Source organism: Malaclemys terrapin, chromosome 2 (genome assembly GCF_027887155.1).
Source record: "Malaclemys terrapin pileata isolate rMalTer1 chromosome 2, rMalTer1.hap1, whole genome shotgun sequence".
In the NCBI taxonomy this organism is placed as follows: domain Eukaryota; kingdom Metazoa; phylum Chordata; order Testudines; family Emydidae; genus Malaclemys; species Malaclemys terrapin.
Window position 1 is genome coordinate 199,232,315 of NC_071506.1, and position 255,339 is coordinate 199,487,653.

Consider the following 255,339-nt stretch of genomic DNA (forward strand, 5'->3'; position numbering starts at 1 on the left):
AAAAACTTTAAAGTTTACACTTCCCATAAACATGCAGGAAATGAAATCTGATTTGGGGGGGAAAGTTTTTAGGACTCTGAATAAAAAGTAATACCCGTTTAGCTAAAACGCTTGGGGAAAAATGGTTTCAGAGTAGCAGCCGTGTTAGTCTGTATCCGCAAAAAGAAGAACAGGAGTACTTGTGGCACCTTAGAGACTAACAAATTGGGGGAAAATGTTTTGGTAGAGATTCAATACTTTGCAAGGGCCTTTAAGGCATGAGAAAGAAGTTTAAGCTTGATGCAGAAGATTAACTTTAGAAAGTTGGGGCAAAAAGGTTGAGCATTGATGAAGATGATCTTAGGGCTAGTCTACTAAACTGGCAGCGCTTTAACGTGGCTTGTGTGGTCACAGCAGAGCCCTGGGAGAGAGCTCTCCCAGTGCTCTAAACACACACACACACACCCACCCCTCCATGAGGGGTGTAGTGACCAGCGCTCGGAGCATGGCGACCAGCACTGATGCACTGTCTACATTGGCGCTTTACAGCACTGAAACTTGCTGCACTCAGGGGTGAGAAAGTGGCAGCGCTGTACATTACCAGTGTAGACAAGCCCTTAGTAGCTATATTTTGTATGGACTGGAGGAAGGCAATATGGGTATCAGGGAGACTAGAGAAGAAGAAGTTACAATAATCAAGCCAGGACATGGTGAATTTTAGCTGTAGGAATAGAAAGAGAATGGATATGTGAGATATTCTGGAGGAAGAATCTGCAGTATTTAGAGAACATTTGGATGTGACAAACCAAAGATGATCCCTAGTTGACAGAAAACATCTGTCTTACTTACACAAGCTTGTCAGAAGATAAGTGAGAAAAGGACTTGGGAGGGAGAGTAAGGCCAGTTTTGGCCATATTAAATTAGCAGCAAGATATCCATGATGATATGTTGGAGAGACTGAGATGCAGAAATAGATAGTCAGGAACTGTCAAGTAAATTCTTAGGTCACTAGTGTGAAAACGGTAGTTGAAACTGGGCAAGTGGCTGAGACCTCAAGGATGCTGCCAATGACATAGAAAATTGCAATAATTACACATAAGTGCAGAATTTGTATGTATGATTTTTCACACAACCCCTGGTCTCTGTGGTCAAGAAATGGGTACCATGTAACTGGGCAAGATTCTGCCCCTGCCACGTTCGGACCAAGGTGTGATGCAGAGGCCCCAAAGAGGATGCTGGCTGCCTTTGACCACATGCACCATCTTTGCAGAGTGCAGCAGGCTCCAGGACCTGTACCTGACTAGGCAGAGGCAGGCAGGCAGTTTAAACTGCTCTTCTGGCTTAAAAAAAACCCCATCACATTTAAAAACAACAAACAAACAAAACAAAAACTTCTTAGCCAGAACAAGTAGGAGCTCAACCCTCCAAGATCTCAGCTGATGAGCTGTAAGCACCGGGTACTACAGTGAGGATGCTTCCTATAAAGGAAGCACCTAGAGCAGGCAGGTGTTTGAAAGCGGGCAGAAATCAAACGGGAGTCCTCAGGGTGGCAGCTAGAGGCAGGGGAGACCTGGGGGGGGGGTCTGAGTATGAGGGGACAGGGAAGCTGGGCAGGGATGGAGGGGCGGGCGGGTGGGACCGCGGGTTCCACTCCGAACGCGGCGTCACAATGGGTTGCCAGGAGCCCGGCGGAGGAAAGATGCAGCTGGGCGGGCGGCGCTAGCCGCTGCGGGGTGGCTGGCGGGGGCCATGGCCGGCGGGTACCAGCTGTGGGCGCCCTGGTCGCCGCTGGACGAGTCCCTGCAGTGGCTGCGGGGCGCCACCCCCCGGCCGTGCACCAAGCACCCGTTCCGGGCGGCGCCGCGCGGCTGCTGCCCGCAGAGCGCGGCCGCGGACCTGGAGGTGCAGCTGTGCTTCCAGGGGCTCAGCCTGGTGCTGGAGCCGGGCGCCAAAGGGCCCGGCCTGCCGGCGGGGGAGCCGCGGCGGAGCGCGGCGCTGCGCAAGCCCCAGGCGGTGCGGCTCAGCGGGCTGGACTCGGTCTTCGGGCGGCTGGTGACGGCGCAGCCCCCGCGCTGGACCGGCTCGTTCCGGGTGTCGGAGCGCTCGGCTTTCTGCCAAGTAATCAGCCCCCGGCAGCGCTGGCCCCGCGGGCTCCGCGAGCCGCAGGTCCGCATGGCCGTGGCCATGTGCCGGCAGATGCTGCGGGCCATCCTGCTGCTCTACGCCGCCTACAAGAAGTGCGCCTTCGCCCTGCAGCACTCCCGCTGAGCGGCCGGGCCGGAGAGACCAGCCGCCTCCACCGCTTCCCTCTGCCCAGCCGGCCCCGCCTTCTTCTCAGCCGAGCCGCTCCCACACAGGCGGCAGGAGTCTGCCCCAATCACACGTGGCTGGTTTAACGTCGCGGCTGCTTCCCGGCGCTGCCGCAGCCCCATCAGGGCCAGGCTCTGGTTGGATTGTAGCTGCTGACTGACACCTCAACGCATCTCTGCCTTGCCCTAGTAGCGCCTCTGCTGGCCTACTGGAGACTCTTTGCAAGACCTGTAGCTTCAGCGGACGCTATTGGAACTGCAACCCTCTAGTTTTGTGTACAGCTAATTTGAAAGGCTCTTCCAGTCAAGTTGAAACTGATATAAAGGGGGGGATTGCGCTACATTTCTAACTTTACCAATGCCCAACCGTGATTTGTTGACAGCTAACGCGTGCAACCTACAAGAAATGAAGGTTTGCATTACAAGATGGAATTTTAAAATAGGTTGGCAACTAATATGCACAAGTTTTTCCTGCATAAAGCGCACTCTACAATATTTAAAGTCAAAATCCTTATGGTTTGTTTATAGCTAAAGGATGAAGCCTACAAGTGTAACTTTGCTTTCTAATATTCAAACTGAATACTATTAATTTGGTTTAGAAGTGGGATAGGAAGGATCTTACAGACAGATTGAACCACTCCAACTTGATAAACATGCAGATATACACTATGAAATATTTTAGTTAATGGATATGTATGTGCAAATTTGTCTTACAAAATGTAAGAGTAACATTCCAATTGGTTGCAAACAATTTGACCTCTGCCTTGCAACATTCATAGTAAAATAAATCTTATCATTTGCTACTAATCTTAGACATGCAGTTTTCACATATAACATTTAAAGGATCCTTATTCATTCACGTCAAGTTACAAAACACCAAGACCAACAAGAGTTACGTTAGTGGCTTCTTCCTGCATTCAAAGTAAAAATTGTTATGACTGGTTTACAGCTTATGAACTTACAAGAAATTCAGTTTTGCTTTACAATGTTCAAAGTAAAATCTGTATGAATTGGTTAAAGCTAATGGATGAGACTTAAGAAGAAATGCACCCTTTACCTTGCAACATTCAAGTAAGCCACTCACATTGAAATAAATATTTGTTCCTAATGCATAGAGGCACTTACAACCAAACAAAAAATTTACTATAAATGCATTTTTGCCTTACATGTATTCACTCTTATTTGTTTACATCTAAATGGATGCAACTGATAAAAGCATCATTATACTTTTAAAATCTGTAAGTAAAACTCCTTATGACTTGTTTACAGCTAATGGATGTAATTTACAAAGAAATGCACTTTTGCCTTAAAACATTCCAAGAAGAGTCCTGATAATTTGTTTACAGTGACTGGATACAACAGTCAAGAAAAGCACCTTTGCCTTGTAACAGTCAAAGTAAAAATAGTTGTGATTTGTTTCCAGCCAATGCAGGCAGTTTATTAAAAATGCAACTTTTGTTTTATATCAAATCAAAAAGGCCTTAAGATGTTTACAGCTGACCTATGACATATTTATAAATACACCTTTCCCTTTCATTCATAGGGAAAAGCTTTTTTAATGTGTTCCGTTACTATTGCATGTCACAGTTTGACAAGAGAATTACTCTTCAGTGTTTGGGTGCTAGCCATGTTGGGGTTATCAACTAAAGTGTCGATTAGCAGCAGCTCAGCTTTTATTTTCCACTCAATACGTTATAGGGACCCCCTCCCCCCCTTGGGGGACATTAGGGCCTAAACCTATTCCTGTGAAATTTGGTGGACAATGTCCTTGTTCACAAAGCCAAGTCTGCCACCCAGCCAGTTCTGTGCCCCAAGGAGCTGTTTCTGCTCCCTCTGAGGGCCATGCCCAGACTGGTTTTATTGCCACCTACTCACTCTCTGGTTCCTTTCACACTCACACTTGTAACCAAATCAATGCCCCAGCTCCTGTTCTTGTAACCAGTCTCCAGAGAAACACATTGGGTGATGGCTCAGCTTCTAATCAGGCCTGGCCATGCTGGTCTGTCTGAGGTGGGGGCCTTTATTGTTTCCATTAATATTAAACAGGGGTATTTAATTGCACCCTCATTTAGCCTGAATGAAAGGTAGCACACCCAGCAGTTTCAAGGAAGCCTGTAATTGCCCATCAATTAAAAGGGGATTTGCTAGCAGTAGCAGTCATTAACACCCTCTAGCCCAACAATATTGATCTATCCCCTAAGCCAGATATACCTTAGAGCAGTCACTAAAGTGTATCTAGTACAGGAGACCCATTCAGCATTTAAACAAAATACATATTAAATTCCTACTAGGGCCACATGTCCCTGTCCTGCAAGCACACACACACACCACTTTACCACTGGGAGTAGTCCCACTGAAACAAACAGAGGTAAAGCTAAGCATGCACATAAATGTTTGCAGGATCAAGCTGCAAAGGAAGAGGCCCTTTTGGCTCAGAATCAGACTCCTCTACTCTATCCTACTTCTGTTACCATTTCTGCTTTAGAGAAAAATGGTATCAGTATGCCATGAAAACACATATTGTATCTATTCCACTTACAAATATTTGCACAGGTGGAATAGAAACAGTGTTATTTCAGTACCTCCCTTCCAAGTTTCACCTACAGGCTTCAGCCATACAATTTGTAATGTTAGTTGGTGTGCTAGCTATTGTATGTGTAACTTTAGCGCCCTCGTGGCCAAGATGGAGTCTGCTTGGCAGGCAGCTCTGGCTAAGAGAAGGCACGTGCATAGGGTTACCATATTTTGTGCCTCCAAAAGGAGGACACTCCACGGGGCCCAGGCCCCGCCTCCAGGCCCGCCCCAACTCCGCCCCTTCCCCAAAGTCTCCGCCCCCTCCCCTGCTTCCCGCGAACATTTGATTCGTGGGAAGCCTGAAGCAGGTAAGGGGGCTGTGACCGGTCCCTGGCCCCGCACCGCCAGCCCGTCCCGAGTCCGCGGCCCCGCACCGCCGGCCCGGCCCCCGAGCCGCACCGCCGGCCCGGCCCGATTTTCCCGGACATGTCGGGGGGAAATCCCAAAAAGCCAGACATGTCCGGGAAAATCAGGACGTATGGTAACCCTACACGTGCAGAAATGCAGCAGGAGAAATCCCTTCCACCCAAGGGACACCTGTTCCAACCCCCCCAGAGTGAACACACACACACACACACACACACCAATGGATATAAGAAAGGGAAATATTTATTTACACAGGGATGAGGAGAAAAACAACAAGGGGAAATATAGGGGGAGCAGTAAAACCGGGTTGCATTCAACACACAAGGCCCCACAGGCCCAGTGGTACCACAGCCTGGAAGGGCAGACCCTGAGCAATGTGTCTGCACACAGAGTTCAGGAGTCCTGAGCAAAGTTCCAGTCCAGTGGTGAGTCTTGGGTGCTCCTGGTTGTCTTCGGCGCCAGTGAACTTTCCCCAACAAACCCCTCCGGTGCCCTCTTCTGCTGCTCTCTGCAAAGCCACACAGAGCGACCACCTCCCCACTTAACTAGCTAACAGCCTCCCTCCTTATTCCCAATGCAAAGTCACAAGCCCCAGTACTCACAGCCCCATGCAGCTCTGGGCAGCAATGATACTGGGTCCAGCTCCGGCCTGTCCTTCTCAGGCGATCCCTCCCTGGCACAGTGCTCCTCCTGGCTCCTCTCCTGGGGTGTCCCTGATCGGCCACCCTGTCCTTCCCAGGCTTCAGGCCCTCTCTGCTGCTTCACTTTGGGAGGGCCTCCTTGCTGCCATCTCTCTCCCTCCAGCTCCAGAGCCCCCCGGAGTTTTCCTCCTTTTTTCTCACCCCCCCCCCGGAAAAAAATTAAAGGGGCCATGCTCTCTAAACCCCAAAGGGGTTACACATGCTACCAGACAAGACAAGTTTAGCAAAGACCCTAATGATGCTGCTAGAGGTAGGCTCCTTTTTGGGCTCATCTGGTCTGCTGTCAGGTCAAGACTGTTTTCTGTGAAAATATGCAGGCTATACAAAGAGATTTTTAAAGCTACGACTAAAGATAGAGATAGGTGATGGGGGAGGGGGGAAGAGGAGTCACATTAGGCACCAGTCTGCACCTAAATACCTTTGAAAATCTAAACCAGAAAAAAAAAAAATCTAACCCTGCCCCCACATTACTACAGAATGGATTTAATTAGTATTTCAGCAATGACTGAGGCAGGTTTTAGGATAACTTACTTAACTAACAAAAGATGGTTTACTTTACAGCAGCAGGACTAGTGAATGTATAATCTAGCCTGGCTGTATTCTCAGCTTGTCTCTGCAACTGGTTCCCAACTTCTGCTGCTACCCACACATAGATAACAGGAACTGTGGCACAGCAGAACACCAGCATGGTGGGGGGCAACTTTAATGTTGAAGTTTACCCCCTATAAATTATTGACAGATAACTGAAAAGAGTGGCTTTTTTTTTTTTAAACTGATTCATGACAAGTCATGATCTGATAATCTTTTAATGCTGCTTTGGCCTTAACCACAGCAGCATTCGCCTTGGCCATCAGATTCTGTAAAGAACCAGAGTTACACCTGTGCTGAGATCACAACAGGTATTTATTTATTTTAGCTGGGATAGAAATAGACTGATTGATATTTGGCTCTTAGCACTAGTTCCCAGTTAAGTGCCTGAGCTAAAGTTACTTCTTCTCCTTCTCCATGCACCACATACACACCAAAGAGAGCACACACAGAAATCTTATTACACCAATAATGTTTTTTGATTGTAGCTGGTAAAAAGGTCCTGTCACAGTCAGGTCTGTAATTCATCCAGAGTTTTATAAATTGGGGTTTATATATATTTAAAAAAAAAAAAAAAGGAATGTGTGTGACGTTGGAATGGCAAATTGCAGATAAGCACATCAGTAAATTTTTTTGCACAGCTTTATAGCTGCAGGAAATCTGCAACTTAAATGACACAGGAGTACTTGTGGCACCTTAGAGACTAACAAATTTATTAGAGCATAAGCTTTCGTGGACTACAGCCCACTTCTTCGGATGCATATAGAATGGAACATATAATGAGGAGATATATATACACACATACAGAGAGCATAAACAGGTGGGAGTTGTCTTACCAACTCTGAGAGGCCAATTAATTAAGAGAAAAAAAAAAACTTTTGAAGTGATAATCAAGCTAGCCGAGTACAGACAGTGTGATAAGAAGTGTGAGAGTACTTACAAGGGGAGATAGAGTCAACGTTTGTAATGGCTCAGCCATTCCCAGTCCTTATTCAAACCGGAGTTGATTGTGTCTAGTTTGCATATCAATTCTAGCTCTGCAGTCTCTCTTTGGAGTCTGTTTTTGAAGTTTTTCTGTTGTAATATAGCCACCCGCAGGTCTGTCACTGAATGACCAGACAGGTTAAAGTGTTCTCCCACTGTTTTTTGAGTATTTTGATTCCTGATGTCAGATTTGTGTCCATTAATTCTTTTGCGTAGAGACTGTCCGGTTTGGCCAATGTACATGGCAGAGGGGCATTGCTGGCACATGATGGCATATATCACATTGGTAGATGTGCAGGTGAACGAGCCCCTGATGGTATGGCTGATGTGATTAGGTCCTATGATGATGTCACTTGAATAGATATGTGGACAGAGTTGGCATCGGGGTTTGTTACAAGGATAGGTTCCTGGGTTAGTGGTTTTGTTCAGTGATGTGTGGTTGCTGGTGAGTATTTGCTTTAGGTTGGGGGGTTGTCTGTAAGCGAGGACAGGTCTGTCTCCCAAGATCTGTGAGAGTAAAGGATCATCTTTCAGGATAGGTTGTAGATCTCTGATGATGCGCTGGAGAGGTTTTAGTTGCCGTAGCTCTTACGCTTCTCCCAGAGGCACTACCTTATTCAACCACTTAGTCAGAACCCATCTCAGTACCCACAACTAGTGGGGTTTCAGCAGACCTCACTGGGCTCAGTCTTCAACCAGATCAGTGCGGCCCATCTCGGTCCCCTCACTAGCCTGCACAGGTTCTGTGCTCAGTCCCCCTGGGCTTCAGCCTGCCCACACTGACCTTCCACTGGTCCTGTTGCTCTTCCCACCAGCCAGGCACCAAATCTTCAGCAGCCATCCCTAGGCTTCAGTCTTGTCTGCAGTGAGCTGGCTACAGTACTGCTGTTCTTTCAGCCAGTCACCCAAGCCTCACTCCTCACACACCACACAACTGAACTTCTTTGCTCTGCTGCTCATCTTATATAGGGCCCTTCTGGTCCCAGATTGGCTGCTCCACTAGCCGCTCTGATTGGCCTCTCCTCTGCAGCCATTTAGGCTGCCTGAAGGACTTCTCTCTGCTCTGGGACAGGGTGATGCAGGGCCGTGAGGCCTCGAGCAGAAGGCCTCCGGACATAGTCCACCCTGCCACAGTACCAGACCCTAGATTTGTTCATGCAAGTAGTACTTGTGCATGTAAATCAGGTAAGATTATGTTACCTGCATGCAGGTGCCATTTCTTTCTAGAAGTGATCTCACGTGCAAGAATTACAGGTTCAAATTCAGAGGCTCTCATATATCATTGTAACAAAAACCGGCAGAAGGCTACTAAAGCTTCTGTCATCACTGATCTATTCACTGTTGTCAAGTTGTATCTTTAGGGATTTCCCAAACCCACTACTGCATAAGGGTAGGAAAGAGATAGCATCTGCTGCTACCGCCCAGGAGCTGTGTTTGTGCTCCATCTATTATCACCCCTAGGGAGATCCTCTGTGCAAAGCACATTTGCTCAGCCCTTGCATAAGGAACCAGAATCTGGCCCTAAATAACAGATAAACTGCTATAACTCAGAAGGAACACTTAGATTTTATTATTGTAGTTAAAGAAGGCTTAATACTGGAGTATTACTGACTAGTTAACGTGTATGTAGAGAGTGTTTAAACATATGGAATTCCACTGGCATTTAACAATCTAGAGGAGAATCAGGCTGCTGGGTGGCTTATGTGAAATGAACATGATGGTCCGTGAGCAGATCTACGTTTCACAAATACCACCATCAGAACTAGCAACCATGGTGGCAGATGCTGCAGAGAGACCAACTGCTAAGCAGTTCACCACTAATGAAATAGGTGATCCTTGCAGGTCAGGGTTGAGGCCCAATGGCAGAAGAATACGCGAGGATGCTCGCACTGCTGCCAGTGGTGATTCAGATTCTGTGATGGATAATCTCTCTTGCTCTCTCTCTCTCCAAGATGGTCAATTTGGTTCCTTTCATCAGCAGTAAGTTCTCATAAAAATAAATTCAGTTAAAAATGCCAAGGAACTTTCATTTTTAAAACAGAATCAATAAAACTTGTATGAAAACTAAAAGTGTCACTAAAGTCTCATTAACAGTCCAACTCTCTGCCTTTCCTAACAACATTCTTTTGGCTCTGGCTCAAGGCAACATATGTTAATATGTAATGGCAGCTGCTACATCTTAAGATGTATCTCAAGTTTTCGACCTTGCTGAATGTAAATAATCTCTCAAAATTGCAGCTCCATCCTTAACTTGCTAATGGGAATCAGAGAAAGGAAAGTGATTGTGTAGGAATGTGATCCACTCGTTGTGTACCAAAGACACCCCCACCCACAATCCAGAAGGGGCTCTATGTACACCCAGTCATCAGCCATATTGCTTCCAGTTAATTTAGTGAAGTAAAATGGAACTGATATTTGAAACTACTTAGCTATATTGCTTGAATGAGTTGGTGCGCATCATTTATTTGCATTTTCAATGCATGACCCATCATCTACTTATCTGGGGCTCCAGGGATAATACTAGTTAACCTTGATTAATAGATTTTGGAGGAACAAGCAAAATTAGGGGAGATACATTCTCCCTATGGATTAATTTCTTCCTAAAGGTTGATAATAGCAACAAACAGCAAATTGACCTATCACACAAGATGGTATTTTGGACGGTCCATGGTTAGGCCCTGAGCTTGCACACACTTACATGTGTTGTGTTCCTTTATGCAGAGTAGTCCCATTGAGTTCAGAGACCTTCGTTTGCTATTTCAGAAGTGTACGCTAGCTGGCACTTGTATATACTAAACAGTGATGGAAAGTAACAAATAATGATTAAAAATCCAAGTTGCCATAATGTTCACGTTCTATACCCTGTGTTTTATTAATTTAAAATAAAATAATTTAAAGTCTCCTTCATACTATCCAATACATTAGTTGGACATCTTGAAAGTGTAATATATTTATACAATCCTCTTTTGGTATTACATTATTCATTTAAATAAAAGAAAAAGAAAGACATCTAAATGAATGGGAATGAGTAGCCTTGGTGCACTGACAGAAGGAAGCAATGCTACACAATTCCATGTGCTGTAGCAGAAGACAAGAGATAAACATCAGTACCTCTGACAACCAAGCCCAGCATTTCTGAGTGCAATGTGATTAAAAGAACTGGGGAACGTGGGCCAGCTTTCAGGAGGGACCTAATTTGTTGTGACACCATGGCTCAGGAATACAAGCGGAGGCCAAGCTGCTAGCATGCAGATTCTAAAGTCTAAGCACATAAGACTCGCCTCTCAGCATGCTTAGTAAAGATCTTTCCTACAACCCTGCCGGCCTGGCTTATTGTCAAAAAATAATGAGAAGTCACAGATCCTATTGACTAGGAATTGTAGGTGCTTCAGAAAAATAAAACCAATTATACATATTTATTAGTCTGAGTGACCTAATAATTTCAAGAATAAATACACATAAAGAACAGTTAAAAGGCAAATCTTTTTACTCAATATAGACACCACACACTGATTGTTTTTATGGTACTTTTCTTGCCAAACAGGCAAATTATCTGCCCTATGTAAGCAGGGCAGGCTCTAACTTTTTTGCTGCCCCAAGCAGCAAAAAAAAGCACCGCCCCGCCGAGCCCCCTCCGCCAAGCGGCCAGAACCCCCCCCCCCGCGCTGCCCTCCCCCCGAGTGCCGTGCCGCCGGAACCCCCCCCCGAGCGCCGTGCCCCGCGCCGCCCCCCCACCGAGCACCACGCTGCCAGAGCGCCTCCTGCCGAGCGCCGCACCACTGGCGTGCCCGCCCCCCCCCGCGGAATGCCGCGCCGCACTGCCCCCTGCCACCCCAAGATTGGCCGCCCCTTACCAGGTGCCGCCCCAAGCATGTGCTTGGTTGCCTGGTGCCTGGAGCCGTTCCTGTATGTAAGAGGTTCAACTCACCACCATAGCAAACCTTGGTGTCAGAGTGTGGCATTGAAGGGTCTTTAGATCTAGCACTCCCTGTTGACTTCTTCTTTGGCCCAGCGATGGCCTGTTTTGGCTATACCCTCCAGCCAAGTCACCTCCTTCCAGTTCTGTCCCCTTCCAGGCTAACAGAGTCCAACTAAGAAATCCAGATAATCATCCAAACAAACATTCTGTCTACCCTTCTTGGGCTGCATTGAAGGTCCCTGTTCTTCACCCCCCACTTCTGGGCACTGCAGAGTTCCTTCTTTGCTCCACTGACTGAATGCTGCCTCACAGGGCTTTTCCTTCAAGGTCATTTTTCCTAGCAGGTTACCACACTGCCTCCCCTTTCCAAGGACCCTGACAGCTTCTCCCAAGAACCTCCCTGTTTCTTTCAGGCCTTATTTCTAGACATCCCCAGGAGGCTAACCTGCTCCCTGCTCTCCAGCCTGCCTCCATGAGGCTCTTCCCAGATAGAGGAAATGGGGCTGGGCTGGATGGGACTAGCACTGGGACCATTAAGCCAAATTCAGCATGGGGTCCCGTAAACTGAACCAGGCAGCAGAGCTGGAGCCTGGTGTATGTCAGGGACTAGAAATCAGCAGGGAGCCCAGTTGCCACTTCTGGATCACCTGTCACCTCCCCTGCCCACATTGGCTTCAGCAGTGAATTGCTCCTTCTTGTCCCCCAGTTTCCAAAACTGATCAGGAATTGAGTGCACTGAATGCATTTGCTCTGGGGATGTATGAGGGGTGTGTAATAGAGGAAACTGCTGTCTGTAGAACCCTACCTCATTTGTGCAGAAGTTGGAAGGTGTGTCATGAATGAGGCAGTGGCTTGCTGGAAGAGAAAGGATGGTCTCATGGCTAAGGCAGTTGAATGTGGCCCTGGAGACCTGGATTCTATCTCTGCCTCTGCCCACAGAATCCCTGTGTGATGCTGGGCAAGTCATTTAAACCAAAATGTTCACAGGTGGCCATCAAGTGGGTCTTCCTAATTTTCTGGAAGCCTGCCATGAGCAGGGGTGGCTCCAGGCACCAGTGCACCAAGCGCGTGCCTGTGACAGCAAGCCGCGGGGGGGGGCGGCATGCCGGCCGCTGTGAGGGCAGTAGTCAGGCAGCCTTCGGCGGCATGCCTGCAGGAGGTCCGCCGGTAATTCAGCGGTGGGTACACTGAAGGCGCAAGACCGGCGGACCTCCCGTGGGCATGCCACTGAATCCACGTTACCAGCGGACCTCCCACAGGCGCATCGCTGAAGGCTGCCTCACTGCTGTGCTTAGGGCAGCAAAATACATAGAGCCGGCCCTGACCATGAGACCTGAGGTCTGATTTCAGAAGCGCTGAGCACTCACAGCTGCTATTGAAAGTGATTGCAATGGTACTTTGAATAGATGATGAGCTATAAAACTGTAAGTACTCTGAAAAGTTAGGCCCTAGGTGTGTCAAACTGGGCCCCCAAAATCAGACCCTCCTGACAATTTTGGCCTTAATCTCACCATGCCTTCGCTTCCCAGCTGTAAAATGGAAATAATATCACAACAAAGGAGTGTTGTGAAGATGATTTCACTACCGTTTGTGAAGCCATCAGGTACTACATTGAGAGCCACAGAAACACCCAGGGCAAATTAATCTGTATTCAGGGCAGGGACCACACACAATGAATAAGGATAAAAAGGAATATTGAATAACTCATTTGCTGAATGAGGCAGGGATTCTGGGGTGGGGGAGGGGACAAGGGGGAAGAAAGTGATCATGCAATCAAAGAGTGTACCAGCATAATGACTACTCACTGGGGGGACAAATTATGGCTGCATTTCCCAAATGTGAGTGCCTGATTTTGCCGCCTTATTTTTTTAACATGGGTTTTTTAGATACAATAACAGATAAAGGGAAAATAAGATAAGGTAACATAAGCCAAGCTTCCCCATAACACACACAATATTTCATAGGATATTGAAGCAGCCCCAACAGGGTATGGGGCTCATCCAACACTGGGGTTAACATTCCCAGGCTTGACAATGATTCCAAGCTCTCTGGAAGTTTTATCAATAAAAATGTCCCTAATTCTATAGGATATGCTATACCAACAGTCACATGAGTTCGAAGCGGTTAGTCTCTTACCTTCTATGCCATCCAGCCTTAAACCCTGTTGGTAAAGTCCCTTCCTGTGCAGGTGAAGTTTGTTCCTTTCATAATGTTTCCTTTCAAAGGCCTGCTTCCCTAATGATGCTCAGCTGCCAGCTCTGGCCTTCAAGACGTATGACTACTACACTCCCTTTGGGACAGGGCAGGTATTTTCCCTTCTTTTTAAAGAAAACATAGCAATAACGAGCCCTAATCCAAAGCCCACTAAAGTCAATAGCAATCTTTTAATTGACTTCAATGAGATTTAGATCATGTCCATATAAGACTTTTCATTCTTAGATCTCAAAGCACTTTACAAAAGTATTTTGCAGGTAGGGAAACAGAGGCACAGAAGGGTAGAGTGACTTAACCCAAGAAGTCCAATAACAGAGCTGGGAATAGGACACTGAGGTCCCAACTCCCAATCCAGTGTTTGAACCAGTGGATCATGCTGTTTTCTCTCACAGGTGATGGATACATAAACCTCAACCCAGATATATTAGAATTTCTCATAAAACCTTGATGGAAAATAGTATCATTTGTTGCTTGGGGGTTGCTTTTGCTGAATCAGGGCATTTATGGAGACAAATAGGAAAAGCTGTTGTAGGTAGGAAATAATCAAGCAACAATTTTTAGCAGTGTAAAGATACTAAATATGACATTTACAAGGGGATAAATAATGTTTTTGCAAACATGCTCTCAATCCTGTTCTTACAAAATTACATTAGTACAATATTCTGCCAAAACTGCATAGACACTTATAAACAAGCCTTAGAACTAATATCAAGTTACATTTGAAAACTGTACAGTAACATAGCAGGTACATTAATTTACACAATCACAGAATTCAACAGAGATAAATTCTGACAACCTGTAGTAGGAGATTTAGTAGAATTTTAAATATATTTTATATGAACCTCAGGAGATACCACTAAGATTCAAGAAAAAGAAAAATAAGCAACTTTAAACATGCAATTGTCAAAGAACATTTTTCTGGGATGTTTACATTATTGGGCATTAACTTTAAACTTCATATAAAATATTTCAAGTAACCAATATATCCATTAATGGCTTCAGACATCTAAGATGTGTGATGTGATGGGTTGAATCACAGAAACCCCCTGGGAGCTGCCAAGACTACTTCTGCCCCTGCTCTCCCTGCCAGCTCAGGACCCCAGCACCCTGTCTTGTGGAGCCAGACACACCCAGCTGCTCCAACACAGATCTAGGGTCTCAATTACTCGCCCCAAAGCTGCAGACTTAACTGAAAGCAGCTTATAGAAGTGTACTTGTCTTTAACACTCAGATGCCCAACTCCCAGTGGGGTCCAAACCCAAATAAATCCGTTTACCCTGTATAAGCTTTATACAGGGTAAACTCATAAATTGTTTGCCCTATATAATACTGACAGAGAGATATGCACAGCTGTTTGTCATTCCCCCCCCCCACCCCATTAATATATACTCTGGATTAATTCATAAGTAAAAAGTGATTTTATTAAATACAGAAAGTAGGATTTAAGTGGTTCCAAGTAGTAACAGACAGAACAAAGTGAATTACCAAGCAAAATAAAATAAAACATGCAAGTCTATGTCCAATATAGTAAGAAACTGGATACAGATAAAAACCTCACCAGTTCCAGTAAGCTTCCTTTTACAGACTAATCTCCTTCTAGTCTGGATCCAGCAATCACTCACACCCCCTGTAGTTGTTGCCCTTTGTTCCAGTTTTTCAGGTATCCTGTGGGGTGGAGAGGCTCTCTCTTTAGCCAGCTGAAGACCAAATGGAGGGATCTCCCATGGGCTTAAAAAGACTCTCTTGTGGGTGGAGACCCCCTCGGGACCTCTATGCAAAGACCAGCTCCAAGATGGAGTTCTGGAGTCACCTGGGCAAGTCACATGTCCATGCATGACCCACAGTTTTTACAGGCAGAAGCCACTGCCCACATGGTATCTTGAATGTCTCCAGGAAGACTTCTTATGTGGATTGGAGCAGTCCAAGATGCATTGTTACTTAAGTGCTTCTTGATTGAGCACTTAACTTTGCAAATTCCTTTCTAAAGAAGTTGACCAAATGCCTTACAAAGCTTACTTAGAAATCAAGCAAGTATACAGCCAATATTCATAACTTCAAGTACAAAATGATATATGTGTACAAACAGGATCAATAGATTCAGTAGACCATAACCTTTACAGAGATAAGTTACATGGCACATGTAGCATAAAACATACTCCAGTTATGTCATATTCCCATAAAGCATTATGGGATACATCACCACATATGATACACACTGTAATTATCCCTCCATTTTTTCTGTTAGCCATTCTTAGGCTAGGTCTACACTACCCGCCTGAATCGGCGGGTAGAAATTGACCTCTCGGGAATCGATTTATCGCATCCCGTCGGGACACGACAATCGATCCCCGAATCGGCGCTCTTACTCCACCAGCGGAGGTGGGAGTAAGCGCCGCCGACAGAAAGCCGCAGAAGTCGATTTTGCCGCCGTCCTCACAGCGGGGTAAGTCGGCTGCGATACGTCGAATTCAGCTACGCTATTCACGTAGCTGAATTTGCGTATCTTAAATCGACTCCCCCCTGTAGTGTAGATGTACCCTTAGGGTAACAAACAGTTACTCTAAACCAACAGAGACAGAAAGAGCTTCAGTCCCCAGATTTGACACCAGTGTAATTCCATGGCCTCCTGTGCTTAATATATGCTTAATAAGCCAAGTGATTTCTTAAAAGACAATGGGTTTATAGCAGTCAGGTCAGTAGTGTGGATTACTTGCACTACTACAAAGCCCTGGATAGTCCTCCACTAGAGCCATGGTAGTGTTATTCTCAACTCAAATCAGTTTTACGATGGTGTAATTACAGTGACTTCAGTGAAGTTATTCCTGATTTACACCCATGCAAGAGCAGAATCAGGCCGACTATATTTTTACTTTTCATCGGCAAAAAGTACAAAAATAAAGCTGGAAATTGGGCAGTCTGAAACCTTCAAGCACAAAATCATCAGGAGCAATCTCTCCAACCCTTTAAAACTTTAATGCCAACTAATGCTAGAAAACACATGCAGAGCTGTAATACTCTAGCAGATCTCAGTGACATGCTCCTATAAAAGCTCTCATTATAGAAATAATAATGAGATACCAAGCTAGGGTAACCAGATATCCCGTTCTTAAAGGGACAATCCCATTTTGGGGGGACTTTTTCCTTATATAGGCACCTATTACCCCCCCATCCCCTGTTCCATTTTTTCCCACAGTTGCTATCTGGTAACCCTATACCAAGATATCATGGTATTATTGAGCCCAAGAGTTTAGGACTCGATCCTGCCAGGTGCTGAACACTCTGGCCTTGATCCAGATTGGCATCAATGGGATTACTTATATGCTCAAAACTGAGCATCCTTAAATGTGCTTTGTAGGACTGGGTCCTTAAAATACCAGCTACTTACCTGGAGGTTTCACACGCCTGAGGTTTCACACACCTTTTTCTGAAATATGGGACTATCATTGGCTTGTCAGGTCTGGCAATTCTTATATTCCAATAATTTCACCTGGACCCGCAAAAAAGGAATTATACTGATGCTGCTGGAATGATATCCTATGGTATTAGGAATCAAATGGGTGGGGGGGCATAGTAAATCATATCAATCCATAAAATATTCTTTAGATATTGACCCCTGCTCTCCCTGAAAGCCACCGATCCCTTTCACATGGATCTGCATAAAACAATATTTTTTTAAAAAAACAAATGAATGACTATACAGATTGATAATTCCACGCTTAAAATCTCTTACAATTTTTAAAATGCAGCTTTATGTACAATGTAACAGCTGCAAAGTAAGATCTGCATTGCTGAAAACTTGTGAGCTCTTAATACAGAGGGGGAAAAATGTCTAGTATTAATTATAATTGAACAGTTGCAACCCTTTCGTCACTGTTGTACACTTGGGGATTGTTTTATGTTCATTAAAATACATATTCACAGAGAACCAAGACATGTTTGTTATATAGTGGGAGCACCAGGCAGCCCTCTTTGAATTCTGCAGGCATATGCCTAATCCTGATCCAGGAAATAAAACCCTTTTCCTAGCTTCAGATCTCATTCCTATGTTTGGTCACAACCCCAGCTCACAGCAGAACGTAAGTATGTCACTTATCATTTATGGAGGAGGAAATCACATCTGAATTGAACACATTCTTTGAGAATGACAGTGTAACCTTGATGAGGAAAATTCTTTGATTACAATTACTAGGTTCTTTTCCCCGCCACTCTTCTCTGCCCCTCGCTTCAGTTTGCTCTGCTGCTTCTCTCGTTGCCTTATGTTATTGCACCATCTTCTGAACACAGAGTCAAGGCCATTTCAGGCACCCAGGTAAGGTCTGGATTTTACAGTCTACTATGCATAATTCTAGGCAATTCTTAAATATGGTATTTGGAGCTCAAATACCAGAGTGACAAAGGCACTAGAAATTCCTAATATGTACAACTATCTTCACTGGCTAGGGACAGGAAGATGAGAACAAAAGCATTGTGTAGTGTCCATACAGGTGTATGCCTTTTTCCAGGGGGAAAAAAAAATTGCACAGGAGAATGTCTCTCTGGGTATGTCTACACTACAATGTAAGCCCAGTGTTAGTGGGACTCAAGTCATCTGATCCATGTTAGGGAACCCTGGATTTGAGCATCTACATTGTCTTTTTAACCCTAGGTTAAGACTTTTCTGACCCATGCTCTGGGCTAGGCATCCACACTGCAGTGTGCAGACCCACATCAAAGTAACCATATCCCAGAGTCCCTAGCACCTCCCTTCCCCCCGAAACGTGACCGCTCTAGTCCTAGGAATGAGGTGCGCTATGGGACATCTTTACTGCTTGTTCCGCACAGTACCAGGAAGCAGCTCGCTTTGCAACAGGCTAGATGGGTTTGCAAACCCAGGAGGCTCTCTGACAGCGTGCTTGTAGATCGGTGATCAGAACTTAATGGGTTAACGCTGACCTGATTTGCTGCCATTCATCAAAGGGTGGGGCGAGGTGTGTGTGCTTCCATTTTCAATAGAGTGGATTGCAGATTGTTGGGATAGACAGGACTAAGGAAAGTTGTCACATGGAATTGTGGGATACTTCTGGATGACTCCCAGGTCCTCAGTCAAGCAGGCTGCAGCTACACTGCAAAGCAATAGGGCTTGAACCCTGGCTCCCAGCTTGACTCAAGTTTGGACCCTCCAGCCCTGCAGGGTCCTGGGGCTGAGCCCTGGGTTAGCACAATTGCAGTCTGGCCGTATGATGGGTCAGCCTTGAGCCAGGGCTCCAGCATGGGCTTACCTTGCATACCCTCTGAAGCATTCTTCTCTCAACAAAAGGCTTCCTGAAACAGTGGAATCAGGGAACACAGGAGAAATGTGTCCTAACTCTGTGTCCCTGTAAAGACCTCATCTCCCAAATGCAGAGACTGTGTCAAAAATGCATCCTTAGGTAAGGGTGTCTGTAAGCGTGCGCACTCACCCCTGTGGCACCTCCTGCTGGTTGTCTCGGGAATTAGCTCTCCAGCCATGGGAGCGCCCTCTGCAGGCCGGTGTCCCGCTACCTCTTGGCCCCCATGTCCCTCGCAGACCCAGTGTCCCGTTGTCTGGGGTGCTGCCCCCTGGCAGTAACCCCTCACAGCTCTGGGTCTCCCCCTCCCAGGGGAACCCCCACCCACTATCCCCACTTCGCCTCAGTCTTGGCTCTACTGCCCAGTATCCATTTAGCCCCAGTTCCCTGGGACAGACTGCAGTATAAGCCACTCATAACAGACAAAGGGTCTTGGACTGGCTGCCTCTGGCTACCCATGGGCTGCCCCTGAAACCCAGTACCTAATAGGCCTTACCAGGCCTGGGGCTTTCCTAGGCCAGCGCTCCCCAGGCCTTTCCCCAGCACTGCTCCACTCCAGATACCTAGTTAACCTCCCTGCAGGCAGGCCCTTCTCTCTCTGAAGACAGAAAGAGACTGCTAAGCTCCTGGCTGCCAGCCTTTTTATACAGGCCAGCTGTGGCCCGATTGGGGTGTGGCCCAGCTGCAGCCACTTCCCCAATCAGCCCAGCTTTTAGAACTGCAGCCCTCTCCAGGGCTGCTTTCCAGCCCTCCCAGGCAGGAGTGGGTGTCCACCCCACTACAGTGCCTGAGACTAATAAGGCTGTAAGGAGCTCCCAAGGCTTGACTACCTTACCACTGCATTGCCAAATTCGGTTGCTTAAATATGACCCTTCTACTCTTCTGGCTCTGCATATTTCTGGCACATTGTTCTGTCATTGTTCTGTGATGCAATGCAATGGACCCCTAGCGTACTTTGAAGAAGGGCAAATAGAAGGTTTCTATCCAGGCACCCAAAGTCCATTTTAGTAACACTAAAATGTTGTCAGTGAGAGGCCAGCTGGTGCTCTCCAGTGTTTGTACTTCTCCTGCACCAGAAAAGCAAGTTATATCTTCTAGGGATGCTGCTGAAAATGTCTCATCTTCTGCAAGGAAATAGCTACATGTGGGTAGGATATTAAGAACCCTCTCATTTCCATCTTTTCACTTTTAGCGGATTCATAACCTTTTTTCCATGAGAAAGACCTTCCAGGAAATACTGAAGCATCTACAGAGGTGTATGATACACCCAAATTATTCATTTTCAATAGTATTACATGGTTCACAACTCTCACCAATGACACCGATTAGATAAAAGAAGAGCAGAAAGAAAATACAATGATACTAATGTATTTTGTCTTCAAATTTGTCAATACATTGAGACCCTTTGAAATAAAGGCAATGGCAAAAATTTGGGATCGCTTGAACCCAAGGCAGATCTTCATACACTGGTAAAATAACACTCTGCAGTCTACCAATTTATATTATATTTATGTTTTTAATCAATTTACCTCAAAGCACTTTACAAAGATGAGTAAATATCAATTCCATTTTCTTGAGCTGGAAATGGAGGCACAGAGATTAAATGACTTGCTAATGGTCACACGACAGGTTAGTAGCAGAGCTAAAAATACAACTCTGGTCTCTTGACTCCCAGTCCTCTATTTCACCCATTGGACTACAGTGCCTCTCTATGGGCTTTCCTTTTAGACCATTGTTTGGTTAGAACCTGTGCTCTTTTGAAACATGCATCACCCTTTGAATTTGCACAGAGTCACACTAACAGATAGGCATAAGCAATGTCAACGTTTTAATGCACAAACTTGATGCAGGTATCAGAGTATGATTTCCATCCAAGAATATCAAAACAGCAACCAGTACATTGCTCCTGAGCCAATGGTTAAAAATACACTATCATCTGCTAGGCAGAGATGGCATTCACCTTTCGAGGAGGGGAAAGACCCTATTTGGACACAGACTGGCTAACCTAGTGAGAAGGGCTTTAAACTAGGTTCAACGGGGACAGGTGAACAAAGCCCACAGGTAAGTGGGGAACGTGGAGACCTGGGAGATGAGTCAGAAATAGGAAGGAGCATGGGTAGGCAGCTAGTTCAGTGGTTTGAGCATTGCCCTCCTAAACCCAGGGTTGTGAGCCCAATCCTTGAGGGGGCCACTTAGGGATCTAGGGCAAAAATCTGTCTAGGGATTGGTCCTGCTTTGAGCAGGGGGTTGGACTAGATGACCTCCTGAGGTCCCTTCCAACCCTGATATTCTATGAAAAGATATGAAGGAAGGCTGAAAGAATTGGGTTTGTTTTCTTTAGAAAAGAGAAGACTGAGAGGGGACAAGAGGGGACATGATAGCAGTTTCCAGGTATCTAAAAGGGTGCCATAAGGAGGAGGGAGAAAACGTATTCACCTTAGCCTCTAAGGATAGAACAAGAAGCAATGGGCTTAAACTGCAGCAAGGGAGGTTTAGGTTGGACATTAGGAAAAAGTTCCTAACTGTCAGGGCAGTTAAACACCGGAATAAACTGCCTAGGGAGGTTGTGGAATCTCCATCTCTGGAGCTATTTAAGAATAGGTTAGATTAAATGTCTATCCGGGATGGTCTAGACAGTATTTGGTCCTGCCATGAGGGCAGGGGACTGGACTCGATGACCTCTCGAGGTCCCTTTCAGTCCTATAATCTATGAATCATGGTATATTAAAGCTAGATCTGTTTGGCAAATTACAAAAATAATATCTATAGCCATATACCAGAAGTTTCCAGCTCTAGTGTATCAGGATTAATATTTCACAGAGGAAGGATGGCAGGAGTAAAATTAATTCAGCACCTCTGAGTAGCTCTATTAAGAAGGCATCTGTGATGAAATCCTTGCTCCAGTGAAATTAATGGGAGTTCTGCTATTGACTTCAAGCGAGTCAAGACTGCAATCTTATAATATTTTGGGAGGAAGGGGACAGGCAAATAGCTTCTGCATTCCCAGCTGATATTTATGCTGAATTCCTCAGCTGGGCGCAGGGCATTACAAATGTTCATGTGGAATTTCTGCTGAATAAAACCTTAACAGTGATACTGTGTCCAATCATGCATGGGTCTCAGGGGTGGAGAAGGCAGCCTCTTTACCCCCATGAGCAGGGCACAGTACAGCCCTACCATTCCCTTGAGTGCTAGGCAAAGGAACCGTTGGTACCCTACAGCCCCAGAGTGTAATTAACTAGGAAGCTATAACAAAGCAAAGCTAAGCTATGATGTATCTGAGTTGATATCCAGCTCAGGGTCCAAACTGAAACAGTCTAGCCTAAGAGTTTGTTTTTTCACAGAAACTTTGGGCCACACCTAGGCTTCATCTGGTGTAAACAGCCCTAGCTTTATTTACCGGTGGAGCTATACTGACATATAGCAACTGAGGACATGTTTCTTTACCTTTCATTCATCATGATCACTCAGAACAAAAACCTGGTGAAAAATCTCAGGAGATGCACAATATTCACCATGAGCAGTTTGTGTGTGTTCTGCTTAACCTTTGTTCATTTTTAAGTAAGTTTTATTGATGGATTTGTAAAAATTAAAAAAAAAAACACTTAATACTAGAGCGGGGCAAATAACATGTTCAATGGATTTAGCCCCACTCCCACCCCCCCTGTGGAATATCCCAAACAGACTGCTATTTCCTCAGATTTAATTGATATTTGAAATTTATTAGCAACTATCATTTCATCTTTTTACTCTATAGACTGATTGCAAACATTCTGAATTTCAGCAGCATTGTTGCAATGTGTGATTGATTAGATAAGTCACACAGTATTGTTTCTGTGTCCTGATTGGATGAGCACTTGCACATTTACAGTTTGGTTTTTCACAAATACTTGTATGTGAGACTTTGAAATTTGCTTTCCATAAACCCTTTTTGCCCATAAAACTGAATCACTTGAATGTTCACAGAAAAAACAAACATGGAGTGCTCATGAAGTGACCGTCAAATTTAAAAAGTTTTAGACAAACATTCATGGAAAACTTTTGGAATTATTGACCCAGCTGTGTTTAACACTAGTGTATGTAGAATTTTGCATATGATTATGCTGTGTTAGATCTGCTTACCAAATAGCTTCACCCATGACACCATCATAACCATATATAACTAGAAACTGTTATGCCCTTTTACTCGGAGTGAATTCAGACACAGTGAAGCTTCTGTTGAAGAGAAGTAGAGTAAAGTCCTGATTTTTTTCCCAGACATTATGAAGTGCAATTTCAATTCAAGTTAGAGAAGTTTCAATTATAGTGAAGTAGCGCCGTGGGGAAAAAAGGTGACTTCATTATAAGTTCACATCGAATGCCTACTGAAGATTCCCATTGATCAGACCCTACTGGAGGTTTCCATGGCAAGGGAAGTGTAACTCACCACCCCCATGCCCCCCAGCTTGAGAGAGCTGCACAGCATAAATTATGATGTTTGGTGGAATCACATCTCACTGCATCTCCATTGGAAGATTTCAGCAGTCAAGCAAACTTCACAAATCTATAAGGCCTGGTCTACACTGGAGGGTGGGGGTGGAAATCGATCTAAGTTACGCAACTTCAGCTACGTGACTAACGTAGCTGAAGTCGACATACTTAGATCTACTTACCGCGGTGTCTTCACTACGGTGAGTTGACTGCTGCTGCTCCCCCATCGACTCTGCCTGTGCCTCTTGCCGAGCTGGAGTACAGGAGTCAATGGGAGAGGGCTCAGGGATCGATTTATCACGTCTAGTCTAGACGCAATAAATCGATCCCCACTTGTCTAGACTAGATGCGATAAATCGATCCCCGCTGTATCGATCGCTGCCCGCCGATCCTTCCGGTAGTGAATACATACCCTTAGTTCATGAAGATAGATGAAATTGGTGAGCTGCCGGCATTTATCGTTTAACATTTTCTACACTGTTCTTTGGGAGAATTTTCCTTTGGGTTCTAAACCTGCTGACCAATGAAATGCGTTACTAAGAAAGGGAGCCAATGTTATTTTAAGTATCAAGCTGCAGAAAAATCAAATTGCATCTTACTTCACAATATTTAAGTTTTGTTTATCCAATAATATTTCTAAGAATATATGAAACAAAACCAGTGGTTTAAAACATGGTAAGGGGGCTAAAGTTTTTTTTCCTGGTTCTTTACTGTTCATTCCCAGTTAATGCCAAATATAACAACACATATAGGATATTTAATTTATTAAATGATAAGAGGTCAGTTTTTCAATGGGAGCTGCTGCATGTTGAACACTTTTGAGAATCTGGCCATTGATTCTTTGGTTCTGTTCCAAAACCAAATCTCTCTTTATTGGCAGTTGGCCAATCCAGTTTTGGAAGTCATTTTATACAGTGATTCAATTAAGCATAAAATCCAATCCCTAGCTTTCTCTGCACCATTAAACACTGTCACCAATCACTAGACAGCTCTGAGGTACACATGAAATATTTCTAGATAAATCCTCCATCTCGAAAGAAACATGTTTCCTGTAAAACTGTAAATCCAGATTCTCAGTTGAAGATAATCCAGTCTGGCAATGCTATGGCCCTAGAAAAATTTCCTGGGAAACTACAAGTTTATGCAATGTCAAAGTCATCCAATGTTTTCATGCCACTATATTGTATTAAAAACACCTGTTTTATTTGTACAATGACTTAAATGGATTACAGATTAGGATCCTACAAATAATACATAAACTTTATAGCAAAAAATATACATAAAATAATTCATCCTTTTATTGTTTACATAAATGATGTATATTTCTCTGTGTGTATATATATATATATGTTGTATTTATATTTGATGTACAGATGTGTATTTACACACACAGTATACATTTATATATAAATGTATATACATTTGTGTGTGTATATATAAATAAATGTATATATGTGCCTGTGTGTGTATATATAGACACATAAATATACATACACACACATATATACACAAACATTAAGTATGTGTGTACTATGCAGAATCTGCATACAAACAGCGCAGTCCTTCATTGGCTGTGAGCTTCAAAGGTATCAAAGATACCAACATTATAGTCCTTGGAGATAGAACTAATGTCACCGTTGTGGACAGAGGACTGGCTTGATGCATCTTCCTTTGTGATGAACTAAGTTTGCTGGACAGTGGCAACCTGCAACACATGGCTTATTGCATGGACCAATCTCATTCCAGTTGTCACATGTTTTGACACATCCAGGGCCACAGGTATCATACACTGCACCATGTTTACACTGGGTTGCTGAAAGGCAGTTAAAAAAAAAAAAAAAACACGTGATTGATAAAAATCACAGGATTAGGATTAAAGATATGCCATTTTAATTACATTTTTTAAAACCATAATGCAATCCTTTATCTCTAGGACAGGTTAGTCATACTTGCAGATATTTAATAGAACATCATAGCATCAGAGACGTATGAAAAAGTGCTTTATATAGAGATTCCACTAGATTGTGCTAAAGATGAGTGTGAACCAAAACCAGGTATCTAAAATAATCCTGATCTTTGTGAGAATTCTAATCCGGATCCTAACTTGAGAGCTGTCTTTATCAGTGCAGAAACAAAATTCTGGATCCAGAATACCTCCAAACTTGGGGAAAGTTCATATCTAGAACCAGATCTGAATTTTGTAGTTTAGGCTTATCTCTGCTTTGACTGTATAGATGATATAATGCCTTTCATCTGAGATTCTTGGAACATCTTACAAAGGTAGATAAATAACCTCATTATGTCCATTTTTCAGATGGGGAAACTAAGGAACCAGAAAGGTGAAGTGACTTGTTCAAGTTTCCATTAAGAACCACTGACAAAGTTGACAGTGACAAGTCTTCCAACTCACAGGCGTTGCTTTTAATTTCACCAATAGAACTGTACATTGCAGTAAGTCAAGACAATGCTGTTAGTTCAACAGCAACACCACATATTGGAAAAAAACAAAACAAAACTCCACAATGATTTCTCTGCTATACACTTATATCAAGGGGTCGCTGAGGTCAATGATTCTTATGCTTGGTGATGCCAGTATGTGCTCCATGCAGTTGACATTTCAATGCATTTTCAATATAAAAAAGCACTATACCACTACTAGATTAGAATGTTGAACTCTTCACATTGTATACTCTATTTCAGCGTGGAGAATAATACATGGCTCAATAACAAATAAAAGGCTGTTATTCTTTCAAAGGGCTGTGCTGATGTAAAAAAGAAAACACAATAAGTGGCCATAGACTCGCAAGTATCCAGAATCCTATCTTGCTATTTACAATTAAGTGGCTGCACGAAAAAGGTTGCTTCTCTCTTGAGAGTATTACAGGTCCACACATGTTAAAGAATGCAAGTCACACAGATTCTGTTAGAGACAGAACAGGGCTAATTTTTTTCCATGTATGGGGCTTAGAATGCCATTACAGCGTTGCCATTATTCACAAAGAAAAAGTAAGCAGAGATCGTCTTATTAAAATACAAAATCTTGTAGTAATGTCATGCTAAGTTTAAGAGTTTAAACACTAAGGCCAGGTCTACACTAAAAAGCCAGGTTGTCACAGCTACATCACTCGGGGGTGAAGAATTATGGACTATACCCCATAGGTGTCGTTTGACTGCTATATTTTTAGGGGGGAGGGTGCAAAGTACAGGTGTGCCCATGCACACATGTGCACCATGTAGCCATGGCTCACAGGCTCGCTCCGCCACCTGGGCTGGATACCTGGGCTGCCGGTGCTGGGGAGGGGGATGGGACGGCTTAACAGGGGAGCCCCAGCTGCTGCTGGCTGGCTGGTGGTTACTCTGGCACCAGCTGCTGCAGCAATGTCACTGCTCTGCTGCTGCTGTGGCCGCTGCTGCCGAGAGGATGCCACATGCCAGGCCTGTTTCCTCCCTGCCCATTCCTGCATCCCCATCCCCTCCCCTTTCTTCTGCCCATTGTCCTCTGCCCCATTCCCTTCTCTTCACCCTGCCCCTTCCCCCTGCCCACTATCTCTTCCCCCCATCCCAACAGCTGCCCTGCCCCCCTGCTGGCACTCCCTGTTGTATAGGAAATGGGCAGGCACTAGGACCCAGGAGGAAACATGCCGGGGTGCAGGAGGCACAGCACGGGAAGGACAGAGTCCCCCCCCCCCCCCCCCACACACACACACACACACACACATCAGCAGGCCAAGCAATGCAAGCCCTGCAGGGCAGCTCAGTGCTCCCAGAAATCAGGGCGGGAGAGGGAGAGGAAGTGGCACATGACCCTGTGTAACCCCTCCCCACACACCTTGCCTCTGTTTGGGGGGACAATGCCCCCGCGCACGCTCCCAAACCATGACCATGCCTAACCCCAATGTTGACAACAGATGCACCACTGTAGCGTTTTAAGAAAGTGTAGACACAGCCTAAGGAATCAGAAAATTAAGGGTCAGATCCTCAGTGGGAGTAAAAAGTTACAATATCCACAGTAATGTCAACTCAGCCAAGTTGGACATCCTGCATATTTTAAGACAGTGTTTTCAACCTTTGTTCCATCGCCCGTAGCAAACTATTTCTAAGATTTCCAAAGGGGTCCGCACCTCCATGCACATTTTTTTAGGGGTCCACAAATGAAAAAAGGTTGAAAACCACTGTTTTAAGATATCCATCTAACCTCTTAACACAGCAGTGTAATAAGCAAGATACATCGTTTTTAAAAAAAGAAGAAAAAATTACATAGGCCAGCTCCTTAGCCAGTGCAAATCAATGTAGCTCCATTGATTTCAGTACAGATTTGCTGATGGATGCTAGTGAGGAGCTGTCTCTTTGTGTGGACAGGAGACAGATTCATGTAACCCTAAGAACCTTTTAAAATTGCAATATTAATGGATATTTTGTACTGTAATTATCCTAGTTTTTAAAAGAAAAGGCAACATTTTCAAAAAGGAAAACAGGAAATTAAGAGAGGGGAAAAGAAAGCGACGTAAAGTACATCAAGCACATAACACCTTTAGCTACAAAGCAAGCTCTGCACATGCAGAATCTAATCCCCACAAGAATATGTGCAGTGCTTAAAAGTCCTTCAGCAACTGTGTATTAAATGTTTGATACAATGTAGGCCAAGATTTTCAAAAGTGACTTGTGATTCTGGATGGTCAGCTTGAGCTACCTTACAGGGTATCTGTATCTGCTGAGTAGTTGCCCTCTGAAAATCAGATGCCCCCTTAAGGTGCATGGTGGGCACTCACAAACTGAGAGACTGAAAATTGTCCCTTTGAAAATCTAGGCCTTAGAGCACACTCTATGATCTTAAGGTTTTCAATCTTAAAGACTTCAGCCTATAAAGTTTTACTGTACAACGGCCAGGTATTTGGTCCAGCTGAGCTCTGCTTGGCACAGTACCCAAGGGTATGGAAGAAGAGATGGCTCCAAGCCACCTTTCCACTACCCCAGCCTGGAGCCATCTGGGGGCCATTTCTGCCTCAGAGTAATTCAGAACAGATTAAAGGCTGCTCCTCTGAGCACTGTTGGCACCAGTAGTTTCCTAGCACTATGGTGACTTTTCACTGACAAGTTAAAACATGGCATTTTCAACTGCTCAAAACATGAAATTGGTGAGCAGTGAAACTGTTGAAATTGTTCCTCTCAGTGATACCATTTAAAAGATATGACTGCTGCCATTTACAGTGGAATTCAATAATAATTACTGTGGAAGTGGAATACTGAAAAATACAATAGCTGACATTTAAGCCTGTTGGGCATTTTGCATTTTAAATTGTGATTGATCCAAAACATTCCACTTTGACTTTAAGTCAACCAACAACTAAAAAACAACAAACAAACAAAAAAAGGACAATATACAGTTAAACCTCCCCTGGATTGTTGACATGGGTCATTACTATATAGACACAGAAAACAGAAGGGATGCTTTCATATCCACCTTCTGATGCAAATGCATTTTAAAGATTTGAATACTAGTGATGTTAACTTTCCTAATATGTTAGTACAAAACAAAAACTTACTACCAATGTTGCAAATAATACAGCATTTTGCACCATTACCAGTCCACTAGCATTTTTCAATTCATCTTCATGTAAGCAGTCAGGATGAGCTCTACCCTGACATCTGGTGGTGAATTATGGCGAGTGTGGAAAAGAACTCCAGGGGCTGATCTGGTCTGTATAGGCACACCCACTCCGCCTAGCATGAGCCCAGCTCCAGGTTTTTTGCCACCCCAAGCAAAAAAAAAAAAAAAAAAAAAAAAAAAGCCAGAGTGCCGCCCCTTGAAAAGTGCCGCCCCAAGCACATGCTTGGGATGCTGGTGCCTAGAGCCGGACCTGCATGAGCCCACAGCCAGGGCCGGCTTTAGGAAAGTGTGGGGTCCAATTCGAACAGTTTTGACGGGGCCCCGGCTGGGATGACTAAAAAAAAAAAAAAAACACTTAAAAAAAAACCCCTCTCATTTCTTCAGTGTATTATTTACTTTCCATGATTATATAATAACAACAACATTATATATTACATACATTGCGTCATATATTATAAATATCAAGTTCATTAAGAGGAACTTTATTGTACACCTTGATTATATGTTTTTAAAACTTTATCTTCCTTGCTTTTTGTTTGACAAAATCTTTCAGTATATTGCCTAACTCGAAGCTCTTCATTACTTCACATTCAATTGACATGATTGCCAATTTGTTTAATCGGTCTTCCTGAATTGTTGATCGCAGATATGTTTTAATTCGATTTAGCTTCGAGAAGCTCCTCTCTCCAGTTACTGGAATAGTCAGGAAGATTCGAATTGCTATAAATAAATTTGGGAATGCTGTTGATCGGTTATTATATGCAAGAAATTGAACCATTTTTACGGGGTTTCTACAATCAGATGAAAGAATTGGCTTTAACGCTTCCAGTTCTTCACAAAGCATGTAGCCATTTATGTCAACTGATTTTACAAGTTGAAACTTGTTCATTTTCCTGCACTAGTTTCACATCTGTCAATGCGAATTCCAGATCTGCAGCAGATTTTCGTATGGGAAGATTTTTGAGTTCACATAAAAATCCAAATAAACTCTCATGCTTTTGTAACTGTTCAAACCTTGGTTCAAGTGACTGTAAAGCTTTGTCTAACACTTGATTGAAGCATTGCACTCTGTAAGCTTCTTTTGGATCAGAAAAAGGCTCGTCTGCAGACTCGTACTCAAATTGTATTTTTCGTTTGCGCAAGCGTTTAGTCTGGTATACTGGAGTCACATCTAGATCTTTGGCAAGTTCATTGGCACCAGTTAAAGCTTCTTGAAAACCCTTCTCTCTATACGTTTTTAACCAGTTACAAAGCTTTTCGAATGAAGAAATTCCTGCAGAAATCTCCATTGTATCACTCTGTAGCTCTTTGCTCACAAAATTCACTTGAAAAAGTAAATCATGCCAGAAAACTAGAGAAACCAAAAACTTATAATCCTTCATTTGAATAGCCAGCGATTCAGCTTCACTTTTTGCTTGAGCATCATCAATTGTTTCTGCTACCTCTACGAGTGCATCATAAAACTCCCCTGCTTGGTACCGCAGAACTTTGACGCTTTGCATTCTACATTCCCATCGTGTTTCGCAAAGAGGCTTTACAGCAAGGCCAGTAAGATGTTTTCTAAAATAGTCTATATTTTAGTAGATGCAGAAAAAAGGACGTAAATACGCTGCAAGGCTCCAAAGAAACTCATCGCATCTGGACATGTTTTGGCCATGTCTCCCAAAATGAGATTATAGTTGACATGCACATGGTGTAAAAAAAGCTCTTGAGTTTGTTTTCAAAAGTCATGCTTGTACACCTGATATGTTTCCCTTCATATTTGCGCTGTTGTCATAGTCCTGCCCATGGATATTTGCAACGTCCAATCCCAGGTCTTCGAGTTCACTTAAAAGGATATTGTACAAATATTCACCTGTGCTGCTTTCTACTACTACGAACTTAATGAAATGTTCATATACTCCTGCCAGAATATTTGGTGATACACCATCAGCCACATACCTAATTGTCAATGACATTTGTTCTTGGTGACTAATGTGAGAAGTGCAATCGAGTATAATAGCAAAATACTTAACAGCCTTAATTCGAGCTATTATTTCACGTTTAACAGCATTCCCTACAATACTAATAAGTTCATTGTGAATGTTTTTTCCTAAATAATGGTCATGTATTTCTTTGTATTTGATTTTTCGTAAATGTTCCTGCATCACTGGGTCAAGCTTTCCCAGTAATTCAATAACTCCAAGAAAATTTCCATTGTATGATGTTCCCAGCCGTTCATCAGACCCACGAAATGATAAGTTTCATTCTGCTAGCAACTGAACGACAGCAACTAGTCTCTCAAAAACTTGATATCAGTGTTTTGCTTCTTGGTCAATAAGTTTTTGTTGTATTGAGTCAATGGTTTTTTCAGCAGATAACCTTTGCTGAAGGTCGCAGCAACTAAGCATAGCTTGTAAATATCCTTTTGAGTTTTTGTGCTCGGCCAATCTTGTATGAATATTAGGCCAGTCATTAAAACCCTTGGATGCTAATGAACTTGTCACATTATTGCACAAAATCTTACAGTAATAACAAAAGATCTTGTCGGCTGACACTGAGTATATCACCCATGGACAAGCTACAGTTTGCAGTGAAACTTTGAAAAGTGTTTCCCAATCTTATTTTTAGGGAAATCTTCTACAATAATTTTAGGCGGCCCTTGTTTTATTAAATACTCCCTGATACACTGGCTAATGTATTCTGGCCAAGTTGCAGGATCATCAGATATTTCTATCTGGTCAGCAGAGTTGAAGTTGCCTTTCTGCTCTGGATCTAAACCACTCACAACTTTATTATCAGAGAGGCATTCTTGACCCTCAGTACCTTCAGCATCAGTTACAACCCTTTTTTTAGTCTTTTCTTCACCTTGACTGTCTTGAGTGTCTTCTTCAGACTGATTTGGCTCTTCAAATTCTTTGTCACTGCTGTCGTTCTCTGTCTGTGTCGTATGTTCTACTGGAGAATTTTCAACCAAATCTGCATCTTCACTGAGCTCTTCTGGCTCAACAGTAGAATCGGGTCTGCTAAAATACTTGTTTAAAGCACCCTTTTGTTTCTGTCTTTCAACTGCCTTTGCCTTGTATATGGCTCTTTTCTTACTCCCACTTGGGTACCTTCTACCAATGTCTCTTGATCTCTTACCCATATTGATAGAAGTCACCACATTCTAAAAGAATATTAATTATAGATTTTCACTTTCATATTAGGAAAATAATTTATGTTTTGATAGTTGTACAACTAATTTTCTTCAATAATGTTTATTTTATTAATATTTATAAAATATTTCCTTATTAATATAAAATTGCGCCCTCTTCTCCCACCCCCAGCACCGCCCGGCCCCGCGGAAACAACCGCCCCCCCCCCGCGCCGCCCGCCCTGCGGAAACAAACCCTCCTTCCCCAGTGCCGCCCTGCCAAAACAGCTGTGAGCCAAAAAGGAAGGTTTGGGGGCGGGAGGGTGGAAAGTAACGGCACACATAGGGTGCAGATCACAGAAATAAAATAGGACCCGCCCCCTCCCCGCTCGGCCCCAACATCACACCCTCTTCACCTCCTAGCCCCCCGCTGGCTTGCTGCGTCCCTCCTAGTCAGTCCCCCACCCCCCACTCACCTCCTTTCACCTTCTCCCTCCCCTGCCAGAAACCCCCATGCCCATCCCTAGAACCCCTTCTGGCTCACTGCTCGCCTCTTTGCCCACCCACCTCTTGCCCACCCACTCACCCCTGACTCGCCACTCACCCCCTCGTCCCCCCCCAAGTATAAAGCCTCATTCAAAGACCCAGGGGGTCACTATAATGCACACAGCAGTCAATCAATGCAGTACCAAACATTAAAATACTGAAAATGGATGCCCCCCTCCATCCACTGACTCGCCACTTGCCTCCTCACCCTGCCTCCAAGTATTAGGGGCAGCAGATTTGTAGAAATTTTGGTGGTGTCCAGAATGCTCAGAGCCCGCCCCCCCCCCCAAACTCTGCCCCCCACCTGCCTAAGGCTCTGCGAGGGAGTTTGGGTGGGGGGAGGAGATCTGGGGTGCAGGCCCTGGGTTGGGGCAGGGGATTGGGGTGTAGGATGGTTGAGAGGTTGGGCTCTGGGATGAAGTCTGGGGTGCAGGCTCTGGGACAGAGTTTGGGGGCCGGAGAGAGGGTGGTGGGTGCTGGGGGGGAGGGGACTGCCATCACATGTGGCTTCCTTCCTCCCCTGCTGCCCCTCACCATAGCCTCACTGAGGGTGGGGGATGGGGCTGCCCCTTGCCCAGTGTTTGCAGGAGTGGTGGCTGGGGGGGAAATCACAGGGTCAAACACTCACTGACCGAAGCCCCAGCAGCTGCTCAGGTGAGTGAGGTCCACTGCAGATGACCCTGTCTCCCACCGGACCGGAAGCTCTCTTGGCGTCTCCTCCAGGTGGGTGCCGGGGGAGGGGAGGGGAGGGCTGCGAAGCACATGTGTGCCTCCTCCCCTCTCCTGACGTGCAACAGCCGCTGCCTCTGCCTCAGCGCTCTGCCGGCTGGGCCAGCGTCAGCATCTCTTGTTGCCATAGCAGCAGTAGCTGCTTCCAGCAGAAACGCACAGCTTTCCTTCCGGCAGCGTCCCGATCGGCGGGGCCCTCTTAGACGTAGGGTCCAATTTGGGGCAATCGGTGGAATCGGCCTAAAGCCGGTCCTGCCCACAGCGGCCCAAATGGTCACTTTGGCTGCTGTGGGATCCCCAGTTTCTCTGTTATTGGGGCAGGAAGAATAAAGTGTTTTACCCTGATATGTGAATCAAGTACAGTGGAACTGTTTTATGACAGAGGGACTCGCCATCAACTAAGTAGCCCTTGCTAGACAAGGGACATGGGTTCCAAAACCCAGTGAAGGGAGAGAGGCTGGGGACAGGTATTTGTACCTGATGGTATGGGCCCCTTTTGAGGGTCTGAAACACCAATTGCATCTCCTCCTCTCCCCACTGTGGAATATCAGAGCTAATTTTGATTTCATTAGGAGTCTAGTTACAGGCTGCTGAGCTGAATTCACTTTGGGCCAGTGGTGAACCAGCACTGAGGCTCCCCTACTACAAGCTGAAATCACTAACGAGCTAAAATTACTAAGAGCTGAAATCATTGAGTGCTGTGTTCAGTAGTTGGGGGAGGGGGACTGAAGATATATTGCTGAGCAGCTGGTGGAGCGGAGCAGTTCACGGGATGGCTTGTGGAGTGGAGTGGCTGGCGGAGTGGCTTGCAGTGAAGACTGCAGCAGAACTCCATGGAGAGGCGGGGCAGTCGGCCTTGGACCACGTAAGGTGCCCCTTAACACCCCCGCGCTCCCCCGTCCCCCATTGCCACCCAGGCTGGGAGGTAAAACTCTGCAGATAAACTTTTGAACTCTGGCTCTGCACTGACCAGGGACAGAGACTTTTGGGTTGTTGGACTTTTGGGTGATTTTTAGGTTGCTGGACTTAAGACCCTGAGGGGAAAAGGACACTGCCAAACTTACTTGTGAGTGGGTCTTTTGATCATGGTTTGCATTATGAATCCTGTGGGTGGTGTTTCCCCAACATCATGCCGCATTGTTTCCCTCCTTTATTAAAAGGATTTTGCTACACTCAGACTCCGTGCTTGCGAGAAGGGAAGTATTGCCTCTTAGAGGCACCCGGAGGGTGGTATGTAATTGTCCCAGGTCACTGGGTGGGGGGCTCGATCCGGTTTTGCATTGTGTTATTGAAACGGAACCCCAAGATACTGAACCCGGCCCTTGTTGCTGCTAACTCAGATGGGCAGAAGGGTTACATTCAAAAACATATGTTTGGCATTGCTGCTTACAATCTCGTCCTGACTTTAGGCTTTTAAAAACTAGCTCCTAATTGTCCATATCTATTATTGTATTAATGGCGATTTACAGCTTTTAGTTACCCACTGTGCAGTGAAAGTCTCTTGTTGTTCCACTGCACAAAAACACAGATATCAGATATGAACTTTTGAACTGCTTTGTTTTTCACTGATAACTGACAAATCCAATTAAGATAATGTCTGAGGTCTAATAAGAGTCCCAAAAAGCTGCCTTTCTCAAGTCAGCCTCTAGCTGCTTTTCTGCATTCTCAAGTCTATAGAACTTTCCGAGTTAGGATTTCCAAATGATTACAGCAGTGGGTCTCAAACTTGGTCCGCTGCTTGCACAGGGAAAGCCCCTGGCAAGCTGGGCCAGTTTGTTTACCTGCTGCGTCCGCAGGTTCGGCCGATCACGGCTCTCAGTGGCCGCGGTTTGCTGCTCCAGGCCAATGGGAGCTGCTGGAAGCAGCGCGGGCTGAGGGACGTACTGGCTGCCACTTCCAGCAGCTCCCGTTGGCCTGGAGCAGCGAACCACGGCCACTTGGAGCCACGATCGGCTGAACCTGCGGACGTGGCAGGTAAACAAACCGGCCTGGCCCTCCAGCGGCTTTCCCTGCACAAGCGGCGGAACAAAATTTGGGAACCACTGAATTACAGGGTGCTGCTTTTTCTGTTACTGTTGCCCAGCCTTCCCTTTCCTGGTGTTTCTTAGGACATCCAGTCTGGGCGTCATTCATGGTACTTACTGCTTACAATTTGGGTACATCATTTCAGAAGCATTCTTGCCAGTGGAAGGGAGGAGACCTGAACAAGCCTTTTAATTATACAGTTTTGCCTGTATTTCTAACTACTCCAACTTCTATCAAATGTTCATTAAAAAGTTAGAAGTTCTCTCCTCTCTCACAGAGACACATAGAGGAAACTGATTAGAGTAAGATCTAGGAGAAATTCCACCAGGGACAAAATTATTTGAAAAAAAAAAATTGTGCACTTTAGACTTAAATTCTGCAGATGAGAGGGAACCAGAAGGGCAAAACAGCTGGTTGAAACCAGCATGTAAGTGGAAATGATGACATCTGGAATCACCCTCTAACAACTCAGGAATCAAAGGAGACAATCACTTAGCAAAGAAGAGCTCCTGAGAGCCAGTCCCTGGATTAAATGGCTTTCTCAGTTCTACTACCTGCACCTCCCTCCTTGTCATTGCCCAAACCATGCCTTCCCTTGTCTTTAGTATTGCCACAGCCATCCCTTAACAGGGAATTACTTCCCCCTTACCATACTGAATCTTCTACATATGTCTTCCGAGCTCCGGAGGCTAAAGGTTAATACTCCATTGCCCAAACACCTTTGCATTCCCCTCAAGTCATCCTGGCCAGGATGTTTCTTTTCCTTCCTCAGCCCTATAAACATCTCTCCTCTGTCTTCATCAGCCTCTCTCTCTCTCACCTCCTTTTTCCCACTCTGTCACTCCCTCACCAGCCCCCTCACGTCTTTTTCTATCCTCTTAAACCTCCTTCCCTAATTTCTCCTCGTCTCAACATCCCAAGCTCCTTTCTCTTCCCCATATCCATCCTCATAGCTTCTCACTTTCCCCTCAACTTATCTGCTTCCCACACATCCCTTCCTGCCCTTCCAAACCTTCTCAGTTTACACATTGGTCTCACCAACCCCTTCATACCATAACCCAGCTTTTTCCTTTTTATCCTTTTGTAACAAATCTCCCGTTCACTAATGTCTTCTCCACACCCTTCTCTTTAGTGTCATCTTATATCACCTGTGCACTGTATGCCTTGAACAGCAGTGAACATGTGCTATTCATTTAGGAAATGAGTAGCTAGATGATCCACTTTCTGGTTAGAAGGGGGGGGAAGTATGTAGAGAACAGGACATATATTTAGTCTCCTGTGCATCCCATTTGGCTGACAGTCCAGACAGCATAAGTATTCTAAAGAATATATTTATCCCTGAGCTAGGCATACAGCACTCTGGGTATAAGAATTGGCAAGCACACGAGACCTGTGTTTTATAACACACAAAAGAATAATTAAAACCTGACTTTATTAATAAGTACACTCCATTCCCATTAGAACACGAGCCTTCCAAATATCCTGCTGTCTATGAAATGTCAAACAGGAAATGAAAGTCACATTTTAATGACATATATATTGTTTCATAACTAGAAATGTTTATCCCTAAATAGGACAAAATAATTGTAATGGTAGGGTTGAACAAAAGGCAGTTAAAGTTTAAAACTTAGATACTGATTATTGTTAAGTGTAAGGAGGCACTTTATTTTTTATGAGTTCCCTGCACAGTCCATACGGTTTTGCTGTATAAAATGTGCCACCCTGACACCACCCAGATATTGATAGTGTGAGCAGAACTAGAGTCCTGCACTTAGGACGGAAGAATCTCATTCACTGTTACAGATTAGGGACCAAATGGCTAGGCAGCAGTTCTGCAGAAAAGGACCTAGGGGTTACAGCGGACGAGAAGCTGGATATGAGTCAACAGTGTGCCCTTATTGCCAAGAAGGCTAATGGCATTTTTGGCTGTATAAGTAGGGGCATTGCCAGCAGATCGAGGGACGTGATCATTCCTCTCTATTCGACATTGGTGAATCATCCCCTCATCTGGAGTACTGTGTCCAGTTTTGGGCCCCACACTACAAGAAGGATGTGGAAAATTGGAAAGAGTCCAGCAGAGAGCAACAAAAATGATTAGGGGGCTGGAGCACATGACTTATGAGGAGAAGCTGAGGGAACTGGGATTGTTTAGTCTGCAGAAGAGATGAATTAGGGGGGATTTAATAGCTGCTTTCAACTACCTGAAAGGGGGTTCCAAAGAGGATGGATCTAGACTGTTCTCAGTGGTACCAGATGACAGAACAAGGAGTAATGGTCTCAAGTTGCAGTGGGGGAGGTTTAGGTTGGATATTAGGAAAAACTTTTTCACTAGGAGGGTGGTGAAGCACTAGAATGGGTTATCTAGGGAGGTGGTGGAATCTCCTCCCTTAGAGGTTTTTAAGGTCAGGCTTGACAAAGCCCTGGCTGGGATGAGTTAGTTGGGAATTGGTCCTGCTTTGAGCAGGGGGTTGGACTGAGATGACCTCCTGAGGTCCCTTCCAACCCTGATATTCTATGATTCTATGAACTAAAGATCAGACGATCGCTGGTCCCTGGATATTTGTACATGGGAACAAGATGTACCCTTTGGAGGAACTGTAGAGACCCTTTGTGATTTGGCCCTCCCTTAGGTCCTTTTGCAAAGCTGAGGTAGCACTGAGATTTTCAAAGCCCAGGGAATTTAGAGACACAACTTCCATTACAATCAATGAAAGATGCACGTACAAATCACCTAGTTGGCTGTGAAAAGTTCAACCCTGGCTAGGATTTGCTAATGGGCCCAACGGAGGCCCAGATCCCAATGGGATTTGAGTGCCTTAGGCTATGTCTACACTACAGCCTATGTTGGCATAATTTATGTGGCTCAAGGGGGTGGTTTATTCACACCCCGAGCAACATAAGTTACACCAACATAAGTGTTCATGTGTTCATGTCTCCCATTGGCATAGACTGTCTTCCCCAGACGTGCTGCAGCGGCACCGCTGCATTGGTACAGCTACGCCACTGCAGTGCTGTATGCGTAGACATGGCCTTACTCCCCCTTTGAAAAGTCCAGCACCTATACATTATTCTCACATTCTGAATGGAGTATCAAGTGGAAACTTATTCAAACACATGCTACTTTCCTGAGGAGATCCCCAAGGATTTCAACCAAAAAAGCACAAAAAGGGTGCTAGTGTTTGAGGGGATGTTACAGAGATGAAAAGTTTCTACAAATGTCCATTTTAATGGGCGGTTTTGTCTTGACTAGTAGCCTTTCAAGGCTTTGGTAGAGGATTTATGGACACTCCTTGCTCAAAATATTGTCTCGAGGGGTGTTTTGTCCTTAGAAAAGTTCTTATCTTTGATGACACTGTAGAAAAAAAGGCAAAATGTTCTATCAGTATAGACATCCCCTTATTAAAGGAGCCTCTTTCACTGATACAGTGCCATTCCAACAGGCTCATGCTTACAGGGAAGACTGCATTAGTTTCCCATTTGTGTCAAAGGAAGCAAGAGAGCATTAGCCGCTACGATTGCAAAAGTTAGGTTAGGCCACTGGTGTGCTGAAACCATTGCCTCTCATGATGACTAATGTTGTCTCGTTGTTTCCTAATACTCCCCACTCTAAGTATAAAACAGGAGACGGATCAATTGTAAACTCTTTGAGGCAGAGGCCATCTTTCTGTTCTGTTTGGACAGAGCCTACTGCAGTGGGGTCCTGGTCTATTACTAGAGATCCTAGGCAGTTCTGCAATAATAAAAAGCAAAGAGAATCCAGGCAGTTCATGAAAACAAGCCAAGGGCTGTTTTCTTCAGGCTCCAGTCTGACCTGCTACTGGATGTGTCAATGAATTAAAACTACATATGCCATTAATGCTTTCTGGGGCCACATTTAGGGAGCAGTACATTCACATAGGGACATTCTGTCCGGATTGCTCTGTTCCTTTGTAAAGAATAATCAGAGATTTCAGGAGCAATCATATATTTATCTGTATCATTCACCCCTTCCTGCTATTGTATCCTCCATGTGACAGAAAATTATGAAAGGGTAGACACTGAGTCACACAATCACCAGAATAGATAGCAGAGTAACAGCTCTTTGACCAGCAGAGAGTATCCCATTCATCTTTCTAAACTATAATTAAGGCTGCGAGTCTGTTACAGATGTTGCAGAAGTCACAGATTCCGTGACTTTCTGGGACTTCCGGAACTTCTGCAACAGCTGGTGTGGCTCTCCCGGGGGCCACCCGAGCACCCACACCCACCACTGCTGGGGCATTCTCACCTCTGCCCCCCACATCATCCCCCCTCCAGCAGCAGCGGCAGTCTCGGGTCGCTCCCACCAGCACCAGTGGGGGTGCCAGGCCACGTGCCGCAACACCCCCAGGCCCAGCAGTGGTCCCAGGCCATGCGTCGCTGCCACCACCCCCACCCCAGCACCTGCAGTGCCTCCGGGCCACCCTCTGCCCCAGAACACCCAAGATTTAGTCAGGGGTATATAGTATAAGTCATGGACCATGAATTTTTGTTAACGGCCCGTGACCTGTCCATGACTTTTACTAATAATACCCATTACTAAATATTAGTCTTAACTATAAGACTAAGATTATATAAATTTTTATATAAATTTCCAGATAATCTAATGCCATTACACAGTGACCTGAATTAAAAGGGCCATAATCAGGGGAAATATTCATTTGCAATATTGTGTCTCACTTTAAAATGGCCATGACCACACACCACCATTCTGCTTCGAGTGATGGTCCCTATGTGTCTTCCACACATGGGTGAGCAGTTGCACCAAGCGCCTGAGTCTAGAAGTGCTTCTTAGCAGTGTCCATTGACCCACATGAGCATAGTGCATCTTCTCATGCTCCCAGACGAGGATATAAGAGGTAATGTGGGTTGACACCTCTCCAGTTCCCTCTTACCACCACGTGGCCTGAGTCGGAACCCCCAATTCCTTTATACTCTTAGTTTCTAAGGGAGTGAATCACTTCTGCTTTGTTGTAAATCATTGTGAATAGTTTTTATAGTGTTAGTTAGATAATTTAGTATAGTTAGTGTGTAGTTCTTTCCCCTGACTGGGGCCTGTACTTCCCCTGCCAGGGACTGTGCCCCCGATTTTGGGCTTCAAAAACTGTTTCCTGCCCGCGCTCCTTCTCTGTGAGCAACGAGCACCAGTGGCGCTTCTACTGCCTGAGCGAGGTACACATGACTGCTCACTGTACCATTTGCAAATCCTTCCCACCTGGAACCCGGGAAGCCCACAAGCTCCACCTTCATAAATATCTGATGGAGGAAGTGATGAGAACTAGGGTGCACTCAGATCTTGGCCCCGGAGACACCCCTGTACAGTGGCTATCACCAGCAGTGAGTGCCCCTCCAAGCACCGCACATGTCCCAGCAGGAGAGAAAAAAAACACTCACAGGCACAAGAGCAGATCCCCGCCGCAGACTGCTCCCAAGCACAGCATTTCCTCCCCAAGACGTACCAAGTCTGTTGAGATGTCTCGCACAGATCCGGCCGGACCAGCACCCAAGATTCCCTGCATGGAGGGTCAGGCCAGGTACAAATGGGATCGGACAGTACTGACATGACCGAGGCACCCAAGCATTGCCAGGACCCTCTGGCATCTCTGCAGGTACACCACGGATCCCTGGATGCTCGAAAGCATTTCTGTTGGCAGAAGAGTTGATCCTCCCCTACCTGCAGTCTCCCCTTTTATTCAGCCCCCTGCTCAACTGCGGCATCCCAACCCCAAAGTATGTACCCTTCTGCTGTTTCTGGAGAAGCCCATATGTCTGCCAAATGGCAGCCCTCTGGTACCGACAGTCCCCCCTTCTTGCCGGCACCATCTTCAGAGTCCGAGGCGTTCTCGGAGCCGAAACCCTCCTTCTCCCTGATGTCACATCAGAGTCCAGATGTACGCTCTACTCTCCAGTATATGACCAAACAACAGAGACCTGGTACTGCTTCCCAGGGGGCCCACCACATCCAAGGGACCCTTCCTTTTGGCCATACAGGGGACCCTGGGATCCTTAACAGAGACACCATCTCAGGCGTCTTATCGGCCATCCCCTGCGTACCCACCAGTGCTATCAGTGTATGAAGAAGAGGGAGACATAGAACTGGTACCACCAACTTGGTTAGTCCCAACTGGAATAGCCTCCTCGCTGGACGAGGCAATCATCTTCCTCCCACTCTCTCTGCTGGACCACTGCCGCCAATACCAGGACTTGCTGCAGAGGGTAGTGACAGGCCTAGGAATCCCATTTGAAGAGGTTCAGGATCCACAACATCAACTCCTGGACCTCTTCCAACCCCAAGAGCCACCTAGGATAGCCCTACCCATTAGTGAGGCCATCACGAGCAATGTGGTACACCCCTGCCTCATGTGCCCCCACATGTAAGCAGGCGGAGAGGAGATATTTTGTGCCTGCTAAAGCTGCTTTTTTTTACTTTTCACTCATCCACCCCTTAGCTCCCCGGTAGTCCAAGAGGCTGTGGAACTGGCACGGCAGCAACCACAATAATTTACTCCTCTGAACAATGCAGCTAAGAGACTGGACCTACTGGGGCAGGAAGGTCTGTTCTTCTGCGGGACTACAATTCTGCATTACCAACTACCAGGCTCTGCTAGCCATGTATGACTTTAACAACTACAACAGGCTACCAGAGTTCAAGGACAAGCTGCTACCAGAGTATCAGCAGCGATTCCAGGCACTGCTGGACACAAGAAACTGGTCACCCCGGTGGGCCTTCAGGCAGTTGTGGATGTGATCAATGCATCCTCTCACTCTCTAGTGACCGGAATCGTTATGTGAAGAGACTCGTGGCTACAATCATCCAGCTTCCCCAGGGAGGTCCAAAATACAATTGAGGACCTCCTTTTTGACAAGCACAGACTGTTTAACAATAAGACAGACAAGTCCCTCTTGCTGAAGGACTCCAGAGCCACACTACAATCCCTTGGTATATATACCCTGGGCCTGAGGCACAGGCAGCAGAAACAACCCTTCTTCCCCTGCTCATACGCTCCCTACCTAGCCTACCACTACTGACAGCCGGAGCCCCCATGTCAAAGACACTGATCACAGTGGCCTCGCATCCCCGCCTCTGTCACAACCACCTCCTCGATCCTCTTCCAGTGGCAGAACACACCTCAGTTTTGACATGCAAGTCCAGACCCGCAAACCCCCACTGATGCCACCCACAGCCCAGAGGCGTGCAGCCCGGGGAGGGAGGAAGCAGCAGGGCAGCTGGCTGTATTATCATAGCACCTGGGAGTCTCAGTCCTAGACCAGGACCCCGTTGTGCTAGGCGCTGGCTGCCGGCTGAGCTCCTCCCCCACCACACGGGGCTGTTTCACCTTCCCTGCTGCTGGAGTCCCACACATTGCCTTTGCCTCCAAACCCTGACTCACCTTGGCAGATGGTCTGCAAAGCAGGCAGCAGCACTGGGACTGCAGCAGCAGGGAAGGCAAAGCAGCCCCATGTGGCGGGGGAGGAGCTGAGCCGGCAGTCAGCTACCCTGCTGCTTCCTCCCTCCCCCAGGCTGCAGGGACACAGGGAGAGGGCATCAAGAACCACGTGACGCTTCAAGCAGCAGAGAATCCACCAGAGCCTACTACTGAGCTAAATGGAGATGCTTCACGGCATGGGCCCACTGCCGCCACCACCACCACCACTCACTGAGCATGGCGTCTATTCCACTTGTCCTCGACTACCTCCTCACCCTCAAGACGTCGGACCTGGACCTCAACTCTATCAGAGTGCAGCTGGGAGCACTCAGTGCCTTTCTGCCTCTTATGGACAGCTCCTTGGTGTTTACCCATCCCACCACTATCAGCTTCATGAAAGGTTTACTCAACCCCTTTCCACCAGTACTGAAGCCCACGCCGCCATGGGATCATAATCTTGTTCTCTCTGCCCTCACAAAGCCAACCTTTGAGCCGCTAGCAGCATGCACATTCTCCCAGCTCTCGATGAAAGTGACTTTCTTGGTAGCCATTACCTCACCAGACGAGTCAGTGAAATCACGGCTATGATGGCAGACTCCCCCTACACAATATTCCACAAGGACAAGGTGGCCTTACGGCTTCCCCTTAAATTCCTCCCAAAAGTGGTGTCTGAATTCCACCTAAATCAGTGCATACACCTGCTAGTTTTCCACCCCAAACCACACACCTCCCCTACTGACAGAGCCTTGCACTCCCTCCACGTCTGTCATGCACTGGTGTTCTACTTCCACAGGATCCAACCCTTTTGCACATCGCTGAAACTATTTATGGTCATCTTGAATGGTCCAGGGGTCAAGCCCTTTCATCCCATTGCATCTCCAAATGGGCCTCAGGCGCATCTGTGAATGCTACAACTAGGGTTGTAGAGTAATCGCAGTTAACTCACGCGGTTAACTCAAAAAAATTAATTGCAATTAAAAAAATTAATCGCGATTAATCGTGGTTTTAATTGCACTGTTAAACAACAGAATACCAATTGAAATTTATTAAATATTTTGGATGTTTTTCTACATTTTCAGATATATTGTATTCTATGTTATATTTGAAACCAAAGTGTATATTATTTTTTATTACAAATATTTGGACTGTAAAAATGATAAAGAAAAGAAATAGTATTTTTCAATTCACCTCATACAAGTACTGTAGTGCAATCTCTTTGTCATGACAGTGCAACTTACAAATGTAAATTTTTTTGTTCCATAACTGCACTCAAAACCAAAACAATGTAAAACTTCAGAGCCTATAAGTCCACTCAGTCCTACTTCTTATTCAGCCAATCGCTCAGACACACAAATTTGTTTACATTTACAGGAGATAATGCTGCCCTCTTCTTATTTACAATGTCACCAGAAAGAGAGAACAGGCATTTGCACAGCACTTTTGTAGCTGGCATTGCAAGATATTTACGTGCCAGATATGCTAAACATTTGTATGCCCCTTCATGCTTCAACCACCATTCCAGAGGACATGCTTCCATGTTGATGATGCTTGTTAAAAAAATAATGCATTAATTAAATTTGTGACTGAACTCCCTGGGGGAGAATTGTATGACCCCTGCTCTGTTTTACCCGCATTCTGCCATATATTTCATGTTATAGCAGTCTTGGATGATGACTCAGCACATGTTGTTCATTTTAAGAACACTTTCAGTGCAGATTTGACAAAATGCAAAGAAGGTACCAATGTGAGATTTCTAAAGATAACTACAGTGCTCAACCCAAGGTTTAAGAATCTGAAGTGCCTTCCAAAATCTGAGAGGGACGAGGTGTGGAGCATGCTTTTAGATGTCTTAAAAGAGCAACACTTTGATGCGGAAACTACAGAACCTGAACCATCAAAAAGAAAATCAACCTTCTGCTGATGGCATCTGACTCAGATAATGAAAATGAACATGCGTCGATCTGCACTGCTTTGGATCGTTATCGAGCAGGACCCGTCATCAGCATGAACACATGTCCCCTGGAATGGTAGATGAAGCATGAAGGGACATCTAAATCTTTAGCGCATCTGGCACGCAAATATCTTACAATGCCAGTTACAACAGTGCCATGAGAATGCCTGTTCTCACTTTCAGGTGACATTAGAATCATAGAAATGGAAGAAACATCGAGAAGTCATCTAATCCAGTCCCTGCACTCGTGGCAGGACTAAGTATTATCTAGCCCATTCCTGACATGTGTTTGTCCAACCTGCTCTTAAAAATCTCCAACGATGGAGATTGCACAACTTCCCTAGGCAATTTATTCCAGTGCTTAACCACCCAGACAGTTAGGAAGTTTTTCCTAATGTCCAACCTAAACTTCCCTTGCTGCAGTTTAAGCAACATTGTAAACAAGAAGCGGGCAGCATTATGTCCTGCAAATGTAAACAATCTTGTTTTTCTGAGCAATTGGCTGAACAAGAAGTAGGACTGAGTGGACTAACAGGCGCTAAAATTTTACATTGTTTTATTTTTGAATGCAGCTTTTTTGTACATAATTCTACATTTGTAAATTCAACTTTCATGATAAAGAGATTGCAGTACAGTACTTGTAGTAGGTGAATTGAAATATACTATTTATTTTGGTTTATTTACAGTGCAAATACTTGTAATAAAAAAAATATAAAGTGAGCACTGCACACTTTGTATTCTGTGTTGTAATCGAAATCAAAATATTTGAAAATGTAGAAAACATCCAAAAATATTTAAAGAAATGGTATTCTATTATTTAACAGCACGATTAATCGTTCGATAATCATGATTATTTTTTTAATCGCTTGACAGCCCTAGCTACAACCAATCCAACATACCCCCATTTGATAGAGTCATGGCGCACTCTACGCAAGCACAGGCCACCACATCAGCCTCATGGGTTGACATATCCTGGCAAGACATCTCTTATGCAGAAATGTGGCGCTCCGCCCACATGTTCATGACACACTATACCATCGCACAAGCAGCAGCAACACACATCCAGTGGGCCAGGCTGTACTGCAGACCACACATCCATTGGAATCCTCGCACCCACCTTGCACTGATCACTGCTCGTGGAATACACATAGAGACCATCAGTCGAAAAAGAAGAAGAGGTTATCTACCTGTAACCAGAGGTTCTTCAAGATGTGTGGTCCCTATCTGTATTCCACTACCTGCCCTCCATCCCCTCCGGTGAGGACTGCATTCCATTACAGTATGAGGGGGACTGGAGAGGTGTCGATCTGCACGACCTCTTATATCCTCAGCTGGGAGCACGAGGAGAGACACAACACATGTGCGGGTCGACGGACACTGCAAAGAAACACTTCCGGATTCAGGCACATGGCACGCATGTGCACCCACATGTGGAATACAGATAGGGATCACACATCTCGAAGAATCTCCAGTTACAGGAAGTAACTGTCTCTTCTCTGTGGAAATAATTACTTGCCATTAAAGCAGTGCAAATCACATGGGAACTTTGCCTCAGTGACCAAAATTAATGCACATGAACACTATATATTTCCACCACAGGCTGGCATTCTCTCTCTATACATACCTATAACAGTGGTCCCTAACCTTTTTCCGAGCCACGGAGGACTGTGGCGGCAGAGGAGCATCTGCCGAAATGCCACCGACAAGCAGCAACGTCAATAGGTGTCGCCGCTGAAATGCCGCCGATGAGCAGTGTCATCCAGAGGCGTCGATCGGCGGCATTTCAGCGGCGACGCCTCTGGATGACACTGCTTCTCAGCAGCATTTCGGCGGATGCTTGTCCCCGGCCAGTATGCGGGTGCACTTACACGCCCCGGCAGGCGCCACGGCGCCCGCGGGCACCTCGTTGGGGACCCTGAGCTATAACATACCGTGTGTGTGTGTGTGTGTGTGTGTGTGTGTGTGTGTGTGTGTGTGTGTGAGAGAGAGAGTGTGTGTGATTATGTATATTTTATAGACTCACACCTATAGCTCAGAACGTAGGCTGGCTGCTTATCAAATTCCAGCCTAGCCATTTATTGATTTCTATTTTTTCCCTCCAGCATTATAATGATATAAAAAATTACAAGGGTCTTTCCTTCAGACTGTGCATTACATTTCAACAAAGCACTCAGAGTATCCTTACCTGCACAGTGCTGCTCAGGTTTCCATTGGACTTTCACCCCTTCTCTCTGACAGGTTCGGGCATAAGCAAGGAATGACTCGCAGTAGCAATTTTTATGAACTGGACACTCACACATATCTGTTACACAGGACCTGCAAAAAACAGCAGAAACAAACAAGGAATAAAAGTTTTGCCAAAGAGCCCTCAAAGTTTGGAATTATTTTTTTATATAGTCATAGGCAGTTTAAAGTTGCAATAACCTGTGCTGGAGAAATGGCAAACACATTGAACACTTTTTACTCCCAAATCCACATAGAGGGTCTAGTCTAACCTCTGTAGTTTTGCTATATTCTATTCTATATGCTCAGCGCTCTCAATTACATCAATGTCCTACCATGAAGTCATATCAAAGTAGAGAGCCCAGATTATGAGAGTCAAGAACTGCCATGCAATGAGGATCAAAGGTTGTACGCTGCAATTATGGAGCAAGGCAAAGACAATTTGTAGCAAATACAATTTTGTCTTAATAAAGGCTCCATCTCAGCTTTCCCAAAGAATGCCTATTGCAACAACATTTAAGATTAATTCCCAGATTTAAGAGCATTATAAGGAGCAATGAAGACACGCACAGTTACTATGCTATGAAGTCCTCGGGGTTCATGATGCAACTAGAGCGTAGCAAAAATTTTCAGTTGAATAGGAAAGTCACTGAAAAATGCAATTACGGGATGACAAAAGCTATTCATTAATTTGGCTCAAATTTGGCAAATATTTTTGGCCAAATAAATTAAAATTAAAATTTTGAAAATGTTTTCATTTTGACATTTTGACATTTTTCATTTTGAAATGTTTGGTTTTGAAATTTAGCTAGGAATTGGTTTAAAGAGATTTACATGTACAAATATCTCAAAAATGTAACAGCTAGAAACCTGAAAAAATAATTTTTTATTTCAGTGAGAAAAATTGAAAAATGTTAGTTTTGGCTTGAAACAAATCAATTTTTTTTTCTGGATTTTTCAGGTCGGCCACCAAACCCTAACAAAACATGAAAAAAACCAAACAAACAACCCAAAACAAAAAGCCACAAACTCCCCAAGGACCAATTATTCATTCAGCTCTCAATTCAACCATCTTATTTCACTGAATAATCATAAAACATGGCAGTAAGTAAATCTGCTACTGCACATGTTTGGATACAAAATTAGCTCATCTAGAACGTGTGTCAATTTGGCACAAGCTGAAAATACAATCCATAACTCTCAGTGAAGTCAGTGGGTGCCTGTGGCAGTGCTCAGCTTTCTGAAAATAATTTCCTATTTTAGTATTCAGGTTCATCTCCTATTTTGTTCACGTATGATTAAAGTTACGTTTTAGTCATGGGTATTTTTAGTAAAACTCATAGACAGGTCACAGGCCGTAAACAAAAATTCACAGGCCTGTGACCTGTCCATGACTTTTACTAAAAATACCCACCGTGTCTGAAACTTGGGCGGGATTGCTCTAGGGGGGGCGGTCTTGGGGTGCTGGCGGAGGTGACCCAGGACCCCTGCTGGTACTGAGGGAGGGGTTGGCGGGGCTTCCTACCAGCTCCGTCCCTGCAGCTCCTAGACAGCGGAAGCAGGGGCCAGGGCAGGGGCTCCTCCGTTGGTCCTGCCACAAGCGCCGGCTGCTGCAGCTCCCATTGGCAGGGAACCGCAGCCAATGGGAACTGCGGGGGCAGGGCCTGCGCGCATGGGCAGTGTGCAGCATGGAGACACCCCTCCCCCCCGCCACGTAGGAGTTGCAGGGTGGCCCCCCACCCCAGGTAAGCACCCCCCCATGCTCCCACACCCCTGCCCCTAGCCCTGAGCCCCCTCCCACACACCCAAACTGCTGCTTCTGGCAGCCCCCTAGCACTAGCCGCTGCAGAAGTCATGGAAGTCACAGAAAGTCACAGAATCCGTGACTTCCATGATCTCCATGACAGACTCGCAGCCTTACATATGAGTCACTGAACAAGTTCCCCTTGATGAGTATTGTCCTACCATAGCATGCCTGCAAATCTTCATTGACATCTGAAAGCAGTGCTCTGAATGCTGTTACTGAATATAAGTGGTTCCATATTCCCCATATCATTTAGGAGGTATATATCTAGACTTGCCAACTTTCTAATATCTGAAAACTGGACACTACAGCAGGAGTGCAGGAACCTCCCCCTGCCTCTCCCCAAGGCCACGCCCCCTGTCCACTTCTCTCTCCCCCCATCTCTGTCACATGCTGCTTCCCCCTCCCCTTTCCTTGTCGCTCAATCCTCTCCACCTCCCTCTTTTCCCTCACCAGCTGGGCTCCCTCTGCTCCAGGGCTAGGTCAGGAGATGCAGCCCCTGATGTGGCGCCTGCCTGCTCACAAGATGCAGGTTGGAGGTGGCCCTGACTGAGCAGGGGCTGTTGTGAGTTGATGACCCTGCGCCTCCCTCCCCACCTGCGGTAACCAGACTTTTGGTATCCGGTCAGTACATCTTCCTGGAACTGCACAGGTCCCTTTCAACCAGACTTTCCAGTTGAAAACCGGACAAATGGCAACTAATATACCTCATTTCACAAAGCAGATTCCTAACATGCTATCACAGGAAATTACTGTTGCAAAGAGAGTCTGTTGTATTCCCTGCAGACCAATTAAGATGTCAAGATAGTTTTATTCTCTCCTAGGCATCCTGTTATCCTCAACTAACCTTGCCTTTTCAACTTTTACTATTATGTATAATTATTCATACAATAATTATTATATTATTGATATCCAAGGTGTTGGGGAGTGGGGGAGTTAGGATCATGCTTGCTTATGGCAGGCTGGTTGTTTGCATGCTGAGTTCCCACGTTGGGACTTATAAAATGTTACATTTGAGTCACTTCATCTGGTTTTGAGAACCCAAAAATCATAGAGTTTCCTGCTGTGAGTTTTTCTGGCCCCAGAAAAGAATGCCAGTTCCAACACCAAGCCAGATCAGTTGCCTTAAGTTAAAGATAAGTCTCCCGGCACAAAACTTAATGTGTCTCGATGAGCCAAACCCCAAACTCCAGTTTCAAACACCCATAGACCTTGGACTAATTTGGATCCAGATCCAAACAGCTCTAGTTCTTAGCCACTCCTTTCTGCCTGGATAAGGATCAAGCCTGGTATGGGTAGCATTAAATATTCCCTAAGAAAGATAACACACCAGCATCAGAATGAACAGTTCTCTAATTTACTTCATTCTTATTGGCTTCAAGTTATTTCTACTTTCATGAGTTGTATAATCCTGAGATGAGCTGATGGGCCCAATCCTCTGGTTTGGCTGAGGTACAATCACGCAGGGCCCAGCACCAAGGGGTATGTGTCTTGTTGTTGTTTTGTTAATTAATTATTACTGTTGATAATTTTTCTACTTATTTAACAAAACTAAAAGTAAACAAAACTGTATAAAAGTAAATATTGGTCTATCATCAAAATAGAGACACTTTTTTCTAAGGAGATTCTTTATTAACAAAACTAATAAATTAATATTAAAAATTGTTTGTTTACAAAAATCACTCCTGAAGCTACAAGGGAGAAAGTATTTGATGCATTAGATAGCAAAATACAGTCACTACTTCCCTCTCGTGGTCCAAGATGTGAACTCCAGGCAATCCCTTTGTATGATTGAAAGGGAAGCTTTTTGGAAGAACTTCTTCAGGCAAAAGATGCTTATTCGCTGAGGGCTGAATGATTGAGAGAGAATAGGCTAAGTACTCTGGGTCAGTTTTAAAAACATCGTTTTTCTTATTTGCCAGTAAAATCCTTAATTTCAACCTTATTAGATTCCCATTGGGAGTTGGTGTTTTTGTTTGTTTTGTTTTAGTTATTGAAACTTCCCCTGCCACACAACACAAGCAGCATGCCTCCACTCCCTGCCCAGAAAAAAAACAGTAGATTCTTGACTGCAATTTACAAGTTCTAATGGTGATCAGTGTTTAAAAAAAAAAATCTTTGTGATGTAGGTACTGTTTTTTGTTTTCTTTTTAAAAATTTTCTGCTGAGCCATTTCCTGCACTCCAGTGAATGGCTAACTTCAAAGTTCTGCTCACCTCCCCCATTCCCTCTTTGCATCTCCTCTGATTCTGTCAAATAAATTAGAAGACACTAATGAACAGGTATCTATAGATATGTATCTGGAGGCTTAGAGAGTGTCCATGCCCTACAACTGAAGCCCAGTTTCACTCAAAGAAACACCATTTTCTTACGATAGTATGTTCTCTAATAATGGAACATTTTGACTTTGCTGTCCTCTGAAGTGTTCCAATTCTATTCCAAGATAAAAACTTCTGTTTAATTAGAGTTAAGACTGAGGGTATACAGAAACAGTCTCAAGACATTTTGCTGACCAGGTCAGAAAACCTTTTTGGTGTCCCTCCCCTATTCAACTAGAGCAGCCACGTCTAAATAAATAAATTAAAGGCGGCCAGTCAATCAGTGGAGCACCACACATGCAAGTGGCACAGCAGTATGTCTAGAAGTTGGCACCTAGGCTGATGGCCATGATTGCCTGCCCCTGGACCAGCCCTGAGAATATATATAAATAACCTAAGATAAAAACATTACAGACATATTGTAACATTCCCCTAACCAAGCCCAGGAAATTCAGAGTTAAGGTTACACTTAAAAAAAATCCAAATGTGTTAGGTAAGGAAGTGCAGTAAGGCAACCAAAACAGCCTTAACTCTGCGCTGTAGTGACACCATGCGATAAATAAATGATTATGATAAAGGTATTTTAGCATTTGTGGTCCTAAATTAGATTAAACTGATTTAAAAGTCACATTGGGTTTTAAACATATATTTCCCCCCACCCCCAGCTCCATAGTTTCACCACCTTTAGCAGTAGGACAAAATCCTACACAGGGATCAAAAACTGCACAACATGAAAACATCTCCCTGATGACACTACGGGCGCTTCAGAGACACACACTGATTGAAAGAGCAGGCACACTGCCCTTATGTGAATTGATGTAATTAGTTTATTTTTGAATACATACAAATAACCACCTATTGTCAAGCCACCGGGCACTTGTGTGATTTGCAAGAAATGTTGTGGCCAAAATCATGAGGATGATCTCTGTAAGTGTCAGAACAATCTTGAATTCAAATAGGGAGGTGAAACTCCTCATTCTGTTCCTATAACCTTCGGTATAACCTGCAGTGTTCTCCGACTTCAGTTTGGGTGTGCTGTTCTTCAGAAAGGAACCTTCTTGATAACAAGGAGTGATTAACTAGTTTGTGGGCTTATGTAAATAATGGACTGGTGCCACCACAGCTGAAGCGGGACAATTTAGAAAGATACACCCCTTCTCTTGCCTTCTACAGCTGAGATTGCAGTGGAATGCATCTTTAGGTCTACCAAGTACAGAAGTGGTATTATACAGGGCGAGAGAAAGACTAAATAGAGCCCAAAATGAACAGACAACAGGACTTCAAATCTGCTTGCATTTTGTTCAGGCTGAGGAAGAAGTGGATTCATTCAGGACCTAAACTCTTTTCTTTTCTGCCTTCACTTCCTATATTGAGGATACTTCAGAGTAAACTGGGGCCCTTTTCAAATCACTGGCCTAGAGCAGTTGTTTACTCTTTTGCTGGGGACAAATATCTCAAACTGGATTCCTTTTGATGCCGTATATACTCTCTCTCTCTCTCTCTCTGTGTAAGTAAGAGAGAGAGGGATGGTGATAATAGGGTGTGTATAATCACAAACTGTTGCAAGGGGAAATCCATGAAAGTGAAAAAGTGAAGGCATCCGGCAGCTGTTGGCCACACCCTTGCATTAGACAGCCCACATTGCTCCCACATCTTCAAAGCAAACCAGAGGAGTGCACTTCTTCAGCTAAAGACCTTTTTCACATTAAACCATGGAAAGTGTCCAAGTCCCAAAGAGGGCAGAGAAATGAGTCCTATGCTAAATGTACTATTAAAAAAGAAAAGAACAGAACAGAAGAGCAGCGCAGCGACTGCTGCTGCCTCTTACAATGCTGGACAGTATTGAAATTGCAGATGTTTGGTGTTTTTCACTGAACATCTGCAGTTCCCTTTACTTCACAGGGAACAAGCAGTCAAAAAAACCAATCACTAGGAGAGAATGTCTTTTGCATTTAATATTTTGCTCCTTTCCTTTCACAACACTGATATGGTGTAGCACCTATGAAAACATATCAGAACCGCCAAGCAATGACACTGCATAGATGAAAGGCAACATAAAAGTCAAGTTAAAAGACATGAACATTTTGGATTTAAAAACAGATACCAGCCATCTTGAAGGCCTAAATTTTAAACACTACATTTCCTTTACAGTGTGTAGCCTTCCATAATCTAACCCACACCTCAGTTAGACAGGTGGAAAATGGGATTACCCGCATATTTATAAATTGAGAAGAGCCACCATTTCAAAGACAAGGATCATTCTGCAAGCCTAGCATCCTGTGAAATAGTTGTCTTGGGAGAACTCCATTTACTGGACTGCAAAATCCAAGATTTAGTGGCTGTCTCACCTAATTTAACACCAGCAGTGAAGACATCCAATGTCTATATGGCAGCCAAGCAAGTAACTCTGCCTTAATCACATTTCAATGCTCACAGTTCAGCAGCAAGATGCAAGAGTTTTTTCCCTGATCCACGAGACCTCATTTTTCTTCCCTCGTAAGGAAAAAAAGAAAACAAAATGGTTTCTATCAACATCAACACTGTTTTAAAACTGTTATAAGGGTTTGGTGGGTTTTGTTTTTTGTTTTAAACAGAGGCCTCTAAAAGGTTTTCATTATTTGTGTTCCCAAGTACTGTATAGAAGGAACCTCAGAAGGGAAGAGGATGCCACACCCCAAAATATAATAGAAATGTTCACTCTTTCACTTTTATTTGTGTAAGCCATGTGTGTATGTGTGGTTTTTCCTTTTTGGGTGTGTATGTGGGGGGGATGACAATTACTCAAGTCTGAAGCTTGGTATTTGGAGCTGGAGACACTTATTTCTTGAGTCTCTTTCAGGAAGATACTGACACTAACACCAGAGCAGCAAATAACTCATGGGAAAGGTAAAGTTGGAGCCTGAGCAAAATACATTAGATCATTCCGAATACATTCAAAACACCTGCCTAGGGAACAGAACTGCCTAGTACGCTAAAGATTAGTCATTTTTCATCGGTCATTTCTTTCAAGGCTAGAGTGCTAGATCTTTATCCCATCTGGGCAGCTTCAACACTGCAGAACAGTATAAACCAGACTTAAATCAAGCAACAGGGGTGTGGCAAAGTGACTCGCTAGCCAGCACATCACCTTGTGGGTAGGTATGGTGTTCCAAGGTTTCTTCTCTGTAGTCCTGTCAACCAGATCTACTGGTGGTCCCCTTTTGCCCTGGGACTTTGCCCTCCAGCCTGGTCTCACCCCCTTCGGGGTAATCCCAGGGCTTCACACCAGGTCGACAGCCCTCTCCAGGCCCAATATTCTTTCTGTCCCCTTGTGTTTGGGATCTTCCCAGTGAGACTGCAGGGAAACTGAGTCCCACCCTCTACCCTGGGTTCTAGACCAGGGATCCCTGAAGTAAGTGGTTAAGGGCACCCTGGTCATGCTTCTTTCCTGAGCTACTTACTACGTCAGCCTGCTTTCTCCTCAGGGAGCTCAATTTCTCAGGTGGGTGGGTGGGGTTGTCTGTCCCAGGGCTCAGCAGTTTCTCTTTGAAGTCTGGTCCTGACGTTTTTTTGCTGTAGGATGGCTACCTTTATGTGGTGTTTAGATTAGGGTTACCATATTTCCACAAGCAAAAAAGAGGACACTGGGGGGGGTGGGGGGGGTAGGAGCCCCGCTCTAGCCCCGCCCCTGCCCCACCCCATCCACTCCGTCCCACTTCCCACCCCCTGATTGCCCCCCTCAGAACACCCAACCCCCCTGCTCCTTGACCCCTGACTGACCCCTGCCACTAACTGCCCCCTAGGACCCCACCGCTTATCTAAGCCACCCTGCTTCTTGTCCCTGACTGCCCCCTCCTGAGAACGCCCTACGACCCTACCTGTCCCGACTGCCCCAACCCTTATCCACACCCCCACCCCATATTCACACCCCAGCCCCCAGACAGAGCCCCGGGTACTCCCATGCCCTATCCAACTGCTCCCTGCCCCTGACAGGACCCCCAGAACTCCTGACCCATCCAACCCCCTCTGCTACCTGCCTGCCTCGACCCCTCTCCACACCCCTGCCCCCTGACAGCCCCCACAAAACCCCAGACCCATCTAACCTCCCCTGCTCCCTGTCCCTGACTGTCCCAAACCCTCTCCACACCCCTGCCCCCCTGACAGCCCCCCCAGACCCATCCAATGCCCCCCCCCCGTCCCCTGACCAGGGCCGGCTTTAAAGAGTCCAGGTATCGGGCTTCACTCCAGCCGGGGTTGCGGGGCTTGGGGCCGGGCCGGAGGTGCTCGGCTGGCGCTGCTGGGGCCCGAGCCGGGCCGGGGGTGCTGGGGCCCGAGCCGGGCCGGGTCTGGGCTAGGGGTGCTGGGGCCCGAGCCAGGCCGGGTCCGGGCCGGGGATGCTGGGGCCCGAGCCGGGCCGGGTCCGGGCTGCGGGTGCTAGGGCCCAAGCCGGGCCGGAGCCGCTGGGGCAACCGGGCGCTGCTCGGCCAGGGCCGCGCCTCCCCGGAGCTCTCCTCCTTGCACCCCCCCACCACAGCTTACCTGCTGCTGCCTCCCGCTTGTCCCTGCTTCTTTTCAGACTTCCCGCGAAGATCTGATTCGCGGGAAGCAGGGGAGGGGGAGGAGCAGGGGGGCGGAGCGTTCAGGGGAGGGGAGGAGGGGGAAGACAGCTGCGGGCCGGACAGCATAGTAAGGCTGCAGGGGATGGGGGGAAGGGGCTTTGGGTGCCCAGCGGCGCTTGGCCGCCACTTTTCTATCTATAAATAGCCGTCCAGGGGGGATTTTTAAAAATCTAAAAATGTCCAGGATTTCCCCCCGGTCGGCTATTTATAGACCAAAAAGCCAGACATGTCCGGGGAAATCCGGACATATGGTAGCCCTAGTTTAGATGCTGCTTGTAATTATTAGAACTGGGAGCACTGGCTGTTGGGAGTCTGAAAGGACAGGAAACAGGAAGGAGGGGGGAGGAGTTGAGGAGGCTGGGAGAGTTACAGAGTGTGCAGCTACAGCTTGGAGAAGAGACTTGCACTGTAAATAAAGTTCTGTTGACGTTGTTAATACTTTGCCTGGTGGATACAACACTTTAAATCTGTTATTGTGTGTCCAGGGAGATTGAAGTGTTCTCCTACAGGTTTTTGTATATTGCTATTCCTAAATATCTGACTTGTCTCCATTTATCCTTTTACGTAGGGACTGTCCAGTTTGGCCAATGTACATAGCAGAGGGGCATTGCTGGCACATGATGCCGTATATTACATTGGTGAACATGCAGGTGAATGAACCGATGATGTTGTGGCTGATCTGGTTAGGTCCTGTGATGGTGTTGCTGGTGTAGATATGTGCGCAGAGTTGGCATCGAGGTTTGTTGCATGGATTGGTTCCTGAGTTAGAGTTACTATGGTGCGGTGTGTGGTTGCTGGTGAGGTTGGCGGGTTGTCTGTGGGTGAGGACTGGCCTGCCTCCCAAGGCCTGTGAAAGCGAGGGATCGTTGTCCAGGATGGGTTGTAGATCACTGATGGCTTTATAAAAAGTCCTTTATAAAAGGATAAATGGACACAAGTCAGATATTAGGAATGGCATTATACAAAAACCTGTAGGAGAACACTTCAATCTCCCTGGACATACAATAACAGATTTAAAGGTAGCCATCCTACAGCAAAAAAACTTCTGAACCAGACTTCAAAGAGCTTTAGTTCATTTGCAAATATGACACCATCAGCTCAGGATTAAACAAAGACTGTGAATGGCTAGCCAACTACAAAGTCACAGAGTTCAGCAACAAGTTGTGCTGTGTCATCATCAGGGATACTGTTCCTGACAGCTTGTATTCCATCTGTGTGTGGGATGTTTGTGTAGAGAGCCTCCACATCCATGGTGGTTAAGATGGTGTTTTCTGGAAGATCACCAATGCATTGTAGTTTTCTCAGGAAATCAGTGGCGTCACGGAGATAGCTGGGAGTGCTGATGGCGTAGGGTCTGAGTAGAGAGTCCACATATCCGGACAATACTTCAGTGAGAGTGCCAATTCCAGAGATGATGGGGTGTCCAGGACTTCCAGGTTTGTGGATCTTGGGTAGTAAATAGAATAACCCCGGTCGGGGCTCTAAGGGTACGTTGATTTGTTCCTGTGTTAGTGTAGGGAGTGTCCTGCGTAGATAGTGCAGTTTCTTAGTATATTCCTCAGTGGGATCTGAGGAAAGTGGCCTGTAGAATTTGGTATTGGAGAGTTATCTGGCAGCCTCCTTTTGGTAGTCAAACCTGTTCATGATGACAACAGCATCTCCTTTATCAGCCTCTTTGATTATAATGTCAGAGTTGTTTCTGAGGCTGTGGATTGCATTGCGTTTTGCACAACTTAGGTTATGAGGCAAGCAATGTTGTTTTTCCACAATTTCTGCCTGTGCACGTTGGCGGAAGCATTATATGTATAGGTCCAGACTATCATTTCGACTCTCAGGAGGAGTCCATGTGGAGTTCTTCTTGTGCTGTTGGTGGGAGGGCATCTGTGTATCAGTGTGCTGTTCAGTGTTATCTTGAAAGTATTCTTTGCCTCTGGAAATTTCCACTACATGCATCTGACGAAGTGCATCACCCACGAAAGCTTATGCTCCAATACATCTGTTAGTCTAAAAGGTGCCACAGGACTCTTTGTCGCTTTTTAAAGATAGCTGTGACTCTCTCCCATACTCTTTTCTAGGAGCAGAGGCTAAGAGATCTATACCTCCCTAGGCTGGGGCCTTCTGAACTCCACTTCTCCTTTTCAAGGCTCCTCCTCCAAGACTAGGGTGACCACATGTCCCGATTTTATAGGGCAGTCCCGGTTTTTGGGTCTTTTTCTTATATAGGCTCCTATTACCCCTCACCCCCGTCCCTATTTTTCACACTTGCTGTCTGGTCACCCTCTCCAAGACTAGCATGCATGTAGGTGCGTTGGGGCAAGGCTGCTTGCTTCTTAACCCCTTCTTGCCTGGTGTGGGGTTTGTACATGCATCACATAGGGATTCCTCTAAAGTGGGGGAATCCCCAGGTGGAATAAGCCAGCATAACTGAATCTTCACCTCCCCTTCCTGGACTCCCAGCCACCAGGTTGCTAAACTTACTCCCAGAAACCACTGGGAGTGTGGGAGCATAAAGGCTTCATGCAACCCCTCTCTCCTTGAGTCCTGTGTTGAGCACAGCTTGGCCAGATCTGAAAACTGCAGCCCAGAGATGTTTACTGTAGGGAGCGCTCATTCTTTTTAAAAGGGGCATTGGCTATAATGATTGAGACTGTTTTGAGAATGTTTGAGAATGTTTGCGACTGTTCCTGGGAATTCCACGTTGCAAAGGAAGCCTGTGGTTTATGGGTTACAGTAATGGGCTAGGAACCAGAAGGATGGGCTAGGAACCAGAAGGATCTGGGATTCAAACGTATCTAAACTGTGGACTTGCTATGTGACCTTGGCTAAGTTACTTGAACTCTTTGTACCTCAGACAGCCCAGCTGAAAAATTTGGTAAGACGCAGAATCTCACTGAAAACTGGATGCTGCATCTGAGCTGAAGTTTCCTGGGCATGTGTGTTACACGCATACACGTTCTACAGTTCTAAAGTAACTTTCTGCAAATGCCAAGCTTCCTGTTCCATATATATATATTATATACATATTATACATATGGAACATACACACACTTGGCACTCTGAGTTAGAAGATGCCCCTGTTCACTCTTCCACTGCCAAAGGATCCTTTCAAATAGGTTTGTTAAAGGAGTTTTGTAATTTGGGGTATAAGATGCTTCAAATTCAATGATTTTTTTTTTAACCTTCAAAGTACTGGAAAAAACCTACAATGCATTTTGGATTTCTCAGCACATACCATTCCTTTCAAAATATTTCTGGGTGTGCAATTTCAGAACCCACCCTTCCCATCTAAAATGTAAGAAAATATGCTATTTTTCAACTCAACACAATAAATGCAGGTCAGTGTAAAACCTTTTAAAGTTATACTATGCTGCACAACATCCCTAAAAACCTACAATATGTGCTGCTAAAAATATTAACCAAAGGCTTTTTTGAAAGTGCCAAGAACTATCATACATGTATTATTAACCTTTATACAATGAGAACTCTGAGCCAGATTTACTTTTTATTGCTTTAAACAACAATACTCCACATTAATCTTATAAAATGAATAATGAAATGCCCTGGAACATTTTCTAAAACCACACAAAATAAAGTTCTCAGGATTGCACAACCCTAACACGCACCTCAATCTTCCTTGAATCCGGAGCCAGTGTTAAAGGCAGTTAAAACAAAAAAGAAAAAACAGCCTCTCATTTCCTCACAATATTCTCCCTATGATGCACTGGGCGGGCTTTGTCTGTCTTGTGCTAGAAAGCCACTTGGGCTGCTGTGTCCTAAAAATCCAGGTTCTTGAAAAGGAAAACCTGTATAAAAGCTCTTCAGTAAAAAACACTTCAAGTTGGGCTGAAGAAGACAATCAGGTCTTACACTCAGTCTCAGGCAGAATGCCTGCCTGACTCGGTCAGAATGTTTTCTGGAACTGCAGGAAAACACACAGTACAGCAGCAGATCCACCACCTTTTGAAACGGTCCATCAGGCACTTACTTTCATGCCAGCCAGCTTCATCAGCTGGAGTGCAGAAGGTCTGGGGCCAAGTCCCACCCTCACTCCACCCCTGTTCAGGACGCAGGAGGCATTTTGTGCCCTCTTCCTCCTTGTGTGTATTGGTGTAGGGCTGGTCACAATCTAGCTCTTAAAGTGATAAACATCGTAAGGGGCTCCTCATTAAGAACATTTTTGGACTAAAGTAAGCCAATAGAGTTCATATCTTAACGTCTTTCAGACAAGGGGCCAATAGCTGGGCACTCTGCAGCATACCAGTCAAATCCTGCTTACCTTAATCTTGGTAGCAGTATTAATACAAGTAGTCCCATTAATTTCAATGTAACTAATGCAAACAGGATTTGGCCCTCTGAAGTCATCTACAACCTAGATGTGTGGTTGAGATGAAGAATAAAGGACCTTAATAAATCTGCTTTGGAGCAGACCTCTCCCTGATCTTGTTACAGAGAGGCAACATGCATAGGATATGTAGACCAGTATAAAGAAAGAGAAGGGAATTTTATGATTCCCATCTGCAATACAGGAACTCAGAGTCTGCAAACCACATACCATTTTTGCTAATTCACATCTGTGTTCATCTGTTTGCAAATATATAGCCTAAAATGTGGTAAAAATTGCTCCAACGTTATGTCTGGTAATGCAGATAATGACGAGCATGTCCATCTGTAAAACCACACGGAGCAAAAATGGTAGGAGCATTGCATATAAAAGCATATTTGAGTTCAATGATAGAAATGATAGAGGTCAGCTCTTAAGGATCTTTCATAGGACCAGGCATACCCCCTTCTCACACCTGACAGCCTACTGGTACTTTCTCGTCATCACTTTCTCATTGGGGGTATAACAAGGATTGTAATAATTGCTGGAATCTTCTGGCCAAATCTGCCCACCCCCAACAACCCCCCAAAAGCAATTATTTTGCAATGTTATACCAGTCAAAGTTAACTATTACTTATTCTGCTGTCTCAGGGTCTTAGATTACATATATATGTATATGCTCAACACTAAGTCTGTTATTACAAATTGCATTGCAGATACAGAGCCACTGCATTATAATGAAATTTTCAGTCTCCTCTGCCATGGAAAAAAATCAATGATATTAAGCAGCCTTGGAAGTACATAATATGTATCACTTCATATGTTTCTCTTCGTCTTGGCTCGATTTTTAAAGAGGGCTTAGGTTTTTTGCAGGTACAACTAGAAGCTCTTTTTTTAAAATCATGCTATCTACAGAGAGAGAGAGAGAAGTAAATATTCATAGGCATAAAAAAGATTTTTTTCACACTCTGCAAACATAGTGGAAATCAATCAAGTATTATCACTGCACCAGTTATTCTACTAGTTAGAAAGCTCATCAGTATATTGGGCCGCCTCATTTGAAAAAAGATGACAAAAGCCGGAGATTTTTCAGGATTTTTCTAAACAATTTTTAGAGCCTCAGAAATTGCTGGGAGATTTTTAAAGCCACAGCTCCAATGAAATATAAACAAAATAAAGAGATTATTGCTATAGTGAGAACACTGCAAAGTTTAGATCCTCTATTTAAAAAAAAAAAAAAGTCACAATAGATCATTTCCTTATTCACATTAAAAAAACCCAAAGCGCTGGTACAGTATAACTAGGCACTATAACTAGGTCCGGGCACTCAGCTTGGGGAGAGGGATAGCTCAGTGGTTTGAGCATTGGCCTACTAAACCCAGAGTTATGAATTCAATCCTTGAGGGGGCCATTTAGGAATCTGGGGCAAAAATCTGTCCAGCCCAGCTTTGAGCAGGGGGTTGGACTAGATGACCTCCTGAGGTCCCTTCCAACCCTGATATTCTATGTATCTGGAAGTGCCCAACAAAAAATACATCGCATCCAATGAAAAGCAAAATGAGAGCAAGGTGCAGGAACTGTTTCCAAAATATAAACACAACAGAAGTTATCTTCAGCTTCACTGTGTTTATATTCTAGAAGGTCTTGTGATATTAATAATAATAAACAGGCTGTCTAGTTTAAAGTCTCACAGTCTTAAACTCATTAAGCACCCTCCCTGCCTTAACCCACACAAAATTAATGGCAATCAAACTTATTCTTCCTCTAGGTGGCCGCAGAGCATTTAAAAAGCCATGGTCTCCAGCTGGAAATTCTATTTAGAAAGCTATTTTCTTTCTGTAGGTAGGCCCTGCTCCAACTGAAAACAACAGCCAAATTCCCAGTGCCTTCGCAGGAGCAGGCCCATAATGCATTTTAAAAGATGTTTCATTGTTTATTCTTTATTACAAATATTTGACTGAAAACAGGATCTTTTATTATAAGAGTCCATCTGACCCTGCTTACCTGAATTCTAATCCTCAATATTTGTGTGCTCTATTTCTGACTGGTTTCCTGTAGGGTCTTGGGCAAGTCACTTAATCTCTCTGTGCCTGAAATTCTCCAATTTTAAAATGAGGATTATAATCAGGGCCACCCAGAGGATTCAGGGGGCCTGGGGTCTTCAGCGGCAGGGGGCCCCTGCCACCGAATTGCCGCCGAAGACCCGGCACTTTGGCGGCGGGTCCCGGGGCGGAAGGACCCCCTGCCGCGGGTCTTCAGGGCACTTCGGCAGCAGGTCCTGGGGCAGAAGGACCCTCTGCCGCCGAAGACCCAGAGCGGAGGAAGTTCCGGGAGCCCAGGCCCCGTGAGAGTTTTCTAGGGCTCCTGGAGCAAGTGAAGGACCCCACTCCAGGGGCCCCGAAAAACTCTCATGGGGGCCCCTGCGGGGCCCAGGGCCTGGGGCAAATTGCCCTACTTGCCCCCCCCCCCCCCCGGCAGCCCTGATTATAATACTTATTTACTAATCTACTTCCCTGTGGGGGTGTTAAACTTAATTCATGGCTCCACATGAAGCACACTGAGCACCTTACATTAAAGGTGTGCATGTGGTACCAACTTGGCAGTAGTTTTTCTGCTCCCATGGATTTTTCCACAGGTGGGGAGCCTTAGGGCCCATATGATCAAAAAATCATGAGCAAATTAACTCTCTGAAAACAAAGATCCTGATTTCATGCCCATATCCCTAGCAAAAAGAGAGGAGAGAACAGGAAAAACATAAAATACAGTATGATAAATAGAAGGACATTTTTTTAAATAGGATCTTTTCAACATTTTCCATTAAACTTTGGTTCCTTGCAGTGCAAGTTTTGGAATGCAATTCCTTCATGCCCTCAGGGTGGTCTGCATTTTATTATGTTAGCATGGCAGCCCAGTTTATTCCTAGCAGAGCTACTGTGTGTGAAACATTTCAATCTAAAGCCAGATTGGCAGGAGTAACAGCCACATCTAATTTCTGCCACTGATTTTCAGAGCAAGAATTTAACTGTTTTTTACCACATGCAAAAGAAGTTTGCTTTTTGTGGTTGTTAAGTGATCACCTCACAATGGGTACAGTGCTGAAGAACAAAGCTAAAGTAACATTTGGATGTATCTAACCTTATCCACATGGTGGCTACATCTCAAATGGGATACCAAAGAAAACTTTTAACCAACAAGCCCACACACAGAGAAGAAGAGGAAATAAAGTCTATGGGTCAAGGGCAGGTGAGCTAGAATCAGGAGAAGTTGCTGGAAGCTCATTTCCCCCCTACCCCGACACACACCCCGCTTATTGATGCAGTTTATAGCCAGGGTTTGGATAGGTGCATTGGAGAGGGAAGAAATACCAACAAGAGCAGCCCTGGAAAGGCAAGTCTGGGTGGGATGAGGTCAGGGCCATGTTCCTGGCTCCTGGACACCAGGCAGTGTTGGGAGGGAGTGTTGGGTAAGTGCTGGCTACGTTCACCAAGTTTCACCCAGAACAAGGTTGAGGTACATTAATGGAGTTCTAGGAGGTCAGAAATTTGTAGTGCCATACTAGTTCTGTGGATAAAAAGAGGGCTTGGTCTCCAGGGCTGCATTTCTTGAAAACTTCATAAGCACCAATAAAAAATTCATGAGCACGTCAGGAAAACGTTAAAATAAGGGGGAAATTTGCCAGTTCTTTACCATTCAATTCATGTGTGTCTAGGAGTTTAGAGTTTTAGGGGCAGAGTGCCAGCCAGTGTGAACTGTCACAATTCCACGGAAAGCGGTGGTAACATACACCTGCTGATGGCTCTCCCATTTCATTTTTTAAGACTCATTAAAAATAAAAAGCAGCTACAATTTAATGTTCTTGTGGGGCTGGAAAGAGGAATGAGCAGATAGGTAAGTTTGGTGGGGCAGGAAGAGGGAAATGGGACATATTTCATAACAGGAGACAGAGTAAAGCAAAAAAGAGGAGAATGAAAGGCAAAAGGATTTCCTTGTTAAGGGCATGAACCTAAGAGATGTTAAGCATCTCTCTCTCTCCAAGTAAACCAGTCAAGTCAAAAAGAGTTTGAATTTGGTTTGATTAGGGTTAGTTGCTGGCAGAAGATATTGATATAGCCAAATGTGAGGCAGCTTTTCTGACTGGAAAGCTAGCAGACTACCATCTCTTTAAGGCTTTGATAATTGTAATGCCTAGGCTCCAAGGTACAATTCCAAAATGTGAAGAATGTGACATTAATGTGATACTAGCAGAAGAGGCAGAGTCCTAAGAGTCTAACACCATGGGAACAAAAGACACAGAAAGAAATGGAGGCTAAAATAGAAAGGCCCATAGTAAACATCTGCAGATGTAGTTGTTTGTGGTGAGGGTAGGGTTACCATTCGTCCGGATTTACCCGGACATGTCCTCCTTTTTGTGCTAAAAATAGCGTCCGGGGGGAATTTGTAAAGCACTCACAATGTCCGGGATTTCCCCCTCCCCCGGCACAGCAGAGCGAGCGGCTGGGAGGGCTGCAGGAGAGGAGCTCCGCCCTGCATTCTGAGCAAGTGTCTCAGCACAAAGTGCAGCCCTCCCCTTTTGCAACTGGGAGCAGTTTCTGCCATGCAGGGTAGCAAAACGGGAGCGAGAGCACTTTGTGCTGATACAAGGGCAGCTCTCCCCTGCAACCCGGTCCGGACCAGGGACCGGGTTTTGTTGTGCAGGGCCAGGGACCGGGTTTTGTTGTGCTGGGGAGCTCAGCCACGTGTCCGGCTCGCACAGAGCCCAACACCCTGTTCTGAGCAGCAGGGTAAGGGGGGGCAGGAGAAGGGGCAGGGAGGTTCTGGAGGGGGCAGTCAAGAAACGGGGGGGGGGCTTTTTGGGGGGAGTGGAGAAAGTTTTGGGCAGTCAGGGTACAGGTAGGGGGTAGGGTCCTGGTGGGCAGTTGGGGGGGGTCTTAGGAGGGGGCAGTTAGGGGACAAGGAACAGGGAGTCTTAGGTAGGGGGTGGGGTTCTGGAGGGCAGTTAGGAGCAGGGGTCCCAGGAGGGGGCAGTCAGGGGACAAGGAGCGGGGGGGGGTAGGGGGCTGGGAGTTCTGGGGGGGAGCTGTCAGGGGGCAGGGGTGGGGAGAGGGATCGGAGCAGTCAGGGGACAGGGAGCAGAGGGGTTTAGATGGGTTGGGAGTTCTGGGGGGGGGGCTGTCAGGGGGCAGGAGTGCGGAGAGGGATCGGAGCAGTCAGGGGACAGGGAGCAGAGGGGTTTAGATGGGTTGGGAGTTCTGGGGGGGGCTGTCAGGGGGTGGGGAGTGGTTAGATGGGGCGTGGGAGTCCCAGGGGTCTGTCTGGGGGTGGGGGTGTGGATAAAGGTTGGGGCAGTCAGGGGACAAGAGGCAGGGAGGCTTAGATAGTCCCGGGGGGCAGTTAGGGGCAGGAGGGGGTAGTCAGGGGACAAGGAACAGGGGGAGGGTTGGGAGGTCAGGGGGGGCGGGAAGTGGGAGGGGCAGGGGCGGGGCTAGGGCGGGGCTCCTCCCGTCCTCTTTTTTGCTCGCTGAAATATGGTAACCCTAGGTGAGGGCTGAACCAGTCAGGAGGAAAGCACACACCCATTTAGCATCTAGCAGCTCAAAAAAGAAAACCAACACGACTGGTGTAGAAATATTCTTTGAGATCAAAAGTCCGGCAGCAATAAAATCTGCTTCTTGTGTTGAAAAATGTAGATGGAAGGAGATTGCACACTCTCACTCATGGGAACATCTGCTGTAAGAAGCAACTTAAGTAACCATGCAACAACATGGGAGAAACATCTGCAGTGTGTAGACCACCAGCTGTGCAGGAATAGCAATACTTTGAATATCTACAGTGCCTTTCCTCTGAGTATTGCAAAGCATTTTCCAAACAAGTTGAGCTTCACAACACCACTGTAAGGTAGATATTTAATGGAAGGATTTTTTTCATCTAGCACTGAAATGCAGCTGGCTCTGAGTGAAATGCAACACTTGTTTATCAACACACAGCACAACCAAACTATTTTCAGAAGAGGAAGTAAGGAAAGTTCCATAGTTAATTCAAACAGCAGGAGAAATTCAGGTAGGGCAGAATGTAATTCCTAGAACTGAAATTTAGCCATGTTATCATGGATATTAACCCCTTCTTGCAGTTACAGGAAATACAAACACAAGTTCTCAGTTATTGGCTTTATGCCATATGACATTTCAAGAAGAGCCCTAGGTATCTGTAACTAGTAAATAGTTGATAGATAAGGTGCCAATAGATGGTGCTCATGAACATAAGGCATAGTTTCTAGGCTTTGTAAACCAAGAAAACATTTTTTGCATTGCAAATGGCTCCCTTATTATAGTTCTTTACATCAACCTTTAAAAGGCACTTCCAACATCACTAAGCCTCTTAACCTCATGCTGGGGGCATTGATTCAACTCAGATTTACAGGGAAGAATGCTGTCACTCACCCCACTTCCTACAGTGTTTTGTGTGTTTCTTGGGGTTTTCCTACCTGAGTAATAGCCTGGTCTGACCTTGCTCAGTTTGTGAGAGCGGAACATATGTTACTACAAGGTTGCAGAAAGAAAAGAAGTTGGAGGAGACAACAAAAAGGAGATTATTTATTTAATTACCAAAGACAAGCACCCCCTTGAGCAATCAGACGTCCACTATCTGCTTTTTAGCACAACCACTTTTCAGGCTAACGGCAATGTTAGCAGAGGAAGCAGTCTGATTGGGAGGAGGAAGCTGTAATAGGCAATGTAAAATGCACACCAACTCTCCATTAGATGGTGCAAAGTACTAGTGGAAAAATGTTCAAAATATTGTGCAGGAGAAACCATCCTAAATGTTGGCCTCATATCCAAAAATCTATTATATTTAGATCTGACTAGAAGTCCCCTCTGTGTTTTCTGGGTATAGGTTGCACTAAAGTGTGGTAGAGGAGGAAGCAGGAAGTTGCTAATACTTTATAAATGCTAAAAGACATACTGATTCTTTGGATATCAAATGCATCTCACATATTCTGTAGTTGGAAACAAGTTAAACTATTAACTGTCGCACACATATACCCTGTGCAGGGGCAATACCTGGTCTCAGATGAAGGGGTTAGCCTCAGCTCAGCTTCCCCTCTTTTTCCAGAGGTGTTCAGGGAAATTATATTAGTTGGCTGCTTGGAAGACTAAGGCTGTTTGTTTCATGATTAGTATTTTCAAGAATGCTTAGTCTTGGCCTAACTCTACTCCACCTGAAGTCATCGGTAAAACTCCCACTGACTTCAGCAGCAGAATAGTTAGGCCAATGTTGATAGCTTTTTAAAAATCCCACCGGCGTGGAGAAGAATGGTTATACCATAGCTGTATACATATTTTCCTCATCCCATTGAAACAAACAGTTTGTAATGCCTTCCCCCAACCAAATCATTGCCTCCTTTTCTCAAGTGATGCATACTATGTATCTGTACCAGTTACTAACCCCCTCTGAGCCCTGAACAAACACAGGAGCAACTATCTAGCTTGAAATACTCCATAAAATGAACGTATTCTTTGGATGAATAAAGGGCCTTTTTAGTGTATTTTCATTTGGTTTTTATTTCTTTCTCTCTTGCACATTGGATTTCTATGTTTATTTTGTGTATGATTTAACTATATTTTGCAGTTGTCAATAAAGAGATTTTTCTTCATTAAAAATACACTTTACAATAAAATATTAGGAAAGCAGCTCCTCCTCCAGATTTTGCTATATTTGCCAAGATCTAAGTTCCCCTGCAATGGTTCATGACATCACAAATAAAACTGTGTGAACTTTTATTTGTCCACAGGGGAGTTCATACAAATCTTATTTTTTCCAGTTTTGTTCTCCATATTTGTGTCTTTTGAGTTTCAGTTTCAAACAAAACCCAGAACTCAAAGAGTAACACAGCTGAAACCACCAGTGTTGAAACCATAGCATTCAGGTTGAAACTATAGTGTTGCACCATTTCCACTAGGCAGGATGTGATGGCATGGAGTTAATCTGAGCATGCCCCCTTCTTGTCAGGCCTGGCACTGCAGGTGAGCACCATCCTCAATTCCCCCTTACTCAGGGCATATGCAAGTCCAACAGGCTTTCCAGTATTAAAGAGGGCCCTCTTCAGAGGGTCTCATTATTTAACTGAAAAGGACAGAACAAAAACAAACGAAAGCTTCACTCAGCTATGCCGTAGGAAAGCCTCCACCTCTGGGCTAATCAGTCTTATGTCTTGCCCCTCTAGCTACAGAGCACTCTCAGGCTGAATTCCCTACCCAGCAGAGACCCAAGCTCCAAGCATTGTCCAGATGCCACTCATCGCCGGACAGTGCATCATTCTTTGCTGAGCAAGTCCCTAGTAGCCCCACAGGAGGTCCCACACCCAGTTAGTTTTCCTGGGCTCCTCCGGTCTCTTGCCTTAGAGCACTTTCTCTCTGGACCAGTTCCTTTTTGTGAGCCTCTGCTGTCCAGGGAGACCCCACTGGGAGTAGCTTCCTAACCAGCCCGGCAGTCCCATGAGGGGTGTCTCCCTCTCCTCCAGAGCTTTCTCAGTTCTGGGGCTTCCTAACTGAATCCTCAGAAGCCTTTATGTAACTAGGCAAGCTGTGCCTTGCCATGTAATTAACTCCTACCCAGCTACTTAGACAATTAACTATCCACAAGTAGATCTGGATTAGCTCATTCTCCTTACTGGAGTCTGTCACAGATAGGCTCGGTGCCTGACCTGAGAGGCCAGGTGCCCTGTGACACAGAGATATGAACCAAAACCCTAGATCTAAGAGCACTCCCACATCTACATCTAGATCCAAACACTTTGTCTGGTCTTTATCTCAATAACAGACAAAACCAATCCCATCCCTTCCACATATGCAAGGCTGATCCTCAGAAGTTTGAATCTGAATCCAGATTCATACCTTGTATCTTGGGTCCATTCTAGTTTCCACCCTAAACCATAAATCAGCCCAGTTTCACTAAAAATGGCTGAGGTTCTCTGAAGCCTCCAGGTTGGGATCTCTGCCACATTTTCCTTGCCCAAGTGCTGGGTTAACAATGAAGCATTAAATTTGTTTTCCCTAATTGAGTAACTTTGCAGCAGGGCTGGGAGCTAGGGGGGAATCACATCGTACGCAGACCATCCTAAATGTCACCAACCCATGAGACTGCTAGCCCCAGGTCTTCTGCACAAGGTCTGCACTGAGCTTGCATCCTCCCTCAGAATCCCCGTGAAACAATGCCCTTTCCCACTTTCCTCTCCATATCTAAACCTCCTTTACAGGGGGAAGGAGGACGGGAAGGGAAGGGGGGTGGGGGGGGGGTGTCTCCTGCAAAAATGAACCTCTTCCAGGGTATTAAGCAGTCTGATAAACTAGCAGCCCTTCATAAGGTCTTTAGTTCTAGCTCTGGGCCCCTTTAAATACATCCATTCGCTCAGGTTTCCAAACAAGCCTGCCCCCCTTATGGCATTTACGCCACTTTTACCATGGTCAGCAGGGGAACCCAGGCCTGCCCAATACACCAGGTTCCAGCCCAGGGATCCTATAAACAATAGCCATGCCCTGCTCACTTCAATTGGTTGCTGCTTCTTCCCTTTGCTCTTCCCATCTGGAACCTTTATCTTCACACCACAGGGTTAAAGGCCTCGAGTCCTGTCTCCCCCACTGTATAAGCAAGTGCAGCAAAAGCCAAACTCTGGTTATCCCCCAAGTACCAAGGGGCAGGACCCTCAACCCTCTGGTCCCAACCAGGATCCACCATGCAAGGCCCCTGAAGCTTCTTTTATCTGAGCCTGCTGGGCTCTGATTGGCTGCTTCTGTGAGGCCTCTCCAGGCATGCCTGGAGGACCCACCTTCAGTGCTGCTTTCTGGGGCGGAGCATAGTAGAGCCTCGGGGCCTCCTTGAGGGAGCCAGAATGGCCAGGTACACCTCATCACACTGGCTGAATCCTGCATGTCACTTTAGGCACATCTTGTTTGGATTGTCCAAGTAAGAAGGTGGGTATTAGGGCTACTGCTGAACTCATAGTGAAAGGTTTGTCTTGACAATGGAAGAGGCTAGTGCTGCCTGAATAAAAAAGGCTGCATTTTTCCAATAACCTTGTAAAAATCTGTTAAACTGGTGAGTGTCATCAATCATGATGGCAATCCCAACACCGATTTTCCTTTTCCTGTCCTCTGTGCAGGTCAATAAACCACATCTAATCATACAGATATTTTTCCACCAAAAAGGGAACCAAACAGGGGAATGTAAGGCGAAAGGCTAAAAAGAAAGCATTTAGCTAGGTGTCGTTCTTTGTCCATGTACAAATAATAGTGCATTATATCATATTATACAGCTGACTTTGCAGAGTCTCCTGATTCAGGAGAGCACTTCAACACATGCTTAACTTTAGGCATATACTTAAATCCATCCCTATTCAGAATAGCACCTAAGTACATGCATAAGGGAATAGGGGCCAGGCATAACAATCTCACCTACACTGGGCTAGATTATGTCACTAAGTCATTGGTCTGCATTGGGACAGCAAGAAGTAGCTTTAAGAGTAATTATACCAAGGCTCTGATCTAGAAGTACTGGGGAAAGCAGTCCCTGTGCTCCCCCGTTAATAATTATTGGAATTATTTGGTCCCTGTATGGTATGTTTGGGGAAATTGAGGATCCTTGCTTCCTTCCCATGCACCCACACTAGTGGGGGGCAATGTGGCCCATGTTGTATAGATTAGGGTTACCACATTTAAACCTTAAAAAAGGAGGACACTTCATAGATTCATAGATTCATAGATTATAGGACTGGAAGGGACCTCGAGAGGTCATCGAGTCCAGTCCCCTGCCCGCATGGCAGGACCAAATACTGTCTAGACCATCCCTGATAGACATTTATCTAACCTACTCTTAAATATCTCCAGAGACGGAGATTCCACAACCTCCCTAGGCAATTTGTTCCAGTGTTTAACCACCCTGACAGTTAGGAACTTTTTCCTAATGTCCAACCTAGACCTCCCTGGCCCTTCCCCACCCACTCCCCAAAGTCCCCGCCCCAACTCCACCCCCTCCCCTGAGCGCCCCGCATTCCCCCTCCTCCCTCCCAGCCACGCGAAGCTGCCTGAGCACTACCGTCTTCACGGTTTGCTGGGCAGCCCCCAGACCTCCAGACCCTGCCCCCGGGCGGGCGCTTCCCCAGCACAGCTGGAGCCCGGGAGAGGAAGCGCCTGGCTGGGGGCGCAGGTCCGGAGATCTGGGGGCTGCCTGGCAAACCGTGAAGCCAGTAGCGCTCGGGCAGCTCCGCTCTTCAGCTGCACAGAGCTGAGGTGTCTGGGGGGAGCAGCAGCAGCCGCCGCCACGGAGGAATCTGCCTGCAGCTCACAGCCTGCCGGAGCGAAGGTAAGCAGGGGACTGGGGGGGGAAGGGGGACTATGGGGGGGGGGGGGGAGTATTTTCCCGGACATGTTCGGCTTTTTGGCAATTCCCTCCAGATGGGAATTTGAGGACCAAAAAGCCGGACATGTCCAGGAAAAACCGGACGTATGGTAACCTTAGTATAGATTGATGTTTCCTTCAGCCAGCAATGATTAATAGAAATCACTCTCCTTAGTCATTCTGTTTTCTTTATTTGTTAATCATTTTCTAGGGCTCATTTCCCGGGGGCTTCCTAGTATTTAGACTGAACTGTAAAGTCTTAGACCCCTACGCCAACACCTTTTGCTCTCATATCAACCTTCCTCCCAAAACCTGTGCAGCAAATTCATCACATTCTGAACAGTCACACAGCAGAACTGGACCATTCAATTCTAAATCCCTTTTTATTGCTTCTTCCATATCACAGGAACACACAGCACATAAGTCAGAAAATAGACACACAAAGGATCAGAAAAGCAACAAACATGTTACATTTGTGATTTCCAGATCAGGCACCCAGCTGTTGTTCTCAACACTACATCCCCTCCCCAGCCCTTAGAGGCTTTGCAGTCTGGCATTAACCTCAAAGCTGCAGCAATCAAACTGAACAGGATGCAAACTCTAACCTGTATAAATAACCTTTCCAACTTTCCCTCCTCAACCCCACCCCTATTGGTGTAAAACTAACAAAATATGTAAAGCAGTTGGGAGCGGTTACTGGTGATCTAAACTCTGGAGAAAAAGCCCCTCCATATGTGCAAAGTCACTTCTGCCCTTTGCCTACTAGATGGGCACTGAAGATGGTGTGAAAACCCCAGCACTGAGCCAATGGATAAGCCACCAGGAAATTTCAAACTGTTCCAGGCATGACAGCCAATGGAAACCATGCTGTAGAGTTCACAATGAGGTCACCGCTTTAAGATCTCATGATAAAGAGGGTTTTTTGTCCGCATGTATAAACTGAGGGTAGAGCATCAGAGAGATACAGAGGAGAAGGGGGAGTATAAATTGAGATCCAAAATAAATTTTAAAGTGCTTTTTGCTTTGGAGATTCAGGCCCAGTATTTCAGTTGCTGGTACAATGTATGCATCTGCAAAACCCTGTATCAGTGAGTATAAATGAGCATTTGCACTAAATGAGATAATTGCATGGCTAAGTATCTGTTTGTATGTGCAACTGCCTAACTTGTCTATACCTGAAGTCAGTGTGGGCTGCAGATGCTCCACAACTCTGAAAATAACAGCCAACCAATGATGTCTAAATATGGATTTAGGTGCCTAACTTCGCATACTTAACTCTGAAGATCTTGACTTAAGTGTCTTGACCTAGTTCACATGATGAGTGACAGAGTTGGGAATAGGATCCAGACCACCTGTGCTTCAATCACTAGACCACACACCCTGTTGTGAAGCGGTGCTTACTAAAGACCTTTTATGTAAGGAAGTGTGTTTATTTGTTTAAAGAAAAGCTTCCTTTTCTAGATTCAAAATTAAAGTTTGGGGAACTTGGAGAAAATGGATTATCAGCTTGGGATGGGACTCTCTCCTTTTCCATCTCTAATTAGCACTACAGTCACATCTCTGCTTATGTTATTCTCTATTTAGTATCATAGGGTAAATATTATTACATTTAAAGTGTGTAATTTTCATCTCCTTTTCTAAATAACTCAGCTCTGGATCTCAGTTGTATCAAAAAAAACAAACAACCTTCTCCCCTGTGATTTCTGCCAAAAGCTGTGTCCTCTGCATCAACGGCGGTCCTCTAGGAGCTCAGCCCAAGCTAAGACAACAGACTTAAACTATTTTGTATTATGTAATTTGGATACGAGTTAGGTTTTTCGGAAGTCAAATAGAAACATGACTCCAGCGCAGCTCCAGGTGTTCTGTTCTTCAGGCTGTGGTTTTTTGATGGCAGTCCTCCATGTTTGAAGGCTGATATCCCATATGGAAACCCATCTCTTATACATATGTGATCAACCAGGCCAGACTCGTGAAGGAACACTGTGTGGGATATCTGTGATATAATACAAACTCAAATCCGAACCACCAACCAGCCTGGCTAAATTACTGAGAGTGTTCGTTTTTGAAACTCCAGTGCCTGTTATTGCTAACAGATAATAACGTGTTCTTGCTGACTTTCCAATGGGCTTGGTTTGGGTACGAGCTGTTCTGGGTACTACTGGTAGCTACTCTCTCAAAACTGTGTGATAGGGCAACAAAATGGCAGGTGAAATTTTATGTTGATAAATGCAAAGTAATGCACATTGGAAAGCATAATCCCAACTATACATGTACAATGTTGCGGTCTAAATTAGCTGTTACCACTCAAGAAAGAGATCTTGGAGTCATTGTGGATAGTTCTCTGAAAACATCCACTCAATATGCAGCAGCAGTCAAAAAAGCAAACAGAATACTGGGAATAATTAAGAAAGGGATAGAAAATAGGACAGAAAATATCATGTTGCCTCTATATAAATCCATGGTACGCCCACATCTTGAATACTGTGTGTAGATGTGGTTGCCCCATCTCAAAAAAGATATATTGGAATTGGAAAAGGTTCAGAAAAGGGCAACAAAAATTATTAGGGCAATGGAATGTCTTCTGTAGGAGGAAAGATTAATAAGACTGAGACTTTTCACTTGGAAAAGAGATGGATAAGGAGAGAGATGATTGAGGTCTATAAAATCATGACTGGTGTAAAGAAAGTAGATAAGGAAGTGTTGTTTACTACTTCTCATAACACAAGAACTAGGGGGTCACCAAATGAAATTGATAGGCAGCAGCTTTAAAACAAATAAAAGGAAGTATCAGAGGAGTAGCCGTGTTAGTCTGAATCTGTAAAAAGCAACAGAGGGACTTGTGGCACCTTTAAGACTAATAGGCCACAGGACCCTCTGTTGTTTTAAATAAAAGGAAGTATTTAGTCACTCAACTCACAGTCAACCTGTGGAACTCCTTGCCGGAGGATGTTGTGAAGGCCAAGATCATAACGGGGTTCAAAACAGAACTAGATAAATTCATGGAGGATAGGTCCATCAATGGCTATTACCCAGGATGGGCAGAAATGGTGTCCCTAGCCTCTGTTTGCCAGAAGCTGGGAATGAGCGACAGGGGATGGATCACTTGATGATTCCCTGTTCTGTTCATTCCCTCTGGGGCACCTGCCACTGTCGGAAGACAGGATACTGGGCTAGATGGACCTTTGGTCTGACCCGGTAGGGCCATTCTTATGTTCTTATGTACCTTTATATGTATATAACCAATTAAAACTCCTCTGAAACATGAGGCTAAAACATAAGTGCCCGGAGACCAGAGTACATTGGGAAACAAAAATGTAAAGAACAAAAGAACCTGGAGAATGCAGCCAATTTCCTCCCTCTCAGACTCTCTCACGTATTTCTCGTGGGGGTGGGAGGAACTCTGATAAGAGAAAAAAAAGAAAGACTAAAGAGCAGGAAATGACAAAGGGCAATTAAGGTTAGAATGAATTTCCTTAAGAGTCAAGCTCTAATGTTTCTACGATGCAGATGTAAAAATTCATCTGTTTAATTTTACTGTCCACAAAGGTAGTGCTAACCACAGGTCTCATTCATGAACTTCCTAAAAGACATACTATACAGCTACATCTTAGACTCCTCTCTCTCCCCCATGCTCGTGAACACAGTGTCCCTGGGCAGGCTGTCAGCAGCAGAGACCGAAGACAAGACCTCTGGATCTGGAAGCATGAGCCCCTATGCCAGATCTGTTACCTCATCACCAGTAGCAGACTCATGAAACTGTATATATTCCAGCCACTAGATGGAGACAGAGATCCACACGGTGTATGTGTGGGTTATAATATGAACCATTAGTGTGACTGGTAGAGCACCATCCACATCAGTTTTAAACTGGTGAAACTCCATTAATAGCAATGGAGTTACTCCTGACTTAAGTCATTTTAAGTAAGAGGCGAATCAAATTAATAGATTAATCATCGAGACATTTCCATTCAAACAATGAGCTAGATCACTGGTCCCCAAACTTTTTACCTCGTGCACCCCCTTAACCCTGTCCACCTCCCCTCCTTCCCCAGAGCTGGGGTTGGGAGCAAGGCTGCAGCTCCAGAAGGGGGGATGCGGACAGGTGTAAGGGGGCTGGGGCCACAACTGGGGGCAGGGGTGCGGCTGGGAGCGGAGCCTGTCCAGCCCCCCAAACATTCCTCAGCACATCTGCTAGGGAGGCGCACCCCACTCTCTGGGGATCTCTGAGTAGATCATGGAGCCCTTCCAGGCATGGATGAACCACCACAGTAAAGCCAGCTGGTCTTCTCCCATGAGTAAATGCTCACCAGGATGAGTAAGGATTCGCTGCTTACAGTCGGGCTCACTGCTTATTAGGCACATCCAGGACAGAAGGACAGCGATTCATTTAGGCTAGTTCCATGTTTGGGATGCAATTATTGTTTGAATCCAATCATAATTTGTCCAAGCAGTTCACATTATAGTCCCCTTTCCGGATGATGGCTGCTTAAATTTTCTCAGTGGGAGGAAGATCACATCATTGGTACTGGAGGCTCTCATGTGTCAGATCAATGCATCAAAAGGCAGATTATTCCTGAATGCTAAAACCACAGTGGAAATTTGCATGGCAGCCCCCAGGCAGTCTCACCCCAGGACCAGAATCTCTCAGCTGGGGCTCTTAGGCAAACACTTCATATTTTACACAGAGTGAACAAATCACACACACTGTGGTTCTCTAACACTCTTTAATCTTAACACAGCTGCAAGCCTCTTTCAGCAGAGAAGCCTTCTGGGTGAGTCTGACCTTTGGATAGAGCTTTGCATGTTCTCTGTGGTAGTATTTATTGTTACCGTCAGGCAAATGATTCACTTTGTGAATAACCCTGGGAGGGATCTCTCCTTCCAGCAGCCCCACAGACTCATAAATATGTTCCACCACCACCATCACATCCATACTGAAACAGGGCAAAACAAGGCAGTAAAAGAAAAATGTTGTGACTCTGATACTTGCACGCTGATTTCTGTACAGTCTGCATCCTTTGGAGCAGAAAGGCCAGCATTAAAGTTTACAGGATATCAAGGGGATAAGTTTTAAAGTTGAGGCAACTGGTCTCATGTTAGACTTATCAGGAAGAATAGTTATTACGGCTTTTGGAGGTACCATCTGAAGGAAAGGGGTAAATGCATATTCCTGTGACAAAGAGGCACTCTGAAGCACTCCTAACCCTACAAGACACTCCACTTCAAAATGGACACTGGGAATTTAAAAAAAAAAAAAAAAAAAAAAAAAAAAATCAGCTTGTGAAAAACCACACATCCCTTTGCCAATTTCGTTATACCACTAGAAAAGGGTCTAAATATGTTTGTGTTACAGACCCCACACCAATATTATCATGATGGTTTCAGCTTATTCCTGTACATATATGCAATAAACCTCCCCTGGATCATTCCACACTCAAAGAACAACTTGGTCCCTGCATTCAGTCATCAAGGAACCTAAATTCTTTCTAACATAGGGCTGACTTTATAATTTGGCAGGCCCCAAGCTGCCTGGGAAAGGAGGTGTCATGGAACTACTGAATGAATTGCCTCCCCAGTCCAGCTACTGAATGGGAGGTTGGGTTAGCCCACAAAATACAATACAAAATACAAAGCCCCCAAACAATCCACTTGCTTAGGGTTAGCCCTGCTCTCAGCACCCAACAAAGGATGAATCAAAGAGTTGGTTCACATCAGATTGGAGAGTTGGTTCACATCCGAATGGATAGCAGACTCAAGAATTTCATTAGCAGCTAAGCCTGAAAATAGAGACTGCTGCCAGCATCAAGCCAACATCTGTGAGCGATTATGTTAATGGAGAATGCGAGAAACAGTTGTGCTCAGATCTTTAGCAATGTACATAATTCAGGCAGCAGTCAGAAGTAGATAAAAATACATGTGCCACATATGTAGGAGTGACAGTTGTGTAATACATTGGTTATATAAGATCATGATCTGAATTCCTGGCTCAAGCTCATCTTGCGTTCAGGTTTTCAAAAAATAAAACTTCCAACACAGAAGCAAAATCAATGGTTATCTGGTATTGGCTGTGCATTGTTCTGTGGGAAGTGAGTTCAGTTGTTTCTTCTTGCTTCCTATAAAACATGTATTGACATCACCATAATTGATGCTAATCAGCCCATTTGCTGGACCTCTCAGAAGAGGTCAAGGACTGACTGGGCATGGGGAGTGAATTACCGTCTGACCCCAGCCTTGAGCAGCATTAGCTAGGTTGACAGAAGAATTCTTCCATCGACCTAGCTGCATCTGCAAGTGGGCGTTAGGTCAACCTAACTACATTGCATATGGTGTGACATTTTTCACAGCCCTGAGCAATGTAGCTGGGTCAACATAAGTTTTAGGTGTTGACCAGGCCTGAATATTCCTCTCCCAGAGTAAGGATGAAACATAATGACAGGTCAGAGTGGCAAAGCTTACATTACTGTTACTAATATTGTACCTGTTCTGAGGATAAATAGATGCTTTTACTCCAGAGCTGCCAATACAGCACCATCCATGAGCTCTAAAATTAACGTATTAACAATACATCTTAAAGCAGCACATCCCAGTTTGAAAGGCTCCTTAAAGTAGATTTATAATAGTAACACATATAAACTGTGTTAAAACAATTGTTTTCCTAATTAAGAAATGTGAAAATATTTGTGACGGGTTGGATCACCACAGAAACCCCTTTGGGAGCTGCCACCAGATGTGCAAAGACTACCCCGCTTCTGTTTTCCCTGCCAGCTCAGGACTCCAGCACCCTGTCTTGCTGAGCCAGACACTCCCGTCTGGCTCCAGACACAGATCCAGGGTCTGAATCTCCTGTCCCAAAGCTGCAAGTTACCTGAAAACAGCTTACAGAAGTGCGCTTGTCTTTAGCACTCAGATGCTCAACTCCCAATGGGGTCTAAACCCAGATAAATCTGTTTTACCCTGCATAAAGCTTATGCAGGGCAAACTCATAAATTGTTCGCCCTCTATAACACTGATAGAGAGAGATGCACAGTTGTTTGCTCCCCCAGGTATTAATACATACTCTGAGTGAATTACTAAATAGAAAGTGATTTTATTAAATACAGACAGTAGGATTTAAGTGGTTCAAAGTAGTAACAGACAGAACAAAGTAAGTCACCAAGCAAAATAAAATAAAATGCGCAAATCTATGCCTAATCAAACTGAATACAGATAATCTCACCCTCAGAGATGCTTCAGTAAGTTTTTTCTCAGACTGGACACCTTCCAGGCCTGGGCACAATTCTTTCCCCTGGTACAGCTCTTGTTCCAGCTCAGGTGGTAGCTAGGGGATTCTTCATGATGGCTCCTCTCCCTCTCTGTTGTCTTCCCCCCTTTATATATCTTTTGCATAAAGCGGGAACTCTTTGTCCCTCTGGGTTTCCACCCCCCCTCACTGGAAAAGCACCAGGTTAAAGATGGGTTCCAGTTCAGGTGACATGATCACATGTCACTGCAAGACTTCATTACTCACTTGCCAGCACACACATATACAGGAAGACTCACAGGTAAATACAGCCATCTGCAGACAATGGGAGTCATCAAGATTCCAAACCATCATTAATGGTCCACACTTTACACAATTACAATAGGCCCTCAGAGTTACATTTTATATTTCTAGTTTTAGATACAAGAGTGGTACATTTATACAAATCAGATGATCATACTCGGTAGATTATAAGCTTTGTAATGATACCTTACAAGAAACCTTTTGCATGAAGCATATCCCAGTTACGTTACATTCACTTATTACCGTATTTTCTCTAAAACTATCGGTTACATTATATTGACTTATTATCAAGTTTTTATAAAACCATATAGACTGCACAACATCACAATATTGTCCTCAGTAAAGATTATTTTTTTCTTTTAAATGAGGAAACTTGCATATTCAGAGCAAAAAGTTCCCATTCACTATTGTTCTCAACACCAGTAAATGGACAGGACTTTTGCTCTTAAACCAGCTTCTTTCGGTGTGAAAATAAATATTGTAGGCCCTGCAGTAGTTGCTGTCATTTCAAAGACTCCCCGTTGCAATGCCATGGGTTTTATGTTGTATATGTTGTACAGATGAGCACAGCAAACTTCAGAGTAATTTTGAAACTTGAAGGAACTACTAATTATACTGTAAGCAGATTGCAATAGCATGCAAACTTCTGTTTTCAGTCAGGATCCATACGTATTGTGCCTTAGGGTAAATAATGAATTAGGTTCCCCCACAGTCAATGTTGGTTCTCAAGTCAATAAATCTTGACCACAGAATAGAAACCAGTAACTGCTTAATAACTTCTTCTTGGCTTTGATTATAAAGGCTAAAGGAAGATTTCAATCTCCTGGTTTCCTTTTCATATGGAAAAGCTTTTAACCATTTTGAATAGTCTGCTTGCCTTTGGGCCCATCCTGGTTGTAGAACATAGGTATATTCCACCTACAATTATTTAGTACATACACAGGTTCTTTACCTTGGCATAAAACTTTGAAACCAGTGACAGTATGTACTCTAAAGACAGTGAAGACAGTACAGATAATAAATAGCCTCTCTTTTATGCTAAAAGAATTAACTCCAGTTTCTTATCCAAATTCCCCCTTCCCATATAAAACTGTTACTCCGATACATGGAAAATGTTGACAAGAGTCCCTGTGGTATTTGGTAACCAGAAAGAGATCCTGTATAAGCACTTTTTCATTTACAATGAAAAAAATACAGACTGTATTGAGAGCCAAAGAGAGAGATGACGGATGGATAAATGACATTCTCACACTGCTAGTCAATGCAAGATTTATTTGTGACTGGTAGGAGACCCACATAGTGCAAACTTCCAAAATCACATAGTAACCTGCTATCCTGGCCAAGATACCCTTTAACAAAGATTATGATTATGGATCTCTCTTATTGGCCAAGACTGCAAGTCTGGAGATCAGTGTAGGCTGTAAGTAAGAGAAGAATCAGAAGACAAACCAAGTATGAAGTACCATGGGCTTGATTTGCCGCTGCATCACTCCAAGTTTACAATAGTGGGCTGATGTATTTTTAATAAGTTTCTGTTTGTGGGATTTAACAAGTAGCTTTTGAAGCAGCTTGGCTTTGAGCTTTGATAGAGCAAAATAACCTTTCACGTAGTTCCCCAGGCAGGGTGACAGTTCTGTAATTTCTTACTGTGATCATGAGGTCTCTCAGGCCTTAAGAAAGGGTAAGCCTCATAGTACCAGTGGACATCAGTAAACCTAGGTTCAAAGCAAATCTTACCACAGATCACTAGAGGTCACCCTAGGTATGTAAAGAGTCTAACCGTAACCCATTCTTTCCACCAGGAAAGCTGCTAAGTAAACCGCATAGAGATAGAAAGACTAAGTAAGCCATTTAATCATTAGTATTATATTGGTTTTGGTTAAATGATTATTGACTGGGCTCATGCAATGATATTATCAATTATTGGTTTCAATTTGGTTTCATACTAGTTAAGCAATTTTAAAATGTACTATTGTTAATTTTTTTATTTGATTAATTCCATTTACGTTATAACCTCAATCTGATTTTCATATTCCTTTAGTGTTTTAGAAAAGTGTAATAAATTATTTAGCCTTATCATTGTTTATGCTCTTAAATAAAAGCCATAAAACACATGAAATTGGTTTTCTCTGTTCAAATGACCATGAGATAAAAACAACTTTAATTAAACATTAAATAGAGCATTTGACTCAGGTCCTGAGAATCCTATTACTACTACATCAGTAAAACCAATGTTCTGTGCCAAAGGATTTAGAAAGAATTCAGGTTCCTCCAGATGGAAGAGAATCCATCTTGCTGTGGGTGTGATAAGCACTTACCTACTCCATAAAGGGCATTTCTGTGGGTGAAGGTGGTTAGCAGTGTGGCTGTTTGGGACTCTGATTTTCTCAATGGAAATAGCACTACCCTGTGCTGTGCAATGACAGGTGTGACCATCTAGTGGACTAAAGCCTCAGGCTGGGAGCTAGGAGCACGTATGTTCCAGTCTCAGCTCTGCTCTTGACTTCCACGGAGGGAGTGGGGGGGAGAGGGAGAGGGTGGAAGCGGTATTAGGCTCTCATTCTCAATTTCCCCAACTTTAAAATGGGTGTATGCCGAGACTTGATAAATTAGTATTTGCACAACAGTCTAAAAATCTAAGGTGATAAGTATGATCACTTAGGAAATGAACTTTGTAAACTTTTTCTTCACTGCCAACGTACCCACTCTGTTCCACCATCTTCTACTCTTGATATACACATACAGCACCTCACCTAAACACTCACTATCTCTGTAAACTGCATACCTCACTTGAGAGATGATGTACAAATATCAGCTGTCTGAATACCTTACCACTTACAACAGCTGTCTCTGGGCTGGCCATATGAGAAATGACTTGATATTAATTTTCACATGCTGGATTTGTTTTAGCTTTTATGCTTCAGAAATATTATATAAACGGAACATTAGCTGTAGGAGTACACAGGAATGCAAGAGCATGTACAGCTTCAACTCCCTTCTCAACATTTTCACATTCCCCAACATATTTAATTTAAACTGAGCTAAATGGGAGGCAGGAGGATGCTTAAATAGTCTCAATTGCTCCATATCAAGACCTCAAATATCAGCCCTGTTCTCAGATATGCACAGCCACCATGCTAGAAACTTGTTAAATTAACGAGCGGCAAGTGCAGAAGGTGATGTATCCTTCTTCACTGCAAAACCCTCCCATTCCATTTGGGTGCGAGCAGGACTCAGCATTTAATGTATGAGTATGCTACACATTATATTATCAAGGATTAGAGATCACGGTGATAAGTACTTTAGATAGACAAGCATAAGAACCTTACCTCTATATATCCTTATTTCCTGTATGCCTTTTCCCTACTCCTTTTGGGAGTTTATTTTGTAGCTGCTCAATGCATTGGTTTTAAATAGGGGCTAAAATATAGTGGTTTTGCAGTTATGCATGTTAAGGGAAAGGTAATAAAATTTCATGCTTTGAGATGTAAACTGATCATTTCAGAGGCGTGAAATGGATTTTCTCTCCGATGTATGCCACCACACAGTTGGTCAGCTACATTTTGGATGGGCTTCACCTTTCTAGCACCAGATATTGGCCTCTGCCAGAGAAAGGATAGTGGACTTGATGTGCTAACATTTGGTACGGTGAACCCTATGGTTTTTTATTTACTGATTTATGCATGGTGCTCATCACCTCAGCATCCCTAGATTTATAATCAACAGGGTTTTCAACTTAAAATATAGTGTGACAAACAGGGTACAGGCACCTCATGGAAGAACAGTGGGTCTGAACCTCAGAGAATAATTGAATCAACTGATTGTATACAATATGATTGTACTATACAAGTGTATCGAGTAAGGCAGTGGTTTTCAATCTTTTTTCATTTTCAGACCCCTAAAAAATTTCGAATGGAGGTGTGAACCCCTTTTGAAAACTTAGACATAGACTGTGGACCCCGAGTGGACTGTGGACCGCAGGCTGAAAACCACTGGAGTAAGGTCTTATGAAATGGGATGACACACGGGTGATTAATATCATTGTGAAATGCATTTATAAGCACTATATATGAAATTATGGATACCCAGTGAAATTATGCTTTAAAGTCTGTGACCAAACAAAGGCAGAAACAGGTTTTCTCCCAGGCAGGAGGAAGGTAGTTATCTCCCTGTGTCGAATGTAAATTAAGCATTATGGAAGCCCCATTTACACGTGTGTGAACAGGAAGAGATGAATAGCCAGGGGTCATCCTTACCCTGGGGACAAAACTTTGAGTTTTGGGAAATTTAAAGAAAAGCAAAAAGCCATTTTGGCATCCATCACTTAAGGGACAAAGCACTTTTGGAATCTGTGAAAGGTGGATCCCCCAACCTATGTGGGCTGAGGATGCCGAAAACTGACTAAGTGAGAAATTGCCTGAGACCAGGGTTGTAATCTGTTAAATTTTAGACACTAAAAAGTATGTATTATTTTTGGTTTATTTGTAACCATTTTCTGTTTCTATTATCCTCACTTACATCTCTGTTCTTTATTAATAAACTTATTTTTGGTTTGACCCCAAATCATCTCAGTATTAAAGTGGGTCCTCAGCTAGACTAACAGGCTGGTGTGTGCACTCTCTCTTCGGAGGCAGTGGACTTGGTAATTTCTATGAGCGCCCAGTGATAGGGGGTGGATACTGCAGAGGAATGCTCTTCCAGGGGTTCGGGAACTGGGGTTCATTGAATGTTACCCCAAAAGCAAGGTTATGACTGGCAGAGTCTTGAGGAGTTTGCCTGTGAGGCAGACAGAATGGTGTGGCAGGGAGCTGACACACAGTTTAGGTTCCAGCAAAGCTCTCTCTTGCTGAGGCAGAAGGGTAAAACACAGTGGCTTGCCTGTTCCAGATGCCCCAAGAAAGCACCACAGAAAGGTCTCAAATTAAATTTTAAACACACAAAAATAAAATTAAAAAAATTCCCTGCTGCAGAAATGTCACAGAGGTTAATTAAAAATGAGCCCGAGACCTGGGGTTTCTAGCAGCTGTAGCTAAAAGACTGCTAAAACATTTAAGGGAGACTTGGGGTGATTTTCACTGCCTCTGATGATGCTCACCCCCTTTCCAGACAGTACTAAATTATCCCAATCAGCCATGATATTTATCCCTGCAGCTAGCAACAATACTTCTGAACAGCAAATACTTTTGCCTTGGGAAAGGATCCACCTTTCACAGATCAAATTGAACTAATTAGCAGGGTTTTTTTAAAAATACATTTTTCAGAGATTATCCCAAAGATCTCCTACAAGGTTCTCCCCACACCTGCATGCTATCTAGTTATACAAGTTGGATATTGCGCTATTCTACCAGGACACCAAGGAAATTTATCAGAAATAAATATTTCTAGTAAATGTACTTTACATAAAGTTTGTATGCCAATTGGTGTTTCATCCATCCTTGGGGTCACTCATCTGCTTGAAGCGACATAAGGGTTTTGCTGGATCAGAGCCTTAGTGAGAAAAATCAAGAGGGGGGAGCTCCCTGTTAATATATTGGTAGCAGTAATGCTTCTAGGGCATTTAAAAGCCCATCAATTAGGCTTTGGAAGACCACCTTAGGGAGCAAGGTAGAGAAGTGCAAATTTTCCACTGTGAGCACCTTGCTCTCAGGAACCAGATGTTCAGACTGAAGAACCAAGTTGGATACACAATAGTTGAAGAGGCAATTGCTCAGATAACTGGGTACCAGGTCACATAAGGGTTACGATGTACAAAGCCACACCTCAAACTGCACACAGAAAGAAAGAAGTATCTGGGCGCAGCACGGGGCCCTAGAGGTATGTTCACAGAGGCTCACTCCACTCAAGAGATAATAAATAAATACATAAATCAAATAAATAAATAATACCCAGCTCTTATATAGCCCCTTTCATCAGTAGATCGCAAAGCACTTTACAAAAAAAGGTCAGTATCATTATCCCCATTTTTAGGGTTACCATATTTTGTGCCTCCAAATGGAGGACACTCCATGGGGCCCCGGCCCCGGCCCCAGCCCCGCCCCAACTCCGCCCCCTCCCCAAAGTCTCCGCCCCCTGCCCTGCTTCCCGCGAACATTTGATTCGCGGGAAGCCTGAAGCAGGTAAGGGGGAGTGTGGGGGGAGGAGGCGCGGCCCAGGCTGGCCCCCCGGCGGCTCCAGCCTGGGTTGGCTGGGGCCCTGGGGTGCCGGACCGGACCGGCTCCCGGACCGGCCCCCCGGCTCCCCGGCCCCGTGACCCCGGACCGGCCGGCCCCCCGGCCCCGCGGGCCCAGACCGGCTCCCGGACCGGCCCCCCGGCTCCCCGTGACCCCGGACCGGCCGGCCCCCCGGCCCCGCGGGCCCGGACCGGATCCCGGCCCCGGACCGGATCCCGGCCCGGCCCCCCGGCCCCGCGACCCCAGACCGGCTCCCGGCCCCGCACCGCCAACCCCAGCCAAAGAGGCCCCGGCCGAGCACCACCGAGCCCTCCCTCCCTCCCGATTTTCCCGGACATGTCCGGCTTTTGGGGATTTCCCCCTGGACGGGGATTTGAGCCCCCAAAAGCCGGACATGTCCGGGAAAATCCGGACGTATGGTAACCCTACCATTTTACAATTGGAGAAAACTGAGGCCCAGCGCAAGGAAGTGAATTCCCCAAGTCACCCAGCAGGCCAGTTTTAAAGCCAGAAATTGAACCAAGGTCTCTTGAGTCCCAGTGCAGCATTCTATCCACTTCTGTACCAGTTGGATCTTTTTAAAGATTGCCCACGGTACAGCAAATTGTCGAAAGCTAGACTTGGGGCTAACACGCCATGGATGAGTGTAACAAAGTCTGTATAGGAGAGGAACAGGCACAAGGTGAAGTCTTGGCCTCACTGAAATCAATAGCAAAATTCCCATTGACTAAAATGTGCCAGCTTTTTCCCCGCAGGTTCCAAGCCAAGTGTAGAAGAAAAAAAATCACTGTTTTTGACCACTGTCACCAGGCCACCCAAAAATAGTAGTACCACCAGTATAACTCCAAGACTACAAATCATAGTGGGAAACACTCTGGCAACAGAAAGTGCAGTCATGGCCCCAGGTTATTCCTGTAGATGTCGTCCCTCACCCACCATCAGGATCAATTTTATCTTATTCAAATTGACCTTACACATCCACATATAAATCCTCACATCTGTCAGACACTGGAGGCCAGTGAGACATCACTTTATTATGAAACACCTGACTTGAATTTCATTGAATAGGTAACAAACCAAAAGCCAGTGAAGTTTTACTGGATATAAGTGGTCTTTTGCAATAATCACATACAATCCGCGCACATAATTACTGGAAATAACCAGTGGAAAGAGAACGCCTCAGATTACACTCACAACCTATTAGAAAACAACATCTCATTTAATGTCTGAGCATCGTATCAGGTATGATCCCCATTATGTAATTAGAGTAAGCAAAGCAAAATCATTCCGGACATGCAAGGGAAGATTCTCTGGATTTTAATCGCAGAATAGTATGTGGTTTCATCTGGTTTTCCTATAAAATCTTTTACTTAAAAAAAAATCTTTCCAAATAGGGAAGCTCAGAGTGGGTCATCAGAGAAGCATGCATTTTTCAGACTGGAAGAGAGCCATGAACAGTCCCAGGTGAATGGTGTTTGTCCAACACCATAGTCTGACAGATTCTGAAGTTCTCACCCCCTTACCTCCAGCCCCCTGCCTCTAACCACCCCACTCCCAATACCTCAGCAGGAAGGGAGACATCTGCGAACCCTCTGGCACTACTTCAATGTTTTACAGCTGTAATAACCAAAGAGAAGAGTGTTTTCTAGCCCAAGATTACTGAGGTATTTTTCTAAACAGATACAAGTGTGTGGGACTCAGTACAAGGAATAATACCCCACCAGGGGAGGAGTATGGGGAAAAGATGAAGGGGAGTCCTGATCTGTGGATAATTGATCTCAACTCAGGTTGATTTATCTTCCCTGCCCACTCAGCCTATTTGTCCAAGTCCAAACTTCTAATCCTTTAATCTAAACAGTATTGCTGGCAGGTTGTACTCATTCTTGGCTATGTCAAATTAAATGAAAAATGCTGCAAGGAGGATGCTTACAACAGTGGTGATTTCTGGGTTTGATATACATGTAATAAAGTATATCTGTAATATGCTTCATTAGCAGCATCTCGGTGTGTGAATGTGATGCTTGCTGTTGGAATTTATTAAATGCATCTGATCCCATAAAGTTTGCATTTCCCCCCTCCCCATGCATTATTAGCCCACCGCAAGCACTGTATGCCATGGTACCTCAGGCCTATATACTGTATAAATAAGACAATATGATATTTGCCAATATGCAGCCAGACCATAACAGATGGCATTTGAGTGGTTTTGAAAGTGATCTGAATTCATATTCAATCACAAATTAGAGAAGATGGTCAAGCTGAATAGTCACCAGAAAAAAATTACTCTGAAGCACAGAATTCCTAGAAGGGTTGTGCACACCAGCTCTTCAAATGCCTACACAGTCAGATTTATTCCTTTACACATTTCACCAATATCAGTCTGCAAAGAATCACTGCAAATCAGTAGAATTCTTTACAGAAATATAGACTCTGTTTTAAATCAAACTGACTATCAAGCGCTTAATGAGCAACATAGGGAAGGCCCAAGGGTATGTCTACACTGCAAATAATTAAATAAATACATTTGAAAAAATCCCCATACTAGTGACTCTCATAGCCCAGGTCAACTGACTTCGGCTCTTGTGGCTTATGCTATGGGGCTCAAAATAGTAGTGTGGGCTCAGGCTGGAGCCCAGGCACTGAGACCCTCCAGACCAGATTTCAGAGCCCAGGCTCCAGCCTGAACCCAAACGTCTACACTGCTATTTTTAGACCCATAGCAAGAGCCCCCTTGGAGACTCACGACTGCAGTGTAGCTGTAATACAGTGGCTAGCTTCAAGTGTATGGGAGATCAAAGAGCCTGAGACAACTATGAGCATTTGCTTTGATAAACAGGTAGACTCCATGATCTTGGAAACGCTCTCCTCCCAAGAACTGCAGCATCATGTCAGAATGTCCTAGATGGCAAACTTTGCAACATCCATTTTAGATGTACCACTTTTCAGAGGCAGTACTTTGGGTATTATGTAAAATTTTGGTCAGATTTACCAAGTACCAGTAGTACTCACTGAGCTATCAGGACACCAGTTCTTCCCAATCCTTTAATTCCTGATACTGCCTTGTTTATAGTCACTCTTCCAACAGGATTTTCCTGTGCACAGTCCCACTGTATGAGCATACAGCATCAATTCCTTGGCCTCACAGATTTCAGTCGTTAGATATAGAACTTCATAGTCAACTGTGAGTCTAGAATTTAGGACCTTTTGCTCCGAAACCACAATCCGCTACCACGTAATGTCAAAAAAACTCATCATTGGTTGTAATAATGCAAGGGCTTATGCACTTTTTGTAGGCTAATCACTGGAGTGCCCATATAGCATAAGAAGATGAAAATTATGCCTATAATTTATGTTCTAATTCTGAACAATCTTCTCTCTTGTTACATGGGAATTCTTAGAATAACAGCAAAGTCTGCAAAATTAACTGCATTGAAGGAAATCATCTAATTAGAGTTAAGATTGAGTAATATCAGCACAGTCAGTTTGAATGTTTATGAGAAGGGTTATAATTAAATAAATTGGCAGTTACTGAATGTATTTGATTAACTGATTGAATCAAATGAGGCCAATTACCATGTTGTTAATCAACTACTGCTTTTCTAGACCAGACTGGATATGATTAAAAATAGAGATTCAAGGTAAAAAAAAAAAATTCAGGTTTTAGTCTTATGGCAATTTCTTTTACACAAGAGATAATAATAAGTACTGTAATCAATTTGTATGCTCTAGCCTATGATTAAATTACAATATTACGTCTTTTTAAAAAAAAACCCTAAAAAGCTTGTTAGTACAATTTGTATAACCTGAAGTGAAAGGTTTGATTGCACATTAAAGCCCAGATATTTAGTAATGCACGCTTTCATAATTCTTGCATGCTACCATAGCCACTAACTCAGAGGTGGGCAAACTATGGCCCGCGGGCCACATCCAGACTGCGGGACCCTCCAGCCCAGCCCCTGAGCTCCTGCCCCGGGAGGCTACCCCTGAACCCTGCCCTGCTGTTCCCCCTGCCCTGCAGCCTCAGCTTGCTCCGCCGCCGAAGCAATGCTCTGGGCAGCAGAGCTGTGAGCTCCTGGGGCAACGCAGCTGCAGAGCCGGGGCCTGACCCAGTGCTCTGTGCTGCGCGGTGGCATGGCTGGCTCCAGCCAGGCTGCGCAGCTGCCTGTCCTGGTGCTCTGGGCGGCGCAGCTGTAGTGGCAGGGGGCGGAGGTGTGGACAGGGGTCGGGGCAGTCAGAGGGCGGGGATGGGGGTTCCAGGGGGCAGTCAGGGGCAGGGGTTCCGGGGGCGGTCAGGGAGAAGGGGTGGTTGGATGGGGCAGAGGTCCGGGGGGGGGGCAGTTAGGAATGAGAGGAGGGGTTGGATGGGGCAGCGGGGGGCAGTCAGGGTCAGGGGTTCCGGGGGCTGTCAGGGGATAGGGAATGGGGGGGTTGGATGGAGCAGGAGTCCCAGGGGGGCTGTCAGGGGGCGAGAAGCAGGAAGGGTCAGCTGGGGGCGGGGCCGGGGCACGCCTGGCTGTATGGGGAGGCACAGCCTCTGCTAAGCAGCCCTCCATACAATTTTGGAAACCCGATGTGGCCCTCAGGCCAAAAAGTTTGCCTGCCCCTGCCCTAACTGTTATATACTATCTAACAGGTCACTTGAGTACACAATCATAGAATCGCAGGACTGGCAGGGACCTCGAGAGGCATCAAGTCCAGTCCCCTGCACTCATGGCATGCATGCATGCTTACAATGACAGTAGCTGTAGATGCAAACAGCGTGCATTGCTTGTTTGCATGCACAGATCGTATATATATCTAAAAATCTGTGCCTAAGTCAGTGTAGTTCCATTTTGACTTTGCATGTAAAGAGTTAACCCAGGACACTTACAAATATCCAGTTAAATAGATTAGGATGACAAAGGTGTTTTCTATCATTTAAAAATTCTTTTCTCCACTCAATCTTTACCATAATCTCTTGGAAATTTGAAATTGTTTCCCTACTTAAATGAATTTTACTCTGTGGTGCTCAAACCTTGACAAATAGCCTTGATATTTACAGTGTTGCTCACAAGCAGTGAACTGCTAGCACTGCTTCAAAACCACCACAACAAAGAGCCCATAAAACATTTTTGTTTCAAAACAAAGAATTACAGGATTATTGCAAATCAATGTATTAAAGGAAAAGTTAGATTACATTTTGGACCTTTCAAAAATTCTAACACTTTATGCTTATATTGATCTTTTAATCTTCAGCAAACTTTACAAATAAACCTAAATCCCCACAATACCCTAATAAAGTGGGAATGAGGCAGAAATGCTCAGTGACTTCCCATGGGACACCAAGGGTGTATAAAGATGAGGATCAGAACTCAGGAGTTAGTGGTTCCTCATCCCATATTCAAACAAATAGCTTGAGTATGTTTTTTGGATAGCTAACAATAGCATAAGCTACAGCTATAAAAAAAGGAATCTTAAATTGAACTTGAGATGTCATCAGAGAAATCTTTTCAGTAACACAGTGTCAGATAAACATTTGCAATATGCTTTTCAGTGCCTTTTTTGGTATTTGAAGAAATCACACCCTAATTTGAAATGTTCCTGCTGAGTTTATTTTTGAGAATTCTTATTAACAGCGGGTCAGCTAAAGAGCAACTTTCTGAAAATGAAGCAGTGTTAATAATGTAGATGAGAATGACCAAGAAAGGTTAACATTTGTGAACATGATATTACAACCAGAGAAGTTATGTAATGTATGATGATAGAGAAGAAAGAAGGCAATGATATGCAAATCCATCCGTTCAAGCTACTCAGTTGAAAAGACAGCTGGATGGAAAGAAACAAGCAGACACATGGGCACCTATCCATTTTACTTCAGGTACATTTATATTCCACCAGCAAACTTTGTTTCTCTTTAAAAATGCACAAGTGGAAAAATCTGAATAAAACTGTACAATGAAATTCTGTTGACAGGTGTTGAGGATAGAATCATGTGAATATTTTTGTTAATTCTGAATCAAACTGTTTTGGTGGTATTTACACACCTTTATAATTTGATTTATGTGAATGTTCATTTACCAATAATCTTTTGTTTAGCAGAATGTTCATGGAAAATTGAAATACCATAAATTTTCAAGAAGGGTAAAGATTTATGTGGAAAAGGCTCACATGGCCATCTTGTAGTGTGGGTCAGGTAAAAAAACAAAATTATTTGACTTATGGAACTAATCGCATAACAAAATACCAATTTTTTATTTTATTTTACAAATTTGAACACTCAAGGGAATCCTCTTAGTTCATGAGAAATCCATGGGCTAAAATTTGTTTGCAAAACATTTGTCAAACATTTTTCAAATAATGAACAAATTTGCAAAAGTCACTGTCAGGTTGTGGACATTTTGCCAATATGTAAAAGGGCCAAATTCACTTAATAAAATTGTTCACAGCAAACTTTTCACTTGGTACTAATAACAGGTAATGTCTGTACTGAATGTCATTAGGCATTTTGCTTTTGATTCTCATAGCTGTATCTAAGTCACTCCAAAGTCTGAAAATATGAATGCAAAGTTTCAGGGAACAAACTCCAGAAGAATTTGATGCTCATTCCAAATTAGAGTCTTTTAAACTGTGTAACTTGAGCTGGTAGAAAATTTGCTGACAAAACACTTTTCTATCAGAAAAACGCAAACTAGACTGAATTGAAACTTTCTGCAGGAGCTTGCCAATGGAAACTAACCTGGGCTCACTGGGCTGCCTGACCCCAAACCAGAATTTTTTAAACTGTCCATACTGTGGAAAAATTCATATATCCAACTTTTCATTTCAAATAGGAATGAATTTTTTTTTTCAGAAATGTGAAATTTTCCATAAGATAGAAATTCCAGTTCCCACACAGCTCTATGTAAGATAGCCCTTTCTACAGAAGACATATAATTAAATCAAGCAAACTTTCATTGTGTTTCCAGATCTGACACAATATTATTTTCTAAAGCAAGAAAAGGAAATCCACCATGGTATTTTGTGTGAGGATTCAAAGATCTTTCCTGGCTGCCTTTGCCAAGATATAAATCATTTTCTTTCATGGTGTCAGAGAGTGCATTGCAATAAATTAATCACAAGCCACTTTAAAGGAAAGAGAAAAAAACTAAATGTGAAATGAAAGAGAAAATCTAGTTTAAACTTTCTGTGCCTGTTCTCTATTTTCATTTTCAACACTTACCTTTAAATAATGGCAAAAGTGAGGTAGGAATATTTTCAAAATACATTCAACACTTCTATTGTGTGTGTTAACATCTCTAATACTCTCTGTTGTTCCCACCACCACCACCTCCACCAAAATTAAACATTATAAAAGTTATAGATAGGACCTCCCTCATTCTTACATTATCTCCCTATCTTACGAGCCAGGCAGTAGACTGAGGACCCAGACAGACATAGCCTGGAAACCAGGATATGCTGAATTTTCTAGCATTCCCCAGCACCCAGCCATACTCCGTTAGAGTAGATAAAAGGCTTTCAGTCTCCTCGCAGAAGAGGAAGAAAGGCAGTTCATAAGGGAAATACAGTAATTTTAAAAAGCCATTATAAATGAGCCCAGTAGTTCAGCAGATGTTCTCAAGTACAAAAAGCTGCAACTATGAAGTTAGTCAGTTCCATCCACAATCATGCAATTCTGACCCAGTTTGCTTTTATCTTTTATGTCAGGCAATCTAAAGAAAATAGGATTTTATTTACTGGGAGAGGGGCAGATGAACTCACGACAATTAAAGACCAGAAATAATCTCTCGGTGGTTTAGGCCAGGGGCGTTTTAATGATAAAAAGGTTTAGATAAATTGCTCGAGCCAAGTATCTTGGTTGTCTTCCCTTTTTCTTTGCTCCCAGGGTGAAACAGACAGACCAGGCTCATTCTATTTACTGTATCCTTTTAAGCTCTAAAACACACACATTTTGTCAGTCAGGAAATTATGGTACAACTGTCTTAAACAAAATCAGTTTTAAAAAGCCCATGGGAAACATGGGAGCACTGTGAACTAAATCTTGGTCCCATCAAAGTCAACAGAGTTTTACAACTGACTCCAGCAATACAGTCTGTGGCCTTGCATTTACCCCTACTCTCTTCTGTGGGCGTTTCAAACAGTATTCTTCTAATCTGGCAATTATAAAGCTTTCTTTTTCAATTGTAGCTGCTCTGTTGCCTTTTCCGTTCCTATTTCCAGTTCTAGGACCTGATTCAAGAAAGCTGTTCAGCATGTGCTTGAGTCCTGTTGAAGTCAATTGGAGTTAAGAACCTGCTTAGAGTTAGCACTTTCTTAAGTACTTTCCTGAATCAAGGCCAATTAAGTGCAGATTTGCATCACCCCATTCCCACACAACAGCTCTCCATCATTTCCCCCCTCACTCCTCGGCTGGCTGCACTTACCGATAGAATGTAGTATAATCCACCGTTGAGTGACAATTCTGAAACTCCCAAGCCTTGAGTTTCTGGCATTCCCGGTGGGCCCGAAGTTTTACCCTCACTGTTCCTTGGCACAGTTCAGGCACAGGTTTCTTCTGTGGGCGACTGCAGAACTCATTCGACTCCACACGCCAGGACTCAGCAAAGTCATCCACATCAAACTTAAAATTCCCGTCACCTCCTACCAGGTCATCTCTCTTGTGCCCATTATAGTTGCCACACAAGCCACAGAGTTTGCCTTTCAGATGTGGTGCAGCCATGACTTCGACAAAGCTGTCTCCGTCCCAGGAGATTTCCAAGCCTATTTCAGAGAGGAAGAAGAGGGGAAAAGGTTAATAATTAACAGCTATTTGTGTTTATAAATGAGTTTTTATGGGAACTTAAGTAAAAACATTTGGTTTCCTTCATAAAATCTATACATGCCTCAGTAAGGGCCTTCTCTACAGTAAGTGCAACATTACTTAGCTCAGAGACGATTACAAGGAATTATAACTGTTAGGTGGATCTGGATATGCTTGTTTTTCTGGTGGAAGGTGCTTGATTGACAGATCTGGAGATGAAACAGAAGTACTCTAAGTGAAATCCTGACCCTATTGAAGTCAATGGCAAAACTCCCGTGATTTCAATGGAGCCAGGATTTCACCCATTATGTAGAAAAAGGTACAGTGCAGGCAGCAGCTGGACAAACTTTGCCTACAGCATAGCACATCACCAATGAGTTTTGGAGAAGCCACTTGCTCTAAAAGAGCATTCAATCCCTGCCCTCTATTTTCATGTTGCAAACTGATAACTCTTTTGGATATGGACATCTAGTCTGAGACCAACAATTCATCTCACGCAGGTCAATAAAGATATGTCCGACGGGTAACAATGTTCAGACAGTACCAACCTGAAATGGATTCAAAATGCTTAACTGAAAGGGGTTAAGGGCTCTGTAAGCCCATTACCAATCCTTGACCCAACTCATCTTCATAAATTACCAACCCAGTTGAAAGCAGGAGAGGGACCGAACACTCACCCAATACCTGGGATTCAGATGGGTTGCTACAGTCTGTATCTGACAACACTTTCTTTAAATTAAGATTTTGCACTTTCGGGACATTGAATTTTAAATTGTTTTCTATGAGAAAGTATAATAAATCCCCACCATTTTGTTATTATTTTGGATTTAAAAAAAAAGAACATTGGGAGCTACTAAGGTTCAACTCCCTCCAGAAACTGTTAACCTTTATTTTAAAACTTATAGCCACTATCACCTGATAATCATACTTTACACTTATGTAGCATATTTCCATGAAAGCAGAACATAGCACTCAACCAACATTAATTTCTCCTCCCAACATCCCTTTGAGGAAAGTAAGTATCATTACCCCAATTTTATTGGAAATGAAACATGAGAGAGAATAAATGACTTTGTCAAATTCACACAAGACGTTAGTGGCAGAGACCAGAAGACAACCTGGATTTCATTACGCCCAATCCTGTCATCCATAATCCCATCTGTATACCCCCTATGTTTATGTATACAACTAATTAAAAGAACTAATCACTCCATTCAAAATTGGCACAGTTTCTTCTGTAAAAAGTTCTCATTGTCTCACACTACAATTCCAATGTGCACAGTCCTCAAATAAAACTGGATGTGGTTAAATGGTGATTATGGTCAGAACAATGGCTGCAGAAGAGGTGCTTTGTCATTGGCATATGTTGCCTTGGCCACATCCTGGTTTGAGACATGTAAGCAACAACTGTTTTGGGAGACAGTTAGCAAGCAAGGTTTTGCAAGTACCTGCACAATATTCCTTCCCACACAGATTGTTTCTACAGTATGGTTTCTTAAGTTCTAGTTCATCTTGGTTTAGAACATAACTCTACTTTAAGAGTTTATGCTCAACTCATTCCCTTAATGAGCTTCATGAGGCTGCTGACCTGAAGTGGAGTCACAAAGGGACAGGAAGGGAGAATGGCCCGCACCCAACTAGTTCAGGATTAATGTTGATTCAGTAAGGATTAGATTACACAGCCCTTACTCATGTTGGTGAGCACTTGAATTCTGGAAAATGGGGGTCTAAACTTGGTGTTTTCAGGCATTCCATATTTATTTTCTATCAGCAATTTGATTTCTAAAAAGTGATTCATTGACTTCAGTGGAACTATTCATGATTACCAGCATTAATAAGGCTTGTGCAGTCCAGCCCTAAATAAACTATTCAAAATGTGCCTGTATCCTTTACAACAGTTGTCACCAACCGGTCGATCGTGATTGATGGGTCGATCCTAGAGGATATCCCAGTCAATCTCGATCTCCGGTGGTACAGCAAAACTGCCGCTAAGACAGTCTCCCTGCCTGCCCCAGCCCCATGCCGCTCCCAGAAGCGGCCAGCGTGGCCCCGGGAGTGGAGGGGCAGGGGTCTCCCTCCGCGCGCTGCTCCTGCCTGCAAGCACCACCCCTGCAGCTCCCATTGACCGCTAACGGGTAGCTTTGGCCAATGGGAGCCGTGGGAGCAGTGCTTTCAGAGAGGGGAAGTGCATGGAGCCATGTGCCAGCCACGCCCCCAGGGGCCACAGGGGCACATTGGCCCATTCTGGGAACGGCGTGGGGCCAGGGTAGGCAGGGAGCCTGTCTTAGCAGCAGCCACGCTACGCCACCTAACAGGAGCTGCCAGAGGTAAGTGCTGATCGGCGGGAGGCCACACTCCAACTCCCAGCCCTGAGCCCCCTCCCGGACCCTCTCCTGCACCCCAAGCCCCAGCACTGAGCCCCCTCCCAGATCCAGCATCCCATACCGCCTCCTCCCCCAACCCCCTGCCCAGCCCTGACCCCTCTCCCAGAGCCAGCACCCTGTATCCCGTCCTGCCCCCCAACACTCTGCCCCAGCCCGGAGCCCCCTCCTGCACCCAAACTCCCTCTCAGAGCTTGCACCCCTCACCCCCCCTCCTGCACCCCAACCCCCTGCCCCAGGCTCAGCCCAGAGTCCCCTCCCACACTGCGAATCCCTTGGCCCCAGCCCAGAGCCTGCACCCCCTCCCGAACCTCAACCCTCTGCCCCAGCCCGGTGAAAGTGAGTGAGGGTGGGGAACAGTGAGCGACGGAGAGAGGGGGAGATGGAGTAAGTGGGGCGGGGCTTTGGGGAAGGGGCAGAGCCTCAGGGAAGGGGCAGGGTAGATCCTGGATTGCCCTTAACTTCAAAAAGTTACCTTGGGCATAAAAAGGTTGAAGACCACTGCTTTACAATACTTTAAAGAGCTAGTTAGTGTGTGTTCATGTCCCCCTCTCTCTGAGCCCCATCCAGAGAAGATGTTGGTTACAGTCTCCCACTATAAATTCTGGCTCTTTAACTCAAGCTGTAGACATTTGTACTCTAAATGCATCAGTTCCTGGTTCAATTCCCAGTGTTGACCAAGATAGCAACTGTCACACTAGTAAAACAGGATTTTTCTAAAACTGCATATAGTTTAATTACACTATATCCTGATTTAATTTTCAGATCTTAGTGAACATTTTGTTACTGTATAATGCTACATTTTTAGATTCATTATTTTTCAGAGTCATTCAGTGATGCTTCTTTGGTTTTGATGAACAAAATAAAGATTTCTCTCTCTAATGGAGCCTTTTCTGCTTTTGGAGAAGGAGGAATCGTGTTTATATTAGGACATTAGCTAATACTGTAATATACATGATATTTTCATTCTTGTCTGATCACACTGTATAATGTGTATCTTTTTATTTGTGCATATGTGGAAAAATTAGTTTGTTTAAATAAACCAACTAATAAAGGGGATTATTCTATGGAACAATGTTTGAAATGGTCTCTTTGGCAGAAAGAAACTGTTTGAAAGTGTTACTTGGTGCCTATTTTTTCCCCCCACTGAATAGATGAGTTTCCCATTCTCTTGGATGGGAGTCAGGATGTAAATAATTGGCAGGGTTTGAAGCCAAAGGATGCAGCATCTGTCCCATCTGGGGATGTGCAGAATAGGAACATTTTTTGAGTTACTTTTTAGGGTTTTCCAGTTTTCCCTTTTTAGGGGGATGCTAAACCAACTTGTTACTCAGCTTAACTTGGCACAATATACTGAATTTTAAAAAATTCATTGTTCATTTATGCATGTCCCACACTGAGTCTCACATGCTGGAGGCCCACATCAATTGTTCTGCAGGATTTTTCACAGTTAAGGCATCCTCAAGATCTGGCAGCCAAGATCCTGCTCTCAGGGTTTAGGTCCAAATACTTGTACACAAAACCTCAGCAAATGGGATTTGTGCAGAGGATCTGTGCAGGTTTTGTGCAGACAGAATACTCCCCCATCCTGATGGTAGAATGAAGAATTCCCGCATAATATCAGCCGTGCTCCCTTCTGTTTCCAACATGGGGATTTTAGACAAAGTCTCTACAAAACCACAAATCCACAACAATACACTTGACCAACTATTTGCACCATCAGGGAGCATGGCACCAGAATCGCTGCTTCCTGTGTGCAACACATTTCTTCTCCCTGCACAGCCTCTCTGTAGCAAGTTCTGCCACTGTGCAGAGGAGCCAGGTAGTTCTGTTGCTTTTCAGACATTGTTTGCCCAGGCAAAGAGGCATTGGCCCTTAGTGGTGTGTTCAGTGAAATCTGATCCTCCTCCATTAAAGGGAAGAATTATTTGGCCTATAATTTGCAGCAATTACATACTATTCGGGACGTTGTCATATGCCATATTTGCACTACATCTTCCACCACAGGGACAAAGATGTGTGCACTTGTTTATTGGCCTTATGTCAACAGCAAATGGAACAGCAGCAGGATTAGCTGCCAGTCGTCTTTGATTCAGAACCTCTCTCTGGGCTGTGGTTGGCTAATGAATTCCACATCACTAGAATTCAGTGTTCAGCTGACTGCAAAAGAAACCCTCAAGATGCTTTAAATGAGGACTTTTGAGTAATGGTCATCTTGTGAGCATTTTACAGACAGGCAAAAAAAATCTGCCTTGCCATTTTGAGGAACAAGCCCATAGCTGGGATCCACATTATGCAGGGTTACATTTCCAGTAGATATGTGAATAGTTATCTCAATTTTTATCTCAGTAGTGGATGCTATGGTACATGTAAAATAATCATGCTAGCTAATGGGTATCACTATGCCTCATGTCTGTGACTGTATCACTTTATAGGCGGGATTGGTTTCACTGCTTTCACATGGCATTTAATTGAATTAACCGTAATTATTATTCTCACTGAAACAGTACTCCACTGTATAAGTGAAATTTTCCAGGACCGCTACCTACCTGACACGTGCTAATGAGAAATTTCTTAACTTCCACCCTGTGTTTATCTATGCTGGAGTTCTACAGTCTCAGATCAGTTTATCAAAACAGCTGTATGCCCAATGGTCTAACATTTCGACAATTAACATATTTGCTAGGATTCAGCAGACCTGGGTGTCTGTTCTCTCACTTCCTTATTCCTTCACAAAAGTTACCAGATATTCTGACTGTTCCCATTTGTTCCCACTTCTGGGTCTAACAACACAAAGGAGATCAAAAGCCTGAATCATAGTTCCACACAGATACGCTCTCATTCAGATAAAGAAAGAACCCTGCAAGTAGCTGAGGTAATACAGCAAGCCAGGGCCTGGTTTTCAAACTGGAGCCTCCATTTTGGTGGGCATAATTTGGTATGCCCAGTGAATTTTGTCCACAATTTTGCATATGAAACTCATTCAGTCTTTGTCTGGCAATTCACTGCAGGTGTGGAATTGTGATTATATAAACACTAACATGGGGCACAATTTTTTGCTGTCACTGAAAACATGAAGTCCTGTTTGAGAATCAGCTTCCTATTGTTCAGTGTTACAGCACGTCACATGGTGACCATAGGCAGACCATTTAAAAGTCACTGGAAGTGAAAATCGTATATGCATTTACATACATGGACTGTCCATGGACAGGTTTTCTGTTTGCAGAAAGTAACACATTCTGAAAAGAGATTCTGCAAACAAATTGTAATTTGCAGATGAATCTCTGTTCTTGCATGCCTCAAAGGGATGTTGTAAGGTTGAATTAATTAATATTGATAGAGTTCTTTAAGATCCTCAAGCATAAAGCTCTCTGTAAGCACAAAATGCACATGATTATTGCCACTGAATTATTGTTTCTTCATGTTTGCAATTCTGAAATTGTTGCATTTGGAGATTTCACTAGATACAGGGCAGACACCACCATATTAACATCTTTTATGCTTCTTCCAATGTTTCTGATTTAGAGCAAGCCCCACCTGCTTTGGTTGTCACTTTCAGCAAGTAACCATCCAAGTCAATCTGAAACTGAGGAGTCTCGCAAGGCAGTGATATCCGGGTCCCATTCCATTTCACTGTGAGGTGCTGCTGGAGGCTGATAGTGTTTCTGCCCAACACAAGATCCACAGATTTTGTCCAGGAGAAAGAACGGGTCCGACGGGCATCGTTTTTCACCAGCACCTGGAAGGGCGAGGCAGAGGAGGAGCAGTCTTTCGTCAAAACGTACTGACATGTTCCCTGAAAGTTAAATGTCCTTCCATCGAAAGTGTTGTAGTGGGGGTCTCCAAATACAGTGCAAACTCCAGGCTCTGCAGGTGAGTGAGAAACAAAAGCATCATCAAGACCAATTGAAGTTTGAAAAGCAGAAGTTGATAAGAACTTAAGAGACACAGCCCACCCTTATACGCCTAAAAGTTTATAGTTAGGTGGAAGTGGAAGGCAATTAATAATAATAATACATTTTTAAAAAATTGAATGACAAGCTTGTTGCTTTCTATTTTTTCAATTTAAACATTCTTTTCAGGGTTGGGAAAATAAACATCAACATTTGTGAAACTAGCTAGAAACAAAAGACAAACAAACCAGTCTAATTCCACCACTCAAGCTGAATGAAACATAGAAAAGAAATGAATGGGGGGGGGGGAAGAACTATGTTAGATTATTTTAAAAAATTCAGTTCCAGCAACCAAAGGCCCTGATTCTGCAATCAAATCTGTGCCTGTGCCCAAATCAACGATCCAACTGGTTACTTCAGCCTCTTGGGTCTAAAATGGACTAATACAAACCTACAAAGATGGAAGGAAGCATGGTCTTGTGGATAAGACATAGAATTGGGATCTGGGAGCTATGCCATACATCCGTCCTTCCTCTACCATCGTAGGTGAGCCACTTAGGTCACACTTTTTTATGTTTGGATGCCCAGCTGAGGACCCCTTGGGTCTGACTTTTTCCAAAGACAAGAGCACCTCCAACACCAGCTGAAGTCAATGAGAACTGTAGAGACTCGGCACCTCTGAAAATCATGCCTTACGAATTACCAAATGAACACTAAAAATAAATAAATTAAGGGGTATTTTTGAAAATGTGTGCACCAACCTCTGTGTGCCTCAGTTTCCTCATCTGAAAAGGATAAGGATAATACTATTCACCTCACAGGAGTCTTATTTTACTGATGACTAGTTCTATTGATTTCAAGTGATGGTTACCCATTTAAAGAATTATAGCATCAGGTTCTGATGCTACTGGTAAGTATTCTATTCACATTTTGTCTTCATTTTCCTGTGTACCAATACAATTATTTGCATAAAATTTATTTCCTTATTTGTTTTAAGAAATTAGATATTATTTCTATTCATGTGGGCAGGGAACTTCTAAGAAAATGAAGAAATAGCCCAAACCATGGTGAAAATTTCAATGAAAAGAACTGTTTTTTGTCTGTGTTTCTGGAGGCCAAGAATATGGGGTTATTTTACATATTATTACCTGGTGTCTTTTTTTTCTTCAGCTAAGACAGACATGGTTAAGAATCAAGACACAGAGAACAAACATCATTTAGATATTTGCCAGCTAAATTGTTAGTACTGACAGGATCCAAAAGAAATATTTATTTTTAATTTCTAACGTGTTATGCAGAGTAATGTTGTTTTATGTTATGTTACATTGTGTCATATCATATATCAACTCGGTGCAGCGCACTTACAATAAAAAAAAGAATATATTCTGAGCTGGACAATTCAGTGTCTGATGCAAATGTTGTTTACTTTAAGAACTGAAATTTAAAAAGAGAGTTACCTAGGAATAGTCTAAATTATCTGATACTACAGTGCCTTTGTATAAAGTATTTCTGAAAGTTTTGTTAGAAATGTGTTTTAAAAAAATCAACAGTTTGCATGAGTGTGTGAGAGATACCTCAAACACTAGCCAACAAGGAGGACTGTTGGCCTGAAAAGGAAGCTTAAATACAGAGTGTAACAGGATTGTAAAGGACAAAGGACACAAAAAGGGTTTCAGCCACCATTTGTAGCTTGCTTCTCCCTCCTCCTCACCCAGAAGGGTTTCAATCACAGATTGTTTATGTTCTTTCCCCCACAAAGATACCCCCCATGAGACCTAGTGGAAGCAGTGGTTCTCTAGTTAACAGTGTATGAGCAGCCCTCTTCAGCAATATTGAAGTCACTCAGTGGATGTACCAACAACTGGACCTCTAAAGGAGCTAGCACACTCCCCTGTGTTTACATGCACACACATTCTGTCCTCACCTCTTAAAGACTTTGACCAAGATTTTCAGAAAGTCAGGGATTTTCAAAAGGGCAGAACAGAGTTAGGTGATTATCTCCCAGTTGCATCCCTAATTCTCTTGGGGTCCTTTGAAAATCCCATACTAAGCCCACATTTTGACTCCTAAATAAGTGACCTTATTTTCCAAACTGCTGAGTTCAGTGAGATCTGCTGGGTGGTTGGCACTTTTAAAAATAAGATCACTTATTTAGCAGCCTAAACATGGACTTAGGAGCCTACCATTAGGCTTCTTCTGTTGAAAATCTTGGCCTTTGTGTGCATCTCATAAAATATACTCAGTCTCCACCAACCTAAAAGATCTAAAAATTTGCCTGTGACCTAGATAGTTCCAGTTCCCAGCAGACTGGCTTAAATTTGGCAATTCATAAAGCAAGAGCTCATGCAGTGCAGAGCAGATACCCTAAATAAATTATTATTTAGTCACTGGAGTGAGCTCTGAGGAAACTGGTTTGGACATTTTCTAAGTAAAGAGAGAGAGGGGAAAAATAGAAGTTTACCGGTTAAGGTGATTTATTTGTACATCTATAACTCTAAAAGGACTGAGCTTTTTAAAACCAAAATGAAACTTTGAATGTAATTAGGCCAAATGGTAAACTAAGCCCTAAATTAAAAGGGGCAAATTATTAACGGCACATGCACAACAGAATTTCATATTTTTTTAATTTAAAAATGCTACTCCATATAATACTTTCATCATAATTGCCCCATTGTACAGCTTGATATAATGCACATTGTAAGGTGTTTTGTCAAAAAAAAAAAAAATCCATGGGAGAAGATATGGTCTAATTCATAAATAAAATGGCTATTCAGATTTGTCTAATTATGTACTCATGCAGTAGACCATGACAGCTGAAAAGTCTGTATGGGTAAATCACATGCAGTTTTTCTAGGTATTTAACCTTGCAGTCTATTTTGTTGATATATACTTCCATGAGAGGAGTTTTTTAAAAAGTGATTACTATAAAAGGGAGCAATGAGCTATAGTAAATTAAGGTACCAGTTGTTACTATCAGAGACTTGGATTCCAATATATGTCATGTCACAAGTATCAAGAATTTGTTGACCTCACTCTTGCCTATAGTGATCACTTGTCAATTACAAAATCACAGAGTGATTTGGCATGACTGGCACATTCTGCCAGAAAAGGCCTATAACTGGAATACTAATCAGTGATACTAGTAGACGTATATAGCACTTTTCATTTGAAGATCTCAGAGTGCCTTTAAAAATCTTAATTAATGAAACCACACAACACTAAATTATGGCAGGTACAACGCGTAAATTGAAGTACAGAGAGGTTGTGGCTCAGTCATGATAGCAGGTATGATAACTGATCAGGATTAAAGCGCATCCACAGAGCTGTGGTGGGAAGCTTTCACAGTGCCTATGCCCTCTACAGCTCTAGCAAGTGTTGTCAGTCCTTCTAAGCAAGGATGAGAGATTTAACCTGAATTCCAAATTTCTTTGCTTTTAGTCTTGAGTTGAGGCTAGATTATTAATATCATTTGAATGTAGTTTAGTGGTGGTTGCGGGGTATATGAAAATGACCTTGGTATAACATAGGCTTACTAATTTATGGAATTGACGTCAGTGGCACTTTTTGTAAAGCAGGCCAAAAAGACCATATTTCATTACACTTTTACAACAGGATAAACTAAACTGTTGAACTAAATGACATTTTCCACCGGTCTGACCACTGTGTTTAATTAGTAATAACTGTACCCCAGCCATGGAGCTTAGGAAATGATGTGCCAAAACTAACCACAGTTAATCCCAGCAGCAATAGACAAAAGGGACTCACTATCCCTTTAGGAGATGAGGTCCTTTTTCCTTCTGCCACAAACTGTTTTGCAAAATACATTTTAAACTTAAAAAAAAATTGTCTTTTAACAATGACTGTTTTGGACCCAGTTTGTAGAAATTGGCTATGCACATCAGTACTCAGCTCTCCTGAGCACAGTGTGTTCTTGTACCTCCTATGTTGTTTTTGCTTTGGGAAGCCATGTCTGCTAGACGGCCAGAAATGTCTAGTGTATTAATAGGTGTAATGTGTGTAATGCAACAGCTTATCTTATCAGAAGCAGGCTGCTGTTGCAAGACCTCTGACATTTTGCATTCTAAGTATACCAGTTCGGAACTCGCAAGTTAATTAAAAAAAAATTATTCTATAAAAGCTACATTGTACTTAATATTTCCCCCTCAGCATTGGGGCCAGTGCTGAGACACATCACCCCAAAGGGAGATCCAAGAAGAACGGTCCCTTTAGTCGGTCCAGAGGAGCGTGCCTACTGCATCAACTTTTAGGATAGTGTAAAATGCTCCCATTTCTGAATCCAGGCAGCTCTGCCAGCCAGTGTGGGCAGGAGGGATGGGGCCATAACTCCCTTCTGTCTGTTTTGGCTAGAAATCTACAGTTGCTAGGAGGGACTGCCGTTATCCCGAGCCCCTGCACAGAAAAGGCCTGATCTACAGCCCATTGAAGTTACTGACTTCTGGAGGAGTTGAATCAGGCCCAGAATGCAAGAGGGGCATGGTTTCTTTAGCACTCCCCTGTCTGTATACTTGCCCAGGGTCTGGCTCACTCTGTTCTTAAGTAAGGTGTCACTTGATGAGCTACAGCTGGTACTTCAATAACAGCAGGTATATAAGCATCACACCCTTCTTCAGTGGTGAAGGCACTTGGCCTTTAGTTTCACTTGTCTTGAGGGTTATTGCTTACATAAATCACTACGGAGTCTTTTGTAACCTTCAAAAGTCATTTTAATCTTAATTTAATTATTTTTATTTTAAACAAAAATAACAACTCCCCTGGCACCTGGAGAGCAGAACACTTTGTAATTCAATGAAAATAGCTCTGAAAAAATGACATCATCCTCTTCCCTTTATCCATCTCGAGAAGAAGGGCACACTGTCCATTTGCAAATACTTTGAGTTCAGCTCAGGAAGGCTTTCAATGGCAGTGAATTACATAGTGCATCATCCATTTAAGATTTTAATTTACCTCCCTCTCAAATGATCCTGATGTTGCCCTACTATAAATTATTGCCTAAGAATTTCTACAAGAAGCTGCCTATCACGTCAATGCTGCCCATGCTGTGATTTTGTAATTGACAAGGTGACCACTAGAGGCAAGACTCAAGTCACCAAATTCATGGCACTTGTAAAAGATCATATTTGAACCTAGGTCTCTGAAAGTTTCAGTGCCTCTGAAACTGAGTACACAGAAAATGTATATCTGTTAAAACAAATTCTGCTTCATTTCAAGATCCTTCCATCTGCTCCTCTTTTCTGTCTCTCATTCTGAGTCTATGTCACATATTTCTGTGATCAATGTCACTCATTCTAGGCTTGGAGTACTGAGAACTGGACTTACGGTAAGAGATGTGTTGGATTAATTTATTAATACAGGATATTTTCACGACACCAATTCAACCATAACTTCCTTTACTAGGGCTGAATGGTGTTTATACAATTGCTCTAAACATGTCTAATAGCAATATGTTAAGAGTGCTTCAGTTTATTTGAGATGCATAATGGAAGAAGTAATGACTTAATGTACATCTTCTGTATAATTTGATAGCAGCCAACATAAATGATTATAAATTACAGCTGATTGGCAAATTTCAAAAAGTAAAAAAAATTAGACAAAAAACAGACATTTTCCATAGGAATTATTTTTAGTTTTCGGACTGCTCTGTTATAAAGTATTAAGATCCTGATTCAGCAGTGTATCCCTATTCAGTAAAGCACTTAAGCATGTGCCAACCTTTAAATTAAGCATGGGCTTAAGTGCTTTGCTGAATAGGGATGAACTTAAGCAAATGTTTAAATACTTTGATAATAGGGCTATGGGAGGGAAAGGATGATGCTATGGCTAAGGCACAGAATTATATCAAGAGGCCTGTGTTCCATTGTATTCCCTATCTCTGCCACAGACTTCCTGTTTGACCTTTGCAAACCTTTTCTGACTCCCACAAATCAGCACTAAGGACCTGGAGCATGAAATCTGATTATGCTTCGTCTTTCTTCAGATCACTACCTTAACTTGGATGACTGTAGCCAGAATGAATCAAATAACATTTGCAAATTTCACAGGCAAACTATAATTTATACTGCATAGTGAGAAATGTTTCCTCTAATTTGACACACACAAAAAGTGGTATTTGGAAGATTAAAAATTCTCTTTGACAGATATTTTATTTTTAATTTATGGGAGATATTATACTAACTCTGTCCCCTGCTAAAAGCGCCTGTTTATGCCTCCATCAAAAAAGAGGGAGATGAAATGCGAACACGTTTTGACTATAACTTTTTCCTGATAGAATAAAAGAAAATTTTTAAAATGTGAAGAAGGAACTTACTCACTTTCAGTGCAAATAGGACAGCATCCTTTTCTGTTCAGGATCTTGCCCTAATTGGGAAAAAGATAGACTGGTTTACTGAAAGAGTTTTTGGAGCAATGACTGTTATGTTGTAAGGCTGGATAAACCTTTGAAAATAGTTCAAGTTGTGTTTGAACTCAATGCCCTGGTTACAGCTTCAAATATCAGGTGTTAAAAACAGACAGAACATTCAAAAAGCTTCCTGGCAGTCCCCTAAGAAATAAAATACTAAAAGGGCTCTCTGTTGCTACTTTTCTCTTAGAGAGAGCGGGGGGAATTTGTACTCATGTATTCATGGCTATCTAAAGTACACTAGTTGTTTTATATAACTAAGACTCCAACCTTTTTCCCATAAAATACATACAATTAATTTCTGATGCAGATTGCTTGCATCCCTTTAGTTGCTTATGGGAAATCCCTACTAAAGAGAGTCATTCATCCAACTACAAATACTAGTAAGAGATCTCATTGGTACAAATCAAGTTTATTCAAATTCTCTTCCATGGATAAATACAGTGATATCCCTTACAAAATCATATTACTAAACTAGAAATAGTGGACCAAATTCTCTGCTGGAGCCAATGGGTGAAACCCCATAAGTGTACTATTTACATCAGCAAAGACTTTGGTCCAATATTAGTAATATTGAGCAAAGGCTCAATCCACTTTACCCAGGCCAAGGGTGTGTGTGTGTGTTTTAAATAGTTCTGTCTCAAATAGAGGTTGCTAGAATTAGGAAATATGTGCTTTTGTTTGTGTGTGTGCATGTGTTCTTTCAAAATCTTCACTGAATTAAAAAGTGGCCTAATTGATTTAGTTCAAATTTGCTGAAACTGACCTTCAAGTTGAGAATAAACATGGAACATCTCAACCTGAAAGGTGGATGTTTTTGAGGATTTGTCCAACACAAAAAGTTAGTCTGCAGCAGGTTACTGCAGGACAGATTCACAGCCCAGCTTGCCACGAACTATTCGTTTGCATAAAGAAACCCTTATTGAAACCTGGGGTGATTATAACTGAAAGTGCTTTGTAAGTCACCCAGCATACCCATGCAAGGAAGCAAGAGCATATGGAACTTCCTTACTTCCCTGCATTGGCTCTCCACATCACTTGTGGCAGCTTATGGAGGGGAGAGCAGCCTCTGTAGGGCTACTACTCTGGTTCTCTTACAACTGGGCAGAGCTTTGGCTCTACCCCTCCCAGTGCACCAGCCAGAGCAGAACTGGCGAGAATGGAGAAGTAATCAGCAGCAGGTACAGAGCTCATGTCGGTTACCTCTCTCCCAGAGCAATGGGAGAACCAGGGACCAGACTGTGATTCCCAGTCTCTCAAGCATCTGTTACAATAAAACACTTTTAAACACCTTTAACTAAGCGCCATACAAACCCCCAAAATAATATACAGAGAGATTTAGTTGGGCAACCCTTATTAGCATTAATGGGAGACATGCAGCTTAATGCCCATACATTATACTGAATATTCTTACCTCTCTGTTTCAATAAAAGAGTTGAAATCATAAGCCAAGCTGGAAATGGCAGGAATTCAAGTGAAATTGGAATATGCAAGGCAGCCTGCTGAGGCTGGTTACTTGAGCCACTATGTTGGCATGGGATCCTGTTTTTGTCTTGTAGAATAAGGAAGCCCATTATTGCTAACATGTGCTGCAAGAGTTCGTTAGCACTGAGGGTTCCCTTAGGAGTGGGATAAGTGATGTGATCCCATTTTTACCCATGAATATTTATAAGCAGACTGCATTCAAGTCTCTTTATTTTCTAGGATTTTTCTTCTTTTTCATGAGTTTTCAAGTCTATGTTTGAGAAGGGATTTTTTTAAAGGCAAGAATAATTAGGGTTTGGGGGGGGGAGCGTTGGTTGGTTGTGCAATAGCAACAGCTGTTGTTTTTTTGTGCCTCATTTGGCACAGCAGTAAAAACAGCAACTTTTTGTTTGTAATAATAACAGATGTGTATAAAATTAAACACTGTCTGTGCTTGGGATGAGAGAACGTGTTCTGAATAAATTTTAAACTCACATGAAGTTCACGGGTTCAAAATTTATCCACAGAATCAAATCCTCTGAAAGGCTTCATGTGCAATGAACGTAGCTCAATTAAGCATTTCATAGAAATGGTGCTCAAAGATAATTTTATGCTTCAAAATCACCATGCACTTTCATAGTAGCATTGGAAGAAACATCTCTACAGCAACTCAGCTTTAGCCCAGGCTGGTATTACTAATTAGAAGTGTGGTATGTACTGGTGGTGTGCAGAGGACAGCAGCAAGGTAGAAAATGAAAGTGAGAGAGAGAGAGAGAATGGAGATGGTATAAAGAAAGCAAAGGACTTGGAAGAGTAAAGAATGTGGAGAGGAGAAAGGGGTAAGTGAGGAGAATATGGGCTTAGCTTCATGTACAGCAGTGCAGCTGCACCCCATAATGCTTTAGTGAAGACGCTACTACACCGACAGGAGAGTTTCTCCCATCAGTGTAGTTAATCCACTTCCCCAAGAGGCGATACCAATGTTGATGGAAGAAGCTCCCGTTAACATACACCGTCTACATACACCGTTGACATACACTGTCCACACCAGGGATTAGGTTGGTATAACTGCATCGCTCAGGTGTGTGGATTTTTCACACTCTGAACAACATAATTATACTGATATAAGTTTGTAGTGGAGACCTCGCCTTAGAAAAGAAGAGGGCTAGAGAATCTCTACAGGGACTCAATCCTGAAGATGAGTTTACTCCATTTCAGTAAAGCACTTAAGTACACGTTCAACTTTAAATATATGTGCATGCCTGTTGGCTTCAGCCAGACTACCCACATGCTTAAATGCTTTGCTGGATCGAGGCCAGCGTGCTCAGCACATTGCAGAATGAAGCCCAAGGTAACAGAGGAAGTGCACCTGTAGAATCAGTGATCAGAAAGTGGAAGCAGAAACCATGAACCAAGGCTCAGTGGAAACCCAAAGCAGGGCTGACTTTCCTATCAGTGTGGCCGGAGGGCATTAAAATAAAGACACATATATTGCCTCAGTGTGCAAATGAAAGAAACTCAGAAAGGCACTTCCTGAAATTATCAGAAATAGTAAAAGATTCTATACTAAAAAAAAAAAAAGTAAGAAAAAAAATGTGTGTAACCTTGGGGAAAATGAAAGAAATGTCAGAAACAGTCTCACAAAATGTGGCAACCTGCCACCAGTCCAGACAGTAATACAAGTGGTTACTGGGTATAAAAAACATCTACAGCTTTACCAGTGTGAAGCCTGTTCCTAGTCAGATATAAAAATCCTAATTAATTTAGAATTAGGTTGATGAATGAATCAATATTCCATCAGGAAAACTTCATGAACAGAATGCTAAAGCTGAAGAGTTAAGTTTTTATAAGTCAAGGTATGAATATTTAAGCTTGCCTGCATATCCTTAACTCTTTCACCCTTGTATGTGTGCATTATGACACAGAATTTAATGGCACAATCACATGAGGCCACTCTTACTCGCACCAAGCAGTCCTTACTCCACAAATAGTCCCACAAGAGTGGGTCTAATGGTCTGGAATGCTATTTAAAACTAGTAAGGAAATCAAGATCCTACCTATATTTTTTCTAAACAATACAGTATTATCTTGTACAACTTTTCTTCAGCCTATTTCATAATATGCTTACAAATTTGCAGCATATACATCACTACCAAATCTATATCTTGTATTATGCAAAGTATAGGTATGTTTGTGAAAAGGATCAAATGAGTAACATATGTTATTTGCTTTAAAATTCCTTAAGGAGAGAGAGAAAATTAGAACCCAACATATAGAGTTGCTTTCTCCTTTCTTCCTTCTAATAGCCTTTATCTTGAAAAAAACAAAAATAATGTGTTTTTATATTAGGATGATGTTTTGGCAAAGGGCTGGGGGGGTTTTGGTTGATTTGTTGGTTGGGGGGGTTTGGAGCTGGAAAAGGAAAGGCAACAGTGTTTGCTGCACACTGTGAGACTCCATTTTGAATCCTGGGACAGGATGGCTGGGTTAGAATCTATTAGGGAGTGGAGAGATGGCACAGCTGTTTCTTTTAGCCCTGAGGAGGAGCTGGCTCTTGTTTGGGAGCTCAGTTTGGGGGTTTAGTTTAGCTCAGGAACTTGTTTTAGTCTAGGAGTGTGTCATAGTTCAGAAGCTCACTACCACTTGGAAGTTTAGTATTGTTTGGAAGCCTGCAGCAGCCTGGGAATTTAGCTTAGTTCAGAAGTTTATTCTAGATTTGGGAGCTTACTCCATTCCTGAGAACCCATCCCAGCTTCAGAAGCTTAATTTGGATTTGGATTCCAGCCCCACCTAGAACCCAGGGCTGGTATAATTTAGTTAATGATTTCAGGTAAAAGCCTTTCTATTCTAACAGGGGATTTATAAAGGGATGTTTATTTCTTATGAAGCTGCTAATGGCATTTTGTAAGTTAAATGTACATGCTTCCTATGCTTCTCAACATTTAAAATCCTATACTTTCTATATTTTTAATGGAGGACTTCTAACTCTTTTTGCTCTTTTTCCCTTGACTTCACTTATGAGTCTAGGACTCACACCTCACATGCTAGGACTGTAATATGACAATGTTGAAAGAGCATGTAAGTGTGCCTTATGGGTCGGAGAGTTAAAGCTACTATTGGAATGTATAAGGTGAATTTTCATGTGGCATTGTTTTCCTCAGTTGATTGTATGAGCAACAAGGGCAACAGTACATTTATTTATTACCTTAACGGATCATTTCCTGTCTTTTCCATTCATAAGTTTATTTAAATGAAATATAATGTAATGTATTTTGCACCCGGGTCATATTAAATAACTTTAGCAATCTGAGCTCTGAGGAGCCCTAAAAGCTTAAATTGGGTAAATGTAGGACACTATAGAGGGGCATCCAATTTTTTCTATGGTGCCACGCTCCTAAGAATTCTCATAGAAAACTTGATGTGCTAGATAAAAAGTTTTCTATGGTCCCAGGTTCTCATTTCCTATGCACTCCTTAAGAATTGCATGAGGGAATCCCATGACCTGCTAATACTCCCAGAAGAGTTGCATTAATGCACACTTTCTAAGGTATAGAGTAGCACAGTTCCTCTCTTGTGAAGTTTAGGGAGGCCCATGGCTGAAGGACTGAACTCCTTTGAATCACCAAAAAGGTACAGGAGGAGATTGCCTCTACTGCACAGAGTTCCGAAGATTCACTGGTGCAGTGACCCTGCCTCTATAGCATTTGGAGAACCAAAGACAAACACTTTATTTTATAACACCTCTACCACTGCCCTGGGCTGTCAAAAAGTCACCAAAACATTTCTATTCACGGGAGTTTGTCACGGGTATTTGTGACTAATATTTTCTCCATTTGGCTTCCATGACAGTGAAGGAAACATTGAGAAGGAGTAATGCTAATAACTTGGAGGTCTCTTCAGCAGGTTGTTTTAAAATGACTCTCTGCATAAGATGTCATTTTAGATCTGCTTCTCCTGAAAGCTTGCACTATTTAAACTAAATAATTTGCAAATTACAGGTATCCAAAACACAAAATGTTAGACCAATAAAGCTACTGAATATGTGAGAGAGAGAAATAAGCCTGGGAGCAGAGAGAGCAGCTTTGGTTCAGATATAAAAGGGGGAGCAAAAGCACGGGAGCCTTCAGAGCAAAGAAAGAGGCCTGAGGACAGAGCTAGGCAAACCTGAAAGGAGATGTTGCAGTGCTTTGAGAATTCTAGAGGCAAGGTGGGTGAAGTAATATCTTTTATTGGACCAATTCCTGTTGGTGAAAGAGACAAGCTTTCAAGCTTACATAGAACATTTCAGAAGTTGGTCTAATAAAAGATATTACATCATCCACCTTGACTCTAATATCCTGGGACCAACACAGTTTACAACACTGCACACAACAATTGAGAATTCTAGTCAACTATAGACCCTAGAATTTTTGACGGTTCCATCTTCCCCAGGCTTCGTGTACACCAGTTCAACTGAGAAACACTGACAAAGATAAATGAGGGTCGGGGGAGAGAACTTATTCCATTAAAAACTCACATGAGGGCAGCTGTTGACTGGAATGCACTGCTTCTTGCGACACTCTGTCTTGCCTTTCACACAAGCACAGATGGTGCAGTTAACAGAGGACCACATCTCTCCATCCTGGAGGAGGGAGAACATGATATAGCTATCAGCTGGGGTGGCGGAAGGAAGCTATTCCAACAATGTATCCTTTTCATTGCACAGAAAAGCACTGCTTTCCCTTTTGGAGTTACATCATTGTTTAGTCTAAATTATTCTGAGGTGCTCTTCCACACCCAGTCCGGTTAAAAATGAAGATGAGCAGGGATTTCTTCCCTCTGATCCTTCAGGTTAGAAAATCATTCTTCCAAGTCCATGTTTTCTTTTACCTTGAATGACCTGATTAGTTGCATTGTTTCTCGCACCAGCAGGATGTGATCACACCTATTGTGAATTTTCATTTAAGCTGACATAATTAGAAAAATCTGATTCATTACCTTTGGATAACTGACATGTTTAAATTATTGGATGTGAAAGCATTTCATTAAGATGTCAGAATACAGTGGATTTATTACCAGATGTGGCATCATTCTGGGTCCACAGGAATGGACAAATAATGAATTCTAATTTAGATTACTTACAGTGCTTTAGCAGACTCTTGCTCTGCTAAACATCTGAAAATGTTTAGAACAGATATAATACTAAACTACCCAAATGTATAGCAGGAATGGTATTCTTCCAGAAGACAGTCTGTCTTTCTAAAAAAGTATTAAGTGGGCAGCAGAATGCTCTTCATATGGTTTTAACATACTCTGAAAAGTATGGGGAACTGTCCTGGCTCATTTCTACATGCCTTTGCATTTGCCAAGTGCAGTTTCTAAAGCATTCCACCTCACCCACATACAGGCCTGTGTAGAGCCCGAATGTGCAAGCTTTCTGTTTACAGGATGCTTGAGGAGGAAGGGTGAGGGGCAGGCAGACAGACAGAAAGTAAAGGCAGTCCAAGAGGACAGAAAATGATTATGGATCCACCTACACTAGAGTTCCTCAGTGTTGGGATCAGAGTGAAAGCACCCTCAAACTTTAAGTAGCAAAACAGCCTGATTTTTTTAGGCGCAGCATGATTTTTAAGGGCTGTCCTGCCTTGTCTTTTATTCTGGGATTATGCAGAATTGTCTACCATTTTGGTGCAGCATAAGTTGACAGACATCATGGCAAAAGAAATGATCTCCAAGCATGAGAGCAACTAAAAGAAGATACAACAGTTGCCTGATTGTGATCTCACGCCTATTTTATATTTATGTAACTCCATTGACTTATACAGAGTTATTTCCAACAGTTATTTGTATAAAAAAAGGTAAAAATCAGATCCAGTTCCCACCCACCCCTTTTTTGTGTTTTCGTAAACACTTGTTAGCAAAATAAAATAAATCACAAGAAGCAGAGTATTTCATTGGGTTGCTCAAGAAGTAGATATTTATACCTGAAATACAATAGTGCCATTGTTTAAGTTCTAGTCAGATCAAATGTAGTTTCTTTGCACCTATTAAGCATGGTGTTTGTTCACATATAATTTACAGAATAAACATTTCAGCTACATACAAGTAAAATGGAATTAATGGAAAACAATTTGGAATGAGTAAACTCAGTGTACTCAAAGGATTTAACATTTGATCTGATTCTCTTAATTCACAGATAGCCAACAAGGTGACAGAGTCTGTTCCAACACAATGTGAAAGAAGCTGCACACACTTGAAAAAACAAACATGGACATGACAATATAAGAAGTGTTTTGCAATAAATCATTACAGATCTACAAATTTTGGGTGGGAGAGAAGGAGGAGATCATTGCTACATGGCGTTCCAATGTGGGGTGTAGGAAGCATGGTTTGTAACATAGCTGTGAACTGTAATATATTCAGAACTTCCAGCTGAGACAAGCTTAGCACAATTCCTACTGGCTCAACCTGGAGGAGGCTCCCTTTCAGCTGATAAAGACCACTGAAAAATACCTTTTCTATGACTATCAGAATTTGTTTGGGAAAGGGAAGCACAACCCTCTGATTAAAAATGCATTATTCGGCATGAAGCAGCAACCTGATTCTCTGTGTGGGGAGAGGGAAACAGCATGCCAAGTACAGTAACTCCTCACTTAACGTTGTAGTTATGTTCCTGAAAAATGCAACTTTAAGTGAAATGATGTTAAACGAATCCAATTTTCCCACAAGATTTAATGTAAATGCGGGAGGTTAGGTTCCAAGGAAATTTTTTGGGGGCAGACAAAAGGCATTATATACTGTACAGTACTGTACTGTACTGTGATGTGGTTGGGAAGTGCCCCTGGCTTACCCCACACAGGCACAGCCCGCTGCAGGCAAGGATGCTAGGAAGCACCTTCACAGCAGCAGTGGCAGGTTCCTCGGAGAAAAACAGGTGCCGGCTTTGCCGGGAGATGCTCCAGGCCCACCTCTTCCTGTCCCTGCTCCACTCCAGGCCCAGCTCTTCCCACCCCCACTCCACCTCCTCTCCGGAGCAGCCACATCCCCACTCCTGCCCCTCCCTCCCAGAAAGTCCTAAGCACCGCCAAACAGCTGTTTGGTGGTGGGGGTAGCGCTGGGAGGGCGGGGGAGGAGGCGGAGAAGAGGAACTTGTGCAATGCTCCCTTGTAAAGTTGCTGCTCCTTCCACAGAATCTTACAAGCAATGGACAGAATAGGCAGCCAAACAACATTATACGGGACCGTTGCACAACTTTAAACAAGCATTTTCCTTAATTGAGCAGTGACGTAACTTTGAAACAACATTAAGCGGGAGGACGTTAAGTGAGGAGTTACTGCATAGGAGAAATTAATTTTAATTTTTTTCTGTCAGCAGAACTTATACAAACATAAAAAATCAACAGCAAATGGCAATTTTTGCAAATATTTGCCTCCAAGCTATTCTGTTGATAGATTCATAGAATCGAAGGCTAGAAGGGACCATTTTGATCATCTAGTCTGATCTCCTATACAACATGGCCATAAATCTTCCCAAAATAATTTCTAGAGCATATCTTTTAGAAAAAAACATCCAGTCTTGATTTAAAAATTATGAGTGATGGAGACTCCATTACAACCCTCAGCAAATTGTTCCAATGGTTAATTATTCTCACTATTAAAAATGTGCGCCTGTTGGCAATCAGCGTAATGAAAATTCTGCTAAAAAGCAAACCCCAACACTAAGCTATAGTAATCCAGTGCTATTTCAACCATTACAATGGTACCAATTATTGAGCCACCCCCAAAACATTACCCGAAAGATCTTATTCCCGAATTTGCACACTTTCAATTCCTCAGGAGAGATGTATGAGACACACTCCTTGCAGCAGTGTTCCTTGCTTTTATTGCATTCTCCAGGAGGTGAGCACTTCTTCTTACATACCACTGTAGAATTCTGAGCAAAAGGACAGAAGAAAAGAAAAGGGGACACTAATTTATTAGGACAATGTTCACCCTGAATCGTAACATCTGTGTGTGTTGAGATAATCATTTCCACCCAATGTAGCTAATAATTACTTTGATCAGATCTGCTTAGAATAAAATATTTTATTGAAAGATTTATTGAAATCTTTCAGAGTGTGTTCATTTAATAATGCAATCAGGGCTTAATTCTCAACTTGCGCTTTTGCAGTCATGTAAAATCTGACCATGTTGATTTGGTAGCCCTTTACATTCCCTTTGCCTGAATGTAAATAACCATACAAGGTACTTTGCAGTACAGAGTCAGGCCCTGTAGTACTCAAATCTTACAAACATCTCTCCTAGGCAATAAAAAACACAGCACACTGCATAGGAATGTTCTTACTGACTTACCCTACAGGTACACATAGTGCAGTTGTCATAAATGAAAGAGGATCCATTGTCATAAACATCACTGTGAAAGAGGCAGCTTCCAAATGGGAGGTCAAACACTTTCCTCTGGCCTGAATACAAACAACAACAGACACAGAATGTGGTTGAAAGGATGCCATGTTGTCAACAAAAATAACAGTTTACTGTTCCCAGACCAAATTCACGTGCAATGCCTCATTTGCTATATATTTCCACTTGGGTGTCTAGAAAGTTTTTTTAAACTGTTCCCTATTCATTAGGCAGATATTAATCTGAGTAAGATGAAGAGGTTACTTACCTATAACTGGAGGTTCTTTGAGATGTGTGGTCCTTATCTGCATTCCACTGAGGGTTTACGCATACGTACCATGCATCCGGAGCCAGAGATTTTGAAAATAGTAGTGTCCGTTGGTCCATGCATGTGCCCTTGGTTCACCTCATCCCTCCCTTTATCATCTGAGGTGATAAAGGAGGAATGGACCGACCGCATCTCCAGTTCCTTCTCCACCGCAAATCCAAAGGAACCACAGCAGAGGGGAATAAGGGTGGGAAGTGGAATACAGATAGGGATCACACATCTCACAGAACCTCCAGTTACAGGTAAGTAATCCCCTCTTCTTTTTCAAGTGGTAGTCTGTATTGTATTCCACTGAGGGTAATTAACAAGCAGTACCTAAGTCAGAAGAGGGTGCAAGAAACTCAGACCCTTAGCTGGTACATACTGTGACGTTGCACTACATACTGTTTTATGGACATATGCTTATGAGTGTGAATATGATGTAACTGGAATATGCTTTATGCAAAAGGTCTCTTGTAAGGTATGATTACAAAGCTTATGATCTACTGAGTGTGCTTATCCCATTTGTTTGTATGTATTCTTTCTATGTCTGGAGTTAGGAGAATAAGATATAAACTTTTATTAATGATGTAAACATATTAAGTGGAAGCCATTAAAGGTGCTTCAGAATCAATGACCTGTAAATGGCTCTGTTTACTTGCAAACCTTCCTCGGTACGTGCAGGTCAGCCTGGAAGAATGGAGGCTGGGGTCTCACAAGACATATGATCATGTCACCTGATACTGGAATCCATCTTAAACCTGGTACTTTTCCATTTAGAAGGAGGGGGTGTGGACCCAGAGAGACAAAAGATTCCCACCTTGTGCCAAAGCTATAAAAGGGGGTGGAACAGAACAAAGGGGGCTGCCAGTCATGAGAACACCCCTGCTTTCCACCTAAGATGTCTGCTGGAACTAACAAGGACTGTACCAGGGGAAAGGATTGGGTCCAGACTAGGAAGGAGTCTAGTCTGTGAAAGAAGCTTTCTAGTCTAGTCTGTGAGAAGACTAGAAGAAGCTGTGAGATTTTACTTGTAAACAGTTTCTTAATGTACTAGGCTTAGACTTGCATGTTTTTGCTTTATTTTGCTTGGTAACTTACTTTGCTCTGTCTTGTTATTACTTGGAACCACTCAAATCCTACTTTTTATACTTAATAAAATCACTTTTGCTTATTAGTAAACCCAGAGTAAGTGATTAATACCTGGGGGGGGGGGGGCAAATAGCTGTGCATATCTCTCTATCAGTGTTATAGAGGGCAGAAAATTTATGAGTTTACCCTGTATAAGCTTTATACACAGTAAAACGGATTTATTTGGGGTTTGGATCCCATTGCGAACTGGGTGCCTGGGTGCTGGAGGCAGGTAACCTGCTAAACTGTTTTTTGTTAAGTCTGCAGCTTTGGGGGTGTGGACCAGACCTGGTCTGTGTTGCAGCAGGCTAGCGTGTCTGGCTCAACAGGGCAGGGTTCTGGAGTCCCAAACTGGCAGGGAAAATGGGCTCAGAGGTAACTTCAGCACGTCAGATGACAGTCCCAAGGGGGTCTCTGTGACCAAACCGATCACACGTAGTAGCAATTTTCTGCCCCTTTGCGAGTAAGCCTACATTTGGCCAGAATATGCCAAACAATTCTACCTGACTCAAGGATGGCGTTGATTGGTAGATCAACTCTGCCCAACATGAGTGAGTGAAGTAGGTCCAGAAGCTTATGCTGAGTGTCCTGGATCTCCTCCAGGGGAATGTGTAACTCTCCAGCCACTCTATACAGGAACTCCTGGGACTGGCAGTAGTTATCAGGGGAAGGAGGGGAAGCTGAAGCCACTGCAGGATCTGATGAGGATGACAAGAATCTCTCCTGTTCCAGTGGTACTGTCAGAGCCCGACTGAGTGACTCATCTTCCGTTATCAGTTCCGATTATCTACTCAAAAGCAACCGACACAGTGAAATAGGTGCAGCCTCCCTGATGTAATGGGCAGGTTCTGAGAATGAATATTGGGGCCAGGATCCCCAGTAGGGTCAGCATGATACATCCAGAGGGTGTTGCTGAGAGCCCCATGGCGTAGGAAGCCAGTGGCTCTGTGGTGGCTGGAGTGGGGGATACTGCCACAATGTAGAAGGCTTCCATTGGTACTTGTAGTGGTGGAAAGGGATAGATGTTGCCTGTCCCTCATCTGATTCCTTCAAAGACAACCCGGAGACCAGTTCCATTGGCAGTACTGACAGAAGCAAGTACACACCAGGAGCAAGGGGTGAGGAGTGCCTCAGATGTGGCATGTTCTGTCCGAGAGATAAACTCTACTTGGAAGTAGAGAGCCCCAGAAGGTGTGAAGACTTTGGCTCTCCCAAGACAAACACTTCCTGGCACCCTGGTGCTTTTCCAGACCTCCCAGGAGTCAAGGATACTTTCAGTCCCCAGAATCAGTACAGGAGCACTGGTCTTCTGAGGAGAAGACGGCTCTCTAGCTCTGATGGATGCTGATGTTGACTGCATTTGCGGATCCACACCTGGTACCAGTGGATCCATCAATTTGTGTGGCTCCTTTACGTGTTTGTGCACTTTAGGGCACACTCCATCCCCATTACTGGAACTTGTGGATGGAGCCTCTCTCTTCTTAAGCTTAGAGGAAGACTAACTGGCATGCTTATGTGCATGCTTCCTTATCTCCCAAGTAGGCCCCAGCATAAGGTCCATAGTGGTGGCACTGCTGGTGTTGGCCTCAAATTCAGTAGCTGGAGGCGCACTCCTGGCGGCCTCAGACAGATATACGATGGGGAGGAAGGGGGCTGCCTGACCAGGGTCCAAATCAGGTCTCATGGCAATTTCCATGAGGTGCCTCCAGAGGTGGAGAGCCCAACCTTCTCAGGTACGGCTGGGGAAAGTCTGGCAGATACTGCACGTGGATGAAATGTGGGCTTCTCCTAAGCAGTAGAGGCAGCGTTGATGTGCGTCGCTGATGGAGAAGGAACATGGGAAGGAGGCACAGATTTTAAAGCCTGAGATTTTTAGCAGGGTTCAATACCTGCACATGGATATAAGAGTGGGAAAGCAGGGGGTATTCACACAGAACTAAACTATTCCAGAAGAACCTCAATTCTACTCCTAAAACTATCAAACTACTAAAAACTACTATAAAAACAATAAAACAGTAAACCACTCTAAAACTATGTACAATTGTGTATTTTTAAAGTGCATCACATACAAGAAAGCACAATAGTTCTGACCCGGACCATGTGGCGATGAGAAGGAACTGGAGACGAGGTTGGTCTGTCCCGACCTTTATCACCTTGGATGAAACCATGAGGAGAGCCCAGGCAGATTCATGAAGCAACTGATACTACTATTTTCAAAATCTCTGGCTCTGGATGCATGGTGCATATGTGTAAACCCTCAGTGTAATACAATAGGGATCATTACTCAAAGAACTAATTTTCCCATAAGGAAGGGGATTTTAATATGATTTAGGACAAGTTTCTATTGGAAAACCTTCCTCCGCCCCACTATCAGACAAGTGCACCCATGTAACTAAATCAATTTAAAATCAACCAGTCCAAACCCCAACATAGATGCACTTAAACTAGTCTAAACTACATTTATGTTTCTTCATTCAGTATATTATGGAATTAAACTAAATTGGTTAAAGCATGAATCAAACTGGTTTAACATTAGGAGTTTTCAATTTAGTTACACTGGCGCAAAAGTGCTATGTGCCGGACAGCCGTTAAATGATTAGACTCTGTAAAGATGTTTGATACACTCCTTTAGTGTAGCTTTATGTATTATGCTCAAACACGTCTACAGAAATTATAGGAATTTACATAATGTTAAAGTTACCTATATTAATCAGAATGGAACCATCAAAAAATAAATAAAGGAAAGGAAATCAGTGTGGAGAATATACATTCCATGAAGCAAATTACATGGCTTTGGAAGGAGTGGAGGAAAGCTAATATTATGGAAATGTTTTGTTCACACGATAGTAAGGGACCTGACAGCATAGGTCAGAGTAAAGTTTAGAGAAGCATCAATTCCCTCCCAAAGCACTGCAACAACTGAGGGTATGTCTTCACTACCTGCCAGATTGGCAGGTAGTAATCGATCTATTGGGGATCGATTTATCGCGTCTTGTCTAGACACGATAAATCAATCCCTGAACGTGCTCCCTGTCGACTCCGGAACTCCACCAGAGCGAGAGGCGGTAGCGGAGTCAACGGGGGAGCTGCGGCCATCAATCCTGCGCCGTGAGGACCTGAGGTAAATCGATCTAAGAACGTCGACTTCAGCTACGCTATTCACGTAGCTGAAGTAGCGTATCTTAGATCGACTCCCCCCCCCCCAGTGTAGACCAGCCCTCAGTCTTCCAACATCTTGCAATTCTGCAAGCAATGCAAAACCCCAGTCTTGCTACTCCACCTATCTCTCTTCTGTTCTTCATATTCTGTTTTATTGAATTCTTTTGAACAGATGGACAATATATTGGGTCTCTGACATGAACAAAAATCCACTTAAAAAGAACAGGAGTACTTGTGGCACCTTAGAGACTAACAAATTTATTAGAGCATAAGCTTTCGTAGGCTACAGCCCACTTCTTCGGATGCATATAGAGTGAAACATATATTGAGGAGATATATATACACACACATACAAAGAGCATGAATTAAGTAAGAGAAAAAAAACTTTTGAAGTGAGAATCAAGATAGCTCAGTACAGACAGTTTGTACTGAGCTATCTTGATTATCACTTCAAAAGTTTTTTTCCCCTCTTACTTAATTGGCCTCTCAGAGTTGGTAATACAACTCCCACCTGTTCATGCTCTCTGTATGTGTGTATATATATCTCCTCAATATAGGTTTCACTCTATATGCATCCGAAGAAGTGGGCTGTAGCCCACGAAAGCTTATGCTCTAATAAATTTGTTAGTTTCTATGGTGCCACAAGTACTCCTGTTCTTTATGCAGATACAGACTAACACGGCTGCTACTCTGAAAAAAATCCACTTAAGACTCAAATAAAATCACTAACCTCATCTTCCCATTTGAGCAAAGCAAACTTAAAGCAACAACATGCTTTCACCTACTTTTTCTTTGGTGAGAGCCACGCTCTGATCTTGCAACCTTCTGAGAGTTTATTTATCTGTCAGATAGATATCTGTCTGTCATTTCCAAGGAATAAAATGATTACTGCAAATAAGTGCAGCATGGCACTAACTTATTATTATGCCATTAATTTAGTTCTCAGACTGGTGAGAAACCCATATTTTGGCATTTGGGACTCTAATAACTCATCACTATATTCCAAATTGCAATTAATTTCTTTTTAGTTAATATCTGGTAAAGGAGTAAAACCACTTAAACGAAGAGGCTTACAGTTTGTCCAAAGATAACATTAAATAGAAAGATAAACAGATAACAGAATATCTGTTTAATTAACATGAGATTTTCACAAATGTTAAAAGAATGCTCTTGTCAAAGAATGCAGTGTTTTAGCCCTGTTAGTCCCAAGGTATTAGAGGGAGAAGTTTGGTGAGGAAATATCTTTTATGGGACTAGCTTCTGTTGGTGAGAGAGACAAGCTTTTGAGTTTACATAGAGCTGTTCTTCAGGTCTGGGAAATGTACTCTGGGTGACACAGCTAAATTCAAGGTGGAACAGATTGTTTAGCATAAGTAGTTAACACATATTTCAAGGGACTATTCAAAGTGAAGTGGCCCATTAACATAAGAACGGCCATATTGGGTCAGACCAATAGTGCATCTAGCCCAGTTTCCCGTCTTCTGACAGTGGCCAATGCCAGATTCTTCAGGGGGAATTAACAGAATAGGGCAATTGATCGAGTGATCCATCCCCAGTCATCCAGTTCCAGTTTCTGGCAATGAAAGATTTAGAGATTCCCAGAGCATTGCATTGCATCCCTGACCACCTTAGCTAATAGCCATTGATGGACCTATCCTCCATGAATTTATCTAATTCTTTTTTAAATCCAGTTATAGTTTTGGCCTTCACAACATCCCTTGGCAACAAGTTCCACAGGTTGACTGTGCACTGTGTAAAGAAGTACTCCTTTTGGTTTATTTTAAACGTTCTGCCTATTAATTTTATTGGGTGACCCCTCGTTCTCGTGTTATGTGTAGGGGTAATTAATACTTCCTTACTCACTTTCTCCATACCTTTCATGATTTCATAGACCTCTATCATACCCCCCCCCATCGGTGACTTCTTTTCCAAGCTGAACAATCCTAGTCTTTTTAATCTCTCCTCATAATGAAGCTGTTCCATACCCTTAATAATTTTTGTCACCCTTCTCTGTACTTTTTCCAATTCTAATACATCTTTTTTGAGATGGGGTGACCAGAACTGAACACAGTATTCAAGGTGTGGGTATACCATGGATTTATATAGTGGCATAATGATAATTTCTGTCTTATTATCTATCCCTTTCCTACTGATTCCTAACATTCTGTTAGCTGTTTTGACTGCTGCTGCACATTGAGCGAATGCTTTCAGTTGTGTTCCCTCTAAGCTGTGCACCTGTGTGGCCACAAAAGAGTCCATCAAGGCCCACACACCTTATTAGTACAGGCCAGGGCCAGCTCCAGGCACCCAAGCACATGCTTGGGGTGGCACCTGGTAAGGGGCGGCGGGGGGAGCGCGGCGTGGCATTCCGTGGGGCGGGTGCTCCGGCGGCGCTGGGGGGGTGGGCTCCGGTTGCGCGGGGCTCAGTGATGGAGTGGCACGGGCGCGGCGCGGGAAGGGGGTTCCGGCGGGGTGGGCTCCGGCGGCGCAGCGCGGGGCTTGGCGCTCGGGTGGTGGGGGGGTCCAGCGTGCAGCACTCGGTGGGGGTGTGGTGCGGGCGCGGCGCTGGAGGGGGGTTCCGGTGGCACTTGGCAGGGGGCGGGGGCGAGCTCCGGCAGCGTGGCGCTCGGCGGCGGGGGGGGGGCGTCGCGGGGCTCGGCACTTGGGGGGGGTCACTTGGCCGGGGGGGGGGTGTCTGGCACGCGGCGCTCAGCAGGGGAGCGGCGCGGGAGAGCGGCGCTTTGGGGGGGGTTCCGGCGGCGCTCGGCTGGGGGGGGGCGGCGCGGCGCTCGGCAGGGGGCCTCGGGGCAGCAAAAAAGCTAGAGCCGGCCCTGGTACAGGCGCACACACAGCTGTATAGCCACAGATAGGCCTGGAGGATATGTAGGGTGAGATGGGGAATAGGGTTGGGTGGGGGCTGTTGTGTGAGGTGTGGGGCAGTGATGGAGGAGTTTGAGGCATGCAGGACTATGGCAGGGAGAGACGCCTCTCCGCCAGCCCCGGAGCTGTGGCAGGGAGAGACACTTCTCCCCCAGCTCCGGGGCTGCAGTGGGGGAGATGTCTCTCCCCCAACCCCGGGACTGGGGTGGGGAGAGAGGACTACTGAAAATTTTGCAGTGTTAATTTTCTTTTTATTTGATTTCATATTAAACAAACACCTTAAGTAGTGCACTTTGTTAATTATCCCTTGTTTTAATATTATTTCTTCTTCCATACCTATGGTAACTTTTTAAAAATTTATATCTAGGTTTTTTGTTTCTACTGGTGGCACACGATATTGGTGCTGCACATAACAAAATTCATTCTGCACATGGATGGAAAAAATTAGAGGGAACATTGGTTTCAGAGAACTATCCATGATGACTCCAAGATCTCTTTCTTGAGTGGCAAACATACATCATTTTGTATGTAGAGTTGGGATAATGTTTTCCAATGTGCATCACTTTGCATTTATCAACATTGAATTTAATCTGCTATTTTGTTGCCCAGTCACCGAGTTTTCTGAGATCCCTTTGTAAATATTTGCAAACTTTGTCACCTCACTGTTTACCCCTTTTTCTAGAACATTTATGAATATGTTGAACAGCACTGGTCTCAGTACAGATCCTTGGGAAACCCTGCTATTTCCTCTCTCCATTCTGAAAACTGACCATTTATTCCTACCCTTTATTTCCTGTCTTTTAACCAGTTATTGATCCATGAGAAGACCTTCCCTCTTATCCCATGATTGCTTAGTTTGCTTTAGAGCCTTTGGTGAGGGACCTTGTCAAAGGCTTTCTGAAAGTCCAAGTACACTATATCTCCTGAATCACCCTTGTCCACATGTTTATTGACCCGCTCAAAGAATTCTACTAGATCAGTGGTTCCCAAACTTGTTCCGCCGCTTGTGCAGGGAAAGCCCTGGCGGGCCGGGCCGGTTTGTTTACCTGCCGCGTCCACAGGTTTGGCCGATCGCACCTCCCAGTGGCCGCGGTTCGCTGCTCCACGCCAATGGGAGCTGCTGGAAGTAGAGCAGGCCGAGGGACGTACTGGCCGCCGCTTCCAGCAGCTCCCATTGCCCTGGAGCAGCGAACCGTGGCCACTGGGAGCCGCGATCGGCCGAACCTGTGGACGTGGCAGATAAATAAACCAGCCCAGCCCGCCAAGGGCTTTCCCTGCACAAGCGGCGGAACAAGTTTGGGAACCACTGTACTAGATTGATGAGGCATGATATCCCTTTACAAAAGTTACGTTGACTCTGCCCCAATAATTTGTGTTCATCTATGTGTCTGATATTTCAGTTCTTTACTATAGTTTCAACCAATTTGTCTGGTACTGAAGTTAGGCTTACCAGCCTGTAATTGCCAGGATCAACTCTGGAGCCTTTTTTAAAAATTGGCATCACATTAGTTATCTTCTAGTCATCTGGTACAGAAGCTAATTTAAGTGATAGGTTACATGCCACAGTTAATAGTTCTGCAATTTCATTATTTGAGTTCCTTCAGAACACTTGGGTCAATACCATCTGGTCCTGGTGACTTATTATTGTTTAATTTATCAATTTGTTCCAAAACTTCCTCTACTGACACCTCAATCTGGGACAGTTCTTCAGATTTGTCACCTAAAAAGAATGGCTCATTAACACCCCTTCAGTCAGAAGGGGGGAAGCAAAGGGGGGAAGGCACCTGGGGGAGGGTTGTTAGTGGGAAATAGATTGTTATAATAAGCCACACATCCAGTGTCTCTCTTCAGTCCATGATTTTTAGTGACTAGGCAAAGTTATGAATTTAAGCTCCTAGGCTCATCTTTTGAAGGTGTTGTGCAGGTTTTCTTTGAGGATGAAGACTGATAGGTCACATATAGAATGATTGCTTTGTGAAAAGTGTTCACCCACAGGTGATGTGGTGCCTTTGTCTTTTCCTGTGTGAGTTCATTCGAGAGCGTAGAGATTGTCTGGTATTACCCACATAGTACTGGGGCATTTAGTAACCTGTATGAGGACACCACACATTGTGATGGGCATGTGTGGGACCCATGGATCTTAAATGGTGTGTTGTGGGAGGGTGTGTGTGACACTGTATGGAATCTGGGGGACACTTTAGGATATTATGAATACCAATATTGTAAAATTGCAATGACATATGCCAGGTATGCCATGTAAGAGAGCTGTAAAAATGTTATGATTTGCCAGATATAATAATCTTGTTTATGTTTGAATCACCTTTTGTATTATGAGTTTTTGATATGTATGTATGTCTGTATTCAAACTTGGGCTATGCTTCTGGGTTACACCCCCAGACAGTTTGGCATCAGCTCCGCCTAGCCTGCTTGATGGCCCATTAGGGACCATCAGCTATACAATTGACACATTGAGAGAAGGTAGAGGATACACCTTATGACGCAGCAAGGCAAAGGTATGCCTATGGACAGAAAAGGCTTCCAAGCCATGTGCTGGGCAGTTTGTGTTGGAAACAAAGGAAGCACAGGCCGCATGGCAAAAGATTGTAAAAGGCAGCTGCATGTTCTCCTTTTTGTCTTCATTTCTGCTTCTTACCTCTGGAGTAACTTTTCTACAAATGAAGCTCTAAACAAATGATGGAATGACCCATCCAAGCTGTGAATGTGATCCAGAAGGACTTTCAAGCCACCAAACTCACCAGTACTGCTAGGAACCTCATGGACTTTGAATCTTTGTATGTATGTGACTGCTTTACTATTTAACATCTCTCTTCTTGTTCTTTCTTTATAATAAACCTTTAGTTTTAGACACTAAAGGATTGGCTGGCAGCATGGTATTTTGGGTAAGATCCACCCTATACTGACCTGGTAATGTGGCTGGCCCTTTGGGGTCAGAAGAACATTTTGTATATGTGAGTAGAGTTTTAAAATAACTTTTCAATGTACTGGACCTAGGTGCTGATTGGGAGCCAGAGAACTGGAATGCAATAAAGGAGGCAGTAGGATTTCTTTTTTGCTTCTTGATAACCAGTGTGAGGGATCAGAAGCACAGTTTGTGACTGGTTGAAAGGCTTAACTTCAGTGTTTACCCACCAGGCTTGGGAGTATCTGCTCTCCCTTTTGCAGCCTGCCCTGACCTTGGCATTTCCAGTGAGGGCTGCTCGAGGCAGCCCGGGTCACAGGGGGTGTTAATCATTGTAGTAGTGGAGATATGTCTGTAGGTTTTGCATCTGTTCTGGCAGAGTATGGTGCCACTTTGAGTTGGTGTGTCCTGGTCTGTGGTGAGCTTGATTCTGATGATGAGAAGTTGGGAGTTGTTTGAAGACCAGAAGAGGGAGTTAAAGAAATATTTCTTTCACAATGGGGTCCCCAACGAGTATGGGTTGTTGTTGTTTGATGATACCCCTTATGGGTTCCAGTATGGGGTGGTAGGTGACAACTAAGGGAGTGTACTCTCTGGTGCTGCAGTTTTATGTCTGAGCCAGGTATTTATAAAGCTTCTAATAAAATAAAATAAAAAGCTGTGTTTCAAGCAGGCAAAATATGTTAAATATTATGAGATGCTGAAACAATCTACAGGCCTGGAGGCCCATGGGCCATGGCCCTTTGTGTCCTTTCGTTAAGCCAGCCCTGGAAATAGGCTCAAGATTCTAGTATGGGATATGTCCCCATAAAATCCCCTCTAACTGGGTGAGAGAAGTCGTATCAAGTCTGTAATGGCCCCAACTCTTTCAGACATGGCAGACAAAATTAAAACCCAGATTCCCTTCATGATAGCTTTTTGCTATTCTTTGCACCTGAATTAGAGTGATTCACTGAGTATTATTGAATCAAGGGGTGAGTGGAGATAGTAAGAGCAAAATAAGAGCAAGCCAAAGTCTTAACCTTTTAAAGATTCGGAGTGGTTTGGAACAGTCTGCCTTCCCAAAAGGAGTCTGGCTCAGTCCCTGAGTCTCTACATCACAGATGCCTTTTAGGCCCAGAAGTCTCTTTTCGGGAACCTGCTGCTGTTCCTCTTAAATTTGACATCTCCCTAGGGCTTCCCCTGGAGTTATGATCCAGAGCATGAGAGGTTACTAGAAAGCCCAGAGTACATGTGCTCTGAGACTTCTCAGACATCCAGTAACAGAGCCCAGCTGAGAGAGTAACATCAACTATCCTCAGCCTCAAGGGAAAGGGCTTCTGGACTTCTCCTCTTTTCAAGGTGCTGGCCATGCAGAATGATGGCAAAGCAATCCTAAAAAGCTTTCTTGGCAGTAGAAGGAAGCAGCACCCTCTCCCCAGCCTGTACCTGGAGATCATGAAGCCATTCTGGAACCAAAAGCAGAGATGAGCTTAAGTGGGGAGTATCTGAGATTAGAGGTAAATAAGTCATACAATACTTTACTAAAGGTAACTCATTTCTATTCCAATCCCTGTAATCTTTAATTTAACGTTAATACCTTGCATGTAGACAAGTGGCCAGACTGATTCTTTCTGGTCCAAATTGGGCCCCCACCAGTGTCAACAACTGGAGGGCAGATGTTCCTCCCTCAAGATTTCACATTGTTTATATTGCTTGATGTTCTGGGGGAGAAGAAACCATCTGATGCAAAAGCATGTACTGAGTTATCTTAATCCAACTGAAAATCTTCCCAGTTCAGACTATGATGCCCCTTCAGGGAGTGAACAATTACATAAATTAATAGGTCCCTATCCATTCTGACAATAGCTTTTAATGATGACACTTCAGCTGACGGACTTCCTTCGATTGCTATTTCCTCAAAACCAAAAATGGGGAAACCGGCTTGAATAAAATAACAAAAGGTGAAGCATCTTTCTATGATTTATGGACATTTCAAAGAGCTGCCTCCCCCAATCTCACCCTGCTTTGCAAAACATGTGTGGTAAAGGTGGGAATCAACTATATTCTTTTCTCACACACAACAAATTTCCCAACTCCTCTCCCAAAATTTGTCCTTTGTATCTTTCTTCAAGACCCTACCATGTCTATTGAGACTACCTGTATAAAAAGCAAATTGTAGCCTTTACTACTAAGCATCACTAATTTTTGCTTTGTATTGGCTGTGAAATATTTGTATGAAAGCCACTATGCAGAAATATACTGAATTACATACATTATGCCTGTGAAAAGAACCACTCACCTAAACATTTGGGGCAACAGTGTCCAGAAGGAATGTGACTGAGATGCTGGGGACATGACAGAATGGGGCAGACTTCTTGTACGCAGTGTGTTCTGCCTCCCTAAGGGAAAATAGGCTCAATTAGGAAAAAAAAAAAAAAAAAAAACCACCACGTGCACACACACACACACTGGTGACAAGTCTTATAAAAGTCTTAGCAGAAGCAATATTTGTCCACATATATTTCTATTCATACCTGTCACAGAGATTATATGTAACTGCCATAAAGCACTTCCTACATTCCTTGCAGAATCTCTATATGTATTACTGTTTTTCACTCTGGTAAACAATAAGCAAGTGATAGCTGCACAAAGAGAAGTGCCTGGCTAACTGATTTCTCAATACGGATGTGGGAAAATCAAGTAGAATAAAAGCATAACACATGAACCTTTCTTGAGGTTCCAAAAAGTTGGTAGGAGGGATAGTTCAGGGGTTTGAGCATTGGCCTGCTTAAACCCAAGGTTGTGAGCTCAATCCTTGAGGGGGCCACTTAGGGATCTGGGGCAAAATTAGTACTTGGTCCTGCTAGTGAAGGCAGTGGGCTGGACTTGATGACCTTTCGGGATCCCTTCCAGCTCTATAAGAGAGTTATATCTCCATATATTTATTTACTTTTTCCATTATTTTTCACCACATATGCTGCTGCATAAGACTTCTTGGCTTGTCTGGGATAGGAAACAGAGTTAAAGAACAAAAGTAAGAGGAGAATGGGTATTCTCCCAGTATTTCCACCACTTCAGGAATCCCAAGTAGCCACAATCATTCATGAAAGCCCATTCTTAGTCCAGCTGTGCACACCCAAAAGTCTGCACTGTTCAGAGAACAAAGAACAGATAGTCAGTGAGATAGAATGTGTGGCAGATAGAGAGGAAAGAAGCGTATACTGAAGGAACAGGGGAAAGTAGAGGAGAAAATGAGAAAAAGGCAAAAGAGAAACAGCATAGAAAAGTGTAAGAATAGAGAAAACAGTTGAAGGAGATCAATCAATAATATAGTGACAAGGGGAAAGAGTAGAAATAAGGCAGGACTTGGTTCAGGGGCGATTTCAAAGGAAAAAAGATGTTGGCCTTGCAGATACAGGGTAGAGAGAGAGGCAAAAGCATTGGGACTGGAGGAAAAAAGTGAAGGTGACACAGAGATAAATATTCTTTACTGAAACATTATTTATTACCTGTAATGCAGTAGTGCTTCAGGGCCCTAGTCAGGAATCAGGGCCCTATTGATGCTATTGATGCTGTACACACATATAGTAAGAAAAGACCATTTGTGTCTCAAAGAGTTTTCAGACTAAATAATATCCTGATTTTTATTCTAAAAAGGAGGTTTGTAGGGGGTGGTGGGGAGTAGGGTGACCAGATCACAAGTGTGACAAATTGGGACAAGGGGTGAGGGGTAATAGGTGCATGTAGAAGACAAAGCCACTCTCCCTGTGAAATTGAGATGTCTGGTCAACCTAATAGGGAGGGGATATTTTAGCTAAAGATGGAGAGAGAGAGAGAAAGAGACCTTTCCTCTCTCCGCTCTGTTGCCAAAACCTTTCTGTGCACATCTCAAGACCTCAACCAAAATATCCTCCACACCCAGGACTGGTATCCAGGTTTTTCACTTTTAAAATCTGGTCACCTTTGTCCCATGAAGGGAATTCAGTTAGTTTAATCTAAATGTCCTGCCCAATCCATAATCTAGGGCAAAAGATTCAGTCCACAATATACTTTGTATTCCTGGATGCTGCAATGAAAGAATTATGAGAAATCCACAGCCATATGCATTCAGGATGCTTCTCTGACCTCCCTTGAAACAGATGGAAAAAGCCATTCTTTTAAGAGTTCACTGTTTGAAATTATAGTACAAGACTCCACCTCCAAACAGTACAATAGCACAGTGAACCATGAGTGAGCTTTTATGTAGCAAGAGCAGACTAATGTAGACAAATGGCCAGACTGATACTATTATGAAAAAAAATAATGTACTGTCTGTACCACATACTGTAACAAGTTTTCAGACCCAGAACTCTGAAAATAACATTTTTTCCATCTGCCCCAAGGGGACCAGTGAAGTATCCTGAATGCACATGGCTATGACCTGCTCATAATTCTTTCATCGCAGCATCCAGGAATACAGAGTTTATTGCGAGCTGAAACTGCTGATCTAAATTATGGATCAGACAGGAAACTCTGACAAAACTAAATGAATTCCTTCACTGAGGATTCTTCTGATGCTCAGGGAATAGCTCTTTAGGAAGAGGCACAGGTGCAGAATGAGAGAATGAATAAATCTCTCTCCCTGGCTCACAGAAATGGTGCTGTCACTCCTCCGAGGGGAAAGCTCATAGAAGACAGAACCCCTCCTGAAAAGATAATGTGAATGAGTAATTAGGGCATGGAGCCGTTGATGAGATGGGGGGAGGGCCGAGAAGAACACTGATGGTGAGTTAAGGAATGATCTAGTAGCTTGGTTGACCAGAGCCCTGCAATCTGAAAGAGCCCCTCCCCATAACCTCACCTATGGATTTTGTTTTCGGCATATACACATCCCCTGTCAAGCCTGTGTTCAGGGCTGAGTAAGGGAGTTAATGCAGTTTTGTTCATCCTACCGCAAATAAATTTCATCATCGCTGCATTTGATTTATAATCCCCTCGGTGAATCAGGAATGAAGATTCTAAAAAAAGGGGGAGCCTCTAATCAAAAATGTTCTCTTTTCCTCCACATCACCTCAGCCCTGGCTCACATTTATTTACAAAACAGCTTCAGTCCATCTCCTCAACAAGATTGGCTGCTGCAAAGCCACAATTGGCAAACATCCTCAGTTTAAATTAGATCACATGGTACAGAAGGTCTGGTTATTTCCAGCTGAACCTTAATTAAATGGGGTGAGGGTATTATCCCCCCAAACACCTAAAAGCACCTCCTTCTGAAAATCAGCCCCCCAAAAATGTGTCACAAGTTGGTTATCCAGAAATTAAAGCACCCAAAGCCACGAGCCACTTTTGTAAATCTTGATTGTCACTAAACATAACCAATATATAAGATATTACAAAGAAGTCTAGGGGATATTTTATTATCAGGAATCTCACAAAATGTTGTTCAGAAAAGGCCCTAGGACATGTGTTTTCCACCAAACAGAAATCTCTCTTAATTTGATAAGTAGGGCCCTACCAAGTTCACAGTCCATTTTGGTCAATTTCACAGTCATAGGAATTTAAAAATCAAATTTCATGATTGCAGATATTTAAATTCGAAATTTCATGATGTTGTAACTGTAGAGGTCCTGGCTCAAAGGGGGTGCGTGGGGGAGTCACAAGGTTATTGTAGGAAGGTCGAGGTATTGCCACCCTTACTTCTGCACTGCTGTACGCAGCAGGGCTGCCTTCAGAGCTGGGCAGCCAGAAAGCAGGACTGCTAGCCAGGAGCCCAGCTCTGAATGCAGTGCCACTGTCAGCGCAGAAGTACGGATGGCACGGTATGGTATTGCCACTCTTCCTTCTGCACTGCTGCCTTCAGAGCTGGGCCCTCAGCTAGCAACTACCACTCTCCGGCCGCCCAGCTCTGCAGGCAGCAGCGCAGAAGTAAGAGTGGCAATACCATATCATGCCATCCGTACTTCTGTACTGCTGCTGCCAGCAGCACTACCTTCAGAGCTGGGCTCTTAGCCAGCCACTTCCACTCTTTGGCTGTCCAGCTCTGAAGGCAGTGCAGAAGTAAGGGTGGTAGTACTGTGGACCCTCCCTACAATAACCTTGCGCCTCCCCACCTCCTCTTTTTGGGTCAGGACCCCCAGTTTGGGAAACGCTGGTCTCCTCCATGAAATATGTATAGTATAGGGTAAAAGTACACAAAAGATCAGATTTCACAGGGGGAGACCAGATTTCACGGTCCACAATGCGTTTTTCACAGTGGTGAATTTGGTAGGGTCCTATGGATAAGTAATGCTAAATGCTTGTTTGTTTTTGCCTTTTATTTTTAGTTCCTTTGTGCTCAGCACCTTTTTCCCATTCTGTTCACCTCTCCTTTCCCCCATCCAGGAATTTTCTCTCAAACTGAATCATGTCTGGTTTTTTATCACTGATTTCTGATTCCAGCTGTTATGCTGTTTATGTCCTAAGAGTGAAGCAACATTCCTGGTCTCTGCTACCCGAGATAGATATTCCAGGCTTACATGTCATCGTATAGTGCATGTTCAAAAAAGACATAAAACAAATCAACCTATTTCATTTAAAATAATAGTAACTCCACCTAGTCTTCAGTTATTATAGAGAGTTGGTGAGTTTCAGGCTTTAAGAAAACATCAAACCCTCTACAATGCTATGATCTGGACCTTTATTCTCCTAAAAACACGTAGCATTACTTGTCCTGAGTTCAAAGTCCCAGTAGGAGTCTCCAGTGCTTCAAATAGCATGAAAAGAAGTTGTGTACAAATACAATATGTTGCTACAATAGGTCAAGAAAAAAGCAAATGAAAAATAGTTTGTAGCCCTCCTTCCCAGTATTAACTTTGGTGAACTGAAAATTCCTGCAGAAAATTACAAATTATTTTGCTGTGACAAAATCAAATGGCTATATCCATAATACAAGCCAGAATAGGGAAAGTACAGTTTAAAGACTATCTAGATAAATTAGAATTATTCCAGTCAGCAGGGCCTGAAATTTAACCCTAGGGTGCTTAAGGAACTAGCTCAAGCAATCTCAGAACCATTAACAATTATCTTTGAGAACTCATGGAGGATGGGTTAGGTCCCATATGAAGAAAGGCAAACTTAAAAAGGGGAACAAAGAGTATCTGGGGTATTATAGACCAGTCAGTCTAACTTTGATACCTGGAAATATGCGCGAACAAATTATTAAACAATTAATTTTTAAGCACCTGGAGGATAATGGGGTTATAAAAATAGCCAACATGGATTTGTCAAGAACAAATCAGCCTAATTTTCTTCTTTGAAAGGATTATTGGCTTAGTGGATGGGGTGGGAAGCAGGAGACATGATTAATCTCAATTTTAATAAGGCTTTTGACACTGACCCATATAACGTTCTGTGACAGGGTCCTGGGCAAAGGGTTGCTGATTCAGCCCTCTGTCATGCCAGCTCCCATTTAGAGGGATAGATTAGAGCTGCCTGGAGATAACGTGGCCCTAATTGGGAGGTGGAGACAGCTGCCACCTAATTAGCCTGGAACTATATAAATGCCTTGGGGACGATAGAAAGAAAGAGAAAAGGCAGGGAGTCCCTCCCGATGTTGAAGGGCCAATTGTACATGGTGAAATGGTGGTGGGAACAAGTCTGTGAATAAACTGCACCAGTGGATACTAACCTCAGAGTGATTTTGGGGACTTAGCAGAGGCAGGAGCCAAGGGGCCTTGTTGCGCTCTGCTACACGTGGGGGTTTGTCTGGAATCCCATGACAGAGCAAGTGTTCGGCAGCCTGGAGATGGAGGAGCCCCTGCAGTGGCTGGTCAAGCAGCACGAGGAGTGCAGAAGGCAATGCAGTTTTCAGCAAGCCCACCAGCTGGAGAGACAGGCCCTGCTCACCTGGCAGGTAGAACAGCAGAAGAGCCTGCAGGACTTCATTCAGGAGCAGGCTGGCATCCAACAGTAGCTCCTGCAGAAAGTGGTGAGTCCCATGGGAGATAGCCCGGTGCCTGAACGCCATCAAGGACTGTGTAAAATGGGCCCAACAGATGACCCCGACACCTTCCTAGGCATATTTAAGCAGGTAGCTGTGGGAGCTGGATGGGACACTGGACCCTGCAACTGGCTCCCTACCTAGCTGGTGAAGCCCAGTGGCCTACATAGCCCTAAGTGAAGAGCAGACCAGGAATGAAGCGGTTAAGGCAGCCATTCTGGATCGGGTGGGGCTGTTCGTGGAAAAGTACCGCCAGAAGTTCTGGTTGGTGAGGTGGACAGGGGGTTGAGGCCCCGGGCATTTGCCCAAAAGTTAATGCACTGGGCCACCCAGGCTGAGGCCAGACACCCAGAGAGTGGGGGAGATCATAGACGTGTGAGTCTAAGAGCAGTTCTTACAGGGCCTCCCTGAGATCATAAAGGTGTGGATGAGGCAGCACCAACCAAATACAGTCGAGGCAGCTGTAAAGCTTACGGAGGAGTACGTGGAGGCGGACTTCCCCAGGAAGGAGGGATGGCTGAGCATGTCAATGGAGACTGGGAGAAGGCCCAGAGCACCCCCACCCAGGAATAGCCCTGAGAACAAACTGGAGGACATCCGAGGGGCTCCCACAGGATCCAGACTGGTTGTCTACTGGCAGTGCAGACAACCAGGACACAAGAAGGGAGACTGCCCGCACATGGATAGTGGGTGGGCAGAGTTTTGTGGCTGGGCAAATGCTGGAGGGAAAGGGTGGAAGCTGTCCACCATTCCAGTGATGGTGGGGAGGAAACCCCCGCGAGGTCTGGTGGACTTGGTCTTGGCCTGCTCTCTGGTACAAAGGAAGCTGGTAAGGCCGCATTGGTGGATTCCTGGTGTGAAGATGGATGTAGATGCATCCACTCGGATAGGAGGCAATACCCTATGGCCCAGGTGCCCCCCAAGGTTTGGGGCAGGTTTAAGTGGCAACAGGTCGGGGTAGTAAAGGACCTACCTTATCCAATAATGGTGGGTATGGACTGGGACCTCTTCCCAGCATGAGGGAAGGTGGGCAGAGGGAGAATCCCTGAGGACAGGGGTAGAGACCCCCAAGCAGAAAACCCCTAGACAACAGAGCCCAAGAAAGGAGAGGGAAGCTGTGGGCAAGATGTCCGCCCCAGGGTCCTTGACCAGAGGGCAAAGCCCAGTGGAGGCTCTTATTAGCAGACCCCCAGTGGAAGAGACCCAGGCCCCGTTGGATGAGCTTGGGGGACAGGAAGCCCTGATTGTCTGGGAGAGAGCCAGGACCAATCCCAAACCCCTGATGGAAAAGAAGGGGGAAAAACAGGAGAACACCCAGGGGACTGTGAATGGTACAAGGACCTGGGGGTTGCAATGGACCTGTGGGGCTGTCCACCCCCCACACAGTGTAGTTTCTGTGGGTGGGAATGAAGGATCCCCAGATGGCAAACCCTGGAACTGACCCAAAAGAGGGGAAAGGACTCACCCGTAGATCCCCTCCCCCTCAGTAGATGGAGAGGATGCGGAGGAGCGAACCTGGTGGTCAGAGAAATGGGGAAGGTGTATGACAGGGTGCTGGGCAAAGGTTTGCTGATTCAGCCTTCTCTCACGCCAGCTCCCATTTAGGGGGATAGATTACAGCTGGCTAGAGATAACGTCGCCCTAATTGGGGAAGCAGAGACAGCTGCTGCCTAATTATCCTGGAGCTGTATAAAAGCTTCAGGGGAAGGAAGCAAAGGGGGAGCAGAAAGAAAGGGAAAAGGCAGGGAGTGGAAGCAGGGAGGTAATGCCTCCCTCCTACTGACGGTGATGGGCCAACTGTACATGGTGAAACGGTAGTGGGAACAAGCCTGTGAATAAACTGCACCAATGGATACTAACCCCAGGGTCTCAGAGTGATTTTGTGGACATATCAGAGGCAGGAGCCAAGGGGGCCCTGCTGCACTCTGCTATACTTTCTCATAAGCAAACTAGGGGAAAGTGCTCTAGATGATAATTACTATAAAATGAGTGCGCAACTGGTTGAAAGACCGTACTAAAAAAGTACTTATCAATGATTCACTGTCACAGTGGGAGGGCATATCTTGTGGAGTCTCACAGGGGTCTATTCTGGGTCTGATATTAAACAATATTTTCATTAGTGATTTAGATAATGGAGTGGAGAGCACACTTATAACATTTTCAGATGATTGGGAGGGATTTCAAGCAGTTCGGAGGACAGGATGAGAATTCAAAATGACATTGATAAATTAGAGAATTGGTCTGAAATCAACAAAGTGAAATTCAATAAAAACAAGGGCAAAGTACTTCACTTAGGATGGAAAAAAAAATCAAATGCACAACTACAAAATGGAGAACTACCGGTTGGGCAGTAGTAATGCTGAAAAGGATCTGGGGGAGAAGCAGCGTCATCGCCACTGAAATGCCGCCGATTTTCGGCGGTGACGCCTCTGGATGACGCTGCTTGTTGGCAGCATTTTGGTAGCGACGCCTATTGACGTTGCCACTTGGCGGCGGATGCTCATCCACCACCACGGTCCTCCGTGGCTCGTCATCTGGTGCCCGCCAGACGAAAAAGGTTGGGGACCACTGGATTAGACAAACACCTGTCAGGGATGGTTAAGGATTACTTAGTCCTCCCTCAGCATGGGAGGGGGATGGATTAGATGACCTCTCAGAGTCCCTCCCATTCCTACATTTCTATGATTCTATAACTCGGTGAATGGTGCTAACTAGCTAACTTCAAGGTGGAACTAACTAAGGAATTCCTCATACAGTAGCTTCTGCTGAAGCGAACCTGTCTTTGCCAAAATCCCAGAGAGAGCTTTTAATCATGTAGGAAAGTATGTTGTGGGATAAACAATATATTTATATTAGATTTATGAAAAATGCTGGCCAGAATCTAATTGGGGTCTGACTCTGCTCTCACACTGATTAAAAATCAAGAGGAAACGCAGTGAAGTCAATGGAGCTACAATAGTATAAAACTGATGTGATGGGAAAATCAGGCTGTTTGTGCATGTACAGTGGTCTCACTTTAAAAGTGTTTGAGACTTTTTACTGATTCTGTTAGTATGGCCTATCATACTGTATGCATAGGAAATATCTAACCAACAGATAAATAGCTGCAAATCTGCAGAAACACTTTAAGTGACCGTATTATCATTTTAAAAACATACATTAATTGACAATTCATTAATTGGCTGAAGGACTTTAACTCACAAACCTAAAAAAGAAAACATTGAACTCCTAGACAGTCATCCAACACAGACAAGTCTGTGTAAATATACAGGGCTCTCAGAATATCCCAAAGGTTTCTGTAGGCCCAGCACAACAGAAATCAGAGTAAACACCCTGCCACCATTTCCACATTTAAATCTGGGGATTTTTAGTTCAAGTGTCCCAGTTACTTGTCTCAGATAACCAGGTGTCAAATCATGGAGGGTATTACAGGTCAAAACCAACATCTTGAATTGCATCTGAAAACAAATTGGAAGCCATACAGACTAAGGAAGTACAGGTGCCATATATTTCCTGTCAGTAATGCTGTTAAGTAAACAGAGATGAATTCTGATCTACTGAGTGATGTCCAGGTCTAATTCCAATTAACTCTGCAACTTTTCTTTTCAGACAGAGATCTGGTCAATCTCCTTGCCAGATGTAGATGAAAAGAAAAAAAAAAAACACAAAACTTATCAACAAAATCTGACTACCTCACTATAAAGGGGAAGAAGATATTAATTTTTGCCAGTTAGCTAACTTCACCTAAGAATTATCCAAGAGCCTCTCAACTAACTAATTATCCCCCATCCCTACATCTCTGCTAACCACTGCAAAACCTGAGCAACCCGGTCACCAGAGTCAGGCAAAATGACTAACATCAGCATACTGATGGCACTGCAGTCCAAGACATCTAATTGTTTCCTCCAGTGTTCTCATGCACACATCAAACAGAAGGGGTGACAGAATAGCACCTTCCTTCCCCACACATCCTGGTGCACTTGCGTCAGGGGGAGTGCACAGAAACTGTTAGGATGCAATATCCTGCTCTCACGGGTATGTGGGGTGGAGCAGAGCCACAGTCTTTTGGGACACATATAGAAGCAATTCTTGTGCTGCCCTGAGTACAAGGACTGCAACTGTGGCTGGCCTATATGTAGGCTGCAGAGGGAGGAAATTAGTTGCACCCTCCCCTTCTTCCAGTCAGGGGCGGCTCTAGCTCTTTTGCCGCCCCAAGCACGGCAGGCAGGCTGCCTTCGGCGGCATGCCTACGGGAGGGTTCGCCGGTCCCACAGCTTCGGCGTACCTGCCACCAAATTGCCACCGAATCCGCGGGACCAGCGGACCTCCCGTAGGCAAGCCACCAAAGGCTGCCTGACTGCTGCCCTCGCAGGGACCGGCAGGCCGCCCCTGGCTTGGAGCGCTGGTGCCTGGAGCCGCCGCTGCTTCCAGTGCCCATATAAAGGCCAGCTACAATCTGGCCCCAACTGTCTCTTCTGATTCTCTTAGATCTATCAGTTGCCTTTAATACTGTTGAGCACAAAGTGTTGTGGGATGGCTGTGGGTTCTGGCAGGGATGGAAGAAGTGGTATTTGAGTAGCTCCATTCTTGTCTTTCTAAGAAGGACCACTGTGGTTGCCTTTCTTTCTCTGAGGGCTCTCTTGTGATGTGTTGGAATGTGCTTACCTAAGGAACAATCCCTTCCAGAGCTCCCCCTGGAGCCGCACACCTCACTGCAGGAGTGTGCCTCAATCCCTGGGTCTTTGTCCACCACCAGAGAGAAATCATTGACCGATATGAGCAGGGCTGTCTCTGTACCATAAGCAGGTCTAAAAAAACATATTGAAAAGGGTCTGGGAAAACTGAAGATACCAGTTATTGCCAGAGTTGCTTCCCCCACAAATTTGTATTTAATTGATAACAAATAGGTCTAAAGGCATTATTTGACATTATCACCTGCCCTGGCCTCTTCATCATCATCATCATCCCCTTTCCATTCCACTCACAGCATTTTCTCTGTGTGTTCAGTGAATACATAATCTACTGACAAAACTGTCCCCTCCATGATTCTGATCTATGTTCACCTTGTCGCTTGTAGGGCCAAATCTTTACACAGGCAAAGTTCTCAGTGGTTTCAATGAGAATTTTATTGGAGCAAAAATGTCAGGATTTAGCCCATGATGAACTGTTACACATTTGTTCTCAGGTTTCATTCTGGAAGAAGTTTGAAAGGTTTCATGTGTCACCAGATAAACTTTCTTTTCCTCTAGGAAAAACCTATTAAAATAGCATTATCCTAACCTCAGGACATACATACATATAGAGATTCAGAACAATGTCAGATGCAGACTATATTCACAACAGGGGTCGATGTAAAAACTAAGACAGATGTTCAAGCTTGTCTTGGGCTTTGAATAAGCATTTTACTCAGCTAGAGACCAAAACTAGCTTTCGATGAGTAAAGCCTCAATCAGGGACATTGCTGAACAGGCTCACCCCCAAGTAAGGGGCTAAAAGAAGCCCAGTGAATCTGAACAGATTAACCAATCAGATTGCTGTTCATTCTAAACTACAGGTCCTTTCAGGGGACTAAAATTTATAATAAATATATGTTAAAGCAATGCCAAGTTGACAACATCAATGGTGTAAAGGTGGTGAGTGGAACTATGCTGATAGGGATATAAGCAAATAAGAGAAATCTTCAGTTGGGATTTAGGTAATGACAGTATTCCTGTTTTGGGGGAGGGAGATCCAGACTTACAGGCAAGAGCATTTGTAACTCCTGTTTCATTGGGCTTCCTCCATTAGCTAATCTGTACGAGGGCTGAGCCCTGCACAGATATAAAATTTATATCTGCATCCGATCCATGATCTGCAAAAATGGTCCGTGGATATCCACAGCTTTGTAGGGCTGTACATCTCAGAAACAGAAACAAGCTGGTTATGCAGAGAAGGCTGCTCATCTCAACTACCCACAGGTGGTTACGTAGTGCTCACTCCCTGAGCAGTTATTCCTTTTCTCTCAGCATGCCCGATCAGAGTTCCATTAAATGGGACAAGGGGTTGTTTTAAGCATTAGCAGGTAGTTTTGTACTGAGAGACCCTTTATAATCGCATCATTTTCTCCTCTCAGGAGCTACAGAAAGTTCTCTGTTCCCTCCAAAAACTGTTCTGTTCTATGGTTAGTTTCACTTGCCCTTCCCCATCTCTCACTCAGTTTTCTTTCCCTGGAGAAAGGAGAAGATCAACAGAGGGCAGGAGCAGATGCTTCTACTGCCAGTAGATACTATCTGTTGGTACATAGAACCTCATTTCTTAGCTGAGCACTGTCTGTGCTTAATACTAGCCACAGGAGTCAGATGCTTCCCAAGTAGGCTATATATTTTTAAAATTCACAGGTTCCAACAACTTTCCCAGTCCCCTTGTGACTTGACCAGTGAGCAATTCTCTGAATAGGGAAACAATGGCCGTTTCCTTTTTCTTTTTATCAAAAGTAAAACTTAAAATTTGTCACATCAGTGTAACTAAAGATAAATTATTTGTAGATGTGGCAGAAGTTATCACCGGTCTCTGAGTTAAAAAATGTATAATTCTGTAAGACTTACTAACCATTCATGGAACACAAAAAATAACCACCGTCTATATAGTTTATATAGATAGAAGGAAGGTAATACTGAATTATGTATCCTCAGACATGCACATACATACACTTAGAGATGAGCCAAGAAGAGAAACATTTTGTTTAACACATAGCCTACTTGAGCTTTCCTAGTATTGGGGGGATATGGATAAAATAGGACCAATATCTGGATAACTCAGAAGTTTGGTTTTGGAAAAACAAAACAAAACCTTTCTACTTACATTAGAGTGCTTGTAATAGTAAAGCTGCCTCAAGTCACAGTTATAGCTTCAGAATTTTAAAATAATAAGCCATTTGTTTAGAAATATCAAATGCTTGTGATGTGTTTTTAAAAATCCGTGAGAACTGGGATCCATGCTGCCAGATAGTAAAGCTGTAGTACTACCCACACAGCATATTTATTAGTCGCAATAAACCACTTTGAACAAAGGAAGCAAACTGTTATTACTCCTCCTCCCCCAGTCATTAAGTTTAAATCTAAAGCAGAGGCAGCCAAAGTGCAGCCCAAAGGCAATCCATGGAGTTCTAAAATTGGGACCACAGCTGCCCTTCTCTCTAATGCTCAGGTGCATCCTGTGGAGACAACAGGTCAGATCTTCAACGGGTGTAAATTGGCATAGCTCACTGAAGTCTATAGAACTCTGCTGATTGCACCATCTGAGGATCTGGCCTCATCATCCCAATTCTTTATTTTCGTGCAAGTAGCCAGTCATATTGATAAACATGTCACTTGGCTGTATTAATGGGAAAGTTAAACCAAATGGCTCCATTTTATACACATTAGCTGTGTTCCTGAGGTTCCTAGCAAGTTGCCAGTGTGGTCTTTGAGATCTCAAAGTTAGGACATCTTGATTTAAATTAACTATGAACTGACAAGCCTTCCTTTTTTGGAATTAATCTTTATATGGCTGCATCCAGCTGTTGAGGATTATCTAAATTATCCATTAGCTAGTAATTTAGATCAAGACAAGCCTCTAAATTACAATCATGTTTTCCAACAGCAACATATATGAAGTGACTAGTACCAAGAGCCAAATCAATCCAGCCACTTGTCAGCTCTTCCAGTTCTCAAGAGCTGTGCTTCCGGTGATGGCTGAGAGGAAAAAGCACTTTTCAGGTGTAAGTGCTGTTTGGTACTTCCTTGCAAAATGCATCCTCAGAACTTCAAATTATTCTCTTAGCAAAGAAGCGGAGCTAACCTGTGGCACACCAGTCTGGCACTCCATACTTACCATCTTATGGTTGTCAGTATCCAAAGGACCTGATTATTTCCTGTTGTTTAAAAATGATGTAATTCTATTTACTTTAGTAAAATTACACCTGCATAAGTGAGAGTTGGATAAGGCCAAGCATAGTTGCTTAATCTTGAAGCTCCCAGTGGTGAAAGGGAGCATTCTTGAATATGAAGCCTTTGGGTTACACAGTAGTTCCCTTTACTTGTATACAAACAGAGAAAATGCTTCTAAGGTTTCACAGTTCCTAGAATTCTTGAACATGTTTCTGATACAGTCTTCTTTGTGGGTCATGTTAGCAACCTCCATTTGCCCACTGGCCTCAGAATGGTTTTAGTGTACATCACCAGCACTTGATCACATTTCTCCAATCTAATATTGCTGTTTAGCAGTTTTGCTGGGATTACATTGCAGCTGGCTCCACAATCCAGCTGGAATTGAATTGGTTGTTCACAGGGCCCGCGCTTCCACTAGGCGACCCTAGGCGTTGCCTAGGGTGGCAGGATTTGGGGGGTGGCATTTTGCCACCCTCGGCAGAAATTCGGCAGCAGGGGATCCTTCCGCTCCGGATCTTCGGCGGAAATTCGGCAGCAGGTCCTTCACTCACTCCAGGACCCGCTGCCGAAGTGCCCCGAAGACAGGGAGAGGAAGGACTCCCGCCACCAAAGACCCCAGGCCCCTGAATGCTCAGAGGAGGAGCGCTGCTGCCGAGGGCGGCAAAAACCCTGGTTTCAGAGTAACAGCCGTGTTAGTCTGTATCCGCAAAAAGAAGAACAGGAGTACTTGTGGCACCTTAGAGACTAACAAATTTATTAGAGCATAAGCTTTCGTGGACTACAGCCCACTTCTTCGGATGCATATAGAATGGAACATATAATGAGGAGATATATATACACACATACAGAGAGCATAAACAGGTGGGAGTTGTCTTACCAACTCTGAGAGGCCAATTAATCTGACACCAGGAATCAAAATACTCAAAAACCAGTGGGAGAACACTTTAACCTGTCTGGTCATTCAGTGACAGACCTGCGGGTGGCTATATTACAACAGAAAAACTTCAAAAACAGACTCCAAAGAGAGACTGCAGAGCTAGAATTGATATGCAAACTAGACACAATCAACTCCGGTTTGAATAAGGACTGGGAATGGCTAAGCCATTACAAACGTTGACTATCTCCCCTTGTAAGTACTCTCACACTTCTTATCACACTGTCTGTACTCGGCTAGCTTGATTATCACTTCAAAAGTTTTTTTTGTTTGTTTTTTTTTTCTTCTTCTCTTAATTAATTGGCCTCTCAGAGTTGGTAAGACAACTCCCACCTGTTTATGCTCTCTGTATGTGTGTATATATATCTCCTCATTATATGTTCCATTCTATATGCATCCGAAGAAGTGGGCTGTAGTCCACGAAAGCTTATGCTCTAATAAATTTGTTAGTCTCTAAGGTGCCACAAGTACTCCTGTTCTTCTTTTTGCAAAAACCCTGGTGCCGCTCCTGGTTGTTGATCTAATAGCATAGTTACAAATATGACAGTTGAATGGTTGGCAGCCTTCTTCTGCAGTGCATATATTGAGAGTTTTGGATCCGCTAAAGTCACAGTGCAGATATTCTCCTTCACTGGAAGTCTCTAAATCCTCAGTCACTGATGGAATGCTGCTTTTTCTCTTCCTGGATAGCTGCAACGTTGGGATAGAAATTGGTTTTTTTTCCCAATCCTCTTGCATTGTTGCCCATAAGGTGGGAATTTTTCTTTCTGCCTTTCTTGTTACTTTTCACAGTATATTACTCCTGCTGGAATTGTGCTACTGTGCAATGCAGAATTTGCACAGAATTAATGTTCCATGCAAATTTTTATTTTTTTCCCCACAGAATTTATTTCCCCCTAGCACTCCCCACAGCACCTGGCACGGGCATCCAGGGCTGACAGAGGGAGCATGATTATATTGTGTTATTTTGACAAATAAAATATGCAGAATTTTGCAGACTTTTAAAATATTGTGCACAGAATTGTTGGCATAGAATTCCCCCAGGAGTAATATATGCACTGGACCATGTCTGCATTCTCAGTCAGACTGTCTCTAAACTGCCTCCTAGCTTCCTTTAGCTTGAGTCTGTGTACTTGTTCTGCACTAGTGGCTATTACAGTTTTGATCTGTTCCCAGGACAGTTCAGCAGCCTGGGCATTTGTAGTAATTTCTCTAGGTTTAGATCTGTTTTTCCTCAACAATCTCTCCTTTAAGATGGAATCACCTGTGTCTCAAACAATCCTGTGTCTAATTAGGGAATCTTAAATGTCTCCAAAGTTACCTGTGGATGCCAAAGTTCTCAGATCTATAATGTAAACATCTATTCCCTCTTCTGCTTCTTGGTTTTGGGTTAAAAAAAAAGTCTTTCTAAAGTCTCATTCTGTGGACCCAGTATTCCTCAAACACCTATTCTGCTATTCCAGTGTTTCGGGTATTAATCCTGGTAACAGCGTCTTGCTCACTGTCATGGGGCATGTCACTCACCGACAGACTGGCGCCTCCTTTTGGTCACTCTGGAGATTAACGTGAGACCAATACCACCTGTCCATGGCTTGCACACCATCACTCCATCTCTGCATCTGCCTGCCACCTCGGGAACCGCTGTGCCCTCTTCGCAACTCAGCCCTCTGGCTGTGTCAGCATCCATGTTCCCCCTTCCAGGGTTAGTGTCTCAGGCCAATAATCATGCCACTTCCCCAGTGGCGAGTGGGGGGGAACCTGGTCCCACCCACTACTCTGGGTCCATGCCAAGAGACCCTGTGGATAGCAGCCTCAAGCTGAAACTCTTTAACTTCTCCCAGTGCTGCTATGTTTCCTGGGCCATTTCCCCATGGCCCCCAGCCCCTTCTTCAGCCTGACCTCAGGGCACACAGGCACTCAGTCCCAGCAGTCAGCCAGGAGCTCCCTCTCACTCCCCCAGTTCCTACCAGCAGCTGCTCTGTCCAAGGTACTTACAGTTCTCTCAGCCCTCCAAGGACAAGCTCCTCACTCCCTGGAGCTCCCAGCAGCAACTGACTACCTCTGGCCCTGCAGCCCTTTTTATGTGCACCTGCTGGGCCCTGATTGGCTGCTCCTCACAGCCTCTTTCCTACTGTTTTTTCAAAGTGTTGTGCAGGAACAAAGGAAACTTGCACAACACTTTTAAGAGACCAGCCTGGGAGCTTAAATTCATAACTTTACTAGACACAAAAAAATCATGGACCAAATAGAGAGAGAGAGATGGGATTTATGGCTTGTTACAAAAATCTGCAACCCACTAACAACACCTCGCCATGCTGCTTTTCACCCCACGACTGGAGGGATGTTAGTGGGCCACTTCACCCTGTATGGTCCCTTGAAATATGTGTTTACTTATGCTAAACTATCTGGTCCACCTTGTATTTAGCTGTGATACCCTGAGTATGTGTCCCAGACCTGAAGAAGAGCTCTGTGTAAGCTTGAAAGCTTGTCTCTCTCACCAACAGAAGGTGATCCAATAAAAGATATTACCTCACCCACCTTGTCTGTGGAAGAAGGAGCAGTTATAGACTGGAAGCTTGAACAGGGAGACATGGAACAAGGTGGGGCAGCATTTGGAAACGAGATTCAAAATGTGGGCACAAGAAGAGCTATTCAGGGCCCTGAAGGCAAGAACAAAGAACTTGAGCTTGATGTGGCTGGAGCATAGAGAATACATTCAAGTAATAGAGACTGATGCTGGCAAGGAAAATTATTTTGACATTTTAAAAAATGTTTTAAGAAACTTCAGTGAAAATAGAGGGAGGAGCTAAACGATTTGTGATTAATATAACTGTTACACCAGATATTTCCAGAGTATATGGAAGCTTTACTATGAGCGACTGCAGAGTTATTTATTTCTTTTCTGAAGAGAACTGTTTCTATAAAATTGTAATAGAACATGTTATATTAGAAGCTGTCTCTGGACAGAAAAATGACTACAAACCACTAAAAGCTTGCTCAGTTTACTCCTCCCTCCCTCCAGATAATGCGAAAGTTAGAGTTAAAGCCAAGAGAGACTCCTATAGCTTCAGTTTTTAGCTGCTCAGCAAAGTAGTGACTTTGAAAACTAGATCCTGGCCTTTTCCCTGAATTATTTGGAGAACACTTCGTTTTCATTGGCACTAGGAACACATGAAGTACAGTTCAATGGGTGTGCAGTGGTGTATACATCACCAATGGATTTGCATAAAGTTTCAAAAGACTAACTTGATACTTACAATGTGATAGCCACTGTCATAATATATGTATAGGAGTAGCACTCTGTTTTTATAAAATAAACTTGTGCAAAAGGCTGTTTTTCCAAGGATTTTTTGGTAATGCGTCTACCTCACTGCAGTATAAGATTTTTGATAAGCACTTACAAGATCCTTTTGCTAATATCACAGACAGACGTTATTCCTGTAAATTCAACATTAAGGCAAACTACCCAAATTACAGTATATCAAAATGGCGTGGTAGCATCATTATAGTTAATGTTGCATCATGACATCTGTTTAAAGGTCAACTTTTCTAGGTCCTCTAAAATTGATATGCTTAGTCTGATTTCTTTGAAATGGTGTCCGACACCATCAGGTGGTCCAGAGACATCTACACAGAACACAACAAAGGACACCATCAGTATCAGGTCGAGTAATCGAGACTTATCCACTGATGCTTTAAAAACTCCTGCACCCCAATCACGGTCTATGCAGATTATATACTATGTATGTATCCTGTGAACCTTATAACCAATACTTGTAATCCCTCATAACCCAAGCCTGACCCCAGATGTACAGCACCTTCCCTCTTAACTTGTGTAAATTTGATTTTAAACATTAACTTTAATTTAAAAAAAATTAAATCTGCCGCAATTGGGTGCATGGCAGAATTAGTGTCATTTCAGCCAGTGGTTCCACGGACACTGCTACAAAAGCCTTCTGGCTCCCCCTGTGTTTGGAATACATATAGGGACCATCGAAGAATAGCCATTTACAAAAAAGTTTTTAGGTGGGGTTTATTTTGCCCACAGCTTAACGAGGAAACTATTGATGTGATGCAATTTAAAATAGTCTCAATTTGTTGAGTTTTACCCAAGGTAGTGCATGGCACCCACTAAATCTTTGGGGACCCAGATTGAGAATGCTTTAAGAAAATGTACATTTTTTACATTCTGCATCCACCAGTACAGAAAAACAACTAATGGGTTTCCATTCCTGCCATTTTATATGCTTTAAAGATCAACCTTTGTAAGTGCTCTAAAAATCTGAAGTTTTGGATTGCTTTGATATGTGGTATGCTTAACGGAGGCATGGAGTAGCATTAGTGATCCAAATTTGGTGTCATTTGACCAAGGGGTTCCAAAGTTATAGCCCCCTTTCCCCCCCGCCCCAAAAATCATTGTTGCTTTGTTAAACAGAGAGATACTAATGACTGGATGAATCACAGACCTCTTGATGGCTGTGAACTCACTCTTCAATTAACATAACTAAGGCTAAATTAGTCACAAGCCCACATCTAAGAGAAAAAAGAGTGAGGCCTGGTCTACACTACAGAGTTAGGTTAACATGAGCCACCCTGCATCAACCTATTTGTGCATATGTCTACACTCAAATTTGTCACTGGTCGGCACAAGTGCCCCATTATGGTGATGCAGAAACAGCATCTCCCTGAATGGCAATGAGCTGTGGTAGAACTGCTGAGGTCAACACAATGTGAGAGTAGACACTGTGTGAGCTATGTCAACCCTAACAGTCCTTCAGCAGCTGTCCCACAAAGCCGGATACTCACCTCTCTGATCACAATTGTGAACTTCACTGCCCATGGAGTCATGGAGACCGGAAGTCACCCCCACCATCACCTTTAAAACCCCTCGTATTTTTGGAATGCCTTTTCCTGATTGCTCAGCTTGACAAACACACCTAGCATCTCTCCCTTGTTTTGTGCTTTTTCTTTTCTTTTTTGGTCCTTTAACCGTTAGATGGAATCCTGTGGGTGAGAATGAATGGGTTGTAAAAGGAGATGAAGAGCTTGTATATTTCAGCAACTTTAGGGTTGGCAGAGTAAAGTTGTGTGTGTTAACAGGGCATATTGGGGAACTAGTGAAAAACAGAAGAGTTAAGGTTGAATGGGCAGCCTTAAGTGCATTTCCTGGTTTTCAGAAGTTTGAGTTTTGCTCAGCTCAACTCACAGGCATACTACCCAGCAACCTTAACTCTGCATTAGCGTAGTTATTTTTGCCATTGTGTCTACTATTTTGAGAATGACCATTCCCTTAACATAGTTCATTAACAAAGAAATAAATACCTTCAATGCCCTGCAAAAAGAACAGGAGTACTTGTGGCACCTTAGAGACTAACAAATTTATTTGAGCATAAGCTTTCATGGGCTACAGTCCACTTCTTCAGATGCATAGAATGGAACATATATTGAGGAGATATATATACACATACAGAGAGCATGAAAAGGTGGGAGTTGTCTTACCAACTCCGAGAGGCCAATCAAATAACAGGAAAAAAACCTGTTCAATGCCCTGCGTTAGTTATACATCCAGAATAGTGGGAGTGGGGTGTCCCCATGGAAGTGAGTCATTCAGACTCCTTCACTGTTCCATCATAATTCTGTAAAGTGCTTTGATTAGCAGAAGATAAATAATAAAAATAAATTACTGGATTTGGATGGATTAAAACCCAAAGAGTTGAAATTTAGACACCAGAATGTATGGTTAGGCACTGAAATAAGGGCTGTATTTCGTAGTGCATTGAGTGCTGGCTCAAAGGCAATAGGAGTAGACAGTGCTCAACAACTCATAGGATGGGAGTTTTAAGTGTCCTGATATTCAGTGGTGCCAAACACCCACGATTCCCAATGAAGTCATCAAGAATCTCACTTGGCAATTCTGAAAAACCAGACTGCTTTTGTTTAGGTAGCCACAAAGGAACTTATGTGTTTTGGGCACCCAAATCTGAAAATTTTTGTCTTAGGGCATATCTACACTGCCCCACAGTTTGGATGACTGGGGTGTGTACGACAGTCCACACTCAAGGGTCTCACTGTAATTTCCCTGTGTGGACAGTGCAAGCATGAATTTAATGGTCCTTAGTTGGCACTAACGTAGTCCTCTTCAAATAGGATTAGATTACTGTGAACTAGGGACCTTTTAGTTCACACCACACAGGAGAGTTACAGCTCAGCACTTTGGTGCACACTACTATTTGCACTTCCATACTCTGAACTGTGGAACAGTGTAGACATGCCCTTAGCTCCACAAGTGCCAGAAAAGCTGATCAGCTCCTGCCAAATCACTGTTCAACTCAAAAGGAGGGTGGCATGGGGGAGAGAACACCTTCTACAGTGATTCAGCACAGTGAGATATGTTGTCGGACTTTGTCCTGTAGTCATAAGAATGGCCAGACTGGGTCAGACCAATGGTCCATCTAGCCCAGTATCCTGTGATCAGTGCCAGATGCTTCAGAGAGAATGAACAGAACAGGGAGTAAGGGATGGGGGCATACATGGTCTGGCATAGCTGTCACATCTGGGCTGATGTCCATGAGTTAAGGATGGCCTAGAGGCAGTAGTCTGCGAGTAGGGATCAGAGTAATCACTAGTGCAGGATCAACAGGCAAGAGTCAAGCCAAGGTCAGAGACCAGAGATCAGAAAGCAAAGTGAGGTCTGGAGTCACAGTAGGCCAGACCTCTGTGTTGTTGCCCAGATAACTTCCTAAGGGCAGCCACCAGGGTTAAAGTGAGCGGCGACCAATCAGAAGGCTGCAGAGTGCTGTCACTCTGGACCCTTTGGGAGGTACTCCATGGATTTGCTCTCTTTAAATATATCAGAGGGATAAATACAAGGGAGGGAGAGGAATTATTCCAGCTTAGTACTAATGTGGACACGAGAACGAATGGATATAAACTGGCCGTGGGGAAGTTTAGGCTTGAAATTAGACGAAGGTTTCTGACCATCAGAGGGGTGAAATATTGGAACGGCCTTCCGAGGGAAACGGTGGGGGCGAGGGACCTGTCTGGTTTTAAGATTAAGTTAGATAAGTTTATGGAGGGAATGGTTTAATGGTAAAACATATTAGCTGAGGAATACCGAGCATTGGTAGGTAAATAGTATAATGGCTAACAAGGGTTAGGCTGGAGACTCTTGCCTACATGCTCGGGGCCTTACTGATCGCCATATTTGGGGTCGGGAAGGAATTTTCCTCCAGGGTAGATTGGCTGAGGCCCTGGAGGTTTTTCGCCTTCCTCCGCAGCATGGGGCAGGGATCGCTAGCAGGAGAGTTCTCTGCCAATTGAAGTCACTAAAACACAGGATTTGGGGACTTCATCAGCAGAGTCAAGGGAAGTGTAGGGACGGTTTTGTGGCCTGCAGCATGCAGGGGGTCAGACCAGATGATCATAATGGTCCCTTCTGACCTTAAAGTCTATGAGTCTATGAGTGCCCAGTCTTCACAGTGTTTCTTGGATGTGCTTTGTATAGCCTCTTGGTGGCAAATGTGGGACCCTCAGCTAACCCAGGCTCTGCAGACCCAAGTTCTAGTCCCATAGATGCTTACAGAAGGCAATTTATCAAATGATCCATTCTCTGTTGTCCAGGCCAACTTTTGGCAGTCAGAGTTTAGGGACCATCTGCTGCATGGGGCTGCATCCCTGACCATCTTGGCTAATATCCGTTGATGGACCTAGCCTCCATGAACTTATATAATCGGGGGGGGGGGGGGAGGGCGGGGTTAACCTGATTGTACTTTTGGCCTTTACAACACCTTGCAATTTCCACAGGTTCACTGTACATTTATGTTTTTTTAAACCTGCTGCCTACTAATTTCATTAGGTAGGGCTACCATATGTCCGGATTTCCCCGGACCTGTCCGGCTTTTCGGTCTATAAATAGCCGTCCGGGGGGGATTTTTAAAAATCTAAAAATGTCCGGGATTTCCCCCCGGTCGGCTATTTATAGACAGAAAAGTGGCGGCCAAGCGCCGCTCGGCAACCAAAGCCCCTTCCTGGCTCCCCCCATCCCCTGCAGCCTTACCACGCTGTCCGGCCCCGCAGCTGTCTTCCCCCTCCTCCCCTCCCCTGAACGCTCCGCCCACCTGCTTCTCCCCCTCCCCTGCTTCCCGCGAATCAGATCTTTGCAGGAAGCCTGAAAAGAAGCAGGGGCAAGCGGGAGGCAGCAGCAGGTAAGCTGGGGCTGGGACGCAGGGGTGCGAGGAGGAGAGCTCCGGGGCGGTGCGGCCCTGGCCGAGCGGCACCTGGCGGCCCCAGCGGCTCCAGCCCAGCTCGGGCCCCAGTGGCTCCGGCCCCGGTTCCGGCCCCAGGGCAGCAACTCCAGTTCCGGCCAAGCACCACCGGCCTGTCATGGCCCGGGTCCCAGCAGCGCCGGCCCTGGTTCCGGCCGAGCACGCCAGCCCCAGCCGAGCACCTCCAGCCCGGCCCCAAGCCCCGCAACCCCGGAGCGCAGCCCGATTCCTGGGCTCTTTAAAGCCGGCCCTGGTCAGGGGATGGGGGTTGGATGGGTCAGGAGTTCGGCGGGGGGCTGTCAGGGGGGCAGGGGTGTGGAGAGGGGTTGGGACAGTCAGGGACAGGGAGCAGGGGGGGTTAGATGGGTCTGGAGTTCTGGGGGGGGCTGTCAGGGGGGCAGGGGTGTGGAGAGGGGTCGAGGCAGGCAGGTAGCAGAGGGGGTTGGATGGATCAGGAGTTCTGGGAGTCCTGTCAGGGGGTGGGGAGCAGTTGGATAGGGCATGGGAGTCCCCAGGGGTCTGTCTGGGGGCAGGGTTGTGAATATGGGGTGGGGGTGTGGATAAGGGTCGGGGCAGTCAGGGGACAGGTAGGGTCGTAGGGGGTTCTCAGGAGGGGGCAGTCAGAGGACAAGAAGCAGGGCAGCTTAGATAGGGGGTGGGATCCTAGGGGGCAGTTAGTGGCAGGGGTCCCAGGAGGGGGCAGTCAGGGGACAAGGAGCAGGGAGGGGGTTGGGGATTCTGAGGGGGGCAATCAGGGGGTGGGAAGTGGGAGGGAGTGGATGGGGCGGGGCAGGAGCGGGGCTCCTCCCCCCCCCCAGTGTCCTCTTTTTTGCTTGTGGAAATATGGTAACCCTACATTAGGTAACCCTGGGTTCTTGTGTTATGTGAAGGGGTAAATAATACTTTTTCTCCACACCAGTTATGATTTTATAGACCTCTAACATATCCCCCCTTAGTCATCTCTTTTCTAAGATGAACAGTCCCAGTCTTTTTAATCTCTCCTCATATGGAAGCTGTTCCATACTCCTAATCATCTTTGTTGCTCTTCTCTGTACTTCTTTCAATTTTAATATATCTTTTTTGAGCTGAGGCAACCAGAACTGAACACAGTATTCAAGGTGTGGGCGTACCATGGATTAATATAATGGCACTATGATATTTTCTTCATTATTATCTATCCCTTCCCTAATGGTTCCTAACATTCTGTTAGCTTTTTTGACTGTCTCTGAACATTGGGCAGATGTTTTCAGAAAAATATCCATGATGACTCCAAGATCTTTCTTAAGTGGTTAGACCCCATAATTTTGTATGCATAGTTGGGATTATTTTTTCCAATGTTCCTTACTTTGCATTTATCAACATTCTACTTGCCCTCTCCACAGCTTTGTGGATTACCTTTCCCCAGGATTTGAAGCTAGGGTACCCAATTCTTTGTATGTAAACTCAGGACATTCTTATTCATTATAGGATTTTAGCTATTTCTCTTCTTTGTGCATGGTCTGCCTTGCATATAACACAAGGAATGCTGTGCTTATGGCATTATAAAGGACATTTATACACACTCCACTTAAAACATTTGTACTCCACACATATTACTGATGTAACCTCAGGAAATATGGGATTTCATATATGCTGCTTCCTTAATGCACCCATCAAAGGTTTGTAATAACAGGAAATCCTGTTTGTTCCAAGCACTTAGCAAAGAGAGAGGTAAAAATACACTGCAAAGTGTTATGCCTACTTCACCAAGAGAAAATGCAACACAGTAGGTCTTTCAAAGCACTTCTTGGAATATTTTATGAATCTTTGACACATGTTCAAAACCAGCTTCCTTAGATCTATAGTACAATTATCACAAAAATTACTTCAGCAATCAAGGACAGTATATCTGAAATGTATGTGATTACATTTTATGTAACACCATGGGATTTATAGATAGTCCGTACAGTACCCTTACTAGTACAGACAGTGTCTAATGGCTTCACCGGGCACTAAGTAGGGCGGCTACACCCCAAGAACAAGGGTTAGATTAACTCTGGGCGAGGGCAGGTGCTGTTTCTACTGCCACCCTCCCTCTAGGATGTGATTAGGGTGAAGCAGAAAAATGTAAGCTAGATTTTGGTTTAGATATAGGCCGAAGCAAGGGATGCTGTGGAACCTGCAGTGCTTCAGGATTAGCCTTGGGAAGTGTTAGGACTAAGGCAGTGTGGATGACAGAGGTGTGAAGCAGTGACTTCTGCAGACCCCGCTAGCACAAACTAAAAGTTGCCTTGTTTACATTCATGTAGTTCTGTTTATAGCAGGGTCCACTGGGGTCAGTTACAATGCAACACTTGAGCGTGTGCTGCAATCCCTACCCCCATAGGCCACACTGTGATGGGGCATAGACAAGCCCTAAGAAATGCATGTGAGAGTTACAATTTCCTCCGCTGCTTCCTCCTTGCTCCAGGGGTAATAATTTGCTACTTGCGTGTACCAGCAGCAAACTATGACATTTTTCTATGCTGGCCAAGAAATTTATATGTGGTAGGGGAACCAAAGCTCTGCCTTCTCTGCCAACTCTGAAACCAGCTACTCAGGGAAGGAAGTAACCATCAGGCCCATATATAACATCCAGGTAGACCATGTAGCAGTAAAGGGGGTTCTTATTCCCTCTTACTACCCTGCCTGTTCCAATTCACAATCTGGCCTACAGTGTCCTTTTCCCTCTTCCCATTAAGTTTTCAAGGGCTTCTCAAATATATCATCAGATCAGGTCCACTCATCACTGGTAGTTTATTGTTAGGATGATATTCTTAATTACTGATTCACCGATTTCTCATTTGCAGTATTTTAATTGTAAGAGGTTTACCCTTTGGATAAACACTTCCATAATATCTTTATGCTGCTGTCCATCTTATTAATGCCTAAGGTGTGCACTGTACTAACACAAACATATGCACATTACTTAATGTTATTTAAAGCTACTATTCCAAATGCTGGGACTTTCAAGAGAGTCTGAAGGATGGTGCCCAACTCCCATTGCAAGTCAAATTTCTTTACGCATCTTTGAAAATCCCAACCCAAGCACCTAGAATCTAGATTCTCAGATAAGCACGTGGATAGATGCATACTAATACAAAGAGAGCATTAGCCAACTGTCACCAGGCTAGACCAAAGCAGAACACCTCAGATGTGTATTTGTACATATGCAACCAATTTACACTCCTCCTTAAATGTCTAGGACTTGGGGGTCATGCCACATATCATAGGATATGCAAATCCCGGGGAAACTACAATAAAACATTTCTCAGATTTGATCCATGACCTCATTATCATGAGGTAATAATAATCCTAATACAGATAAACAGGGAAACAAACTTAGGTTCTGGTTTGTGGGATAAGAGCATCTTCTGTTCTGCACCAGTATGGTAATGTGAAGTAGTCTTACAACAACCGGTGTAAGTGTTCAGCTGAGGAATCCCCTTGCATTATGAGTCCTTCGGTGCTGTACAGCTGGCACAGATAAGGGGAAACAGAACCAGATACCCACATTTCTATATGAAAGTTTTGCCAGAATGAATTAATTTGAAAGGATAACCTTAATTAATAGGATATATTTCTAAAAATGCCATTCATTTATACCCCTATTTCTTAGGTAAGTAGCTCTATTCAGATATAGTATTTGTACAAATGTACACAACAGAAGGTCTTGAAGACTTTTTCATTTCTTAGGTTTCAAAGTAGCAGCCATTTTAGTCTGTATCCGCAAAAAGAACAGGAGTACTTGTGGCACCTTAGAGACTAACAAATTTATTTCAGCATAAGCTTTCGTGGGCTACAGCCCACTTCTTCAGATGCATAGAGTGGAACACACAGACAGAAGATATTTATACATACAGAGAACATGAAAAGGTGGAAGTACGCACACCAATTGTACACACCACACCACAGAAACACCAATCCAGGAACCAATCCCTGTAGCAAACCTCGTTGCCTACTCTGTCCCCATATCTACTCTGGCAACACCATCAGAGGACCCAACCACATCAGCCACACCATCAAGGGCTCATTCACCTGCACATCTACTAATGTTATATATGCCATCATGTGCCAGCAATGTCCCTCTGCCATGTACATTGGCCAAACCAGACAGTCCCTCCGCAAAAGAATAAATGGACATAAATCGGACATCAGGAATGGTAACATACAAAAGCCAGTAAGTGAACACTTCAATCTCCCTGGTCATTCTATTACAGATTTAAAAGTCACTATCATTGAACAAAAAAACTTCAGAAACAGACTTCAAAGAGAAACAGCAGAACTAAAATTTATTTGCAAATTTAACACCATTATTCTGGGTTTGAATAGGGACTGGGAGTGGCTGGCTCATTACAGAAGCAGCTTTTCCTCTCCTGGAACTGACACCTCCTCATCTATTATTGGGAGAGGCCTACATCCACCCTGATTGAATTGGCCCTGTCAACACTGGTTCTCCACTTGCGAAGTAATTCCCTGCTCTCCATGTGTCAGTATATAATGCCTGCATCTGTAACTTTCACTCTATGCATCTGAAGAAGTGAGGTTTTTACCCACAAAAGCTTATGCCCAAATAAATCTGTTAAGTCTTTAAGGTGCCACCAGACTCCTTGTTGTTTTTATACCAATTGTAAGAGGCCAATCAATTGAGATGAGCTATCAGTAGCAGCAGAAGAGAAAACTTTGAAGTGATAATCGAGATGACCCATAGAAGGTGTGAGGAGAACTTAACATGGAGGGGAAAAAATTCAATTAGTGTAATGACCACTAATTGAATTTTTCCCCCCCATGTTAAGTTCTCCTCTTACCTTCTATGGGTCATCTTGATTATCACTTCAAAGTTTTTTCTTCTGCTGCTACTGATAGCTCATCTCAATTGATTGGCCTCTTACAATTGGTATGCGCACTTCTACCTTTTCATGTTCTCTGTATGTATAAATATCTTCTGTCTGTGTGTTCCACTCTATGCATCTGAAGAAGTGGGCTGTAGCCCATGAAAGCTTATGCTGAAATAAATTTGTTAGTCTCTAAGGTGCCACAAGTACTCCTGTTCTTTTTTCCTTTCTTAGTTTCATTGAATATTGAAAAGAATTTTCCCCTTTTCCCCCCTGCATGTTTTCCGTGTTTGTAGTGTTCTCAGCTGTATAATCTTGCAATTATTAACCCTCCTTCTACTAGTTTTGTTCTAGCAGCGCTAATGGTTTTCTTGATAGTGTGAGAAGGTGTCCTTTAAAATAACTGTAAAAGGGAAAGAGAGGAACTATGTGCTCTAACCCATAACTGTAAGTCGATGGTGAATGGCACGGCATTTCTTCAATAATGATATAATAATTATTATCACTACTTAAAAGGCAGGTCTATTGTATGAAACCGCTGCCATATTTATTTAGATAAGTGCTCCTCTCCTCGTCTAAGTGGAGGCTGATGACAGATCCGTTTTTAAGGGAAATATATTAACTCGAGATGTCAGCATCTGCTCTTTTTCAGCCTAGCCTTTCAGATTCACACTTCATTTTTCATCTATGAAGAAGGGTCTCCCCCCGCACACTTTTTTACAGAGAATCTAAAAATACTGGTGTGAATTACTGATACTGAGGCCTGACAGTTTTATTAGGATGTCACTGGGGCTACATGTGTTAGGTCTGGTTAGATGTACAAAATGGCTGGATTCAACAGGTTCATTCTTCTCCAAATGAGGTATGTTTGCACTCCCTCCCTTCCCTGCCCCCATGAGTTTTCCACCTGACTGTTTGAGGCTTGCGAGTCGGTATTTGCTGAGTTAAGTCATGCTTGTACAGGAATCCACTGGGTGACTCCTGAGGTTATTTGCAAAAGCACAAATAAAATATAATACTCTAGATTTGGCCTGAGGTTAAGACAAAGCCCAACCATTTAGCTTGGCCTAGGAATCTGTTATGATTTTCATATTATTTTATTGTAGTAATGGTATTATAAATAATTTAGAGAGAGCTGTAAACTTGTATACACGTCTGTCGCATCTTACGCGCATTTAACATGTGCGATTTCAACTTTACGCGGTCAGCAAAAACAAACAAACAAAAAGAGTTTTAATACTATACCTGTAGTGCGGGCGATTTCGCCCGCCATTGAACTCAATGGGGTTTTGGCTATACGCGGTTTTCGCTTTACGCGCTAACCGCGGAACGGAACCCCCGCGTAAGATGAGACAGACCTGTAGTGCTTTACAGAACACACACGGCTGGTTTTGTGCACTGGAGGCACCAGACCACATTGTGGGGGAGCAGTATGGTGCTTGGATTGCCTCTCAGAGGCACAACCTCTACAGGAGGGAGAGTGCATGTAGCGCCTAGGGCATATTCTCCACTCCCCACCACTGGACATTTTGCTGGCTGGTGTCAAGGGGAGGGCTCCGCATATTTTTGGTATGGTTAGCACTTTAAGAGATGCTAGAAGGAAGCAGTGAAGCTAGAGGACATAGCAGACCTTTTCTATTGTTAATATGAGTGGGCCAAATCCCGCAGTCCTTCCTCAGTAAATTATTAAAATTTATTGATATATAAATCGACAGTGTACTAGGTGCTTTAGAGAGAATGGTCTGAAGAGAATGCACTCCTGTATGGCGTCACTTAACTCAGCAAGCACTGATTCACAAATCTGAAACAGGCAGGTGGAAAACTCATGGGGAGAGAGGGGAAGTCCAAACGTCACTGAAAAGCCTTACAGTCTTAATAAACAATATACAAACAAAGGCTGGGAAATGGAAGGCAGTGCAACTCAACAGTGAAGATTTGTATGTCATTTAGTGCCTGTTTTTTTTATTTGTCTGAATTAATTATGTGGGTGTTCTTTCCTTTACTTGCATTTCCAGGCTTGCTGGGAAAAATGTATTTTTAACGATAGGTCTAGAAGTAGATGAGTGGCAGAAGAGCGGATTTAAATAGGAATCAGGGGGATTTTATAGGGGGGAGGTCTATGTGATTTTCTGTCCGAGGGAAATTAATATTAAAATATTAATTGTAATTGACATTTTAGAGTTTCCTTTTTGTGCAAGTGATAATCATGTTTAGCACTGGCAAACATCCTATTTCAGTGCCTGTTTAATATTTTAAAAAATTAAGTTCTTTTGAAAAAAGAACAGGAGTACTTGTGGCACCTTAGAGACTAACAAATTTATGAGCATGATGCTCTAATAAATTTGTTAGTCTCTAAGGTGCCACAAGTACTCCTGTTCTGTTCTTTTTGCGGATACAGACTAACACGGCTGCTACTCTAAGTTCTTTTGATGAACTTTAAAGCAGTATTTAAAACAAACACAAGAGACACTGGATTACAGTGTCTTTCACTGTATTTCAAAAGCTCCAAAATGCCAATTGCAATTTAAAACTCTATTTTCAAAATCACGTAACAATTTACTTATGGAGAGAAGTGCTTTTTTTTTTTTTTATGAACTTTCATATTGCTGAGAGGCAAGTTTAGCTTTTTGTATGTATAAAGCACGATCCTAGAAGGACCTGGGTACCATTAACTCCTAGTCAGATAGTTAGCAAAAACGTGACATTTTGGGAAGAGGAAAAAAATATTACCATGTGTTTTGGGCTCTCTGTTTCTCCCAGGGCCTCTATGGTATAGATTGCCAGATGCAAACTGCATTTCCCTGTGCCAGCTATGACTACTGTAAAGTTGTTGAGTCAGATTTACTCAAAGATCTACGCTGACATGATTGCCCCAGCATGGGGAAAAGCTTTGCAGTGGTGGAAAGTGGCCACTACCTCTCTTCTGCCAGAGGACCTGAAACTGGCACTAGCAAGAGAGAGGACATAGGCAGAGCAGCTGTGGGGTAGTACTGCTTCATCACATGAGTGCTGAAGCAAGCACAAATGGATCAGAGAGTAAAAAACACAAGGACTAAAGATTCATGCCGAAAGCCTCCCCCAAAACGCTGCCTCCTCCTTCAGACACACACAAAATATATACAGATACAAGAAGCAAAAAAGGAGGAAAAAATCTTTACTAAGGGCACTGAATCGATCCCATCACTCTTTCTATACAACATTTTGGTTTTTTCTAGCTGTTTTAAACAATCTGGAATAATTGAAATAAATGTAAAGCTAGGGTTACCATACGTCCTCTTTTTCCCGGACATGTCCGGCTTTTCGGCAGTCAAACCCCCGTCCGGGGGGAATTGCCAAAAAGCCGAACATGTCCAGGAAAATGGCAGCTCTGCTCCTCCCCTGACTCTTCGGCTCTGTTTAAGAGCCGAGCTGCCCGAGCGCTACGGGCTTCAGGCAGCCCCCTTGCCTCCGGACCCTGCGCCCCCAGCCGGGCACTTCCCCTCCGGAGGCACGGGGGCTGCCCGAAGCCGGTAGCGCTGGGGCAGCTCGGCTCTTAAACAGAGCCGAAGAGCCAGGGGAGGAACAGAGCCTCCAGCCGCAGCGGCTCTGCTCCTCCCCGGCTTCGGGCAGCCCCCGTGCCTCCGGACCCTGCGCCGCCGGAGCCCGGGAGGGGAAGTGCCCGGCTGGGGGTGCAGGGTCTGGAGGCATAGGGGCTGCCCAAAGCCCGAGCGTTACCGGCTTCATGGTTTGCCGGGCAGCCTCCAGACCCTGCGCTCCCGGCTGGGCGTTTCCCCTCCCGGGCTCCAGCTGCGCTGGGGAAGCGCCGGCCGGGGGCGCAGGGTCTGGGGGCTTCCCGGCAAACCGTGAAGCCGGTAGCGCTCGGGCAGCCCTTTCCGCATGCCTGGGAGTGGGAGGGAGGAGGGGGCGGGGTTAGGGCGGGGAAGGGCGGAGTTGGGGGGCGTGGCTAGGGGTGGGGAAATGGGCGGGGCCATGGTCCATGGAGGGTCCTCTTTTTTTATTTATTAGATATGGTAACCCTAGTAAAGCAAGAGGGATTATTATGCATCCCTCTCCCTGCACCCCTAAATGTTAAACACTTGCTTAGGAAGGGCTCTCCTTCAAAGCCAAATGATGCATTCTCTGTGTTATCTCTTCCATCCGTGGAACATTCTTAATTCATTTTACTGATAGTTTCAAAGAGTTTTCCAAGTTGGCTCAAATCCCTTTAAATCACATATCAACATTAGCAACAGAAGATATATTACTGTTCTTTTTTTTCCGTCCAAGAGGAAACAAGGAAGGATGATCAGTCACGTTAACACTACCAACAGCATGAGGCAACTACTGTATCTCAGTCAGACTCTGGACTCCTTGTATATTTTCCCCTAGTTTGATAGATCCTATGGCTTTTGTTTATTTTTTGGCAAATCCTAAAGGGATCAGTCCACTCCATAATAATCTCGTTTAGCCAAGACAGGGCTGAGTTATGTTCACAGGCATTTTCTTTCTTTCCATCTTCTTCCAAGTTTTAGTGCAACACTCACAAAATTTAACTCAGATTTTTCAAAAGCCCCCCAAAACGGCTAAATAGATACAATGGAACCCTGTTTAAGCAAGACCTCTGACAGGAATTTTCCTAATACAGGGAATTCTTATGAAGAGGCCTGATGCTTTTCAGTGTATGCCAGTGTAATTTTAGGGCCAAATTTAAACCAGTGTAACCAGGTGCCACTCTAATAAAGTCTGTTTTGAACACAACGAAGTTACAGTCACTTACAACAAGGCTAATTTTTTTTTTGCAATTAAATATTCACCATTTGCTCTTTCTAAAGAAAAAGAGAGAGAAAACAAACTTCTGTAAAACAGTAAGAAACCAATAAAAAAGGATTCTACTGTTTTTGTATAAATTCTTTGTAGATTGCAGCATGCATCTGTCACATTTACAAATCCATAAAAAGAGAGAGAGCTCATTCCTGATAGTGAAGCTTTTTAATTACAAACAGGGCTTCTCAATGGTATTATAGAACTACATAATGAAACAGCAATCCAACATGTCTAGCTATTTTTAAGTCAAATTATACAAATAAGAAATCTTGCTTGCAGTATGCAGTATAGAATTACTAAAACTTCTCTCACAACATCCATCAGGAATTAGCAGAACATTGAGCATAATAAAGTTAACTGTTAAAATGTTTTGTAAAGCAATGTTTCATTATGTGAACTTCTTAAACAAAACAATATATCGTACTTCCTTTTCATGATCCCAACAATTATGCCTGAAAAGAGATCAGCAACATCCACTTCTCTGTGTTTCTGCTGCACCAGGATTTGTAAAGAAAATACACCATACACCAAACAGTTCCTTAGATGGCAATGAATTAAATGGAATGGCAAGGATGTGGGAACATGGAATAAATTTCCATTTCCTATTGCTCGGTGGGTAAGTAGTTTTATACCCATTTTACAGGTAGGCAAACTGAGGCACCCGCAGGTTAAAGTCACACATGACTGAGTCAGAAATAGAACCCATAGGCCATATTCTTAGTTACATTTAGTAAAGTGAGCAGAAACAGCCACCTCAGAAGAATATAATTCCCTCAGAAACTTGAGATTCTATATGTAGAGGACTTTGAAAAATCAGTGGTCAATGGGTTGTGTGACACTTTCTTGTTCTGAAGGTCTGACATAGGAGGCCTTCAGAACCTCATAAATTTCCTCTATGATCCATCATCACTGCTCTTTTCTTATCTGAAGGGTGGATCTCTATTGCATGATCTTCACTCATTCCATGTCCCTGACTCTTACTGAAGGTAAGAAAAATTCTGGACAGGAAATGAGATGCAGGATATGCAATAGAGACTTTCTCTATGGATACCTCAGGAGTGCACACTAGTGAGGGGAATTTTTGCCCAAAGACAGTAGGACAATATGGTGTCCGAGTAGGACGGTGATACACTGCAGATGCCCAGTACAATACACGTACTGCAAAAGGATTTCTTGTAAATCTTACCACAGAATACTGTACTCACCAGATTGTCTCAGTGATGAGCCACACAAAGAAAACTTGAAAGCTCAGATTCTCTACATAAAATTATTTACACCAAAGACTACTATGCAATGTTTCTCTCATCCTCTCTCTCTGCACTCCCTCCCTCGTTGTGTTCTTCACAATATTTTTTCCCTTGTAAACTTCAATTTTGATTTTATTTTATAATTCATCCCTAGGATTTTTCTCATTTGGATGAAACGTAGTATTAAGCTGTTCTCTTTGCACTGCCCAGAGTAACTTCCAGTAGTAGTATGTCATCCAGTAACATCGCTGCAGGATTCTCCCTTGTGGAACCCCAGAGAACTCTTTCCAATGTGTCTTGGCAAAAGGACAACTGGGAACTGAGCCACAATCAGCTTTGAAAGTCAGTCCTCTAGCTGCGTTCTTCAGCCACCGTGCCACACTGGGCCCTTGTTTTCTCTCACTGAACTGTCTGTTCCATAGGAGCTGGATTTTGTGTGATCGTTATACAGCTGTATGGAAACAGCTGAATTCAGTGGGCTTAATTAGAATAATATTTTGCACTTATACAGGACATTTCCTCCAGGAATCTCAAAACACTTTATAACTGTGAGTTAGTGAAGCATCCAACATCCCTGTGAGGCTTGGTAGGTAAGTAATTTTATATCCATTTTACAGGTAGATAAACTGAGACACAGGCAGGTTAAAGTCACATGTGACTGAGTCAGAAATAGAACCCATAGGCCTTATTCTTAGTTACTTTTAGTAAAGTGAGCGAAAATAGCCACCTCAAAAAAATACAATCCCCTCAGAAAAAGAGCCTCCCCAGTCAGCACAGAGCTGGTGTAAAGGTTATATGCCAGACTCGTTCCCAACCCCTGAAGTAAGGAGCAGATGGGAGGGTGGCCAGACAGCACTGCACTAGAAATATTCGATATACGATCATAAGAAGCACAGCATCAGTTAGCGCAGCCTAGTGGTTGCTCTAATTACAGAGGGCCAGGCACTCTTTGCACAGTCTCAGAATGTGGGGAGCACAAAGATGATTTAAAGTTACTTTTTCCCCATTCCTGCCCCAAGTACAGGAATGGAGTAACCGAGAATCAGACCCTAGAAGTCTTGACTATCTGTCTCCTGTTCCAAACACTAGGCAACACTCTTTCTACAGGTACGTACACTAGAGCCAGCACACTAAAAATATCAGTGTAATCAAGGCAGGACGAATGGCAGAAGGGGCTAGCGACTTGAGTATGTACCTAGGGTCCTGGATAGGGGACTATCTCATCCTGCTGGTCATGCCACTGATGCTACACTGCTATTTTTAGCATGCTAGTTCAATCAAAGCTAGCATAGGTATGTCTGCTCAAGCTGGAATTACACCTCCAGCTCCAGTGTAGACCTACCCTCAGACTCATCCTATGGGACACCTCTGCAAATAATAGAAATATCTGCCCAGTCCCTAAGAAAATGGTGTATCTGACTGATTCTTGAATGCAGTGCTAGTCTAGATGAGCCACACTGTAAATAAGACCAGAGAATGGAAGGGGAAAATATTCCACATGGCTTTATAGCCTTACCCATGCTGCATTCTACTGTAGATGTAGGGTAATAATGATGCAATTCCCTCAGACTGCTTTCTTTCCAAAAACCATGACATATGTTCCCTCAAGTTTAACATTTTCCAGCTAATAATTAAATGAGTTGTCCAGCAGTGCTTCTATATGTAAGCAGAGCCATTATTTATTAACCCTCTGGGGCCCTCTCCTGAGCATTGCTGAGGATTTGACAAGCCTATCAGATACCGGGCTAATGCTATCGTCAGCCATGTCATGTTCCCCACATCTGTGTTGCCCCATGGATCGTGCATTAGGAAATGTTACCACTGCTAAATGACATTTGTTAAGAGCAGAGATGGACCCAAACCAAAACATCAGCTCCATGTACCCTATGCTTTTGAGAGAAGTTTTGAATTCTAACCCAGATCTTGATGCTCAGGCCAACCTCTACCTAAGAGTTCTAATCGTATAACATTTGCACTGTAAGCACAGCTGGTAAGCATTAAGCAAGAATATTTATTATCCAAAGCTTATCTAAATCTCTTCAGTCTGGAAAAATCCTGATCTTATGCTCTCAAAGTTTGCCCTGAAAGTATTGCTTGCTTCTGCTGGGAGGGCAGCATTGACAGAGCAGCCTGTCTCTCTCATTATTTTATTCCATCTCCAGTTGTAACCAGGAAATGCAGAAGCAAGTGAAAAATTAAAAATATGTTCAACTCTGTGTTTGAAGTTTAAATAAAAGGTTCTGCTGAAATTCTGCACGATAGGACAGGTTGGTTCTTATTTTAATCTCAACTAACATTTTTATTGTGGAGCCCATGATTGGTGTCTTGAAGGTGTCCTCTTCTCAAACAATTTGTGCTAAAACTTGTTGTTCTTATCAAGGCCCTTCTAACAGAATTCATTTAGCATCTGGGTCAATTTATGCATTTAGCAGACCATGGGACAGGAGAAAGATGATTTATGATTTTCACGTCACTTGTACAAGAATTGAGACTCACATTCCGAGCCAACTGAGCCAAAACAAAAGTAATTTCCAAGGATCCGACAGACCGGTTTCCTAGATCAACCTAGGAACAGCAGGCAGGTCAGCACAGCCATGCAGGAGGTGCTAGTCTTAAGAGCCCCTAATGTAAGATCCTGGAAGTTTTAGTACAAGTGTTTTTTATGCAGAGTACAGTAAGATTTGCATCCTAGTTGCATGTTTAAAGCAGTGTTAAATTGAGTGTTTTGTACAAAGAGAAGGTTAAAATGGGACCTGTCTCCCCAAACTAGATCACTGTGGGGAACTTCCGTATGGCTCTTGTCCGGTAGAATAGTAATGCCATTCTGGGAAGCATGAGTGAGAGTGAAGGACAGAAAAACTGAGCCAGGAAGAAAAAAAAGTCAGAAGTAGAGATTAGCAAGGTTGTGGGGAGATGACTGAGCACTTCAACACAACTGGGGTCTATTTCCCTTTTTCTGGAGAAGTCCAATCTACAGGGAGCTCAAGACAAGTCATGGTTTTGAAGTGCTCTGTATAGAAAGGTGAACTCTTCCCAGGAAAATTAAGGAACAAGCAGCAGTATTTCTCTAAGCGACTGTTTCAGTCTTACTGCAATAACATTCAGTTCTGTTTCCTAAACAAGTATTTAGGAATCTGCCTGTATGTTCCTCCCAATCCTCCCTCCCTTCGGAGTGCACCAGTCACACCCCACTATATGCCATAGGACCATACAGATGAGGCAACACTAAGTTCACCTTCTTGGGTTGAAAATCACACAGAAATTATGTGCCTTCCATTACCAGAAGATAGATGTGTTTCTTCCCTGCTCTCCCCTTAACATGCTTGGTTAAGTACCAGTATGTCTGCTTCATTTGCTACTGATAGATCCATCTGTGTACTGTGCTATGAGCAGCAAAGAAAAATCATTCTATGATTAAACACCTTGATGCAAATGGTTGTTTCTGTAACATGTCCTGCATTTTGGGGGTTTTCTTTTTTACAAGGTAAATAGTGCTATAATTTCTACAACTGTCTCATTTTGGACATTTCAAGGATATTAGATTAATGGACATTATTAAGTACCAAAGAAAGAAAGAAAGAGCACACTAAAAAGGGAAACCATGGGAAAATGTAGAGAGATTAAGCATTCCAGAATGAAATGTACTTTTCTGTTTTCCTGCTGGCTCTTTGCCTGACTTCACAAGATCTTCATGTGGGGAAAAAGATAAGGTGTGAAGCAAGGGTCAGGTCTCTTCTGATGTCTCACACAAGACAAGCCACAACTGAGGAAAGAGTACGGCAAATAGACCTTGCATGCAGATGCCTTTCAAGAAGTCAGGAAGGGCTAGTCCCAGTGGAAGGTGAGCTCATACTAGAGCTCAGTTGGCTTGGTGCCTATTTTCTTCAGAGAAGGCGTTTCCAGTCCAGGGATATAACTAGGGTTTAATTCACATGGACCTATCCCTACTCCCTCAAATTCTTCTTCATTAGGCCTGTAATTTAATGTAACATGCAAACATTTGTGTTTCCAAACAGCAGCAGATTACACTCTCTGCAGTTAAGACTGAATTTTTGAAAATTCAAAACAGCTCATTCTGAACTCTCTATTTCACTTGCAAATTGAGTAAGTGATATTTTAAAAGTTTCTTTTAATCCAAGGCTGTTCTCTGCTATTGTGATAGGGCATGTCATAGACATGTCAAACTTGGGCAGATTTAATTCTCAGATATTTAATGATAACCTGATATCTATAACTTTTTCTGTTGCTCTGTTGCATGCCAACACTTCCTGCCAAGTCTTGTTCTGCAAAGAGATATTACTCAAAGATGTGTTGTGGAATTGTTAGTGAAACAAAAAGGTGGATGATTAATATGCAAGCAACACCTGAGTGGTTAGAGCAGCAATATGTATCACATTTGCAGCAGTCCTTATTTGAAGGGACCCAATGGAAATGGGCTCTTAAGAATATTGCCTAATGATCATATATGTTTAGAACAGGGAGAAACTGGTTAGCTAGCACAAAATGATATGCAAAAATGAATACATTTTGTCTTATTATCCAGCAGACATTACTCCAAGGAAACAATCATCTGGTGTAACAAAAGGACACCTCCATATGAAAGGAGTTGAATGGTCTGTCTTACGACTGATAGTGAGGGTTAACCCACAGATACGTGCACTAGGAGTTTCTTTTCTGGCAAGGTCCAGTTTAATGGTTCTTTTTGCAAACTTCAACATGAACATCTCTGTGTTTAGCTAACTTTTATTTTATGATGCTCTGTTTCTGTAAGATTGCCAAAAAAAATGCAGTTTGATTCTGACCAACAAATTGGAGTAGGTCAACTTTACAAGGACTGGTGCACTCCAAGAAAGCAAAAGTACATTAGCTTTTCAAAGGACATAGAACAAAGGCAAAGGAAGCTGTCTGGGTACAAGTACATGGGCATCGAGAAAGCTAAAGCATCTTTTCCCAAATAATGCCACAAAATGGCTGGCAGGGGTCTCCCTGAGCACAGACAGAACAAGGCTAAGGACCTGAACCAACCCTTATTGAAGTCAATGAGGTTTTTCCAGGTCCTATATACTGACAAATGAACAAATCCTGGGTAAAGGGGCTTTGGCCCAAGGAAATTTCTCAAGTCCAACAGAGAGGGGAGAAAAATCCTCTTTCCTAAAAAGTACTTCATGACATTCAGTTGCAGTTGGCTGTTGCCGTTTATGGGGAGAAATAGTACAAGTGGCCTTTTGTGTCTCCTCCTGCACAGAGTTTGGCTCTGATGGATCCCTAGAGTAAACTAATCCCTTGGTCACTTGTCCTTTCCCCAATGAGGCAGTACAGTAAGCTACCATGGTAGTACTACTACTTCACAACTGCAGGAGAGTGCATAGTTCTCCTCTGGAAACTTTCCATTAGCTGATCACCCTCTCCTTCCCATTCTGTTGGCTTTCAATGGAACTTAGATGCCTATGTCACTCAAGGTACGTCTACACTGCAATAAAAAACCCATGGCACCGCATCTCAGAGCTCGGGTCAGCTGATTTAGGCTTGTGGGGCTGGGCAGCTAAAAATTGCAGTAGATGTCCAGGCTCAGGCTGGAGCCCAAGCTCTGGACCAACCCCCTTCGCAGGACCTGAAAGCCCAGGCTCCAGCCCAAGCCTGAACGTCTAGACAGCAATTTTATAGTCCCGCAGCTGCGAGCTCAAGTCAGCTGACCTGGGCCAGCCATGACCTTCAGGTCTTTTATTGCAATGTAAACATCTTGAAAAATCTTACCTATTATTTCTATTTTAAATGGGCCTTGTGCAGGCGTTTAGGGTTCTTCACAGCTTGGCTTTAGTCTGAGGTCAAAGTATGCAGTCTTCATAAAAACACACATACGCATCTGTAAAATTTGGACCTTAGAATGCAATGTCACTTTATTTTGTAAGGTATCCTTCATACAAACTGTATCTCAAAACATTGTACAACCCAGTTTTCCCAGTAGAGTTGCCTTAATAGGGCATCCAAAACACATAATCATATAATTATCAGGTTTGACTGTCTAAGTGTCAGTTATATGCATTCCATTTGAGCATGCAGGATATGGATGTTCTATTAAGCCCCCCAGCCGCCTTATTAAAAATAACAGAGCTACAGAGTCAAATTACACAATTTCAGAGTCACACTATACAAATTAAAGCAGAGGGAAAAAGAAGTGAAGAAGTCTGTGCAAGGGAGAAAATATACATTATCAGATGAGAACTGACTATCTATGGGGAATCAGTAAGGCAGAGATATACAGGAAAGCTCTCACCTGACAGTAGCTGTGGTAGGGCAGGTCTAACACTAGCTTGTGTGAAAGGATTACAGACTGATTACTGATTAACATGTTTAGATCTGCTTTTCAACACAAGTTACAGTTCAGACCCGACCGCGTGTTAACTGACTGCGGGTTAAGAGGGCCATGCTGAAATATCTTAAGATATCTATATATACACACACGTATAATTAGCTAGGATTACATACGTATTCACAGCGTCCCAAATACTGCAGGCCTATCTGTTAACGGCACTTTGCAAGAATATAAATTCAAATGTATAATCTAATAAAAACATTACTACTACTACATGGGGGTGAAAGTAACTCAGGACACTTACCAGTATGGGGCGGGGGCGGCTCTGGCCCCCGGAAGGGACAGGGCCAGGGGTGGAAGCGGCGGGGCTAGGGGTCAGCATCCCCCAGCCAGCCCTTCCAGGCCGCCCGGTCTACGCCGCCCGGGGTTCCTGTGGCGATTTAAAGGGCCCAGGGCACTAGACGCCACTGCTGTGGTAATGATGTCTGGAGCCCCAGGCCCTTTTAAATTGCCAGCCCTGGGGCAGCTGCTCCCTTTGCCCCCCTCCCCTGCTGGTGGCTGAGGGGGGGAAGGGGCAGGTACCTTAAAGCACTACGGGGTCCTTTGTTGCGGCAGCACTTTAATGTCCCTGCCCTTTCTGCCTCCCCCGTCGGCAGCCCTGCTGGTAGGGTCCCTACCGGCAGGGCTGCCAATGGGGAGGAGGGGGGAAGGGGCAGCAACGTTAAAGCGCTGCCGTGGCAGCGCTTTTAGGATGGTCCTTTGCTGCGGTAGCGCTTTAACGTTGCTCCCCCTCTCCCCCCCCCCCCCCGTCAGTGGTAAAGATGTACAACATGTTTCCGCTCCGCACTTCCTGTCGATTTCTATGTTAGTGAGCAAATCTGTAGCGCTACATAGCAAGTTCCTGTACCACTTGTTAACAAGACTCACGTGTTAAATAGGTAGCACTGGGAGGCATGGCGCTACCGTGCATTAAGCGGACTCACGCGTAAACAGGTCTGTACTGTACAAGCCACAGCTATGGTAATTATACATCCAATATATACCAGTGTTAGAAACCACAATCACATACACCTACAGCCACCTCAGTCATAAATGATAATCAAACCGAGGACCTTCAGCGCTAAAAATCACGGCTTTTACCATCCAAAGGATTATTCCTCTAGCTGTGAAATAGTAGGCTTGTGTAGTTTGAGACAAGCTACTAGAGGGAGACATGGCCTCATGCATGAGGCCAGTCCAATGCCTTCCACTTCTCTATTTCCCCTAACTGTTAATATGTCAGATGTGTCCCTGTACTGACTAGCATCTTTAGTGGTAATTATGAAGTTGCTTAATAAACGATTTCCCACTGGGCTAAACTTTAGAAGTCATAATCAGCTGTTTTGGAGAGATTATTTGAATCCCCAATATCACCTGGACTTCAGAGTCATCTGTCACACAATTCTGTGCTCAACAAAGCTCTGATCTCTGCTTGATAGAGTTGAATTACAGAAAGTGAAAAATATTTCACTCAGTTTAGACTGATTATATGTCTGAAGCTCTCTATCAGTGGTTCACTGATTAATTATCTCATGGGTTGGAATCTCCAGCCAGACTATTTAAAAGAATAAGGAAAGGTAGGTTCTCCCTAAGTCCTAAACAGGGGACTGATCAGAGAGGGTAGAGCAGTGACGGTCTGTAAGTAATTGGTCATTCACTGTTTTCCAAACATTACAGGAAGAGGGGAAGGGTTGAAAGTGGGACCTTTCCTTTTTATTTCCCTATCCCTTGCCAGCCTTACAGCAGTTCTACTTAGAGCTTGCCAGCACTGCAGAGTTAATTTGATTTATAATTCTGGTATTGCTCCTAACTTGAGTCCCGTCCATACACAAAAACCCTTAATTGTGTGTCCCATGGTGCTTTTAACTTGAGTTGACTGACTTGTCTGGGGGCACAAGCTACAGCATGAGTTAGCACAGCTGAGTCAGCTGCTAACGCAATCACTCTGTAGCTCACGTGTTATTTTACAGCGTGGCTGCATTCACTCAAGCTAGACTAACTTGAGAGGAACTCTTCAGTGAAGACAGATCTTTAGTTATCTTCCTCCAACTATGCTCAAAGAGCCATGGTTTGGAATCAATTATGTATACTGCAGTACCTGTTTCCGTGTTTTGTTGTTATGGTTTGCTAGGAAATTTCATAAGAACGGCCATACTGGGTCAGACCAAAAGTCAATTTAGCCCAGTATTCTGTCTTCCAACAATGGCCAAGGCCAGATGCCCCAGAGGGAATGAATAGAACAGGTAGTCATCAAGTGATCCATCCCGTCACACATTGCCAGAATCTGGCAAACAGAGGCTAGGGACACCATCCCTGTTCATCCTGGCTAATAGCCATTGATGGACCTATCCTCTATGAACTTATTTAGTTCTTTTTTTAAACCCTGTTATAGTCTTGGCCTCCACAACATCCTCTGACAAGGAGTTCCACAGGTTGACTTTTTTTTGTTAAAAAAAAAAAAAAAAGTCCTTGTGTTTGTTTTAAACCTGCTGCCTATTAATTTCATTTGGTGCCCCCCTAGTTTGTGTGTTATGAGAAGGAGTAAATAACACTTCCTTATTTACTTTCTCCACACTAGTCATGATTTTATATACCTCTATCATATCCCCTCTTAATCATCTCTTTTCCAAGCTGAAAAGTCCCAGTCTTTTTAATCTCTCTTCATACGGAAGCTGTTCCATACCCCTAATCATTTTTGTTTCCCTTTCTGAACTTTTTCCAATTCCAATATATCTTTTTTGAGATGGGGCGACCACATCTGCATGCAGTATTCAAGATGTGGGTGTACCATGACTTTATATAGAGGCAAGATGTCTTATTATCTACGCCATTCTTAATGATTCCCAACATTGTTCACTTTTTTGACTGCCACTGTACATTGAGTGGATGTTTGCAGAGAACTATCCACAATGACTCCAAGATCTCTCTCTTGAGTGCTAACAGCTAATTTAGCCCCCCATCATTTTATATGTAAAGTTGGGATTATGGTTTTCAATTCACCCTTAACCATTTTATGCTAATGATTTACTGATTGAATTTAGTTTTATTTATATAATAAACAGTGTGCACTTTTTTAACTTAATACTTATAACTAGAATTCATGTAGATATTGTCTTTTAATTTCCTAGTTGCTTATATCTCCTTCCCACTTGGCATCTTTTAATTTTAATGTAGCTGAAACCTGAAGCCCATGTATTAATTCCCCACACTCCAATGCTGCAACTATCAGCCTAAATATTAAAAATTACACATTTCAAAAACCAGTGTCATTAGTAATCAAATTCAACAACTTTGTAGTGCCAACCCTTGAGCTTCCTTACTAGAGAAAAGAAGAGGAAGAGGAAATGACTATTAAAAAGCATCACAAATAGCAAGGTGCAAATATGTATAAGATAACATTTTAAAACAAGAGAATTAGTGTAAACACATCAGAAAAATGTCAGATGTTAGTACAGTGCCTTTCAGTTCTGCAGATCTTGATTTACATTGGTTTTAGATTGCAAGTGAAAATGAATTTGGTCAACCTCCAAACTCAAACTTGAAAGCAAATTTTAAATGTATTTTTTAAATCTCATTATTTTAATGATAATCTCTATAATTTTGGACCCCTGACTCATGATTTTGAATGCTTGCAGTGGGCAGTACTGTTTATAATGCTCATACTTAACTTGAGCATGTGCTTAAGTCCCCTGGAAGACAATGGAACTAAAGCATGTACCTAAACTGCTTTGCAAAAGGGGAGCCTAAGTGAAGGTGATAGTGGATAACTACCTTCCCTTCCTTCCCAGCCTTTGAATACTGTTAAGTGATAAAATAAAATTTATTTGCTCCATGTTTTTAAAGCATTTTTGAAATGTAGTAGTTAAAAATATGTGGTGATGTCAGAAAATGGTTCAGTAACATTCCTACAGTGCTTTAAAATCCTTTTCTTTAGTTTTTATAAGGCACTAGCAGAAATAAGGACAAACCCCATAAACTCCTTTGGACACAATCTTTTTCATTAAATGAATAATAGAATCATTAGGTATGTGCAACAAACACTGAAGCACGCCTTATTTTGGATTTTATAAAATGATTACAAAACAATAATGAAATAGCAATATGTGTCTCATTATTTAATATAAGTGCACAGGGATCCTTTAAAACATACAAAGAAAAAAAAGATTGGCAGTATTAGAAAACCACACAAAGCTCTATCCTCCTCTGTACTTGCTTTAAAATTAAGAGGGGGAAAAAATGGTGCACTGCAACCCATTGAGTATCTGCCTTTTTGATTCATATTAATTTTGTTTTAAGAGCAGCAATAAACAAGCCAAATGACATGTGTACACTAAAACCTCTTAATTTTTATGTATATAAAATCTTTTTAAAATTTTGCTTTCTGGACTTCGGCTCATGGCACCTAAATATCCCAGAATGGGGTCTCCATTGCCTACCAACCTTATATATTCAAGGGGAAGGAGACGGGGCAGTTCTTGCTACAGTCAGTGAGATTAAGCTGTTCCATTCTGAGACACTGGGGGGGTTCACCTTGTCTTTTCAATCTGGTCTGCATTCATTCTCTTTATTATTCTTAGCCCCATTACCAGCAATAGTTCTCATTCTAGCAAGGTGAGATTATCACCTTTCCCTTGAGAGCAAGATAGTTTCATTAGAAGGCCACTAGGTGGTGCTGGAAAACAAGATGGTTATACACGGCTCTCTACAGAGAAAGTCTCTGGGTCCTCATCTTGTAGATGCAATGTGTGCGTGAATATATATATATATATTTATTTAGCATTGCACTAGTCAAGAAGGATAATCTCTATAAAAAAAAAAAGTATTTTCAACCGGTCAAAAACTCTGGCAAAATAATCCTTTCAGATCAAAATTTTCCATGCTTGATCTTAGTCCAAGTAATTTTGTATAATGTTTGACATTTGCTTTGCCCATTTTTGTTTTACCAGATAGTAAAACAATAAAAATTCTAAACCCAATTCATCCCTGAATTAAATCTACTGAAATTAATGTGATTAAACCAGGTCTTAAATTGTCTCCATGATTTACAGTTTTTGTGCTCGAATTACCCAAAATGGCCCTATTTTCAAAACCTAGACATAGCATAGACAAGCCTTTAGTGACTACCAATCTCTTTTCCTAGTTAGGCTATCAGAAATATGTAATCAAAAATTATACATTACTGAGCTTACTTAGTTGTCAGTTTCATAACGTCCATTGTGCCACTGAAATCTAATGTTGATGAAGAAAATTAATCTCAAAATGGTGGAATATTCCACTAGAGTAGCCATTTTTACTTTAGTGTTCTAATCTCTTTGTTGCAGTTTTGTTTCCCTGAGGTAAAAGATAAATACATTTCAAATTCCAACAAAAGAAGACAGAAGGGAATTGCATTAAGGAAGGAGTGAAATCCCGACCCCAGGGAAGTCAATGGGAGTTTTGCCATTGATTCCTTTGGGGCCAAGATTTCATTCCTCATCTTACTGCTGCAGCTGCAGAATTCCCATCAACTCTAACGAGAGCTGAAAGTGCTCTCTTTTCTTTTGAGAATCAGGCCTTTTATATTTTGGTATCTAAATATGGAGTTAAGAACATAACCTTAAGCAACCAAATTTAAAACTGTTGGCGTTAGTCTTTTTTAGCGTTTTTCCTCTCGGCTGAAATTTTGGAACCTTGTGTTCTCCAAGCAATTCCATCTATTAATAAGCTAAAGGAAAACCTCAGAGTTTTTGATGATACTATAGAGAGTTGGCACTCTCATTCTAATTTCCAGTCACTAAAAGAGAAATTGTCATTCCTCAAATGTATTCCTCTACAATTTTTTGATTTGAGGTTATTTTAGTATTAATTTTAGAAGTTTGTAAAGAGGACCTCATATGAAAATTAAATTTTTTACCCAAACACTTTTGAACTGTGGATATTTGAAGAAAGGGTAGTTGCTTATTTACATTTTAAATTTTATTCTAGAATGAATATGTCCTTTTCAAACCTTGTTTTTGCTCCCAGAGAGAGAGGGAGCTGGAGAGAGAGGCTGGAGTCTGATGCTATCTCTGATACACCTAGAACGAGGAATATAATTCTGAATGAATGCATGCTTTGTAAATTTGGCCTTTATTGCTCATAAATTGTGAAAAGGGTGTAATTTACTCAAACGTATCCACTATACAAAAATCACTTGTTTAATTCATTCTTGGTTTTTAGCTTATTCGCAAGCAGATTTATTGCCAGTGTTTGAGAGGCAAAATTTGAGCTGTTTTGACTGGACACACTTGGTACATTGCATATTATTTTTCTGTTCTCTGATTTGGCAATGATCATCCCTAGGGTCAGGTATCCAATATGAATAAAAATGATTGATAATTTGAAATTTGCTTGGCAAATATTTTTCAATATTTACTTAAAACTTGCTGCTTCAGTAAACATTACTGCCAGTAAACTTGGTCACTAGAATATTCATAGGAAGCAAACACAGTAGAAGAAAATTCATGTAGAAGTTTGCACAAATATTGGTGGAAATTTTTTTTTGCAGCATACACACCCAACTGCTCCTCACATGTCATCAGAGCAATGAAAGACAGCAGACAAGCAGAATCCCCATTTAGTTTGGGAACAGAAATGTGTCCACCATTATCTCTTTCCCTAAAATTTCTAGTCTGATGGAACAATGATGTACGCTGTGTCCACACTACAGACCGCAGCACAGAAAAACAAACCGCATACACACTAGACTGCATAGCTACATGGCAAAGAGAAAGCAGAAGGGAAAGATTTCTGCTGCTCCCCCTGCCACAGCCTGTCTCCTTGCTCCCACAGTGGGGAAAGGCTCAGCCTTTCCCCCACTAAGGCAGCAAGGGAAAGGTTCAGCCTTTCCCCCTGTGGGAGCATTTCCGTGCGGAGGAGCTTCCCTGCTATCTCTTCCGCTCCCCGCCCGCGGAAACTTTCCCCTGCACTGGAGAAGGGCTCTTGCAGCGGGACACTACACTGCTAAAAATAGCAGTATAGAGGGGAGGCATGTCTTGGGCTAGTAGAGAACATGTAGAGTATGTACTCCAGGTATACACCTGCAGCCTTCAGGCAGGCCTTTACTCTACTGGCTTAATCCATGTCTCCACTGCTGTTTATACCTGTGCTAGGGGGAGGCTATGCATGTATATGCACTACATGTTGCCAAAAGAATCCTGAAGTGTAGACGCACCCTTAGAGGATTTCGCAGAGACTGACTTCTAGGGGCACCAGTTTGAAAAATAAGATATGTAGAAATACGTACCCAACCATACATTATGCAAATGTGATGTGCCTTTCTAGTCAATATATATTATAAATATCTTAATTTGCCTCAGCATCAGTGGAAAATGTTGCCAAAACAAGCAGTCATCTCACTGAAATATTAAACATTTGATACCAAATTTGGCTTATTGTTCTTCGATAGCAGGGGTTGGCAACCTCGGGCATGCGGCTCGGGAGGGTAAGCACCCTGGCAGGCCGGGCCAGTTTGTTTACCTACCGCGTCGGCAGGTTCGGCTGATCACAGCCCCCCACTGGTCGTGGTTCACCGCTCCGGGCCAATGGGAGCTGCAGGAAGCAGCGCGGGCCGAGGGACGTGCTGGCCATGGCTTCCCGCCACCCCCATTGGCCTGGATCAGCGAACCGCAGCCACTGGGAGCCGTGATCGGCCGAACCTGCCGACGCGGCAGGTAAACAAACTGGCCCGGCCTGCCAGGGTGCTTACCCTCCCAAGTCACGTGCCAGAGGTTGCCGACCCCTGTTCTATAGCTTCCCCCAAATGAGTTTTATCCTTTGACTTCACTTATTATTATGAAGCTCAGAAGTATTAGATAACTGTTCATTATTTTAATCTTTGCTATACTCATTACCTCAGTATTTAATATCACTGCCTACACCCTGTCAAAGGAATCAACTGCTGAAACTTCAAGTAATGCCCATCTGAACACTATGTAAAACCTGTGGGACAATTCCACTCCTTGCACTTCAGAAGGCAGTAATCCTATAGCTGACCACCAGGAATGTAATACCAAAGGGAAAGAAAATGTCTTGCTGGCTTGGTTTCCTCCAGGTGCCAAAATTTATGGTTCTTGTTCCCATTTAGCTATTTCACAAAAATGTTTGAGGTGTTCGAAACAGATTCATGGTCCAAAAAAAGACACTACAGGAGAGACTGATCAAACTTTTATGACAGTGTATGGTACATGTAGGTTATCACTCCTGAACATAAGGACAAACACATACACACTCCTTGCCTTAATGTAAATCTAAGGAAGCCGATGGGCACAGAAGTGTGCAAAAAGTTCAAGGGAGTTAAGAGTTGCTTTCAGGAGGGACCCTCAGCTGGTTGCCGAGAGAAGTAGTGCATCAGCAATTGCTACATTAGGATTGCTAAGATTAATTGCTATTCAGATTGATTCAGGAGAAGGAGAATTACACTGTGCAGTCTCAGGACAAAGTGCTGATGGACACTAATTCCTCATACTATTTGGATTTAGTTATTTTGAATATAGATTGCTTTGTTTTTAAAATTGCAGTGCAGCACCCTGAATGCTTTGGTGTGTGAGCAAAGCTCATAAAAAGAATTATATTATCATAATTATTCGATGTTAAGATTTTAGACAAACCTCCATTTTTTTTCCAGTGAAAAAAGTTCTTGATAAGGGCATTTTAAATGTCATCCTGCTCACAGCAAATTTCCAAGTGTTATACTCTGGAGGGGGAAAAATCCCAAACCCTGCTTATTCTGGGCAAATATGGGTGCAAACTGAAATAGGAGATCTGAACCTGCTTGAAATTGGAACTCAGACCTCTCTCTAGTTCCGGGACATTAATTTTGACACCTAACTAGGGCTGATTGGGTTTCTGACAATATTTTTGTGAAAAGGTGGAAAATTTCAACTTTGCATAAAAGTTTCCAGCAGACAACCAAAACCTGTTTGTTTTTTCAATAAGTCAAAATTTTCCACTGAAAATTTCTATGAAAGGGATTTTGTATATACATTTTTTGTTCACCAGAGAAAACAAGCATGTTCCAACCAGCTCGAAACATAATGCTGGATAAAATCTCAGAGAGGACAATACAATAAATGTAGAAGAATCGAATCAAGAACCCTTTGAAAACAACTGAACTTATCGACATTTCATTGGATGAGAGTTGTGACAAAATCCCAGTATCTTGTACTTTAAATTAATAACCATGGATGATATATCTAATTATGAGCTAAACTGTGACGTGAAAAAGCAAAAACAGAAATGTGGACATGGAACTCAGAGTAGGGAAGATAAAACAGGAGAAAAGTAAGAGAAAAATAAAGGAGATACGATCATGGAAGACGACATGTACTGAGTAACTTGGGAGCTCCTATATCTTGCCTTCAGACACACACACCTACAGTGAACTGCAAGAATAGTTCAGTGCCAAATGTGTTGTGCTAGGTTGGCTGGCAGCCAAGCTTTACTCAAGATAGCTGCAAGGAGGAAAGATCAAATTATTGTCAAGTACTGAAGCCATTTTTTTCTTCTCTGTTTTCTGTACCTACTTCAGTAGTTATTGAATAATTCTGTCTTTTTCTCTCTTAGCCAGACGGGTAGGATCAGTTACATGTTGCAAACCTTTATCTACCTGACATGTTAATTTTACACTATTTTCCTCCACTGAGCTCCCAAATACTTATTGATTCCCATAATTAAAAGAGGCATTGAAAATCAGTAATAGGTGCGCTAACATAAAAAAAAAGTCCATGGATCTCAAAGTGCTTTATTAGCATAGATTAGTCTTACAATATATAATAATCACTTTACCCATCGGTGACATTCAGCTATGTCAAAGCTGGAACCCAGCTGTGGTTTAACACACAATACTCATAGGACTGAAAATTAAAGAATCAAGTAGTATCCAATTTAAACCACATTGTGAATTTAAGTAGATAGAATGTAATGACGAGATGGACTTTGGCCCTGGCACTAAAGCATAACAGGAGTTCTTATAAATGGGAATTTTAATGATCACAAGTGGACAGGTCGCATTTTAGGTCTCATACAAAAGACTTTAAATCTGAACATTTTCAGAGCCTACATTTACTCAAATATGCTTTAAAAATAAATGTAAAGCACTATAAAGATCAGAATTAGTGAAAACAAAATCAAAACACCCCAAACATCAGTGTATTTCTTCTAATCTTTAAAATTTTCTAGTCTGTGTAGATCAAAAGAAATCAGATATGAACTATATAGTGAATTTTGTGCACATATGAAAGTTCAGTTTAGTAGCAATATATGCTATTAAAATGTTGTGGCGCAATTCAGAAGTGATGTGTACCAGTTTCAAATTGTTAACTACCCCCAATCTGTTTATGATCACAGGGCTCAAGAAATACACATTCAGTTTCAATCACAACAGCAACAAACAATGAAACAAGCACTCTTACCCTTCAGGGTCTCTCCCTCTCATACAGTAGAGCCTCTGAGTTTCGAATACCTCAGGAATGAAGGTTGTTCGTAACTCTGAAATGTTTGTTAAATATGGTAACCCTAGAGTTACAAATAAAAAAAGGAGGACCCTCCACGGGGCCCTGGCCCAGCCCATTTCCCACCCCCAACCCCGCCCTAATTCTGCCCCCTCCTCCCTCCCACTCCCAGCCACGCGAAAAGGGCTGCCTGAGCGCTACCAGCTTCACGGTTTGCCGGGCAGCCCCCAGACCCTGCGCCCCCGGCCGGCGCTTCCCCAGCACAGCTGGAGCCCGGGAGCAGAAGCGCCCAGCTGGGGGCACAGGGTCTGGAGGCTGCCCAGCAAACCGTGAAGCCGGTAGCGCTTGGGCTTCGGGCAGCCCCTATGCCTCCAGACCCTGCGCCCCCAGCCGGGCACTTCCCCTCCCGGGCTCCGGCGGCGCAGGGTCCGGAGGTATGGGGGCTGCCCAAAGCCCATAGCGCTCGGCTCTTAAACAGAGCCCAAGAGTCAGGGGAGGAGCAGAGCAGCCACAGGAGGGGAAGTGCCCGGCCGGCATTTTCCCGGACATGTTTGGCTTTTTGGCAATTCCCCCTGGATGGGGGTTTGATTGCCGAAAAGCCGGACATGTCCGGGAAAAACCGGACTTATGGTAACCCTAGTAACTCTGAACAAAACATTATGGTTGTTCTTTCAAAAGTTTACAACTGAACATTGACTTAATACAGCTTCAAAACTTTACTATGCAGAAAAAGATGCTGGTTTGTGGGTTTTTTTGGAGTTTTCATATAAACACAGTCCTGTACTGTACTTGCTTTGGGGGGCGGGGGCAGTCTGTGCTGCTGCCTGATTGCGCACTTCTGGTTTCAAATGAGGTGTGTGGTTGACTGGTCAGTTTGTAACTCTGGTGTTCATAACTCTGAGGTTCTACCATACTTTTCATGAGGGGAAGAAGAGGGTCTAGCACAGTATGGAGTGGCTCACAGTGCTTTTGCTCTTAAAAACAAAAAAGAAAAACAGCTAGATGTGAATCTTAGAATGTATCCAAACTGCAGTATAATACCAGCCAAGTGGCTCTTGGACTCTTTATAAAATGTTTTGCAAACAAATGCTCTGATAATTGACAAGCTGTTGCTTTTATGACTTCCTACTACAACTTGTGGGAATCTTTTAGACCTAAATCAATTTTACAAACAAGTTGTCCCCTGAGATGTCATACACATTCAATTTAAAGCAATTTATAAAGAGTGCTACTGCAGCCAAATATAAATTCATTATGCTTTTTGGACACATCACAAGGCAACGTGCAGTCCCCCTTCCATCCACTGCTGGCTACAGGGTTTTATTTGTGTTTGTTTGTTTTTTAACCAGGTCCCTTGGTTTCCTCACTTGCATGCCTCCCTTTCTGCTTGTTCTTCTCTGGGAGATAGCTTTTTGCATTTTCTAAGAAGTTACAGAGAAGGTGTTTGCAGTCTTTAGTGAAGCCAGTAAAAAGCAGCCTCTTCATCACAGGCAGCCTATTAACAGCCTGCTTTTATTGTCAAAACTCTGTGTACTTAATTTTTCTTTCAATAAGAGCAATCAATTCTGGCTTGTTAATTAGGAGGGTTTTACAAACTACTGGGCAGATCCTCAGATGGTATAAATTGTTGGCTCTGTTGAAGTTGAGGGAGCTTTGACAGCTTACACCTACTGAGGACCTGCCCATAGGACTTGTTGCCCTTTAGCATCATCATATATTAGGTCATTTAACTATGTTGGTCAGGGGTGTGAAAAATCCACACCCCTGAGTGGTGATAGTCAATGCTAGGTTGATGGAAGAATTCTTCCATTGACCTAGCTACCACCTCTCAGGAAGGTGGACTACCTACACCAATAGTAGAAGCCCTCCCACTGGAATAGGAAGTGTCTACATTGAAGTGCTGCAGCTGCACTTCTGTAGTATTTTAAGTATAGACATACCCTAAGTTTTCAAGCGGCATTCAGTTTATAAACATTAAGAACATAAAAGTATCTTCCTCTGTGTATTCATTTTGTCTATAAAAACAACAAGGAGTCTGGTGGCACCTTAAAGACTAACAGATTTATTTGAGCATAAGCTTTCGTGGGTAAAAACCTCACTTCTTCTTTAGATTTTGTCTATAGCGTTCTTCTGGTGGTTAAATGAAATGAACAGGCAAAGGTCACTTTTATCTCAGTTTTTATACCCCATAAAACTTCATTCTGTGTAGTGTCTCTCATGCAAGCCATAGCCCACAATGCTGCGGCAAGTTAAACACCACAGTTGCTGAGGTCCTGTCTACATCAAGGAAATTTACAGTCATGTAACTATATCAATGTTGATACATCTGCTTCAAACCACTAAAGGAGGTGTGCTACCACAAAGCCAGGCTGACAGCTGTGCTGATTTATCTGGTAACATGCTGAAGAAAACGGCTCTGGTGTCAGCCCCACATTGTGTCAGTGCACTGTATCTGCTTTAGACACATTGCCAATATAGTTACACCAACATGAATTTTCTCAATGTAGATAGGGCCAAAGCTAAAATCAACATCAGTGCAGAGGGAGACAGAAATTATGAGTTGTGGGCAAGAGAGAAATGTTTTTTTCAGATGAGATTTGTGATAGGTTTGAGGCAGAAAAATACAATACAGCAAGGCAGGAACTGAAAAGACGAATGCTCTTCTCACAATAGCGAGAGGACAGAGCTGGTGCTCCAATATCCTGCCTTTACTTTACCAGTGTACCCAGCCTTTGCTGTCCACCACTCAGTTTCTCCCTCAGACTCCTCTGCGCTTTCTCCCATGTCATCCCACTGTACCACTCTGAATCAGTGACCTGTTCGCTTCATTATTTACCACTTCCTCCAATTTTTTGTATCATCTAAAAACTTTATCAATGATGATTTTATAGTTTCTTCCAGGTCATTGATAAAAATGTTAACTAGCACAGGGCCAAGAACCAGTCCCTGAGGGACCCCACTGGAAACACACCCACTTCATGAAAATTACACTACTGGAGCAATGTAAAGGGGCCTTAGTACAAATGAGAATAAAGTCCATAGAGCCAAAAAGATTTGTTTGGGTAGGAGCTGAACCAAATATGCCCATATGTGGTCCAGAAAGATGGAGTGATCCACATTGTCAGTGGCTGTCTTATGGTGAAGGTAAACAAAAGTGGAGAACAAACCTTCATCAAAACCAAGTAGGCCATTAGTACATGGGAAAGAGCACTTTGTAAAAGATAGCCAGAGTGCAATCCAGTTTATAAATGGCCATGGATAAAGTTGTGCAAGAGACCGTATGAGAGGTGGGAGTAAAACTACTTTCTTACACACCTTCCAGAGGAAACAAACATGGTAGACGACTCAGCTGTAGTGACAGACAGAAATGAGCAAATAACTGATTTTCTGATTTGGTGGCCAAACTGAAATATCTGAAAAAAAATTGGCTGGTTTCAATTTGTAACAATTTTTCCTTTTTTTCTGCCAAAACAAAAATAAGCAAAAAATAGTTTGGGTTGAATAAACATTTCAAATGTAGTTTCAAAAACAACTTTTTCTTAACAAAATGTCAATTTGAAATGACATTTTCAAAATGAAATGAACCATTCTGACATTTTGAAAATATTTTGACATTTCCAAAAGATTTATTTGCCAAAAGTATTCACCAAATTTGTTCCAAATAAGTGAATAGCTTTGGTGTCCTGAAAAATGCATTTCTCCCCCTGGTCTAGTAAGAGATGAGATTGGAAAATTCTTAATGGAAGCAATGTGGACAACGATGGCTCAGTGCAAAGCAGGAGGGATCTGCTAATCACATTTTAATTAACTACAATTTTCGGTAATAGCAATTAATCACTTGTTTCACATACCTAACCCTTTACCAGCGGTCACATACTCCCATTCAGGATCTATTTTTTTGTTTTGAATGCTGGCACTTTATGTCTAGTTACAAACTAATGATGCTGCCTGGTATGACCTTGCGCAGATCAGTAGCATCTACAGGGCTCAGAGTGAGATTAAAGGAGTCAGGGGTGCAGGTTGTGTTCCCGTCCATCTTCCAAGTAGGGTGTAAGGTCACAGGCAGAGACATGCATCCTGGAAATGTATGCATAGTTGTGCAGGTGGTGTTGATAGGAGGGATTTGGCTTCCTTGACCATGTGATGCTGCTCTGGGAAAGATGATTACTGAGAAGAGAGGGGTCCACCCACCCAAAAAGGAGAAGAGCATCTTCATGCACCAACTTATCACCTTAGTGAGAAGGACTTTAAACTAGCTTCAAAGGGGGCAGGTGACAAAAGTCTACAGGTAAGCATAAAAACAAGGTGATCTTAAACGAAGTAGCAAAGAGTCCTGTGGCACCTTATAGACTAACAGACGTATAGGAGCATGAGCTTTCGTGGGTGAATACCCACTTCTTTGGATGCATGTCATCCGAAGAAGTGGGTATTCACCCACGAAAGCTCATGCTCCTATACGTCTGTTAGTCTATAAGGTGCCACAGGACTCTTTGCTGCTTTTACAGATCCAGACTAACACGGCTACCCCTTTGATACTTAAACAAAGTATTAATGTTGGGGAAGAAATGGAAAATTACAATACTCACAGAAGCAACAAGAATGAAATCATTGGGGGAAATCTACTCCACATCTTAGCTGTCAATATACAAATGCAAGGAGTATGAAGAATAAATAGGAAAAACAGGAAGTATTAGTACTTAACCTAGATTATGACTTGATTGGCATCAGAGAGACTTGTTGGGATAAATCTCATGACCAGAATATTGGTATAGAGGGGGATAGCTTGTTCAGGAAAAAAGGGAGTATGTGTTGCATTATACATCAAGGAGGAGGTGAGAGGAAGGCCTCTGAATAAAGATAAAAAGGGGGAAAACAGGAGTGACGCCATTGTGGGGGGGGGGGTCTACTAATGACCACCAAATCAGAACAAGTAGGTGGATGAGGCATTTCTTGAACAAACAACAAATATCCAAACCACAAGGCCTGGTAATAAGATAGAGGAGTTTAACTACTCAGACATCTGTTGGAAAAGTAATACCGCAAAACACAAAATTTCCAGTAAGTCATTGGAATGTATTGGGAACAACTTTTTGTTTCAGAATCTGGAGGGAGTAATGAGGGGGACACCATTTCAGACTTATTCTGACCAACAGGGAGGAATTGGTTGTGAATCTGAAAGAGGATGGCAATTTGGGTGAAAGTGAACATGAAATGGTAGATTTCATGATTCTAAGAAAAGAAAGCAGTGAGCTGCAGAATAAGGTAATGGACTTCAACAAACTCAGAACTGGTAGGTAAGAAAATCTAAAGGATAAAGGTGTTCAGGAGACTGGATAGTTTCTCAAAGAGGTAATATTAAAGGCACAACTGCAAGCTATTCCGATGCAAAGGAAAGACAGGAAGAATAGTAAGAGGTCAATCTGGCTCCATCAGAAGCTCTTTAATGACCTGAAAATTAAAAAGGAATCCTACAAAAAATGGAAACATGGACAAATTGCTAAGTACAAAAGAATAACACAAGCACCTAGGGACAAAAATCAGAAAGGCTAAGGTTACACCTAACAAGAGACATAAAAGGCAATAAGATGACTTATTAAAAATACATTAGGAACAAGGGAAAGACAAAGGAAAGTGTAGGTCCTTCACTTAGCAGGGAAGGCGAGCTAATAACTAATGAAAACAAGAAGGCTGAAGTGTTTAATGCCTATTTTGCTTCAGTCTTCAATCAAAAAAGTTAATGGGACCAGATACTCAACACAATATTAATAAGAAGGAAGAAATGTAAGCCAAAATAGGGAAAGAACAGGTTAAAGAATACTTATATAAATTAGATGTATTCAAGTCATCGGGCCTAATGAAAGTCATCCTAGGGCACTTAAGGAACTAGCTCAAGCAATCTCAAAATGTTTCGCAATTATCTTTAAGAACTCATCAAGGATGGGTGAAGTCCCATAGGACTAGAGACAGGTAAAACATAGTACCTATCTTTTAAAGGGGGGAACAAAGAGGACTCAGGAATTAGACCAGTCAGCCTAAATTCAGTATGTTTGTTTAATAATGTGTTCCATTATCTTTAATCAATTTGTAAACACTTAGAGGATAATAAGGTTATAAGGAACAGCCAACAGGGATGTGTCAAGAACAAATCATACAAACCAACCTAATTTCTTTCTTTTATAAGGTTACTGGCCTAGTGGATAGGAGGGAAGCAATAGATGCAATAGATCTTGATTTTAGTAATGTTTCTGACAGTCCCACATGACATTCTCATTTAAAAAAAAAAAAAAAAAACACAACATACTAGGGAAATGCAGTCTAGATGAAATTACTATAAGGCAGGTGCATAACTAGAAAGACCACACTCAGAGTAGTTATCAGTGGTTTACTGTCAAACTGGAAGGGCATATCTAGGGGAGTTTCACAGGTGTCAGTCCTGGGTCCAGTACTATTCAATATTTTCATTCAGGAGTTGGATAATGGAGTGGAGAGTATGCTTATGAAATTTGCAGGTGATAGCAAGCTGGGAGGGATGCAAACACTTTGGAGGATAGGATTAGTATTCAAAATGACCTTGACAAATGGGAGAATTGGCCTGAATTCAACAGATGAAATTAAATAAAGGCAAGTGCAAAATACTTCACTGAGGAAAGACAAATCAAATGCACAGCTACAACATGGGGGATATTTGGTGAGGTGGTTGTACTGCCAAAAAGGATTTGGGGATTATAGTGGATCAGAAATTGAATATCAGTCAACAAAGTGACGCAGCTGCAAAAAAAAGCTAATTTTCTGGGGTATATTAACAGGGCTGTTGTATGTAAGACATGGGACGCAGTTGTCCTGCCCTACTCAGCACTGGTGAGGCCCCAGGTGGATTACTATGTCCGATCCAGGGTGCCACACTTTAGGAAAGATATGGATAAGCTGGAGAGCAGTCCAGAGGACAGCTATCAAAATGACAAATGCCTTAGAAAACCTGACCTATGAGGAAAGGTTATAAAGCATGTTTAGTTTTGAGAAAAGAAGCCTGAGGGGGGACCTGATAAAAATCTTCAAATACATTAAGGACTGTTATGAAGAGGATGATGATCAACTGTCCACCATGTATACTGGAGGTAGAACTACTATTGAGCTTAATCTACTGCAAGGTTTGATATCAGCAAAAACTGCACAACTATAAAGGTAATTAAATTCTGGAATATGCTTCCAAAGGAGGTAGTGGAATCCCCACCATTGCAGGTTTCCAATAACAGGTTGGCTAAACACCTGTCAGGAATGGCCTAGGTTATTTGGTCCTGCCTCAGCCCAGGGGGCAGGACTTAGTGACCTCTTGAGGTCCCTTCTAGCCCTACATTTTTATGATTCTATGCATTATTAATTATTATTATTATTAAAGTGTTTAATTACGTTTCAAATAAATTGTGGTTTATTTTGCTTGTATTTTTACTCTTGTGGCCTTATTTTTGTTGGTTTTTAAGTTTTTCCTCAAAGATTCCTTTTGGACTAAAAGTTCTCAGACTTGCATTGAATTTTTGAGGGCAGTCTGAATGGCTAAACAGATACTAAAGCATGAAAAAAAAAAATCAGTATTTTTCCAGCCATTTTGTTTTTAAAGAAAAGATTGTTCAAACACTTTTTTGTACTTGGATCTATCCAAAATTAAATGGATTTAAAATTTCAGACTTGGCACATACAGTACGCAGTCTTCAGGGAGGAATGCATATTTTTCTAAGTTTGAAGAAAATCTATTGAATAAACAAATAATGGATAAACAAGGGGAAAGTCTCCAGTCCACTATTTGAGGGGGTTTCTGGTGGGGAGAGGGGTTGTGTTTTGTTTTGCTGATTTCAGCGCACACTAAGCCGTTCATCCTGCAGGTTGCTACGCATTCAGAGCCCTTCACCCATTAGAGGCAGCACTCAGGACTGGGTCCCTAATGAAGCTATCCAGAAAAATAAACTTGCAAGTGTGTACCTAGATAGCTACATAAGGTCCAACACAGCCCTTGAGTGCCTCACACTATCCCTGTATCCTAGTAAGGCCTCCCTCCCCTGCAAATCCCTTCAGATCTCAGATATTAGTGCTAATTTTTCTCCATTATCATTTTTTATATAAATCTTTTTTATACTTAGGTTTCTGATAGATGGGAAGTGAATACTCTACTCTGACCGAAAGCCCAAATGGTCACTTTCCCATTTCTGCACAAAGCTCTTTGTTTCCATACTCTGCCTGAGTCAAAAGATCCACACAATTTGGAGTTGCATCAAAGTACACCCAATGAATGGAACAGTCAACAATGGTCTTAGGCACAACAACAACAACATGGACGACATCTGAAACTGCTGACACCAAATTGGGGGTTAGTTGAAAGATGGAGTTATGAACAGTTTGTGCCACCTTCAATTGCCAGCTATAAGGATTTAAAAAAAAAATTTGTCTGCAAATTCTTGGAATACCTGTCCTCCAGATTCAAGTCTTGTGGGAAAATAATCACTTTTCAGTAGCTCTCAATATTTGTAAAATCAAACTATTTAATGGTATCATGGTGCCATATAATCAGTTATTAACTGACTGTAGGTGTCTAAAATGTTAATATATGTGGTCTACTTATTGGTTTAGAAACAAATTTTCTCAGTGCAACTTCCATTTCTTTGTGCACAACTTTCTTCACACCGTTTTTGCACACTAACATTCCATGAGCATAAATGTAACACACTTCCTGCACAAACTCACATTTACAGGTGCAAATCAGGAGCAAATTAGTTTTCTACATATTAATTCTACAACTGGTACGCTTACACAATAGGATGAAAAATTTTCACATGTACAAATGAGGTTGGGGTTCAGGCCACTTAAATTCTGTTCGTTATAAGCTCCAATTTCATGTACCCCAGTTTAACTAGTTTAACACATTCAAACTTCATTTGTTTCTAATCACTTCAGAAGACTGGCTTAGGAGGTTGGTATTGCCTGTGTGAAACTTAGCTGCTTGGAAACAAATGGCAAATATGTTTTTGGAAGACCAACATCAGTAACGGCTTAACTGCTTCCCTGGGAATTCCATAGAAGATATCTATTCCTCATTCCTACAGTTCAGATATAGTACAACACTCAGCCATCCCAACAATGCAATAATCCAGCCTCCAGTTGTTTTCCTTATGGGGTAACCTATTACCTCTCCCCTTCTCCCCCAGCTGGACATTTCATGTAAAACTGGTCCTCATCTGTAGCTACTCAATAGCCCTGGCTTCTCTCAGCATGGTGGTACCTCATACCTCCACATACCTCACATGCCAGAGCTCACAAAGCCTAGAGTCTGGGTAACACTGGTATATGAGTGCTTGTGCAATCAAAAGGACCTAGTTATGAGTTTGGAAAACTACCATTTAAAGATAATGGTAACCATGGAGAAGTTTCTCACACAGAGTCACTTTCTTGCCAAGCCTTCCCCCACCCCCGCTTTAAAAAAAGAGTGCTACTTCAAAAGAAAAGACACTTAAGATAATTAGAGTCTGACTATTTTAATATAGGCTGTAAGAAAGAAAACATGTAAGCCAACTTTTTTTCTCCCACTATGTGAGCAGGAACTCATTCTATCAGCCTTGTAGAAATAGTACCTGAGAAATAACAGATTACAGTCACCAGTCCTTCACTTAAGTAGGTGCTTACTGAGGGGGAAAATATCCAGGTCTTCTCCAAAACACTCCACTGGCCTAAATCAAGAAATCTAGACTAATGCTAGACAGATGAATTACAGTACAACAACTGGGTTTCAGTCTATGCGGGAAGAGTTCCACATTATCCTGGCCACCTTTCCCCAAAGAAAGTGAGTCACTTCAAGCCAGCTCCTGCAATAGAGTGGCGATACATTTTCATTTTCAGCAAAAAACTTGAGTCACCCTAAGGACTAGATAGCTCAGTGAAGAGAATAGAATACAGAGTCTTTCATCTCCATGTCACCACTATGAATACAGCTTGACTCAATAATGACCCAAAAGTTATTAGCTAGTAGTTGTTTAGTGACCTATGTGAAATGAATATGATGGTAGTTGTTGTCTTGTCCTGTGATAATCATATTAGGCCATGAAGTTCAAGAATTAGAGTGACCAGACATCCTGTTTTTAAAGGGACAGTCCCATATTTAAGCTCTTCTAAACAAGTGTCCCTACTTTTTCTTAAAAATGGGCAAATTGTCCCATATTTTCTGTCTCTCCCACCCCAAATCAGTACTGGTGGGTCCGGGTCCTGCTGCTGGCCGTATCTCTGCTCACCAGCCACCCGTCTGCCAGCAGTGAGTGGGGAGGTCCAGTGACCGACGATGGGGGTGGGAGGTGCAAGGCTGGTTGTGGGGCAAAACTGTAGGGCATGAGGCCCAGGGCCAGCTCCAGCTTTTTTGCCACCCCAAGCGGCGAAGAAAAAAAAAAAAAAAAGCCGATCAGCGGTGTAGTAGGGTGAACACCCACTCCAGCCCTGAAGGGGTTGGAAAAGCCCTGCAGAGGGCTGGGGCTGAAAAAGGGAGCAAAACCCTGGCTGACTGGGGGAAGTGGCTGCAGCTGGGGCCATGCCCCAAACCGAGCGACTGGGCTTTATCAGAAGGCCAGGGAAGCCAGAGGGAGCAGTCTCTCTCTCTGATGGGAGAGGTAGACAGGACTGGCTGCTGGGGAACTCACCTGGGGACCTAGAGTGAAGCAGGGCTGGGGAAAGGCCTTAGGAGCTGGGAACCCCTAGGCCAGCAACTCCCCAGGCTGCAGGGCCAATCTTAGGCCCACCTAGGTATTGGGCTCGCAGAGGGGCAGCCTGAGGGTGGGTAAAGGCAGCCAGTCCAAACCCCTTTGCCTGTGATGAGTGGCTAATACTGCAGTCTGCCCCAGTGAACGGGGGCAAGATGGAGACTGGGCAGTAGCCAAGACTGAGGTGAAGTGGGGATAGTGCATGGGGGTTCCCCTGGGAGGGGGAGACCCAGAACTGAGGAGTGTACTGCCAGGGGGCAGCACCCCAGACAACAGGGCACTGGGTCTGGGAGAGACACAGGGGCCAAGCAGTGGCAAAGCGGATCACCAGCCTGCAGGGGGTGGTCCAGGATGCTGGAAGAGTTAATTCCTGAGACGACCAGCAGGAGGCGCTGCAGGGGTGAGGCCGCTCCTCTACAGGCGGCAGCTCAAAGAGGAAGAGAGGGACTGAGGGACCCACCGCCGAATTGCCGCTGAAGACCCGGATGTACTGCCCCTTTCTATTGGCCGCCCCAAGCACCTGTTTCCTTCACTGGTGCCTGGAGCCAGCCCTGGTGGGGCCAGGCCATTCCCCCTGTTGGTCAGTCAGTACATCCCCCACTGCATGCTGGCTCTCAGCCAGCAGGACCCCACCCTCCGTCCCATTTCCAACTGGCACTGGCTGCATGCTGCACACTGTAGTGGCTGTTAAGTGTGGGCAGGCACCAGGTACGTGTCGCCTCTGCTGCCCACCCGTCGGCCCTTTACATGCTCCCCATCTCCCTGCCCTCTCTCTGCTTCGCCCCTTCACCTCTGCCCCCTCCCCCCCACTGCTTCTCCATATCCTCATCAGGTATCTCACTCCCACATATACCAACATATGATGGAACCTATTTGGAGGTTTCAGTCCAGTTTCAAGTACAGAATAGCTAGCAACACAAATGGGGGAAGTGGGGAGCCTTATTAATGAGCTCAGCAAAGAGGATAAGAATTGAATATCCTTGGAGACTGAACTACCTATACACCCATAGAAATGGACTCTGTCTAGTTCAGAATTAAGAAACACGGGCATAGTAATGTGAGGAAGATTGCTCAGCCACTGCCTATTCTGTACATGGTCTACAGATAAAAAGGATACTTCAGTCTCCAGGGCACTCAATCTGGCACTATTCTGAGGCACTAAATTCACATAAACAAACAAGTAATAATTACCCTCTCTTCTGCTTTTAGAGCTCAGCCATATTCAATAGGCAAACTTGTGTTGTAAACAGTACAGAATTGCACCACTTCATTGAGATGTGCAGGAATTCTGACTTTTCCTGACTTTGGAGTGCTTAAATTTGCTACCTTAACATTTTAAAGGTAGATTTTTGTAAGTAATATCAGTATAGCTTCTTTTGATGAATTTACTGAGTGCAGACCACCATTCAGATAAGACAATACTCATTCTTGTTCTCCCAACTTTAATAATTAACTTTAATCCCCAGGCCATTTATCCTACCAGCTATGATGGACCTATGTTCTGGACCCCCTACCATAAGTCATTAAAAAGGTAAATTCTTGGTCCATAGTTTTGTCTAACACTGAAATGTGACTGTCACAAGGTGTTTAAATCCACAAGTCCTTTGTCAACACTACAAACAATATCCTTGCAGTAACTTTTTTTCACTTCATCTCCTCTCCTCTTCCCCAAAAGCCATGTGGAATAGTTCCAATCTCACTTCACAGTAGAAATCTAATTAGGGGTGAGGAAATACCTTTCATCTAATAAAGTCCTCACATGTTACAGCACATCACTCACAAGGCTGTTCCCATACTATCACATGACTAGATAGGTATCTTAAATAAGACATCCGCTGACCACTCAGATAAGAGATTCACTACAAACCCCGTCTTTAAAGGAAAAGGGCACAGAACAGGCAGTAAAATACTGCTATCAGAGTTCTTAAGCTGGTCCATTGTTTGCCTCCAATTTAAATTACATAGAAGGTAATTTGGCCCCAAATTCTGAAGAAAACAAAACAGGCAAGAAGCAGTTAGGGGGAGGGAGGGAGAGCGAGAGAAATAACAATGAGCAGGAGTTAGAAAAGGAACACTGCCTTGTTACTGTGTGCAGGATTCAAAAGGGACTGGACTTTTGTATGGATATCACAAATATCCACAGCTGTTATAAGGAAATACATCAGCCTTTTTTTGGAATAGATATTAAAACTGATGCTTCAGGGTTTAAATCAACCTCTAATTATTAGAGACTTTGATGAGGCCTAGATTGGGGACAGATTATCCTATGTCTACCTGCTGCAGGGTTCTTGTACCTTCCTCTGAAGTATCCGGTGCAGGCCACTGTCAGAGACAGGACACTAGCCTAGATGGACCTCTGATCTGATCCAGTAGGTTCCTTCCCCTTTCTTCCCCATGACAAACACCCCATCTTACCTCACTCAGTTAGACTTCATTCATTTTGGTTTTTTGGAATGGAGGAGAGTTGATATAGGAAAAATTGCATATTGACAACTCATTTATACAGAACAATACGACTCCTGTTTGGTGAAGTCAGGGTGGTATCCACTAAAGGCCAAATATGCTGCTGACAGCAGCAAGCATGACACCATTGCCTTCTGTGGGACTGCACCTACTTATACCAGTGATGAATTTAGCCCATTATGGGTAAGATCTTGTAAGGTAGAAAGCACTTCCTGCCAGGCACTGAGCCTCAACCACCATTAAACCTAATTCCACTCTCACTTGGGCTGGTGGAAATCAGGAGCAATCCCACTGAAGTCAGTGAAGTTACACCAATGTAAAGATGTCATAAAACTGTTTTAAATGAGAGAAGAGAGTCCATGGACTCCACTGGAAGTTGAGGCTGCGCAGCACATCACAGGAGACACTTAGTCCGCGTAGGGCCTGTGAGATGCAATTTCCAGTGCATTTTAAGGATAAAAACTTGAAACAAAAACTATGAACATGCTAACTTAGTACAGTAACAATGATGATTTAAAGTAGAGTTAATACTAAGCAACACTTCCACAGATCAAAAACTGACTTTTTCCCCCCGACATGTTTTTATTTCTTTGTAGTAACATTAAAAAAGATTTTTCTATAATCCCATTTTGTTTTCCTTTTTTTTCTTTAGTTTTTAAGAACAGGACATCTGTAAGTGGTACTTATAAGACACTGGATGTCTCTATTGAAACTTAAAGCACCCATCACCTAATTATTACTGATCTTTTGCCCATCTGTTGGGATGTTAGCAAATAATCAAGTCTTGCACATCACTGATCTTAGAAAGCAGCTTAATGAAGTAGGTCTTCTCTCTCAAGTGGTATTAAGCTCTGATCTCAATGTAAGAGCATAAGAACATATGAATAGCCATAGTGGGTCAGACCAATGGCCCATCTAGCCCAGTATCCTGTCTTCCCGGGAGTGACCAATGCCAGATGCTTCAGAGGGAATGAACAGAACAAGGCAATCTATTGAGTGCTCCATCCCCAATCATCCAGTCCCAGCTTCTGGCAGTCAAAGGTTTAGAGACACCCAGAGCATGAGGTTTGCATCCCTGACCATCTTGGCTAATAGCCATTGATGGACCTATTCTCCATGAACTTATCTAGTTCTTTTTTTGAACCCAGTTATACCTTTGGCCTTCAAAACATCCCATGGCAATGAGTTCCACAAGTTGACTGTGTATTGTATGAAAAAGTACTTCTTTAGATTTGTCTTAAACCTGCTGCCTATTAATTTCATGGGGTGACCCCTAGTTCTTGTGTGATGTGAAGGGGTAAATAACACTTTCTTATTCACTTTCTCCACACTATTCATGATTTTATAGACATCTATCATATGCCCTTAACGTAGTCTCTTTTCTAAGATGAAGAGTCCTAGTCTTTTTAATCTCTCCTCATAGAGAAACTGTTCCATATGCCTAATCATTTTTGTTGTCCTTCTCTGTACTTTTTCCAGTTCTAATATATCCTTTTTTTGAGATGGTGCAACCAGAACTGGATGATGCATACAGTATTCCAGGTCCGTATGTACCTTGGATTTATATAATGGCATTATGATATTTACTATCTTATTATCTATCCCTTTCCTAATGGTTCCTAACATTCTAACAGCTTTTTTGACTGTTACACATTGAGCAGATGTTTTCAGAGAACTATCCACTGTGACATTGCATCCCATAATGCATTATAGAAATATGCTTAGGAGTGTAAATTGACATAACTGGAATATGTTTTATGCTAGATATGCCATGCAACATATCTTTGCACAGGTTATAATCTACTGCATATATTCATCCTATTTGTATACATGTATCATTTTATATCTGGAGTTATGAGCGTTGGCTCTATGCTTATATTTAAAGTGCTTGCTGTAGGAAGCACATAAAACAGATTTGGTCAACATAGGATGATGGTGTTATTCAAGTAATTGGGAGTACTTAACTGACAATGGACTTTGGGAGATGCCAATCCACATCTGAGTTTTCCTGGAAACGTTCAAACTATGTAAACAATGGTATCGGCCTGCAAAAAGCTGAATCGTTCATAGACACGTGACTTGCCCAGGTGCCTGCAAACTCAAGAGAGACTATACAAGGCCCTGGAAGCCCCTTCATTTTGTCTTCAGCTGGCTCAAAAGATAGCCCCTCCACCCCAAAGAGATGCCTGAAAGAAACTGGAACAAAGGACAGTAACTACGGGGGTGTGAGTGATTGCTGGACCCAGACTAGGAAGGAGTCTAGTCAGTCAAATAAGCTTATTGGAACATCTCTGAGGGTGAGATTTACCTGTATTAAGTTTCCTACTGTAATAGGCTTAGACTTGTATGTTTTATTTTATTTTGCTTGGTAACTTACTTCGTTCTGTCTGTTATTACTTGGAACCACTTAAATCCTACTCTTTACATTTAATAAAATCAGTTTTTGCTTATTAATTGACACAGAGCAAGTAATTAATTCATGGGGGAGTAAACAGCTGTGCATATCAGTGTTATAGAGGGCAATTTATAGTTTACCCTGTATAAGCTTTATACAGAGTAAAATGGATTTATTTGGGGTTTGGACCCCATTGGGAACTGGGTACTAGAGACAGGAGCATTTCTTAAGCTGTTTTCAGTTAAGCCTGAAGCTTTTGGGGGACGTGGTTCAGACCTGGGTCTAGGTTTGCAGCAGGCTAGTAAGTCTGGCTCAACAAGGCAGGGTACTGAAGTCCCAAGCTGCCAGGGAAAACAGGCTCAGAGGTAGTCCCAGCACATCAGGTGGCAGTCCCAAGGGGGTTTCTGTGACCCAACCCGTCACAGCCACAATTACATCAAGGTCTCTTCCTTGAGTGGCAACAGCTAATTGAGACTCCATTATTTTGTATATATAGTTGGGATTATGTTTCCCAATGTGCATTACTTTGCATTTATCAACATAGGCTGTCATCTGCCATTGTGTTGCCCAGTGATGAGAGATCCTTTTGTAGCTCTTCACAGTCTGCCTGGGACTTAACTATCTTGAGTAGTTTTGTATCATCTGCAAACTTTGCCACCTCACTCTTTACCCCTTTTTCTAGATCATTTATGACTACGGTGAACAGTACTGGTCCCAGATCTGGCTGCAGATCTGGAGGACTCAGCTATTTACCCTCTCCACTATGAAAACTGACCATTTATACCTACCCGTTGTTTCCTGTCTTTTAACCAGTTACTGATCCATGAGAAGACCTTCCTTCTTATCCAATGACTGATTACTTTGTAAGGGCCTTTGGTGAGGGACCTTGTCAAAGGCTTTCTGAAAGTCCAAGTACATTATATCCACTGGATTGCTCTTGTCCACATGTTTGATGACACCCTCAAAGAATTCTAATAGATTTGTGAAGCATGATTTCCCTTCCAAAGGCAGTGTTGACTCTTCCCCATTATATTACGTTCATCAAAGTGCCTGATAACACTGTTCTTCACTATAGTCTTCACCAATTTTGCCTGGTACTGACATTAGGTTTACTGGACTGTAGTTACCTTTTTTAAAAATTGGCGTTACATTAGCTAGCCATCAGTCATCTGGTTCAGAGGCTGATTTAAGTAACCAGTTACATACCATGCTTAGTAGTTCTGCAATTTCATATTGGAGTTCCTTCAGAACTTTTGGGTGAATACCATCTGATCCTGGTGATTTATTACTCTTTAATTTATCAATTTGTTCCCAAACCTTTTTAAGAGGTATATAATCTCATCATGATAAGGATGCAATTGCTAATCTCCATATACGCAATTGCAAGACAAGGAAAAGATCAAGAGCATGTCCTTTCATAAGTGTCAAGCTAAAATCCCTCTGGGGTAGCCCCAAGAAGAGAGGTTGGACATGGGTCCAGTAGGATAGTAGGACAGTCCTTACAATTTGGTAAGTTTGAAGGTAATGCTATTCTGGGGCTTCACACTATAGATGGACACACTCAGATGACTTTCTCTGTAATGGGGCAATTCTGAGGATGCTAAAAGCACAACCATACATTATTCCTTGCCCTCAGAAGGTTTATGCTGAACCAATTAGTTCACTGGTGAGAGCTGTGCCAACACAAAGCCAACTGAATCATCCAGGCAGGTCTACAAAAGGCAAGCAAAGACAGGTGCCATGCCCATATTTTAATCATAGTGGTGAGGTCTTTTAGCCATCCACTTTTCATTAAGCAACATAACCAACAGGATAAGTTTATCTTTTTGCATGGGATTTCATAACAGAATCATATGGCAAGATCAGTAGGACACATACAACAGATGTTGGCCAATAGATGTCTCATGAAAATCCTGTCTCCTGTTGTCTTATCTCTCTGTAACCCAATCTCAACAAGAAACAAAAGACTCTCACTCAGAACCAGCCTACCATTTGGACCATCAAATCCCCAGTTCCCAAATACATTGCTCTACCTTCTAAACTACACACAGCCATGAAGAGTATGTCAACTTGGGAATGGTAGTAGTGCTCTAGAAAGCAATTGTGTTGTGAAATCTTCAAATAAAGCTTGAACTCCAACAATCAGAGGAGAGAAGAGCGTGTATTAGTGTCGCCTCCCCTATGTATATTTTGCTAGTTATGACAATAAGAATATGCCTTTTGAAGACTGTACTGGTAGTTACAATATCAGAGAGAAATACTTACAATACAAGAACACTTGGTGCATTTGTTTCCTTCAGGCTGAAATTCCTTCCCTTCATGGTAATGTCTACCTTCAAATATACAACCTGAAAAGCAGACTTTGGGTAAGTGTGACTTAGATCGGGACACTTTGTTTGTTAAATGAGGGTACTAGGAATCACTTCATCCTTTCAGTGATATGCATCCAACAATAAAACATGCATTGAAGTGCAGTAACCTGTGTAAGCCTTGGGAGCCCTAAAAAGTTAGTTTGGTGTCAGAATGGAGGAGGAAGAGCTTTCACGGATTTACACAGAGAATTTCTTTTATGGCAGATAGTTTGTGCCACATTAAAATGGCAGTCCTGGCACAATCAACTTCTGTTTACAGAAGATTTCACTTTTTTTTTTAAACACAGTGCTTGTCCACATTAAATTTGGATAGATATAATAAAAACGGTTTTTAGGGTCAGGTTTGACAAAGCCCTGGCTGGGATGACTTAGTTGGGAATTGGTCCTGCTTTGAGCAGGGGGTTGGACTAGATGACCTCTTGAGGTCCTTTCCAACCCTGATATTCTATGATTCTATGAAAAATTAAACATACCAAGCCAATTATAACACTAAAGCAGCAATGTTCTCCTAGTTATATAGTCCTGTAAAAACCAATTTGACAAAACTACCCACAAAACAACCTTCCAAACTATCTCCTTCCTTTATTGCCTAGTCATATTATACGTTAGGCCTAAATAATCCCCTGCACACTCAACATAATCCCCATGTTCCTACTCCCAAAACAACCCCCTTCCTATCAATGCTGTGACATGTGACTCCTGGCCCCTTGCCATTCGCCTTCTATACATTCATCTCTAAAACACGAACCCCAGCCAGACCCTGCACAGCTGCCAAAACCTCTGGAATACTTCACACATGAAAAACTAGACAAGCTGCATTCTAAACTGTTTAAACTCTTTCCTATACTATCTCCCTCCCCTACTCCACAGCATTAAAATGTGTGTCGCAATATGGGTGTTCAAAAAATCTACTCACTCTATGCCATTCAATACATTCTATTTTACTGGTCCACATTTCAATAATTTCCTTCCTAATCCCTCCAATATAGTGGATACTTACCAAATCCTAATAACTAGAAATATTGTGCACAGATGGAAGAGTAGAGTCCCTAGGAAATCTTACCTGGACAAGTGGGGCAACACATTCCTGGCAGCTCAGAAGGGTTTTTGCAATGAACAACACACAGAATCTGAGATGCAGTTACCACTCCTTCCTGAAAGGGAACAAACCAAACTAAACACAATAATAAGGAGCAAAAAGAAAAAACAAAAAAACTGGATGCACAATTAATGACATGATATATGCTGTATAGCAAAAAGTTAATCCCCCTTTCTTTCTGTATCTGCAGCTCACTATCAGGATTCAGATTAATCCACACTCAAAAGAGCACTTGAATCTCCCTGACTACAGGCATGAGATTTGTCCTATAATGCGTCAGGTAAGAAACTAAGCACCTTCTTAGGAAAAGGGATTCTTCTTTATCAGGGGTCCCCATCCATAGGAAACTTAGAAATAATCTGCCATGCAGCTTTGATGTAAACAGAACAGACACAAAGCATTCCCTACACTCTCCTCTCCGAGGAAAAGGGCTTAGAAAGGAGATAAAAGCATCTCATTCTGTAGATGGGATCCTCTTATCTAAGATACACCTCCTGATAGGTACTAGTAAATTATCATTTCCTGCACTTCTTGTTGAAGAAGCCAAAGTCCTCCTCGATGAATCTGGGCAAGAGAATCTGGATGCAAAGTCTGTTTTTTTTGTGAACATACCTTTACATTTGTAAACACAGGAAGCCTAATTTTCAAAATGTGAGCACATAGGGTAAATAGGATTACCCAATTCTGCATTTTGGACATTCAGACTGGCACTTAGACAAGTAGGTGTTCATTTCACGTGCCCAATACGGATCAGACCATCCAAATGTAAGCTTTGAACATCTTATTATAAAGAAAGTGTATGGCTATTGTTGCTCTTGTTTAATTGCAGCTCATAACATTTTCATAACATTAAAAACTGGGCATGCTTTCCTTTTACTTTTTCCTCTGTAAAGACGTTTTGTGGACACAGCCAATTTTAGATGCCCATGAAAATCATTAATGCAGCAAGCAGACCTTAGCAAAAAAGGAGCAAGTATCTGACTACCTGGTGCCAAAAGGTACCCATAAAGATCCCTTTGAATATTTCCAGTCCCCTTCAAAATTTCTGTGCAGACTATTCAAACTTGGTCATCTATCTTATTTCTAAAGGTAGTACTGACATCAGTGTTGGGTCAGAAGAAAATGCAGTTCTAGGTAAAGGGTTTTTAGCAGAACTTTGTATTTTCACCCCCGGAAGATCGTGATCAGATCCATTTGTATGGACAAACGTAGAGACTGCAGAAACGTCAATTTGTCAGTTACCTGACTTGTGTGCACAAATGCAATGTGTGCCTCTGCAGATGAATACTCTTGTGGATTTTATGGGTGCAACTCAGGAAGGCTATCAGAAATGCAGACCACTATGTCTACAAATCAGTAGCTCAGGGGAAAGAAATGGGTTGTTTGTTAGCTTATTTTGATTAGTATTCCAGGTTGGTGTGTCTCACAAACAGGTGCACACTCATATTTTGTTAAAAGTCTAATGATTGCTGACAAAAGCAAAATAATTCCAGTGTTCAGGCTAGCACTCCATCCTTAGCTCATCTGGGAATGTTTTAGATTAGAATCACGGTATTTAACATAAATAAGCTTGTTGTTCTGAATGTTGCACTATAGCTGGTCACAACTGGATGAGTTAAGGACAAAGCAGCAGCCTTACCTCTGAACATAATCTCTTGTTTTTCTTGGTTTAAGAAACTGAAGATTTTACATGTATTGTTTGGATTTAATACAAAAGATTCAGACTTTCAAAAGAAAAAGCTAACCATTCTGCATTTGTTAACTTCACGACTTCCAGCCCTTACCTGACATTGATATGCAATACATGGATTAGCTGGGACTTGCCATTTCATAGAGCTGTTGTAGGGGTTTCCTTCAAAAGTGCAACCTAGAGAAAGAGAGAAGCAGGACAGTCTCTTACTTTAGGATCACATGATGTTCTGGAAGGGAATTGGTAGATTTCTGTAGAAAAGATTTTCAAGCTCAAGCTGCAGAAAAGGTTCCTGTAAGGAGGACAGAGCTCAAATTCTACTGACAAGATCTCCCCAAGTCCAGCAAGTCGTCCACATATGGATACATTTTTGGTGCCTCTCTTCCTGACCTATGCTGTGAGTACTTTGGTAAACACCCTTGGAGTGGGGGAGAGACAAAAGGGAAGCACTCTATTTTGATAATGTTCTTGGCCCACCATGAATCTTAGGTACATCCTATGTGATTGGATTATAGCTATGCTGAAGAATGCATCTTGAAGACTGAAAGATGGGAACCAGTTCCTTGATTCCAGAGTGGGGATTACTGATGCCAGAGTAGCCTTCCAGAATTTCAATTTCTTTATGAATGCATTGAGATGTTTTAGGCCAGGTCTACGCTGCAGGCCTATGTCAGTATAACTACCTCACTCAAGGGTGTGAAAAATCCATACCCCTGAGTGACATAGTTATACCAACCTTAACTGCCCCCTTTGAGTAGGCAGCACTATGTTGACGGGACAGCTTCTCCCATCAACATAGCTATCGCATCTCGGGGAGGTGAATTAACTATGCCAATGGGAGAGCTCTCTCCCTTCAGCGTAGGAATGTCTTCACTTAAGCAGTGCAGCAGCACAGCTGCATTGGTGCAGCTGTGCCAATGCAGAGTTTTAAGAGTAGACCTGCCCTTAGAACCAGGATTTGTTGCCACCCTCCCTTTTCCTTAAGGATGAGAAGGCATCTGCTATAGAAGCCTTCCCCCTGATATTGATGGTGAACCTTCTCAATAGCCCTGAAAGAAAGTAGCAAGGACCTTTTGTTATAAGAGGACCTCACGAAAAGGGACAGGGAAGGGTGATTGGGAGTAGCTGGTGTCGGGAAATAGATAAACTAGTGCTCTTAAAAACATGCCAGTTTTAAGAATTGGCTGAAGTAATTGAAGATATCTCTTTTAAAAAAAAAGTCTATGTAAGGATCTTGGAAGCAATATTTTACCAGAGTTAAAGCCTATAGATAGTTCTATCTTCTAGTTCATAAATCAACAAGTAACAATGCACAAATTGGCCAGTGTAGAGATGGTAGCAATATGATGGGCAGGAGTTTAGCAATGTTCCCAAGGAGATGCAAAGAGGACCAGGTTAAAACATTAGCATCACCTTTAAATGACAGAACTATATAAAGATAATACCCTTGTGCATGGCATCACAAACGTGGGTAATGTGGACTGCTGTAACAGTTAAAGGGCCATATTCTCAGTTGGTGTAAATCAGCATAGCTCCATTAACATCAATGAAGCTATGGCAGTTCAAACTAGCTGAGGATCTAGTCTATACAATCACTAACACAAGCCAACCATGGAAGAGGTGTGGCTTCAGGGCAACGAAGCTCAAACCTTGGTCTCAAGAATCCAAGCAACGAAGAATGCCGAGAAGATGGACTTGTTTTTCTTGTAAATGTGGAGGCTTAAAGTCAAATGAAGAAAAGTCTTTAACTAATCAGTCCCCTTCATAATTTTAATCCAGGCAATTATTTTACTCAGATGAAAATTAAATTAAAAAAAAAAACCACAACCCACCACACCACACACAACTCAGAGGCATAATCTTTTTAAAAAATTAAAGATAGAAAGCTAAGCATAGACAGGGAATCCAAACAGCACGTTTTCCCTCAAAAAGTGATGAGCATATGGAATTAGTTTCTAGAATCCGCCGCTGGAGTAAATGGCATAAAATGGATTTAAGAGACAACTGAGAAGTCTTTCTGGAGGAGCAAAGGATGTTAGGATATGGCAAAATAGCAGGGGGTGGGAGGTGTTCAGTGTCACTCAAAAATGGAACAGGCTTGTAGGGTCAAACAGCCTTTTCCTGTTTGTTAAAGATCATATGCTTTTTTAGGAGAATCCCTTAAAGCACTTATCCATCCAGTCTTCTGCTGCTTCCATGCAGTAGTGCTAGCATAGAACAAGCTGGAAGCTATAGCAATACAGTAATTACAGGTCTTTTTATTAAAATAGGGCCCGTCACAATATTGATTCTCACTGCTCAGTTGCCTGAGACGGGGACTTTTATATGAAATGTACACGATTGCTGGGGAAGGTCTCTTCAAACACACACTTTTTAAAAGCAGATCTGTATGGATAAGGCCTGATCCAAAGCTACTGAAGTCAATGGAAAGATTGCCAAAGAGCTGTGGAACAGCCTTAGCGGGACAGCAAAAGAGGAATATACAGAGACAATAAAATGAAAGAAATTACTATGTTATATAACAGGCATAGATTATCTGTGCCCTTCCTCCTCAAATCCCACTAAAATGGTTATTTATAAATTTGGGAAATTTGTTCTTCTTTTCAAAAACTTTCAGCAGTAAAATCTGGGATTCTTTTAGGGAATACACTCAATTCAGTATCAGTGGGCAAGATTGTCAGTACTATGGGTGGGAGCTGTTCTGTTTTCTGATAAATCTTTTTCATGTGGGCATTTCATGAGGAGATCACCCATTCTCAGAAATACCAGGCAAGGTAGAGCAATTTGAATAACTGATTTAACTATAATTTCAAATTTGATTTTTATTTATTTATTGTTTAAGTCACTGATTTAAATCAGGTTTGGAGTTTTGTAAAGCTAATTTGAAAGTTTAAGATATGGCATTTTTAGATTAATATTTATAATGAATTAGGTTATAAATACTCCTCTTTAAAATGTCAATATTGGTACAGTTTCTTATTTGTCTTCTATAAAACTGTGATAAGCAAAAAAACACAATATTGCAACTGAAGGCCCTGATGCTTCAATCACTTAAGCAGATAAGAAACTCTGCTCATGTGAAAGGGACTCAAATGAATAGTTCCATTGTTTTAAAGTTAACATGTGCATAAGCGTTTGCAGCCTCTGGGACTAAAATTGTATTTTTTATTAAAAATGTCTTAATGGCATAAAACCTTTGTCATTTCAAAATAAATTGCTTCAGTGTTAACAATAGAAATTGAGACAACACATTCACATTGTTATTCTGAACTGTTTTGTACACAGAGGCCAACATTTTCAAAATCCATATTTTGCCACCTAAATGTGGGATTTTCAAAAGTACTTCAGTGATTTACCATTTCAGCCTTCTTGACTTCTGGAAGTTCAGTATGGGCCCACTTCTACAAATTGCTGAACACTCTGGTCCCCATTCAGGAAAGCACTTAAGCATGTGCTTGATGTCAAGCACTGCAGTGGAACCATTCACATCCTGCAAGTTAAGGACCAAAAACCGAGTGCTCAGCACCTTGCACAATGGAGCTCTATATCAGAGTGTGGGACTGGCTGCAACATAACGCCAGCTATTTGCTTATCAGTTTTGTGTGTGTTGTATGTACAGTTAATGAGACTCTGGACAGATCTTTTTCTTTATGGATGAGCATTTTAAACATATAACTTCTTAGTAGAAAAATATTTCTGTGCAAAATCTGAAAACACATTAGGAAACTAATAAAGGTAACAAGGGTAAAATTTTAGCAATTTTAAATAAAGATGCCCTTTGATTTCAGTTGGGCTAGGATTTCATTCTCAGTCTCTTTCTTACTTAGGAAGCCAAGTGGCAAATACTACTCCTATTTCAGTACATATCAGCAAACAAACCCGTAAAGAATTTTATTTGGATTTAATCCTAGTTTGTTTTGATTTGACTACTCCACATTGCAGAACAGGGGGCAGAGTGCAGGTGTCAAAGTGATGAGAGGTGAGATGCAGACAGAGGTTTTAGTTGACCAGAATCTTGTAAGTGAAAGAGACCAGGAGCCAACGAAGCGGGGTTGACGTGGTCAGAGCCTTGAGAAGGTAGGATTGTTTTAACTGCTGAATGTTGGGAAGATTGAAGACGGGATACAATCATTGAGGCTGGAGAGAAAGTAGTTACAATAGCCCAGGTGAAATGTTCATATTCTTTTGACCAGAGGCATGACCCTTTGCCCATAGTTGTGTCCTTTGTACTTCCCAAAACTGCACCCATAACACATTCTTCAAAATTAAAAGAAAACAGACTACATACCAGCTAGTGTTCCAGACTCTTACTTTCAATACACACATCTTCCAGCTGACACTGCAAACACGAAGCAGGGCCTTCCGAATCCACTTAATCATACTACGGAAGTTTGAGACTCTCCTGAAATCAGCTGAGTAAAACCCTTTCTGCTTCAATAAGCTTATTCATCCAGGTAGAATTCTGCCTACTACATGATTGAACACACACCATATTTAGCTCAGAAAGTAGCAATATGTGCAATGTTATCAGTGAAGGTATTGCTTTCTCTTCTGCACAGTCACAGACCATGATGGAATCCCTCTTCAAGATCCTATAAGCCTAATTCTCACCAGGATTAAGTCAACTTTTGCTAGCCATTTATTATCTGAAGGGGGGTGGGGGGGAACCAAGTATAAAAATCTAGGAACACCAGAGCTCAAGTTAAATACTCAGCTTAAGTATTTAAATACTTAGTTATCTCAGATTAATACATACTGAAAGGACAGCATAAAAGACCAGACTAGACTGATTTCAATGGAACTATGCTGATTTACCTAGTTAAGATTCTGACCCTAATTTACAGTCCCTCCTACTTCTTCTCTTAGAAATGCTAGTTTATTATTAATGTAAAATATTAACTTTCCGTTATCTGTGGTTTTGTTCCTATAAGCTACCTGGGTCCAAATTGTTCAGATAAGTATTGGATAAGCATACAAGCTTTGAGTTGCTTATCTGAACCAAACCAAACCACTGAATCTTTTGAAGTTGGTCCATTGTGGTCTATTAAGTGAAAACTACTCAATAGCTGCTAAAGTAACCTGATAAAGGCAAACTGATAAGGACCTAAATCTAGACTATCTACATAATAAATGGAGGCAATATAACTAAATGAGCTGTAAATTACAGCTTTAGTTATTTCCTGGCCAGAGCCAGAAGTGTAAACCAGAGTCATAAGCCAGAAGCCGAGCCAGGGATCAGTACCTGAGAGACAGCAGCCGAATGTTAGAACCATAAGGTCAACCAGAGTCATAAGCCAGAGGGGAGATGGGGCTGCAACAAGGGCAAGCACAGCTGCAGGCATGGTAGAGGTTAAGCAGCCACTGGTCTGCTGTGGGGGGGCGGGCTTATATAAGCAGGGTGGCTAAACTAGCAGCCAGCCAGAGCCGTGGCCACTCTGTCAGTTCCAAGGCAATGCAGCTGGGCTCACTGGTTGCCTAGCAGCAAAGTTAATCAGGGAGCAGGCCAGTATCTGGGCCTAGCTGGTCCAGGCCCCGCCAACTCTGCATCTGGGAATGAGCCTCCCAGCCTGGGTCCACAGACTTGTACTGGCAGTGCTAGCAGGCTAAAAACACCGGTGTAGACATTGTCACTCATGCTGGAGCATGAACTCTCAAGACAACACACCCCAGCCCCCTAGGCTTGAAAGCCCGAGCTCCAGTCCGAGTCACAATTTCTACACAGCTATTTTTAGCCTGGTAGCTTGAGCTCCACTAGCGCGAGTCCCAGGTACAGACATACCCTGTGTGTGATGGCACACTTATTTTGGAATGAGAGTATCCTATTTTGAAATAACTTAGATCAATTTTTTTACAGTTTTCCATTAAAAAGAAAAGAAAAGAAAAGAAAAGAAAAGAAAAGAAAAGAAAAGAAAAGAAAAGAAAAGGGCTCTTTTATTCCAAAAGAATCATGTTCTCACACAGATTTGAACAGATATAACTAAAGATGTGAATTACAATCAATTGAGTTATTTTTGTTCCATTTACCATGTAGACAAACTGGACAGTCAGTAAGCCACTCGTGATCCTACCCCCCAATAAGAATTTTAATGAAACTTTTTTTCCTCTTGCTCCCCAGCAGCATATGACAGTAGGACTCCAAAGAGAAAAAATGGGCTGGAAAAGATGGACTAGCATACTAAGGCTTAGACAGTGTCCTCTGAAGTTCAATAAAAATAGAACTTTATTACTCAATTTGACAATGCCCAACAAAATTCCAGCAGGAATTTGTGCTTATTTTAGGCTAATGGGAATTCTATAGACAAGTAATTTCCCATTGTCCCAGGAGAAAATATCAGATTAACATACTGTAGGTTGGCTCCATGTCCCCTGTTTCTAAAGCATCTTTCTTCTCCTATTTTTCTTTTTTCCCCCTCCCCTTCTATTTAAAAAGTAATCTCTCTATTGGCATGAAAAATAAACATCAGGATAAAGAAAACAGTCACAAGACAGGTTTTATTTATTTTTTGATAAATTATTCCTCAGGGAAAAGCCCAGACAAACTAGCACAGAAATATCAGATCAAGCCAAAACCCCTTTGCAAATTCAGCTGTATGTCACTGACATTAAACCTGTTGGCCAAGTTAAGAGAACTGCAAATCCCATATGTGGATATTATTAAATCTATTTTCACATATTTTATAATGTTAAAGAATCACTGACACCTCCTGGCAAATGCTGAAATTCTACGTGGAGACAATTCTGTATAAGTAATGTAGCTAGTATTCCTCTTCTGTTTTTTATTTGTGTGCAAAAAACCGTGTTTCTTAGAGGCTCATTTGTTTCTGCTGCTTATACTTCACTTGGTGTGATATACATGCAGAGCAGAGAGCCTGTGCAATGTCCTCCACACCACTTACACCCAACATTAAAGAGACAAATCCAGCTCCCTCCTGCATAGCCACAGAGCCCCTTTTTGCAGCTGAATCACTGCAGTCCCATTGCACACAGGGTGTGGATGTGCAGGCGCCTCATACGGGGCCAACACCATAACAGCACCTCGGTGCGATGCAGGTAGCGATTCACATCTGCATAAATCCCTCATTACTCCTCCTCCTGGCAAGGAAGTTGCCACATAGTAATCTCTGAAGGCTACCTCAGCCCACCATGCATATATCCAACTCCCAACCCAGCTACTAATGTGGGGTGACAGAGGATTTGGCTTAAGAATGCTCTGAAATATTTACCCCTCGTGCAGAGGACCACAACATTTCAATTTGAATTTGGGCTGCATGAGGGGCCACTGATAAAGACCCCTCCACAGCCCTGTGTGTCAAGGAGGAGTTCTCTGCACTAGCTCTACATAGTACAATGTGCATAGCAACAAGGAGGGTGGGTCAGGAGAGAGACCATGGGATCTGCGTTACATGGCCCCATAACATTGTCCAAGAAGCTACAGCTGCTACCATAGTGAAAGTGGACATAACAGAGATATAGGTCTGCCCTCTGCCCCCACTCTCTTGGCAGCTAAAATTCACCTTCGCAGATGCCCTATATTTCACCTGTATGCGGTCAAATGAATTCCACTCTTTTATAATCTGACATGAACACAGTAAAACAACAAAATGTGTGATTAGAGCACCACTAGTTCCTGAACTTGTACAGTCTTTAAACAATGGACAATTTCACATTTCATACAGTATGTGCTGCAATAGATAAGCACAAAAAATGGGATCTATTCACATGCAAAAATTGTAAGAGTCTTACCACAAAAGTATCGCAAGGTCCCAGAGCTCAGGCTCCAGCTCAAACTCAAATATCTACAAAGCAATTTGACAGACCTGCAGCCTGAGCCCCATGAGTCCAAGTCAGCTGACCTGAGCCAGCCATGCTGTTCAGACCTATCCACGGCAGCCAGAACCAGATGCTTCAGAGGAAGGTGTAGAAACACCACAGTAGTCAGATATAGGATAATCTGCCCTCCCCCCCGCCCACTCTCCTACCCAGAAATGTTAGGGCTCATTCTAATCTCTAACAGTTACAGACCGTTTTAAGCCCTGAATTGTGAAATTTAATATCCCTTCCAAAAATTTTGTTTTTGTGAATTATAAGTTTAGATATCTTGATATTCAAGAAGGCTTGCAATGTCATTGCCTGTGCTATAATCCATTTCTGTTACAAAATAGGATTATTTTTAAGGATTATCAATGGAGCATATATGTCACAAACCCTTAAATCATTACCAAATATTTTTAAAATTAACCATTAACAGTGAACAAGTACAGAACAGAATAAATTGCATATAAAGAAAAGTAAAAGATAGCACCAGACTCAGCCTAGAACAACATAAAACATACTTAGGGCTTGTCAACACTACTGTGTGGGGGTCAATCTAAGATATGCAACTTCAGCTACGTGAATAGCGTAGCTGAAGTCAACGTGCTTAGATCTACTTACTGCGGTGTCTTCACTGTGGTAAGTTGACAGCTGATGCTCTCCCGTCAACTCCGATTGCGCTTCTCGTTCTGGTGGAGTACTGGAGTCGACAGGAGAGTGCTCAGCAGTCAATATAGACGCGATAAAATCGACCCCCGCTGGATTGATCTCTGCCTGCCGATCCAACAGGTAGTGTAGACAAGCCCTTAGAGTAACAAACACCCTTAGTGTCCCATCTACTACACCTTTGCACGGCACTCTCATAGCCATCCAGCAGAGATGCACATTAGCAGGAACAAAGAGTGGAGTATAGCTCCCAGTTATAGTACACACATCTTATCCATCTCTGATCCACTAATAACAAACACTTATTCAGAAAGCAAATAATTTATTTTTAGAGATGGAGAGAGCCCCAAATTAAAATGACATCTGTCCAGCTAAATACAAAAAAGCTGCCAAATCCGTTTCTATAATCCTCAATGACCTCATATGTTTTCATTAAATGTATTGAATAAAATGAGAGAAGAGAAAAGGCACTTTCGCCCCCATGCTACAGTGACAGGACATACTGGACTGGGATTCAGGCTGAAAACCACTGTTCTATGGTAACAAGAATCTTTACCTCTTACACATAATCTGCAGACACCCCCCACCCCCAGAGTCCACTAGTTTAAGGAGAATATATTGTTTTTATCTCAGCAGCTTTCTCATTGCATAGGCAGGTAAGGTTTTTGTTGTTTCAGTGAACGCAGAGAAGAACTGCTAGAAGACATTTAAATACCACACACAAGTGTGCAATTAGTAGCAAGGGATCACTGTTCAGTATGCAGCTAGAAGGAAAAATTCTCCCACAATGTTTTGAATTCTGATTATTTGTGTGTGCATAGATAGGTATGCATAGGTATTCAGCAGAGTGCTCAGCTGGATGCACAATCGAATGCATAAAATCCCATTTTCAACTGCTGTGGTGACATGCACTACATAACTGGAAGTATTACAGCCCCAAAATCAAATCATTAGGAGGCCTCCCACATAATAAAACAAAACAACCAGATTTCCTGCCTGTTTTTATGGTCATCACAAACTGTTTGAAACTGGCTTCTTCTTTCATACACAAAGCCCATTTTGAAATTATACTCCCCACCTTTTGTTCATGATATTATAGACACCTTTATATTTTAAATGACAATAGCCAACCATCCATTTCTGCATAAGGCTGGGAAACCTGGCATTAACAAAGAATATTACAAGGGAAATTAGTAACAACCCCTATGTTTTGGTTGCCCAACACTTTCCATTATAAAAGATTCTGGTGACTTGCTGAGAAACTCTTACACCGCTATTGTTTGCAATAGACCTTTGAAATTAGGCATGGAGAAATCCATTGGGCTCAAGAAGTGCCTTTTCTTTGGCCCAGGAAATGTTGTTCAGGTTTAACTGAGATGTGAAATGATTATTTTTAAACAGTTTATTTCTCTTGCTTGAGTTGCTCAGGACCCTTTCTTGGGGGGGGGAAGGGGGGGTAAACAGCTTACCAAAACAATATCTGAATACAAATATTCTGAGGCCATATCCCATGCTACCACCAAAGCAGGGGTACATCCTGGGAGCTGTAGAGGAAGAGGGAGGGAAGTGGGATCCCCAATTTCCACCCAGACACACTACATGGCCCCAGCAGATCACACCCCCCCTTTGGGGGCCACCACATGGGACAGGAGCTCTCCCCAGCCTGCTGGGTGGAGGGCAAGAGAGACAAAGCAAGAAACCAGGCTCCCCACAAAGACATATCCCAGAGGCTTATTTCCTCCCCTACCCCGCAACAGGCAGAAGAGCCTTTATTTGCTACCTGCTAATCCAGTTAGTTTGGTAGCTCAAGCAGTTTTGAAGATTCAGGTTTCAAACCTTGCTGATGATGTATGCTGTGTGGGGGCCCTCCAATTTTACCCAATAGTGCTTACCTTTTTTTAAAAAACTTTAAATACACTAAGAAATTACAATATAAAATTATGTTATTTAAGTGGCAAAACCAAGCTCTCAAGAGATAGAAAATTCCAGAATTTAAGGTTCCCCCTGCAAACATAATTCTGCCCCTTGTGCATATGTGTTCTGATCAAGTTTTAAATTACATACTACTTTTTTCACTGAACCTCTGCCTCATTCATTACACGGGAAAGACCCACAAGGAGGGAAAATCAAGGTTCCAGGGGCAACCTTAAATTTTTGCATTTCCTAACTTTTGAGTCCTTGAATTTGTAACCTTAATGTATTTTAACTTGGATTTTTTGTATGCAATTTCATATGCAAGAAAGCGACCATGTATGCATCTGGTATGAACATGGGGATTTGATTTCCAATCAGTTCAAAACATAGTTTAGGAACTTTTATGCTGTAAAGCTAAAGCAAAATATAATTTATAGTTTGTGTCAATGAAACTTGTAACTATAAATTCAGACATTTTTAGGAAACAGTTTAATTTCAATGTCATTTTAAGGTGGGCCTCTCCCTTTCCTTGGCTTAAAAAAAAAAAAAAAAAAAAGTGTCAGAGTTTTAGACAAATCTATGAATTTGGGTTTGCCAGGCACGTTCAGAAATCTAAAGCTTGACTACAGAGGCAAAGCACAACTAGATCAGCCATCAAATGTCTTTAACCATCCAGGAAAAATACATATCCATCATGTCTCTTCTGCCTGAATTATAGAGTAGTCTGTTTTCCTGCCATTATATTTTTTCCAGCAGGGTGGTAGAATGTTTGCATTAGGTTTTGGATTCAGAATTCCCCAGCAATTTATTCTATCCTACTTCCCTCCCAAAGTCACCCCTACCACCACTAGGGAATTAAAAAAAAAAAAAAAAAAAAAAAAGAGAGAGAGAGAGAAAGTAAAAGCTGGCTGAATCTGAAATTCTTTACTTCATTAACTGAGTACTATTGAGCAGTCTCTCAACAGTTTTACAATGTTTTATGGCATATTACCTCACTGTGTCACTATAAAAAAAAAAAAGACACTTTCTACTGATTTTAATTACAAAATGTATCACTTGTATAAGTATGGTAATTATGTAAAGAACATATTTCTTTATTACCACAGTTCATGTATTATATAGTAAAGGACACCCCCCCCACCCCCCCCAAAAAAGAAGTGGGAATTTAACAATTAGCTCATTCAATTTCTAAAGCACTTTGAAGATGAAAAATGCTAGCTGAGAACTAAGCATGTGTTGTTTGCATTGTTGCCTAGTTCCCTTTTTAGGAAATTTTAGTTTAAATTATCCCCAGATGCAAGTAGTTTTTACTAAAGTCTAAACTTTTTACAAGATTTATGGCTCATTGCTATCATGTATATTAATAGAATTCAATAACTACAATACACTGTGTTGGTAAGGGGGATGTTTGTTTTAAACAGATATGCAGAAATAGCAGCAGCTGCCATGTTATTTTCTGAACTGCACTTCTCTTTTTCTTCACTGAAAAAGAGGAGATGTAAGAGAGCTTCTGGAAGTATATGGAGTAAGTATCTGCATATTTATTCACTTGGAGGAGACAGCAAAGAATACCAGCCGGCCAGAAACCTATGAGCCCGAAGGTGTGAAATGTGAAATTTCTAATACGGGGAAGAAAGAGGTTTGCTTGAATGTTCAAACCAGCTATCACTTCACTTTTGACCACAGCAATCTCTTATGGATGTGGTGGGAATGATGGTTGGGTTGATCTTTATTGGTTGATCATGACAACAAACAATGAAAACATGCAGAAAACAAGTTTTGGAAAGGGAAGGGTGAATTCCTTCAGATCAAATAGGGAATTATTTGGGAGACAGAATAGAAAAGTAATGAATATGTAATAGGGTAGCAGCAGCAAGGACTCTTCATCTTCTGAGGGAAACTTAGCAGTCCTTCCAAATGTTTGGAGTCTGTTTCACTAATGCTATTAAGATTTTGTTTCCATTTAGTGCTTAGCCTCACGTTGGCATCCTTCCTCTGGGAATATTATTATAATTTCTTCATAATAATAAAGCACTACTAATGAAATAGAAACAAAAATGTGTTTTAAGGTATTATGAGATCTTGGAAATTAACTAATTTACATGTTCATATTATAAATATGCATCTCCCCGTAGCTTGGGGATTTCTTAAAATTACTGCTATTTTTGGGGCCACCAGTAGCCAGAGATGGAAAGCTTTAGACTTCACTCTACATCTGGCAAAACAAATTCAAGAACTGAGAAACTATTTTTAAAAAAGAGAATATATGAAGGAAACTGCACCTTTGCATTGCTCACAGCAGGCTCCTCTCTGCTTAATGACCAGAGAACACTCCTTGGAAAGCACCGGACACTTCTCTCGTTTGCATGTCACTTCCTTATTCTAGGCACACAAAAAAAGGCAAAAGTTGTTGAAAGCAAAAATCAAACATTTATTCTCCATTTCATGACACTCTGAAAGTGAAATATGGGTTTAGTAAGTCACTCCCTGCTTGACAAGAGACCTTTGTGATTCAAAATAATCAGAAATCGCCTCATAGAAACAGACAGTATTTTTCCCTTATGGTACATACTGAGAAGAGAAGACCAGGGTGGGAGGGCGGAAAGCACAACATTAAAAGGAGATCTAACCTAGATAAAGTAATGCTAAAGGAAATGTGTGATTCCTTTTCCCATTCTAATATTACTTTTTGGTATACTGTAGAAATGATAATATTTTTGTAAACTATATTTCAAACTATTGGAGTACCTGGTCCAAGACTTCCTTGTGTGAACAAAAATATTTGCGCACAACTGTCCAACAGTCCCAAATAGTACATGAATTAAAGTGCAACCGTCTAAAGTTCCAAGCCAAATAATAACTAAGTTGGTTTTGAATGGATTCAGTATAAAATAAAAAAAATATAAATGCCAAGTGAGGAGATATTTATGAAAAGTTCACAGCACAGAGACAACTCTCTGATAATAGGGCCATATTAACAAAAGTGTTTCAAGCATTTTCATTTGCTATTTCTAAAATGACAGCAGTTTTAAATACAGTAAAATCTCAGAGTTATGAACATCTCAGTAATGGAGCTTGTTCATAACTCTGAAGTTTTGTAACTCTGAACAAAACATTATGGTTGTTCTTTCAAACATTTACAACTGAACATTGACTTAATAATTGACTTTGAAACTTTACTATGCAGAAGAAAAATGCAGCTTTTAGCCATCTTAATTTAAACAAGTACAGAAACAGTTTCCTTACCTTGTCAAATCTTTGTTTTTAAAACTCTCTCTATTTTTTAGTAGTTTACATTTAATACAGTACTATACTATATGTCTCTGCTGCTGCCTGATGGCGTACTTCTGGTTTCAAATGAGGTGCGTCGTTGACCAGTCAGTTCATATCTTTGAGGTTCTACTGTGTGTGTGTGTGTATATTATATATATATACATACACACACACACACACACACACAGAGAACTTAAATTCAGCCGGAGCCATCCAGAGCAAAGCTCCGGTAAATATTTTCAAACCCATGGGAGCACCGGTGCCTCCCACAGGCTAAAGCCCTGAGCCCCAGGACTCTGGGAAACACTGAGGGAGAATTTAAGCCTTGTACGCACATAACAATGCACGTAGGGCCTGATAAAGTTAAGCACATGCTTAACTTTAAATATATGCTTATGTCCCATTGCAGTCTGTGGGATTTAAGCACATGCTTAAAATTAAGCACATACTCAATTATTTGCTAAATAGGTATGGAATTAAGCACATGCTTAGGTGCTCTGCTAAATCAGAGTCTTAATACAGCTACATTTATTTGGGATTGCTGCTTTGTTTGAACATCTCCCAGGGAACAGATTTCATGCCTCATGAGATTAAATGATCATTAATGCTGCTTAATTGGGAAATCCATTTGTTGGTGATTCATTTGTCCAGTGCTAAAGGGTTAATCAGTGTTTAACTAGTTGTCATACACAGGAGAGTCTAAGATCCAATCATTTAATACATAATTTGCAAATAAAGACTAAAAGATGATGTAATGAATAATTTGTATTCAGTAAACATTTTCTTCAGTTAGGGCCTAGTATTGCACTGTGCTGAGTAAACTAAAACTCCTTGGATTCAATGAGAATTGAGGGGGTTTGGTTCCTCTCAGGAGCAACTCAATACCAGTATTGGGCCCATAAGATTATTTTGCAAGTATAACTTTTACATTCCCTAACATTTTTGTGTTTAAATGTGTCAGTTTCTACATTGGGTAAACATAGGAGTTCTGATTCTCCACTGCCTTTCACCTACACTGCACTGGTGTAAATTACTACACAAAGTGCAAGGCAGAGGACAACCACTCCAAGGGTTATTTTTGCATTTGATTTACAGTACACACATGAATTTATACACCGCATAGCATACACACGTAAGTATACATACACAGCCAAATACTCAGCTGATATAAATTGATGTGGTTACAGTGACTTCAATGGAGTAACCACTGGCCCAAAATGTTCTAATGTATCATCTCTCAGTGCATGGTCAAATAATTGAGAACAACAATTCTTTAGAAATATATAATAAATTATGCTCTCTTTTTTGTTGTTCGAATATGAGCTGGCACAAAAGCAGTTAAAGGTTCTCCCTTCCTACCCCTCCCCCCAAACTATCTATTTTTAAATCCTTCTCAACTCCCAGTCCCCTCAGGAAAATCCTAGGAAAACAAATAAGCTTTGCAACATGACCTGAAGGCCATCAGATCTGGGATCTATCATACCAAGGGGTAGGGTGACCAGATAGTAAGTGTGAAAAATCGGGACAGGGAGTGGGGGGTGTGACGTTGTGCAGTCTATATGGTTTTATAAAAAACTTGATAATAAGTCAATATAATGTAACTGAGATAGTTTTAGAGAAAATACGGTAATAAGTGAATGTAAGTAACTGGGATATGCCTCATGCAAAAGGTCTCTTGTAAGGTATCATTACAAAGCTTATAATCTACTGAGTGTGATCATCTGATTTGTATAAATGTACCACTCTTGTATCTAAAACTAGAAATATAAAATGTAACTCTGAGGGCCTATTGTAATTGTGTAAAGTGTGGACCATTAATGATGGTTTGGAATCTTGATGACTCCCATTGTCTGCAGATGGCTGTATTTACCTGTGAGTCTTCCTGTATATGTGTGTGCTGGCAAGTGAGTAATGAAGTCTTGCAGTGACATGTGATCATGTCACCTGAACTGGAATCCATCTTTAACCTGGTGCTTTTCCAGTGAGGGGGGGTGGAAACCCAGAGAGACAAAGAGTTCCCGCCTTATGTAAAAGATATATAAAGGGGGGAAGAGAACAGAGAGGAGAGAAGCCATCATGAAGAATCCCCTAGCTATCACCTGAGCTGCAACAAGAGCTGCACCAGGGGAAAGAATTGTGCCCAGGCCTGGAAGGTGTCCAGTCTGAGAAAAACTTACTGAAGCATCTCTGAGGGTGAGATTATCTGTATGCAGTTTGATTAGGCATAGATTTGCACATTTTATTTTATTTTGCTTGTGACTTACTTTGTTCTGTCTGTTACTACTTTGAACCACTTAAATCCTACTGTCTGTATTTAATAAAATCGCTTTCTATTTAGTAATTCACTCAGAGTATGTATTAATACCTGGGGGAGCAAACAACTGTGCATCTCTCTCTATCAGTGTTATAGAGGGCGAACAATTTATGAGTTTGCCCTGCATAAACTTTATGCAGGGTAAAACGGATTTATCTGGGTTTAGACCCCATTGGGAGTTGGGCATCTGAGTGCTAAAGACAAGCACACTACTGCGAGCTGTTTTCAGGTAAACTTGCAGCTTTGGGACAGGAGATTCTGACCCTGGATCTGTGTCTGGAGCCAGATGGGAGTGTCTGGCTCAGCAAGACAGGGTGCTAGAGTCCTGAGCTGGCAGGGAAAACAGAAGCAGGGGTAGTCTTTGCACATCGGGTGGCAGTTCCCAAGGGGGTTTCTGTGATCCAACCCGTCACAGGGGGTAATTGGCACCTATATAAGAAAAAGCCCCAAATATCAGGACCGGCTCTATAACATCGGGACATCTGGTCACCCTACCAAGGGGCCAAGCTAGTGCAGAACTTCCTTTAACAACCTGCCACCAGCCCCAAACTCATTTAAATCAGGGAGCTGTTTGCTTGAGCCTCAGTTTATCCCATCTGTCTTGGGATCATGAGAGATACAGGCAGTTCCTAAACTGTCCAGGATCAAAACCTCATAGGGCTTTACAGCTTAACCTTCACCTAGATAACAATTGGGTAACCACCACAGATCACATATTTGATGTACTCCATGTGGGAAATCCCACTTAAGTGGGTAGCCACAATCTGCACTCTCTGCAATTCCCTGAGGTTCTCAAGACACAGTCCCATAGAATCACTAAAATTTGCAGTGTATTTTAAAGTGACAAAAGCACAGATACTGGTGGAGAGGTCTGCACCCGAAAGAAAAACACACAACCCTCTTTCCATGTGCCAATGTTGATAGGCTGGGATATTGCCAAGAATGCTTTTCTTAGTAAGAGGTTGTTATAATTTATGCCGTGTCCTCAAACTGTTCAGAAATCATCAGACTATCCAAGAGGGTAAAATAATTGCATATTATACTGCCACCATCCTATAAAGAAAAGCCAGTGACCAAGGTGAAGTATACCACTGAATATACTAAGAAGAATTAACACAGGAATGTATAGCATTGCGAGGGCCCTTCGTTTTCAGTTTTTATTTTGTTCAATTTTTCTCAGGAATTTATCAGTGTTTATTGCCACAACAACAAAAACAGGTGACAATCAGTGTCAAAAACTATTAATAATTTTTCTGGGTAAATATCGGGGTTTATTTTGGTGGACGGAAAGACAGGCAGGAAAAATATTCAGTGGCATCCGAAGAAGTGGGCTGTAGTCCACGAAAGCTTATGCTCTAATAAATTTGTTAGTCTCTAAGGTGCCACAAGTACTCCTGTTCTTCTTTTTGCTTTGAATTCTGTTCATCAATGTCATTTGCTGCAGAAGTAAAACAGAACTCAAAACTCAATGCCACCCAGAGTTTAAGAAAACAATGTATCTAATCCCCAAATAAAACTTTTCATTTGAATAAAGTTTCCTATTGTAGACTTAGAACTATTAGCCTATAAATATTTACATTTTTAATTAGGCCATACCATTTGCAGCGCATAGACTCAACTTCAAAAGTTTTAAAAAAACTAAAACGGGAGAAAAGGATGAATACTTCCTTGTGTTCTGAAATGTATTCTGATACAGATTTTCATTTTCTTCCTACTTTAGATTGTCAAATCTTTAAACTGTTATCTGCTAACAGCTTGAAATGTGTACGTGGTGGGTGTGAGATTCATCAATACATTCAGATGCGCACGCACTTCAGAGCTTGCGTGCATGTCTCTGTTTGTTTATTGTGTGCATCTCCTAGACAAATACATAGTCTTATTTCAACAGGCAGCTTTGCATATACACACACACAGGTAATACATGTATCTCATGCAATGTATTGTATTTTCCTAATAAAACAAGTTATTTTTACATATTTGAATGATACAAAAGTAGGGTGATAAATCAGGAAAAAAATTGAACACTTTTTGTAAAACCCAGGAATTTTTCAGTAAAAATTGGTTTAAACTGAAAACGAAGGGGCTTATCCATTGTCTGGTTAATAGTAGCTCCTCAATCTTTGATTTTCCCCTATGATTGTCAACCACACTGAACAACCCTAGCACTGAACAAGGGTGGGGAGGGGGGGAATTAAAGTAAAATTTTGCTACTTGAAATTCCTGTCTTAAATTTAGCCCTCTGAAGTGCACTCCACCTATAATTACTAGTCCAGTTCATTAAATGACACAGGTGGCCATTTACCAGATGCTAGTGTGTGTCTCAATGGATTTTATGGCTTAATTAGAGACTGGAAAAAAATCAAAGAGGTAGAAAAATGTCATTCAGAAAATTGAAGCACAAGAGGCTCTGCACATCACCCCTTTGCCTCCATTTGCTTCCTGTGGCCTTGCTCAAGGTGTTTGTGAAGGAAAATGTAAAGCTTTTATTACAAGCCTCTTGGACTTAAAATCACAACTTTATTCTTCTCACAGTCACTGCCTAATCTGGTGAAGAGTAGAAAGGGCTTGATTCTTACACCAGCATAAACCAGGAATAACTATTGAAATCAATGTGAAATCAGTGTAAATAAGAATCAGGCCCTAAAGTTGTTAACGAATGTGCAGTTGTAGTCAGAAACATGACTATTGTAACAGATTGTAACTAGTGTGACAGATTCACTGACACACTACTCCAGTTTTGCACCTCTCCAGTGTTGCAAAGCAACCATAAACCTGGATTTAATCGGCCAGTTAAACTGAGTTTATGGCAGTTTTGCAATGCTGGATTGGCACAAAGCAATCAGAGCACATTAGTGAAATTGGCTCTACAACTTCTTATTCAATGCAGTATGCCAAATTCTGCTTTTACTTACACCAATGTAACGCTCTTGCCTTAAACTGATTTGATCCAGGCTGAAATCAGTGTAAGTGGGAACAGAATCAAACCCACAGTATCTGCTACCTGTGGACCAAATCCTGAGATCCATATTCAAAACGATTCATGCAAATCCTCATTTAGTTTAATGAAAGTTTGCCTCAGAAAAGGCTGAGTAAAAACTGAGGGCTTCATCACCCCCTCCTGTGGAAAAAAAAAATCCACTGGAGGAGTTGAAGGGAAGAAAATCTCTACACTATACCCCTAGAAAATGTCCTGCTTAATTGTTTCATGGGGGCAATGGTGGTAAGAGAGGATTTGCCAAAATACAATACAGATCATATAAGCTGATTTATAGACTTCATGAATCTCAAGGTATCTGCAGGAGGAAAGGGCGATCCAGGCAGACCCTGTGTATCCATGGGCCTCCTCTGCTCTGTGGCAATATAGCTCCATTGGAGCCATGCTACCAAAGCATCAACAGCTGGCAACTACCCATGGGACTCCAATTTAAAGGAGGAATCACTATTGCAGATGACAGGGAGGGTGACCAAAAAGGATTACACCCCAATTTGGATGACCTTTGTTCCCTGATTGCCAGGGGATTGCTGCATCCCCTCTACCATAACTCTACATCCTGCCCACCCACTCCCCCCCTGAGCACACTAATTCCCTCTCCTCTCACATACATCCTGACCTTCCTCAGGAGGTGGCTGCCCAGCCATTCCATGCCAAGGATTGAAGATGGGTGTAAGAATGAACCTTCTGCTTGCATTTAAAGGTGGTACAATTGGGTCCTGATTAAAGATTTCATATTTGGCCCCATATATCTGATTTAAATCTGCTTACTTCACTGCCAAAGACAAGTTTTTATTATCATTGGCACCATAGAACTAATAAAACAATGGCAGGACAAGTTGCATCCTACTCTGCTTCATGCATCATCAACAACATTTTCAACTACATCATGATTGTAGAATCTTCATCACTGATCATGATGATGGAAGAGGTAGATTAGAACCTATCATGATTTTCACATTCCAAGATCACTTCTTAGATCTGAGAGTTAGAAAAGGCATATTAGCAAATTTGGGAAATAATTGAGAAGAAAAAGATAGTCCCAACATGGAATTTTACAGAATAAAATTTCTGAATTTCAAAGTACAAGTAATACTATAACATATATTATTGAAAGCCTCCCTGTGTGTTAGATTTCTCCATGCACACAGAAAGGGGGAAAGCACCACTGACATCAAAATTCTAAAGGGCAAACATCTTATGTCAAATTCAGCTGTGACATTATTATTCTTAGTATTTGTATTACAGTAGCTAGACTTAAAACGCTTCAAAAAAGATCCGAGCCATACTGTGTGTACAAACACACACTAAGAGATAAAACAGAGCATACAGTCTAAATAGTCAAGACTGACAAAGGGGGGAAAAAGGGAAGGACTATTTATTATATTCATTTTAATGATGGGGGAAAAAAAATCGAGGCACGGACAGACTACGTGACTTCCCTAAGGTTGGATAGGAAGTCTGTGGCTGAGCCAAGAATTAAACACCAATCTCTTGAGTCCAGTGCCTTAACCATAAAGCCCTTTTGCTTTCAACATAAACAAGCGTAACTCCCCTAAAGCTTGTGGAGTTGCACTTGTTTCTTTCAGGACTGATTTTAGCCCAAACTATTGCTGGATATACTGTTACGGTGCTTAGTCTTTTATATAAGAGCACATTTTAGCAAAACTCAAGACCAGGAGGACTTGATGTGGAGGAAAGGGTTAACACTATGCATATCAGTCATACAAGACAGAAGATAAAGCAGGGCTGGTAAATCATTGTTTAGTCTATTGTAGTCTGGTGTTATACAATGCAGATCTCCTAGGCCCATGGTGTGCAAAAGTAAGAAGATAAAACATTACCAAACAAGGAGGAATTCTTGAGGGGGTGAGGGGTTTCACCCAGCCTTCCAAAACATTGCTTGTAACATGTACCACCAGTCTGCTTATTTAAATTTCTCTTTCTCCTCCCCATTAGTTTTGCAAGGGTGCAGCAGGGTGAGCCAGCAATTGAGCCAAATGGATTTTAACAGCAAGCCCTTTCCTTCCAAATAAGTTCCGCCCTCTAGTAATCATAACATTTCATTACTTGTCCAAGCCATACATTTAAGGAATTGTTAACTAGCAGCATGAAGGAGAGCTATATTACCAAATCAGCATCTGTGTTGTCAACATTGTTTCCGAAGCTGTTGAAAGCTCTCAGATACTTTGATATTGCTGTTCTCAAGAGAAAACCTCTCAGACTGCAACATGCAGAAGCCAGCTTTTATACGAGTGTTTTTTTGTTTGTTTGTTTCATTAAGAGGACATGCACTTGGGCACTGAAAAGTGCAGATGAGAAACGTGGCTCATATATACATAAACCATTTGCTAAATCAGAAACCCGGGAGTCAGTCAAAATCCATAATAGGATCCCAAGATTCATAATAAATAACTTGTAATTATAGTCCTACACAATAGTTATTTTAAACAGATGGTTTATGGATTCACATCTGGGATTTTTTTTTTATTTAATGTTCATATACACTCAGAGAGAAAGGGAGAGACCATAACTAGACTGCAGCTAGGTTTGTTTTATTAGTGTTGGGGAAAAAGTAATTTTTAAAAGGGGTCAAGCGGATTCATAACAATACTGCCACATCTGATGTAACTCCCTTGTGACTACTCAGCAAAGACATGTAGGGTTCATGCTCGGAATCTCAGACTCACATGGAATAAAGGACTTTGGGAAGGGCTGCAGAGTCTGACTGAATCTTCTTTCCTGTATTAATTGAGTCCAGCACCTGGAGAATTATATTTCTAACATGTTCAAGAGAAGTTTAGAATATTTTGTTTGGAACCCATGGTTTTTTCACCTCTCCCAAACCTTGCCACTGAAATTCTCTTCTTCAAAGTAAGTGCAAAGGAGATGAAAATTCATTTACATAAAAGATAAGTTAGCCAGAGGCTATTTTAGTGCTAGAACTTCATGTTGCCTTTTCTGGAGCTTCCTCTCATCATAATTTGTTCATTTGCAACTTATAGCTCATATTTTTACCTTCCATCAAAGAACTCTGTGCATAGTACCCAATTCTAATGACAAAGTATATCAAGAATAACAGTCATAAGCTCACATGGTACAGTAAAATAAAATGTCAACATGAAAAGAAAGAGTAAAAAACAACTGAATGTTTGGCAGAGACCGTGCACAGGACTTGTGCCAAACCACAGCTTGAAGCAGCAGCAGCCAAATTCCTACTGGATTCCCTATTGGGTCTCTGTTGTTTCACAGAACAACCACTAGGAGGACTACTTTCTGTAGCCTGTGTTTGGCTTGGAAGAGAAAAAGATTAGGAGCCCTTGTTTCTTGGGGGCATGCAGCAGAGTGATCCAGTTGACTATGTTCTGAGTCCATTGTTTTACTGGCCACTACAGGGGTACAATCATGAAGATTTTAAATATCTATTCTGTGCCTCTTTGTTAAACAGAAAAAATATTACCTAAACTTACATTTAAACAAACAAACAAAAAAAATCTGTGCAGAAAGGCTAAACAAGGAAGACTGACAGAGAAGGTTGATACCATGGGATAGAAATATGAGCTGACATTATGGCCCAATCCTGAAGTTACTTCCAACCACTATTTATGTTATGGTGATCACACTATTGCACTCTTCAGATAGTCCGGTCTTAACTTCATGCCTGGATTTCAGTGGGATTACCAGCACAACATAAAATTAAGGACATGCTTAAATTTTTGCAGAATAGGAGCCTAAGTGTGTGCATTCGTTCTCTGAAACAATAAGGTAAGTCATGCTGAAAACCTTCAAACAAGGATAAAAATCATCCTTCAAGAATTTGGGGTGAAATTTTCAAAAGCACCCATGAAGGCTATGTCTACACTACCACTTATGCTGGTGGAATTTATGTCAGGGGGGTGGATTATCCACCCCCCGAGCGACATAAATTCCACCGGCATAAGCGCAAGTGTGCACAGTGCTATGTTGGCAGGAGAGCTTCTCCCACCGACGTAACTACAGCCACTCATTGGGAGTGGATTAAATTATGTTGACAGGAGAACTCTCTCCCATTGGCATACAGCTGCATTGCTGTAAGTTCCCTAGTATAGACACAGCCTTAGGAGCACACTTCTCATAGAAAAATCAATGGGACATCTGCTCCGAAGTCAGGTCCTTTTGAAAATCCCACCCTTGATCATTTGGCACAATTGCTTAGCTTATGATTCAGATTCAAGTTCTACAACCTTCTCTCACGAGTATTGCTTACACAATCAAATACTCCCTCTTGAGTTCAGTGGGATTACTCTCTTCAGTAAGTACTTCTCTGCAGGAGTAAGAATTGAAAAATTAGGCTCTGAGTGAGAAGAGGGAGGAGAAAGCACTCACAAAGCAGTGGGGTGTGAGAAAATGTCTCACCACTGACAACTGGGTTAAGAAAAAATACTCATTTTCATTGTTTCCCCTCAAATTTGTATCTAGATTCAATTAAACAAATGAAAACTTTTGCAGGTAAAAGATATTAAAACTAAAAAAAAAAAAGTATACTAAAAAACTGTTTTGGTGCAAAATGGAAAAAATATTTCTCTGTGAAACACAATTTTCTGCAATAATGTTGTCTTGATTTACAAATTTAAATCTATACCCTGCAAACATTGAGGCATGTGCTTACCTTCATGCACGCGACTAGTTCCATTAACTTTAATAGGAGTACACACATGGGTAAAACTAAGCATATTCTTAAATGTTGTAGTTTGGGAGCTTGCTCGTGGCAAAAATGTTACCAGGTTTCCAGCATAATGTTGTGTTATACTGATATAAATGATATTTCATCATGAATCAAATATGTCAACTCAGTGCTTGCAAAAAAAAATAATAATAATTTTTTCCCCCTCATGTGAACACAAAACCACTTTTTTTTTTTCAAATACAGCACACAGTAGTTTCTTGCTTGTTTCCACATTTTCATAATCTCTTAGGCTCCTATGTCCCAAATGCCCAAAGCAGCAGGCCACTGTTGACATTGAGCAGGGATAGCGCTACAGATCTCTCCGCAGTGGAGCTCTGCCAGTATCAACTGCTCCCTTCAGAATTTCAGTTCTCCCCCAGGAAGCACAATTAAAAACAAAGCTCTTGCTTGCTGAAAGAAGAACCCCAAATTTCACTGCAGATGTGTACTCCCCACCACAACCCCCTTTAGACCAAACATAACATTTCTGCAATGTACCTGATGCTCACCAGCTTGGGGAAATTGACCTCTGTAGTCAGTTGCAAGCCTGATCTTCCCTGAAGACAGCCCAGTGGCCTGCTATTGCAGCACCATGAGTAGGAAGAGCTTCATTTAATATGATCATTTATTTGTGTTACTGTAGCATCTAGAGACATGAGTGAGATCACAGGCTTATTATGCTAGATAGTGTACAAACACATTAGGAGATGGCTTCTATCCTGGTGAGTTATAATTACCATAGACAGAAAACCAATGCACACAGAGGTGAAGTAATTTGCCCATAGTACATCAATGGTAGAGCCAGGAATAGAGCCTAGGTCTCCTAGGTCAGGGCCCTATCCACTAAAACATTTTTCTAGGGTCAAATCTTTGTCCCAGTGACGTCAAAGGCAAAGCTTCTCACCATTCAACAGAATATAACAGGCCTGCACAACATGCGACCCAGGGGCCGCATGCGGCCCGCGTGGGCTCACTGTGCGGTCCGCGGGGGGGGGGTGAGTAGGCAAGCGGCGGGTGAGGGAGGGAAGCTGAGGAGGCGAGCAAGCGGGCAGTGGCAGGGGCTGAGAAGGCGAGCGGCGAATCGGTGGCTGACCTGTTCTACTGATCTGGTCTGGCACCCATCCCCTCTCCCAGGGCCGGCTCCAGGCACCAGCAAAACAAGCAGGTTCTTCGGGCGGCACATTTCTAGGGGTGGCATTCTGGCACCGGCCATCATAGGCGCCGACTCCGGGGCATGGGGAAAAAGTGCCCTGCCACTTACCTTCGCCTGCTCCCCTGAGCGCGTCGCCACCGCTTCGCTTCTCCCCCCTCCCTCCCAGGCTTTCCGCATGCGAAACAGCTGTTTCGCGCAGCAAGGCTGGGAGGGAGGAGAAGTCGAGCGGCGGGGCGCTCACGGGAGGCGGCGAAGGTGAGCTGGAGTGAGGAGTGGTTCCTCTACACCCCGTTACTTCCTGCGCTCCCCCACCCTAGCTCACCTCCGTACACCAGGGGAGGAAGCGGGGCTGGGGATTTGGGGAAGGGGTTTGGAAGGGGTAGAGTTGGGGCGGGGCTGGGCCTGGGGGGTAGAGGGGCACAAAAAAAAGGGGGGGCGGCCAACATTTTTTTTGCTTGGGGCAGCAAAAATCCTAGAGCCGACCCTGCCCTCTCCAAGGGTTGCAGCTGTCTAGAGGTGCCTGTCTTCCACGTCTTCCTCATTCACAGCTCATTCATTCAACAGGGCAATTGATTACAAAGTGGGGGGAAGATCTTATTCTACTTCTAGCAAAAGGACATTTTTCTTTTACCTTAATTATACTACCTTAGGGGCCCGCTATAACAAATTACTGAGGTTCAATACTGCTGTTTCGGTGGGGCGGCGCTGGGGAAGGATGATTTGTTTCCGCGGGGTAGGTGGCGCTGGGGAGCGGGGGGGGGGGGGGGGGAGTGTTTCGGCAGGGCTGGGGGGGTTGTTTCTGGGGGCGGGCAGTGCTGGGGGGGGTTGTGTTTCGGGGGGCTGGGTGGTGCTGGGGTGGGGGGTTGGCAGCACTCGGGGGGTTTCGGCCCTCAGCTGTTTTCTTTGGAGTGATATGGCCCTCGCTGCTTTACGAGTTGTGCAGGCCTGGAATATAATATGAAACTCTCTGTCAATAGGGACATGAACCTCAGGTTTCAGTACAAACTTAGAAGCCTATACAGTAACACAAAATATTATATATAAACTGGAAGGCAGGTAAAAGTTGCGGGGTGATGTTATGATTCTTTGGGAACCAAACCTTTGAATTTCCTGATTTGTGTGCATTTAAAAATCTTAGCTACAATCTTCCATTAAGGTATTTTTTAAATTAAATATGAATATGTTTTATATTTCTTTTAAAGTCTACATCTGACCTCCTTTGTTAAGCACGTTGAGATCTACTGCTGGAAAGAGCTATATAAAAGTGCTAGCATTTTTAAAGGAGTAATAGTAAATACTAAATAGCTCTTTGTCTATGTTAATTTGCATAAGATTCAGTAGTCAGTAAGACAAGTAGAACCTTGGTCAAATAGGACATGTGTCAGTTTGAATTTAAGTCTATGAATAAGAAAACATATTGTATTTTCCCCAGTTATAGCTGTGTGTCTCTTGCGCATCCTGTACAACTATGCTGATCTAGCTAAACTGATGCAAACCCCTAATGTAGATAAACTTAAGCGAATTTAACCTTTGCTTAGAATAACCTTTGAAGTTTGCATAGTTAAGTTACCAAATTAAACTAAACTGATTTAAGCAAGGGTTAAACTGTTCGAAGTGTTTCTATGTTAGGGATTTGCATTGGTTTAATAAGATTGGTTTTAAACCAATGTAGTTATACTGGTGCAAGTTTTCTAATGTTGACCAAGCCAAAGTTTGAAGTTCTGTTCAATCTCTGAACCTTCCATCAACTCCGACCTGTCAGCAGAGCAACCCTTCCACTTCTATTTCTTCCCATCTTAGCCCCATTGCCTGTGTTCTGTTTATTTCCCAGGGTTGGCTTTATTGCAGTAAAGTGAAGCACACCACCATGAAAATACAGAAAACCCCCAGAAACACATCAGTCCTCAAGTTCAAGATTTTCATTTTCTGATGAAGCCATACACTGTGTTTCTGATTGATCTATGTACACAAAGTGGATAGTCCTTAATTTCTCTTTTAGTGCTGTAATGTGACTTTATTGAACATTTATTTAAAACTCTTGCATTAACTCAGTTATTTTAATGAAATAAATGTATAAATATATTGTCTGAACAAGGACATACCCACCATTGTGTCTGAGAGCAACCTTTATTGCTTTTTGTATCTGATGTCTGCTTAGCTAAGCTTTTACACTGGAGATTCAGGTAGTGGCCTTTTGGGGCTTTCTTAAAGGCCAGAGCTTGTATGAAAAACTCTGAACAAAGAAACCCCTGAAGCCATGCAGTTTTAAAAGGGTTTACAAAGCCCACTGGGCCTCCTAGCTTATTTTGCAACAAGTCATATCCCATGAAGAAATTCACTTCTGTACAACCCAAAAACAGAGTTAGATTAAAGAAAAAGAAAGAAAAAAAGATGATCCCCTGCTGATCTGCCTGGTCTTTTACTGCCTGTATCCTCTAAAGAAAAGATGTTCTGATGATATATTACCCCAATACATCACTAATGACAGTGTTCTCATGGTATTGTATCCTTAAAAATATGATGTATACCAAAGGCAGTAACACGGGATACATAAGGGGTTCTTTTTATCCTTTAAAAATAATTTCAAAAAGACTTTTAAAAGTATGGTGGTTGTTGGTTTTGTTCAGGGAGTCCCACAATACATGTACCCCCAAAAAAATCAAGGAGAGTCCTAAAAGTTTCTCAAAAATGGTAGATTACAAAAAACAAAAAAAAAACAAAAAGAAAAAACACACACACACACACACACAACAGGACAGCATCAGAGAAGTTCTTCATTTAAGCAGGTTTTCATATAGGACCAAAGTGCTTGAGGAACAACCACAAAATAAAAATAGTAGCCCAAAAGAAAGTAGCAAGGGTTTGTTTTATAAGCACGTGGCCTCCGGACACTGCTCTTTTAGCCCTGTTCAAGTCTGTTAAGTGCTGACCCTGCTTTTTGTTTTCTTATGTGATCTTGCCTGTGATACACAGAAGTGTACAAAAAGAAAGAATTATTCACTGAGGTCTGTTGAGACAAAGAGGGTAGCAGTGCTGTGCCAGTTTCCATAGAGGAGCAGGTTAAAAGGGAGGTGCAAGGAACATGGCCATTTCAACCTGGACTTTTTGAAGGAGGCAAGAATTTTCAGGGTCTCCTCTCTCTGGCCTTCACCCCGCATTACCTCCTTTCTCTGCACTTCATAACCTCAGGTCAAACAGGACTGAGCTTTGTGCTGCAGTTATTAGAGTCACATTGAGGCAGTTGCTAATCACTGTATGGATAGCTTATCTCGGTGGTTGGCTTTTCAAAGAGCCTGATCCTCGTCCAATTGATATAAAGAGATCAGAGTCAGGGCCCAAATGAGGTCATGGTCAGAAAAGTGACTATGAAAAAATGGCACCTTATTTGACAGATCTTCTCCTTGTGTGTGTCTGCTTCATGACCACATTTTGTGGCTGGGCCACTGCTACTTTTGGGCTAGTTTGTGCAGTCCTTACTCACAATGAATAACTTTCACTGCAGTCAATGAAACTACCAGTATGAGTTAAGAAGCTCAAATCTGGTTCTTTGAAGGAGAAACACTCAGAATGCCTTGTGGTACTAAGCAGACCCAGGTAATTACATATTTATTTGTAAATGTTTCTCTGGAAATAAAGTTACTGTGTCTAAAAGAAGAAACTAATATTGCACAACCATGTGCAACCATTGAATTTTTCAGGCAGAAATCTCAGCCCTGCAGGGCCAGTCTCACTTCTGGAAAGCAAATTCTCTTCTCTTTCACACATGTACAAACAGAGTCTAGAATGGCCAAAGCTTATGAATCTCAATAATAATAATAATATATTGAGCAGAAGCAATACGAATATATTTTTCATAGACTGTATTCCCTTTTCCTCCTCCCTACCCCTGGCTCCACTTGCACTGCTGGAAGTAACAAAAATACCTGTTTTTGACAAGTAAATGGAGCTGACATCAGACTGAAGAAACAGCATGAATGAGCTATGCACAACCCATTTGTCATCTTGACAAAGTGACTTTTGGTCACCGGTGGGACACTTTAAAGACATCTGCATGGTTGGCCTTGACCACCAGCAATTCTTACAGCCTATAAGGGGCCCTGTGAGACTGAGAACACAACCTGCTTTAGAACTGGCTCCTGCAGTTATGTCTCTTGATGGTTGTAAAGGCTGTATGATATATCAGGTGTGAATAAGATCTTTGCTAGCTGGTTATATTTACATAGGTATTGACTGCAGCTAGCATCTTGTTAGCCCAAATAATAAGCCTCAAATGCCAGGAAAGGGGATTATGCATGGTCAAAAATCCACAGAGCTAGAAACCCAGCCACCAATGATTTCACTGTGTGGAATGGCACAGATTAGTCTGAAGAGACAGCATTCAGACAGCAATACTATTATAGAAGCAGAAAGGAAAACGCAGGAAGGAAAGGGAGGAGGAAAAGTCAGTCTAAAATTCAGAGATTCCACAATAATAGTGCATGAGAGGCCTTAGTAACTTTAAGATGACATTAAATGGTGTGTGTAACAATGAGAACTCCTTAGACATTTTAACATTCAGCCAAAAGAAATGAAGGCCCTAGTCATATATGAATCACACCCACAGACACACAAGACTAGTGCAAAATCTTGAGAAGATGCTTAAAATCCTTACAAACAGTGCTATTCAACATCTGGCTCTGGAGTCACACAGAACTTTAATGGAGTGAAGTCCCATCTAGCTCTTCTCAGTATGCCTGAAACTATGCCAATCTTCCTATGCTACATGGTACAAAACAGATAACAGTGCTCAAACAGACAGGAGCCAACGGAACACATCTTCATCCCTCAAAAAAGGCTGATTTCCAGTGAGCTTCCCTTTGTTATATGGTTCCCTTTTTTGACTCTGACATTTGTACATTTCAGTATGTGGGTTGGTTTAACACACCAAGAGATTTGAGGGTGACAAAGAGACCCCTACTTTTATAAACAATAAGGTATTGAACACATCACCCTGTGTAATGAACGGAAGCTATAGTCACACCCTAGAATTTTGGAGATTCTTAATGCTGCTGCCACAGCTATTATCAGGGTAACAGAGCTCTTTGTTTGTGGATTAGAGACCTTACCACACATCAATCAAATTATGTACCAGCAGCTGTATAGATGGTGCATTAGCACTGTGTCCTAATGTTAAAGTTAAACAAACCATACTTTTGCATGTGTACACTAGCTACTTGTTAAATCTGAACATCATAATGTTTTTCCTTTCCCCATATATGCCTAATGAGACTAGAGCACAAGTCTTAGCAGGCCTCCGCCCTTAAAAAAAAAAATATATATATATATATATATATATATATATCTATATATCTTACCTGTTACTCTTTCAATATTTTAAAGTAAAATTTTCCAACATTCTTTCAAAAAATTACTTTTAAAAAATCCTTGTTTACGGGCTAAACTATTGCAAGCCACATTTGCAGCCCAGCATGCATTTTTTAGCATGAAAGCATTTACCAGTTCAGATCACTGATCCACCAATTCTTGTAGACTGACTTCAGCAGTAGCCAACATCCGATATTAAAAAAAAGTGATAAACATGAAAATTAGTTGTGCCTTATAAAGGAAAAAACATTTTCGTTCCCCCAGAAGTCATTAAATAGAACTCTGAAGTATGTGATTTGATTACCCTTGTCAATGTCTTAGCTTGCACAGCTACATGTTAGGTTAAAATCCATTCCAGCCACAACATTTGACATGATGATACCCTCCTGTAGCAGTGAATTCCAAAAGGTACAGCCTGCAGGTGCTTCACTAACTAGCATCATGAAAACACCCTCATTAGGCAGCCTTCAAGCAATTGTTTATCAATTTATTCATCTTCTTCCCCACCCCTCCTCAATTATACATAATCACTAGCCATGGCTCAGTCAGACTAAAGAAACAAAGCACAAGATCAAGACAATCAAGATCTTTAATTCCTCTTTTTGTAGCTCTCCAATCACTACTAGACCCTCTCACATAAATAAATAAACAAATACACAAACAAACTCCCACATTTCATTATTAAGATCCTGATCCTATAAAGTTTTAGGTATGTGCTTCACTTTAAACAATAGTCACAGTACATAAAACTAAGCATATGTTTTAAGTCTTTGCAGGATTGGGACGTGAGTACCTAGATACCTTACCAAGTATCATCATTAAAGAATTTAAATTGTACAAATCCCAGTTTAGAGGGGCTTAAAAGGGTGGTGTTTCTGTTGTTTTTGACCACTACCTCTCTGGGATGTGAGTGGATAATCTGTAGATGAACTGTGCAAATAATAATGCAAATATCATCTTTTTTTTTTCTGTTTGTGAATTGTCTGTGAGCAGATTGCAATTTTCTGAAATGTACTCACTATTCAGAATTATTTATGAATTTCTTCAGTGAATAATGCTTTCTCTACAGATTATTTGAAAATAGTTCATGGCTGAGACTGAAAATGAAATTATAGAGGCCTCATTTTCATAGTCTATATTTTCCAGATTATATTATTGCCTTTTTCTTAATAGTAAGGATGTATGTGAATAATGATAAAGGGAAGGTCCTGATGCTGATAATGTTTATGTCAATGGTACTGCTCATATGAGTAAAGTTATTCATTTGAATAAGTATTTGCAACACTGGAGCCCGAGACAATTATAGAGCTTCTGTAAATTCTCAGCTGTCATAATAAAAATGAATATGTATGGAGTCTCATTTCCCCACATTTGGGGTTGAAAACTCATGAGAACAGCTTATGAGATTTTGACATCATTAAACTTGGCCTGAACTTGATTCATCCTTGAACCTAAACTCTATACTAAACTTGAACATTGCACAGCTGACCCCATCTCTAGTTTTATTACTATTGGAACTGGCTGAAAGACAGGTAGGAGCAAAGGGGAGGGAATTGGTTCCTAATTTTCCTCTCACTCTTTACTGAAATTTTTAAATTTCGAGATTTTTCTGGTTTAAACAGAGAGAAAAAATGTCAGAAAATTCCACAGAAAATTCTTCGATCTTTCACCCAAATTTTAACACATTCAGCATTTTCCAACCAGTTCTAATTGTACATTATTTTGTCAAAAACAAACAAACAAAACAGAAATTGTGGGGTTTCCAGTTTTTCAACAAAAATCCAAAAACATTTCAAGAAAAACTTCAGCAAAAACCACACCTGTTTTCATTTTCATCAACATTTTTCACTGTAACAAAACACATTTCCAACACCAATATTAATTAACAGCATTATCAATCTGCTTGGCAAAAAAAGCTGTGGTATCTTCCTCTAAAAAAAAATCTAAAATAGAAAAACACAAGAAATGACAGCCTCAGACCAGGATGGTGAAGGGAATGGACGAGGAACTGTGGGTAACAACAAATAAAGAAAACAGGTGGTTTTTAGGGAGAGATTTGAATAGGATTGCCAAGTGTCCGATTTTTTACCAAAAAGTCTGGTCGAAAAGGGGACCCAACAGTGTCCAGTCAGCACTACCGTCCGGACAACAAAAGTCCAGTTACCTGAATAACTGTCTGCAGTCAGCTTCTGTTCTGCCATAGGGAAGGTGGGATGAGCAGCTGCTGCTGGAGCTGGAGGAGCACTCAGGATCTGCGCAGCTCTGGCGGAGAGAGGTACCAGCCACAGGCATCCAGGAGGAGAGATCCTGAAGCATGTGGCATTTGAGGAGTGGGGCCTGTGGCTGGACTCACAACCCGGGTCCCCTTCTCAGCCTCTTGTGCCCTGCCCCAGGGTGCTGCCCCCGCATCCTGCCCTAGTCACCCCTCCACCTGTAGAGCACGGCTCTCCCTCCCCGAGTAAGCTCCACCCTTGAAGCATGGCTCTTCCTGTCCTGTCCTGCCCCAGTTACCCCTCCCACCCTGGAGTGTGGCTCGCCCTCGAACCTCCTGCCCACGTCACCCCTCCACCGCTAGAGCCCTGCTCAGCTGGTGGCAGGAGGGAAGTGGAGAGAGCAGCAAGTGACAAGGGTGGGGTGAAGATGAGTGGGGGGCAGGGCCTTAGGGGGAAGAGGCAGAGCAGGGGGCGAGGAAGGTTTTCACAAATGAGAAAGTTGGCCATCTTAGATTGGAAGACTGAGAGTAAAGATGTGTTGCACACTGCAAAAAGGACACTGTTCCAGACATTGAGGATCAAACTAACTAACAAACACACACACAAACACAGACACAAGATGTGACTGGGAGAAAGAGACAAAATGAATATGAAAGCTAGAAGAGTTAGCACAGCATAGGTCGTGAGGCAAGGAGTAGGTAGGGCAATATAAGGGAGGAGATATAGACTGCACTTTGAAAGTAAGGACAATGAGTTTGAGCTTGATGCAGAAAGGTACAGGGAGCCCATGAAGGTGACTGGCCAGAGCAGGTTAAAAGGAATATTATTTTAGCTGCAGCCTGGTGGATAGAAGGCAAAGTCAGGAAGCATGAGAGGTGGCAGTTACAATCGTAAGGAGGTACAAGATGATTGCATACCAGTACAATATGTTTTTTAATACTCTGCTGTGTTATTAGTAACACGGGTAAAGATTTTTACACAATATAATTTGACTATGATATTATGACATTATTTGACTATGAGCTTAATATAAAAAAACAAACAAAACAAAACAACCCCCCCACAAACACTAAGCTTCCATTTCACTTGATTTTTGTGTCAATTAACTTTTTTCTCCCCTCAGAAATTTCTATTAAAACATGATGGGGAACTAAAAACAGTTATAAAAAATCTTTTTTTTCCCCACCCAATATGGCAGCACAAAGCTGAACACCAGAAACATTGATACTGTGAGTCATTAAGTTACAGGACCACACTTTTAAAAAGACTTTTAACAACTCAATGGAAGAAACTTGAAAGCCTATAAAATCCATGTACAGGTACCTGTATGCCTTTAAAACTCCATTTTGATATTGGACCAGCTTTTTAAGAATGTTATTCTTATTGGCAATTTTAAAAAGTGCCTTAACATAGACTTATCCATTTTGTACTTACCATAGAAATGTTCCAAAGACATTTGCAACTTATATTACATTTTTCCATTTAGTTTATGGCATTTTTGTGCCTCTCACAATTTATTTAATGTATTACTTATTCATTTTAATTATGATCTTTTGTACTCAAGTTTTCAGAGCCTTTAATTATGCCACAGTGAAGCTTTTTCCCATAATTGTTATACTGAATCTTCAATGTGAGTGCAGCATTCCTATTGTCAGCTTCTGTCCAGTAGGGTTGTGCCAAGATCTGTAATCAATCCAACACTATGTGCTTGGCTCAGTGCAGCAAATTCATTGTTAGTGATGTGCAAGTAGTGAATTATTCACTATCCCAAATAGTCCAAGCATAATGTGAAATAGCTACTTCAAGCCTCATGTATCTATGTTATTGCAGATTTATGGAACAGGTTAAAAACATTGTGTCATTCAACAAATCACAAAAGTGAATGTCATGATGCAGAATAATAAGTTGAAATGTAAAGGCAAAAACACCTTTGTGGGGAGTGCAATTTCACCAGGCAGTACAATGCAATGAGTCAATCTGAAATGGATCTGACTGATGAGAGCAGGGCAAATGGGAAATTCACCACAGTTCACCTTGCACTTGAATTTTTTTCAAGACACTTGGCAAGACTCAGTGTCACTCTCGCAGCAAGGAGAAATGTGATAATTAGAACCAACTTAAAATTCGTGAGGCACATAGATAACAAAAATCAAAACCTCACTCCATCAAGTAACATATAATAAATAACAATAATTAACAATTTACAGTTTTATAGTGCCTTTCATCGGGTAGGATTCCAAAGCACTTTACAAACTTAAACTGATATTATAGACCAAATATTAGCTGACAACAGAAAATAGGTCTGATCCCCCAAAGGACTATGTGACAAAAGCAGTATAATTTATGACTATACACTGGCTATGAACAGGTCTGGCTGAATAATATATTCTCAGAACCAAAATAAATTACATACGAGGTTGTATGCAGGCAGCATGGCTTGGTTAGGGTACTGATATCTGTATGTGGTAGTACATATACATCACACCTCTCCTCAACTCCATTTGGGGAAGTCCTGAGGAGCAGACTTCTCCATATGTTTCAGGGGAACCAGAACTAGATGGGCCATCTTGTGTCATGTGCTTCTAAAGAGTGCTGGTTTGGTTTGTGTGCTGTTTTTCTGGCCTATGCACCCAGGTAAGCCAGAATCTAGCCTTACGCTGACTTATTGTATATGGAAGTATAATTATAGCAGAGTCTATGAGCTATCTGCTAGCTCATCCCTTTGCAGAGTCTACTAAACCAAGTTGCTTCTACAGCAGGTGATTAACCTTAGTTTATGATTTCAGGAAATCCTTGCTCCCACCAATATCTTTATATACACACACTGGCCTCCAATGTCTCTTGCAAAAAAAAAAAAAAAAAAATACACAGACACTCAGCTGTACCAGACACCATTTTTCTACTTAGGAAACAGAGTGTATATTTGCTTTTTTAAAATTGGATAAAAACTAATAAAACCCAGCATTATGTAGGGGCATGTTTGCACTGTAGGAAGAGTCTTTCAAATACCGATCAAAACAACATTCTCTCACTATGAGTCTATGAGAGTTACTACTAAACCACTGTGACCGAGGCTCTTTTGTCTCTTTGGGTTTCGGTGGCGTTGTTTCTGTGGGGTAATAAAATAATAAAGTAATAAAGGGAGAAGATCATTCAAACTGACAGAAGATGCTCTTTTGATAGGTTCTTTAGATGAAACTATTGAAATTATATTAAATAAAATAGGTATGAAAGAACTGTTTGATGATTTTTTTTAATATACACTTTTCCACTAAAATTCATCTGGGCTATATTATATCTTGACACAATAAAAATTGAATTCTGATGTACTAAAACACTGCCATCTTCATCAAACATGTGCTGAACATTTGCTCTCATGCTGGCCATCCACTTTCAGATATGGATTTGTGCAATAGAAACCAACTGGGATACTTACAGGTAAAGAATCCCAAAAATCCAGGTAGGATAACTTTCTTGCTTTTTTTCTTGGGTGGGTTATTTTTGTTTGGTTTGATTTAATATGTGAATCAAAAACATGCTAAGTTAGGTGGAATACTGGTTCTTATAACACTGAATTTAACATAATTTTTATCAGCAAAGGTCAAATTCTTATATTGCATATTTGGAGTTAAAAGCAGAAATAAAACTCATGCCAAGCAAAGCTCTGATTTCTAGTTTCCTGAGCTCCTGCCTCAAAGCTTTTCTCAGATTTCCATCACTGGGTTACACTTTCTGGCTCAAATTTGTTTCCTTCTCGTCTGGATTTAGGTGATAAAAGGTTGAAAAGTATGATTACCACTCCTCAGGTGTAGTTGGCAGGTTTAAGGCAGGGGGCAGAGTGAGGGGAAGAAATGGAACTGGTTTAGATGTGGTTCATCAGGGTCACCACTGGCTTTTATCAGCTGTTATTTCATATGTGACATACACATTTTTCTTACAGATCATTGGGAAAAAATACTCCACCCCCACACTAAACTCCTAGTATTCTTGATAGCATAAGAACCATTTTTGCTGTAGGTCTAATACATGAGAGATAAGCTCCTGCAACCATCAGGCCATCATTACCTGTCTAGGGTTTAGTCTCCTAGTTCCTTGTAATTAAGGAAACAGACACTTCTCACCTATCCCTTTGAACTGGTATGCTAATTTTTTTTTTCACTTTAAAACTACATCTGTCTGACTCCAGCCAACGAATAAGGTTATTCTTGGATCCCTCCTTGCTTCTGGCAAGGTGTTTGGGTTTATGTAGACGAAGATGAATGAGAATGAAATTATATGGCTCTCTTCACCACCACAACCATCCATCATCATCATCATCATCATCACCACCACCAACACTGCTGCCATGAGTTCATCTCACCTTTGAAAAGTTTAATTCAGGATAAATTGATTCCGTTGGACTTTACGTTTTTGCACTATAATTATATGCAGGCTCTCATCTCACCTACTTCTGCCAGACTGTAGCATTTTTATGTCTTTTCCAAGCTTATGTTGAAGTATATATATATATTTTTTTTTTTTTTTAAGAAAATACTATGATATCAGATGTGAGCCTATTTTCAGCTTTAGACCACTTTCAGCCAAAACTCTGGACCAACAAAAACTGAGTTAAACTTGCCCATTTACTTTACTTATAACATAGTTTAACTTGAAATATTCCATGCACATTTTATATACAGAACATTCATATTAACAAATTCTAATCTAAGCTTCCCTTTACATTCAGTAATAGTACTCGGTTTTTCATTTTCCTTTTAAAATCTCGAGTCTAAAGTACATATATGAACTTGGAAAAACTCAAACCAGTATCCTATATGATAGGTCTTCATATTTATGTAACTTCTCACTAGCCCATGTTTCAGTTCTGTGCCTGAGTAGCCTCAATACTATAATTCTGTGCATTGAATCAAAGTTCCAAGGTCATATTACCTGGCATGATCAAGTCCTTTAGTCTAAGGGCATTTTTGGTTTGGTTATTTTTTTGCACATTAATAAACCTGATTTCCACAGATCTGTGAAGATATTTTTAGAATGGAATTTCCGCAGCTTGTATCTTACATTGGATATCGTAGCTATAATCCCCAAAAGTCCTAAAGAATTTAATGGCAGGCATAAATGAATGACCCCCTTGAACTGAATCAACACTTTGCTGGTATATATATGACTGTCAGCAAATATATCTTTACCCATCATACCACATTAAACTCATACATGTTCTCTAAAGCCTGGACTTCTTCCAGGCAACCATAGAGTCCCCAAAGTTTCACAGCTTTTATTTTCAGAAAGAGCAATATTTTAGACATTTTAATTGTTAAGCATTAAGTTAGTACAAACTGATTTTGTAGCCAAATTCATTAATAAGTACCATTTTCATTTTTTTGTATAATTCAGTAGAACATACTGTATCATCTAGGGACACTTGGATTCTTGTGTAAAATGTGAGTAATCATCTTTTACCTGTAGATTTTCAATTTACAGAGACGATATTTTTTCTACTGTTGTTTCTCAGAAGGTTGGTTTACTTAATCTTTGTTATTACGAACTTCTGATATAGACAGTCACCTTCACCTGTTTATCATTTCTTAGTGTTAGAAAAAGTCCACTACACTGTTTAGACACAGAAGTCCAGATCCCATTACGTTTTCCAGTTACTGTCAAAGCCTCCATATACAAGAAAGCAGAGGCACTATTCTTAGTTACCTTCAGCCTGCTTTGCACCACTCCAATGGCACAAACCAGACAGCAAGACGGCTTGCTTGGGATTGGGAATTTTCCTGACATATAGGTATTCCCCAGGAGGCACAGGGCCACAGGTGTAGGATAAATTGCTAGTACAAAGGGGAAGTCAGAGCACCTCCGCACTTCAGCTATCCCAACATATGGAACAGCACTTTAAGGATGTTGGCAGCCAAACATAAGTTAAAGCTCTCAAAATCCAGAAGTCACACAGCTGGCATAAAGCCATCTTTGCCCACCCAGAACTTAAAAGTGATTTCAGTCAGCAGACCCAAAACTGTCCTACCACCACTGTAATTTGTCCTGCATTGTGGTGAGAAAATAAAAGTTTGTTTGCTAATACTGCCACTATACTATCCATATCCGCTCACAAAGGGAAGTCTTGTGTATGGAAAAGGATGGTCTTGTGGTTAAATCACTGGAGTGGGTGTTAGGAAACCTGGCCTCTATTCCCTCTTCTGCCGCAGACCCCTTGTGAGACTTCTGTGCTTTACATTTCTTGTCTGCAAAACTGAGGCTATTAGTGCAGAGGCTAAATTCATTAATGTTTGTAAAAAGCTTTGAGATTATTAAATGGGAGGCATTATAGAAATGCAAAGTATTTTTGTGTAAGAACTCATTAAAACTATTGTTTTATAGTCACTCAGAATGCCATAGTTTTGCTTCTTTACAGATTAGTTGCCTGATCCTGTAAACACTTATTACTAATGAGTAGTTCCATCCTGTACACAAAAGCAAAAGGGTAATTTATCAGATTTCGGTTAGTGGTAAGATATAAAATCTTTTAAAGATTTTCTTGCACATACTTACAGTTCATGTACTGCCTGAGAGAGATTTAGGCCAGGGGTTCTCAACCTTTTTCTTTCTGAGGGCCCCCGATCATGCTATAAAAAATCCACGGCCCACCTGTGCCCAATAACTGGTTTTCTGCATATAAAAGCCAGGGCCAGCATTAAGGGGTAGCACGCAGGGCAATTGCCCAGGACCCCATGCCATAGGGGGCACTGTGAAGCTAAGTTGCTCAGGGCCTCAGACTTCAGCCCCATGCAGTGGGACTTTGGCTTTCTGCCCTGGGCCCTAGCAAGTCTAATACTACTCCTGCTTGGTGGACCCCTGAAACCTGCTTGCGGCCCCCCCAGGGGGCCCTGGACCCCGGTTGAGAACCACTGCTTTAGACATACAGAGTCAAAATTCTTCTAGTCTTCCAGTATTTTTTGCAATGTTCATCCACCTTGTTTTCAAGCCATGTTAAACCATGTTTTCTAAAAGTGTGTTGACTGAGTCAATGTTACAAACTATAAAGAGGTCTAAAAACATAAATATTTTCCCTGATATGTTACTTTTAGTCTGACATTGAACTTCTACATAAATTGTTTCTTCGCTGCTCCTAACTCCTTTCTGTTAGTTAGAGCTGTGTGGCAGATATTTGGGAAACATAAAATCTTGGACCATTATAAAATCCATCTTCATGTATTTTTTTGTTTTTCCTTTTATTTCTTTCATCACTATGCCTCTCTTCCCAGCCCCTCCCCCCCCTTTGTCACTGATATCTAAAAAGTTATCATTGGGCCTGATCCAAAATCCATTAATAGCAATGGAAAGACTCCAATTGACTTCAGTAGGTTTGCTCAACTAAAGAGCACCCAAAATGTTTAACTGTGAAACTGAAAGCCAGTGCAAGAACAGGGGATATTTCCTCAGGAAAGGATTACAAAGTAGTGTGATAGTTAATGACTATGGAAGCTGAATTCCCAACACAAACAACAGTGACATCCTCAGAATGACACTTTTTATAAAAGTATCATGTATGTTCACATTGTCTTCTTATTACAATCAATCTAGTCAGGAGTGTTTGAAAATATACTATGCTGTACTTTCAAATCTAAAGTTTTGGACTTTAAATCATCTGCATTTTTTTTCTTTACTAACTTGTTGCATCCCTCATTTTGGCCCCTTATGCCGTTTTTTTCAACAGTCAGTATCTGTATAGATTGAAAGCAATAGCACTTCCAAACCCCATATTTCAACCTCTTTGCTCTGCTCATAGGTATTGGCTATGCAGAAATCTTTTGTACTAGAGCACATGTGACTTTGTGAAAATAATTCTCACCATGAATGCACATGATGAATGTAGTAATCAGTGAGTCTCACAATGTCATATTAAAGTCATTTATGAGTTTAAAGTCAAAATGATGATTCCAAGATAGTGAACTGGAATATTTTCTAGTTAGCTCAGCACTGAGATAACCTTGCATTGCATAAAGGCAACAAATACCCAAGATTTGATTATACAATGTATTCCTTTCTTTGTACAGTTACTTTTAGTACAGCCCTTAGTGTTCTTATTACCTGAAATCCAAACTTACCAGGCAAATGCACATTATACAAGGATTGTCTGTGATAAATGGTATCTGTAGAACTTCCCCTTCATTTTCACATTTTGCAACAGATCCTGAGATGGAAATCAAAATAAAAAATATGTTTTCAAATTTTAATTCACTGGCTCTTCAGTATCCAGGTTCCTAATTCTGATTTAAACTCCTATACAGCTCCTAGCCTTCAGTTTTAAATCTCACCTGCTCTAACTAACCAAGAATATCAGAAACAAATGCACAGAAACTATTCAGTTTCAAAGGGGCAGTTTCTATAAAATCCTGATGAGAGCTGGCAAATGACTAGCCTTTTTATTCTGTACAAAATCTAGACTTTCCTAGTGTGCCCCATTTACAGCAGAGATGCTTTTTTCTCCTGGCAGATGACCTATGCAATAATGAGTATTTCATTAATAACAGGATACTTCTGTAAATGACCTGATCCGAAGCTTATTGAAATCAGTGGAAATAATTCCATTTATGTCAGTGGGCTTTGGGTCAGACCCTTGGTACAATACCAACAACTCAACCCAGCACCTTTTTCTGATCCATGAAGAACAGACTGCCACCAGAGTCGATTTACAAAAGGAGGCAAATTAGAGATATGGTCTCTCCCCCGATTAGTCCTGTATTATCTCATGTTGGAATCACTTTTTGAAACCTAATACGTCTTGCTTTTACTAGAAATTGACTCAACATTTTCTTTTATGCACCAGGTGTCAGTAAAGTATGTCCTTCAAGAAAGAAAAAAAAAAAAGCTGCAGCGTAGGTCTTCACCTGCCTGAATACATGTAATTATATCCCACTATCATTATGCATTTTTAAAACAAATGAATATAAGGCAAAGCTAGTACTTTCAACAAACAATGCAATAAATAATACAACAAACAAAGCAACGGCACTTCTTTATTATTAGGATTTATCATTACTCCAAGAGCCCAGAGTGGCGCTGGGAGGTGGGAAGCTGGTTTGATGTCAAAGAGCTTCTGGACTTGAGCAAGCCAAGGTTACCCATCATCATTAGTAACATCATTTGTAACTGGGCACCGCTTCCCTTGCGGGTCTACCTGCCCCACTTCCCCCGAGTCCCCCCGGGATGCTGAGCGGAGCCGGTCCCAGGGATAATGCATCTGCCAGGCGGGTTTCCCCAGCCCCTGCTGGCCAGGCGTGAAGCGCTGTTGCTTTGCCCTGGCGCGGCCAGGCGCAGAGGCGCTCTCCGCGCGCCTCACCCTGCCCCTGGCCGTGGGCGCCGGGAGCGAGGCGAGTCTCCCCTTACCTGTCAGGAAGGAGGAAGCCAGAGACATCTGGACCCAAAGGGGGCTGAGCAGGAGCCAGGCGGCGAAGGGGAGCGCGGGGGAGCGGAGCAGCGGAGCCAGAGCCCTGCCGCTGGAGAGCCAGAGCATCGTCCCCTGGAGCCGAGCCCGGGCTGCGGCGAGAGGGGCTCCCGGCGTGTGAGGAGCCGGGGAGGGAGGGAAGCGGGGCCGGGGATGCAGGGAGGGAGGAGGGGTCCTGCTGCTGCCGCCGCTGCCGCTGCTGCTCTGAGTCTCCCCAGGGCGGCGCGGCGTTTCCCCGCCCGAGTGGGCTGTGCAGGGCGCAGCCGGGCTGGGCAGGGGGCGCGGATCCCGGCTCGCTCGCTGACAGGGCGAGTGGCTGGGCAGCCCGAGCTGCCAGGGAGCTGCCGCCGCCCCCTCCTGCCCCCGGACCCAGCCCGCCCCGCACCTCCCCCGCCTCCGCCCCGAGCTGCCTGCCCCCGGCCCCCAGAGCGCCAGGAGCGGGGAGAGGCAGAGCCCGGCTCCGAGGGGGGCAGCAAGGGACACTGCCCGGAGCACCCCCGTGGCTCAGGCACCTGGGGGTCAGTGTCCCTCCTCTTTGGCTCTGCCTACAGGGGCTGGGGAAGTGTCAGTGCCTGCCCCTCTCAGCCCTGGCACACCCCCTCCCTTGGCTCACAGCCCTGCCAGTGCCACTTGTACCCTCCTTTCACCCCCTTCGCCCGCACCTCCCCCTTGTACCCTCCCTTCGCCCGCACCTCCCCCTTGTACCTTCCCTTCACCCCCTTCGCCTGCACCTCCCCCTTGTACCCTCCCTTCGCCTGCACCTCCCCCTTGTACCCTCCCTTCACCCCCTTCGCCTGCACCTCCCCCTTGTACCTTCCCTTCGCCTGCACCTCCCCCTTGTACCCTCCCTTCACCCCCTTCACCCGCACCTCCCCCTTGTACCCTCCCTTCGCCCGCACCTCCCCCTTGTACCTTCCCTTCGCCTGCACCTCCCCCTTGTACCCTCCCTTCACCCCCTTCACCCGCACCTCCCCCTTGTACCCTCCCTTCGCCCCCTTCGCCTGCACCTCCCCCCTTGTACCCTCCCTTCGCCCGCACCTCCCCCTTGTACCTTCCCTTCACCCCCTTCGCCTGCACCTCCCCCTTGTACCCTCCCTTCGCCCGCACCTCCCCCTTGTACCTTCCCTTCGCCTGCACCTCCCCCTTGTACCCTCCCTTCGCCCCCTTCGCCCGCACCTCCCCCTTGTACCCTCCCTTCGCCCGCACCTCCCCCTTGTACCCTCCCTTCGCCCGCACCTCCCCCTTGTACCTTCCCTTCACCCCCTTCGCCTGCACCTCCCCCCTTGTACCCTCCCTTCGCCCGCACCTCCCCCCTTGTACCCTCCCTTTGCCTGCACCTCCCCCCTTGTACCCTCCCTTCGCCCGCACCTCCCCCTTGTACCTTCCCTTCACCCCCTTTGCCTGCACCTCCCCCTTGTACCCTCCCTTCGCCCGCACCTCCCCCTTGTACCTTCCCTTCACCCCCTTCGCCTGCACATCCCCCCTTGTACCCTCCCTTCGCCCGCACCTCCCCCCTTGTACCCTCCCTTCACCCCCTTCACCCACACCTCCCCCTTGTACCCTCCCCCAGCCCTCTTGTTCCACACCTCCCCCCTTTCCCTGCACCTCTCCACCCGCAATCCTCCTGATACCCCCTCTCCTCCTCCACCCTCCGATGGGAGCATATCACACCCCGCTTCTTTGCCAGTATAGACCCCCTTCCCCCCAAGCACCCCCACACCCACTCTTCTGCCTGAACCCTCTTTACTAGATCCCCATCCCTTTCCGGGCACAAGGTTTGAGGGTTATTCCCTATGCCTTCCATGTGCCTTTGGAGCACTAAAGATGGGATGGGGGGGGCAGATTTAAACTAAAGCGAAATAAAAATAGGAGAAACGGTTTGATCCCCACTGCAAGTGTAAACGGGGATTGCTGTGATGAAGGAGGAGGTCACATTTGGTACTGTCAGTTTGATTAATCCTCAGCCCCTTCTCCCTAGTCTGGTTCACCAGGGTTGGTGTTTGTATGGGTGAGTTCGCTTGCTCTCAATGAGAAGAAAGCAAGAGATCTGGGTAGAGAGGAGCTGACTTCTTAAAATTCCATAACAGTCATTTATTTACTCAGTCTCTCACGGGAAAAGCTACTCCACGCCGCTGCACCAACCCGGAGAGACTTAGCACATCAGCAACAGAGAGGGGACGAGAGAGGGAATATTCATTCACTCCGCTGTACCCATTGGGATCCTCCCACTGTACTCCCCGCTGCCCGTGCTGCCCCCTCTCTCATTATAGTTGCAACAAAACCTGACAGCCAAATTTCTAGCCACCCACCCACAGCCAGGAGGGCTGGCACTGCACCTTTGCAAACCCAATCGGTCCTTTCTGGCAAAAGGCAACATTAGCAAACATATTTTTGTGAAATGTTTCACCCTGTCCTTCCTTGGTTGAAGAAGATTATTTAAAAAGGAAAGCTGAGCTTTTGATGAGTGCTTTCACCCTGATTTGCTGATTAGACCTTGTGTACTCATTTACACCAAATTCAGAGGGAGGTAACATATTGCTGTTTGGACTGAGTAGTGTTCTACACTCACTTTGCCTGGGTGTGAGTTACTCTACAAGGAGCAGGGCAATGGCAGATCACTAGGTAGGTTCTGATGACAAATTCTCCATTCCTAAAACTGATCACAGTACTCACGAGGACATTCACTCCATGGCAGTTCTTAATCTGCTCAGCTATTCCTTAACATTTTCCATTGCTATTATAAATATAAACTCAGATGAAGTATTCACATTCACACACAGTACAATATAAATGTATACATACATGTAGTATGTGTAATACATAGTTTTCTTCTAGGAAGGCTCTTGCAACCTGTGATGTTTCATTCATGGAAAGAAAACCTCTTAAACATAAATTAGTTTGATGACACTTTGAAAAAGATCCTTCAGCTTGATATACTTTTTCTTTTCTTTTCTCTCTTTTTCCTCTCAAATAATTCTGAGTTTCAATGTTATTACTCAAAAGAGGGTTTTAAGTAGCAGCAAATCAGGTGCATGACCACAGGCTGTGTGAATAGAAAGACTTTTTGTTGCCCAGTAAAATGCAAAGTTGTCAGATTTTCATTCTTGTTTTTTTTTTTTTTTTTTTTAAAGCAAGAACAATTACTATGGAATCATGCATCTTTGTTATAAAATGTAAAACAATTTGAAATTGTTCATAGCACAGGATTCATTCCCCACATCCAGAGGAATATTCTCTTTTCCTTTCACTTTGGAAGGCATGTCAGAGTCTAAAACTGCAGAAGATGGGGACTGTCTAAAAATGTTATTGGTAATCTTACAATGATCACTATTAAAAACCCCACTCCATTCAACAAATAAATATTACTTAAACCCATATCGCCTACCCTCAGTCTGAATCAGATTCACCCTCAAGAGCTTTTTAGACAGATAAATTAATCTAGTTTCCATTATGGGAAAACCCAATGACAGAGGGTTTTTTTAAGTTACTCTTTTTCCTTCCCTAAAACTGTCCATAATATTTAAAGATTACTCTCTATTATGTAACAAAAGTTATCTTTATATAAATATAGTGTATGCAATGCGTGTAAGATATTTCTTGGAAATAGATGTTTAGTAGTTTGCCGAAGTTTAACTGCAGATTGCTGTAGATGCAGCTCCAGAACCACTCTAGAAGATTTCAGAGTAGCAGCCGTGTTAGTCTGTATCCGCAAAAAGAACAGGAGTACTTGTGGCAATTTAGAGACTAACAAATTTATTAGAGCATAAGCTTTCGTGGACTACAGCCCACTTCTTCGGACTCTAGAAGATGTTTTCATCAATCTGAAGGTTTTTCCATTGGACAGATATACAGAAGCTTTTAACAAACCTGCCTTTGCTTTCTATTCATAATCAGCCCCTACCATTCCCCTGCTGCCATTGTAGTACAAGAACAATATTTTTAAAGCAGCAGCATTGTAGAAAGTGTATTAAAATATCTTATAGCATATGTACTCCTGATAACTTCTTGAGTGACAGCTACCACAAGCAATTACTTATATATGTTGGTTTGATGGGTCTTATCTTCCTTGCAGACTAAAAATTCACTGAAAATTAATACTTTCTGGTGTGAGAAATGAATAAAAATTGCACAGTAATTAAAGCACTCTGCTTTCAGGTTGCATAGAAACATCAGTGGTATTCAAGTAACAGTGAAGAATTTGACTAAAGAGAAAATGTTATCTCATTTAATTTCAGATAGGTATTAACAGTAGATGAGGTAGCACACTTACATCACAACTTAACTCATTCTGTTAAACAGAGCAAGTCCATCTCTGCCTCCTTAAAATAAAGCACATAACATCATATATTTGAAGGAGAGCAGTAATGAAATAAAATAAATGAACTGGTTGCATAGAATTACCTTCTTTGGCAAAAATATTTGATCCTAGGTGCTACAATAATATAAACAAACAATACAATAATAATAATTAACAATAATCCTGCCTGAAGAACTTTCAGTACATTAGTTAGGCCTAAATGCACCTCTCTGTTTAAACAACCTCTGAAACAAGAGAAGGTTGTATAGGAACTCTATGAGGTTCTGCTGAATTAACAGTCCTGACTGATGCTCTCCTTCAAATGTTGCATTTGAGGTTTGTACAAAGTACACAGGGTGGTGGATTTCCAACTCTTAGGAACCGGGGGTTCCATGAGGAAGTGAAGCTGTAACCCTACAGATAGCAACACATCTACACTACTTCCTGAGAGCCCCCAGCCTCCTGATAGCATGGTTTTTTGGGAAGTCACGCTGCTATTGACTCACTTGATGCACATGTGTCTACATCCTCTTTAAGTTGTGAGGAATGGAAATAAATGCCGCTAGAAGTAGCATCAGTTGCCAGCTTTCCCAGGGATATTTCCAAAGATGCCAGATGCTAGCATGCCATGCAGAGTGGCTGCTCTTGGGGTTACACCAAATTAAGAGAGAGGTAAAATATTGCTGTTTTGACTGAGTAGTGTTTTCCCCCACTTATTACCTCATCAAAGGCAAACATCTTGCCCTTTTAACTCCTATTTTGGTATTATAATACATTATGTAACATTTCAAATGCTACTCTCATTTGTATTCGTTAGTGTGAGAACAGAATTTCATGTTTCTAAGTAACATTCAGGAAGTGATACCTTTTAACAGAATCAAAGCCTGACACTAAAAACCAAATTCTGCTATCAGATACACACAGAGAACTCATATGTATCTAATGATGTAACCACTTACTTAATTTATAGTGGCAGTAGCACAGTCTCGTCCTAACAAAGAAAACATACATTCAGAAGAACAAATATTTGAAACATGCAGCTTTATGTCTATGGAATGGCCATACAAACTGATGGAATTTTAAGTATTGACATAATACATACATACATCTATCAACTGAATGTTTCATGAGTGATGTTTTCTTTATGATCATTAAATTGTTAATGGTGTTGGTTATTAGATGTGTTAATTCAGCTTCAAAGTTAACACCCATCTAAAAGTAAACAGATTATTTCTAAAACTATTATTAAATTAAAAAATAATAAGGAAGTTCATACTTTCCTAAGTGTGAATCTGGTTAGTCAGCAGACTCAAAAACAAAATGGCTAGAAAAACCTCAATCTTAGATTCTCAAGCATTCTGCAGAATCTCATGGAAAATCCTAATCCCTCAGAATTCATTTTTGTTGTGCCCATGGATTTCTATTGTTTGTAGCAGCACTGTTGAAGATCATATAGTGTGCAAGATCTTATATATCAGACATGCAAGTAAAGGAATATCTATCTTCATCGTGTCATTTAAAGGTAACTGCTTTATTTTTATGGTAGTTTTCAAAATAAAGGAGGAAATATATCACTAGGAAAAATCTTTTATAGAAGGCTATGGATACTGACACAATAGGCTGCTTCTGAGTTCTGTTCCACTGTTCCATGTATCTACAGTCCTTTACAAAGATAAATAGGGTGCAGCAAATGTGATGATGTAGAGTGAATGCATATGATGCTTTTATAGGTATTTTAATTACTAACTTTTTATTAAAGATCAACAGAAATTGTTAACCAGACAAGTTATTTGCTTTAATAAGTATTAAAAGAGAGTGTGATAGATATTTGTTAAGATGTGGATTATTGATTTGTCAGACTCTGTCAAATTCTTATTTAGGAAATTATTAGTAATCTTTAACCACTAAAACCAAGACATAGTATTCCAACTATTTTGGTGATATTTTCATTGTGGTGGTTCATCAGCACATGGCAACGAGATGTAATAATGAGTTGTCATGATGTAAACATTACCCTGCCATGCAAGACATCGCTCCTTAGCTATTCTGTGGCTCACTGTATGATTCCACCAGAAGGCAAAGTGGTTGTCTAGGTCTTCATGGCTGAGCACTACTAATCTGGGCTTTGACCCTGCAAAACTTCTGCAAATGCTTAACTTAAAACACATGAATAGTGCATTAATTTCAGTGGGACTACTCATGTACTTCAAGTTAAGTGCATGTGTAAGTGTTTGTATGGTCAGGGCCTTACACCATATTTAAGAAGGAACGGCACTTCTTGCATAGCTATTTGTCCTCCAAGACAGAAAGCCTAGAAACACAGAGAAAGGCCTAAATATATAAAAGAGGAGTTGAAGATATGGCTACAACTTCCTTGAAATAATCAGAGAAATAAACTCATATGAGATCCGGTGAATACTCAATGGTTTGTTGAAAACTACGTCAAGACCAAAAATTACACAGAAACTAATCCAATTAATTTAAGTGTAAGTACCAGGAATGAAGATACTACCAACATCTTAGCCCTGAAAGAGCCTTTGCCAATGCCACTTTCTTGAATAAATATTAATAAATAATACCAAATAGCTTTTCATCCTGGTATTTTTGAACAAACATATGGCAATTACACGACATCTCATTCTAAAAATACATAGTGGTATATTAAAAATCCTTATGAATACTATAGGTATATCTTAAAGTTACATACACGGATTGATTTAGTTATATTTTACAAGAAACCAAAAAGCAGTTGTCCCCCCAAGAGGGATGGGTTGCTTGCTAAATTTAATTGTTGAAATCATTACCCTTTTTAATTATACAAATCCAAAAAAAAAAAATCTAATAAAAATCCCCTCAACATCTTAAACTAGAAAAGTGATTTTGATTTAGTCAGGGTTGGGGAGGAGGAACCACACCAATATGTAGACAATGGCTAGTTGTCCTTTTACATCTCTCACTCACAGAGCCCAGAAAACTGGGTATGATAAGAGAAATGCTGATGCAATCTTAACTAGAAGTGCTAGCGGATGCCATTAAATAGGCCACAGACAAAACAAACAGAATAAGCTGGAGCGTGTTTGTATTTCTTTTTGTTACTTAGCTGCTGTAAATAGTTTGTCTTCCAGGGATAATAAAAGGTGTTGTGTGTAAGTTACATGTGTTTGTGTTAGTTTTACCCTTGAACATCTGGTGGGTCTGATAAAGGGTAAGAGTTAATGAAATCACACACTAAGTGACATGAATGAGGTGCTTCTTTGTTCTGAAATTGCAGGACAGACTAAAGTCTACATTTTTCCAGATATTAAATTAGCTAATGAATGGCACAGGTGAGGAGCAATCTAGAAACACTTTATAGAATGGAAGATTAAGATATTTTAGATTATTATGGAAGCTTTGGATAATAATGCCAGCTTCCTCACACAGTTGGAAATCATTATGGTATAAGAACTAAGGCAAGAAGTTTATTTTGACACAATGTTCTCTCTCCTTCCAGGATGCAATTTAACAGCAGTAGCAGCCTTTTTCAACTGCAGAAAGGCAGTAGTTCTTACTTTTGCCAAAGAGAAGTCATAGACAGTTTTTAAAAGCCTCAGTAGATCAAGTGACCATTTTTCAGGATATATTAAAGTCAGTTTTCACATCTCTCTTTTCTTCATTCAGTAGCTAGTATTTAAGAGAAGAATTTCTATAGGGTCTTTTTGACTGACAGCTGAAGGTTTAAAAACTCTTTGAGCTGAGCTGATGCCCCAGTAATAAAATATACTGGGTCTGGCTCTCTTCTCATTCATGCCAAATTTATACTCGACTCTTGATTTGCACCCAAATGAGTGGAGGACAAAAAGGCTGATTAATTTTATGTCATATAATAAAAAGTTGTGGTTTGCTGATATTAAATGGTAAAGACAAAAAACTGTTGTGTGTTGGAATTGCTGGCAGATGGCAGTGTTGGGAGCCATTGGCTTAGCTCTGTGCAGCCATATGATAGAGCAGATAGGGAGCTGCTTCCACAATTAACCTGAACCACAGTTCTGTTCATAACAATCTAATCCAAACAGGCCACTGTTTTGTTCCTACATGGGTAAAAAAAATGCTCTCTTGATTTATTTTCAATATTTACTATTTTTTTAACTCATTTGACTTTGAAGGCTAGATACATTCAGGTTTTACTGCCATTTAAGTAGTATAGTATATGTAATCTTATGCCAGAAACAAAATAAAGACTGTTACAATCCTCCCGACACCCTAATCTTGTTGGCCTTTTGGTTTAGATCAAGTCCTGATACGGCCTATTGAGTGACTGTACTATGCATTTACAGGGGGATGAATAGGTCGATCTAATTGATCTTTTCCATCTCAAATTGCTGTGCTTTATGCAATACATGAGTGGATTTGGGACTATGGCAGACAAATTAGAAATTAATGGTTACCTACACTAAAGAAAGGAAAATAGCTAAATTCAACTCTCTTCTCTACTATTCCTCAAAGCCTAGATCATCCCTTTCTACATAAAAAACTTGTGGAAAAGGAAAATGTACTTTAAAAAGTCAGTGTGGTTTGCCTGAGTTGCTTTTCTGACACAACATTCCTCAGTCAGGTTGGGATGGAGGCAGGGCTGGCCTTACCATGAGGCGAACTGAGGTGGCCGCCTCAGGTGCCAGACTGTGGGGTGGGGGGGCACCACTAGGACCCAAAGTGTAGAAAATTGTGTCTGCTGCTAGATGCACAGAGATGGTGGAGTGCTGTGCTGGAGGAAGGAGGGCACAAGAGACATAACAGCAGGCAGGAGAAAAGGTGAGAGGGAATAACAGAAAGCAGCAGGAGCTGCAGGGAGAGAGAGGAGGAGGAGCCTCTTATGTACCTCTCTAGCACCCCCAGGAGCCTGGACTGATTAACACCAGCTTCTCAGGGAGCTTCCTGTTTCCTGCTGCTTCCCTGAACCCACTTGAGGAGAACAGGCAGTCAACTGAAGTAGTAGGAGCCAGTTAGGCCCTTAAGACGCTGATATCTTCCCTCACTCAGGCCCTGCTACCAGCCGGCTTATTTGTCCCCTTCAATGGAGTGTTGAGAGCCACTATAGCTGGCACAGAACAGCAGTCATGAGTGAAAGAAGAAAACACCCCTCTGGGGCAGCATTCAGAAAAAGAAAGAAAGCAAAGGAAGCTTTTCTATCTAAGCAGGAAGGCGCTCTCCTGAGATACATAGACACAAATGTTCACAGTGAGCCTTCTGGTCCCAGTGAGGATGTGAGTCGTGAGGAGATGCCTGATCTTCCAGTCAGAGTGCAGGTGACCTGGCAGCTACTGCAGCATCCATATCTCCATCTCAAATGGATGTAACCATGCACATTCCTGAAGAAAAGTGTAGAGCAGAGAAGAGTGTGGTGGAGGCGCGAGAAACAGCTGCTGCTGAGTTTAGTTCCTTAAGTCTAGATGATCCAGGACTGTGGACCCACTTGAGCAGTAGCCTGAGAGACTTCCTTGTGCTGCATGGGCCACAGCAAGTGAAAAACTTCATGTTCACCAAAGACAATTAAAATAGAAGTTTCCATCCAACACATTTCTGGCATGAAATCCCCAATGGTGACAAAGTGGAGAGGCCATGGCTTATGTATTCAAAAACCCAGAATGCTGCACACTGTTTGTTGCAAACTCTTCCAGTCTAATGTTCCAGCCACATTGGGTTCTACAGGAACAAAGGACTGAAAAAATCTGGCTAGAAATCTGGCATGCCATGAGAAGGCAGCAAATCACCAGAGAGCATTCCATAGGTGGAAAGAGCTTGAGATGAGACTAAGGTTAAAGGCCACCATAGATGATCAGCATCAAGAGAAGATTGCATCAGAATCTCTTTACTGGCAAAATGTTCTGAAAAGGTTCATTGCCATTATGAGAATGCTTGCTACCCAAAACCTAGCACTGCGTGGCACTTCAGATCAGCTGTATGTGACAAACAATGGCAACTTCCTTAAAACTGTGGAGCTGATGCCTGAGTTAGATGCTGTACTCCGGAAGCATCTAAGAAGAGTCACCACCCAAGAAATGTATACACACACCACTATCTTGGAAAAACAATTCAAAATGAGATCATACAATTACTGGCAGCAAAAGTCAAACAGAAGATTGTGGCAGATCTGAAGTCAGCAAGATATTATTTTTTATTCTGGACCGCACACCTGACATCAGCCATATGGAACAAATAACTTTAATAGTGCGTTTTGTAACAACAACAGAACATAGTGAAAATGTCCCTGCAATGGTGACTGTCAGAGAGCATTTTCTAGAATTTATTGACATTGATGATACTACAGGAGCTGGTATGACAAATGTGCTTCTTAAAAAGCTGGAAGATATGGGAATTGCGATAGCTGACATGAGAGGTCAGAGCTACGATAATGGTGCCAACAAAAGAGGAAAGAACAGAGGAGTGCAGATGTGGATCCGAGAGTTAAACCCTCGGGCTTTTTTTGTCCCATGCAGTTCTCATTCATTGAACTTGGTGGTCAGTGATGCAGCATCAGCTTCTAGTGAGGCTGCTGAATTTTTTAATGTAATTCAAAGCATCTATGTATTTTTCTCTGCATCAACTCGATGGCAAATTTTGAAGCAACATCTGGGAACATCCTCTCCGACACTGAAACCACTGAGTGCCACACGATGGGAAAGTCGAGTGGAGGCGATAAAGCCTATCAAACACCAAATTGGGAAGATAGATGATGCCATAGTTGCCATTATGGAGGATAATGCGTGGGAGAACAGTTGCAAAGGGAAATGGAATCACCGGAAACATACATAACTCCAAATTTCTGTGTGGCTTAGTGTTGTGGCATGACATACTGTTTGAAATAAATGTTGTAAGCAAGAGACTCCAAGGTGTTGACCTTGATATATCTGGAACAATGGAACAACTGGACAAAGCAAAGCCATACCTACAGTCTTACTGGTCAGATGAGGGATTTCAAAACATTCTGAAAAGTGCACAGAAGTTGGCAGAGGAACTTCATACTGAAGCTATTTTCCCACCCATTCAAGAATACAAGAGTCACCAAAGAAGAAGACATTTTGATTACGAGGCACAGGATAATCCCATAAGAGACCCCCAAACAACAATTCAAAGTTGAATTCTTTAACCAGGTGCTAGATTGTGCAATACAATCAGTTGAAGAACGTTTCATGCAGCTCAAGGAACATATACTGCTATTTGGGATGTTGTACGATATTCCAAAACTCCTCACTACACCTGAAGAAGACCTACACCAGCAATGCAGGGCACTAGAGACAGTGTTGACACATAATGACATGCGCGATATTGATGCGAGTGATTTAGGTAATGAACTGAAAGTCCTTTCAAGATACATTTCAGCAGGATCAACTCCAAAGGCTGTTCTGGAATATATGTGCACAAATAATATGACCACCCTCTTTCCAAATGCTTTTGTTGCTCTGTGCATACTTCTAACACTTCCTGTAACAGTTACCAGTGGAGAATGCAGCGTCTCCAAGCTGAAGTTAATAAAAACACATCTACACTCCACAATGACACAGGACAGGCTGGCCGGCCTTGCAATCATCTCAATAGAGCATGAGCTGGCCCAGACTGTGGACCTTCAGCAGGAAGCAGTTCAAATCTTTGCAATCAAGAAGACACGGAAAGTATCACTTTGATTATTCAAACAGATAAAAATGCCAGTGTTTAACTATGCAGACAAGAAAAGTTACATTTGCTGTTCAGGCATTTGAAAGTGAAGTTTTACTTAACATTTTTGAACAAGGCATTTTAAGTGTTAGTCTCCTTTATTGGGGTAGGGAGCAGAGCAGTATCATGAGAGGAGTAGAACAGGCAGAAGGCAGAATTGAGACCTTTTAAAGTTTTGGCCCAAGCGAGGGGGCATGGGGACATCATTTGAGCTTCCCGCCTCAGGTGCCAAAATGTTGTGTGCCAGCCCTGGATGGAGGGATCACTAACTGTGCTGGAACAGGGCTTGTAATGCCTCTTTAGACTGGAGATCTTCAGGATGCTTTGGCCCAAACCCTAAATTCTTTCCCACAGGCAAATCTATAAATATATATTTTAAAAATATGGGGGAAAGAAAAAAGTGATATTAGTAACACATGAATAGGTTAACCCAGGGGTTGGCAACGTTCGGCACGCGGCTCGCGGCTCGCCAGGGTAAGCACCCTGGCGGGCCAGGCCATTGGCCCGGGACGGCGAACCGCAGCCAGTGGGGGCTGCGATCAGCCGAACCTGCCGCGTCAGCAGGTAAATAAAACTGGCCCGGCCCGCCAGGGTGCTTACCCTGGCGAGCCGCGTGCCGAACATTGCTGACCCCTGGGTTAAACTCAAGAGTGACATTTGAGTTATTTGTGACTGATGCAAACAACTAACTAACAAGTTTAAGGTTTTATAGACTTTAAAATTTGGTATGCCTTTACATGTGGTATGTGCTATTTATTTCAGATATCTTTAAATATAGACTCTGAATTCTCAAAGAAAGAATTTCAAAGTTCTCTGATTTTTATAAAAGTTTATTTAATGATAAACATTCTTTAGAAGTGAATTCATATTTTTAATGAAATTAGATTTGAGAATAATAACCTATCAAATGACTTTTCGGTCAGTGTCATAAAGTTCAGTCTGACTTTGGTGTTCATACTTTTTGGTCAAATACTGAGCATCCTGTGGGGATTTATTCTAATTTGTACAGTTATGGTAATTTTAATAATAAATAACATAGCTACTATTAAGCAAAACAGGTTTACTACACTGGGAATACTTT

The 255,339-nt window shown here is 42.8% G+C and overlaps 2 protein-coding genes and 1 long non-coding RNA gene across 4 annotated transcripts; 2 read left to right on the top strand and 1 right to left on the bottom strand.

The window, feature by feature from the left end:
- Nucleotides 1–1,728: 1,728 nt before the first annotated feature.
- On the top strand, nt 1,729–3,710 carry FANCD2OS (FANCD2 opposite strand). The gene has a single exon (XM_054020277.1). The coding sequence runs from the start codon at nt 1,729–1,731 to the stop codon at nt 2,245–2,247; it is 519 nt and encodes a 172-aa protein (XP_053876252.1). The 3' UTR covers nt 2,248–3,710.
- Nucleotides 3,711–20,453: 16,743 nt separating this feature from the next.
- BMPER (BMP binding endothelial regulator) lies at nt 20,454–242,583 on the bottom strand. 2 transcript variants are annotated; one of them, XM_054020642.1, is made up of 15 exons: nt 242,212–242,583; nt 240,930–241,015; nt 213,096–213,195; nt 200,516–200,598; nt 198,696–198,786; nt 197,526–197,608; nt 129,186–129,285; nt 116,460–116,569; nt 115,900–116,040; nt 112,646–112,750; nt 106,577–106,622; nt 99,892–100,221; nt 93,597–93,933; nt 47,015–47,145; nt 20,454–25,223 (listed from the first exon to the last, which is right to left on the bottom strand). In XM_054020642.1, the coding sequence occupies exons 1-15, from the start codon at nt 242,336–242,338 to the stop codon at nt 25,042–25,044; spliced, it is 2,052 nt and encodes a 683-aa protein (XP_053876617.1). In that variant the 5' UTR covers nt 242,339–242,583; the 3' UTR covers nt 20,454–25,041. The 2 variants fall into 2 exon arrangements, with proteins under 2 accessions (XP_053876617.1, XP_053876618.1); XM_054020643.1 differs by lacking the exon at nt 240,930–241,015 and having other exon boundaries at nt 242,212–242,300.
- Nucleotides 71,244–99,957, top strand: LOC128832926 (uncharacterized). The gene is made up of 3 exons (XR_008444084.1): nt 71,244–71,448; nt 82,922–83,024; nt 99,880–99,957. It is a non-coding gene; the product is annotated as an uncharacterized LOC128832926 (long non-coding RNA).
- Nucleotides 242,584–255,339: the final 12,756 nt, after the last annotated feature.

Coding starts and splice junctions, on each gene's coding strand:
- FANCD2OS (XM_054020277.1), top strand. CDS start 1,729: ATGGCCGGCGGGTACCAGCTGTGGGCGCCCTGGTCGCCGCTGGACGAG.
- BMPER (XM_054020642.1), bottom strand. CDS start 242,338: ATGCTCTGGCTCTCCAGCGGCAGGGCTCTGGCTCCGCTGCTCCGCTCC. Junction 116,570..129,185: donor CTGTTGCCCCAAATGTTTAG/GTGAGTGGTTCT, acceptor GTTTGTATTCAG/GCCAGAGGAAAGTGTTTGAC. Junction 106,623..112,645: donor CAGTCAACAGCTGCCCTCAT/GTGAGTTTTTAA, acceptor TTTCCCAATTAG/GGCAAGATCCTGAACAGAAA.